Below are 288358 nucleotides of genomic sequence, written 5' to 3' on the forward strand. Positions count from 1 at the left end.
CCTGGAGTACCTGGGAACCTTTGAGACGTGCTACTATCCGGGAACCAGAAAGCAGGGGCCTCAGGATCATTCAGGCGTAAGAAGAAGATGTTACAGTGCGGGACATGTGGGTTTCTAACATCTGTGCCTCCCTGCTCTCCTTACTTCCTGACCGGCTTGGGAGATGCAGCCATTCTCTCTGAGCAAGTGTTGTTCTCAGGGGATTCATTTGTCTGGTGTTGCTTTTTATTTAAGAGAGAAAGCGAGCGAGAGCGAGCGAGGGAGCGCCAGGGAGAGGCAGAGAGAAAGGGAGAGGGAGAATCCCAAGCAGGCTCCACACTGTCAGTGTGGAGCCCCATCTGGGGTTCGAACTCCTGAACCATGGTATCCTGACCTGAGCTGAAATCAAGAGTGGGACCCTTACCTGACTGAGCCTCCCAAGTGCCCCTGTACTTCTTTTACTTCTCAAGGAATAGGTCTCTGCAAGTTGATTAATGAATCGATCATTCCTAGCACTGTAATTTTAGAAACTCTAGTGGAGCCGGAGAGAAAAATAGGGTGTCTGTTTGAGTAGTTCTCTACCCCAGCCCTCGGTAAGGTTTTTCTGGACTACCTGATCTATCTCCTGCCTTTTTTTTTCCCCCCTCTATAGAGCTTACGTGGCCAATTATTTATCTTGTTTCTTGGCTATTTTTCCCACTAGACCAAAAGCTTCATGAGAACAGGGATTTTTTGCCTCTTTTGTTCACGGTTTTATTGACTAAGAGTCTAGAACAGTGTCTTGCACTGTGCTGTATACATATTTACTGATTGAATTAACTAATCAAACTTTTATTTGCTGTGAGCAAATATTTGTTATTTGACAGTATTTGTTAATTTCAGAAATAGCCACGTTTAACTTCTTGGGACACCAGCGAATTCTCCGTTCTTTGTTGGAGAGGTGAAGTAGTCAAAGCACAGAATGGAAGTTATTTCATTAGCTTTGGAAAACTTTACACAATGTTCCTATGTGATGACTTCCTTGTCTATGGCTTCTGTCCTCCTAATGCCCACTTTATTTTAACAATATTTATGGGATAATATAGCAGGAAGTCTAAGATCTAGAGTTTCAACCATGCCCTCAAGAGCTTACAATCTAGTAGAAGAGTTGGCTTTATTGCTAAATAATGACATGCAATGTGATTCGTGCAATAAGAGAAATATGGAAAGAAACAGGTGGATTCAAGAGGGATGGTCAGGAAAGTCCATGCCCAAATAGGGCTTTGAGGAATAAATAAGTTATCACATGACCAACAAGAGGGAGAGAAGGTCAATGCAACATCACAGAGATGTGAAACAGTGGTTTGGTATCACTGGGCCAGTAAGGATATGGTCAGAAGAGGCAGGAATGACAAAACTGAGGTGACCTAAGGGACATAGCTTCAGCTTGGGCACCGGTCACTCTCTTGGGTTTCAGTCCTGTGTGTTGAACTGGCTGGTGGGCACCTCCACCTGGATGGCTCCCAGCCATTGCAAGCACTACACGATCAGAGCCCAACTGACCACCTTTTCCAACATGGTTCCCTCCCTGCCCCGCTCCCCTCTGAAGCGTGGTCTTCCTCTTCCCTTTCCCTGTAGCAATTAAAGGACAAACCACAAACTAGAAACTCAGAGTAATCTGTAGCTACTTCCATTTCTCCATCCTTCTGCAACCAACTGATAACATAAATCTTATGAATTCCAGCTCAGAAATATCCTTAAAAATCTCTCTACTTCTGTCCCCACAAATATTGTCCACCTGGACTGGTTACCACAGCCTTCTGCTGGATTTTCCACCGTCACACTGCTCTTCGTCACTCCAGGCTGCCCTCATCTCAGCCGCTAGTCATTCTCATGGCTGTTACCTTCTGGAAGCTTCTCCTCAGCACCCATTAGGTCCTGGGCTAATCAGAAAAGGACAGATTCCAGTCTGGCCTATGGGAGGGGTCTTAGGTACATGTCTTGGCCATGCTGGAGTTGAGGGAGGATGCAAAGTGACAGGTCAAGCTCCCTTCACACAGATTAGAGAGGCCTTCTCTCAGTTAGCAAGTGGTCTGGGGTTAGACCTTGCTCATCACCAGAACCAGCCTACCCCCTGCGACAAGCAATGGGCATTACAACCAGAGAGGGAGAAGTCAGGCCACCAGCCCGGCCTTTCCTGCTGATTTGTTGGAGTTTGTCCTTGGAGATCTCACCAGTAAGCTCACCATACCAGCTCTTGGCATCTTTAGCTCATATGGCACCCAGACTGATCTGGAGCTCCCTGGGTCTTGGCATTTTGGTTTGAAAGTGTCTTCTCTGAGGGTGTCGAATGAACACTACATTTACATAAATACTTCTGCAAGTAACAAGGAACGGGGGAAAGCAACATGTTCTAGAATGAAAGGAAAAGCAAGTTATCATGGATTGGTATCAGCTCAGGAAGGCCAGTGGTAGCAATCACTTTATTTCTAAGGAGAAACCAAAAGGAAGAGGGAAAGGCAAAGATGGGGGTGTCTTCATATCCCTGCTCCTGCATATAAGAACATGCCAATTCTCTTTTAGCCCATTTTAAGTCTCTGCCATCAGAACAAATGTGAATCCACCTCTCTGCTTTTTGGCTCAATACAGAAAGCCCAACGTCCCTGCTGCAGCTGAACAATTCCTGGCTCGTGACCATCCAGCTTTATCTCCTGCTCCACTCACTCCTATCCTCTGTACCCTCTGACCTCGGCCTGAGCCACACCCCACTTCTACCTGATGCCCAAGCCTGTCCTTTCCCTTCACATCCTAGGTTTTCCATGTGCCAGTCCCTTTGTCATTCTTCTGAAGTCGCTGGGGTCACCACCACCTCTGGGCTTCATAGACTTTGCAGTAACTTACTACTGGGTATTGTATATATATTCATCCTCATTACTTACAGAATCTGCATTTGCAAATTCACCCACTTTTCAAAACTTACTTGTAATCCCCGAATCAATACTCACTGCTCTTTCCTGGTCATTCTTGGCACAGAACTGGAGTCACCATTGTTCATGCACATTCCCAGCTGAGACCAAGCAAATGTGACCTCTGCCTTCCTGATTCAGCTCTCACGCGGTAAAGAAGTATCCTTTTCACGGTGTATTCAGTACCACGTTTTCCCCCTTTTTGAGCTTTTTGTTAGTGATTTTGCTGTTTAAAATGGCCCCCAGGTATAGTGCTGAAGGGCTGTCTAGTGTTCCTGAAATCAAGAAAGCCGGAATGTGCCTTACAGAGAAAATATGTGTGTCAGATAAGATTTGTTTAGCCAAGAATTTTAGTGCTGTTGGCTGTGAGTTCCATGTTAATGAATTGACCGTATGGTACATCTAGAAAAAGAAAGAGGAAATGCACCGATCTGTAAGTGAAGCGACTCTGGAAAGTAACACTGAATGCATGATGAAGTTATGGAAAAGATGGAAAGCGTCTAAATTTGTGGATTCCTGAGATGATGGCCCATTAAAAAAAAAAAAGGTAATAAAGCATTGTTGTGAGGCTGAAAGCCTAAGAAATCTACAATCACATTACTCGGGGTCAGGAAAATATTAAGCCTTTCTTGACTGTTGTTTTCCTATAAAGAAATACCGTAGCTCAATCATTATTAGTAAGAAATAGATATTGAGTAAGACATGTTTAAACAGAAATTCACATAGAACAAGGTTTATATATTTATTGGTTGACACAAATGTTGTGAGCAGAGCTCCTGGGAACCTGCCCCTATATTTCTGTCAGGAGCGGTGGTCTGGTACTCGCTAATTCAGTTCACGGTGACTTTAACGAACAGAACTGCTACAAGTAACAAGAAAGGACCTGCTGCTCATCACTGTTTCTGTTCCACACCGTCTTCTCTGCAGCCACACCTCTGCCTGCCCGGTGTCCCAGCCCCCTCCAATGTCGTGTGGATGTGGACCGCACATGTGAACAAACGTCCTCTGCGGGAAATTTTGCTGCAGAGGAACAGCACTACTTGGGATTTTGAGCCTCATCTGGGCACAGGAGCATGTGGGTTAGGAGACATCTGGGTGGCCTGTTGGGTGGGGTTGCTAGAATGGAAGTAAACACTCACTCTCCAGAGGATGTAGTCGGCCGGGGGCGAAGGCATGTGCAACATCGCATGCTGTCCGTTGTTCAAACCTGCTGGCTTTGCAGTGATACAGAGCTGTGACTGCAAGTGTTTATTTCCTAACTCCTTGTTCGGTCAGCACACGCTGATTTTGCTTTTGTGTCAGCATGTGCCACTGCCCTTAGCTGGGGTCTATTTCATCCCTGTACATCACCTTCCTGAGAAGAAGACATACAACCGGTTTTTGTGCGGCCAAATATCAAGAGCCAGCAGAACAACGTCATCCCTGAGAATTTCAAGACGTATGCTTGCCATCAGGTTTGAATTCATATGGTCTGGGGGCTCAGGATGTTTGTAGCCGGTGGCCGCCAGAATGACCACCGTGTTCTCTTCTTTCCCATAGGGGGCAAGTGAAATTCCTCCTTTGGCTAGGACAGGAAACCTTTCACGAAAGGGGGGAAGGCATGAGAGAGACGAGCAGAGGGCAGGGTTTGGATAATTTTTATGCGGGCATATGGTCTCTTGGGCTGCTGTGCCTTTTGCAGCCTGTAGCCGAGACTACCAGGGAGCTTCTGCTTAACTTAATGAGGAGCTACTTTAGTTATTTGTTAGAAGTAAAGCAGAGAACAAACAGAGTGAAGGCCAGAGGCTCGGGGTCAGATGTGGCTACTCTTCGTGGCCCAGTGGTGCAGCCAGAAGTCCCTTCATCATATCTCAATTTCTCATCTACCCTGTGAAAATGAAATGTAGCTGTAGTTTCCTGAATCTTCAATAAAAATACCGTAGATGTGTTTTTAGAACTTCCAGACTTCATAACAATGAAACGTAAAAAAAATAAGCCCTTCCCATCACCTTAATGCCTTAGATGCAAATTAAGGCGCCCAGACTGTTAGTGTTTGTTGGTAACAACATCCTTGTATTTGGGAGAGGTACTGAAGACAGGTTTTCCGCTTACAGGATGAAGCATGAAAATCAACATATATTTTTATAGAAAATAGGAAATATTTAATGTATATAAATTTATTTGCCTTGGCAATTATTTACAATTGATGATTGATACCAACAATTGAGGTAAAAATATACATGAGGTATAAATATAATATTTAAATGCAATATCATATTTTATTTCCATTGGCAAGATAACAGTGAATAAAATACTGTGGTATTTGACAAAGAAGCTCGATGCATCTTTTCCCTCATTTTTCCTGTTTTATTTTTTTAGACGCACTAGGTTATGCAACAGTGACATGATTAGTACGCGTGCAAAAATGGGAAAGTCAGGTAATTTGAAGAGAAGGGGGGGTCATGAATACAACCGTATTGGTTTTAGTACCCTCTTGTTTCCCAGAGTGTGGTCTTTGGGCCAGCAGCATAGGCATCCCCGAGACTTGTTCGAAATGTAGAATCTTACTCCAGACTGCCTGAATTAGAGTCTACAGTTGATCAAGATCTCCGGGTGATTCGTGTTCACGCTAAACTTGGTGATACAGTACGATTCATCCGTGTGTGTCTAGCGTATTTTCCAAACCCCTAGGATTCCATCTCTGGACCAGTGTTAAACTAGATTAAACTTCATTAATCTTGTCTATGCATATTAAGGTAATCCAACATATATGGTTGAATTTAAGATGCATGGCAGAAGTGAATTTGTTTTCCTCACGGAGCATTGCCCAACTTGAAAATTATGGGTTTGCTGGCCACTTCTTTGTAGGCAAGGAAATGAAAAATTCCCAGGTCATAATTCAAATAGTATGATTTTCCTTGCACCATAGAGAACTCATATATAATATTTTTATTTCTCTCAATAAAAGAATTGCACATTGCTGATAGGAAAAACATTACATAATAACATAAATGCATAACAATACAAAAGAAAGGGAAAACACTCATTTAAGGTTTTTTTTTTCCTCCCATACCAGTTGCTAAGTTATGATGCCAATCTTCATGGATTACCAAAGAAAATCTCTTCCTGAAGCCAAGCATAATAACTTATCTTTCTCTCTACCGTTGTCAAATTACAATTAACAAAAAAACTCCACAACTTAAATCCATTAGCAATGGGTTAAGGAGAGTCAATCTGCTTAGTCTATACAATAATAAATAAGTTTGGGTCAAACGTGTAGGTAGCTTGACAGGCTAATGAAGAAATATGAAATTAAGAAACCTGTTTATATTTTCTAAGAGTTCTATTTTCGCAGAGTACAGTTTTGGTCTTATCGTTAGTTTAAAACCCTGTCTTTTAAATTGCAAAAGTTTAATGAATTATATCTTAAGAACATCCTCCATGGCAAAATAAGAATTCCCTGAAGCTGTAATGGTCCAGGACTCTCAACTGACCATCGCCTCCCCCTGTCTGGTGTCCAGAGTTAAATTCAGTGCAATGTATCGGTAAGAAAATGCCGATTAACTGTGACCAAATAGGCCACTGGTCATACAGAATGACATTTAGGAACATGATAAAATGTATCTATGAAAACTCGATAAAACACAGAGGCTCCCTTGGGCTTTGACTATGCAAAGGCTATTATATTTGGCTCTAACCAGCAGGGCAATGAAGTTCTTGCAGTCACTTGCCCTGACTCCAGTGGCCCGTGGGCATCTGACATTTCACCAAACTGCATCCGGCTGGGTCCACTGGCTACTGGCAACCTAGCCTTATACTTGGTCATGACTTCTACTCCACTTCTGTGCTTTTAAGAGGAGTAAGTATTCTTTTCCCAGCATTCTCCAGCACTCCAAGCTCAGTTTTTGAAGGACGCAAGCAAACTGACAACACATAACAACTTTCAATGTTGTTTTCCTTTGGTTAGCTAATCTTTGGTTAGACATCGGGGCCGACCGACAGACTACACATTTTCATACCTGGGTGTTAGCAGCAGGACAGTGGGGGGCTGGGCCCAGAGCAACTCGGAAAGAACCACATGAGTGAGGAAGGGACTCACTGAGTCAGATGCATTCCTTTTCAAAAGACGCAATTATATATAAAATTGATACTGTGCATATATACAGTGAAGATAGAGATATACACACATATGTACATATGCTATACATACATTTATTTACAGTTAAAAGTATGCTTCTTAGAAGCCTTTAAATAGCAAATTAGGCAATGCACAAGAAATAATCTATTTAATTTTAAGTAACATAGATAAATGTTCTGATTTTTAAAAATATTATATTAGTAGGGATGTAGCCGTCTCCAGGAAGGCTAGGAAAGTTCTCAGCAATTCTTGCCTCTTCAACATTCCGACTTCTCAGTGTTTCCATTTTTAAGCATTAACCACGTCTCTCTCTCTCGCTCTCTCTCTCTCTCTCGCTTTCTCACGAGCAGCCTCTCCCACAAGTGTTTCCGTTCACTTCCTCTTCCCTGAGTTTGATGTCGCACTGGGGAAAACTCAGATTTTAGTTTCTGGACCCTCAGCAACGAGGGGCTGAAAAGAGTTTCTAATCCTGGCAACTTCTGCTGCACACAGATGTCCGAAGCCTTTACTGTACCACTCTGGGGAGTGACCTCTGTGGGGACAAAAATGAGAAAGGAAGTGGGAAAGTCTTTTCCCAAACCTCAGCATTTTATCACGGCAGACTGGGCTGTGCTGTGGCCCGCACCTCGGGGCGCATGCCTACAACTCGGGGCTGACGCCTCGAGGGTCTGAGAACCTCACTCTGTCATCAGGTGCCTGGAAAATGCCTTTTTGGCCAAGTATTCAGTCTGTCTCTTCAGGGTTCACTGGGTGCTTCGCAGCAATACCATGTCCCCAGAGAAGATTCAGACTGAATTCTGGAATTCACTGAGAACACTCAGTGTCCACGGACCCAGACCAAGAACCTGTTCGGCATCGTGAGTGCCTTGACGGGGTCGGAAGTAAGTTCGTTTCTTCTCAACGCACGGCAACAGGAGGGGGCGGCAAGAGGAGAGCAGGCGCGACAGAAACACACGAGAAGGGGACTCGCGATCGCTGTGCTGCCACCAGGCGTGTGTTCGCCCTGCCTGAGAAGCACACAGAGTGGGAACGGCACTGAACGTAAAGAAAAGCAAAGGGCTGCAGGAGAACGTCAGAAGCTTGGGAAGGAGGGGGAAAAGGAAAACAGAGAGGGGGAGCGATCACCTATGAAAGCACGCGAACGGCAGTGAAAACACCAAGTAGGGTGGAACGGGGGATCGGGACGACGAACGGCGCCCTGGCGACTCTGGCCCTTGAGTGAGCCTGGCGTCCCCGGGAGGGCACACTTACTTCAGGTCTATCCTGCAGATGTGGGTCAGTCTCGATTTGCCGGAGCCACAAGGTTCTATCAAGTACTGAGAATCCATCACCACGGCCCGCACGCCGCCCATGAGCTGGGCTTCCTCGTGCTCCACGGAGAGGGACACCAGGGTACACGTTCCTTTGGGCAGGTCCGTCTTCCAGGTCCTGCGGCAGAGCACCCAGCACCGCAGGATTAGGGCCGAGAGAGAAAGAAACACCTGGGCGCGGCACTGAGGTTCACGCCTCTGTTTTCCCGCTCAAATCCCAATCCTGGTTACTTCAACGGATGGTTTCCAGAAGGGTGTGTAAAATCTTTACAGTACAGTTCAAAGCAAGGGTCTCAGCCCTCCGACCCAGAGGCCAGAAATGGTTTTGCAGCTTTCCTTTTATTTTTATTTTACTTTATTGATTAAAAAAATTATTTAAACCTTTTGTTTTAATGTCTGTTTACTTATTTTAAGAGACAGAGACACAGAGAGCAAACAGGGGCAGGGCAGAGAGAGAAGACAGAGAATCCCGAGCAGGCTCCGTGCTGTCAGCGCGGAGCCCGACAAAGGGCTCAAACCCATGAACTGTGAGATCATGACCTGAGCTGAAATCAAGGGTCGGATGCTCACGTGACTGAGCCACCCAGGAGCCCTAGTCTTGCAGCTTTCCAGTCTCTGGAACCCCAAATCAAGGCTGTAGAGGTTCCTGGCCATTATTGAACGGTTGGTCTTACGGTTTTAGAATTAGGACTTGCCCATTCAATTCATTCAATAAACATCTCCTGGACACGTGAGAAGCCACTAAGAACACAAAGATACACAGCCAAGGAGGACAAACAGACATACAGAGCGACATCTAAAACACCAAAGTGAGTGCAGTGATGAGGCTATGCACGGAGTGATCTGCAATCACGTGGAAAGGAAGGTGAGGCTGACAGGGGAAGGCTTTCCGGAAGTGATGCTCAACTCAGCCTTACAGGAAAAATGAGCTGGTGTGCTTGGCCTGAAGCAAATTAGACACATGTGGACTGCTAATTCTTTTCAAATACCTGAGTGGCTCCTAAGCAGAACAAGAAAAAAAAAAAAACAACACAGTCGATTTGACTCCAGCAGGCAGAGATGCGACGGCGTGTGTCAGCTCAGTATAGAGAAGACCTGTCTCACAAAGTACACTCTCCAAAAATGAAACAGGCTGTCTGAGGAGTAGGAAGTTCCCTGTTACGGGAGCCATTCAAACAGAGAGGGGGCTACCCCTTGGAAAAATGTTGCAGACGGAAATCAGGAACTGTGAGAGAATCTGTGTAACCATCATTTCTACCGTAAGACACAGGTTTCATTATCATAATCCCAGTTATTTACATCACCAATCCCCTCCCTCGCTTGGCCATATCTTCTATAACTTTGTCGGCCCTGTCCTACTATACCAGGAAGAGAAACTACTCCGGGTGCCAAGCAAGACCTTGGGAAGAACAAAGCCCTATACAAACGCTTAGCAACTTCTCCACGGGTGGGACCCTTCCCTTCACGTGAGATGAAGTGATTAGCAATAAAAACTGCAAGTTGTACAGATTTGTGGGGGTAAAATGGAAAAATCCTCAGTAGTTACCACTGGAAGCTCCTGAGGATCTAGGGAAGGAGACAAAGAAGTAAATGTGGGGTCCTGAATGGAGACCAGCCGCGTACAAGCTGGTCTAGAGAGGGAGACACTCTGAACAGGAAGCATCTCAGCCTTGTGAGCTCCTCACCATATGTGTCACCTTCTACCTTCTTGTGTCGGAACCACCTTCTACCTTCTTGCGTGGTTAATTTTCTCGAGCGTCGAGGTCTTCCTGCTCAGAGCCTCATGATGCAACCACTTTCTCCTTCAAGTTGTGGATTAACTATCGGTGCTGTGAGACTCTGCCCTAAGCACTATGTTTAAAATTCAACCCCTTACTATCCTCCTATCTTCCTTATCCCCCCACCCCAAGATAAGGAACCTGATCCCCTTACTCATTATTTATTGATCCTCCCTCCCGGATAAAATGCCAACCCCAAGAGAGCAGGATTGCAGTCTCTTGTATTCACGGCATTATCCCCACAGACTCCCCACGGTGCTGGAATGATGTCCTGTACTGAGAAATAGGCTGGTGGGACTGCGGGATGGATAGAAGGACGAGGCTCCAGGCATGGACTCTGGCCCTCAACCTCCTCCAAAGGGAGGGAAGAGGCACGCTATGGCACGGTTCCATCCCAGAAGAACTGGCTGCCATCCCAGAAGAACTATTTGCAAGAGTGAAGATGTGAACTTTAACTTCCACGAGATGACTAATGTCCCAACAACTGTGGGACTAAGCCACCCTTAAAACTGCCCACGTTCTCCACCAGGATCCCAAGGTTGCTAAGATAAACACACATATTTCGGCAACAATGACCCTTAGAATTCAAGGTCCCAAGGACCAACTCCAAAGGCATAAATAGCCTGTGTGAAAAGTAACCTGTGGTTTGCCATCAAAACTAGTTTCATAAAGTATTTGAAACAGACGTCGGGGAATTTCACTAGTGATTCCTTTTCACTGCTAATCTATGGGAAGAGACACTGTCTGCCACCAGTTATCAATAAAAAAAAGCATATATTGGTTTAATTACATTTTATTTGGTTTCTTGGCATCCTCAGTCCCTGTCCTTTCTGATTTGATGCTGACTCCCCAGCCCATGTGCACAGCTATACTCTGCATGCCTCCTACTGCTGGCTGAGCACCCCTTCCAAACCCAGAGGGCAAGGGGCCAGAACTCAAGCCAGAAAGCTATCAGAAGCAACACCTGAACAGAAGACACAAGGCTAGCAGGCCTGTCAGGCCCTGAAATCCTCCTGGATACCCAGCTGTCTGTGCATAGTTGGGCCTAAGGCACAGTTGGGCCTCGGGGCTGTGCCAAGGTTTCCACACATGGCAATGAATTATGAATCTCTGAGGTTGCACAGATGGATTTTGAGGTTGCACATACTTCTGTCTTAAGAGGTACACACACCAAAGACTTGCTTCCCCAAAGGAGAAAAGGCAAATCAGGAGAAAAGTCAGAGGCAATTTGCATAACATGGCAGCAAGTCCCACTGGACCAACAGCAGCTTATTCTCGGGACTCTGTTCTGAGGAAATGAGCAGTATTTATGGCCTAATAAACCGTCTGCTCCGTAATGAAAGGGGCCAGAGGAGAGCCCAGCACAGCTGTAAACTGGGTGAAGGAAGCAGGAAGTCGGGCATAAATACAACAAAGTCAGATGTCGCTGAGGGCAGCAAGCACCGGCTCAGAGTTCCCAGCAGAGGCTGAACTTAGGTGATAGAACTGTGCAAAATGTTTAAATACGAAGCTCTTTTTTTTTTTTTTTTTTTTTTTTTTAAGTTTATTTTTTTAATGTTTATTTATTTTTGAGACAGAGAGAGACAGAGCATGAACAGGGGAGGGGCAGAGAGAGAGGGAGACACAGAATCTGAAGCAGGCTCCAGGGCTCCGAGCTGTCAGCACAGAGCCCGACGCGGGGCTTGAACTCACGGACCACGAGATCATGACCTGAGCCGAAGTCGGACGCTTAACCGACTGAGCCACCCAGGCGCCCCTAAATATGCAGCTCTTAATCTGCTTCTGGAAACAAAAACATCTTAAACCCTAGAGTCAGGCTTACCTGAGAACCACGAAGTCCCTGGAAGGATGGGGGGCCATGCTGTTCAGCACGTACTGATAGATTTCTGTTTGCTTGTCCAGAGTTTCCACAACCTTCCACTGCACAAAATCCTCATCCCACAGGTGACGCTCTCTCAGCACACGATTCAGAACCACCGAGGGGGGCGCTTCGACCTCCGCAGAGGCCTTCCATAGCTTCAGCGGATGCCCGTCCCCCACCTTGGGAAAGACACCATCGAAGGCTGAAGGGGCCAACTAGTTCCAACGAAAACCTACCATACTTCACTGGGCGCTCAAAAAACATCACTGGTTATGCCACTGGGAAGTGATTCTGCATATCTCAGGTTTAAGACGTTAAGATGTTAATCTTTAAGCTTAGAAGAAAAATAATAGTGACCGTACAAGTAATCTCCATCAACACACACGGTATTTACTGTGTGCCAGGAAAGATTCTAACCCATTTGATTTTTAAATAGCCCTCCTCCAACAGTGGTAGGATTATGTCCATTATGCAAATGAAAAACCAGGCACAGAGAGGCATGTGACTTGCTCAATGTCACACAGCTAAAGGACAAGGATAAGATTGGTACTCTGTACTCTGATTACATGCGCCAGGGACTGCTTGGTGGTCTCTAGAGTGGATCTTTGACCTGTTTGTGTGTGTGCCAAGCCCCATGGACAGAGTGGCCTTTTTTTTTTTTTTTTTTTTTAATTTAAGAGTGAGAGAGAGAATGCTAGTAGGGGAAAGGGGCAGGGGGAGAGAAAGAGAGAGAATTTTAAACAGGCTCCACACTCAGTGTCTGCCTAACATGGGGCTTTATCCCAAGACTCTGCGTTCATGACCTGAGCAGAAACCAAGAACTGGACACTCAACCATCTGAGCCCCTAGGTGCCCCAGAGAGTGGCCATTTTTATTTATTTATTTAAAAAATTTTTTTTAACGTTTATTGATTTTTGAGACAGAGAGAGACAGAGATGAACGGGGGAGGGTCAGAGACAGAGGGAGACAGAATCTCAAACAGGTTCCAGGCTCTGAGCTGTCAGCACAGAGCCCAACGCGGGGCTCGAACTCACGGACCGCGAGATCATGACCTGAGCCGAAGTCAGACGCTTAACTGACTGAGCCACCTAGGTGCCTGAGAGTGGCCATTTTTAAAGCAAAACAAATCCCTGCTTGTTAGACATGGGGGTAATTTTGTTACAACCCTGAGATTACCTTTTTGAAAGCAAGATCTGTATTGTCTGTGCTGGAGCACGTGACCCAGCCTTTGAACTTCTCCTTGGCTTCTTTCTGGAGCCCCTGGACGAGATGTTCCAGGTACATATGGAAAGTTGCTCCGCTCTCCTCCAGCTGGGACCCCAGGTCTTCTAGAGTCGGAGCGTGGATCTCAGCCTCCACGTAGGAGTTATGGGACTGGGCTACCAACTCATGTGGGACCTGAATCAACGGATGCACACAAGAGCAACAAACTGAGCTAAAGAAATGCTGAAACTAATAGTTAGAGAAAGCAAAGTAATTTTGTCAAAACCCACAGTGTGGGCAACGGGCCTAGTGCCATGGGGATAGTTTCCCAAGATCAGCGGCAAGGCTGGGGTGGGGGAGTTTCCCAAAGTCAGGAAAAGCAAATATGTTTCTGAGACTACAGTTATTATCCAAAACATTGCAATGACTTCCCATTCATTCTTTCCATTTTCCTTTTAACGTATTTTTCTTCGGTTTGGCAAAATGTGGGCTCAGGAAACTTAAAGCACATAGACTTAAGAGAAACATCAAATATGAGTCAGAAATAGCTTTACCTTTTTAGCACACTTTTCCCATTTACAGATGCCAATTCCAGCACAAAAAGTATGCCAGCAGTCTACTTCAATAACTTCTTAAACACATCTGTGGCTATACTCAGAGCCTGTCATTGATTCTTGGTTCACAGAACCAAGAGGGTTACGCAGATGTTGAACCTAATCAGGTCCAAGTTAACACATCCAACATAATTGGCTGGCTGGCCTTGAAGCTGGCAATGGAGGGCAATGGAACCATTTTCTTGAAAACCATCATCACGGTAGCCCCAGGTGTCTAACTGTCAGGGCCTCAGTGATACAGGGCTCCTCACGCTTGTTGGGGGCAATGACCACAGCTATGTTGTGTACTATTGTCATCATAAAATCAGGAACAAACACATATAAGCCGCAAATGCAGCAATGGTTCCAAGCATCTTCTCTGGCTCCAAGAGCTATGAGGAAGGCTGCTGGAAGCGGTTACTCACCTCGAACAGTCTGTCGCATTCTGTGATCATGTGGGCAAGCCCCTGAGCCGCGGCCAGGTTCTCACTGAGGTCCTTTTGATCTGGCTTCCCGGTGGCATATTTCTTCTGTATGACTCTATAATTGAAGGACAGAGTTGTAAGCGGATCCCAAACCCAAGAGCTTTTCGCAATCCAGAGCTTGTCCCTTTTGTTTTCGGTTCCTGTCCAAGATGCTAATCCAGATCCCAGACTTTCTCATTTCCAAATAAAAACAATGACCACACAGATATTCTGAGTCAGGGGAAGAGTCTGACAGCTCATAATGAAAAACCTTGGAAAAATACAAGGGCAGGAGTAACTGCTGGGGGAGAAATTTATCTATTTTTTCCTAAATTTGAAACCACGTCTTTACAGGCTGCTGTTCTCAGGTCTTAAGTCCTGCTTTTTTCATAAGAGATTGTAAATATGACTTCTTTCCCACCCACACACTACATACACACCAGAACACAATGCCTCAGGCTTTCTGGATGGCAATGGCCATCCTTCAGTACTACCTGGTTTTATATCTGAGCACATGAATTAGCTCACCTTGAAACATTTTCTTTCTTTTTTTTAAAGTTTATTTATTCAGAGAAAGAGAGCGAGAGAATGAGCAGGGGAGGGGAAGAGAGAGAGGGAGAGAGAGAATCCCAAGCAGGCTCCATGCTGTGAGCGTAGAGCCCCATGCAGGGCTTGAACTCACAAACTGTGAGGTTGTGACCTGAGCCGAAACCAAGAGTCGGGTGCTTAACTGACTCAGCCACCCAGGTGCCCCTTGAAACATTTTCTGATTATAATAAACTAAATGCTGACAAATCCCCAAACTGAAGTACAATACTAGAAGTGTTTTTTGTTTGTTTGTTCGTTTAATGAGCTATGGGGAATATCTAAGGATTATGGCTGTTGATGAGAAAAACCCACCTGGGGGAGCTTTCTTTCTTCAGTAAATTAAGATGAAAGAGGGAGGGGGCCAGACACACAGCCAGGTTCATGGGTGTCATCTGATTCTCTTCCACCGAGTTGACCACGTCACTCAGGAAGCACAGCAGCGTCTGCAGGACCTCCCTGCTTTCGTCGGCCAGCAACAGGACGGCTGCCTGCACTGCTTGCAGCCGCTGCTCCTTGGGGACATCTGCAGAAAGGCGGGTGCCGGGTCATTAGAGGAACAGCCACGGGAGGAGCCAGCTGGGGGCCCGTGAGGAAGCTCCACCTTCCCGGTGTGCAGACCCCCTCAGAGATATGACCATCACCGACTACCATGGCGACAGCCACTAACGGCACAAAGAAGTAAGTCACCGCTCAGGCCTCACAGCTGCTGAGAGGCAGAGCTGGGACTGGAACCCAAGTAGTCCGGCTCCGGACCCGCTGCCTTAACAAGAAACGCTGTTTGGCAAGGAACGGCCCCGTCCTGGCCTTTCACGGTCTCTGAGCGAGCCACCTGCTCAGCCGTTTGCAAACTGTTTTTCTGCTCTGACTGCAGCTGGCGGCTGGCCGGGGCACGGTCAGCCTGGCTTCCCTCATGTCCACCCTCCCACCAGACAGCTTGGGAAGCACCTCTCAGGAGGCCCAGGGCTCCGGGGCACGTGTTTGGACACCACTGTGTTAGGGGACGGCGGCCTCGCCTTTCCCCACCTCTAGCAGAGGAGCCGGGCTTCGATGCCAGCTTGGCGCTATTAACCACGAGTGGTGGGACGGAGCTGGCTGGCCCTCTCGAATGACTCCTAGAGGCTCGGCTCCTTGAGGGTCAGCCGGACACATCTTCCTTTCTCCTACAAGTCCCCCAGGGCTTGGTGCAGAGGGAGTGTGCTGTTGCTTCATGCGGTGACCTAGTGTCACGCATCTCAAAATCTTGGGGAGTATGGAAGTTGAGGTTGTACTTGGGGAAGAGGATCCAGGTTGACTAGGGTGATGGGGAGGGTCTGGCCGTGTCGGGCCACTCTCCCTCAGGGTGGTCCGTGTGGGGTGGTGGTGGTGGGTGCTGGCCATGCAGGTTCAGAAGGGTGCGGGCCCCAAATAGGTGATGTGAACCGAAAGGGAAAATCCCAGCAAACGGATGCTAGGCACTACATTATGCTGCCCCCTGGCTGTGTTCATTACTGATCTTTTAGGTCTGACTCAATGCCCTTATACCTCTGACTCTGAAAGACCCGGTCAAGAATTCACTCTGGTTACATGGTCTTTCTTAAAATACCATGTTCTAGAACAGGTGTCTGCAGTGGGGTGTCTGTCCTCTGAAGGGGTGGAGGAAATGCGCTTGTGACAATCCTTGACATGAGAGAAGAAGATATCAGGATTTTCAATGGTGTTTATGTTTTCTCTCATGCTTTAAAAATACTGACTGGGTACGTTTTATAATGTGTATCATAGTATATCACAGTATATTTCTACTATGAAAAATAAGTATACATGCTCAGATATTTACTAGTGGTAGGGGTACATGATAAAAAACATTGGAACCTGCTGCTTCAGAGGGCCTGTGGTGTGACCTTCATCCCGGGTCTGGATCCTCTCCATCATTGTACATCCCAGGGCCGGGTACCCTCTGGACCCCAGTCACGCGGCAAATCCACATTTCTGGAAAAGCCTGCTGTACAGTCAATGTTTTAGAAACCATCTCGACCCCTGCTACGTCCACTGTGTAGTGGCACAAGACAGCCCGGGGTTTAGTAGAAAAGAGCCATTTTGTTCAAATTATAGCAGAACCTTTTTCTTTTTTCTTGCTTGTGCTGAAACAGAAGCAGATGCTTCAGGCTTGTCACTGAAGTGTTATAAATTCAGCTGAGCCATTGAACTGCTTTTAAATATGCTGCTTTGGCTAAGATGTCTAGTGTGTACATTGTTTAACTTCAGATCGCCAATATTCCACAACAAAATTTTAAGAGTCATCTGTCATGGCTACACGTTGTCTCAACTTTCTCTCTAGTCACTTTTCCCTTTATCTGTCAGAAAGGATCTTCTATTATTTTCTATAAAAATTGTTGTGAAGGTCAACTATTAATCCCTAAATTCAGCATTCATTTTGAATCCTATCCTCTTTGACCGTTCTGTTACATTCGGCACTCGTGTGGCTCCTGCCTCTTTCTCAGCTCTCGGGAGACTACTCTAGACCTGCATATCTAAATGTTGATAATGGCAACGATGTGGATGGCTATCGGCATCTCAAATTCAATGTCCAGTTGATTCTGAACACCTCTCCTCTCCCTGCTCTCAAACCAGCTCTCCGTCCCCTCTTCTTTTCCATATTCTCCCAGTCACCAAATGTTAGGACTACAGAGTAGTCTCTGATCCCTCCATCTTTCTCCCTCCTGTAGACCAGTGGGTTTCAAATATTTTCATTATCCGTCCAAACTCCAATTAATCATTTAATGAAAGTCCAAGAAGCAACATAGCTAAAATTAAAACTGCCCTGGAAAAGGGGAGGAAGAACGGTCCCTCTCTTTGACTCTAGAGTCTATCCACGGAACACTGAATTTCCAGTCTCACTGCTGGAAGTCACTGCAGGTAACCCAGTGCTTCACTTACTGTGTTAGCTCACTCACTAACCCCCGGTTCCTGGACAGTCCAATATCTCTTGTTCACCACTTCCACATTCATGGGTCACAAGAGCAGTTCTGATGGATATTTACCCTTGTGGCAGACACAAACATGGATGCCTATTCAACATCTACTTCCTCTTTCTCCCTCTACAAGAAAACACACTTTCTGTTCAGGTGCGGGCTGCAATATGCTCAGGGAAGGTGGGTTCTTCCTGCAGACTAGGGAATAACCATGCTGGCCTAACTCCCAAATGGTAATCCTTCTCTTTCCAGTGACTGATTGAAGGGAGAAGGTATAAATAATTTCTGGCCTATGGGACCAAGATAAATGCTAGGAACTTTTGTAAATGTATCTCCCTGATAAAAAGAGACATTTGCCCAAGGAGAAGCCCTTCTGCTCTCTTCTTGACTTTGAATGTGATTTGGGGAAGACATGATAATTATAAGTTGTGGTAATCATAATTCTAAGTTGTGACCTTCAGGGGATAACCAAGAGAGGCTGACTTCAAGCCTGGCATCACTGAGCTGTGAAATTAACCGACTCTGGAATTACATAATTCCAGATTTCTTGTCATGTGCGATTGTATGATTTTTTTTTTTTTTATTGTTTAAGCTATTTGTTGGATTTCTGGTTCTGTCTTTATAGCCGAGAGCATTCTAACTGGTAACTCCCTCAACAACACCCAAGGGTTGGTTCCTCAATGCTTAACGAATCAAGTATGAACTCTTTGCCCTGATATTCAATGCCCTTTCTTGGTATGGACCCAGTCTAATTTTTCAGTGTCAGTGGTCCTACATCGTACAGTTACCACTCATGCCAGTCAGATGAATACCTTGTAATTCCCTGACACATGCTCATGCTATTTGTATAACTCAACAAGTGTTTCTTCCATAGCCCAACCTTCTGTTGTGGAACCAAGTTCGATTCCTCATCTCAACCTCCTTGGGTTTTCTTTGTAAGCTTACTGTGGAATTTCTCCAATCTTGCTGCACGGCAGTTATTTATGATATGTCTCATGTCCCTCAGTTGTAAGATCTTTAAGAGCAGAGAGTAGGTCTTACCCATCCATATCAGCTGTAGCACTCAGCCCAGTGTCCTGTGCATAAGAGGAACTTGGCAAATGTTTGCTCAGCTAAAATAAACCCTGCTTTGATCCAGTTTCTTGCTGGTGAGTCTCAGAAGGGGCCAAAGGGATTTATCTCTTGGAAATCATCTGGCTTTAACCTTAGACTAGTGTCAACCCTAACCTGAGAACTGATTAAATGTAAAGAATCATATATGATAGTTCCAAACCATGAGGGAGGCTTCATGGCAGCTCAATCTCTTATGGCAACAAAATCATAAACTCTCTGTGTTTGGGCTCACACAACATGTACCATTAATTTAACTTAACTTATTCACTTTGACAAAATAATATTTATTTAGTGGGTCATCACTTTATCCTGTTTTTACAAGTGGTATTTATTATAATCCCTTTAGGATTTGCAATATCGTAGGCTCCTGAAACACATTTAGCCCAGAATTCTCTATAGCAGGGATCTTCTTCAAACTGGATGAATTCCATGTTGAGTCCCAGTTCAGGTATATTTTGCTGAACACTCAAAGTCCACAGCCAAATATTTTTTTTCCTAAAATATTGGGACTTGGACCACTAAAATAATTTATAATAATAATATTATTGCATCTAGAAAAGAGTCATGTGTTCATTTCTAATATCCCCCTTTGCTGCTACCTTCAGAAGGATATGCTACCTTCAGAAGAATAAAAAATTTTTTATTCAATGGTTATTTTAATTATTGGGGCTTTGCTGAGAATTGTCAATTTAGCATCACTTAAAAAATTCCAAGTGAAAACATTACTTACTTGAATTAGGCCTAAGCTTCATTTGGTTTGTTTACTTTTCACCAATTAAAATACATTGTATTAAGATACATTTGCTTCTTATTTCTGATCATTTGGCTTTGAATTTCATATATCCCAAGGAAATGTTTATTTTAAAAAGATAAAATATATTTTTTAATGCTATTCATTTATTTTGAGAGAGAAAGCATGAGCGGGGAAGGGCAGAGAGGGAGGGAGAGAGAATCCCAAGCAGACTCTATGCGGTCAGGGCAGAGCCTGATGCAGAGCCCAAACTCATGAACGGTGAGTTCATGACCTGATTTGAAATCAAGGGTCGGATGATTAGCCCGACTGAGCCACCCAGGCACCTCTAAAATTAAGTAAGTTTATAAAAACATTTATATACCAAATAAATTCCATTGTGTCCCCTTTGCATTTTAAAGTTATTAAAAGTACATCGAAAGTTAGTTTTAGATCTTATGCAAAACCCTACTGAGAAGGAAAACTTTGATGTCAAAAAGGTATTTTCAGACCCGTAAAATATGGCCTGGAGATTTCCATATCAAACTGTGAACAAAGTTTACTTTTGGAAAGAAGTGTAGATGATAACTTTCATATATTTCTTTATGGATTTATGTATTACTTGTACAACAAGCACTCAGTCTGCAGAATGTTTTTACGTGGATGCGTGCGCATGAGAACAGTGGTCTGCATGGCTTCCACTTACACTGATAGATGTGGAGGAAGGTCTCGCTGAGCTTGTTGGTGAAAAGAGGCTCTGGGAGGTCCCGGAAGAACTGTTTTACCATATCCGCCACATCATAAGCAGATTGGTCCTCATAGCTGACATTCTCAGGGAAGCTCTCGTTCATCTGACGTAACGCATGGATTCGAGATTTCACGCCCGATTTTCGAAAAAGACCCACCTGAAACAAGTCACAGGGACGTGTTAGCGAGGCGGCCCTGGCCCCAGTCATTCTCTTCCTAAAGCAAGCAACCTGGGAGTGATGAGAGGGCATGGAACCAGGACCAGAATGAGTAGCAATTGCTTCCGAACTGGTAAAACCGTGAATGATGAGTTTAGTTACTTCGGGCAGTAGTTGAACGCTGACTTCCTCTCCCATAAAATAAAGATAAGAATAATACTCCACCCCACAGGGCGTTCGTGGAGATTAAATGAGAAAATGTGCATGACAGTGTTTTGTAACCTGTAGCCTTCTAACACACTAGATGCTATCATGGCATTCACTTATCCAACAAGCAATGATTAAATACCACCCTATCGCAGGCATATTTACAGTTGCTAGGAGCCATTGGTGAGCAGAGCAGGCCAGACAAAATTCCCTGCTGTCTGGGGTTGACGCTTTAGTGGGGGGTTTTGAAAAAGTTTGGTCAATGGAAGGTTTGGTGGGTCCCAGATAAGCAAGCAGTGCACCTTTGGGGGAGAAGTTCATCGGGAATATGCTCATGAAACAAAATAATACCATAAACATGTATTTTGATTTAAGGGTCTTATTTCTTGTTCTCCTTTGGAACCCCTGTAATCCTCCCTATGTATGTTTCTCATATGATGCTTGGCACCCATTATTCTACCTGGTTACTTATGTGCATAAGCTGTGGCTCTAGTGAGGATCCCTGGGTGGCATTTTTTTCACTTTAAGGCATTGTCTTATGTAGGGCTTAGATTCCTCTTCTCTTTGACATGTAAATGGAGAAATGGAGCAGTAAGGAACCAAGGGGATAATGCTCCTAGTAGGAACGAGTTGAGGTGGAGCAGAGCCCCAGGAGAATGGAGACTCCTGCCAGGGTCGGCAGGTTACACTCTTGGCTCCTCAAGAGGCTCTGCGCTCTGGACTTGCCTCTACCCAAGAAATGACTGAATTTCTCTGGGACCCCTGGTTTACAGTGAATTTGCATGTCTGCTATTTTTTTTTTTTAATGTTCATTTATTTATTTTGAGAGAGAGAGAGAGAGTGTGTGCTTGCGTGCACGTGAGCAGGGAAGGGGCAGAGAGAGAAGGAGAGAGAAGATCCCAAGGAGGCTCTGTGCTGTCAGCACGAAGTCCAATGGGGGGGCTGGATGCCACAAACCGTGAGATCACGACCGGAGCCGAAATCAAGACGCTTAACCGACTGAGCTCCCCCAGGTGCCCCAGCATGTCAGCTATTTTTAAGTGCCTGTAGGGCCCGGAGTTGCTCAAACTCAGTCGTTCATTCAACCCTCAATCTCTACTCTTCTCACTCCTGAAGGGCTCACAGGTTGGCTCACTTCCAAAAAGGTGGGGAGATTTTGAGCGGTCAGACCGGTAAGCAGCCGCACACGGGTCAGCCATGGCTCCTCCTCCCTGAGCCTGGGGAAACTTTCAGGCCCTGTCAGCGGCTGCTCCGTGTGCCAGGCCAGGCTTGACCCAAGTTCAGGTGTCCGAGGAAAGCTCTCCTGGTCATGGCTCTAAACGGAGAGCTGTCCTAATTCCTTTAAAGTACAGTGACAGCAAGGGGAGAAGTCTGAGCGATGAGAGAATACTCAGGTTTTGTACACGTCAGCGGAATGGATCGCAGAGGACATCATACGCTGCTACGTTTTGTGGCAATAAAGACCGAATCCTTAGTAACACTTTTTTTGCATTCCCAGGCTTAGCACCCTAATTCCACAGATCAGGAATATTCAGGCATATTGTCACTGAAAACATTAACTGCTTTCCTTTTTATTTCTTAAAGTTTGGAAGGTCTAGAAAATGCAAAACTTCGCCGCACTTAGATGACTGCTTCAAGAATGCAAAGGACATTTATCACCCTCTGGCAACGGCTCCAAACTTCATCAAAGCGCATGAGAAGAAAGCACGTACTGTCGAAAGAAAAATTCAAGGTGTCAGATGAACGATTACTAAAGTGAGGTCCATCCTCAGCCTGGTTACATTCTCGACTTCTCTAGTTCCGGAAGGAGGCCCAGGACGGTGCCACGGGGCTGTGCTCCACGGGAGTTCTCAGAATCGAAGTGCCTGGAGGGTGAATTGTGGAGTATGACTCACAAACATTTATCCTCCTGTGAGTTGGTATCATTCCGCCTGAGAATTCCTGTTATTTTCTTAGCAGCAGAGGACTATTGATTGGAATCTATCAAGAATAGAGCAGATAGGTGTTTGTGGGTAAATTACGAGCATCCCGAGTCTTGCTGGCTTCATCTCTGGGTGAGTACCGACGTGCATGTACAAACACATCCCAGCAATGTTTTCCTCGTATTGTTCCGTTTCCAAGTTTCTTTCTAGTTTCAGCAAATATTGTTATTTTAATTATTTTAGACATGTCTGGAGCTCTCCAGCTGCGGGCTCTCAGCTGCTTGTTCTGACTTAGATCTCACAGGATGTCCAGAGGGCAGTCAGGTATTTATTTGTTCTGCCTCAAATTCTGACAATAACCTTCCCGTCCCACCCTTATCTTCCAGGGATGTGGGAAATATCTGTGGGATCTGTGGATTTTTGTTGGAAGCACAGAAGGAAATTTCTTTCCTAAACTTAATAAGGAAAAGGTGGTCTGAACTCAGACCAGATTCCAGATGTAGTAGCTCAGGATGGCAGAAGGGAAAGGCAGAAAGAAACCCCAGTCTTCAACCTTAGCCCTACACTGATGAAAAAACTAACCTCGGAGCCACCCTACTTCCTGACTTCTTGTTACAGGAGCTCATGAATTTCCTATTGGGTGCGCCATTTTGGGACTGTCTTCTTCTGTTCCTTGCAGTGGAAAATTCCCAGGACACAGTGACTAGAAGATTCTTCTGATGGTGTAGAGACCCTGAGAATAAGGAGAAGTCCACCTACCTTCATTAAGCAACCATGGCGGCTGGTGTGAGTGACTGGCAATAATCATTTCTTTGAAAAGTTTTCAAAGGAGTGATGAAATTTGCACTTCTGGTGAAAAAAAAATTTTTTTTTTTTTTCTGAGTGAAAACAGAGAACCGAAGAAACCATGTTAAAGCTGTCGCTTCTAAGGGCAGCCTTGTCATCACTGTGGATGGGAGGCTGCCCCAGATCCCTCAGCTTCATTATGAGGAAGACCCAAACAGTGTGAAATGTCTTTCATTTGCCTCTGCGCCTGTCACTGCTGGTAGTCACACAGGGCCCCATGCTTGGTTTCATTCTCTGCTGTCACCGTCTTGAAATTCTTAATAAGTTATGAACAAAGAAGCTCAAGTTTTCATTTCGCATGAGGCCTTGCAGGCTCCACAGCAGGTCCTGTTCTCGTGTGCCGCTAAAGCACGGCTCCAACACCCTCTCCAAGACGGGAAGACTAGTGGTCAGCAATGCAGAGTTCATTTCACAAGCATCTTGCATGTGATCTCTCCTTTCACAAGTAAAAGGGTGAGTGGCGAGCGTTCCCTTGGTCCAGTTTTACTTTCCTCTCTTTTGTCTTCCACCTAAAATCCCAGCTGTGAAAAAGCAGACTCAAAGTATAACCTAGAGAGGCCCCAGAGCATCATTTATGTCATCTGAGGTAGACAGCAGGGCCATGATGAACAGGCAGCGCGTACAGGGCACCTGCACTGAGTAGGAAGTGTCTTCCCAGAATAATTGGGCTTCTAAAACTTACTGTTCCATTAGAATGAGAGGTCGGGCATGAGTGCTGCATTAGAATTCAAATTTCATCTAAATAACATTAAATCTCCTACTTGGCATCCTTTTTATGCTAATCCATTCAATACTTAATGATGTTTATCAGGACTTCCATTTCCTCTTCTTCAGAAATGTGCTCAGCTAATGAAGAAAGGTTGGTTTTATGCAGAAAGAGAAAGGTTCCTAAGTACAGGGTGCGGGGGGGGGGGGGGGGGGGGGGGGGGAGTGGGGGGGGTGAATGGAGGAGGGGCGGGTTCTGATTCTGAGCACTGCAGGCTTTGCCTCTCCTCTCCCTGCGGTGGCTTCACATTCATCAGGATGGGCATAACCTGTGCTTCTGTGCGCCACTGATTTAGGGCAGAAATAAAAGCTCAGCCAACAAAGCAAGGCTCCTCTCACACACTGCTATGTCTGAATACAAATGGTTCATAATTGAAGGCTGAACTTCCTTATTTCATCTATGGGCAGCTGCAAGGGTGAAAATGGATACACTGTGTTTCATCATCTATAAACTGTTCTGCACTTGGGAGTGTAGGAGGGGAAATGTTGGCAATGTTTCAGGGCCCCGGGGGGCTGCGCTCAACCGTTGGTGATGAATGCTTATGTTTGAGGTGAATGCTTAGCATGAGGAAAAGGGGTCTAGCTCATGGTAGGAAGCCTCCTTCCCCGGGGTCCAGGGCAAAGCCTTGGGAGAGTCTTGGATGGTGGTTCAAGGGAACCATGTGAAGGGAGGCAGCACAGAAGCCAGTTAGAGAAAGGATGTTCTGGATGCTCTGGTTTCCTATGACTCAGGGGCTGAGATCTCAAGATCCTGTGCAGACCTAAAACTTTTCAGTTCTAAGGAGGTGCTACTGGTGAAGAAGGAACAGTCTAGAGTGATGCATGTTCCTTCCCTCTTACTCTTGTCCCCTCTTTCTTTACTGATTCATTCACTTTTATGTGCTTTTGTTTGCTCTTAGAGTCTCTAGAATAGTCTTCCTTTTAAGCCTGGTTTTAATTTTCCATGTGTTTGTCTGGTTTTCCCTTGTGCCCTTGTTATTGCCACCTTCCTTCTTCACCGGGACCAGAGTGGGGCGGGGGGAGTCTCTGTGTGCTTTCCACACTCTGTGATGGTGAAGGGGAGGGACTTACAAGGTGGGGAGCCCTGCAGGTGTGGAGGGCTTCATGAAGTCCTAACTGGCTCTGGGGAAAGTCCCGTTGACATCTTATGGATTCTTACTTTTGACTGATACAAGAGAGGGTTGCCTCATTCATTTTGGTTACATTTATAATCGGTATTTATGTCCTCGAAATCAGTCTTTTGCCCACAATGGTTTGCCAGCACACTGTTTTCTCAGTAAGGCATTCTTCCAGATTTAAAACACAGTTAGAGGCTTGATATGGAGACCGGGAATAAGCCAGTGAGCCAGGATTGAGGAGATTTTTGTGCCCACCATCCTTCTCTCGATTTGTATGACTTTTCCTTCAGATAGGAGACTAGACCCAGTAACAGTGGTCTTACTGATGCCATCTATGATTCAGAATCTACAGGGGTCCTGAGTGGTTTCCAGTCTACACTAAAGGAGTGAGTAGAACAGTGGTAGTGTAATTCATTTACTCCCATCCAACTTTGTTCAAGAAAGAATTCAAGGTGACCTATAATGATCTCTAAAATGTATAAGATACAATTAAATTAAAGATAAAAGATAAGAAAATTTGAGCAAAAGGAAAATAAAGATGAAAAGGGCAGCCAGAAATGAGGTGGGCGTACAAAATTCATGCCAAATATTTACATATATTTACTACAGGCAGAATATACATTTGGCTCCGATCATTCTAGCAGCTAATATAGAGAGGAAAAAATACCCAGTTGTTTTTAATATTAAAAAAGCTAAACAAACAGACTCATCATCTAAAAGAAACACAATGCTTTCAGGTGTTGGGGCCAGAAAAAGATTCTTCCATTATCACAGAAAGGCTATCACCTCATGTAATAACCAACATCATCGACAAACAAAGGGTATGATGCACAAAGAGAATGATGCATTCATCAATGAGTTGTTTAGGGCTATTTCTCAAAGTGTCCCTTGATGCTGGAGATGGCATCACCCTAGATCCACGGGGACAAGCAATTCTAACAGGTGACAGCAGAGTGGAGTTTTTAAAAACCTGGACTCTGGAGTTGGCTTTTCAAGCGAGTGTTGGCTCCACCATTGCCACCTGGGGGACAACCCCACCCGGGGTGGATATGGCATTAAATGAGGCAGTGAAGGTAAAACACTCAGTATGATGCCGAGAACATGCTGGGCATCAAGAAATGTTACTATTATTGAGCCAATTGCATAGATGGATTGCATTTGCTTTAGGTATTCCTGAACAAACACTGTTTTCCCTTGATAGGGCTTTTGCTGAGAAGCATTCACTGGCCATGCATTAGAATGTCTAGAACAAAATATTTTTTGTTCTTGGGAAGGCAGAGCCAAAAACTCTAAGGAAATTAGCCAAGAGGAGGGACGCGTCTCGTAAACCCTTAGGAAAACTGAGAAGCTTGGAAAAACAGGTGTCCGAAAAAAAGGTTACCCTCCACAAAACACAATCTTGGGTTTTGTGATATTCATAGATGATCCACCTTTGATTGGTGTGCAGTTTGGTAAAAGCTCTAAAATTAAAAAAAAAAATAATAATGCTTAAGTAACTGGATTCACTGGTTTGCTCTATTCAGATGTTATTCACAAGTCAGTTAATGCTGGGGTATCTGCTGAGCACCACAGTTATAGAAAAGTGGTCTGTTTCCCTTCTTTCTGAGAAATAACAGGGAAGCTACTAAAGCCATTTCTCAAAACAAAATAGTCCTCACCATGACAGTAACAGCAGCCACTCCTGCCCTCCACTATGCCATCGAAATAAATGGAAGAAATGTGTACTTGTACATTCTCTAACTTAGGAGTGGGGAGGCAAAAAGGGGATCATGCATCATATGAAGAAGTTACTCCTATTAGCTCCATTGAAAAGTGGTACCTGATTCATCAAGAGACCATCCTGATTCTGACTGTGATCTCAGTTTTGGGGTAGTTACAAGCATAAGTAGCCAGGATCTGTGAGTTCATGTAGCTCAGCTCATTCCTATTCACTGAGGCCAAGGCCAAGGGTAAATCATTAAAAGGTACAAATAATCTCAGGTGGGCATGGATTATTCACATGGTATTAAAGGGTATGATGCACAAAAGCCACTGTAGAAGACTTACCTGAAAATACCCCCACTACTCCAGGGTGTAATTTATCAAGTGGGAATATGGCTCTTTTGGGGGGCAGGATATTTAAGAAACTAATGGGTATTAGTTTGGAGGAGCAACGGGTTGGCCTAGTAAATTACAGACTGGAATGCACTCTGGGTCCAATCATAGGCCACCATTATGGCGGTTCCCAAACAGTCCTGGAGACAGAAATCGATCTCTGAATATTTTATTTAGCATTTTAATCAACTCTACAGGATGAGGGGATATTTGACTTAGCTGACATCATTTTCAACATTTACTTGCACATTTGAAAAGAAATAAATTAATTCATCTTTGGTTTAAGTTTTCCTGGTCATGGTGCTAAAAGAATGATGGAAAGGGGTGAAACCACGCTGTGAAAACAGTGGCGGCAGTGGGCCAATAATTAAAAGGAAATGCAGTGTAAAGCATAACTCCCAGTTTCTGGGGAATGTAAATTTGCCAGCACAGGTAGAAGCTATTAACATGAATTTTCACTCAGGACCTCATTCGAGTTGCCAGTGAGGAAATACCTTTAAATAGCTTGATAAGGATGTAACCTGGTCAAATTCAATGCTGACACATAAAGATCACAGTGCCTTTTCTGTTTGGTGAGGCACGTCTTATCTGATACTGGAGGGATCGGACTTGGTCCGGCATTCCATAAATGCACGCCTGTGTTTGGGATGTCCAACCATACCTGATCGAGGCAGTTGTTACGCAGGTATCTGAGTGCTTGCTGAATACTCTGAGGCAGGGGCTGTCCCGTTCTCTGCACGTGAACTATGAGGGGAACACCAAAGACAGTCTTGTCTTTGTAATCAGGAACTTTCATCCTCTTCATGAACTTTGGAACTGACCTAGAATTCACAGAAACCAGGTCACGCGAGCCTCTTGGGGCAGCCTGTGGGGAGAGGCTGTGAAAGCAAGCAAGAGGGAAGCCAAGCTTTTGTTGGAACAACCAACAGACACAGGGGGAATTCAACATCTCTCCCTTAATGAATCACATTACATGGAAATACTGTGTGTGCCCCTTGCCTATGTTAGATGTCTAACTATTAAACAGCATGATTCATGTTAGCGGGATGGATTTATGGCTCTGTTTTCAAGTCAAGTGGACAGCCTTCCAGTTTAATTGTGAATGACACTTACTGTCCCCAGTAAGACAGAAGAAATTTAAAAACTATGAGAAGAGGAAATTTAGTTGGGGTTGGGGGAGAAAGGAGGGGAGAGATGATGAAGCACTTCTTGGCTACATTCTTACTTTTCTAGAACCGGTCAAACTTTTTAAAGGAAATTTTAATACAAGCATATATTGATTTGACTCTGCAATTTATAACTTCCTAAAATATTTTTATAAAGGCACTTTCGATCCTTCTCTATACATAATATATAACATAAGACGATTAATGACATATTTTATATTTTTTCAAATCCATCAACTCATCTAAAATAGGGACTTACTTAAGGTTTCAACACATGCTTTTGTCAGTTCCTTACTATAAAGGTTTACTGCATATTCTTGTTCTTATTTGCCAGTGTGGTAAACGCAGAAATGTAGTTGAAGAATCAAATGCTCTTTGAATGAATCAACGCTCTAAGTGTTGAGCTCTGCCCTGCTCCAGAAGGTACGAGTGACAGCTGTTTCTTTGCAAGCTGCCAGAATTATTTTATGGCCAGTTTATTTTTAATTCCTCTGTTCACTATTAATCACCCTTTGCTGGTCTTTGTTTCCTTCTTGGAGCCTGACTGCTTTCCCTGGAAACTAACAAGAGAGCTACAGATAAAGCAATGCTTCCTGCAGGCGACATCACGTCCCCGCTGCAGCAGCACAGAAGGCAGACAGTAAGGCAGAGCTCCGGCATGGTTTCCAGGAGATCGGAACGAATGGCTTCTTCAGAAATCAGAACTTAAATACTGAAGCTTTGGCAACTGTGTACTTAGCTCTCGAACAAACGATCCCCTCCTAAGTGACCACACTACGCACCACGTCCAGCCGTGTTTATTGGACAGGGAGTACTTCTCCATGATGGCCGTGAGGCGAAGCAGTGAGAAACGCTGGAGCAGGTTCAGCTGGCCGGCTGTCTGGTTGCTGATGTGGGGTGCCGTGGACGGCTGAGGCTGGTGCGAGAGCTGGAAACTATTCCATCGGAGTCGCCTTTACCGGAAAGACCGTCAGAGAAGCCAGTCACAAAGTGGATATGTCATTGGAAAACACAGGATGTTACTAACTTTTAAGTAGCTAATCAAAATAGTTTTCGAGCCAAGAAAATCACAAAGCAAATGGAACAGGAGACGCCAATGTACAGAATGAACATAAGAAACCTTTTTTTTTTTTTCAAGTCTGATAATGAAAAAGGTCATTCTCTGTTTTGTTGGGAGGTTTTAAATAAGTGACATAATACATTTTATTTGTTTGTTTATTCCTAAATTTGCTCCCAAAGTGTTGAAAGCGGCTGAGACGGTGTATGTGTAAGTGTGTGTGGAGGGAGAGAGAGACACAGACAGAGAGCTCGAGACGGAAAGTGAGATGTGGAATGTTCCGGAACCGTAGAACATTTCACACTGCCGTCCTGTCTGCATTCTAACTCTCCTTTGCTGTTGAGATGGAACCTGAAGGTGTTCCATCCAGGCACAGATGAAGACGCACCCCTGAAGTGACAACACATTAGGGAACCCCAAGACACATGTCTGTCTCAACAAGAGCCCAGCGGCAGGTACAGTATTACTGTTTCTACTGCTTTAAGCTCTTCCGGGCCCATTTTTCAAGGGTGCTTCTGAAATGCTCTTTGTAAAACAGCTTTAATGTACCCTGTAATGGGCATTTTTTAAAGCCAAAATAAACTTGTGAAGTATGCACCCTTGCGTCTCAGAAATTTCTCATAGGATTTAAAAAAAAAAAAACGTTTAAAATTTGAGGTGGAGCTGTTTAATTAATACTGCAGCAAGGACACGGGAAGTACCTGGGGCTCCCTTACCAGTGATCCCTGATGGTGCCTAGCATAATGCTTTCAATGTATACTCACCATATATACATATACATACATATATATATATATATATATATATATATATATATATATATATACACACACACACATACATGTATGTATATATGTGTGTGTGTGTGTGTGTGTATATATATATATATATATATATATATGGTAAAACTGAGATCGAATTAAAGGATAAACACTCAGAGAAATGAATGTGAGTTGACACGGATTCAATCCCCATAATATTTGTCACAAAAGATATACTTGTGTTCGAATAGCCTAATCCCGTGTATCGCCTCAAACAGGGTCAGGCATTTAGTATGTGCTCTTTAAACGTTTCTTAAATAAAGACACCATAATTATTACGAGACGGATTGAAAATCATGCCACCAACCTGTTTGGCCTGGTCAGAGAGGCCCCTACACCAGAATCCCTCCTTTCCCTGACCCCAGTGGCCTCCGACTCATTAAGAGATGCTCTGTCCACATCGCTGGGTGTTGTCCGACCTTCGGAGACTGAGTTGCCTTCGAAATCTAAGGTGATCTGATTAGGCGATGGAAAGGGGCATAATCCAGATTCTGCAACCAGTGCGTCGTGTGTTTGCAGCTCAGGCAAGACGTTCTTTGACCAGTCATCCACTACCTCCTGGAGCCCATTGACGTGGTGCAAGATGTCATCTAAATGAGGGAAGAGGTCATCTTTCTCCAAGTCCAAAAGGTCTCCCGTGCTGGCGTACAAATGGGAGCCCGGGACGTTGTCGTAGATGCTGACTCTACTTGCCCTGTGGCAGGACGCCATGAGTCTGGGCTCCCCAGCACCAGGGCCCTGCTGTCTGCCCAGGGAGATGCTACCGGTCCTCCAGTTAACCCCATTGCTACCGTCTGTGGGCGAGAGGCTCTCGATAGAGAGTGCCTTGGGGAACGTTCCTGGTTTGTGATCCTTGGGAATATGCACTACCAAGTTCTCCTGGGAATGGAACTCGTGTGCGTGGTTCTGGTCGCCTGTGTCCCGCGGTGCTGTCCCGGCCAGCACGTCCAGGTCTTCCAAGTACATGCCCCCGCGCTTGTTGGCCTCCTGGCTTTTCCGTTCCTTGGGGCCGGGCGTGCTCACCCCGCTACCACTATTTAACGACTGGCTGCTTTCCCCGCTCCATTTGCCGGAGCTCAGGAGCCCTCTGGTGCAGGCAGCGGGGGGCGAGCTCTGGAGATCCCCGTTCGGGATGGGGACGCACTGCATGGCCTTGAAGGCCTCTGGCTCTTGTTGCAGCACGGGCCCGCTGATCACCAAGCCCCCGGTCCGCCCCGGCCCCTTATGCCTTCCGTGCGCTCCCTTCCCTCGGAGTGTCTCCATACGTTTCAAAAATGATTTGGCTCTGGTCCTGGTGGGTTTCTCATTCTTTGGGTGGAGGGGGTAGCTGAGAACGTCTCTGGGGGACTGTGGGAGGCTGCCGCTGACGAACGTGGCGTCCAGCATGACTGGGCTGTCGGGGCAGGACTGGCCGGGGCAGTCGAACGGCTCGCGGCCCGCGCTGTGGCTGCCCGGCTGGCCGCGACCGTCACTCCCTCCGCTGCTCTCACTGTGAATGGAGCAGACCTCGGGCTCGCTCAGGTCTGTGAGGACACTTTCACTGCTGGTGGTGTTCCTCATCCTAATGTCTCCCGATGACCCATTCCTGTCTCCTCCGGGGAACAGTGTGTGCAGGTCGTCCACGCGAGACCACCGGCGGCTGGTTCTTTGGAAAGTCCATTTGTTGCTGATGCAGAGATCTTCCTCATCTGAGTCGTCACCCTGAAAAACATTACAGATGACGCTCGCTTCCAGGAAGCATGGATGCAGTGGGAAACAGGGTGAGCACAGAGGCACGGTACTCCCCCTCTTTTCCCTTCCTTCCACGCGTGCCCTCTGGCTGTCCCACGGTCCTTCCACCATCTTTCATTGTCCCCCACACCCTCCTCCTCCCTTGTGCCTACAGGATCTCTTCTCAACCTGCTGAGCTTTCTTCCTTTTAATTTTCATAGAGGTTCTGAGTCCTTCCTTCCTCTCTGAGAAGTTTTCCTTGACTGATTACGAAGAGGTGTAATTACCATCTGACTAGACATCTAAATATAAAACACCTGCAGCTCTCTTTTTCAGAAACTTAATCCTGCCATCAAAGGCACCGACTTCTTTCCTGAAACCTCTTCACTGAGCCCCAGGACCATAGTTCCAGCTTCCCTCCTCTTTTTTTTTTAATTTTTAAAAATGTTTTTATTTTTGAGAGAGAGAAAGGGGGGGGGAGAGTGGGGGAGGGGCAGAGAGAGAGGGAGACACAGAATCTGAAGCAGGGTCCAGGCTCTGAGCTGTAGGCACAGAGTGTGATGTGGGGCTCTAACCCGTGAACCGTTAGATCATGACCTGAGCCGAAGTCAGACACTTAACCGACTGAGCCATCCAGGCGCCCCTCCAGCCTCCCTCTTCTGAACTTCAGAGTTAATCTATCTCAAAAGTAACACTCCTTACCTTAGTCCCCCAAATCTGATTCTTACCATGTATTCCCTGCGCAAATTAATGCCAAAATTATCCACTGAATTCCTCTAAGTAGAAACTTGGGAGCCATTACAGAGATCACTAGTTGAGGAGAGTCCAATCCAGCCGGCTCTGCTTGGCCAGCCTGCTTGTTTTTGATCAACTCTGAATCTAAATGCCTTTTTGCAGGACATGCATTACCGGGCAGCTGAACCCCCAGTGCTCTGCCCTGACTCACACTCTGCACCTCACACACTTCTTTTTCCTGTCTGGGTGCTGCCTGGGTAGAAACCCCCTGAGAGATGAGAGTTTGGGCTCCTTGAGGCCAGAGATGTCCTCGTTTACCTTTGCCAGTCCTTGTGGCCCAGGACAGACCTGGACCTAGGGCAAAAAATAATAATTTCCCTCCAAGATGAGTGGATTCATCAGCTTCTTCCCCCTCCTCATCCTGCATGTTAATAAGACCCAACTCTGAAATGACTTTCAAATCCGTTCCCTCCTTCACATCTTCCCTCTCACTCCCTTTGTGTAGGCCCTTGGCACCTCTGTCTGGGTCCGTTACAGTAAAAGCCTGGCTAGAATCCTTGTCTCCAGCGTCTTTCCCATCTAAACAGCTTTCCACAGTGTAATCCAAATATGATCATGTAATTTTCCAGCTTCAAAGCCTTCAGCTTCCCTTGGCCTTCCTAGAAGTCTTTAGCATGGCCATTCAAAGCCCTTTCAACCGGCCTGCAGTGTACTGTTCTTGCCTCACTTTAGTTGCGCCTCCCAGTTTCCCCGCTCCCTGGCCCATTCTCTTCAAAGCCTTCCCTCACCGCTCCAAGGCAATGACTACTTCCCGCCCAGAGCTCCTACAGCATTTGGGTTAGATCTGTGTTGTAGCACTTACTCTAATGAGAACTTGAGCTCATGCTGCTCGAATCCACTCTCAGTCGTTAGAGGTAAGCTCATCAAGAGAAGGGCTTGTGTATCTGTGTCTTAATCATATTTATAACCTCTCCAACGTCAAGCACATAGTAACTGCTCAATACTGTTTTGTTATTTGTATTAAATTTATTTTACTTTGACATCTGGTTCTAAGACTTGGTTCCAAATTCTAGTAGTACCAGTTAAGAGTTTAGGTGATTGCTTGCAAATTGCTTCTTCTCTCCAGTTTCCATCAACTCATGAAATGGTACTAAAAACAGGTTCTGCCTCATGGGTTTGCTGAGGGAGCTAAATGAAATAATGCATTTAGTAGGCCCTCATTGAGGAGTATTTGTTATTTTCCAGTGTTGGCTAAATTGCTTATCTACTTATTGTCCATCTAAGAAGATTGCTTACCTATCTTTTTACATATCTAATGTCTACTTTAACCCCCCTTAACTTTGCGATATATTCTCCTTTCAAGAAAAAGTAAATAGATGCTCAGGCAATAAATATTGCCATCTCCCTATTCTCACTTATTTCTTGAAAATCTAGATTCACATGGGCTGGACTAACTGACAAATTTGAACATTCACGTACAGTGGTTACATTCACATACGGTAGAAGGTGGAAGAAAGTAAAAACTAAGGTACTAATGGAGAACTCCATTGCTTTGGGATCACAGTGGGAAATTAGCTTTGAGTTTAAAAAAAGTTATATAAAGCTTTGGCAAAAGAGTTTAAAAAGATGTACACGTAGGAAAAAAGGAAAGGGTCTCAGGTGATGAATCAAAGTTATACTTTCTTTATAGCATTTTAGAGTTCTCTTTTTCTGTGATTGATACACAGTAAGACATGACATTTGAGAGCCACTTATGTATCAGGCACCATAAAGGTTGAAGGGTGAGCTCACTGGATTTTCAGATCACATTTCAGGAAGCTAGTGAAAAGAAGCTGATATTAAGTTAGCATTCTGAAAAAGCCCTTTCAGCAAATACGTTTTGAGAAGGCAAAGAAAGGATATATTTTTAAAGAAAATGTATATATTTTAAATAGAAATTACGATATTTAGCGTGGGCTCCAATGATGTCTCTCAAGTTAGCCCAAACTCGGTTACTGATGCTGGAAAACCACATACGAGTTGGATAAGGATTCCTTTATTTTGGTCAAGAAAAGATGCCAAGCTGGGCACTGTGGACTGGCAATGGAAAGCTTGCCCCCGTCTGCTAGACTCTAAGGGTTTATTATACTAGCTTTGGGCAATAGGAGGGTATTTACAATCCAACCAAGGCATGTGAAAAAGTGGTGAACTCCTGGAAAACACGGCCAGCAGTTCAGGGAAATTTTGCAGTATTTAGATCTTTTGAACCCAAACAAACAAATGAAAACCAAAGCAAAAAAACAAACAAAACAAAGAAAAAAGAAAAAAAAAAAAACACCCATTCTCCTTTAGCATCCTGTGCATATGATTATCATAGTATGTCCCAAAGGGCAGTGACATGATTCTGTCTGGTTTTTCCACCAGGGCAGAATCTTTCACCCTATTGATAGTGACCTACAATAAGAAACTTTCCATCACAACTTAAGGCACACACATGTTACAATAAACAAACATACAAACGAATAAATAACCAAGCTCATGATATAAATATTATCCTTGTTTTTACTCATATTTTATAATCTAGTTTAGTCTATTTTTCTTAATATTGTCTGTTACCCACCAAAATTGTTTCACAGCTCACCAACGTGTCGTGACTGACAATATGAAAAACACACTGTACTAGAGTTTAAGTTTTGTTTTTTTTTTCTAAACACTCAGGGCCCAGCAGACTTAACGTGCATACAGCCGACTCTCCGGTAATTGTGGACGTGTACTGATTAAGAGATATTGAGATCTCCTCTGTTTGATAATTTTTTTTGAGGCTTAAAAACAAATAGCTTGATTATTTAGGAATGCAAAATGGAAATCTCTAGGAGTCAGATGTATTTATGAGAAAAAGACACACCAGACAAACCTTAATCTCCCATCTCAATGGTTTAGTATACCATGGAAATACAGACACAGAGTGTCTGGATTTCAGCAAAAGAACTGACAAGAGATTCTCACGATATCGTTGTGACCAAGATGGCTAACCGTGTTGGATGCTATAGAGAGTTCTTTTGGTAACTGGTTGAGTAGTTCACACCAAAGAGTGTGGTCAAAAGGCTGAATGCAACTACAGGAGAGCTCTCTGGAGGATGCCTCAAAGTTATGTCAATTTTAAGAATAACTTGAATGAGCCAGGAGAACTCATGTTAGGTAATTCACTAAGTAATGCTGACCAAGGTACCCTTTTTGAGAGTCAATTATCTCAGTTGTAAATGGGACTAATAGTAATATAAATCCAGCATGATTTGTCAACACAGCCAAAGGAGATTATATGTGAAAATGCCACGTAAACCTTAAAGTACAATGTAAAGCTACTTATTGTTGTTAGAGACTGGTGATATCAGGATGTATAAAGACCTTAACAGAACTGAATGGCGGCCTCTTAATGAGATAAAATTTCATGAAGTAAAAATAAATTAAATAAATAAACAAACCAAAAACCCTAAGTCACTCACCAAAGACAGTTTGAGAAACTGTTCAAGATTGAGCAGAGGTCAGAAAACTTTCTGTAAAGGGTCAGATAGTAAATATTATAGGTTTCTGGGCCATGCGATCCCTGTCATACCTGGTCAACTCTATTAGAGCCAGAAGAATGAGTGCTCTAATGCAAGTTTCACTTTGTTTGCAAAAACAGAAACAGTGGTTTGCGGACCCCCAGTCTAGAGGATTGAGTGCTGATGGGCTGCTGTGTGAAAAGTGAGCCCTCAGTGCTTCTGCAGAGAAAAGAGCTAGAACCCAATGGGCGAGAGTTTACATCAAATCCGCTTTCGGCTTACTGTATGGAAGACTTCCAGTAATTAGAAAGAAAATAAATTGCCCTGCAGTGCAGCAAACTCATCGTGGCTAGATGCTCACAGGCAGAGGCTGAGGGGGCTATGAGCAAGGCTCTCGGAAGTAAATCCTGTAGTGGATGAGAGGCTGGAGGAGATGATGGAACATCCCTTCCAACTCAAAGATCTAATGGCTCTAGGATATGCACCTGCAATTATCTTCAATTTGAGACTGTAATACTCTCCAGTCAAGCGAATGCTGGAATACGACGTAATTTTTTTCTCTTTTGACTCTGCTGTTTGGAGCTAGTGGGAAGCGTCTAATTTGGAGGGAGAGACTGGGGTGTGTGTGAAAAGCAGAGGGGGTGGAGGGGAGAGGAGACCGGGCCCCTGGACAACAGCTGCAGCTCCTTTGAAATGCTGATAGCATCCAGGCCCCAAGATGCTGGCTGCAAGGTGGCAATTAGTCATGGTTTCTGAGTTGCTTTCCACCTTTGGTCATGATTCAGAGAGCTTTATTAAAACTATAACTTTAACCAGAACCATCTGAAGCCAGCCTTTCTCTCTTGGGAAATCGTAGGGAAGAGCCTTGTGAGCATATATGTCTGTCTCTTTCCTCATTTAACAGACAGCCTACTGGAGTCTTTGGTCTCGACTTTAACTTTGAATGAAAGTCATATCACATAAACACTAACCAATGGGGAGTTTTAAGGTCATCGTGAAGCAAGCGTGAATTTTGTAGGTAATGATGAAGAAGAAACACTTTTTCTGAGAACAAGTAGCTCTGTGTGGGCCTTGGAGTTTTTAATTTAGATGAAATGCTGATATTTTGGCTTTTCCGAAAAATGGGAACATTCTGAGTTGAAATTATATATTCCTCAGAGACAAATGCCAAACAGACATTGCAAAAGAAAGGTGTTTTTTTTCTTTTTAATTTTTTTATTTTAATGGCATTTGGCCAGATCTTTACCCTGGAAACAGGAGCCCACACAGGTCCACAGCTGCAAGAGGCAGCTAATCCACGGTTACATAGAAATTTAGAAGTGTATCTTCCATTCAGGTTAACGGGAGCTGAGTGGTGGAGTCCACCTGTTCAGAAGCTGGAATGTACCCTTTGCAGGGCTGCAGGGGAAGGAGCCTGAAGCCAGAGGCAGGGGAGCTGCTGGTGTCCTCAGGGTCTCCAGAAATGCCTCCCGCCTGGGTTTTAGTAAGTGTCTCAGTGAGGTGTGTGGCCGAGAATGAGAATACTGTTCTCTACCTGACTCTCACAGAGACAGGGAAGGTTACCTTGAATCTCTGATAAATCACTTTTCTCTCCCACAAAGAGAAAATCTTGCGCTACTATCTTGAGAGGGGGAGGCAGGTGTGATTTCATTTCTCCTGGGGCTTTACAAGTAGCCATTTGTTGTCCAAGAAAGGCGTGCGCCCAAGTAAGTATGAATGAGGCTTCACCATCCTCATCTGTTTCTATACTTGTTTTTCTTTCTTGGGTGAACCCATCAAACTCTTCAGAATTTAAAAAACAAAATCCAATGAGAAGGAAATGCAAAGCAGAGCAAGGACATTCACTGTGAGAGACCCAGAGATGCATTTCTACAAGGACATTAAATAAATCATGGACTTCTGTACAGATGGCAAGAAACATCCCTCTTCTAAAAACAACAATAAAAATGCATTATAATTGTATGTATTGCAGAGGAAACTCTTCCAGGCCTCAGGCCAAGTGCCAGAAGTCCCCTCAGACTCCAGTACATTTCTGAATTCTGTGTTTTTTTTTTTTTTAATTTAATGTTTATTTATTTTTGGGAGAGAGAGACAGAGCATGAGCGGGGGAGGGGCAGAGACAGAGAGGAAGACATAGTATCCGGAGCAGGCTCCGAGCTGTCAGCACAGAGCCCGATGCGGGGCTCCAACCCTCGAACCGTGAGAACATGACCTGAGCCAAAGTCTGACGCTTAACTGACTGAGCCACCCTGGTGCCCCCTTTGTGTTATTTTTTTAAAGTTTTTTTTTTTTAATGTTTATTTATTTATTTTGAGGGACAGAGAGAGAGAGACAGAGAGACAGAGAGACCAGGAGAGGGGCAGAGAGAGGGAGAGAAAGAATCCCTAGCACTTGCAGTGCAGAGCCTGACTCGGGGCTCAAACTCATGAACTGCGAGACCATGACCTGAGCCAACATCAAGAGTCAGATGCTTGGCTAACTGAGCCAGCCAGGAGCCCCTGTGAATTCTTTGAAAGGCAAGGAGGGGCATTTTGGTGCCAGAGTATCTGGGGTCAAACCTTGCTATTTCTGCGTGACTTTGAGCAAGTTACTCCCTGTGCATCCGTGACTCGGAGTACACGGGGAGGGACAGCGCCCGGCACAGAGCATGCTCTGTGTGGGTGTTTGCTGCCCACACAAACTGCTAGGTGAGCACATGTAGCCCTTTCATTGATCCCAAAGGGAGAAAGAACCACTGGGGCTATGGACACTTAGGCAATTTGGGGATGATATTCTACAGAATGAATCATGTCTGGGCCTCTGCAGATGAGAGGTAAGGATTATATTTTTATTTCTTAGATTGCCTAAAATGGGGACATACCTAGAGGAAATGCTGCTGGTTGTCTTTTTCTTCCGACTAAACGAATTCCGAAGTTGACTGCAGTGTCACATGGTGCTTCTTCTCAAGTTTCACTTTCTACGTTTGATCATTTGACCTAGTCCTAGCTTGTATTTATGTATGTATTTATATTTTTTTGGTGCAGTAAAATAAAGGGTGAGCCTATGACTTGTGGAAGGGGCAGATCACAGGAATGCACACCCCCACACGGTCTCCTGCATAACTGCTTAGACCACAGCCCCAGATGCTGGTCATTATTGAGATTCACAAGGTGGTGAAGACCACATGTTGAAATTATTTATTTGAGAAGTCAGGCCATGTCTTCTCAATTTACTGAGTGCAAAGCCGTATTTTATTTCAGTGCACGCATTTGTGAGGCCTCTAGCTGAGCAGGGGCTATAAGGGTAAGGGCCGCTACATCCAACGTGAGGAATAAATTAAGAATGTCAGAATACTGAAGTGACCCATTTACAGAGGAACTTTTGTGAAGGTAACACACAACCAGCCTAACAAATGTTATTCCGGCCGATCTCACATGTGGGTTTTTGAAAAGCTGGTGATAGGGTGAGAATCTGATCACTCCACTTGGCTGAAAACAAATCATGTCATTAGTTTTTGTCTCTTGTAATACACTGCAGCTACACAGATCTGTCTAGGAAGCCGTATGGATCAGCCATGCTTTAGACACATAGGCGTGGCTGTGTTAGGTTAATAAGAACCATGTGTTACGACCAAAACAACATCTGAGGCTCACGCTTCAGATCGTGTGTATGCTTTTCAAGGGGTCTATTCAGCCAGACAGCTGTTGGGACGCTTATTTCCACATTTTTAATTTGTCTTTGGCCTAGACAAATTGCTCATATTTTAATATTTCTCTGGATATTGTTTTTCACCATTTTACCTCATTAGCTTAAATCTTTGGTTTCTAACTCAAACTCCAAACTGTTTTTAAGGTGAGGTCAACCAAAATTCATTTGCTTTTTTTTTTTTTTTCCTTTGGGTGCTATTTTAGAATAGAAATTCAAATTCAAGTTATTTTTTAAAGATCAGGTTACTCAAGAGTGACTTAAAATCCATTGGATTTAATGATTTCTCTGGGTAGACCAGGATAAAGAGCACTTTCTTTCGACTCAAAGATGTTTTCTCTGCTTCTTCAAAATATACTGTGGCTTGACTTGTTACATATTGGAGATGTGAAATGAAAAAAGTAGTCAACGATCTTATTTTGAATTTCCCAAGAGGATCAATTCACTGAGGGATAGGGAGGGTTTTCAGCGACAGTGGTTATTAGGAGCCTTGATTTTGGAGTCAGGCATGCCTGAGTTTGAAACTCCGTTCTCCCGCTGGCTTAAAGATCATGAGCAAATGACAACCCGTTCAAGTTTTATTTCCTTTGTCTAGAAAACAGAGATCCTACCTCAGTGGATTCAATGAGATCACGTATGGCAAGCACATAACATAGCTCCTCGAAAACAGTAAGTGCTCAATAAAGTACAGCTTTATTTCAGAACTGAAGTGTCCAGTCTCATTCCTACAGAGGGAATAGCACATGCTAGTCGTAGAACACGGAGGGAGCATAGTGACTCTTAAAACCGAACGAAATTCCTTGTGAGCAGAGAGAAGTGTAAGTGGGAGGGATGGTATAGAGGAGGCAGGCCCCGCATCTTGTTGCCACACTCCACACGACCCCTCACCGATTATGAAATGAACCTGCCTGCGGATGAGCACATCTTCCAGGGTACTTGGAAATAAAATGCTATGGAACAGGATGAAGCAGAAGACATTTGGCACGGGCCCACGGGTTCTTTTCTGCATTCGCTTAATCTACGCATCACTGTGGAGTACTTGAGACTGATGGGGAGTGGACACTTACGACTAAAGAAACTTCTAAAAGATGACCACAGAGAAGGCATTTTATATCTTTCAGCAAAACTCTTTGATCAAAATGAAAACAAAGTGAAATGGTGAAACAAATGGACCTCAGCCTGGATTTATAATGGGACTTATTTATGATGGTTATGATGAGCTGGGATATTTGGAAAACAAACATAGATGGTCGGGCATTTCAGAATTTTGCTTGGGTTCCTGTTGTTTTTAATCCATGAATGCAAACTTATTTTGTTAACATAAACCATGATCTTAGTAAGGTGTAGACACCTACCTTTTTCCTTTGGAAGTTCACATCAAGTTTCATTGAGGCACACTTGTTCAATGTATGCAGTCGTCTGAAAAGAAGGAAAAAGGTGGTGATTGCTACCACTAATAAGCCTAAATTTTCTTTTCAGATTGATTCTCATTTATTGCCAATGAAGTTGAAAGTGTAGAAATGAAAAATTATGTCCCTACAAAGTACTGTACCCACTCAAGGTATGCTATGCAAAGCGTCCCGTTGGCTTTCCAGCCTACCAGTCCCTACCCATCCCCTAATCTAAACCCAGCCTTTTCCTGGCTTCCCTCTCCTTTCCTGGAATGCATGAACAGTCATCTTAGCCCTGCTTTCACTAGCCCCTCCATTCATTTGCCACGGCGATCATGCTAGTCCCCAAATTCAGATCAACTTAACCATCTGTCCTCTCCCCTACTCTTGGGCTATTGGGTATAAATGGCAAGATAACTCAGTGCTGAATTATATATATGGTAGACTAAATTGTGTCCCCACCCAAACTCGTATGCTGAAACCCTAACCCCCAATGTTATTGTATGTGGAGTAAGAAGTAATTGAGGTTAAATGAGGTCACAGGAAAGAGCTCTGATCCAACAGAATTGGTTCCTTACAAGGGGAGACACCAGAGAGCTCGCGCTCTCTCAATGTGCCATGTGAGAACACAGTGAGAAGGTGGCTGTCTGCTAGTCAGAAAGAGTGTGCTTACCAGGGACCAAGCCCTGCTGGCACCTTGATCTTGGACTTTCCAGCCTCCAGCACTGTGCGAAAATAAATGTCTGTTGTTTAAGACACTCAGTCTGTGGTATTTTGTTATGGCAGACCGGGCTGACGAATAAATACATTTTGATTTTCATCCTCAGCTGGGCTCTGAAAATTGCTACTCAGCATTCCTTTCATTTTTTTGTCTGGTTGGCTCCCAATCTCAGATCATGAAAAATATCCCAGTCCCACAACAGAGAACTTAGCCACTGCTGCCAATGAGAAAATATAGCTGAACATAAGCTATCAGACATAAATTCTTTTAATAATCCTTTCCTTCATCATAAAAAAAATGATGTTCCTCTTCTTTTTCAAAGCTAACCCTTTCATCTTGTTTTTTATTTCAACATCCACCACTTCTTCTGGGACCTTGATACCTCATTTATTCCCTCACCTCAGCAAATTCTCTCGACTGCTTTCTTCTCTTTAAGCTTATCCCTGTCTTGAACAAATTGACTAGCCAATTAGTTAGCTACCTAAATCACCATAATCACACAAACAATTTTCCCCTCAATCCTAATCTTTCCATCAAGCAACGGTACTAACCTACCCCAATATTCCCTTCCTTACGCTACTCAACTGCCCGAGGACAGTCTCAATATTCATTCACTCTTCAATCCATTACAATGTAATTTCCTGAAATGCTCTTGCAAATACCTTTACTAGTTTACTTTATCTGATTACACTTTAAAAATCATACTTATTGAATGCATATGGTTTGAAGAGTCACACATTACCCCTCCTGTCCTTTTTCATCTATGCCTCTTTGGGGGCAACTCTTCGCCCATTTCTTTTGTTGGCGTTTACCTCTAACAACATGTTTATGCTGTTACTTCTTGATTTTTCAGTACAAATCATTATTTATAGACTTTATTCTCTGCACGATGATTTATTTTTTTTTTACTACCTGTCTCCATCCCTCACCTACCCCCCATTCGTACACTGTATCTTTTATAATTATAGTTATGTCATAATTTCAGTTTTTGGATAAATCAGTATTCAGTGTTTATTATATTTATTATTGACCATGTAAATGCTGTTCACATGTATATCACACTCTGATTATTTTGTCTTCCATTCTCAACTTTTCATTATCCTAGGAGTTAATAAGTGTCTTGTTTATTTGTTTCCTTAGTTTTCAATGTATTTATCCCTAAATTCAAACTCAAATACTTCCTCAGCTATCTAACTCCCTAAGTGTGTTACTCTAGTAATCTAATTTCCTTGGTGACGTCTCTCTCAGAGCCTTCTTACCTGTTCTAGTTGGGGGTTTGCTGCCCTTGTTTTTATTTTATTTTATTTTACTATCATGGGCTGAACAGATTTCTCAGCACTCAGATTCTCAGATTTTTCTTGAGTGTGTTTTTTAATATGCTGAGGCTGAGCTACAAAAGAGGCCTGAGAACCTCAATATTTAGAACATAAATATCACTGTCACTGAAGTTCCCATTTTCACTTGAGTGCCTCACCTTCAACTATGTCTAGTGTTCCCCCAGCCTAGGGAACTTCTGTTGTAGCCTCTCTAGGCAATCAACTTCTAGTTTTGGGCTGATGGTGGGGAAGAAAAGTCACCTAGATATAAACTGGGGGAGTAAATCCAGGGCTCTATCTACTTTAAAACAGAATTTCAAACAACCGTCTTCTTTTTAGCCTCCCTTAAATGTCAATCCCCATTTTTGAGCTTTTTAGGATTATTGTAGTACAGACTGAATTTATGACTTACTTCACTGACCACTTAGCTTTTATTTCTTGGGCTTGCCAAGTTCTCTACTACATCATTTCTGTTTTTCTGCTTTGAAAATTTTATAGTTGTGGTGTCTCTCTTTGTATGGACATCTGCTTTTGTAAAGGAATGCCTCTCTAAATCAGTGGGAATTTAGATAGCAAGAAAATTCAGGTGTTCAATCTCCTATCTTTGATGACTCCTTTTGTATTCTGACTGCTCTGGCTTTAAATTTTCAGCTCAATGAGTTTTGGCAATTTTAACTACCCTCAAACAAGGTAAAGAACATTTTTGCACATAGGAACGTTCTCTTGTGCTCCTTTACCATCAATTCTCTCCTCACCACCACATCCCCTCCTACCTCCCTCAGGGTCATCTTCTTTCTGATTTCTATCACTCATAGACTGACTTTGCTGATCCTTGGTTATCATATAAATGGAATCATATGGTATGTAGTTTTGTGTGTCTGGCTTTTTTTTTTTTTTCACTCAACACAATATTTTTGAGATTGATCCATTTTATGGAGTATAGCAGTAATCATTCCTTTTAATGGCAGAGTAGTTTTCCATGGTATAAAGACATACAATTGGTTTATCTACTCTTTTGCTGGTGGATATTTAGGCTATTTCCAGTTGTGACTAATGCTTTTTGATCACCAAATTCCATATCTTCTTTTTAGCAAAGACCTGTTTGTAGTAATGGGCAATAATCCCCACTCTCCATTCCTTGAAACTTTTCTCTTTGGCATTTAAGATTATGAGTTCCCTCATCTCTCTAAACACTATCTCCTTCCTGTCACCAAGTAGTACCTGCCCCTTAACTATTAATATTTTTTAGGATTCAGACTATAGTCATTGCTCTTTTTATTCTGCATGAATATACTGAAATATATTATCCCATCAAATAGACTCTGATGATGTCCAATCTTCTTTCTCTAACCCAGATGCCTCCCTTGAGCCCCAGAGTCACGTTTCTAACTACTCATTAATCTCACCCATTTGTGGGGTTCTGCTGACCCTTCAAACTCAACTTTCAAAACTGAGCTCATCGTATTCTCTTCCAAACTTGTTTCTGATACTTACTGTCTTATCTTGATTAAGAGCATCACCAAGTAGGCCAGCCAAATGGAGTCATCTTGACACTTTTCTTCTTTAAGGTCTGTATTCATTTGATTACCAAGTCCCATCAATTACATCTCTGTGGTATTTTTGAAATCTTGCCTCTTCTTTGGCCCTATTTTGGTGCCTTCTCATCTTTTACCTAAGTCAGGCAATAGCCTCTTAATTGGTTTCACTACCAATTCAAATGCTTTACATTAAAACCAGTTCTATTTCTCAACTTTTTCTCATGTCACTCATTTATTTAAAAATATCTGATGACTCCCCTTATTTTCAGCCATCTCCAGTTTACCCACTGACTACACATTCATTAGTGTCAAATAGTGTCAAATATAATAAGCAACCCTGGATTAGAAACTGATCATTTAGTCTGAAGCTATCTTTAGCATGGGCTTGGCCTTTGCTCTTATAACTGACAGCCTATCTTTTTGGTCAGTTCCACATGTGTCCATTGCTGCCTAAGACCTAAGAGTGGTATGTGAGGTAAATTTTATATATACATTCTCATTTGGATATATAATGAGGTACAGAAGAGCTTCAATAAGTCGATGTTGCTCATCTGGCAGCTCTGTAACAGGTTTGTTTAGGTAAGGATTGCTTGTCATTTACAAAATTTACTTTTCTAACAAACTGTTCTTCCATCATAGGTTGGAATCACAAACAGACATTTTTATTCTGTGCAAAAGTTTTTGATCTCCTACATACACAAAAGCCATCAAAGGGCTCATCCTTTATATGTCACGTGCTTGAATATGCTTTCTACTTTTTGACACAAACAAGAGGTCAATTTGTTATTTTTCTAAAGCTGGAGACTCAAACAAACTAGATTTGACTACCTAGATTTGGGTCCTTTTATCTCCCCTGAACCCAGATATTTGCCTGCACTTTAAGAGTTGCTCCTCTTCTTGGAAAAAAAAATATTTGTAAAACCTGTATCTTGTAAAGGACTTGTGCCCAGAATACATAAGAGCTCCACAATAAATTCCATAATAGGTCAAACAATCTTGAGTTTTTAAACATGCAAAATATTTGAACATACAGTTCATTTTTTAAATGTTTATTTTTGAGAGAGACAGAGAGAGAGTGCACAAGCAGGGAGGGACAGAGAGAGGGAGACACAGAATCTGAAGCAGGCTCCCGGTTCCAAGCTGTCAGCACAGAGCCTGATGTGAAGCCCGATGAGGGGCTCAAACTCACAAACTGTGAGATCATGACCTGAGCCGAAGTCAGATGCTTAACCAACTGAACTACCCAGATGCCCCTGAACATACAGTTCTAAAAGAAGATATTCAAATGGCAAATAAGCACATGAAAAGATGCTTAGTGGTCATGGGAGAAATGCAAATTAAAATAATAAGACACACTGGAATGCCTAAATTAAAAACACTGTCAACACTAAGTTTTAGCAAAGACATAGAACCACTGGAACTTCCAAAAGGATACAGCCTCCTTGGAAAACAATTTGGTAATATCTTACTAAATTAAACATATTCTTAGAATATGACCCAGCAATTCTACTCTTAGTTATATCCAAGATAAAATAAATCGTACACCCATACAAAGACCTGTACTTGAATGTTCACAGCAAATTTATTCAGAAAATAGCCCCAAAGTGGAAATAACACAAAGGTCCCTTAACTGACAAATGGAAATAAAAACTGTGGTATACACATATAAAGAAATATTCAGAAATACAAAGGCACTAACAACTGATACATGCAACAAAATGGATGAGTCTCAGAGGCATTATGTTAAGTAAAAGAAGCCAGACACAAAGAGCACACACTATATAATTGCATTTATACAAAATTTTAGAGAAGGTAGAACTGCAGTGACAGAAAACAGTTCAGTGGTTGCCAAATGTCAGCAACAGAGAACTTTTTGAGATAATGGAAATGTCCTACATCATGATTGTGGTGAATGTCACATAACTGTATACATTTGACAAAATTCAACAAATCGTAGGTTTTAAGTTGGTGAATTTTCTTGAATGTAAATTACACTTTTAATAAAGCTGAATAAAAAACACTGCAAGTGAGTGACATCGGTGGGAATGGTGGAATACAAGTCTTCAATGCTCTGTTCCTTTATAAAAGTAAGAAGAATATTGGCAATAACTGTCAAAATCAACTTTTTAAGAACTCTGGAAAGCAATAAAGGCTTGCAACCATCCAAGTACTGTCTATTTAAGAAAAGTGGTTGAATCTACGTGGGAACAGGGAGATTTGAGGCATCTGACCTTGCCCTATTCTCATGTTTCTTTCCTCAGCTCTGCAAAAGCTTTGAAAAACAACAGCATCACAATCAGGGTACCTATGAAAACTGGCAGCCTAGCAGCCACTGGAGAGGGCAGAATGGGCTTGGCTCCCCAAGAGCTTCATTATTAAAGAACTGTCATTATCTGAGCTGCCTGGAAACTGCCTGAATGGCCCCCATTCACAGGGCTTATCTTCATTTAACCTGACTCTGAGCTCATCACTGAGAACAGTTTCCCCCCCAGGGTGTTTGTCAAAAACAATCAGCAGCAATTATTTAACATCATAGCTGCCTGAACTGCTGATAACATTTGGGCTAAACAAGATGTGAACCAAAATGAATGAAAAGGATAGCTGCAAGAATGAGATGTCCATAGGGGACTTAGAAAAGTTCTAACATATTCTTAGGAATCTAGAAGGCCAAGCACATATGAAGAACTGTGTGCATACCCAGAAAAGGCATAACAAAGTCCTAATTTCTCACCTCCACTCGGCATTGTTGATCTGCACAAGCAGGAAATAAAGGCTAAGGCAGAATTATCAACTTCCTCCTGGAACATTGAAACCATAGCCCAATATGCACAAAGAGCCCTTGATAAAGGCTGGGAGACATACTGGTTCAAGGCATTTAAGGACAGTCCTGTTAAATCATTTGCTGACCGCTAAGCTAACCAAGTGGAGACTTCAGTGGTAATATATAGCAAAGTATTCAGACTTCAGAGAATTAGCTGAGGAAAGTCACTGAACTATAGCCACAACAAGGGAAGTCACTAAACTATAGCCACAGCAACAAACCTTGGGGAGAGGATATCTGATTTTGAGAGTTGCCACATTATAGTGTTCAAAATTTCTGGTATTAAACAAAAAATAACAAGACAACACACAGATTCTAAAGTTTAGATGGAGAGGCAAAAGACCCAGAATAGCCAACACAATATTGAAGCAGAAGAACAAAGTTGGAGGGCTGATACTACCCAACTTCAAGACTTACTATAAAGCTAAAGTAATCAATACAGTATGATATTGGTAAAAGAATAGAAAAATGGATCCATGGAACAGCATAGAGAGCCTAGAAATAGACCAACAGAAGTATGGTCAACTGATCTGTGACAAAGGAACAAAAGTAATATAATAGAGAACTGATAGCCTTTCAACAAATTTTGTTGCAACAACTGAACACACACACACACACACAACACACACACACACACAAACACAAATCCATCTAGACACAGACCTTCTACTGATAGCCTTTCAACAATTTTTTTGCAACAACTGAACACACACACACACACACACACACACCACAAATCCATCTAGACACAGACCTTCTACCCATCACAAAAATTAACTCAAAATGAATCACAGACTTAAATGTAAACACAAAATTATAAGATCCCTGGAAGATAACATAGAAGGAAATCTAAATGACTTGAGGTTTGGTGATAACTTTTTAGATACAACACCAAAGACATGATCTATAAAATAAATAACTGATAAACTGGACTTCATTACAATTAAAAACTTCTGAGAAAGACATTGTTGAGTGTATGAGAAGACAAGTTATAGACTTGGAGAAAACATCTGCAAAAAACATATCTGATAAAGGACTATTGTCTAAAATATACAAAGAACTCTTAAAACTTTAATAAGAAAACAATCAACCCAATTAAAAAATAGGCAAACAGTCTGAACAGACACTTCTCCAAACAAGACACACTGATGGCAAATTAGCACATAAAAAGATGCTTAACATCATGCATCATTAGAGAATTGCAAATTAAAATAACCATGAGATTAACACCATACACTTATTAGAATGACAAAATTATAAAACATTGACCACACAAAATGCTGACAAGAATGTGAAGCAACAGGAATGCTCACTCACTGCGGTTGGGGATGCAAAATGGTACAGCACTTTGGAAGACAGTCTGACAGTTTCTTACTGCCAAACATACCCATACCATAGGACTGAGCAATCACACTCTGGTATTTTACCCAAATGAGTTGAAAACTTATGTACATATAAAAACCTGCACAGGAATGTTTATAGCAGACTTATTCATAACTGCAAAAACCTGGAAGCAACCAAGAAGTCCTTCAGTAGGTGAACGGATAAATCAACTGTGATATATCCAGACAATGGAATATTATTCAGTGTTAAAAGAAACTGAGCCATCAATCCATGAAAAGACATGGAGGGACCTTAAATGCAAACTACTAAGTGAAAGAAGCCAATCTGTGAAGTCTACGTACTGTGTGATTCCAACTATATGACAATCTGGAAAAGACAAAACTATGGGTACATGAAAAAGATGAGTGGTTGCTAGGAGTTAGGAGGGAGGGCTGAACAGTCAGAGCATAAGGGATTTTCAGGCTGTGAAAATATTTCATGTGGTACTATAATGGTGGATACAAATCATTATACATTTGTCAAAACCCACAGAATGTGTAAGACCAAGAGTGAACCCTAGTGCAAATTATGGACTTGGGGTGATGATGATGTGTAGGTCCCACACTCTGTGTGGGATGGTGATCATGGAAGAGGCTGAGTATGTGCAGGTACAGGGGTGTACAGGAACTCTCTGTACTCTGTCTTCCATTTTTTCTGTGACTCTAAAATGGCTCTTTTAAAAAGTCTATTTTTTAAAGACATAGTTTTTGTTAGATTCATTTAACGATAATTTTATTTATCTGCCTTTGAAATTACCAACGTAAAGTGATCTCCATTTCCTTTGCTCTCCATCCACTTGCTCATTGGTTCTCAATCCTATCTACAAAAGTATCATCATTGAAGACCTCTTAGAAATCCTGGATACAATTTCAAATATCATACCCACAACCATTCAACTCTTCCTTTGAAAATGTGTGTGTATATCAAATCAGCATGTTGTGCACTTTATATATTCTATAATTTTATTTGTCAAATATGCCTCAACAATGCTGGGGAAGAAAAACACAACTGATTTGTTAAGATGAAAAAAAAGACACAAGGAGAGAAAACACTCTTTATGGTGGTCTGAAAGTAGGCAGACAGTTCCAGCACGGTGCAGCATCAGCCTGTGATTTATTTTGCACAAGGTAAAAGAAACTGGCTAGACTCTGCAAGAATACAAAACGGATGAAACACATATCCTCGAGAGATGTGAATGCCTCTTTAGGGACTGGCCGCCTCAGGTAAAAGAACATGTCACATAACAGAAGTATCCAGAGCACTTTATCAAAACCCCTGTGAAATTCTGCTATGAATGAAGCCCATCTTTGTTCAGGACATGTATTTAGCATCGGTATTTGTCTACCTCTAACTTCATGGTAAGTAACATAAAACCCTTCAGATAATCTGAGTTGGTCTAGCAGCGGTTTCCTGAAAAACTATTCCTGCAGGAGTAACAATCTTGATTATAAAATTTATTTTATCGGCTGCATGCACAGTGGGTCTTCTCTGGGTTAGAGCCTCTTTTGAGGCACGAACCATAATTTATTCATCTAATCTGAATTAGGCCTTGCAGGAAATTTTACACACGATCGTTTCAGTAGGTTTTTCTTTCTTTCTTTTTTTTTTCTTAAAGTTTTATTTAATTAATTAATTAATTTATTTATTTATTTATTTAAATGTTTTTATTTATTTTTGAGACAGAGAGAGAGACAGAGCATGAGCAGGGGAGAGGCAGAGAGAGGGAGACACAGAATCCGAAGCAGGCTCCAGGCTCCGAGCTGTCAGCACAGACCCCGATGCGGGGCTTGAACTCACGAGCCGTGAGACCATGACCTGCGCTGAAGTTGGAAGCTTCACTGACTGAGCCACCCAGGCGCCCCAGTAGGTTTTTCTTTCTTAACTGAACATACTTTGTTTATATAGGTCCAATCAGTGATTGATTTTAAGTAGTCGCAGCAGCCTGTGCAGAGTCAGAATAACAGAATTATTCTTCCACACTGAATACGACAGGCTAAGGACTGCATCTTATTGGCATCCCTAATGCCTAGCACAGGTGCTGGCTCAGGGCAAATCTACTCAGTGATTTTTTTTCTAAGGAAACCTTAGAGCTTGGCAACCTCTGGGGACAATTTGGTCTGACCCTTTTATTTTTAAATGAGGAGAATAAGGATCTGAGACGGCCACTCGCTCCAGGGAGCCACGCATTAGTTAGCGGGAGAGCTAGGACGAGGACTTCTTGACAGTGATGTCTCTGCTCCTGCCTATCCAGGAAATGAGAGCCTAGTCCTGCACCTAGCAGAGGCTTTTGAACAAATGGTAGTTTCCTTCCCCTCTCCTTTATTCCATGCAAAGAGAAAACCCATGACACACGATGAAGCTTGTCCACTTTGCACTCTGAGCAAACTAGATTTCTGTTTTAACAGAAGCAAAGCAGTTTGATCCTTTCAGAAGAATCTGAGTATCTGATATCACTGCAGAATCTGTGAATTGCTGTCTTCAGAATCCTTGAGAAGGCCAGTACATGAGTAAAGGGGAGCTAGAAATCTCATTTTAAGAGTGAAACCTGGGGTTCTAATGGGAAAGAAGACAAGAAGTCAAGACTCTTTATCCAATAGTGCACTACGTACCAGGAGCAAGGGTAGGTGGCAGGAATGCAGAGGCGAATAAGATGTGGTCCCTGCCCTTGAGGATCTCACGGTCCCGCGTGCGATATAAATTTCACAAATAAGAAGCAGCTCACTTCCTGAGTGCATAAGGACAAAACCTCCCAGAGGAGATAATATTTGAGCAAGCCCAGGAAGGACTAGGAGGAATTTGCTGCTTAGGCTAGAAGAGTTACAGGCAAAGCAAATGGGCATTAAATAGCACGCTTCAGTCTAGGACTCGTAAGTATGTGAGTGGGGATGTCTGCAGAGAAAGGCAGGGGCTAGATCACGAAGGACCAAAATGAGTATGTCAAGAGTAATCTGTGAGTGATGGGGAGCAACTGAAGGATATTAGACAGGAGAGGAACGTCGTTTGATCGCACATTACAAACGTAAGCGGTGGCAGGGTGGAGAATGAGCTGAAGAACATTAGGACATGTTTACGATAGTTTGGGTGAAAGATGGCAAAAGGGAGTTGGAGCCGATGAAGATTTGGTCTTTGATAGGGAAGGAGCCGAGGAGGAGAAGTAGAGGACGACTCCCAGATTCCAGGCTTTCTCACCGTGCCACAGAACACAGAAAACAGTGACTTGGGGAAGTCAGCGGGGAGCTGGGCAGGAGAAAATCAGAAGTTCATGTTTGGATGTGTTAACTGTTAGGGGCCTTTGTGATGTCCAGACCCCCTTGGGAAAGCTGGGCATCACAGTGACTTACACACAAGATACATAATAATTGAGCCAACCATCCTCAGGGAATCCAGAACCCTGGAAACTCCAGCGTGTAAGGCACAGGCCAGTGGGAAGGAGTCAGATGTGGAGAAGGTGTGGTCAGAGACGTAAGAGGTCAACAGAACTAGCTGAAGGCCGTGTCCTAGAAGCCATGGAATGACCATCACGGAAAGGAGTGAGTGGATGGTTCTTTTTTTCTTTAGTTTTTAAAGATGTTTTTATTTACTTATTTTGAGAGAGAGAGAGATAACATGCATGCTAGCAGCAGAGGGGCAGAGAGAGAGGGAGACAGAGAATCCCAAACAGGCTCTGCACTGTCAGTGCTGAACCCGATGTGGGGCTCAAACCCACAAACTGTGAGATCATGACCTGAGCTGAAATCAAGAGTTGGATGCTTAAGTGAGTGAGCCACCCAGGTACCCCAGTATATGGTTCATTGTACTGAATACTTAGGCCGGGGAGGTGATGTACAGCTTAAAATGTGCCTTTTTTAAAGTTTTGTTTTGAATGTTTTATTATTTATTTTTGAGAGAGACAGAGAGAGACAGAGACAGAGCCCGAGTGGGAGAGGGGAAGAGAGAGAGGGAGACACAGAATCCAAAGCAGGCTCCAGGCTCTGAGCTGTCAGCACAGAGCCCAACGCGGGGCCCGAACTCACGGACCGAGAGATCATGACCTGAGCCGAAGTCAGACGCTCAACCGACTGAGCCACCCAGGCGCCCCTTAAAATGTGCCTTTTGGATTTAGCAGTTACCAAGGGCAGTTTGAGAGAAGCCTGAGGGAAGAAGGCTGAGGGGTAAGTGGACTCTGAGAAAGTGAAGACAGACCATGAACACAGTGCTCTTTTAAGAAGTCTAGCTAAGAAGGAGAGATGTGTGGTATTTTCTGGAGAAAAGGAATAATTCATCATGACATAATATTCTCTTCACATGTAGAAGCAATAAAATCATTCCCGAGCTGACAGGTTATTTTCTTCCAGGTTCCAGTTCAATGTAACAAATATTCACTTCCTGCTCCACACAAGGCCACGAAGCACCCACGCTACACTCCTAAGATACAGTCCCTACTGTGGAGCACTTAGAAGCCTGGCAGAAGGTCCTTCCGTTGAGGCCCAGCTAGCCAGAACCAGAGTGGGGCGGGGTGGTGGCCCGTGTCAAATCTCGTGGTGCTTAGACTGCTCTGAGCACACAGGAGGAGAACCCCAGAGACGACGTGCAGGAGGGCAGGACGCGGGGGCCGCGCAGAACACGGAGGGCTTGCTGGGAGGGCTGGCGATTTGTGAGCAGGGAATGTGCTGCGAGCATCTGAGGGTGATGGGAGGGTGGTCTGGGCCGTGTCTGAGAGGGTTCTTCCACTCACACTGCAACACAGGCCTGCCTGGGAGACACAGGAGGGCCCTCTGCCTATGGATGTACAGGAAAGCAAAAACCAAAAAACCACAAAACCAAAAAAACCCCTTCCCCTCCTCACATTTTAGATTCATATCTTACAGTTAAAACTACCAGACTTTTGAGGTCTCCCATGCTGATTTAATGGCCAGTTTCCTGTGATATTTCTAATATTCCTGCCAAAGCCATGAAAGGAGCGACAAGCAAAGGTATGAATTCGTCTCTAACATGTGATTCTGGTTAAAGCCTGCGCGGCCTGAACTTCTCACCCTGCACTCAAGTGTCAGGGGCTGAAGGTATCTGGCCCCGTCTGCTTAGGAGTGTTCCGGGCGGGGCCCTCAAAGACGGTCTGAAACAAAGTCCCCGAGATTCATCCTGACCCCAGGAATCAAAGGTGAGGGAGAGCAGGGGCTCCTCCTCTCCGGGCAAGGAGCACAGGGCCTGGGAAAGGTCTCCCCACAGCCCTGCAGCTCAGGAGTTCACAAAACCGGCTCTGCAGAGCAGGATGGGTAGCTGTGCCAGACAGACAACTGCGGCATGTAGCTCTGCAAGGGTGGGGTCTTTCAGAAATCACAGGCCATCCAGCAGGAGGGCTTTATGGCGTGTCAGGGAAAAAGCATATGGTCAGAAGTCCACAAGCGGCTGTCACTGGGCCACCGCTGAGGCAGTGAGGGCCGGGCCCCTCTGCTCTGCGGAGCTTTTCACCCCTGCTGCTCTCCCACCAAGCGGTCACACTGTCTCCTCCGGCCCATCGACCCACACACAGCTGTTCCTGGATAGTAGCTGCAGTGTGGGAGGAAACCAGTTAGGCACGGACAGATCTAGCTACAAGAAGAAAAATGAAGTATGTGTATGCTGTCGTCGGGGGAGAGAGGATGTGTGTATGGAACTGTGTGATTTGGAAAGTAATTTTTTTTATTGAGATATAATCGACCCATAACACTGTGTTCGTTTTCGGTGTGCAACCTGATGATTTGATGTGTGTATATGTTGCAAAATGATCACCGCAATAAGTCTAGTCAACATCCACAGCCACACATGGTGACTTTGTTTTCTCATAACGAGAACTTTTAAGATTTAGTCTCTGAGCAGCTTTCAAATATACAATGCAGTATGGTTATTGTATACAATACAGTTATTGTATACAATACAGTCACCAGGTTGTGCACTCCATCCCCAGAAAGCAATTTTAAATCACGTCCTCTAATGATCAAGGACTCAAGGAAGAGTGTAAGGTCCACTGGCAAATCAGTAAGGTTCAACAGCCCAAGAAAAAGAACTTCAAAAACAAAAGATGCAGGTTTTCTTGGACTTCTTTAGTTTGCAGGATTTGATTCAAGTTTTAAATTCACACATGCCTGCATTGGAAAAATCAGATGGGGTGTGCTTGGCCTTTAACTGTTCACAACAACTGCTAATCCAGATAATTTTTCTAGCGAGAGCTGGTCCAAGTTGAAGTAGGGGTCACAACCAGAGGTGCCTCTGAGAGGTTCAAAGGAAAGCAAAGCAAAACCAGGCCAGGGGTAACTGGCGGGCCTCACTCTGGGCCCTAGCATTGGCTCTCAGCTCCTTCCCCAGCCTGTCCTCCACCACATGGGCCCCCATTTTTCAGTCACGGTCCTCTTCAGCTCTCCTCACTGTCCTTGGGGGACATCACTCAGTCTCAGGACCTTCATGCCCACGTACGTAGATGACTTTGCATCTCTGTCTCCGGCTGTGGTCCCTGGCTGGCTGCAGACCCGCGCACCTGACGGCAACTCCTCTGGTCCCAGCCCCTCAGGTACCTCAGCTCACCACACCTTCCCGGGCTCAGACCCTGGCCAGACTCCATGGCTGCTCCCTGCCTCAGGGAAAGGCGCCACCACCCCCAGCTGCTCCAACCGGGAGGAGCCTGGTCACCCTGACTTCCGAGCTACAGCACCTGTAACTCCTAGGTTCTTGTACGGATTAAATGAGACCAATGTATGTTACCAAGCAGCAGTAGACACTCACTAAATGTTAGCCACCGTCATCTGTTATTTATCTGGCAAAGCCAGCCACTTTTAAAAACATTGTTAGGGGCGCCTGGGTGGCTCAGTCGGTTAAGCGTCTGATTCCTGGTTTCGGCTCGCATCATGATCTCACGGTTCGTGAGTTCGAGCCCCACCATAGGCTCTGTGCTGACAGTGCGGGGTCTGCTTGGGATTCTCTCTGTCCCTCTCTCTCCGCCCCTCCCTTACTTGTGTTATCTCTCTCTCTCTCAAAATAAATAAATAAATAAAATATTTTTAAAAACTAAATCAACATCGGGGCGGGCGCCTGGGTGGCTCGGTCGGTTAAGCGTCCGACTTCGGCTCAGGTCATGATCTCGCAGTCCGTGAGTTTGAGCCCCGCGTCGGGCTCTGTGCTGACAGCTCAGAGCCTGGAGCCTGCTTCAGATTCTGTGTCTCCCTCTCTCTCTGACCCTCCCCCGTTCATGCTCTGTCTCTCTCTGTCTCAAAAATAAATAAATATTAAAAAAAATGTTTTTAAAAAGTAAAAAAAAATAAAAACATTGTTAATGTTTTTAATAATGCAATACAAAATATCTAATATATGTAATTAAAAAATAGCAACTCTCCCCTCAATCTGCTGTCCTGTTTTATGGTTTCTTGTGTGTTCTTCTTGGAAGTTCATATACGTAAAAATCATTTTGAGTAGCCGGTTGGAAAAATTTACACAAGAGACCATTTAAAAATACAAGGATCAATGTTTTTCATATATCTGTATTCCATCTACATCTATATCTGAAGTCCTCTATCTCTGACTCTGGCGTGTCTGTACCCCAGGCCTGCCCTATACTATGATGGCTGTGTGCGGGACGGGGGTGGGGATAAAGATATCTTTCCTGCACACTAATTACTTTAAAAAAAAGCTAAAAGTTCAAAATAGGCACAACAAAATGTCATGTGTTCTTGTCTGGATAATCCTGACTGGTCTTTTAGGGTCATTTTTCCAGGAAGCCCTCTCTGAAACCCCTTTCCCTGCATCCGTCCTTACAGCGATCATACCATTTGTCCAAGTAAATCGCCATTACTCGCTTCTCAACCTTGGCACAACTGGCCTCTGGAGCCAGACGATTCCTGCTTATGGGGCTGCCCCGTGCACTCTAGGAGTTTCGGCAGCACCCCCGACCTCCACCCACTGCATGCCAGTACCATCACCCAGTTGTGGGGGGCAAAAATACGTCCCTGGATGTTGAGAGGGGGACAAGATGCTCCTCCCCTTCCAGGCTCAGACCACTGCATTCGCCTGAGACCTGAGGGCGAGGATTCTGTCCTACTGGTCTCTGTGGCCCAGAGAGGCCCTGAAGACACAGCGATGGAACAGAGCCGAAGGAACAAATGAGAAGGGGCTGCCTACTCTCCTGACGGGAAATCACATCTCCTCTCTTCACGGAAGAACAGTGTGCTTTCAACTCTTATTATTACTTTTTTAATTTTTTAAAATTAATTAATTAATTGATTATTTTTTAAATGTAGTTCCATGAAGAATAAAGTAGAGATGCCACCATAATTTCTATCCTTGGGATTTATGAGTCAAAGTCAGGATACCATAAGCAACACAGGCATGTTTGCAAAAATTACCTTCAAAGGAAGATATGGAAAGTATTCCAAGTTGTATTTCACAAGAAGACCTCAGCTCTCCTTAAAAACCCCAGAAGCAGCCTGCCTGGCTTTGAATCCTAGCACTGCAATTCACTAGCTGAGTGGGCCAATTATTTTATACCTCTGTGCCTCAGTTTCCTTGCCTATAAAATGGGAATCATGTTGCTGAGAGCCTACTTTATAGAGCTGTTATGGAATTAAATAACTACATATTTGTAAAGTGCTTAGAGTAGTGCCTGGTACATAGTGAACGCTTTGTAAGAGTTTTTTAAAAAATAAAATCACCACTCACTGGGATTTGTATTTTTCTTATAGCTCAGAATTTTAAAGTGGGAAGTGACCATGATTATCCTGTATCCTTCCCTCAATGATTTGTCCAAGGTGTCAGTCCAACTAATTGTCACATATTATTATATGACATAACACAATACATAATACTGTACATTTTCTGTGATAAATATTCTAAAAGGGAAAATATTTAAAATATATCTCAATATTCATAAAGACTACCATTATTTAATATTATTATGTTATGTAACATACTCAAAGATGTGCATTTGTGTGTAGAGGTAAATCATAAACCTCATTTTTGTCAGCACTCCCCCTCACCTGCTGCCTGCTGCACACAAAAACCAGGGTCATTAATTATCCTTTTAAATACAAAGGGCAGTGATAGACGCACTCTATCATCTGAATCAATTCCATATCTCCACGAAATGGTACCGAACAAGGTAATGCCCTGTTTTATACATGATACAATTAGCTAGTATTTATTAACATAAGTTACGCGGATGGTGTACTGGCCTAATACTAAATTAGAAGCTCAGAGATCACTTGAGCATCAAGGCCCTATGTTATCGGTCTGAGCGAATATCGTAAACCAAAATGCTAATAGAACATATTATCCTTAAAAGTCTCATTTAGGGACTTCCATTTGCTGCAATTTGCTTTAAAGGTGACAAACTTTTCAAGCTATTATTGACACCTTGGCTATTCCTACATTCTGATACGGTTAACAGTTTCATCTAGTTCATCTAAGGTACTTAGATTTGCAAATATCTTTTCGTTGCTCACAGGGGAAAATATTTTTCAATTAGGAATCAAATCAAAGAACATCAAAACAAAATTATAACTGTGGTTGCTAAAATGAGAAGCTGCACTACTCTAATTTGCAGTAACAAATATTTACAGAGCGCCTACTATGTGCTGGGACTGTCGGACGCAGAAGCAATGGTAAGGCATGGTTGCCATCCTGGAAGTTCACACTGCCAGCAGACACAGCAAACCTGTACAGCGTTCGAGACCGAAACCTGGGAGCTCCACATGTATGTGTTCTGGGCCACGCATGGGTCCTCCTTGCCATCAATACCCTCAGTACGATACGTTTTCCCAACCGATCAAAAAGTGAACTCTGTTCAACAACTCACTAAATGTCATTAGGACCCAGGATTAACTGTCTGTCTACACAGGTGAGACACGTCCAGAAAACCAACGGTGAGTAAAAATTCTTGTCGTGGGTAACATTTGCAGGAGACTTTCAGCCCTCCTGTCTTCATTTGTTTACCTGGCAGAAACCTGGCAGAAACCTCTGGCTGCGGTTTCCTTTGTGATCCTGCATTAGCTCCGAGCTTCAAATATGCATGACAAACGCAAAGCTTAAAAATAAAATAGGAGACCAACTCTCATGCTGTGTCTATAGTGCACCAGTGAGAAAACGTATAAAATCCCGACCCCTTACTGCTCTGCAGGCATCAATCATTACATTCCATGTGAGTGGGCGAGTGTCTAATTAACCACTCATCGATCTCAAAGTTTTATAAGTGCTGTCGCTCCCCGCAGGCTGGAGTTCTTCCTTCTGCCTGCGTTCCGCTATTTGCTACCTTGGCAATCGGTGTCCTGGTGGAACTTGTAATGAAGGGAACAAACTCCACACGGGTCCCCTTTAGCCAAGCCACCGCCGTCTGCCTCCTTACTGTGCCTGCTTCCTTTGATCCACCTTGCTGGGACTATTCCTTTGGCCTCCACTCCACCCACCACTCCTACGCCCCAAGAACCTCAGCTCACACACTTGCAGCCAAACACTGTTCTTACCTCATAATATTTTTGGAGACATAGTTATCATAAGACTGATTCCAATTATAACAACCTCCTGCCGCTCTCGCCATTTTTACACAAGTTGGGCCCCTGTGAAGAACACCGTGCTGTCTGGCATTGCTGCACTCGCACGTATTTATGCAGCAACACCTTTTGGGGTATGTCTGCGCAGGTCCTGCCGTGGGCTGCAGCGGAGAGGGCTCACGGGCTCTACAAGAGAAGGCTTCCTGATTTTTCTGGCTGACACTAATAGCACTATTCAGAACTGTCTATCTCGAAATGATTTCACATTCATTGTACTAGGTCATCTCTATAATGTGTCTGAAAGGCATTTTTAAAAATTTTATTTATTTATTTATTTATTTATTTATTTATTTATTTATTTTTAAACGTTATTTATTTATTTTGAGAGAGAGACACAGAAAGCAAGCAGAGGAGGGGGCAGAGAGAGAGGGAGACAGAGAATGCCAAGCAGGCTCTGTGCTGTCAGTGCGGACAGAGCCCGACGTGGGCTTTGAACTCATAAACTGTGAGATCATAACCTGCGCAGAAACCAAGAGTCAGATGCTTAACCAACTGAGCCACACAGGTGCCCCATGAGAGGCATTTTTTTTTTTTAAGAGTCGACTTTGATGGAAAAATCCAAAACTTAGTCAAGGCATCTCAGATCACAGGCAGCAGTGAATAGATAAGGATTTACCACCCAACTGTATGAGATGCAAAGATTGGCCCACTTAGCCATGTCAGCAGTAAACACAGCTGAACAATCAGAGATAGTCTTTGCCCCTGCAATCCTGTCTTGAAAATATGTACTATAATTTTTATTTTTGGTTTACAATGTAATCCTTTATTTATATTTCAAAATAAAATTTTAGATATCTATGATGAAGCTACTAGGAAGTAATGAGTGAGTTTAGAAGGACTATAGAATCCAAGGACAATATATAACAAAAATTTACATGATGTTAATTGAGCAATTGGAAATTGAAATTATAAAAAAAATCTGTGCTATTTGCAATAGCACCACAAAACATGAAATTCTTTTTTTTTTAATTTTTTTAAATGTTTGTTTTTGAGACAGAGAGAGACAGCATGAACGGGGGAGGGTCAGAGACAGAGAGGGAGACACAGAATCCGAAGCAGACTCCAGGCTCTAAGCTGTCAGCACAGAGCCCGACGCGGGGCTCGAACTCACGGACCATGAGATCGTGACCTGAGCCGAAGTCGGATGCTTAGCCGACTGAGCCACCCAGGTGCCCCACAAAACATGAAATTCTTAAGTACTTTTGAGGATGTGTAGTATCCATATGTTGAAAATCACAAGTCAGGGTTGAAAAAAAATCAAAGGAGACCTAAATAAATAAATACATTGTATTTATAAATCAGAAGATTCAGTACTGTTAAGATGTCAATTCTCCCCAAACTGATCTATAGAGTCAACATAATCCAAATCAATATTCCAGAGCGTTTTTAAAATAGATATCAACAAGATGTTTTAAAAATTTATATGAAAAGGCAGAGGAACTAGAATAACCAAAACAATTCTGGCAAAGAAGAACCAAGTTGGAGGACGTATATTATTGGATTCCAAGATATACATAAAGCTAAGTAATCCTGTGTCATATTGATGAAGGATTAGACATACAGATAAATGGAACAGAATAGATAGTCTAGAAATATATTTACACATACATGGCCAATTGATTAACATTACAGGTGCAAAGGCGATTTAATGTGGAAAGTATAATTTTCTAATATGGTGTCGAACCAATGGGACATTGATGTGCAAAAAAAATCTTGATCTATACTTTGTACCTAATAAAAAATTAACTTTAAATGGACCATTGAATTTGATGAAAACATAACACTAACATCTCCAGAAGAAAACAAAGGAGAAAATAGTTGCGACCTTATGTTAGGGAAAGGTTTCTTAGGACTAAAAATATGGAAAAAAATGATAAACTGGATTTAAGCAAAATTTAAAACTTCTGTGAAAGACACTGTTAAAAGATCAAAAAGACAAGCTACAGACTGGGTAGAAAATATTACAAAACCCATATCTGACAAAGGATTTATATCTAGAGCATATAAGGAATTCTTAAAAGTCAAAAATAAAAAAACAAACAACCAAATTTTAAAATGGGCAAAAGACTTGAACAGACACTTTACCAAGGAAGATACAGGTATGGTAAATAAGCACATGAAAAGACATTCAACATCATTACTCATTAAGGAAATGCAAATTAAAATTCTAATGAGTTAATAACTGTAGACACCTATTAGAATGGCTACAAACAAAACAAACAATACACGCCATGGGGATGAAAGGCATAGCATAGGGAATATAATCAATGGTATTGTAATAGTGTTATATGGTGACAGTTAGTAGCTACACTTGTGATGAGCATGGCGTAATGTATGGACTTGTTGAATCACCATGCAGTACATCTGAAACTAATGCAACGTTGTGTGTCAACTATACCTCAATAACAAACAAAACAAAAAGTGACAGCACCAAGTGGTGCCAAAGATGTGGAGCTACTGGAATTCTGATACATTATTGGTGAAAATACAAAGTGATATGATCACTTTTGAAAAGCCTGGTGATTTCTTAAGAAGTTAAGATACAGTTATCAAATGGACCCTGCAATCCCATTCCTAGGATTTTACTTAAAAGAAATGAACACTTATGTTCACACAAAACCCTGAATATGAATGTTTATAGTTGCTTTATGACCACCAAAACTGATGACAACTCAAATATCCTTCAGCTGGTGAATGGACAGTGTAGAATGCCATACGATGTAATACTACCCAGTAATGGTACTGATTGATACACCAACAACGTGGATGAATCTTAAATGTAGTACACCAAGTAAAAGAAGCCAGGCTCAAAAGGCTACATATTGTTTGATTTCATTTATATGGTATTCTGGAAAAGGCGAAACAACAGGTACAAAAACAAGATCAGTGGTTGCCAGGGGTTTGGGGGGAGGGCTAGAGGCTGATGATAAAGGGGAACCAGGGAATTTTGGGGGGTGATGGAGCTGTTCTTTATCTTGGTTGTGGTGGCAGTTACATGTCTACAGGCATTCGTCAATTCTCAAAAACTGTTCACTCAAAATAGTGAATTTTAGTTTGTACGTTTATATGACACTTTGACTTAAAGCATATGGGGAAAAATGATAATGCAATATAACATAATTAAGATACAGAAATTATTTTTTTTTAATGCCAGCTAGTAAAAGTCTCCTTGGTTAACACTAAGAGGGAAAACTCAGAAGGAAGTGCTATTGGAATAGTTCTGGTTTGAGTGAAATCTCCTGAGAAGGGAAATGTCTTGCTTGGGGTGTACCTCCGACATCCTGAAGAGAAAACACTCTTTTCCAATTCATGACCTTTAAAAAGTTGCAATCAAACCATCCATTCCTCTCATAAACGCTCACAAAGGGCATTTTGTGCCATTTATTTTGTGCCATTATTTGTTTTCTAGTCCAAATAGCCTGTTCCTCTAATTTGTGATTTCAAGAGTTCTTTGCTCTTTTACACACTTAAGCAAACCCACAGTACTATTTTCCTTAAACATTCAGAGATCAATTCTTAATGCAAATCTATTTTTTCTTCATATAGGAACCACAGAGCAGATACAAAAATATGTATGTCTGAAGACTCAGAAAGTCTAAGGTTATTTACACACTGTCCTAACATACCTTGGTCTCTCTTATCTTTTTTTTTTATCTTTAGCTATTTTTGACAGCAAGGGAGACAGAGAATGAGTGGGGCAGGGGGTGGGGGCAAAGAGACAGGGAGACACAGAATCTGAAGCAGGCTCCAGGCTCAGAGCCCGATGCAGGCCTCCAACTCACAGACCGAAGTCGGATGCTTAACTGACTGAGCCACCCAGTCGCCCCAGTCTCTCTTATCTTGAAAAAAGTTTTGCTCATCATTGCTTTCTGATTAAACTACCATCCTTCTATGTCTATGCAGAATGTGCTAGAATGAACACTGGATTGAAAACTGTAAGTATTGCGTTTTAAGGTCAATTCAACTCCTAACTAGCTGTGTGGCCATGGAAAAATGACTCACCTCCTGTAACTACTATTTATCTCCATCCCTGACCTCTCTCCAGGGCCTTCGTTAAGAAATTTCAAATTCCTGCAGACACATACTGTCTCTCATGCAGCATTTAATTGTTCGTGGATACTGGTTACATTGGCATCATTTCCTATCACTCAAATTACAATTGTTACTTATCTGTTCATGTATTCATGCTTTATTTCTTCAACTAGACTTCTCCAACCAGATTATAAATCCTTTGAGGAGAGGGAATTCCTCATTTACATCTTTATTTTTATCTAGCATCTATCACATAGCAAAGACTAAATATTTCAGGTTGCTGATATAATCACTTGAGCTTATATCTTCTAGTTTGCTCATATAATCACTTGACTTTGCAAAAAATACAGCCAAGTTTGACATACTCATGGATTTTTTCGGGATCTACTCTGTCCACTCATGCTGTGGCCTCCCCTGCTAACCAATCCATCCCTGACCCCAATCACCACAGTCTATGGAGTCATCTTAGTTTTTTCATGGCACTGAACAGTCTCTGAGTTAACATCTCCCTGTTATTCTCTTTTTCTCTCACTGACTCTCTTTTTCTTTTTCTCAATGTATTTTCTGAAGCCTCTGACTAGGATTTAAGCTTCATGAAACCAGGGACCAATCATGCTCACTGTGGTAGAACCTGGACCCATGCCTGGCATATAGTAGGCACTCAATAAATACTTATGATAGAGTCATTGAACTTGCCCCTCACTACAGTGATACCTATTGGAGACTGCACAATTGAAACTAACAAAAATATTTCACCTAATTTACCTGTAAAGAGGTTCTACAAGGTCCTTTTCAAGAAACTCATGATCATTCTTGACAGCCACAATGTTGATGGGAAATTGGGAATCTGAAAAAAGAGAAAGAGAAACAAGGGAGATTATGAGTCTTGTTTTTATCTGAATGGGCACCAATATCTTTCGACCACCATGTTTCTGTACACATGACTGGTCCTGGCAGTTGCTTTCCCATCATTGGGTGTGTTGGTAATGTTTAAGATAGTGGGCAGTTTTAGTTTTATCAAATAAGTGCTTTGAAGGATATAAAAGAAGTCCTTGGATAGGAGTGAATATTAAGTGCCTGCATTTTTGTGGTTCATCATAATCACAGACATTAGCCTATCTATATGAAGAGTTTTTATACTCTCACACTTAACATCACTGACTTTTATCTTGATCAGTTCATGAAACACTTAATTTGGGAGATTTTTTTTTTTCTTTAGAAAAGAAATTTCCAAAAATACCCGAAACTCAGTGGCCACAAAAGTGTTCTTTTGCAGCAAAATCTTGAGCCACTTTAGAGTATCAGCAAAATACTCAAACAACTGATTCTATCCAAAGAGATAAATTCCAGCATCATGATTTTTCTCCCACAGACTGACTATTCATGCCAACTTTGGAGGTCAAGGGCCACGCTCAAGATGCAGTGTTAATGTTAGGTACCTTATTCACAGAGATGAAAATCTGGGGATCATTCTAATAGAGGCCATGGTCAGACCTAACAGACAATGTCAAATCATTACCACTATCCTGCCATTCTTTCTCTTTCTCATTTTATACTTTGCACTGCCTCCACCTTGCCAGTCATAATAAATCTAAAGGTATCTAAATCTTAATGTGAGTTGGAAATCGAAACAGTCTCTTCTGGTGATAAAAGTAATGTGAGTGAATTCCAGATGGTGCTGGAATGAAGACTGTCTTGTTCTGCTCGAGAGGGAGTGTGTGTAGTAATGAGAAACACAGACACCACAGCCCAGTTGCCTTGGCTTTGAGTCCTGGCACTGCTAATCTCTAGATGTAGAACTGGGTACAACTTACCTAACCTCTTCTGGGCTTGTGTTTCCCCATCTGTAAAAAGGGGATGATGATAATTATAATACTTAACCTATAGTGCTGAGAATATTAAATAAGTGGTTATAGGTAAAGTGCTCTCAGCAGGACCTGGCACACAGTATGTTCCAGGTAAGTATTTGCTCTTTCTTATTATATTTATTCAATGCACATGGCTTAAATACAATTTGACAGGCTCCTTTTACTTATGGCACATTCTTTTTCTCTAGAAAGGAAATTTCCAAAAATAACCAAAGCTCAATGGCCTCAAATGTTTTCTTTTGTAGCAAAATCGTGAGTCACTTTAGAGTATCAGCAAGATATTCAACTAACTGATTCTATCTAAAGAGAAGAAATTTAATTTACTTCTTAGCCATTTGTAGACACTTCATATTTAAATTGCAAGGTATTTTGGGGCACCTGGGTGGCTCAGTAGGTTAAACGTCTGACTTCAGTTCAGGTCATGATCTCATGGTTCGTGGGTTCGAGCCCCACATCGGATTCTGTGCTGACAGCTCAGAGCCTGGAGCCTGCTTTGGATTCTGTGTCCTCCTCTCTCTCTGCCCCACCCCTGCTTGTGCTCTGTGTTTCTCTGTCTTTCAAAAATGAATAAACATTAAAAAAATAACAAAAATAAATAAATTGCAAGGTATTTTGAGTTTACAAAGAGAGTTCACATTATAGGAGAAAACACACTGCATTAAGACTTAAGAGACTACGATTTTAATTCTGATTCCTCTGCCTTTTAATGTTGAAAAAGTCATTTAACCTCTGGGCCTCTCTCTCATCATCAGTAAATTGGAGGGGGTGGGAGGGTGGGAGTAGCGTTCTTTAGACCAAAATTATAAAACCCTCCTTTATAAAAACTTGAGTCAGAGACTCTAGACTTCAAAGCACATATTGAGATATGCTCTCCTTCATCCACTGAATTTAAGTTACAGAAGTAGAATACGGGTTTTATATGTGTGTGTGTGTGTGTGTGTGTGTGTATATATATATATATTATATATATGTATATATATATAATATGTATATATGTATATGTGTATATATATGTTCTATGTATATGCATATGTATATATATATACACATATATATGTATATATATATATACACACACATACATATAAAACTGAGCTTCCAGGTGAGTGAATGAGAGTCACCAGTGACTATGGGTTAATTTTGTTGCTTCTTTCTATCCTGCATAGATTTTATGCCATCAGGAAGAGAACTCAATGCTATTTAATGTTCTAGATATCCTTTGTTTAGCCCTACAGATCCACTCTCCACTTTTTTATACCCTGCCTTGTGCGCCGAGGGTCACCAGTGAGGATGGCATTCGAGGGGACCCATTTTCCTTGGTTTCCTTTTGTGTTTGGCCAACAGGGAGCCCTGGCTGGAGACGGAGGGGAGCAGGAGTGCAAAGTCAGGGTATTTACCCTCCTGGTTATCACTCACCACCAGCTGTGTCCTTTGCTCTAGGGATCCTCTCTTGTCCTGGTTTCTGGCACCCGCTCCCTCTGCCCATCCCTTTGGGCCTATGGCAGTGGCAGCTCTGTGGCTATGAACTCTGGGCACCTGTATGGTTCCTCCTGGTTTCTCATATCCTGCCCACACTTTTGTAATAAACATTTTTAGAAATAAGTCCTCCTCAGATCATCTTGAGTGCTCCATCTGTTTACCATTAGGATCCTAATTCACTATTCTGGACAATCCAAGAAGTAGTTCGTAGCCTTGGTTATAGTTTCAGGGATGAGTAAGATACAGGTGATTAAGTTTATTAAGTGCCAAATAAAACATCAGTGAAAGAAGTATGATGCTGGCAATAAACATCTCACTTCAAATCCCCCCAAATAACTTCTTCTCCATATTGTGTCTTAATTTTTTTTTTCATTTAAACAGAATGGAAGGAAGGTCTCAAGACAACTAGTTTTGTGATTTTCAGGAAACTTATCAACAACTCATTTAGTGCACTTTCAGGAAATCAGAGAGTAGTACAGAAAAAAAAAACAAGGAAAAAGAGTAAGGACAGAAGTGCAAGAGCGCCGTTACTAATGAAAGCACCACAAAGGAAATACGTAAAATAATACGACGACAACACTGCATGGTGGCAATGGTGACTACACTGATCGCGGCGAGCACTGTGTGATGTACAGAACTGTAGAGTCACTGTGGTGTATACCCAATGCCAATGTAACGCCGTATGTCAATTATACCTCAATCAGAATAGGAACAAAGAAAGCTGCTGAAGGTAGAATGCTGGAAGGAAAAGGCAGAGTTGGGATTGACCGTGAAGAGAGAAGAAGCAGAAGGTAAAGAAGTGAGAAGCGGTGTAGAGCGGAATGTCAGGTAGGCCTGGGCAGCAACACTCGCGTCTAAATTGGCATCGGTCTACACCCGGGGATTGCAAAGGCTGAGGGAAAGAGACAGCAAAGGAAAACGGCTGAGAAAAGCTTTGGAAGTGTAAAACACACCGCAGGATATGCGAGGTTCAGTTTGAATTAATTCTCTTTATAAAGAGTGAAGGGAAGGCCAACCTACCCTCATACAACTGAGCGTATTGTGGGAACCCAGCAGCACGGAGCCAGTCGCATGCTTCCTTCGCCTCGATTTCTGAAAAATACAAGAAAGGGAAATGCGTTGAGTCCAGCAGCCACACGCTAGCACTCTACCTTCTTAATCAAGGAGAAGACCTTGTTGAGCATCTGTCTGTAGTCTTTAGTACACAGCTGGTGACTGTACTCGTTGTTACAAAGCAAAATTGTTCTCAGGCAAGTCTGTCTCAGTAGACCTACCAGAAATGGGTGTAAAATGAGCAGGTATCACAAAGGTACTTATGTGCCTATTAAGATTATCTTCAATGTAGATCCACAAGTATTTGGATAATAACAAAACCACAGATTACAGAACACAAAGGCTGAGTTTCAGGCAGGGAAAAACGTCTTATTTATTTATATACCAGGGAGCCAAGGGACTACAGAGAAGGAAGAAACACTTCCTTATGATCCTTTTTTTAAATGAATTTTTTTTTTTAAACTTTTAAAGTTTAAAGATAAGGCTAAGTATACTCATTCAACCTTCCTTTATTCTTTCACTCTTGGGCTAATGAAAGAAAGAATACAGCTGGATGGTCCATGAAAATGTATTTTCTCATGAAGAAAGGTATTACAAAAATCCAGTGTATTGCTACTTCTTTAATTTTTCTGATGGGTTTAATTCCCAATGCCTTCCAACAAGATGTTCATTCATCAGACACATCCGAATGATTTCAAGCTGCAGAATGGAGCATGGAAAAGCAAAGCTGGTTATCCAGAACCGAGGCCAGTTTGATGGGGCTGCTAGAATCTCTGAGGGCTGAATCCAAAAGGTTGATATGTCCTTTGGGTGACCATTCAGTGTGGACACCCCAACCACGCATGGGACCACCTGCCTGGAGAAGCTGTGGGGTGAGGTGGGAGGAGTCTACAGTATGTGAACCAGGTCACTTTTTGACCTTGTGAATCCTGGATCAATTCCCAACCACAACTCTGTTAGACAAATACGAATGCGAGGGAAAAGAAGTTCATCTGTCAAAAGTCCAGTTTCTCCAAACAAAATTAAACAGCCTATTTTAACAGGTTTCTACCCAGCCCTCTTCCTCTGCTGTTGGGATGGAGCCCGGTCAGGTCATTGTATTTCCATTTACTCTGATGTTCACTTCTCCCCATAGCAAAAGCCGAGAGTACAGGGTGTTCTTGGGACAATGGCACAAAAATGAGCTACACTAACATCAGCTGCGGGCTCGAGCCTGTAGACCTAACATTGAGAGCACAGCATCTATGCACTGAATTCGGGGAAAAAATGTCTGTGCAGCATAATGTTTATTGTGACAGAGCTATATATATGGTCGATGTTAGGCAAACACTTCAAAGGCCAGATTTTGCATGGGCCCCATATGAAAGAGCAAACACTTTCATTCCCATCCCATGGATCTGGTTGGACATAGATTGAGATTTCACATTAAATTCAGGGCATTTCAGAGGCATCCCCCAATCCACTGCCATTCTAGTGATTGACAATTTCTAAATCTTGGGTTTTTTGTTCAGCATGAGGATTTTTTACATAATTGCTACCAGCGCAGACCTATGTACTTGTTCCTGCCATGCAGGTATCATTCAGAAATACTCGGGGCACCAAGCTGGAAATAAAAGCCTTGGAAAGCATTTTGCTCAGGAGGGATGTCTCTGAGATCCACAAGTACAGTTCAAAATGGACACTCAGCTGAACTGTACTGTAGGCTAACATGGGTTTTCTTTGGGAAGATACAAAGGGCAATTACTATAGGGCTTAACAGGCTTATGAGTACTCCTTTGAGAGTCCTTATGTGAAGGCTTCTGCTTTGAAAATCACACAAGTATTTCAGAGGAAGTAGGAAATGCACATTCTGGATGTAACGTGGAAAATGTGGTCAGTTATCACTGAGTCATAGATAGACTGTTGCCTTCTAAATTTTCAAACTTCAGAGTTTCTTTCTCTTTCAGTATAATGCAGTGGTTAATAAGGAGGAAATATCTAATTCCTGGATACTGTCTAAAGTTAATTATGAGCCAGCAGTTTTAAAGAGAAGCATAGAATTCTGAATTTTCTGTTGAAACTACATGAATACTCTGCCTTTTTTCTATTACTTTCACTACTCTCAAAATGCAGTGTTAAGCAGGAGAACCCCAGAGAGACAGACCATGAAGACCAAATGGAGGGGACCTAGAAAGCAGGGGTTCTCCAACACAGAAAACTCAAAGGGGAGTGGGAAGTGAGCTTATAAAAAAGTGGACCCTCCACCGGACCCTGAAGTAGTTAGGACAATGAGAGGCGGGCAGCAGGGGTCTTATAGGAAAATTCCCTTTGGAAATGAAGACTCTCATTGGACAGTGGAACGAGCTTCAGGCTAGCCTAGGAGATTTTATTTAAAAGGTTCTCTAACTTCAGTTTATTTTTTCACAAGAGCAACAAAGATAATGAACTGAGATTCTATGAATATGTAAACATGAATAATCACATCTTAACCAGAATCCAGCTAAATCAGACCCTTAAATAAACTGATTTTTAAACTGGGGAGGCATTTAGCCTTTAAGTCTCAGAGTCAAATCCAACAAAGATGGCAGTTAGTTCATAATAACCGAGAAGAAGCCACATCCCAGCCATGGTGGATGCTCCTTGCCATCACTCCTGCACACCCAACTTGCTTCTACTTCTGAAATGTCTCTCCAATACCCCCTTTAGCTGTAGGCCCAGCACCTTGATATCTCAAACTCTAAGGGCAAACAAACTCTTGTTTACACCCTAGTGACAAAGCAAAAACACAAAATAATCAGACATACTTAACCACTGTCAAATTTGACATTGCCCATCAAGTTGAGCTGGAGGAAAAAAAGGACTTACAGTTTCTACTGAGTCCCCACAGCCCCTACTGACACCCATCAGCCAGATGCTAATGCTAAGGGCATATTACTCTTGCAGTGGCCAAAAATCTTAGAAAATTCAAAAGGAACCATCATTGCCAGGGTCATCATGTCACCAAGACCTAACTCTTGAGATTTAAATGACGTTTGAGGAGAGTGTGAAAATCTCTAACTGTGCTCCTGCTAGCCAGCAGATTATGTGAAAGCTTTAAGGGCCATTCAAATCATGTGTTTACAGTTTTATTTGTTCTCTATTTGCAACCCATACCTGTCCCTGTGGCAGTTCCAGGGAAACAAAGCAAAGCATCAAGTTGCTGCAAGTTTGTAGAAAGCTGAAGTGTGGGGTAGATAGAACAGAATGACCTTGGACAGACTGGCCTACTGATCTCTACTGCAGTTACCACATTACATTACCTGAGAAAATTCAATCTGTTTGACTCCACAGCATGATAGGATTTCATCAGAATTTCTGCAATTATTATATGTAAAACTCATTTCTCTTTAACTCTATAGTGGGTACCTATTTTTGCCTGCTCAGTATCCCCCCCCCCCCCCCACCTTCTTCAGATAATAGAACCTCTTGTTAAGTCTCCTGTTAGGAGACTCTTCTACTTAGTTTAGGTGGGGCAGACAGTCCTGGTCACCCCAACCACACTCCTTGGTCCTATCACCACCACCTAAACGGGCATGACCTACTCCTTAAGAACACTCCCAGTCCCTTTAGTTCAAGGAGACCAAGGAGCTTCACGATTTTAAGTCAACAGTTGTTTGGGGGCTGAAATCAACTGATTGAAAAGGGAGATATCCAGTTTAACAACTGATAGCTTGATCTGTGCAAAGACAAAGCAAACCTTTTCACTCAGTAAATCCAGAAAATTCTTTGGTGCTGGGCATACTCTCCTGCCACCTGTCTGTGATTCTACTTGAGGGAAAGTCACTCACTCTGCCTTAGCTTCCTTTCCTACGTGCTTAGAACATGATGTAGCCTCTGTTGAGAGCAGATGCAGTAGAGGGAGGCTGTCTCCCTGGGTGCCTAGGAAGCTGCCAATCAACGGGCATGAGAACAAAGTGGAAACTAACCACGGCCTGTAACACTGGTTTTAAAAAATATTATATTATTTCTTAGTTTCACAGCTCAGTGTTGAAAACTTATAAAAAACACAAAAAGGCACAATGAAAGAAAAAGGTCAACTCTTGTCCCATTACTAACACATAATTTAGTGTATGTTATTTATCAAAATGGTAATCGTTGTAGTATCTTTGGTTGACTACCTATTTTCACATAGTAATACATTGTGAATATTTTTCCACATAATGATATTGTTGGCAAAAATGGGAAATTTACTCTGTTTTGAGAATGATCCTTATTTTTTTTAAATACTCGATTCTTGAATACTGCCAATTGTTAATCACTGCTGGGAGGTTATAAAATCAAGGTAGCCAAGAGAAAACAGTTCAGTAAGACTTCACCCATACAGACTGGTTGTGGAGAAGGCTGGAAGTCTATGTGAGTTAAGAGATTTACAAGCTGTTTCTTTAAAGAAACACCATGCAGTGATGTTTGGATAGTCAGGTAGATAAGGTTCTGGAGGGCTCTGGTCAAGTAAGGGGTTATTTTGAGCACAGCAAATTTGCTGCCCAGGCTGGCAGGCCTCCTCTCATGTTACAATCTCATTGAATTTTTAAACTGGTGTTTCTAGAGTGCTTGGGAACAGTGTGTTCTCCTAGCTAAACGTTTTAAGTACATTTTTTGGTTTACGTTATTCTCGGCACAGCAAATGCTTTTTCCATAGCTAACCCAAAGGAATACTATTCTTTCTAAATGACCAAAAATTCAAATTAAGGCCAAATTAAATTTTATTATTATCAGAAAGCTAGCTGGCTAGAAGGAACCTGGTCTGCCGTGAAAGGTTTATGAAATCAATATACACAGGCATATGTGTTTATGTTGTTCTTACAAATCTCCTGGAATTTCAATGGTCACACTGGCTCCAATTTAAGTAGGTCTTCTTTCTTAAATGTTCATTAAAATACTCGAGAGAAGTGGGGGGTAGGGGGGGAGGCATCGTGGGTCTCCATGTGATTTAGAAAAGTAGGTGCTTTGTTTTTCCGTTTAAATTGGCTAACATGGTGGGCACCCTGTTTCTGGAAGATTATGAGTGACTCAACCACCACAAGATGTCTGCAGTGGATGCAATCAACTCTATAAAAGTCTATCAAAGGTATTAACATTTCAACACACTCATGGTTGTTGGCTTAGATGAATTTACATGGCTGAGTTAGCTTCAGCGTTAGTGTACTACTTAAGACAAATGACTCTTTGGAATTTCTCAAGCGAAGTCCTTACTTACTGAAGGTTATTTATTTGGCCATACACTACACTAGTTTTGTTAAAATCAATGCCAGAGTGTCCATCCCGTCTATATATAGATATGAATGATGCAATAATTAAAATTACGTAGATCCATACATGACCACCCCAATCCTTCTCCCAAGAGTGCTTTATAACCTTAATCACAGGTACGGGATTAAATATCAAGTTATGTAATCAAGACTGATTTAGGTTTCACATCATGGTGACAGGATACTTCTTTTTTGCACTCTTTGAATTATATAATAAGGGTATTGCGATGTGTAAAAGGCCTGAGTAAGTCTTAAATGTTTACCAATTATAATTTTTCTAATATGCATATCATTTTCTTTCCCTTATATTCTAAATAAGTTATTTAAGATAAATTTAAGATTATTAATCACTGAATATTCAAATCAGTGAACTAACTTAGAAACACCCATTTTATTTTCCATTCAGTGCCTTTTTTTTAAGGCAACTATTTCCTTAATGTGTAGCAACGTATCCTGTTGTCAGCTGATACAGAACAATAGAAGAAAAAATCTGGAAGATGCATATATTCCTATGACACCAAGTTATACACAGATAAGGTGGAGATTCATGGTTGTGTTTATGTGTACATTTTACCTGAAGCAAGAATCACGTACGTGTTGGGACACACTATTCCACTGCCAGTTCTTACACTAGCCTTATTCCTCAGGCCTTGAAAGACCTTCTGCAAGCTGGATTCATAGCAAATCTAGTCACTTAAAAACAATTTCTATTAGAGTAAGAGAGGATCAAGCAAATTCAACACCTGAATGGTAGGTCTATTCCTAGTCACTCAAGAGTTGTTTTTAACCAGTCTTTTTCCTGGTTTTTAACCTGCTTTGTTGGGGGCAATCCTACACTGTATATGTAATTTAGTCTTAATTTATTACCAATGTATTTAATTTTTCAATGTATAATGAAAGCACGCACACACACACACACACACACACACACACATTTTCTTAAACACTTAACGATGATTCCCTGCTCTTTCCAGTTGTTGCGGAACTTGCAGTTCTCCTCCAACTGGGAAGCATCTACTTCCCATCCCATTGCTGTCCAGCTTTGGCCACGTGACCCACTTTAGCCAATGAAATGTGAGCAGAAGCAATGTATGCTAGTTTCAAGCAAAACGCTTCAAAAGCTGTCATCTAGTTCTTTCAGTTTTCCTACTCTTTTCCCTTTCTCACGAGGCTAGTAGGTCTCAGACATGTTATTCCTTGAACCTGGGTCCTGGAATGATGACACAGGGAACAAAGCCACAGCAGACTAGCTGCTGACACGTAATGTGAGCAAGAAATAAACTTCCGTTGTTTTATGCCACTACAACATGGGGGACAACTTGCTACAGAGGATAATCTAGCTTAAACTAATTTAACGCAGGGGTAGATACCCATTCTAGAGAGAAAGCCTATGGACCTTTATTTCAACTTGAAGCTGTTGCTGGATATCTGTTATTAGTGTGCTCTAGAAGTGAACACAATCAGTATCAAGAATCATTTCTGCTTGGAATTCTGCTTTCCTGCCTACAGTGCATGGCCTCTGTGAATTAAAAAAATGAAAAGAATCCTTTCACAATCCTTAGTTACATGCAGCTACATGTGTCGAGTGTGTGAGTGCACCCATATTCACAGACACACACACTTTTTCTCTCACATACGCACACCACAGAAAATCAAAAGTTCAGGTGCAACTGAACAAGGAAAGTCTTCAGGAATATAAATACTATTCCTTATGCTCATATTCCTAAGAGCACACACACACACACACAAACCAGAAAGAAAAAGAAAATTTACAATCCCACCCCAATCAATCTCAAAGAAAAAGAAAGCAGAAAGTATATACTCTGCCAGCCAAATAGCTCCTAACCAGATTGTTTTGACTCAAGTTTTCCATGAGGCAGAGTAGCTCTTCATTCTCTCCTTTCATTTTGTACAGATTGTTCCCATCAGGCGCTTGTGGTATTTCTCAAGGAGGCTGCAGGCAGACACAAGCATATGAACATCCCCAGCTTTTTTGAACTTGTGGAGCCACTGCCTACCACTAAATCCCAAGAGATTCTTCATGGCGGAGTCAGTTAAGCAACTGAAATGCAAGGAAGGGGGACAGAAAATTAGAAAGAAGGTCATAATTTTCAGGCTTTGGCCAAAGTATCTCCATACTGACCCACCAGGATAATAAAGTCTTAAATAGCCTTTCTTGGGACAAGGGTGTGAGATTCTGGAGATGATTTTTCTATCTTGGTTTCTTTGGCTTCTCTTGGAAAGGTGAAGAATAGGAGTCCAAGGTAGCTGACTTGATGCTGGTTCTCATGAGCAGAGGCTCTAACTTCCTCAAGGTCCGGCAAACTGGCAGTATCAGAACGGTCCCTGCATATTCACTGCCATGACAATGACTTTTTGCCTGGGGAAAAGCAACTGCTTTGGACAAGTCCGACCACTGCTAGGAAGTCAAGTTTCTTGGCTTTGGACAGGTATTCTTCTATCCTATTTTGCTTTAAATTTTTAACGTTAAAAAAACTACGCATGTCTTTAGGGACTCAAACCCCTTCTCTATTTTCAGATATATCTGAATGTCTACACTTACAAAGGCTTATCTGCTATTTCAGTTGCTTAGCCCAACTCTTATAGCTCTGGGTACTCCAATTACACCAGAAGCTCTTGTGATATCAGGGAAAATTCTACCATGCAGCCATCAGAAGGAGCATGGAGACTCTCCTGATAAAATAACTCCAAGAACCCTACAGATTTTTTTCAGGTCTTTCACTCTTTGTAGGGCCGGCCATACGAAACAATCACCTGAGCTACTGACAGCCAGTTCAAAATTTTGTGCACTTAATTTCTCACCAGTTGGAACATGTGGATCAATCAAAACTAGTGTTTGCTTAATTTAATCCCAAGAAAAGATGTATACAACTCAAGTGTAATTCTATTATCTGACTCTCTCTCTCTCTCTCTCTCTCTCTCTCTCTCTCTCTATATATATACATATAACTTGATAGTGTATGCAGGTGTGTATTTTTTATTTTTAAGTATTTACTAGGAAATATGCCCTGGGATAAAATATTTACTGCGAATTTTTCAAAGTGTCTTTGCCAGTCCTCTAGAATGTTTTCTGCTTGTCTGCAATGACACTCATTCTGTGAATGATTTTCTAAACATATTAGCACTTGTCTCAGAAAATCAGTAGCCAGATTCAAGAAATTGTGTTATTAGGTTTTCAGCTATGGATTCATCTTTTTTCTCCATGTTCTTCAAAGCCAAAGCTATCACTGAACTCAGAGGTTTGCTCTCAAAGTTTTGGAATTCTTATTTTGTAAATCATTAGTAGACATTGACATTACAATTTAAAACAGAAAGCAATTTAAAATAGGTTAGGTCATTGAAATAGCTTTACTCATTTGGGAAGGAGGGGGTTAAGATTCAGACCAAAGAGGTGGGAAACAACTTGTACATTGGAGTCCCCCCACTTTTTTCATCAGACACAGTGATACATTAATGACTGTGTCATTCTATGATCCAACCACATGGCATACTGATATTGAAGTCAATTGAGGCATCCCATAAATATACCACAAATGCAATCAAATAGGTTTTTAAAAAGTTACATACACTGTAAAGAGTTTTAAATGTTTAAAACATGGGGGCACCTGGGTGGCTCAGTGAGTTGAGCGTGTGACTTGACTTTGGCTCAGGTCATGATCTCAAGGTTCGTCAGTTTGAGCCCCATGCTGGAGCTTTACTTACTAAATAAGTTTATTTACTAAATAAATAAAACTTTTAAAAAGTTTAAAACACAGTAAAAGTTTTTAAATCTGTAATAGTTTAGTATGGATAGTAAATGACTTCAAATTTTAAAGAACTCTGGGCCTTAATAATTACCGTCACTTCACATTTTAAGTTTAAGAACACAGTAAGAAATGGCAGAAAAATACGTCCTGCAAACACATAAGCACTTCTAAATGGAGGTCCAGGCAGCTCTACCTTATAAAATATAAATATAATTTAATTACCTGACTAGCTTTGGGCATATAACAATTTTTATTACTTGCAGTCAATACTATGGTCTTGACTAAGATGCTTGTGCAAATACTCACTGAATTCAGGTATAAAAGGGTTATTTCCCTTACAAACAGACTTGAATAAGAGATAAAAATGACCAAAAATCCCCTTTTAAGTGAAATCTGACAGAAAAGTGGCAAAATCTAAACCTAAGATTTGAAACACCTGAAAGAAAAAAGGAAAAAAAAAGCAAAGCAAAGCAAAGCAAAACCACCACAATTCGATCACAGGTTAACATTTTGTTGGCAAATGGTCTCTCATTCTTTTATTATGCAGATGTGTACATGTATATAGGCTAAATTACTATGTTTCACATAAGCTTTCAATAAAATTATAATCTGCATTGCCACTTGACAATGCCTTTTGAACCTCTTTCCAACCCAGCTGATTTCCTTTCCAATCATTCTAGATGGCTGAAAAACATTCCTACTGCCATTACTTTAAAAAGTATCTTCTTCTATCAATTCAGACGTCACAATCATGAGTTAAAAATAATAAATTCAGTTCTCTGGAGGCTTTCATTCTAAATAAAGAATTCTGCCTGAACGTGCATCCTGGTGAATGTATTTTCAGGGAGTACTTCTGGGTTGACATTTCTCATGTTATTTTACATTCTGGATTAAGACCCATCTCATATGGTTTTGATTTATATTCTCAGCAGACTTCAAAAAGGAAATTCCAAGTGGAAGTTTATTCATACACCAGAACTATGTTTAAATGATGCTACAGGGATGTCTTAAACTAACACAAGTCAGGAAGTTCAAAGTTAAGGTTAAATCCTGGACCGTGTTCCCACCTCTTCCTTCTTGGTATTTGGAATGTGGAGATTTTATGTAACAGCTGTTCCACTTGTCTTTGACCTCCTGCATATGTATTTAGATAATTTCAAAGATGCATTTCAAAACTTTATGTCATAAACTGGTATTTTCTAAAGGGTGTTGCTGAAGTTTCAAGGTTAAACTTCCAAAACGAAACAAAACAAAAGATACTAGACCAAATAGAGAAAAACTCCCCATCTTGTTTTAATGACTAGATGAATATTTGGAGTCTACAGGACTCCTCCAATACTCTAAGTAATGAAAAGCAAAGAGTGACCCGAATTTCAAAGCCTAGCAAATTCACCAAGAGTGCATCTCTTTAGAACAAAGCAAGTTTATTTTTGCACAGGGTTAATGTGATTGCTTTAAAGGGGAGTTTGAAATGAAGATTTGCTCTTAACTAACAGCGTATCTATTAAGTAAAACTAAGTTTCTTCTCTTGTTGAATACATATACTCGGTTTTATAAATTAATTTTTTTAAGTTTATTTATTCATTTTGAGAGTGGAGGGAGGCCTAGAGAGAGAGAGGTGGGTAGAGAGAGAAAATCCCAAGCAGGCTCCACTCTGTCAGTGCAGAGCCCAATGCAGGGCTGTTGAGATCATGACCTGAGCTGAAATCAAGAGTCGGGACGCTCAACCGACTGAGCCACGCCAGCGCCCTATGAATTAACTTTTTAAAAAGAGTTTGTTGATTGGTTCAGAAAATGCTCCTTTACTTGAGGACATACACAGACTGTTACAGGAGCTGTAATGCAGCATCTTGCTAAACAGCATTACGGGAGCCGTAATATGGCCTGAAGTATTAGAAGCAAGATTCAAATCCTAGCTTTACTTCGGATTACCTTCGTGGCCTTGTGATAGGTTAACTTCAGCATGCCTCAGTCTCCGTATCTGTAACAGAGTACCTACTTCAGAGCATTGTTGTGGGGATTAAGTGAGTTGTTAGCTGTATGTGCTACGAGTACAGTTGAAGGTGCACGTGCCTGCAACAGAAAATAGTGGTTCCAACGGTTTCTGATTCTCTCCACTCAGCTCTTTTTCATTTGGCTTTCAGAAGTAGGAGGCATTCATCCTACTGATTTATTCGGCAGACATCTACGGGTTGCCCAGGGTTTGAAAAGCTTGCGATTAGGCACTGCGGGAGGATGCCTGGCTGTGGGGAGCGGGGTCCTGTTCTGCAGGTCTCTAAGTCAAGCAGAGGAGACAAAGACGCACCCAGGAATCACGAATCCCAAGAAAGCAAAACAGGATAAAGTCGTACAGGACTCAGAGCCAGAGGGGACATTTTGGGTAAAGTGACCAGGACAGACTTAGCAGGTGAGATGAGATGTGAGGCAGCAGATGGTTGGCTAACCGGTTCTGCCCATGGCCATCCCTCTCTGCCCACCGACTACTTTTGAGGCTGGGATTCCTGTGAATGGCCGTCTTTCTGGAATAGAGCATATGTTGCTTCATCTGCGCCTGCAGGAGGGCTTTGGAGCTAAACGCCGCCGCCCCGTCCCCTACATCCAGATCCTTCTTATGACAGGAATCTAATAGGCAATTCGTTTTTTTACATTCTGTGGAAGATTGTGTTATACTTTTTCTGTTAAATTACGCTGTATCACAGGTAGCCATGCTTCACACAATACAATGCTGTTTAACAAGATGTAATGAGAGTCATAAATGAAATGTGACACTTTGAAAATGGAACGGAGGGCCTCCACAGGCTGTTACTTTTAGGATATGAACACCAGGCTGGGGGAGACAGTCTGGTGATTATAGTTTACGATGTGCTTACCAGTTAATAAGTAAAATATTAGCAATCGCTTGATAATGTGAGGATCTCAAGGGCAAAGATGTGTTTGAACATACCAAACACATCAGAACCTTGGGAAAGAAATCTGTATCAGATGTGTAGGCTTCATTAAGGAAATGCCTTCAGAAGATTATTTTTCCATGTTATGAGAAAAAAAAAACTGAACAAATAAGTAAATTCTTAGCAAGGGATATGGGCTTCCTGTGGAATAATGACTGGGAAAAGTTGAGGGTTAAAGTGGATCCCAAGGCCATTGACCTCAAGAGGTCAGGAGTCTCCCAGATAGGCTCCCTATCAAGGTCACTCCCACTATTAAAAACATCCAAGGTGTGTGTGTATTCAGGGATTTACTTTGTGAGGAGGCAATCAGGAAAATCATTGAAATACTATTAAAATACTTCAAATCATTTACATTTAAAAGCAAAGAGACGTTTGGTTCTTATGCTTAAATGATCATATTAACATCTCATGGCTGCTCAAATTATACTCAATGCTGAACACAAAATTTAGAAAGCAGTCTTCTTTGAATCTTTTGTTTTTTTCCAAAATAAGGAACAATTAGTACATATTCACACACACATACCCACACATACATACAGCTGACCCTTGAATGACGCCAGAGTTAGGGGAATGGACACCCGCACATTTGAAAGTTTTGACTGTTCAAAAAGTTCACTAATTGTGTATAGTTGACCAGGTGCCTTACCAGTAATGTAAACAGTTGATTAACACCTATTTTGTAGGCTGTATGTAGTCCATACTGTAATCTTACAATAAAGCAAGCTAGGAAAAAGAAAATGTTATTAAGAAAATCATGAGGGAGATACATATATAGTACTGTTCTGTATTTATTTTAAAAATCTGCACGTAAGTGGATCTGCGCAGTTCAAGCTCATGTAATTCAAGGGTCAACTGTGTGTGTGTGTGTGTGTGTGTGTGTGTGTGTGTGTGTGTGTTTAAATTGGGATGAAGTTTGTCTTGTCTAGATTAATACATTAAGTAGGAATTCTTAACCTAGGTTTTTAGATAGAACTGAAAGGCATGGAAATCCCTTGTATATAAGTAGTATTAGGAAGATGCTTTATTTGTTGAGACTACATAGCTCTCATTAAGTTCTCTGATTCACTTATTGTACCACTAAGGTGCTCACATTTAGCCCAAAAAGAAAACTTTATGCACCAGGTTTAAAAGAGGGCCAAGTTTTTCCTGCTTTCATCCCTTTAGGCAATCAATTTTTGATTTTGGAACTTAAGAGAAATAAATGGTCTCTCTCTCTCTCTCTCTCTCACACACACACACACACACACACACACACAACATGCACACAAATATATATACAGATGCACATACATTCTGTAAATATGTCATAGATAAAAGTACAAGTATCCTTCAATAAATATGTACATTCTTCTATCCTCTGAAACTATGACATTGTAGGTACACATCACCAGGTTGGAAAGCAGGTTGCATCTATACATGTTCAGTTGTTAGCCCAGAGCCTTGCAAATGAATGTTGGCTGAAACAGTGAATGGCTATATGAAGAGGAAAGTATTTATAGCTTTAAACATTTATAAGCCAATAAACACCTACAGTATTTTTTAGATCTTCAGGGCCCTCCAAACTCACCAGGCTATTGTAAACATGGGAACATAGATTATGGAAGTAGCTTGCAAACTGAAAACCCTATATGAAGATAAGGTAACATTATTTTTCCAGCTGTGATTCTACCTCTGGGATACAAGTCCCCAGACACCCTTTGGCTGCAGTGTCTCTGTAGCTTTCAACAGTGCCTGTGTTTTCTGAAAGGCGAGGCCACTTGACGTTGTCCCAGCCCGGACAGGAAGAGCTGTTTCTGCTGGCTCCCATCCCCTTTCCCTCTATATGGAATCCTTGGGAATCCCAAGGGCACAGATGACTGCGAGATTTGGTCTTCAAAAATTAACAGTGAGAAAAAAAGATTTTCCTGTATTCCCACAAAGGAATTACCCTCCCTTTTAAGATCATGAAACCAGACTGGGACATATTCATACTCGAGAATAATCAGACTAAACCACAGAAAATAAATATCATAGGACTTTTAAGTGTTTTGACCACTATCTTTAGTAAGAAATACACTCCTTAGAGTTGTTAACATGCACATACTTGCACATGTGAACACACACACAGCAACTGAAACAAAGTTTCACAAAATAATAGTTACACTGTATGTATATATATATATATATATATATATATATATATATATATATATATGCAATGACACCTGACATTTCTTTTTTTGGTTTGTTCTCCTCTGTTAAAAATTGTTGGGTATACCCACTAACTGACTTCATGATCCCTCTATTTAAAGAACACTGTTGTGGATGACACTCTGGTTAAATAAATGAATGAACTGAACACAGTTCTAAGAATCTGACACCCAGAGTTCTTCTTAGACTCCTCCCTCTCCTACATCCCCAATATTTCCACAACACAGTCCCGAGCCCCGTTGAATTTCTGTCTGAAACGTATTTCTGAAACCCCTGTGCCCACGTGCATTCCCTCTGCTTTGGTTTAGAGGGATCTGGCAACTTCAGTTCTTGCCTTCCGTGCCTCTCTACAGTGTAAGCCCGGTTGCTCCCCTTGAGACTCCTTCATGCCTCCTTGTCACCTGCAGAATGGAGTAGCAGCCCAGCCTCCTGGCCACAGTGCCCTGCCTCACCTGGCCTCTGCCTACTTCCAGGGGCTGATGGCCCACGTTAGGTCCAGTTGTATGTTAAGTGCCTGGGGCCCGCCAGTCCCGAGGTGTGGGTTCATGTCCCACTCTGTGCTTGGGCTGTTTCCTCCCTTTGTCATCACATTCTTCCTACTTGGTCCTCCTGACTTACTTTCATTTGTCTTCTATCAACATTCAGCTAAGACCTTACCTCCCAAGTCCCAGGTGAGCCTGGTCTTCTCAGGACTTTCATACATCTCTTTTAATTCTTACAAGATTAGCCTAAACTGTTCTTACTACATGTCTGTCTCCCCATGGGACCACAAGCTCTTCAGGGGCAGAGGTTGCCTGATTCATTTTTGGCATCTCTAGAGTCTGGCAGAGCACCTGGAACCCAGTGTGTGCTCAGTGCGTGCTGAGCTGCAGAGAAGCAAGAGTGACGATTCTGCCCCAAGTATCCCTTGGGCGGCCATCTTTCACCGACATTGCTCGGCGTTAATCCTGAACCAGAATGGTCTGCTGCTCCTTGCATTTATTCCTGGACCTCTGGATTAGTGCTAGTCAAACGTCGTTGATGAAGGTACCTTTGCCCCCTGAAAACGCTCTCCTGCTTTCCTCTTCCTTTCCCAGTTTGACTGAAGGAGGCTGAGGGGCCCATGTTGGGTTTCCGTAGCTTTCTGTTCCACTCCGTTTGAGAAGTCTGCTGCTACTACAGCTGGGGCAGAAGGTGGGCTGGGAGCCAGCCCTAGTCTTAATCAATAACAAATCAATGACGTGAAATCTCACGCAGCTTAGAGGCCTTCCTATGAGGATTTGGAATAGTGCTGGAAAGTCAGATTTGGTCCAAGTCACTTCAAATCTGGAAGGCTCTGGGAGGAGGAGGGTAGTTCTGGTGATGAGCAAAAAGGGTTTGGTCTCTTCATGAACAGATCCGAGGCCTAGTTCAGTCTGGACCACCCAAGATCTCCCCGGATATGCCCCAGAGGAAACTCAACTTCCTGAGGCCACCCCAATCACACCTCCAAAGGAGTTATCCAGCTAGCCCTGAATGTACACGCCCCTGGGGAAAGTGTGTACGTTTTTAATTAGGGTAGACTAATGCCTCTCTTGAGGCGTCCCCACACTCAGTTATGATGACTTCGGTTCTCGAGAGCAGAGGGAAAATGTGTGATGTAGTAGGGTGACTTCTTTTGGGCACTAGATTTAGTTGGGTCTGCTACAAGACCCTCCCTTCTCTCCTTCCTTGAAGGTATAGCTCATTGGGCACCTCCTCCAAGAAGACTTCCCTGAACATTTCTAACACTTATGGTCTCCACCATTCATGATTTCTGGCCATCTCGAATTGTTATTTGACCTGTCATATGTTACCACGACTTCCATCTATTTATAGACTTACAGTCTGAGCAGAGTGAATTTGTAAACAGTAGGGGCTCAATACAGGTTTGTGATGGTTGTGGCTGTTACAGCTACTGTTAATAGTTAACATAAAAACAAGCCTGTATGCAGGCATGGCTGATGACGACCGATGATGGTGACTCATAGACCTCCTTCCTTTCTAGAGATAGGAAAGCAGAGCTGGGGGAAAGCAATGAATTTCTTTAATGGATACGGTGAAGGCAGGAACAGATAAGGGAAAGGACACAGCAAGCTGAGACCAAAAACTTTTCTGAAAGGTAGTGTGGCAGTTGCCAGCAGCATGGACTACGGGCTTACTGCCGGGGTCCCTGAGCAAACTGTGTTTCGTCGCGAAGTCTCAGTTTCTCATCTGCAAAACGTGCATAACGTCACATAACTCTTCAGAGCAGCTGCAAGGACGTTAACAGGAACTGCACAAGGAGCAAGGCCATTTAGTTCACTGTTGCAATCTAGTCCCTGGCACAGGGCTTTGGATTTCACTTGGTGTTTACATTTGCTGAATAAAATGAACTATGTGAATCAACAAGGAGCAGGCGCTTAAAAATTGGAGCTATTGTTATTGACTAAAATGAGTACTGTTCACGTTTTCTCCACTGATGCACTCAAATGGCAGAAGAAAATAAACAGATGCCCCCAAAGAATTTATTTGACATTTACACCCATAGAGGGGAAGAATATAACATGCCCACACTTGTTTTAAAACAATAAAACCAGGGGTGCCCAGATGGCTCAGTTGCTTAAGTGTCCGACTTCGGCTCAGGTCATGATCTCATGGTTCGTGAGTTCGAGCCCCGCATTGGACTCTGTGCTGACGGCTCAGAGGCCTGGAGTCTGCTTCAGATTCTGTGTTTCCCTCTCTCTCTCTGCCCCTCCTTCACTCGTACTCTGTCTGTCTCTCTCTCTTAAAAATAAATAAACGTTAAAAAAATAAAAATAAAAATAAAAATAAATCAATAAATAAAACAATAAAACCTTCCTTCACATTTTAAGAAACTTGATGCTCCAAGAAGATGTACCATTCTATAGTTTCTTATCCTGCCAGGTTGAAGAGGCTCAGATGTACACTTAAAAAATAAATCTCATTTTTAGAGAGGTGATTTATTATTACTTTTTAATAACAGTCTCCCTGAACACTAGAAAACGTGAGGTTCAGGCAAATTCCAACTCCGTTCAAGCCACAGTGACGTGAATTGGACCCAGAGTCCGATGGGACGCACGGAGGGACAGCACAGGCAGTTGAGGGCTGACTGTTGGATAGGTTTAAGATCACAGGACGGAGGCAGAGTCTCTCTCTGGTCAGCAACATGAAAGGGCTGGCTGAGAAACAAACACCTTCTTCAATATATTTCCATAAAACAGCAAGAGATCTTCTGTTCTGACGGCAACTTGTGCATTTTATTCAGGAGCGCACCCAACATCCTGCAGAGGTAACCTCAGAGATGGAACCCAGATTTCATCACTCTCTAAAAATCCGTCACGGTTCTCAGATGCCTCCAAAGTAAAATCCAAACTTCTGGGGACGGCATACAAGTCTTGAGCTCAGCGTAGGTCCCAGGCACGTCCTTCTGTGTCTCAGCTGGCCACAGTGCCCCGGATACCAGGGGAACTAAACAACTCGTGGTTCCCTCACACGGCCACCTCCCACCGCTCCAGTCTGCTGTGCCCTGTAGGTACTTTTCCTAGGTCTAAAATGACTTTCTCCCACTTCATCCAATTAGCTAATTCTTCCTTCCCCCTCTGTTTCCCCCTCTGTAATTGCCAGCTCCACTTTTACCTCCTCTGCGAAGTCCTTCCTGTGAAGATCACCCTCTCCTGCCACACGGTAAGTAAGTAAGGTTCGCCCGTCACTCCTTTGCACCCACTGTGTACTTCTGACCCAGCACTTACCCGGCACTGGAATTTTCGGTTTACTCTGCTTTCCTGTCTCCCTCCACAGGCATTGTCTTTGCATATCCTGCACCAACCAACGGGCTTGATTAACGTTTGCGTGGCAAACTAAGGAAGCTTCCGGTACAGAGGCTCGAAGAAATGTAGAGCAAGGAGTAAAAAAGAGTCCTCTCGAGTGCTTCCGGCCACTGACAGTGGAGAAGAACCTCACTGCTCCCCAGTGACCTGTGAAGCATCAGCAAAGATTCCAAACCTCCACACTTCCTTTTGCTCATTGTTTTCATTCACATTAAAAAGGAACACCATGGATTTGCATCACAGCCTCAAAATAAAGTCATAGGGAGAAAGGATTCCGTTTGGAACAGAAAGAACCACATGCTTTCTAATAAATCAAACCCCTAAATAGAACTGAAATGGGAGGTGGGGTATGTTCCTCTCATTCCCCACCTTATCAACAGGGTCTCTTAGCACACAGAACTCTCGACTCATAGGGAAACAGCTCAGGAGTTACATTATAATGCCAATGGTCGATCTTCGGCTTGAAATTTCCAAATCTTTTCTTACATGCCCTTTAAGATGATAAATACGGTTTGAAACACTCTGCAGTTGACTACAAACAGCAAAGATGATGTTTCCGAAGGACTTCCTCCTTCTTGGGCCAGAGTACCTTCATAGCACCGTGCACATGCTAACTCCAAGTTCAGAGCCTCCTTCAAATTTTACTCCTGTCTTCTCTGTCAAGCGAGGTTTCTATTTACACTCCAAACAGTGTATTATTTAGACATTCCATAACCTCACTTACTTCCCAACACAACAATGTTGGTATCATCAAATGTAGAGTATTTGAAATTAATGATCCCCAAACAGAAAAAAAGATCTATACGTCATCTATCTTCAGTTTCTCACATTCTAGGTTAAAAATTCTCCTTGGCATAATGGTTTCTATCAGCAAAACCGAGACTGCACTAAATTACTGATAAATTCTTCCGGGAACCTCCTCTATGGAACTCCCCTTCAGGGATTTACAACCATTCTCCATAGGCTTTATATTGATAACTCCGTTCCCGATCATGCTGTGAAAATAGATGGGGAACAATTCACAGTAGTGCTTTGAGATGCTTGTCTGGGAAAGTGGGGGTGTACCACTCTTGCTGATGTCATTGTCATTTCTCAAATTCCAGCCCTGGCCACCCTCCCATCTGGGCTACTTTTCTAATCTGGAATTCTCTCTCCCAGCCTTCCCTCACTACCCACTCACCTGACCTCTGGGGGAACCATGAGTCACTTCCTGTTCTTTAAACTTGTGGCTAAACTTCCTCTTCTGTAAGAGGCTTGAATTGGGGGTGTGACGAGAGGCACTGGGAGGCAGAAGGCTGCCTGGAAGGCAGGCAGAAAGGAGAGAAGAGTACCGTTCCGTCCATATTAGAGAGTGAGTTGTTGAAGACTGCTAACTCCTGATTTTTCCAGGAGGTAATTATTGCCATCACAGTATTAACCTGACTTGTACAATTATCTGAGTTTGATTTACCTCCTGATTCACTCTTCACCTTTCCACTGCCTACCTGCAACTTCAGAAAGAATGGTGGGTGAAACATGTAAAAAGCAAATTTATCAATCTTATATTTATGAAAAATCTGGGCAAATCTGGGACCTAATTAAAATAAGCGGTTGGATGGGCATCTATTTTATTGAGACTGGCAGTTTTATTTGCCATTAAAATTAATACGCTGGATATAGTACATAAGTCTTCGCTTCCCAGGTCAGTTTTTAATAAGAGGATATTTTTACTGTGGTAGTTTTTAAATTAAGGATTTTTAAAATAATATTGTGGCAGAGACAAGCAAAGTCGATATTTCCCAAACCTGTGGGTGGACTCTGATCACCAGCCTCGCTGGCAGCCAGGCCCCGGGAAGAAGTTCTGTGCAAAGGTACGCGAGTGAATTTGCCATGTGATTTACCGCCCCTTCTCCTTCTTTATCCACGAGGGGTTGCGCCAATGCCCAGGTGACCCAGGACCTCAGATGCTGCGTGTTGAGGTCGGGGAGATCAGCCAGCCTAGATCTGGAGCAGATCTTATTCCAGAGTGAATGGGAAACAGACTTTTAGTTGGCTGACATCATAACGCTTTGGGGACAGGGACTTCTGCCTTACTTGATGTTGAATCCCCAATGGCCACCTTATGCCTGGAGAAGAGTAGGTATATAGCCAATGTTTACGGAATAATGAATGTTGTGTGGGTTTAAGGGTGTGCAATGAAAAATCAAAGTGCACACAGAGAGTTAATTTGAAAAAATCTTCTGAGGATGCTTTGCTACTACTACTCCTACACACACACACACACACACACACACACACACACACACCACTTCCCTCTAAATATTACCTAAAACTCTTGATTTTTATGTTCATTTTCGTTTCATGGAAATCATCCAACTTTCAATACACACTACACTAAGATACATTGTGAAACTGTTTCTTTTGAAAAAGACTCAATTCTGGTCCCCTTCACCCCTGCCCCTACCTTTGCAAATAAAGCCGATCTTAGTTGACTGAACATGTTTGTTACACTGCTCATCAGTTTTAGAGAATCAAATATGTTTCAAAACCACTTTGGGGTTATCCAGACTTTAAAGGCAGATGCCCTGCAGGGATACTAACTGGTGGGTGGGTTTCTTTGCTAGGTCTTCTCTTGCCCCTTCAGACTACCCTGTGAAAATGACAAAGGGTAGGACACTTTCCTTTAACAACAGGACCCACAGATCTCTTATACGTTTGTATTTATTTTCAGGCTAAAGGTGATTTCTAGGCTAAAGACTATGAAGTGGCATTTGATATTTCCTTTTTAAACTAATTGTGACTAGATACTGGAACTATATGTGTAGTATCTGTTGGGATAAATTAATAATAATACTACAACTTGTATTTACGCTTCTTTTTGTCATTTAAAAAATGTTTCATTTCCTTTCTTTCTGCTGCCTAAAAAGTAACACAAGGGATAGCTTGAAATAAAATCATAGGAAAGAGTTACAAACCAACATTAAAAAAAAATCCTTTTGTATATTTGCAAGAGGTGATAGCAGGCACATGTATAATTTGTCTGAAATCTCCAAGTGGCTGTGTCTTCTAACACTAGTATTAAATGACTAGTTATAAGAAAGAAGCAATGGAGGGAGTGAGAATGGAAGGAAAGAAGGAGGAAAGGAGGGAGGGAAGGAGGGAAGGAAGGAAGGAAGGAAGGGAGGAAGGAAGGGAGGGAGGAAGGAAAGAGGGAAGGAAGGAAGGAAGGGAAGAAGAGAGGGAGGGGGAAGGGAGGAAGGAAGGGCGAAGGGAATGAAGAAGGACTCTAACAATATGGCATCCTTTCAGACTACCTAAACAAATATGTGGCTGGCACCTGTAGAGTTAGTCCGGCACCAGTACTCCAGGACACTTGTATTTGGTCATCTGGCTACTGCGTATGAACATCCTTCTAACAAAGAAAGAACTTGTTGCTTACCTTTCTTGCTCTATATTGGCACCTTCACGGACAGTGCCCAGTTTATAGCTATTTCTCAAATCAGAAACTTTGACACATTTCTCAATTTCACCTTTCTAAATACATTCATCTCGCTTAGCTTGGTCACTCTTCCCATCTACAAGATGGTTCTCTGAACCCTTTGCTCCCTGTCTTTGTCCTGTCCTGGGTATTCCGGATTTCTAGCAGGAGTTCAATGAAAGTCACTAGTGGAAATGTACCACCTGAAGTCTCACCTTACTTTCAACTTGAATCTACTTTCAATCATTTTAACTACCACTGCACAAATGATGATCCCAAACCCAACTCTAGATTTATGTTATTCTAAAGTTTGGCTTCCTAACTCCCTCTGGGTGAAAAACAACCTTCTCGCTGTACTAGGTACCATGTGATCATCTAGTGAGTTCATATTAACTGATGAATAAATATTTGGCTAAAGTTCATTATGGTTAATGAATGTCTATTTGAGCTTTATTTTACCCTGAACCTGGCTTATTTCAAAAATATCTTAAGGATTTACTGAGATAGGCATGAAAGCAAAACTTTAAATGTTTTTAAGCCTGTGGCTCTCAACACCACCACGATAGAACAAAAATAAAAGGGCATACAGTTGGAATCCTGTAGCCATTTCTCAATGTGCCCAATATAAATCACACAGTCTTTTAAAAAAATCCAAGAATTCAAAATAAACAAACAAACAAAAAAAGCAGGATTACTCCAAGGCATTTTTTTGTCCTAGAATATTTTTATTTTACCCCTCAGACTCCTCTCCCAAAATGTCCCAATGCTCATTTGAATACAGTCTTTAATGGGAAACAGCACATGACCTTCCAAACAGGCAGAAAATGATTTGCTAATACCATGGGAGTGGGTGATCGGCTTTTCGCAGAACAAGATGGCTTCTCTGCCTTAGTACTGAAATTAGCAGGAATAACAAAACAATTTCTCCTCACACACAATGGCTAGCGTCATACCTAAAACCCTCTGGCTTCTAAAACGAAAAAGAAAGAAGAGGAAATTGAACTTTGTACAGTTACCTCTGTGCATCTGTCAGGAACACAGAGAAAAGACTGTGAACTAGTAAAGTTTCAACGCTAAGAAACTCACATTTCCAAAGAGACTGTGGAATTTTGTAAACGGTTTAAAAGGTATATTTACTTTAATAAGTTATGACATAAACAGGTACTAAAGTGAAATCACTACATTAAAAAAAAAACCACACAATTTTCAGCTTTTTAAGTGTACTTTTCTTGGGGAAGTTTGATGATTGGCCACTGTGGGTTATTAGATAGTAAGCGAAGTAATTTCTGAATGCTTTTAATTTAACGAAACTATTTGGTCATAGTCCATCTGTTGCTGTTACCAAAAGGTTTACTTTTTTTTTGGGGGGGGGGAGCATATATATTAGAAATATATTAGAAATTATGAGTTGGGGGACACATAGCTGGCTCAGTTGTGACAGCATGAGACTCTTGATCTCGGGGTTGTGAATTCAAGGTCCACGTTGGGTGTACAAATTACTTAAAAATAAGATATTAAAAAAGAAATTGGGGGGGGGGAAGAGAGGCTGCAGAAGGCAGAGGCTTTTACAGAACAATCTGTTTCTCTGAAGGAGAGTTAAGGGATGCCTGGTGAAACCACCAAAGTGCCTAGCTAGCTGTGTGACCTTGAACAACACTTTAACCTTCTTGATCCCAGGCTTCTTGGTAAGATGAGTAAAATGAGGTCTCTTTTAGAGTCTTTTAATGCTCTAAAATCCTGTGATCTGAAAAGATAAAATGTTATGTTGACAGTATCTTAAATCAGTGAGAGCAATGCCATATTGGAACAACGTCACAGGACTTCAGAGGAGATAAACCGTACCTATGTTCTGGCTACATGACTATAGACAAGAGCCACACCCATGCTAACCAAATCCAAGAATCCCATATGAACGCTGTAGGAGAGTTAAGGTCAGTCCTACACTTTGTTGCTAGGAAAGCATTGTTGATGAGCTCTAATCCAAATGGTTTATATGATTTCATATTGTGGTCTCTGACATAGCAAGAGAAGCATCCTGAGAAACCACTGTCTCAGCTGCTGAGTCTTTGTCTCGCACATTATCCCCAACTCGGTCCTTTGCTTGATTTTATTCTTAAATATAACATTTCTGATCGCTTTCTGTTTTGTAATCTAATTCCAATAAGGACAAGAAGACAGACAGGATTCTGGCTGGAGGGAGAGGAATAAAAGGGCATTTTTTTAAAGGCAGCCAGTTATTCTAAGACAGTTATTAAAATGTCTGGGTAAATGACCTCATACTGCACTCAGCCTGCAAATCAGCCAGGCAATCTGGCCCTTGGTGCATATGGCTTTGGACTGCTTTCTGTGAAATCGAGTTACAGGAATCTGTGAACAGGAGTCCTTTTTTTCAGCAGTTCCTATAGCACCTGACAGTGTCAGGCACATGGTGGCATGGTAAAATTTGCTGACAATTTCCTAAACAGCTCTCATGGAAAAGGCCAGAAAATAAATTCTACACCATGTGAAAGCTTTAGGCATTTTATAGTTTGACTAGAGATAAACATTTGCTATAATGGGAATGGGAATATTTACTAAACAGGGAATAAACTACTAAAGGCTAAAACAGTATATTGGTAAATTTGCTTCCATTATTCTTTAACTTGTAAATCATAATCATGTATACTTGTTTTCCTGGAAATAAATATTATCACTAGAATACTGCAGGGTTGTTTTTGTTTTTTTTTTTTTTTTTGAAGTGTATTCAGGAATGTTCTCCCTGATTTAAATTGTATAAGGAAGGCTTATAGGGCCGAAAAAGTCCATTTGATTCTTGTTTTAACTGTCTCATATGCCATTCGGGTATTTTGCTAAAAAGTATCTGCACGGTTATTGTTAATATCATGTGCTAGGCATGATGCTAAATATGTTACGCATTTATATACAACGACTCATTGAATCCTCATAACAACCTCTAAAAAAGTATTATCATCCCCATTTTATGGAGGAAGAAACCAAGGCTCAGGGAGATTAAATAAAGTGCCAAGGTCGTACAACAGTGATGACATATGTGATACCAAGGGCTTCTGCTCCATTTCTAGTCCTTACTTATAACCATATGGGAATACATAGAAAAGAAAAAACAAAAAACAAAAAACCCAGCAAAGCGTTTCACATCCTTCTGAAAGAAGACTGGGTATAAATTATAAATAAAAAAAACAACTAAAGGAAAAAAACTCACTTACATAATTTCCCCATTTGTTTATTCAGACCTTAGTCAGCCATTAAATGTATATGTCACCTCACCAGACAATGTGAGGAATAGACAAGAGGTCAACTAAAAGGCAGTGCTTAAACTGTGATGAAAATGAGGAGAAAGGTGAATCATCAAGCAATATTTTCCTAAATATTTTCCAATATTTCTTGACTCCTTGTGGAAGGTTCTAAGTGGAAATTCTAGGTTCCTGGCAAGGGGAAGTCGCTAATAGCTATGGAAGAGGAGGGGAGCAGCAAAATGAGGGCAGCATAGTAACAGCGTTGTTGTGGGACATAATCCAGACAAAGCACAGTACCAAGCCCTTCTCCCTATGATCGCACACGCTACTGACCCTCTGAGATAGACATTATGATCGCCACTCGAGATGAGCAGGAGGAAAGTGCACACAACCAGAGACAATGTCGGCATTCAGACCCAGATCCTTCTGAGCCTGAGCCTTCCACCCTTCCGGGACACCACGCCCCTCCAAGTCGTCCCACTGCAGGGTATCCTCTGCCACTGCCCAAAGCTTGCAGTGGGAAAACAAGGAAACCAAGAAGGGGACCCTAACGTGGGGGGCGGGGGAGACCACAGGCACAGATCAGTAAAATGAATGGGGAGGTTTATCCAGCAATCTGTACTGTTAATTAACTTTAGCTGTCTACCAGCTAAGTACTCTGTGGCTCCATGGTGATTATCAAGCCAGTCAGAATCTCAACTGGGGCCTGATTACTAAATTTAATAGGATTATGCTTTTTTTCCTCTCAGAACTGAATCAAAAAAGTTCTTTTCAGCTGAGGTTTTTGTGTTGTTGTTGTTGTTGTTGTTGTTGTTTTCTATTAGTAAGTCAGTCCAGAATTATCCCAGAGACCTCAAAGATTGTTAGAGCTGCTTTTCACTTATTTGGGGGAAATGAAAGACAGAATTCTTGCAGGGTTGAAGCAAGAGCATAGAAACAGACTCCTCCTGGCCCTTCTTGCCTCAGTCTGGACTTACATTCAATGAACTCAACTCAGCAGAAAAGCCACAGGAATGGGGGCAATGAACACAGTCCGTGCTTAATAACTGGATAGATAGATAGATAGATAAATAAATAAATAAATAAATAAATATTTAATGACTTTTGAACCATAAATATACTTCAGTTTTATAAACAGGTATTACCTTAAAATTGGGTGTTAAATGAATTTTTTTAAATAGATCTTAATTTAAATATGGAGGACTAGTTAATACTTCATGTTGGAAATATTCTGCTCTGAAATCCAGTTTAGTACGGAGACTAGCTTTTTTCCTTTAAAAAAAAAAGTGTTTTGGCTGAATCTTAAAAAACAACCCTGATTTATGGATCTTGTGAATGTAGATTCTTTTATGGTAAGAAATCATAAAATAGGTTAACCAGCATTTGTTTTGGGTATGGAAGTATGTATTTATATTTAAGCATCATACTTTCAAGTATTTAGCACAGAAATGAAATTGGTTTAACATAAACTAGGTATAACTTGTTTGGTTGTTAATGGAAAACTTTTCAAGTCTATCATGCTTTGTTAGTTTGGGGCAGAATATAGGACAAATTCGAAATAGTGAAGAATTAAGATGGAAAAAAAAAAAGGTTCTCAATTCCCAGATCTGGGCTTCTTTGGAGAAAGTGAAAATGGATTTTTTTTTTTTTGAATGATGAATGATAAACTGCTTTTTAAAAAGGAAATTATATATGCTGTTACTCATCTTAAAAAATGACCATAGCTTCTATAGAGACTTTGATTCACATGTTTCCTGGGGATACAGCCCCCTCTTGTATAAACACATACACATACCAATATATTATGTGAACTTCAATCTTGTAGTGACTTCAAGGAAAAATTTGTTTTTATAAAAGAACTCACATTTTCCCATGCTTCTTCACTTCTTGTGCAACAACTTTTATGAGATTCTAGTAAACTGTTTTATTTATTTTCCTTTGTTCTTCCCTTCTTACTGGAAGAGGTTATCTGGATGTAATCATGTTGAAGGAGAATACATTCTGAATAAGGAGATGCTTTAAATCGACGGCCAACAAGTAAAACGCCCAGTCCTGCCACCACTTTGGATATGGCAACTTAGTTTTACTGGGTCAACACATTCATTTATTCTAATGCTGTCTATGTTCCCTCAAAGCAAGAACAGCTATTTCAGTAACCTCCTAGTTCATCTCTGCAGATTTAGCTACTCTCTGTAACCCAGCTGACTAAAGTTGAAGTTTGTGGCAGTAGAAATACACTGTGTAAATCCCTGGTCTACCTCATCAAAATCCCTGGAGACCGTGTTGTGCTCTCAGCATACTACGCCATAACCCGCTAAATCGTTATTTGTATTCACTGAAGTATCAGTAAGCCTGTCTGGTGTTCCAGCCACCTGGAGCTGACAAATATTTTCCTAATAAGAGGGATACCATAGCAACCAGATTTGTGCCATGGATACAAACCAGGCATCACGGGGCTGCAATTTAAGGTGGGACGCAGACTTGCAGCACCCACAACAGTATTATTGTAAAGAGTGTCCTGAGAACTCAAAATTCAGTATTTTGGGGGGTTAAATTCTATAAACAGAAGAATGGAAATCACCCCGGACCCTAACAGAAGGAAGGCAGTAACTAAGATTGAAAGAGTTTGTGTTTCAAATCCATTTGTTAGAAGCAATGCCACCTTGGACAAGTTAACGAACTTTTCTGAGTCTCAGTTTTCTCATCTGTAAAATAAGAACAATAATCCTGCCTCAAAGGGCGGCGGTGAGGTTGAAATGGGATGATATCTGTACCGTGGTTGGCAGATGAGAAGGACATGACAACTAACAGCTTTTATCATTAAGATAAACAGGGAGACAATGGATATTTACAGGACATAAGGGCATTGGTCTCCAAAACAGCATGCGGGTGAATAGATTAGAAATTCCTATCTGTGTTAATTTTAAATATTTTATTTCAGTATTTTAGATATTTTGAGGAATAAATTGTTATGCCAGTGTTCCACGTCCATGTCAGGATTTAATACAAGGTGCCCTTACTTAAGCTGCGCACCTGCATGGTGGTTTCTGGGGGTGGGGGGTGGGGAGCGGGAGTTAGTTATGTAGTGCAGAGGGCTGGCATTGGCTATCCCATGTGCACGTTCATTTTCTGTACTGCCCAGTACCACGATGTACTGAAGTCTATACGTACCTAATTAAGAGGATATGTGGAACACACTGCTTACTTTTAAAGAAACTAACCCTCACAAAATGCACATGTAACGTAAAAAGATTCCTACAGAGATACCACGAAGAGATGATATTAATTACTAGCAGGAGTGGTCACCAAGCAGTGACAGAGCTGAACATGCCCACTCCCTAGCCCTGTAACATTCACATCTGCAAGGTAAGAACAATGAAAATATAGTTAGACCAGACAAGAAGTCCGCTAGAATAATTTACAATGGTCCTGAAGATGATCTAAAAGAGGTATATAAGTAATTGTTGATCAGCTTTGGTCTTTGGGACTTGAGACAGTAAATGATAGTGGACCACGTATATAACTTACAAAATGCAAATAAATCCATTGGAAGTATTGCTCAAGATCATGTTACCGATAGGACCATACATTCGCACACACATGGGGCCGCTGTGCTGGGGACCATGAGTACAGAGTGGGAGTACCATAGGACCATGTCTGACAGATGCTTCGCAACCATTTTCACAGTGTGGCCTGTATCACATTTGTACTAGGGTAAACAACCATGCTGCTGGAAACCCAAGGTCATCAGACAAGGCCTCTGGCTATCCCAGGCCCTGCTCAGCCAGCCCAATGGCTGAGGAGCTGAGTATCTTTAGCAGACCTATAAACCTTTGAGAGTACGCCCACATCCCAGAGAGGCACCTAGGAGCACACTGCTTGGAAACTCAGTCCTACAGATAGATTTAGGCAGGGCTAATTATTGAAGAACACAGCTATTAGGTCCTAATGCACTCAACTCTATAGAAAAGGAGAGAGAAAGGGTTTTTTTTTTTTGTTTTTTAAATGGACCTCTTAAGAATCAGCCCACCAAAATGTGTCTGTATCACAACTGGGCTTGTTCTGGAGAAGTTACATATTTATGCTATCTCATTCTCCAGTCTGATAAAGGGACAGATTTTAACTACTTACTAACCTTCTCTTTCTTCTCCGTTGGTGAGCATACTCCAGTTCTGCATGGTCAGCGTTCAGCACAGTGTTCCTTACGCAGCAAGTGCTAATATGTTTGTTGAATACACAAGGCCACTGTTAAGCTACAAACACCGTTCATCAGTCCTTCTACTCATGCCCAGTAAGGCTGTCCCCGGTTTCAATTCCCAGCCCTAATCCTAGGCTACCTACTCACTCTTAGCTGACTTCACCTCTTTCTTTGATGAGATCAAGACCCCCCTACAAAAGCTGTTTTAACACGATATATATCCATCTAGGTCACTCAATGTAAAACACCCCAAGTCATCTCTGACTCACTCCTTATTCACCAAACCCACCAGTCAGAGACGGATGCTTTCACCGAAGCAGCTGCTGTCTCTCCTCGTTCTGCACAACCCTGCTGAAACTGGACAGCTAACTCGTGAGCACACCAGGCTCACCCTACAGCAGAGCCTCTGCGTCTTCTGCTTCCCCTGTTGGAAGCGCTCTTGCCTCAGACATCCAGGACCCCTCATTCACTTCAAGTCCTCACTCAAGTCCCTTCTCCAGGAAGCCTTCCCTGGGTCCCTTTTCACAAAGTTAAACCCCTCACTCACACCACCCTTCCCAGTTTCATTCATTGTCTTCATTCATTGTCACTAAAATAAACACCGTTTATTTATTTATGTTGCTCATTGTCTGTCTTCCCCACTAGAACACCACAAGCTCCCTGAGGGCAGGAAACTTTGTTTTCCTGTTTTGCTTACTGATGTTTGTCTACTACCTAAAATTGGGCCTGGGGCTCAGTCGGTGTCCAATCAATATTTGTTGAATGAATAGATGGACAGGTGGATGGATTATTGCAGTGGACCTATAAATGGTATCATTGCTTCCTCCCCAATCCACCCTTCTACCAAAATATTCAGCCTCAATCACTACTCTCCTCCCAAATTGTCAGTAGCTATGTGCGATTTATGAAATGACATCTGAAAGCCTTCAGAGATGCGCCCCCAATCTCCCTTTACACCCCCATTTCCCAATGCAGCCATTTCTCCATACATCCTAAGATCTAGTCACACTGGGGAACCATTCACTTATTCTTGAACACACTGCACGCGTTAAATACTTTTTGTTTTTAGACACATATCCTTTTGTCTTGGAATACCCATTCTCTACTTGGCCCTCTACTGAAATCTATGGATATTTCCAGGCTCTGTTCAAATGTCATATCATCCATGAAGCTGCCTCATTCTCTGAATTACATTTTAAGCATGTGTTCCCAGTGCATCGCCTCATGCCTCTAACCAGTATAGAAGTTACTCTCCCTTGAACTGTGCCTGTACCTGCCCCCGAGACGGGACCATAACATCCCTGAATAACATAACATCCTCTGAATGGGGAATCCCTGCTCCTTTTTGCGGTTCCTTGGACACAGTAAATGACTGATAAAAGTTTGTTGAAATGAAATATATGATATCAGTATAGCTGTGGATTTTGTGACGAGGGAATTGTCCTAAGATAAGCATTTAGATCCTTTGTAGAAGGAATACGCCAATACCAAATAAATGAACGTCAGTGAGACCGAAAAGAAAAATAAAATTGTAGCTTAAACAAACATGAAATTGGAGCCTTCAGTAATAAACTCTAAAGATACAGATATCTTATTTCCCTGCTGTAATGCCTGGCACAGAGAAGGCACTTAATTTGGAGTTTGATCCTCAGCTAAAAATAAACTGCTTTATTTAAACTGAGCACTTGCTATTGTTGTTTAACCATTTTGTGGTTTTATTCAAGTACTCGCAAGGCCTCAAGAACACCAGTCAGGATGCCTCCGTGTTACATAAGGGTTAAGAAACTGTATCTCATCTGCTTGCTGGTTTCTCCTCCGCAGGCCTGTCCCCGTAACGTACACAACTAGTCACTGGCCAGGCCCAGTACACGTGGTCCAGTATGCAGGATAATAAGCACATATGGAAAGAACAGCAGTTCTTAGGAGATTGTACAAAATCATTGTTTTCTTGTGGAAAGTAGAGAACCAATAATTCCAAGAAGCTTTTATAGCACAATCCTTGCTGAGACAGTAGAGAGCGAGTTTATTCAGATAGGGTCCTCCCACCCTTTGCTGACTGCAGAATACATAGGTCTCCTGCAAGGGCCCTCTGCAGAGGCTGAAGGGTAAGGCGTGCTCCTCTCGAGCCTCCTCCCCTCTGGCATGCTGGTGGCCCTTACCCTCTTGCTTGGTATCCTGTAGGGCTACCTGGGCTGCTGGATTTTGAGTCCTCCTTCAGCTCGCAGCTTGCTCTCTCGTCTACTTCTAGCTCAGATCATCAGCTGGGCTCAGCTTAAGCTACATAACCGGCCAACCTTACCCCCGTGCTGTCTATTTCTGTGGGTGGAAGCCACTGGCAAGGTGTAGTAGGCTACGGCGCCAGTCCCGTGGAGACATGTCGCCTCAGGCTTCCACAGCCTCGTGAGAACAAGGCCACTTCAAGGAGCTTTCCTGATTATGAAGCCTTAGGTTTTCTGTGGGATAAACCCCCCAGGACTCCACTTTCTCCTGTTCCCTCTACCCACAGCCTGATGCACTGACACTGCACGCTGGCTTGGCTGCAGCCCATGTGGGGACATGTTGAATTGTCTATTCATTACTGGGTTTGTATTCATTTTTGAACTTGGCATCCCTTCACCATAGAAACAGTGACCTTTTTTGAGGCAAGGGACTTATATCACTTACTCGGCAGCATCCCAAACAGGACCACTTAGAAAGGTCTTTAAAGAAGGCACCTGTTCCTCTACCCTTTTAAGACAGGGTGGGCAGGGGTTCTGAGGAAGCGTTCTCGCTCACCAGCAGTCTTTTGCCCCAGGCTCTTTACTGAGAGCTTCAGGGAGTGGCACCTTTAGTGGGGATGCATTCGGAATATTATTCCAAGGACCGAAAAAAGAAAACCTCCCCTCTTGAACAAAGAAGCAGGTGATGGATAGTATCTCTCGGGGGCTGAGGCTCCATTTATCACTGAAGCTGTAAAACAGAGTGGAGCTTCTAACTCAGTTCAGTGTTCAATAACCACACAACCCTGATATGATAGATCGGTTCCAGTATTCCTGTGGTTTATCTTGACATAACTTGCAGAAACTATTATGATAAAATGGCTTTACCTCCTCCAGTGATTCCATGCAAAAAGAGATTAAATAAGGGATTATAAAAAGCTTCCACAATTTACATAGTTTTCTTCAGAGTCATTTAACAAGTAGACTCAAGTTTCCCCTTTTTAACTGTTTTTAACCTCAATTAAAGAGAAAAGCTAAACCAGTTAGATTTCCATTTCTCTGCGATAGTCTATTTTTTAATGCAAACGGGTAAAACAGTCCTCTTGGGTCCCTCCTGATGCTAAATTTTTGTTCCCTCAGAGTTTTCAAATTTTGGCCTCGAAGGTTACCCTATGTTTAACGTTTTCTAAACTTCAAAAAGGGAGAGCAGGGGCGCCTGGGTGGCTCAGTCAGTCGAGCGTCTGACTCTTGATTTTGGCTCAGGTATGATCCCAGAGTCATGGGATCGAGACCCGCATCCACTGAGACTACACTCAGTGTGGAGCTTGCTTAAGATTCTCTCTTTCTCCCTCTGTCCCCTCCCCCTCTCGAGCTCTCTCTCTAAAAAAAATAAAAATAAAAAAATAAAAAAGGGAGAGCAGAAATTTAGAAGGCTGGTATGAAGTTGCTAAGCTTGATTGCTCTAAATATGCCCTTGGTTCTACGTAAAGTATCTAAAAGAGGCAGCCCTTAGGTCACTGTAATTAGTGTATAATTGATCAGGAAACCTTTGGATTATTAAGAATTTTATTCAGATTATTAAAATAATGCTGGTTAATTTGCCATTTTTCATAATATTTATGAATAATATCATGTTAAACATCTTGTTCAGAAAGCTTTGTCTACATTATTTTGTTTTGTTTACCACTACTTCAGGATAATTTCCTAGAAGGGGGATTACTGGATCAGAAGGTCTTGATAAATCCTGCCAAACTGCTTTTCAGAAAGATGCTTAGATTTTCTTTTTAAAACATATCTAGCCATAGATATATCAAGGATCTTTCTGAACCGACAGTGTTGATTGATAGTTTTAATTTTCAGTTAGCTAAGTGTAATTAGTAGGACTCACATATGACTATGTAGGTTAACCATTTATTTACATATAGTGCCTTCTGTCATTGGAGTCTCAGGCTCCCATTCTAAATGGGTCTATATACTACATATACTAGGTAGCTTTGGAGGATGAAGAGACTGATAAAAAATATGGAGAAAACATTTAGAAGAGCCCAGGGACAGAAATGAGCAGACTGTGGAGATGCGAAAGCACACGGAATAGTAGGGTCAGCCTGAGGGTAGGGGTGGGACATGACTGGCAAGCTGGTTAGTTATTTCCATAACAAGCTCTAGGGCTTCAAACATAGAGGGAAAAAATACACCCTTGAGGAGATCAGAAAAGGGTCAAGAGAAGCCTTTGAATGACAGGCAGGATTTTAAAGAAAGGGAAAATAGGAATATTCCAGGAAGCAATTAGTGACTTTAAAGTTTTCAAAGCGTCATCATATATATTATTGTGTCATTTGCCCTTAACAACAACTTAATGGGATAAGGTATACATTCTTACCCATGTTGCCTCAGAGGAACTAGGAGTCAGCAGGATTAAGTGACTGGCCCAAGGTCGGTCACACAGCTGAGTGGGATGGCTCACAGGGCAGCCGTGCTTCACAATTCAGTAGACGGTGCCCATGGGATGGTTTTGTTTGGAGCATGGTGGTCATGGCAGCTGATATTGACAGGTCTGACCTCTGACTTCCCACATCCTTCGCACTCTACTAAATGGCTATCATGTTTATCACGTAAAATGAAAAAACACTAGTGGCTCCTATCTTTTACTTTCAATATTTTATACACTGTTGCTTTTATTGGAATATGTGAGGGAGATTCTCTCTCATATATATACATACATATATATGTATGTATATATATATCATATGAAGCTAAGCATACCTATGCATGTATGTATTTATTTAAATATGACATATATGGATATATCAAATGTAAGAAAATATTAGGTACCCGAATTTGCACTATCATCCATTTTCCTCATATTGGGAGTTGAAAAAATTGTATATATATTTAACTATACTAAATCGAAGTAGTATTGCACCAATTTGAACCCAACTGCTAAAACTTCAACCTGTTGGAGGAAATTCCTGGTATTCCACAATGACGGAATTGTGGTGAGAGAATCAAAGAATAATTTCACATAGAGACAAAAGGCCAGTGCAAGTACCTTCAAGAGCAGGCTTCTGCAAACAAAAGTACTATTATACGAGACTACAGAATTTTGTTCTTAGTGACCCAGAGTTTTTCAGCTTTTTCGGTGTAGTGTAGTTCTAAGAAAATGAAGCCAACTTCATAAATGACACAAATACAAGACACATTGTAAATATCTTACTGGCATTTGAAACGTCTCGAGGAGGCATTTTAAGCAGCAAAACAGATTTATTAAAAGGTTAGTGATCGTCCTCAAGGTCGCCACGTTAGGTAGCGTAAGGGGGGGAGGGTGGCTGAAACCCAAGGCTTTTGACTGTTATCTTGGTCCCTGCCATGAGTTAAAAACGTCTTCGCGAGATCTCACACGGGCACTGTCAGAAATGGGCAAATATCTTTCACACATTCGGCAAACAGGTCTGGATGCGACCCTGTCGGATGTCAGCATATGTTAGCACATGTGAGTTTAGCTCACACAGCGTATACTGGCAAATCTGACAGCCTCACATGCAGACACGAGTTTCGACATCAAGAGGAGCGTGTGCCAGAATTTCGCAGAGTATCCCGTGCACGTCTCTGAAGGACCGCGCATGCTGCTCTGAGTCCGTGTCAAGAACCCTGCTCCTGAATACTTTTTCCCTCCCATTCTTCAAACCTAGACTACGGGAAACAGGTTAAGCTCGGAAAAGACAGTGAGACAAAACACTCAACCTTCCGTTTATGACTTCCTCAATAAGAAAAGGCATAAATGTGGCACTTGTTACGAAGCGTGTGGAAAGGGCCCCCTAGAAACCATATGGTTGTCAGTGGCGGCACAGTCTCATTCAAAGGTGCCAAGAACACTAATGAGTCGAGAATTTCAGCAAAAGCAGAAATAGATCAATACTTCTCCCCCACTCGCAGTTGTCCCCACCATCAGTCACTGCGCTTGCTCTATGTAAATGAAATCAATCAGCGGGGATTTCTGTAACATGCATACAACAGTTGTCTTCTAGGCTCTACCAGAAGATAAATGATTCCAGACATTGGACTGCAGCCATTTTCCCACACATGCTACAAAGTTCTGACATCCATATTGGGCCATCACACTGAGTGGTTTCTGCTCTTGTGAGTTTACAGCCAGTGCTTCTCCTTCTGGTTTGGACTAGACAGCCTGCTAACGCTGACGCATAAAAGTCCCCTCCTGCCTGTGTAGAACGAAGGAGAACTGCCTTTTTCCAACAGAGGGGCTCCAAAAACTTTTTGCTATCGTTCATATAAGCTTATCATTCCAAATCCCTATTTAAGGTCCCTTTGGACGTAGACAAATCCTAGGCTACTAAAACATGCGACATATGACATCAAATGCAAACCACTTGGATGTAACACATAACAACAGACAACACAAGTCCAACCCCGTTTTAAAGCTAGTATGTTTAAAAATGTATTAAGCCTAAGTAACAGGGTCGTTTGGTATGGCAGCGTATGTTCTGGAAAAGGGTAGAAGGCTTTTTGAGAAAAGCAAACTAAAAGATCCAGAAGCAGCTTCCTTTAAAAACGATGTGAACACAATAAGGTGATGTGGAAGGCGCACAGAAGTCTAGGTCACACTCATGGCTATTTACTTAGCCGACCCCATGGAATTAAACATCCAAGAGATAACATTTTCTGCTAGCCTCTTCAATCTGAGACATGGGCACTTTTCTCACTAACTTGCCTTTGGGGAAAGATACAAATAATTTTGCTCATACTTCAAAAAATTAAGAAAAAGAAAGTCCTGTGTCAGTATCTATGGTATAACCGAGATAAAAACAAATCTCTGAGGTTAAATAGAAGTAAACCAAATCTTATAGTAACTTTCAAATGTTTTTCAAGTGAATAATCAAAATGAGAGGCACTGCTTTAAATTGTAAATCCAGTTCTCGTTAAAAGAATGTCCTTCTAAATATCAAATACACCACAAAGAAAACTTTATATATCCGTCACAAAAGTCACAGTGCAAATAGGCAGTAACTGTTGTCTTACCCACCCCCGCCTCCTTTCCTATGGAATACAAACTTACTTTGTTTAAAAATGTCCTTAGGCTGTGCTGTACCTTTGAAACAAAACCACTGTCTTCTTCATTTCATTTTCTGTTTTCTTGAAAACTGCTCCTCCGAAACTGACAGATGGTGCCTCTGTCACTGAGTGTTTCCTCTTCGTTATCTCTGCCAGCTAATATTTCCTCTGTGCTTAGCTGTTGTCTGTGAGCCTGTTCCACATCATTCTAGCCTGATCAATGGTGTGCCTGGTTTGAGGTTGGTTTTGGCCCCGCCTCCAGCTCTAAGAGAAAAAACGAAAACTCACAGCTGGATTTCCTATAAATCCTCTTTTAAATCTGGCTCTGCAGCTATGGCACATACTAGAGGGGAAAAGCTGCCAGTCTGTCACAAACCAAGGGGACCATCCTCTCCTAGCTGCCCCCCCACACCAACGCCAAGCATGTATATTATGTAACAAATCCCATTTTAAAAACTTCCTAGGCCAAGAGGAAGCGTTGTTAAAGCAGGTTTATCTTTTTCCTTGCTTAAAGAGACTCAAAAGAAGATGCCCATGAATGAACCCACCCCCCACACACTCACTATATCTCGCCCCCCGACACCCATCCATGATGGAATAATATTTAACATATTAAAACTGTGAAAACTGATTCCAAGGAGAAAATGCCAAAATTAGTACATTACAAATAATTTCTATCCTAAAACACAGGTCATCATGCATATTCAGATGACATCTTTAAAAAAAATTTTTTTTTAATGCTTATTATTTTTGAGAGAGAGAGAGAAAGAGAGAAAGCGAGCCAATGAGGGAGGGGCAGAGAGAGAGGGAGACACAAAATCCGAAGCAGGCTCCAGGCTCTGAGCTGTCAGCACAGAGCCTGACGCGGGGCTCGAACTCACAAACCACCACAAGCTGTGAGATCATAATCTGAGCTGAAGGCAGAAGCTTAACTGACTGAGCCACCCAGGCACCCCCAGATGACATTACATCTTAAGCAACAGGATTTGCTAATATTTATACTACCGATGAACTACATGAATCAAGAGAATATATGAGATGCATTTTGGGGTCTAGTTGAGAGTTCTACCACGTAAAATAGAAGAGCTGAATGTGTAAACTAGTCTGCTCTGTAAATCAGTAGGACAGAGGGTACATTTTCCGAGTGACATATTCTGCAGGCAATAGTAATCAAACTTTATCGGGTAGAGGAGCTGAACATTTTTAGAGCAAATAGGTTACATGTTACAAAAATAAGGATTTGAAGGCTGTGCTGGAATCCAGAATCAGAAGGCCTGGGTTCAGGTCCTCGGACAGCGTCCTTGAACAGGAAAGGCATAGAGTAAGCCCTGGAGACCTCACAGGTGATGCAAGATTAAATTAAGACAATAAAGTACTTTGTTGTTATTATTCAACGTTTGTATTGTTCTTTTCAACAACAGAGAGAATATTAAATGAGTATAAATATTTAATCTGGCAAAGGATGGTACCAAAATAAATACTAGCCTGTGATAAAGAGCACTAGAGATAAAAGGATTCCGGGAATAATGCGCAGGGTATAAAGTGCATGCTGAGGACAATAGCAACTCAGACTTTGAATATCTGAACTCTTCGATAAGAGAGAATATGCAGGAAGCACAGGTCAGAGGGGGGTTGAGTAGTAAAAGTCTGAAACCTTGGCTCTCTTTCCATATCCTCACAAAAGAATATGGAACTGTCATCTGCTTTTAGTCCATAAGCCCCTTAAGGGCAGGGACATACACAATTGGCATTTGTTGAATAAGTGAATGAGAACTTGAACTAGGTGAGAGGTGCTCCCTCTAAGGGAGGGAGTATAGATTATTATGAGAAGCCTGAGCTTGAAAGTGGATAATCAGCACTTGAAGGTGGAGACTTCCTATGTGTCCTTCCAGTGTCTTCAAATGCAAGATTGGGATCAGTAGGCAAAGAGACTTTCTGGGTCACTGAAAGGAGAGGAGATTTTGTTCAGGGATCCCTGATCTGATCCAGCTTTCTACACCCCCCCCCGCCCCCCCCCCCCCCCCCCCAGTGACTCCTCTGCCTCCCACTTCCTCTCCTGAGAATGTCATCCTGCTGACAATGAGTATGAGTCAAAAACCAGGATGTTTGTAAACATCCCCTTAATGCAAGTGCTTGGATTGTTAGGGTAAATTCCTCCTAAATGGGGATGCGAGTCCTTGCTTGCTGTGGCTGGCCAGAAGTCAGCCTTCCAAGTCTAGCAGGATCCTACTCCATGTGCTCTTTGTAAGGGCGGCAGTGGACCCCAGGAAAAGGGAAGGCAGAAGAGATGGGCTCCTGTTCCCACCCTGCCTGCCACCCCACCGCCAATGCGTTTCTTCTGTATTTTGACTAAGTACACCGGAAAGGTAATCTCCTTTCATATTAATGGCTTCAGGTGTATACTCTCTGAATTATAGCTGAAGGGCTAGGCCCATTTGGGGTAAGTGAATTTACCAATTGTGAAGATCTAATCTAATAAATATATTTTTAATGCCATACTTATGGAAGGCCTTCCACTAAACACACCACAGGATACATGCTTCCAGCTCTCCAGCTACCACTGGTTTCTAGCAGCCCAAATGACCACAATCAAAAACAGGGTCTGAGACCAGCAGGGGACAGAGTGCAGCTGTGCTTTGAGGGGGGAGGATCATGTCCAGGTTGGGGGGTGGGAGTGGGAGAATCCAGAAAACATGATTAGGGTGGTAGCATTAAAGTTTGCGAAGGTTTTGCACAGGCAAAAACGGGGGCGGGGGGACACTTGAAAGAGAAGGACACTCTTAGAGTAAAAACGATGAGCTCTAGGGCAAGGCAAGCTCAGGAAACAGCGAGGTATCCGGTTCTGCTGAAGCATAGGGACCTGGCGAATCACAGGGGATGAGACTCCAAAGATGGGCTGGAGCCCCACTGTGGTGTGGCCTTGAATGCTGGGAGGGGTGGGGGGTGTTTAATACTGAGTTCAATCAGCAATCATGAGCCCTGGGAGGTTTGGGAACACAGGTGTCACATAATCTGAGCAGCGAGGTCTAGTAACCATGTTTAGGGTGGATTATAAAGGAGACGGCGGCAGACTGACCCACTACCGCAATAATGTAAGCAAGAGGTCATGAAGCTCGAACTTGGAGGATGAGGGTAAGGCAAGGAAGGGTGCTGGCAGCAACTGCATAGATATGAGAGTCGAGGGAGATGAGTTAAAGAAAATGCCACTTGGAAGATTTTTTCCAGGAGATATTTGCAGACATATATATGAACACGTGTAAGTTTTTATTTCAGTATTGGTTGTAATTGCAAAGGACTGAAAACTGCACAATGCCCACCAATAAGGAACTTATAAATTATGGTATATTCATATAATGAAATACTGTACAGCCATTTAAAATATATATGCAGCTACGAGAAAAGCCATTGTAGAGTACTGACGATAGGCACCAGAATGGCAGTGTGTAACCATGGCAGAGGAAGAAAAATATTGGGGAGTGGAATATGCACTAGGAGGGGGCCTCAGGATGTGGATTCTACTCCCACATTGGCACCTGCGTTCCCCAGAACCAGGACAACCTAGATTTGTGCAGTGTACAACCTACTCAAATACATGTGGCAGCTATGCCCATGACCGCCAACTCCAAGGTGCCAAAAACCTGCCTAATTCAGCCCTGCCCATTTTCATGGTCAGAAGCCCAATACCCAATGTGCCTGGGCAAATCAATACTTGAAAAAGGAACACCATTCATGTTGGAGACAAAAATACTTTTCAGGATTATACCAGATAGCAAAGCAAATGGTCTGACATCCGAAGCTTCCCATTTTTATGAAACTCTGAGCACAAGAAGTCAGTTAGGCATCAAAGCCTCATCTATGCCCAGGTGTAAGTGCATTGCAAACTCACAAACCAAGCACAGCAGTAATAATTGGGACTCATATGTTGAAATGCAAACCAGAACTACAATGAGATACCACCTCACACCCATCAGAAGGGCTAAAATTAAAAAAAAAAAAAAAACAAACACAAGAAACAACAGGCGTTGGTGAGGATGTGAATTCCTTTTTAGGAATCCTTTTGCACTAATAGTGGGAAGGCAAACTGGTGTAGCCATTGTGGAAAAGAGTATGGAGTTTCTTCAAAAAATTAGAAGTAGAACTACCCTACGATCCAGAAATCACACTACTGCGTATTTAACCTCAAAATACAAAAACACTAATTCAAAGGGATATATGCACCCATATGTTTATTGCAGCATTATTTACAATAGCCAAACAATGGAAATAGTTCAAGTGTCCATTGATAGATGAATGGATAAAGATGTGGTGTGTGTATATATGCTATATATAATGGAATATTATTCAGCCATAAAAAGAATGAAATCTTGTCATTTACAACAACACGAATGGAGCTAGAGAGTACAATTTTAAATGAAATACATCAGAGAAAGACAAATACATATCATCTCACTCACAAGTGGAATTTAAGAAACAAAACAAGTAAGCAAAGGAAAAAAAAAAAAAAAAAGAGAGACAAACCAAGAAACAGACTTTTAACTATAGAGAATAAACAGATGGTTACCAGAGGGGAGATTGGGGAGATGCGAGAAACAGGGGATGGGGATTAAAGAGTGTACTTGTGATGATGAAAAAAAAATAAGATGATAAAAAAAGAAAGAAAGAAACCGGAACCAGGTGAAGAAATGGTAATGACTTTGCAGAGAGGAGAGCAAACCTAAGTGCTTATAGGGAGGGCTAATGAAGAGGAGAAGATTCAAGAAGATTCAAGATTCAAGTAAAAGATTCAAGTAAAAGCTGGACCTCTATACAGCGGAACTAGCTCAGTCTAAGGGGCAGCCAGATCTGAGAGTCCTTGGTTCCATCCTCTCCGCAACACATGGAAAAGGTGCAACATATATGGTTTATGGAAATAACAGTATAGCCCTAAACTCAGGGACCCCTTACAGAGTAGGGCAAAGGTGAAGTAACAGATTAAGTGATATTCCACAGACTGTATGGTTCAGGCCCCCCAGTTCCCTTTCTTCTAATTAGCTCTGGGACAGCAGAAACCAGGCTTATATCCCTGGAAGTTTATATATGGAAGTTCATTCTCTGCAGAGATAAAACACCTTAAAAAAAAAGATAGAGTCCAGCCTCTCAGAAGGGGTGCAAAAATTCAGCAGCAAGTCCTGGGGTCTACAACAGCCAGCTGTGGTTAGAAAGGGCACCCACAGGAAGGGTCTAAGGGGCTCCTTGGGGATTTTTTTCTTTTTTGCAGAGAGCCAGGCCTGACGATTCAATGTTTCTCGTCAGCTCTAGAGAGAGGAACACATACTGAGGAACCAGGGACTTCACCGAGGAACACTGCACATCAAGGCAAGAGATGTTCAGATGTAACAACGGGTAGACAACATGCCTTGTGCACAGAATCTGCGCAAGAGCAAATTAAGAGTAGTATTTTGCGACTGGTGAGAACAGTATGGCTTCCTGGATAAGAGCACGCTAGTTCTTTAATGCAGTGAAAACACTGCCTTTATGTTCCAAATGCCTGGGTTCAAATCTGGACTCTGCCAGGTACAAGCTGAGTGAGTCTGGGCAAGTTGCTTGAGATCCCTCATTGTTAAAAGGAAAATAATAATATTCCTCTTGGGCTTGTTGTGAACATTAAGTGGGTTAATACATGTAAATTGCTGGGAATGGGGCTTGGCATAAAGATTCAATACTTACCATTCCATAGTTAGAATTTTAAAGCATAGGTGATTACGACTACACTTACAGGGCTGAATATGATTAATCACGATTCAAGAAACAGAACTCTGCAAGAACAGCTAATTGCAGTACTCGTCTGTAATTTACTCTAACATACTTGGGTCTGTATGGTGCAGAGTTATGTGTGTGTCACTTGGGTTCAGTTCTAGCATGCTGCTAGCATCTAACCAAGCATTCAAAGTCTGAGATAGTCTCTCTGGTGTCTAAAGAGGGAGCTGCATGGCGGGACCTGCCGATAGAAGCCCCACTGGCACCACCACTCCATCAACAACCTCCAGTTGGCATTCTGAGCGTCAAAAAGAGGCTGCAACTGGTGAAAATTGTTACTGTCGCCTAGTGTGCTTGGCGGCCTCAAGGTATTCAAGAAATATGGACTGGCTAAAAGTATTTCAGTGTAAAATCCAGTAAGGCCTTTACCTGTGTCTCCGGTGACAATGCCCCAGTCTAAATCCCAAAATAGTCCTAGACGTGTTATCAACATGAATTGGTCAAAAGTTTCTGGGGAGAGTAGATCATTTTTTGCTTTAAAACTGCTTATTTTGCTACCATTATTTACCAAAAAGAACCTAAGAGTTATGCACGACCAATGTAATCACTGTACGTTCACTCAGCCACGATTTCCTGGAGAGTTCGGCTGGTCTGACGCTGGCTACAAAGGTGACAGAATCTGTATTTGGAATCTGGGTGCTTGCCTCAAGCCTCTCTCAACTCTTTCTGTAAGGCTGTGGTTGAAGCATCTAGAAGAAAAGTGAAACACTGGGATTGCATGCATACAGGTTATGTGAACTGATTTACATGGGGGGGTTTTGTTTGCTTCATAAGTGTCTGCATTATCTGGCAGAATTTGGTCCTATGCTTGGTTATCAATATGACTTGATTATGAGGTTGGGAGAGTAGCTGACCCTCTTTTGCTTCAAAATTTCCTCTTTGGCTACTATTATTTAGCAAAAAGAACCTAACAGTTGTGCATGACCACTGTGACCGTTTTATTTACTAATAAAGGCAGCATGAGACGTGGAACCCATAGGACATTGAAGAAGATTAGCAAACATTCCAAAGTTTGCTTGACCAAAGAGCCCAGGACAAAGAGGTTTATTTTGGTCATATCTGCTTTAGTTATTGGATTCTAAGAAATTCACCAATCTCTTGGCAAAAAGGAATTAGAGAAAAAACACACCAGAAGGGTACTATATATTATTTATATTATGTTGTGAATATATTCATAAATATGAAAATACAGTTCCCATCCTGTAAGATGGGTTCATCCATTTTTTAATAAATTGTTATCTTCACAAAGAAATCAAAGAATATCTAACACATTCTAATAACTAATAAAACAACCTTCAAAATACTTTCCTTTACAATAATTTTAATTACATCAAATAATGCTCTGTAAAAATTCAAACAAAAGTCTATTTTTATTTACAACTCCTAATTCTGCTTCTCTCTCTAGAGGTTATCACTAGTAATAGTTTCGTGCCTATCTTCCAAACTTTATAGATATAGTCATAGGTCTTTATAGGTATATAACATACACATACACATATATACACATATCTTATATACGTAAAACATACACGTATATGTCTACACATATATGTACATATGCACCCATTAGGAAATTCTTTTTATATGAATAGAATCCAATTATATGTATTATTCAAAGACTTATTTTGTTTACTTAACAATATGTCTTGGAGATCTTCAGCTGAACAAATAAAGCTACTAGCTTAATCCGATGGAACCCAAGTGACTATTAATCTAATGTCTGATACCAGGGAGGCCAGACCAAGAAAGTTGCAGGGCTCCAAAATGGAGTCAGAAACATGCTTGTGCCTTTCTGGGTGAGTCACTTGTCCACCTGAGGCTGAGAGATCTGTCCCTGCTGTTCCTCTCTAATAGTTTTACATCCTGAGCAATATGGTAGAATAGATGGATAAATGAGTGACCACACAAACTCATAAATGAAAAAAAATTAATTGAATAAAAATTCAATTTCTTGACTTGTTTCAGGTGACTGTCTCTCTAGCGTGCACACAGGTATTCGGAGTATGGCTTTTCTCTACCCCATTTTACGCAGAAAATAAATACCACCTTCTACTGCTGAGTTAGTCTGTCTTCCTTACGGCAATGGCAATGTCAAATTTCCAGATTTGCATATTAGGTTGCTTGGGTGCACATGCACTGAGAGCATAGGCGAGAAGCGACATGTACTCGTCTGCAGGGGTCCCACAGACAGGTACAGGCACATGCAGTTATGCACAATAAGGGTTTTGTGACTTCTCACAGTGCCTAGTGTCATGGAGCCCATTTTCAAGTTGCAACTTGTAGTTTTCAGGTTCTCAGGATACTATGCATGCCTCCAACACAATTTCAGTAGCAAACATTCCAGGTAATGTCGAAAACCAAACAAACGCATGTTTATATTGTGCTCTAAAAACAAACTCTCCACAAATCAAGCATTTAACATTCCTAAATAGGGATCATAATCTATCACATAATGTCTACTACATTTACACTCCTTTCTTTTTTTGGAAAAGAACAGTACCTTTCGTCATAAAATTAACAAAATTTCACTTTGCTTTTAGTACATGATGTTTAAAATGGAGAGTTCTGTGAAGCCATTATGTTTTTAGATTGAGGCAACCTACCCCCACCTCTGATATATTCTAATTTTGAAGTAAATCAAGGTAATTGGCTCAGCTGCTTGGATTATTGACCCTGATCCCTGATTTTTTTTAAACTTTCTTTATCTAAGAAGATTACATAAGAAAAATCTGACAGCAGATCTGCAGCATGAGGACCCTCAAAATGCACCCGATGAGTAATGACAGCTGTACATGGAATTCAAATGATAAGAACTTAATTCCACATCATGTACAGCTTCAAAATGTCAGCGCTGTCTTATCTATCTGGATGTTCCACTGTACATACGGGATTTCGATTTCAGTATTTGTAAAATTCCAGAAGCTACACACTTCTGGCTTACATTACCTAAAGAGAGAGAGAGAGACAGGGAGAGAAAGAGAGAGAGAGAGATTGAGAAATAGGGGGAAACTTTTCATCAGCAAAAAGCAAACCGTGCATTAAAAAAAAGAAAGATCATATGGATAAGAATAACTGTTGTAACTAATATAAGCGATGAAAGAAAAAAAAAATCTCCATCACGTCAACATCTTTCCTACGAATCTGATGCTCTGGAGAGCTAGTTGGCTTGTAGTTTCTGTTACCAAGGAATAAAACCTACCCTGGATCTCTGGTGGTAGGGAAAGTATGTGGAGTTTTGGCATTCAGCAGCCACAGACCAGAGAAAAGTCAACAGTGAGGCAGAAAGTATAAACTACCTGCTGGGGATAGGCCAATTTCGTGCACTGTGTTCATGACAGTTCTGCAAGAATGGATTTGCCTCTTGGAATCTGGCACTACTATTCTTCAGGATTGTCTACTAATTCCATGCTTGTATTCTCCTTTCACCCCCACTATCTACTAATCCTTGAACTGTAAACATCAAATCTTACACTGGTTTAAATTTTCAATGGTGTTATCTTTAATTCTGGGCAGAGAAATCCAGAATTCCTTTGTGTAACACTTAGCACAGAGGCTTGCTTTAATTATGATGCTAATGGACATCTACAATGCAGCCCCAGTTTGGGGGAACAAAGCCCCTGGTCACACAGCAAGCCAGGCTGAGCACTTACTGAACTGAATTTCTTCCACTGTTTTGAAGATTATGTCACCTATCATTGCCTCATCCAATTTGTATGTAGGCCAGAGTTTTGACTTTTATTTAGGATTACCATCAAAAATTGGATTATGCAACGCATTTTCTACACCGCCCGCCCCCCCCCGCCCCCACCCAAAATCTAGTACCTCTTTTAAAGTTCATTTTGCAATTTCAGGGAAGAGGCAGACCTAAAGTAGATTCTGAAACTATAATGAACGTCATCTTTTCACAACCTCCCAAACCAAAAGCACATTCCTCTTTTTTTTTCTTTTTCTTTTTGGTTCCTATCTGACTACTTTCTAACAACAACTCCACATGATTTGATTGAAGCCAACTTCAAAACCAAACTTGGAGGCATACTTATCTAAAAGGTTCAGGAATCCTAGGCTCCTAAACTTGTTTTTCATTTTGCTGTGAAGTGTGGGTGGCCATGAGCATTCCTGGCGGCTATAAGGCATTTGCTAATGTATTTGACTTTTAAAGTTGTTAATCATACTTATCAACACGGGCAAGCAGCACTGGCCACAAAAGATTAGCTACTCTACTGTAATGCTCCCCATAATCCGAACGCAGGAATGTCAGCGTGGACTGATAACTACCGCAGCCAGTTCCAGCCTTCAGTGACTTCAGACCTTATTAAAAACCTTAGCTTTTAATAAATCCCAGATTTTCTTTTCTATCACCTTACACACCCACATACACACACACACACATGCTCTCATGCGCGCAAGCACATACACCCCCCTTTCTCTTGCGATGGTAGCTAAGGATGGAACACTCACAGTGCTATTCACTGTGTAGGTTTTTTAAACAACTAGAATGTTCTTTAGAACACCACCCATATTTTGAGTTTCAAGGTGGCCTTTACTGTCAAGAGATTCAGGTGCTACTGACCTCATAAGAAAAATGTGTACAACAATCAGCAAGAGCCTGGTTTCCAGGGAAACTAAACCTTGTTTAAATCCTTTGGAAGCATTAAATTCGGACTATAGTTCTTCCCACGAGACACACAAACCATTGCTCCTTAGGAAAGAATATATTTAGAGAACAAGAAAATGCTTTGTCCATCTCAGAAGTGAGAGCATCAGAGATTTCAAGAATAGAATGAGTATTCTAGAAAAAAAAAGGGGGGGGGGACCTAGAGCTGAGCCCTGGTAGTCTCTGATTGGTGGAATCCTGCTTTCACTTAAGGGACTCTTCTTTAAACAGAGCATGTGTTTCATCAACAGACTTACTTCTGTTTTGTTGGAGTCATGCTAAAATTCCCATGTTTGAAGCATGGCCTCTGTTCTTCCTAGCCCATCTTAACACTGCAAGGCTAGTATTAGCTTTACCTCTATAATCCAAAACAAAACCAGTAAAGGCTCATCTTCTTCTTCTTTTTTTTAATGTTTATTTATTTTTGAAAGGGATAGATTGTGAGCAGGGGAGGGGCAGAGACAGAGGGAGACACAGAATCCGAAGCAGGCTCCAGGCTCTGAGATGTCAGCACAGAGCCTGACGCAGAGCTTGAACTCATGGACTGCGAGATCATGACCTGAGCTGAAGTCGGACGCTTAACCGACTGATGGCTCATCTTCTATTTCAACCCTCAGCCACCTCTCCACATAATGCCTTCCAGGTAACTTCTAAACATTTACTTTATACTATATCATGATTTTTTAAATACCAAACCTGATGACCCTGTTGTTTTTTCTATCATATCATAGAGTTTGGAGCCATAGTGCTTGGACATAATAATGCTCACCATATTAGAGGTCAGTTTCATCACTTGGAGATGTGGCTGCTTCATGGGTTGGATGGGATTGAAGACCTATGGGATTGGAAGACTATGGGAAACTGAGAAATCTCATTTTCTAGGTGTTTTCCAAGGAAGATTAAGGTATCATTTCCCTAAAGTATTGGAGTGCAGACCATTCCAAAAACAGAGATGGATCAGAAAGCTTCTTGGGATGAACAGTATGATTGATTAGTAATATTTGATCATATGCCGTCTTTCACAGCTCATACAACATGAGATTTGAAAAGACAGCTCCCACCTCCTCCAGGTCATTGTTGTTGGGGACATGTGCAAATTGAGTACAGATCTAGCACTTGTGGAGGGGAGGGCAAACTGGAGACATCCCCCACCCTCATGACTTTAGAGCTTCCTACCTCCTACCACCATTGCATTACCCAGCCTCGTCAAAACCCTCTCTGTCCAGCCTGCTCCTGCCAAATGTGCCATTTGTCAGGCTGAGCAATGGGGAGAAAAGGGCCATTTATTTTCTGGGCAGGAAGTCGGTGTGCTGTGAGGGCACAATGACATTCATGAGGACCAGTAGGCCATAGATCCATCCGAGTCAATGAGAAGCCTCTCCACCAAGACTTTTCCACTCATTGCTGTGCTAGGTATAACAGGACCATCATTTGATGGTTCTTCCAAAACAAGAAGATTCAAGAGGACAGCTCAGAGAGAGTGAGAGAGGACAGGGCAGCCCCTGCTGAGAACACCACTGAGCCAGAGATAAGGCAGATCTTCATTAAAAATATTTTCAAAGTTAAGCTTACATTACTTTTCTACCAAAATGCAGCTTTACTGAAAAACTACCAGCCCAGGAACTGTGCTGGAGCTAAAGATAAATTAAGGCATGGTTCTGTCATTCGGCAAGTCCTCAGCCTAGCAAGGCAGGTAAATCAAGAAGTGCTTATTTCTAAAGAGAAGGCCAAAAGATATTAATATTTACGAAGTGTCTGCTTAATGGTAAAGCTTGGGGCGCACACACACACACACACACACACACACACACACCTCATTTTATCCCCACTTTACAGATAAGGAAACTGAAGCTCAGATGTGAGTGGTGCTGAAAGCCACACAGAAGTCGCCGACTCTATTCAAAACTAGGTCTCACTCCAAAGCATGTCATTCCAAAGCCTGTGTGTTCCTACACTTCACTTGTCTGACTTACAGCAACCTGCTTATTCTCTCTGCTAAATAAAATACAAGAAATGTTGCAAATAGCTTAACACCACAAAGGTACTCTATGAATTCAAGATGGCGTTATTGTAACATAGCTGCTTATCTTCCATTCAGTTGTCTGTGAAGAACAGATGGCAGTTTCTGTATTCTTTAAACCTGGTTTTGTGATTTCGATATTAAAAAGAGAAGAATACTCTGCGACAAATACGGATTAGGTCCCATCATGCTACGCTTGGTTGTACTGAACAATACGGTGGTGGAAAACCTGAGATGACATGGGAGATGACGTCTGTAAGAAGAAAATCTAATGGTAAACCTAGATTTTGGATGGTTCTAAAAATAAGGACATCGGAAATATACAGAATATGTTCTTTCCCTAATTTTAAAAATATAACAGACATGTGTTTATCATGACTATTGTATATAGAGTACTATGGAAGATGCTAGGGGGCTGGATATGAGAATCATGAAAAGAAACCTCAAGATAACTTTCCACAGAGTGAAGGAGATGATGACCATGTGGTATGTCCCAGCTCAAGGGTGTGACTGCAGGGTAGGGAGTTGGGGAGGGGTCCGGTAAGAAAATAAACAGCTGCAAGATTCCACATTGAAGTGCTGATGGGCAGAGGGATCACTTTAAATCATATGCCTGCAGCACCGTATCGAGAACTTATAATCAGACCCCTGTCCCTGCTTTAATGTTTTCCTCCAGGGCACATTTCACCTTCTGCCACTCTTGGCTCACTTATTTGGTTTAACGTCCACCTCTGCTCTGAATAAAAAGCTCTAAAAGGCAGGGATTCTTTTTCTTTTGTACACAGATATATCTTTAGTGGCTAGAACAGTGCCTACCCCATAGTAGTCACTCAAATGTGTAGCAAATGATAAATGAATCATAAATTGATGCACACACATGGAAACCAGGTGAGGGAGCAAACTTAAAAGCCGGCAAATGCTTACAAACAATAAGGGAATGAGCTTCCTCGAGGGCATGAAACATATCCATCTGAAATTCAGGGTAAAAAAATCTGGAATAACTTATTATTTTACATACTAGACAATGAGTATTAGTTGGTTCTAGATAATGAGTATTAGCTGGGTGTAGACAATGAGCATTAGCTATAAGAATGAAGATGACCCCGGGGCGCCTGGGTGGCTCAGTCGGTTGGGCGTCCGACTTCGGCTCAGGTCACGATCTCACGGTCCGTGAGTTTGAGCCCCGCGTCGGGCTCTGGGCTGATGGCTCAGAGCCTGGAGCCTGCTTCCGATTCTGTGTCTCCCTCTCTCTCTGCCCCTCCCCCGTTCATGCTGTATCTCTCTCTGTCTCAAAAATAAATAAAACGTTAAAAAAAAATTAAAAAAAAAAAAAAGAATGAAGATGACCCCTTATAAAAATTAATGTATTTAAAATACCATATCTTCAGAAAGCAGATGACTGAAAGCTATCTAGGTTTTGATCCCAGCAGATTACTCCATCACTCATCTTTTCTACAATTAACAACATAGATAAAAGAACAGCCTCTTTATATTAACAGAAAATGTTTGCCCTCTATGAAGTGAACACAGAACGAAGCGTTCTTACAGAGGCTGCAAGAACAGACAGAACTTTATATGAATATCGGAGGACCAGTTAGATGGATTCACCATAGTCTTCACATCCATTGAAAGAGTAAATTGTCCCAGCCCCATCCACGTAGGCCCGGAAGAATGTCCAATAGCATATGGGCTACTGAAATGAAAACACTCATCAACTTTTTAAAAATTAATTATGGTAGATTACACAAAAAAATGTATCATTGTAACCATTTTTAGGTATACAACTCCGTGGCATTAAATACATTCCCAGTCCTGCACAACCATCACCACCATCAATCTCAAGAATGCTTTTCATCTTGCAAAACTGAAACTCTGTCCTCATTAAACAACTCCCCGTTCCCTCCTACCTCAGTCCCTGGCAACCACCGTTCTATTTTCTGTCTCTATGAGTTTGACTACTCCAAGTACCCGGTGTAAGTGGAATCATACAGTATTTTCCTTTTGTGACTGGCTTATTTCACTTAGCATATTGTCTTCCAGGTTCATCCATGTTGTTGCCGTGACAGGATTTCCTTCCTTATAAAAAGGCTGAATAATATCATCATCAACTTCTGTAACTAATTAGGACTGAAAACTGATCTTGGAGCAAAGATTCACCAACTGTCTTTGATGTGTGTTCCCATTGTCCTTCAGCAAACCTGGCTCCTCCTTCCTCTGGCTCAGGTCCACCCTGTTGCCTCTGAATACAGCCCTGTCCCACGCCTCTGCTTGGTCAACCCAACACTTCCTTGTAGCTCCAGTTCACTCCCATTCAGTTCTTCCACATATGACTGGCTATGTCAATTGTGGATCTCAGTGAAAAAGGCAAACACAGTCCCCTTGATCAAAATTTACCAATAATTTCAGTCTCAAAAAGATATCTGTGCACTCACACTCAAAGCAGTGTTAGTCAACAATAGCCAAAAGGTGGAAGCATCTCCTATCCATCGATGGATGAATGGATAAACACAATGTGGTATATACATCCAATGGAATACTATTCAGCCTTAAAAAGGCAGGACATCCTACATCACATACTACAACATTTGCTTGAGGATATTATGCTGAGTGAAATAAATCAGTCACAAAAGAACAAATATTATATGACTCGATTTATACGAGCTCCCTAGAGTTGTAAAACTTGTAGAGGTAGAAAGTAGAACGGTGGTTGCCGGGTTGTGGGGAGGGAGGAATGAGGAGTCGTTGTTTAATGGGGAGAGAGTTTCAGTTTTGCAAGACAAGGAGTATTCTAGAGAAGGATGACAGTGATGTTCGCACAAAAGTGTGAATATACGTAACGTTACTGAACTGCACACTTAAAAGTGGTTAAGATGGCAAACTTTATGTTGCATGTATTTTATCGCATTTAAAAAATTATTAATAATTCCAAGATGGCAACAGCAGAATATTAAACCTATTGCCAGGCCCTTCTAAGTGCAGGGCTCTGTCACAAAACTGCAGGGTTGCATGCCCACAAAACCAGCCCTGCTTGTGTGTCCACCTGGCACCTTATCTGACCACAGTTCTAGAGTACTCATCACTATTTTTTTTATTAAAAAAATTTTTTAATGTTTATTCATTTTTGACAGAGGGAGAAACAGAGTGTGAGCAGGGGAGGGGCAGAGGGAGAGAGGGAGACAGAATCCGAGGCAGGATTCAGGCTCTGAGCTGTCACCACAGAGCCCGACACGGGGCTTGAACCCATATATCATGAGATCATAACCTGTGCCAAAGTCGGACGCTTAACTGACTGAGCCACCCAGGCACCCCATAGAGTACTCATTACTATTGATCTACATGTGAGAATGTCTTCCCACTAAACTGTGAATTCCTTGAGAACAGAGCTGTAGTTTTTCATTTTCCTGCATCATCTCGTATGTGTTTGATACTAGAAGGAATTCAATGCTTTCTTCTGAATTAATTCCCGCTATAAATTACATTAATCACACACAAATTATGTTTGACCTTAAAAAACAAAACTTAGCAGCACTTCTAAATGAGGCCAATATATATTAGCAGATATAGAACATTTGCAGGAGTACCTTCTGCCTTTCCCCACAGCACAGTGAAGATCCATTTCTATTGGGTTTCTATTTTTCTTTTTCCTTATTAGTTCTCTATGTTAGGGATGGAGAAGCAATAAAATACCTATCCGTGGTATCCACATAACATATAAATGGCAAAGTCCTAAAATTTCTCAGCCATTGGAAACTTTTAGCAACTAGCAAAATATTCGAAATTCCTCTCCAGTAATGAATAACATCACAGAGAGAACGCATCAGTAATCTCAAGAAACGGGGCCCTGAGTCTAACTGCTATAATTCTTATTTGTTCCCAGGTTGACTCTTTTTAAGACTGAATTAATTTTGTGTTGATCACTGGTCTGTGAAGCACTGATAATTAAATGATTGGTAAATACAATGACTTTCAGAGGGAAAGAGGGGTTAGGAATCTATTTTCTACTTTGAGATTACTACAGAATTTCATTTCTGAAAACAGGCCTCAGATTAATTTAGTTAAAATCTGATAGTCAACAAAACAACCTAGGTGGAAGTCATCCAACTTGTCCTAGATTACCCAGCATCTATTGGCAGTTCTGAGAATCTAAAGAAAGAGGTTAAAAGAGTTATCTGAGGACAATGGTTTACACAATACACTGCAAGGTTAATACCTTGTTTTAAACTTGGTTCTTCAAGGATAGTATTTTCACACTGCTGTCATAAAGCAAAAGTAAAAACAACCCGGATACTTTTTGAAAGCTTGTATATAACACATTTCTGGCTATATAGGCCAAATACACTTGGAAAATTAAAAAAAAAAAAAACAACCAAAAAATTTAATGCCACAGAGGAGTTAAAAATGTGGGCTGTGGAACCACAGCACCTCTATTCAAATCCTCCCTCTAACCCTCCTGGAAGTATGTCATGAGCAAGCTACTCAGTACCTTCTCTGTGCCTTGGTTTACACATCTGTAAAATGAGAATGACAATAATATACATGTCACATCGTTGTTAAAGGAGCAAATGAGTTCACACGTAAGCGTTCAGAACTGTGCCTGGTACATATGGAATGGCCATTAAATGCTAACCATTATTTTTTCTAGATTCAGGAATGTCCTAAATTATGTAAAACACAAGCTTGCTTAGTAATGGCCATGGTGGGTTGGAGTAGGGGAGGACTCAAGAGGTCACACATCTTTTGTTGAACTAGTCATATTCCTACCACAGGGAAACTAAACGGGGTGTCCCGAAACACAGTCAGTTTGGAGAACAGCTCTGTATTTTTTTTTTTAATTTTTTTTTAACGTTTATTTATTTTTGAGACAGAGAAAGAGACAGACCATGAACGGGGGAGGAGCAGAGAGAGAGGGAGACACAGAATCGGAAGCAGGCTCCAGGCTCTGAGCCATCAGCCCAGAGCCCGATGCGGGGCTCGAACTCATGGACCGTGAGATCGCGAGATCGTGACCTGAGCTGAAGTCGGACGCTTAACCGACTGAACCACCCAGGCGCCCCATCAGCTCTGTATTTTTATAGTCAATTCTGTATCAGTTAGGATAGACTAAGTTATGCTTAGGTAACAAATAGCCCCCAAATCTCAGCAGCTCAACGCAACAAAGTGTGCTTTCTTATTCTATATGTCCACTAAGCATTGGCTACGAGGCTTGGTTCATCTTAGTCCCTCAGGAACACAGGCTACTACAGACTTCATCCCAACAATCACCACAGCAGCAGGAAAGGAACATGGAAGACACATACAATGGCTTTTAAAGCTTCTACCTAGAAGTGAATCATGTCATTTCTACCCCACATCTCATCAGCAATGTGACTGATGTTTAACCTCAAAGAGGCAGTACAATCCCATCATGTGCCTAGAAAGAGGGCTACATTAGAAAATCTTGGGGGGGTACCTGGGTGGCTCAGTTGGTTAAGCGTCTGACTTTGGCTCAGGTCATGATATCATGGCTCATGGGTTTGAGGCCCGCAACAGGGTCTGTGCTGACAGCTCAGAGCCTAGAGCTTGCTTTGGATTCTGTGTCTCTCTCCCTCTCTGCCTCTCCCCTACTCATGCTCTGTCTCTCTCTCAAAAATAAATAAATATTTAAAAAAAAGGAAAGAAGAAGATCTTGCAAATAGGCCCTAATGATACTGCATTCTTCCTTTTACAGTTGGGCCAGGTTTTTTTGGTTTTTGTTACTTATTTATTTATTTAATATATGAAATCTATTGTCAAATTGGTTTCCATACAACACCCAGTGCTCATTTGGGCCAGTTTTAAATGTGTTTCTGTTTCTTCAGAAAATAACAACATTGATAGGAATACACACACACACACAAATATCCCTGTCTATTTCTCTCAAAACTATGTCCTGAATACAAGCAGATCTCCTCCACTCTGTGTAGACATGTAACTTACTTGAACTTTGATTCACTAGACAGCCACCTAAGTCATCCCACTCTTTTCATGAACAAATGAGAAATAAAAGCTGAAAACTTCAGAAATGAGGTATTTCAGGATAACTGGCGTTTTTGCATGTGTGAACCTAAGGACTTTACAGTACAGCTTCTAACCTTAAAAAAAATAAGAAAAAAAACCCCACTTCTTTTTGGATGACAGTGTTTTTTTTTAATAGTTACATACTTTTCCTTCTTTTTAAACAGGGTATGCATATATAATTTAATGTTTTCTTAATCATGAAAGATCAACAATGTAAATACCAGAAACAATATTGTGATACCCTTGGTATCAAATAAATGTTACTTCATTTAACATATATACATGTAAATATATATTAAATGTATCTTTCAGTAATGGAAACACATTCGGAGTAAGAATAACCCTTATCTCGGAGTGCCACGTAGGGCTTATGAGACAGATTGGCTTCTTATAATTATTTTCATCTCCCTTGCTATCGACAAGTCAGCCATCACTTCCATCTATTGTCTGTATACCGGTAGTCCCCTTTTCACTCTGATTTCTAGCCTTTAGTCCTCTAACATCCTGAAAATTAAATGCGGCATAATTATTTATAAAATGAGAGTAAATAAGCCAAATTGGAAGGATCTCTGGTGCTGTTCTATGAATAAAACCCAAGAGCCTGGGTGCATACCATTTATGCTGCTTTGTTTATAGGTCTTTTGCATATAGCTGATTGGGCCATGTATGTGGATTTTGCATAAGTGAAGTATCATTGTGTTATGAGCTTAGAGGTATTAAACATGTAGCATTTTCATTTCCCCAAGCATGATGATCTTTCTATTGTTTTATAAGATACCGCCTTCTTCTATTCTTCTCTAAATCTTTTCCTCAATGAAAAAAAAAAAAATCCCTTCATATTAGTATGTGTCTTCCTTCTAACCTCATTTTGCCAGGAAAATTTGTATTTTCCAGTGTTTAGATCTATAGTTTAATCTTATCCTTCCTTTCATCTTTCTATGACTAAGGGTAATGTCTCATTACAAATTCAGAAAACCACAAATGAAGGAGCACTTGCACCAAGTGGCTTGCTCATGCTCCAAACAATTTATCCTTAGAGATTAATTTCACTTCTGCTCTTTCATTCTTTTAAAAATAAATCATTCTTTCAACCCAACTAATCGCTCCAACTTTTTCACTTTTGCCTCATAGAACTATAGCAAATCTTTAGTAAAAGGCTACTGCCAGGCTATTGTCCAAAGTGTTAGGATTCAGTTTTGAAATTCGATTCTATTTCTCAGTAAGAGAATTCAGAAAACAAACGACTGGGCAGTATGTGTAAAGGTAATATCTGGCCTAGTCCAGCCAACGTTCGGACAAAAAGTCTATTAATCTAACCCATACTATAAAACATACTACCTTTCAACCATCTCTTAAAATAGTCATTCTTAACCTTATTTAGGTTTTCAAGAATCTTGCTGCAGCTTTTCCTATTAAAAGGAGAGCATACGTATAAACATTTTTTTTTCTTATAATTTCTGAAGTTTTAAAGAGATAAGAAGTCACCAGATTATGGACCCCAGTGCCCCAACTGCCCCCAATGAAACAAAAACAAAGTAAGCTCTTCCAGCAAAGAAAACTCCATCCACTTCAATACTCTTAGTGGCCACTACAAAATGCCTCAGTGACCAGTTGCTTTTAGTCAGTCTCAACCATGACCCACGAGCTCTGCTCAACCCTCCAGTGTGAAGTCTCAGGTGTCCCACAGTGGTAACATCAGATTGCTAGCCATAAAATCACCCTCTTTAAAGTCTCATCCCCGGTCGTCTCTCACCCAGTGCGAGGTCTGTCTGGCAGTGATGGGATTCCGAATAATCTCACTGTCCTCATATACAGCTCAAAATATGAACCCAGGTGCTACGACTCTATGCAGATTTAAACCCAGGGCTAACTTGTTCCAGAATTACTTTCCACATCGATACCCTGAAAATACTCTGCAAGTTTAACCCAAAAGATGGTACAGAAGCCTTCCTGGGAAAGAGGAAGGCCGGTCTAACTTAGGGAGAAGAGACAGTAATCCCAGATACACAGAGTTACTGTCTTCCACCCCCCGATGACTGTGTCATTGGCACAGCCACTTGACATTTCTGTTCTTGTCTAACCAGGGCAAAACATTTCATTTCAAATACTCTGGGAAAGGCAGTTCGGGGCCTTAAGATCACTTTAGGTTGGAAAGGACTGTGGAGGAGGAAGCAGGAAGGGAGGCAGGATGCTGGATACAAACCAAACAGGGACACTAAAGACAAAATGTGGCATGCTTCCCTAAGTCCCAGATTTTTAACTAGGACGAGTAGAGCACCGCAAAGAATAGCTGTCAACTCAACAAATCTTGACTGAGTGCCAGGAGCTGTGGTAGGGACCGGGGGTAGAAGGATGGTAATACTGTGGAACACAACACCGCGCGGCTCTCCGAGGAGCTCCAGGCCCAGAGGCACAAACAGGCCCTTTGCAAGCCAACTTGTAGTAACAAATCGGACGTGGGATTGAGTGTGCAACAGACAGTAAAACTGAACAACGGAGAGGAAAACGTCACTGCTGTTCCTCATTTCCTCGCCTTCAAGCACAGTATTGTACTATTAAACGAAATATCAAATGAAGAACATATTTTTGGGATTGCCTATTTCGCCTAGGTCACCCCGCAGTTTTGCACATTTGAATACAAGAGTTCTGCAGTTCCACCACATGTCCACTAGAGGCCCGTGAAGAGCTTCTTTCCCCCATCACGCAGTCTTACAAGCAAAAAGGCCAGAATTAACGCAAATAAGAAATACTGATCAAACATCAGTAAGGCGAACCCTGAATGGATAGGTAACCACACAACAAGCACCATAAGTGTGGATAAAATAAGCAAAATGAGATGGTCTTTCAAAACTCCAACGTATTGAATTGTGAAACTTAACAGAACTCCTAATATGGAAGGGAAAGAACAGACTCACTTAAAGGAGGTAGGGGTTTTGAGGCTTTCAGCAACAATTCCAAAAGGGCTGCCAGGCTCTGGCAGGCGTGGACTAGGTGGACGCGTACTCCAAGGGGTGACGCAGCCTTTATAAAATTGCCAGGGCCCCTGTAGGGGCTTCTGAGGGAAAGGGGGCTTTCAGATCTTCAGGTGGATACTAACTACAAAAGGCAAGCAACTAACAGGAGGAAAGGTTCCTGGGTGGGAAAGCGTCTGGGAAAGTAAACAAAGCAGTAATTTAAGACAGATGGGCCCAGAAGGGACTTCCTAAATAGTGACTCCATGGAAGTAAACAGGGAAGACAGATGAGGTGTGGTGCAAGGACACAGACTGAAACAGACCCTAAGGTGAGGACTCTCAGCTTGCAGGGGTCAGAGTGACGTAAAGCAAAACACGAATCGTGCTGGATACACGAACACAGCTGCGAGACTGTGTGCACACGAGGAGAGATTGCTGGAAGACAGGAGATGCCTCGGACGGTCCTCTTACCATCTCACCAAACTAAACAGGCCTTCGCATCATTGCATCCCCCACCCCCCCTCCCCAAACATCAACAGAAGCACATGATGAGAACGCACATCAACGGCACCGCACACACACGCACACACGCAACTTCTATTTACAGAAGCGGCCTGTTTTTCACGAGGTTTGGTTAATTAGCAATCAGAAAGGAGTTGTACGAGGTTTGAAGAAAGAACTCTTTGTTTGGAAAACCTGTGAAAATATTCCCTCAGCAGCTTGTAACTTTCCCTACAGATCACCCTGGCCCTGAGGACAAGCCCAGGTGCCAGAGGCCTCTGTGATCCCACACAGAGCTCACATTCAAAGGCAGGGCTCTCTGTTGTCCCCTGGGAGTTAAGCCTTAATGGGTTTACAATTTGCAGGCGTTTTTGGAGAGTGGCTTGGCAGTCGTTGCCTGCTGCCAGACATTGGGCAGACACAAGCCCTGGTGAATCCCACAGCTGTTGTGGCTGCTTCGGCCGCTCTGCTGGAGAGAAGAGCAGTTGCCTGAGGCATTTCAAAGATGTGCAAGAACATAGGGAGACTTTATGAATCCTGGAAGTGAATTCGCAATTATTGTGAGCAGATGGGCAGTCCACATGGTGGAAGGAGAATTTCAGGGCTATCATTCTTCTGTGAAGACCATGGCAAGTGGTAATTCAGAGAGTCTTTGTGTGCCCAAATGCATCCTTTGTGGAAAAAGTGTGAAACTACAACGTGATATTATCCTCTGCTGCTAGTTAACTTTACTGTCACACTCCTGACTTCTAAACCCAGACGATCACAACTGTCACAGGCATAAGCCAGTCCATGCACGTCTTACTTCAGTTAAAAGGAAATATAGCTGTGGTGCCTCCTGTGGAAATATGGCAAGTATCATCCTGGAATCCTGGCCCACATGGAGAAGGCTGTTTGAATTCCGCCTCTGACATTACTTCATCCAGCCCTTATGCTGGAAAAATCTCCATCTTAAACTGAGATACATAGATGGTGGGACAATGTTCAATGATTTTGAGAGTGGAGAATTTATAATCTCCTCTTATACGCTATAACCAGTAACTTTTCCCCGTCATTCTTCCAGTCAAGGACGGCCTGCTTTTTGACACACAGAATTCTCTTTCGCTGAAATCTCAGCCTGCTTCCTGTTATTCTCATGTTGATTCATCTGAGAATCACATTATCTCTTTTGAACATTGTCTATTTAGTCCATTATGATGCCCAGGGTCGGCCTCTACTCGTTGTGTATCTGAATGATTAATTTCTTCAGTTCAAGCAAAGTACTTTTAAGTACCTCTGACAATATAAAGCACCAGCTAGACACTGTGGAGGAATCTAGGACCACGACTGTAAGATGCTAAAAATCTGGTGAAGAAAACAGAAACACTTGGGGAAAAAATTCTAATACCTGGAAAGTGCTAAGATAGAGGTGTAACCGGAATGCTGTGGGCATATAAGGAAGAGAAAAGTAATTAATTCCTACTGAGAAGATTGGGACATTAGTATGGATGGAGATAGAATTTAAGTTGGGCAGGTTTACTACAGTAATCTATCAACCCAGTTTTAAACTGAAAGTTGGATCCCATGAAGTCCTTTAGCTGGATACCGAACTATAAAGGACAATCAGAACTTAGCATTTATCTCAAGGGTGAGACACTGCGAGAGCCAGTCTCAATGGCGCTGGGCTGGGAGCGGTAATGAGTGAGCTGGCCAGCTTGAGGGTTGCTGACTTAGTGACCACCACGCACAAGGTCCTGGGGACGGTAGTCAAGATAATCGGGCAAAACAGCAAGACCCAGCCTCTCACTGTGCACCTACGTTTTGCCCAGCATATTATGTAAGGCACCACAGACACGAGGCTCAGAGGTTGGCGCACAGTGGTAGTTGAGCGGCTCTCTTTAGATTGGACATGTGCCCTACAGTTTAATGGTCCTGGGACTCTAGTAACATTCACATGCCAACTTACTCAGGCCAGCTTCACTGCCCTGTAGGCATATGCATGTGAGAGTAAGGAATCAAAGGAGGAGCAAATTCAGGGAGGTGGGAAGTTGTATTTTGGATCTTGAGCATCTTGAGTTGAAGGGAGCTTAATAAAAAAAAAAAAATACAGCATGCTCTCACATTTACTATCTTACTTTTTGGCTCTCTACAGACCCATAAGGTAGGAAACTGAAAGAGGAAAGAATGGCCTTGCTCACGTGGTCAGAAGTTGCAAATGGGGTTCAAGTTGCCAGTCGCGTTTTCTGACTCCAGGGCCAGTTGGCATTTCTCTAACTTTTCAAGATGACTGAGCTTTATCTGAAACTTTAAAGAGTTTAATAACCTAATGATTCAGTGTCATCCTAGCAAGTGCACTCTGCTCAATCATCTAGACCACTGGTTAGTATATTAAATCTCATAGACTTCAGGACATAAAAAACCAATCGCTCAATTTATAACCACTTGTCTCTTCTTTTTTCCTCCAGAATCTTGCAGCCATACTCCAGAAACTTCACAATGCATATCAAGCACTGATTAATGCACAAGGCACTCTTTGAGATATTGTGGGTGAGCCAAAGAAAGGTAGGATGAGCCACATTTATACACATATTTGGCTTAAAATTATATGTATACATGGAAACATCTGCTAGGCTGATTGTATGTGAATGAATAGACTCTTTACCCTCTAGGTTCTGGGCCCCCACTGAAGCCATAATTCAATCTGGCAGAAGCTGAATATCTACCCCTCAAGATGAAGTACTATTGCCTATTAACTGCTTTTCTCGTCGTAAATTGATTTTTCTGTCCCTTGGTCCTCAAGGGGTTTTGAAGTTTGTTCTTCTGAGAAAATGCTAAGGATACAGGGGCCTGGACCAGTCATTTTCAAAGGTAACCACCAGCCTCCCTCTCTCTATATCTCACTGTCTTCAAACTCATCAGGCATGCTTCCTCTTTAGTTCACTGGTTCTCACAAATTCTTCAGTAACTCATCTCGCATGCACACTTTCACAACTGGCCGTGGATTTCTCGTCAGTCAAATGAGACTACTTACTACTCACCCACCTCATAAGATTTTTGAGAAAATTAACAATGAAGCTTGAAGGAATCAGGAGTGAAATGATAGGCTGGCTTCTTAGAACCTGTTTTTTAAGGAAAGCTAAAATACTAGGATTGTAGCATTCTGCCTCCAACAAGTTAAACTCTCTGTGACCTAAGGCAAGTTACCTAATCTGATATTTCTATCGGTTCCTGTGTGAAAAGCGAGGACAATAATTGTTACCTAGCTCACTGGGATTGTCCGTTTAATTAATTATCACTGAAAAACATCATGAAAAAAAAATTGCTTTGTAAATGCTCCATAACAACAACTGTACACAAACCTAAATGCTTCTAACTTCAAAACTTACAATTTTCTTTGTGGTGTCTCTACTCATTCTCTGATGCCTGCCCTACCCAGTTCTTCCGCTACAAAAGTAAACCATTAAGGGTAAATTTGTATGTATTTTTCTGCATTTCTTGCTTTCCAACATTTTAAGAATGTTAAGTATTGTCAAAGAAAATGCGAAAAAGCTCAGAAAACACTTGCCTTGTGATCTCTCGGAGACATCAGTACAATGCTTCTCAAAGCAGAATCCTCAAACCAGAGCCATCGACAACACTTGAGACCCAGTTTCCAAAATGTGCCGTGAGGTGCACTGGGGCACTGTGGTAAACACACACGGGGACCTTGGAATATTTTAAAATTTCAAGGGACTCCCAGCAACACTGGACATCTGCCAGATACTGAGCAAACTACTTGATGAAGGTAGCTGACAGTTTCAACAATGAGCTCAACCACAGTCCTTTCTATAATGTCATATCCTTGCAGGTTGGGGGTCTTTGCCAGTTGTTGTGGTAAAAAAGCAAGGGCCCTGTTGAAAATCAATGTGGGGTGCACCTGGGTGGCTCAGTCAGTTGAGCGTTCAACTCTGGATTTCAGCTCAGGTCATGATCTCAGGGTCATGGGATCGAGACCTGTGTGAGGCTCTGTGCTGAGCGTGGGCCCTGCTTGGGATTCTCTTTCTTTCTCTGACTCTGCCCCTCTCCCCTCTCATGCTCTCTAAAATAAAAAAAAAAAAAGAAAAGTAAATAGATATTTAAAAAATATTAAATTAAAAAAAAAAGAAAATCAATGTGTAATAGAAAATAAGGGTGGTGATATCTGATTTGAGTCCAAGGTTTGAAAAGCTGTGCAGTGTCCAACCAGGGCACACATTCTATTATTAAGTAATTATAGTTGTTAATAATGAAATAAAAAATTTTTTCTTTCAATTTAAGGGTTATTATTATTATTATTCCTTGAATACCTATCAAGTTGTTAGGACACAAGTGCTTAGTAAGTTGTTTGGACCTACCTATTTAATAAAAGGAGCTGTTAGGTATTTCTTTAGATCACTGTATCTAAGGGCACAGTGAACACAATACTAAGAACTTGGTAGTCTAATGAACTAAGAAGGTCTGGGATGCTTTGCTACAGAAAACTTGCCATACGTGCTAATCCTTAGGTCCCACCTAAGTTTGAGAACCAGTGCAAGTAGCACATGACCCAAAAGCAAAACTGTTGTGTTAGGCCATGTGGATGTTCAGTTTTCAAATTAACATCAGGCCAATCTTGGTTTGCATGAACAAGTACAGAAATAGCCCAAATGGGGCAATAAAAAACCCAACCCCAAACCAATTCATTTACATAAACACATACATATGTGTATATATCTTCCAGTCATTCTATAATTTTAGAATGATGAAAATGCACTGAATTATAAATAATCTGTGCTTTATCTTTACCCTGTGGCATTCTGGAGATCCCACAATGCCTTTTGATTTCTGAACACTGAATCATTCAGTGTGTCAGATTATTGAGAATGAATCGCATCATTTCTTTCAGAAGACAAAATTGAAGACTGGCCAGAAGGGCATGATCCAAAGTCCTTGGCAGCATTCTGATTTACGTTCCCCTCCGCATTAACACCAAGCAGGACATACCTCACATGAGTTGATAGTATTTCTGCATAGAAGAGTCAGGAAGAATAAGGAGTGAGAAGACCACTGGGTGTGGTGAAAACTCATGATTTTTTAGTGGATTTTGAGTAAAATCTCTCCTGCTGAGTAAAAGAGCTCAGTATTTCATTCCATTTAATCCCATTAAGCCTTTGTACATAGGCAGAGATTTCCAAACTTTTGAGGACTAAATCAAAAGCTTTCAGCAACAATCTTCTCTGGGAGTCCCCCTATTTCCTTAGCAATATGCTTGTCGAATGCTGAACATAAGGAAGCTAATCAGGAAATCACATCTGTTAGAATATAGGAGAAAAGAATCTTTATTAACTTGAATCCTCTAATACTAGGATGATTTCAGTGCTTGACTTTGACGGGATAGAAAGTCGGGGCCACCAAGGATCAACTGGGCCTCAACTGTTCAAGGCCAGTGAGGCCATGCCTTACTAACTCTCTGACTCACAGCAGCTACCCAAGAGACTTCTTCAGCATTCTTACTCAAAACAATAATTTTTAGGAATTAATTTATGGTCATCTTCCAAGGTCAGCACAACTTCATTTCCTTCTCCCGAACGTTTCAGTCTCCTCTTCGGAGCTTAATACTTTTGGACCACTATCTCCTAACTGAAATTCTTTCTTTGCATGGATATACTCTTATGACATCCCTTTTTGTTTTCTTTGCTTCGTTTTCTTCCTTCTCCATCTTCTCATGTATATGCTTTCCCCATATACCGGAGATCTGCACCTTAACTTCTTCTCTTTTCTTCCTACACCAGCCTTCTACAGTGTCATTCCACACCCAGGAATTCAACTTTCTCCACTTGCTAATGACATCATAATTCCTCTCTGTGCTCTGAACCTCTCCTGAAACCCCACTTTTGTCCATTTGCCAAGTCCCAGTGATTTCCAACTACCACCTGACTATCAAATTGACCCCCAACCCAACTGAACTCAGAATCTTTCCCAGGAGTTGGATTTGTCTTCTTGGCATGCTCAATACTCTTTTTTTTTTTTTTTTTAAGATTTTTAAAAATGCTTATTTATTTATTTTGAGACAGTGCACAGGAGCGTGAGCATGAGCAAGGGAGGGGAAGAGAGAGCGAGACAGAGAATCCCAAGCAGGCTCCATGTTCAGTGCAGAGCCTGACACAGAGTTTGATCTCATCACTGTGAGATTATGACCTGAGCCAAAACCAAGAGTCAGACACTTAACCTACTGAGCCACCCAGGTTCCCCGACATGCGTAATATTCTTAATGAAACTGTTTTTCTTAGCTAAGTAGGTAAAGCAAGCAGAATATATAATCTCGTAATCTTGTTTTTCCTTGGCCTTTACTTTCACTCAGTTTATAAATTCATAACACATCTATATATTGAGTACTTGCCAGGTGAAGGCACAGTGTCAGTGCTGGTCATCTAAGACTTGGTTCTTGCCTTCTAGAGGGTAAACAAGCCTCATTTTGTAATATTTTATTCTTCCTTTCTGTTTCCACCATTGACATGTTTTGGAGTAGCCTTAATTCTAACCTGAACTATTGCAATTGACTCTTTTTCTGGTCTTCCCATCTCCAGCTTCTTGCTTCTCCAGTAATTCTAGACCTTGCTGCTAAATAAACATTCCTAGATTACACCAGTCAGCAGTGTGATCCCTTGATCAAAACTCCAATCTCCCCTTCTTCTCTCTGCCCCTGCAGGACCCACCTGACTGCCCTCATCAAAATCTTGTAAGAAAAAGCCTGTCACAACCTCTACTAATAACTCTGGGAGACAGCATATGTTTTCTGAAAAAATCTTTGCCTTTAACATAAACTAACTAATTGGGTTGAAAAAGTATTTTCTGGCTCAAAATAAAATAAAACACCTTATCTGGTGATAAAAATCAGAGTAAGCCAGGTTTAGAGAACTGTTTAGTAACATTGACAGCATTTTTACAAGGTGAAATAGGCCAAATTATATCTTTCAGGAACATATCTTATGTAAACCATACAGAGTAACTGATTAATACTATTGAAGGACATAGCAGTAGAAAGTAGCAATATGTTTTGAGACTAGCTCTATCACTGACTTGTTGTGGGTGACCTTGAATAACTTCCAGCTCATGTATTCTAAGATTCTGTTTAAAATAGCATTTGCCTTTCTTTTTTTCACTCATATACAAATATAGCACCACATAAAGCCCTACGAACTCAACTGTGAATACAACAAACATAATCCCAGCTTCCCTGGAATTTTTCTTTGTTGGTTCAATTCCTGGCTAGTTTTTAATTTTTTGAGGAACCTCCATCCTGTTTTCCATAGTGGATACGCCAGTCTGCATTCTCACCAACATTGCACAAGGATTCCTATTTCTCTACATCTTCACCAACACTTGTTATTTTGTTTTTTTGGTTTTGTTTTGCCTTTTTTCCCCATAATAATTGTTTTTCTAATGGGTGTGAGGTGATATCTCATTTTGGTTTTAATTTGCATTTCCTGATGATTGGTAACGTTGAGCATTTTTCAGATGCTTGTTAGTCTTTTGTGTATCTTCTTTGGAGAAATGTCTATTCAAGTGCTTCACCATTTTTTAATCAGGTGGGTTATTTGTTTTTGTTGTTGAATTATAGAAGTCCTTTATATATTCTGGATGTTAACCTCTTATGAGATACATACTTTGCAAATATTCTCTCTCATTCCATAGGTTAGCTTTTCACTCTGTTGACTGTTTCCTTTGCTGTGCAAAGGTTTTAAACAGTTTTATATAGTCCCATTTGACTATTTTTGCTTTTGATGCCTGTACTTTAGGTGTCATATCCAAGAAATCATTGCCAAATCCAATGTTATTAAGATTTCCCCCTATATTTTCTTCTACCTTACAGTTTTAGGTCTTACTTGTAGATCTTCAATTCATTCTGAATTAATTTTTGTGTACAGTGTAAATTCATTCTTTTGCACATAAATATCCAGTTTTTCCAGTACCATTTGTTGAAGAGAGTATCCTATTCCCATTGTGTAGTCTCGGTGCCCTTATTGAAGATCATTTGTGACCATGCACGTGTTAATTTATTTATGGGCTCTCTGTTTTATTCTATTGGTGAATATGTCTGTCTTTATGCTAGTACCACACTGTTTGGATAACTGTAGCTTTGCAATATGTTTTGAAATCAGGAAGTATGAGGTTTCAAGTTTTGTTCTTATTTCTCAGGATTGCTTTAGCTATTCAGGGTTCTTTGAGATTCCATGTGAATTTCAAGCTGTTTTTTCTATATTTGAAAAAAAAATGCCATTGGAATTTTGATAGACATTGTACTGAAGCTGCAGATTGCGTTGGGTAGTGTGGACATTTTAGCAATATTAAGTCTTACAGTCCATGAACATGGGATGTCTTCCCATTTGTTCGTATCTTCATTAATTTCTTTCAGCAATGTTTAGTAGTTCTCAGTGTGCAAAAATTTTTTGCCTCTTTGGTTAAGTATATTCCTACATATTTTATTCTTTCCTGATGCTATTATAAAGAGAACTGTTTTCTTAATTTCCTGTTTGGATTGCTCATTATTAGTGTAAGGAAATGCAAATGATATTTGTGCGTTGCTTTTGTATCCAGTTACTTTGTTGAATTTATTAGTTCTCATGTATGTGTGTGTGTGTGTGTAATCTTACGGTTTTCTAGGTATAAGATCATGTCATCTGTGAACAGAGATAGTTTTACTTCTTTACTAATGTGGATGCATTGGTAGAGTGCTATTATTAACATCATATTACAAATGATGAAACTGTGTTCTTTCCTTTATGAGATTGTTGTGAGGATTGCATGGTTTATGGGTATGAAATTGTTTTATAAACTATTTTAGGACTCACTGATTTCTACAATCAATTAACAGACTGCCATTCATTGTAAGTAGACTCTAAGTTATTTCCTAGCCCTAACTGAGGCTTATAAAGACAAAATAACAGAGTAAGTTAAAGGAATCTACTAAATGTTTAAAATCTAGGTAAGAAATAACTTGGATCTTCAGACTTATTGTGGAGTAATGGAATAAAACCACAAACTAAACTTTGTATTGATGTTAAACTAAAACAAAAAGTTTGACTTGTGATGAAATAATTTTGGGTTCTACCTCAGACACACCTTCTAGGTGATTTCAGTCTGAATATATATAAAAATGGAATAGAAATAAGATTAAATAGTATAAAATTAATAATAGTCTTATGGCTAAAATTATTTTTAAAACATCTTTTCCTTTTCATATATTAGGGCTGATATATTAAGAGGCTTAACTAGTGTGTCTGTTTTCTGTTCTTGGATCTTGCAAGACCTATTAAATTTCTCTAAATTAGAAGATACATATTACTACTCACTGCACAGTAAAAATAATACCAATTCCCTCCAGACTGCTCATTTCTGGAAGCATGGATTAAGCCTCAGAAAACACTTCTCCATTGAACACTTCTTTCTGACTGACTGCTCATAGGAATTCCTGTTTCCTCTCTACTCTGTTTTGCCAGCAGAGATGACATGGGAGGATGCCCCCTCTCATCCCATCCCTAGCCCCCACCTCTACGGTGCTAAGTGCCTCAGCTTCTTCCTCATGGTACTCATTGATGGACCTCACCATACTCAGTTTTCCTTCATTTGAATCACACTATCTCCCACCTTTAACCAGACCCACAAACATTCATTCAATAAACATTAATTGAGCACTTACCATGTCCTAAAGCTCTGAAGTACAAAATTAAATACAAATTTTGTGTGTGTGTGGTTGAGAGAGAGGTAAGCATCAAAGAGGTATATTTCACAGTAAAGACTTTCTCTGAAGGGAAGTCACAGATTATAAGAATATGACCATTTCAAGGAGTTGTGAAGAACATAGTTTGTGAGGATGAAAAGTGTCTGTGTAGGAGAATGGCTAGATTGAGGCCAAGAATGAAGGGCCTTTTACACCACCTTGAGGAGTTTGTATTTTAATTCCATGGGCCATAGGGATTTTCAAGAAGATAATTAGAGATGAACTGTTTTCTTCCAAAATATCTCTAACAACAGTGTGGAGGCTTAACCATAAAGTGGGGGGAACCCCTTTGCTGGGCCACTAGTAGTGGCCAAAGGGACAATGGCGGCCTAGACTCAGCTGGGTGCTGTGGACAGGAAGGGTGGGCAAAATCAGGTTCCCCAATGCCCCTCCTTTTTCTCACAACACCTTCTTTCATTGAACTTGGAGATTTTCATATTATCAATGGGTTATAAGTTCCTTGGGGGCAGAAACCGTATTGACCGCATTTACCTGTCAAACCCAAACCTGACATGAAGCCCCCCACATCTCAGGTGTCTAAGAGACATCTGTTTAAGGGTGGAAGGCAGGAACCATGAGATAGATGTGGGATGGAGAGAAATGGAGTTGATGACTCTCAGGCTCTTGACTTGGGCAATTATTTGGATGGTAATACCTTTATCTGGGAAAGGGGATAAAATGAAAGATGCAAATAGGGATGGAGGTGGGGGGAGGAGAGTTAGTGAGTCAGTGAGTTCTCTGTGGATGAGCTGATTCAGAGATGCCTGAGGAGCAGCCAGGTAGAGAGATGCCTGAAGCCCATGCCGTTTTGCTTGCCTTGGTGGGTGAGGAGAGAATACAGGAGGCATTAGCATCACTGACTGACAGCTGCTATGTAACTGGCACTTTGCTAGGTAGGTCTCTGAGCACTGACTCTAACTCTCACAACCATTATGATAGGGAGGCATTGGTACCAAGAGATGAGGAAAGTTTAGCTTGAATAGGTTAATAATTCTTACTAGAACCCGTACAGTGAGATTTGAATCCAAGTTCTCAGAACTTCAAAGTTATTAGTCACCTTCTCAACCCCTTCCACCACTCCGCACCTCCTCACCCCTCCACTCCAATACATTATAGTCGACTCTTTACAAAGACTTACAGAGAGGGTTGCATTAATTCCTCCCACCCCAGCATCTCCCTTTGCAATTTGACCTGGCTACTCCTCTAATCAAAAGCGCCCTTAAATATGGACTTGGTGCTGTGAATTCCTCCGACCAGCAAACGAAGAAGTGATATTGTGTAACTTATGAGCCTAGGGTTGAAGAGGTCTTTCAGCTTCCATACTGACCCTCTGGGAACTCTGAGACAAGAAGTCCAGGCTAGCCTCCCTGAGGATGAGAGCACACATGGAGACAGGCCTAGTTGACAACTAAAACCAGCCACCAGGCACGTGAGGAAGGCAGTATTGGTCACTAGACTCCACCAAGCTGCCAGATGACTCTTGGCACATGGCTGAACCAGAGACCAACAGAAGAAGCTATTAGCTGAGCCCTGCCCAAATTGCCGATATACAGAATTGTGAACTACTAAATGATTTTTGGTCCAATCATTAAGTTTGGAGTGGTTTGTTACTTTGCAATAGCTAACTGATACATCCCTACACTCAGATATACCCATCAAGTTGTCTCTGATGACAGAAACAATCTCCTTATCACTAGCAGGGAGGAAGAAAGTGTCACATGTCAGAACCAGTTCCAGACATTTCAAGTTATTTGAAACATTAGCTTCTTTTTGCCGAGAAATGATGAATAACTATTAATACTGTATAGTTGAGTTTCACTGTGAGTTAAACAGGTTATTGTGGGTGAGTAGGAAACTCAGCATGCTTAACTGCTGGTTCTAGGGGGAAACATTCCTCATTTGAATCAACTCATTTATAAACTCACTCATTGGTAAACTAAGGGTGATTTATCCTAAGACATGATGCTTCACGTCATAAGAGCAGATCAGCAGAAAAGAGAGAGAACAGTGAGAAGTCAGAGCACAGTCCTCATCTGCATTTATATCCTTGCAGGAACGTTTACAAAAGAAAATATATCCTGCAATTGCAAAACACTGCAGATGTGCTTCTAGAGCCTTGTGTTCTGGGAAGAGAATGACTTTCAGCCATAATTGAATCATTCGGGGCCACGTTCTGTGGGCACCCTAAGGTGATTATGCTCAGAATGGAGGCTTCCAGAATGTCATTTAGCAAAGGAAAACATGGCTGGATACCAGTAATAAACTAATGCCCTTGAGCTACTCATTTTTTATCACAACCTAATTGAAATGTACAAATTGTGTAATGCTCCCTGCTTGTGAGAGAGGGCAGGACTGAAATTCAGATGATTGATTCTGAAATTTAGCCACTAAGATAAGGTTTCTTCTTCAACAGAAAATATGTCACTGATCTAATTTCCGAGCAGCCAAGATAAGTGGAACTGTCATTCTGTCGTCCTATTGGAAAGACTCTTTGTCTTCCACATGAAAAGAAAGCTGCACAGACACATTTTTTTTGTTTCCAAAGTAGATTTCTGTTCTTTCATTCATTCTCATTTTTTAAAAGTAATTTAAAGAGTTGATTAAGTTAACTGGTAAACTCGAGGCCAGATTCTGCTTTTAAACGCACACTTGTGGTTACCGTATGCAGCAGAAGAGAGATATGGCCTGAGGACAATAATTATATTTTATTCACTGTACAAGTGGGATATTTGGAAGGTGCACAAAGGGGGAAGGGCAGGCCTGCCTATTATCCAGAGCAACATCACAAAGAATGAGCTCAAGCTTGGCAATTTCTTAAAAATTATAATTCCTTTGTGTGTGTGGGTAGAAGGGCAATTGTACTGTATTCACAGGCATAAATGTTTTGTCTTTCTTCTGAAACAAAAGATAATAAATCCCAGAGTTACAATTTAAGACATGAGTGTCAGAGTGAACCCAGAAGAAATGATTTAAGATGAATAAGTGACTGTCTTGTTTCACAAAAGAGAGACGTGTGGCAGTCATTAAGTTAGGATTGGATAAAACATGACCTATTCATTCACTGTGTATGCATCTAATGCACCTAGAAACATGCAGGCAGATCTCTAGTCAATGTTGGCTGGAATGTATTACAGATCATGAGCTTCTTAAGTCTGCCTTTGTCTAAGTTTGGACGTCTGGAAGCAGAAAAGCAACTCCTAAAATTGCTGATTTATTTTAACAACCACACTGTCTAAATTTTAGTTTTATATCTCAATCAGTTTATATCTTAATCAACAGCTTTCTTGATTTTACTAAATTCTACCGAATAAATATTTGTGGAGCACTTTCTGTGAGGAACACTGGGCTAAGTAGGCACAACGGAGGATGCAAAGATATATAAGATATCCTCTAACTTCACTCAGCTTCTTGGACAGATAAGATAAAAATATTCACGACCATAAAACAGATACAGATAGGCAGAGACAATGAGAGAAAGAGCGAGGGAGAGACAGGACAAAACAACACGCAATGGGGTTGCAAAGACAGGAGGGAATTTATCTGCTGGCAAGAGAATGAAGGTTGTTTCTGGAAGAAGAACCTCAGAGGATAGATATAATTTCAATAGACAATGATGAAATAATGGCAGTATGGTTAGGGAGAGTTATCGATTGTTGTAATTTAAAGGAATAGCTGGATAAGGGCCCAGAAGAGAAAGTGCATTGTGGCTGAGTTTGGCTGGAGCCAAGGCGCCAGGAGGCAGAGAATTAAAACGGAGCGTAGCTCCAACTGAGGACCCAGTGCTTAAGTTAGTGGGCAATGGAGCGAAATGATGAGCACTGGGCTCCGATGGCTGGATATACAGGTACAAATTCAACACGAAGCCAACTGTTTCCACGACAACTGTACCACATGACCAGCACCCTCTCATTTATTTGGAGCTAGTATTTTTGCAACATTTTTCAAGGGACCCAAAGTTTCTCCCACATATATATAAAAGCAAGAGGCAAAACCACATGATCTCAGTTATACATACATAACTGTATAATCCCTTACTAGTAAGTGCTGCAGCCATGACTCCCACACTCTGTTGCCATCTCCTCAAAGGCATGATTCTCAACATTGGCTGCATATCCCATCACCCGAGGTGCTTAAAAAGCAATGACCGGACACCACACCTCAGACCACCCCCAATCAGAGCGCCCAAACACCTTAGGTGTTAATAGCCCCCTAGGTGATTCAAAGGTACTGACGATGTGGGGCTTACTGATGCAAAAAACTTTTCATTCAGGCAATTTAAATGATCTTCTGAAGGGTCCTTATGTTGCTGCACTTCAAGACCCAACAGGATAAATATATTAATTTTGAATAAATGGACATATAACATTTTAGTTTAGATTTCCACTGTGGTCATGGGTTTTGGATGAGTCAGGACTATCATCAGGAAGAAGAAGAGGAGTATGAAAAAGGAAGAAGAATGTAACACAGGAAAAGAACATAACCCAGATGTTTAATGACAAAGGAATTTTTAAGGATACTTACAACTAAATGATCCTGGGTATGTGATAATGTGTTTGAGATTTGGGCACGTTAGCCTTACAGGGCAAATCCCTGACAGTGGCCTTCAGATCTAGAGTTACCTCCTGTTGGGGAGGGGAAGCAGGGCCTCTGGCAGGAAGTCCAGTGACCTCTACTCTGCAGGGCCCCACCCATTCCTCTATTCCTGTTCCTTATTTCTTCTCCCTGTTCTTGTTTTTTTTTCTTTCTTTCTTTTTTTGAATTCCTCCCGTTGTTGTCCCTTCTCTGTTCCACATTTGTTCTTTCTTCTTCTTTCCCTTCTTTCTATATCTCTTCAATCACTTCATTTCTTTCTCACCCTTACCCGCTTCCTTATTAACCAAACACCTGAATTACACAATATTTTAAATTATTACTTGTGTTTATTGAGTGAGCCCTATGTTCTCTAGTCTTAGATTTTAGGGTGCCAAAATCTTTCAAATAAATGTAAGCAAGTTGCTCTTCATTAATAAATGGGGCAGTGATTTCTGACCAAAGAGTACAAAACTGATATAGGAGAAGCAATCAATGCTACAGGAAGCATTATAGGAAGCTATTGTTAGGAGATGTGCTTCATGCAAATTTTCATGAAAAATACTCCACATTCTACATGGCATTAAAATGACTGCTAGTTTATAAATTAAAGTGAGAAAAACAAGTTAATAATAATATAACACCATTTCCCATACCTTGGGAGGATTTAGGAGCAGGAAAATCAACACACGCTTGGAGATTAGCACCAGACACATCCAGCTGACAATGAATTTCAATCTCAAGAAAACACATTAAATGATGGCCTGGTTGAACAAAGAGAAAGCACAACACCACCTATACAAATTCTTGACCTTATATTCTTTTTGTCATTTTTTTCCCTTCTTGTAATGGGTTTTAAAATTAAGTCAATCCATGCCCATGATTTCTTTTTTTTTAATTTTTTATTCTTTAAGCAGGCTTCACACCCAGCGCAGAGCCCAACATGGGGCTTGAACTCACAACCCTGAGATCAAGACCCTGAGATCAAGACCTAAGCTGAGATCAAGAGTCAGATGCTTAACCAAATGAGCCACCAGGCACCTACTCCATACCCATGATTTCTTAAGGATGAATCTCAAAAAAGCATTTCTTCCAAGAGTCATTCCCTGACTTGCCCTATTTTCTTCAATAATTTCTTTTCTCAGGGTTTCCTTAGCCATCTACAATGTACCAGGCAATTTGGGGTGGGGGTGGGGTCAATTTACCAACATTATTTCTAATCAGTGCAACAATTTTGTGATGCAGATATTTGTAGCACCGATTACTATGAGGAAATTAAGGCTCAGAAATGGTAAGTGAACTGTCTATATCACAGTTAACATAAGTATAGTTGGTATTCAAACCCATATGTTTAATTTTGACGCCAGTGTTCTTTCTACTTCCTCATAGTCTCCCTTTTCTGTTTCTTCCCAATACCATCATAAACTAATTATCTTACTCATTATTAGACTAAAAGACTAAATCTGACTTAAAACAAATTCTAGCAAAGTGTATTCTAAACATTCTGAGCAGTAGACATTGCTGGGTATTGTTAAGGAAAATAAACCACTTTGGGATACCAATGTTCTTCCATTAGTTCTTCTTCTTTTCTTTTTTATGTTTTATTTATTTCCGGGGGTGGGTGGGGGGGTGGGTGTGGTAGAGAGAGAGGGAGACACAGAATCCAAAGCAGGCTCCAGGCTCCAAGCTGTCAGCACAGAGCCCAATGCTGGAACTCACAAGCCCTCTCCCACTAGCTCTTACATACCAAGCCAAAAGTTCCCTATGTGCTATCCAGTAATCAGTGCTGCCCTCAAAGCAAAGAGTTATGGATGTGACATAGATTTTTGTTTTGGAATCTTTGCTTTGGAATCCACGCTGGTATAGATACAGCCTAAGACTACATCCTTGTTAAACCACTGCTTCATATTACTCAAATTCACCTGAAACCCTATGAAGTCGTGTCTTTCCAATTCTGTATTTATATAACAATAAAGTTAAATGAAAGGCTTTATATTTATTCCTGTTTAATTTCCACCAGTGCTTTGGGTCCATTGTTCCGTCTTGTGAAAATCTTTTATACTTCTTAATCTGCCAATGGATACACTAGGTATCCTCCCCAGGAAGCAGGTGCCCCTTCCATATGTGCTACCGCCCCACTGCTTGCCTCCCAAAGCCCCTCTTTTTCCATTTGAACATACTTTTGTTCTTGTTTGTTAGACTATCAGCTACATAAGGTCAAGGCCCTTGTCTGTCTTGTTCATTGATGAATCCTGGCCTCCAGCATAGGTAGGGCCTGGCATGGTGTAGAAACTCGTATGTTTTGAACAAATGAATGAATAAAAGGAATGGGAAAACGGGGACAGGGCTGGGAAAGAAAGGGAAGAAAAGAGAAGGGAAGGGAGACATTACAGATAGAGGAAGGAAAAAGAATACGATGAGTTAGGGAAAACAGTTTGGACGCAGTTTGGAATCTAAAACTCTTGAATTATGAATTATTTAACATCTTGGAGCCTCGCGTTCTTATTTACAAAATAGGATGATACCAACTTCGTGGGATTGAGCAGAAAATTAAAGGAGATGATGTATGTGCAAACAGCTAGTGTACGGGGGGTGGGACCCACTACAGGCCGACAGGCTCCCTGGGCTTCCGGGACTGCTAGCATGATCCAACAGCAAGATTACGTGGTGTGGAGCCCCCTCAAGCCGCTGGAGGATTTGGGCCATGTCCTCATCGCATTGCCGCTCTTTCCAAATGAATCACTTCATTAAAACGGAAGATCTACTGGAACAGTGTGCCAGGTTAGGATGATTCATCCGCCCCTTCTGTGGTCAATATGAGCAAACCCTGTGCATTCAGTACAGTTAGAAAGCCTGAATAGCCCCTCAGTTTCACAGCTTTTGGTCTCAGTATCATGTATCTTTGTATTTTCAAAGAGGAAGTACACAAGGCATCATTATGTCAGCGGCATGTAATCAGCTGGTAGACCCTTAGTAAGTGGACGCACATGTTTGCACTTCCAGAAGTTTCTCTTTTTGCCAAGAAGTTAATTGGCTGTTTGTAAAAAGTATGGGCACATTATATCTTGGGTTATTTCTTCCTTTGATGGTAAGCTGTAATGAAATGTGTTTTTAATGTTAGATGGGAATTTTGAAAGACTATTTTCTGCACGCCTCATATTTGCCACCCTATTTAGCTTGTCAAGCAATATAGTTATTTAAACTGAACAAGTAACATCTAATCATGAACACAATTTCAAAAGTAAATTCCCTTCCTTTTCAAAACAGATAAACTAGCAAAACTTCACCTCTGCAGATTTGTGACCAAGCCTAAACATCAAAAGAAGTTTTATTCTCCCTGAAATGCTACAGATATAAAAATAATCACACATTAAATATTCACGTCATTACCATATATAATATTTCCCATTCAAGATGTGGCCCTCGAGCCCTAAAAAAAGAACACATCATCATCTTCTAATTCAATTTAGTCTGGTTAAATACATGATTCACCCAAGATTTTGAGGAGCTTTTATCTCTCAGAAGGCATCCTTTATTTGGAATTCCCTGCCTTTAATCCCTTCTCAGCTGCCACACCCCCACGTCCTGCCTACTTCTGACAAGGGGCAAAGAGAACCTGGGTGGGGCTGTCTGGGATGGCCTGGGGGCCTGGAGAGCTGCGGAGGAAGCAAGGATAACAGTGCTAGACATTCCATTTAGAACACCGAAATAGCTGCACAGCAGACCTCTGTCATTTGTTTTTAACCGCACTAAGTGACTAAGAAGGTTTTCACTCCACGGGCTGTATTTAGTCTCTCCCTTACGCATACTTTTAAATGTACCAAATAGCCAGTTTCAGCTCTGAATACTTCTCACTTTATAAATCCCAATGTTCAACATCTCTACACACAAGGTTTCTAACACAGTGTCGAACTGCCAGGGGAAAACCAATTTTGTCACTGTAAATAGGAGGGACCCAGCAGGTATGTATGTGTCTCACGTGAATTATAGGTGAATTGTGCGTCATCAAACAATTGAAGGTCTGTATGGAAGAACATTTACTTAGGCATTTTTATAACTTTCTCCACGTCAAATAGCTTAGCAAGATTTTCATCTGAAAGTACTTTTCCAATTGAACTGGATTCTGTGCAAGTCAAAGAAATTTGTAGTCCCGCCAACAGGCAGTATGATTAGGGCTGGGAAGGACAGAAATGTGTCTCCTTTTGCATGAGCGCACCGGAGAGTTGGCAGGTTAGAGAAAAATGTCGGTGCCCACTCCACTGGAACAGATTACCCCTGCCCATGCCTTTCACATTTTCAGATTACTTTAGGGACATATAAAAAAGGTCACCACCAAACAATTTTTCTATGACACCTAGATCACAATGTCATCAGATATTTCCAAGAACCAAAGAAGAACCATACTTTATACCTACAGAGCACTGCACATGTTCTCTGTCCCCCACATCACCACAGTCCTGAGAAGGATGGCTTCTGTGGTCTTAAGGAGATGGCTGTGGACCACCTGGGCTTCCTAAGAGACTCAGACCCTGGTAGAAATATAGGTGCCACGGTCCTCCTTCAGTCATGGTTTTACACTCACAATTCTTAACCTACCCTTTGACTTCTTGCAATTAAAGATAAATCTCAACACACAAACTATTTCTTAAAATATTTTAAGCCAATGGACAGCATAAACATGACAAATCACTTTCCAATTGTTTTAGCTAACTTAGGAGAAACAACTATTCTGATGAGCATACAGAACTCAGGTTAAGCACTGAACGAGTGCTACACCCACAGCGTGGGCTATAGGACTTATTTGTGAGCTTCAGCATGATGCTTAGATGTCACTGCAGTGCTGGTGGGCAAAGGAGATGTTCTTGTGAAGATTGAGGCTCTCCACCCAGTGACAAGGTTAGGCTGACCTTATCAGCCAGTTCTGCTGACACTCAGTCTTGTGTGCTTCCTGTATACCCAACTGTGATCCCACCCAGCAGAAAGGGTAAATTCTATTGATTTGTATAACATGTATTTCTGATTTGTAAGCATATCATCAAAACATTAAGAATTGGAATTAAATTTTCAAAACATTAAGAATCTAAAGATGATGTTTGGATTTACTAGACTGAAAGGGATAACAGTAAAGGTCTCCTTCTATGGAAGCAGGTTTGCTGAGCAATGAGAAAAATATAAGGGGGCACTTTCAACAGGTCTGCATAGTCCCCAGTGGAAATGCACACTTTTTCCAGGAAGGTTACCAACTGGTGATCAATTTGTAAAATGCATTAGTCCTACAAATGAATATATGTACTAGCGAGATGTTGAATGTCATATGTAGGGTGACCAGCTGGCCCAGCCTCCCTGGGACTGTCCCAGTTTTAGCACTGAAAGCTCAATGCCTCAGGAAACCCCTGGGTCCCAGGCAAAGCAGGCAGGTTGGTCCCTACAAGGTGGAACACTAGGCTGAAAAGAGTGAGTCACAAAGCAGACTGAAGTCAGAGGCGCAACACAAGATCAAGCCAGCAGCAGAGCGTAATTTGTAGACATGACATGTCAGACACCTAAGCGGAGTTGAAAAGAGAAGGTGATGTCAAGATAGTAGCTCATTATGGTGATTTGTTTAGGCTCATTTTACGTCTCTCAATCCCTTCTTTGGTACCTCCTATATTTGAGTGTTCGAAAGTGTGCTGTGAATGCAGCGAAGTTGAAAATCTCATACAGACGTATAAACCGATGTGTGTATAATTCATATCCAGAAAAGCCCAAGTATTGTAACTCTCTTCTTGGCTGATAATAAGGGATAGATAAGTGCTCATATTTAGGATGGGGAGCAGGATTTTTACTATTATTTTCTGAGCTATGATAAAGATTTGTCAAGTGCCCCAATCTCTAAGGAGAACCAGTCACAACTGGGGCCAAGCTCCTTCCTCCAGGACTTGCAAGCCCCCTAGCCATCAACCACACCCCTGCCCACTCTCCCCAACTCTATATAAGGAGGTAAATGAAAGGTAAGTCATTCATGGTGTAGTGAGTCTTGCTGGCAATTTATTTCACCAAATACTCTCTTCTTGTTATAAAGGCAAAGTCTTCAGAGGCCAGTAGAGGCAGAAAACATCAGGCTGACCCAGAGTGAGCCCAAAGATGCCTCTTTGTCATCAACGAGCAAGAATTATATACAAAAAGATCTCCATCCTTATCCTTTTTCTCTGCTACATTCCTTCCAGGGCAAGGACGGGTTGGTTAATGGTGTATAAAAAAGCTCCCTTGTGACGATGGAGGAGATCAGGTTCTTGGTTTTACCCATCCTGAGTTGTGGAGAAAGCACTAATTAGAAGCCCTTTTGCTTACATTCCTCAAACTGACATTCATAATAATGGCCTACAGGTAATATAAGACCCTTCATAATTACCAGAGTACAAAACAGTATAAAAATGAGGTCAATTTTTATATTAACTATAAGTAAAAATAGAAATGTAGAAATATAAGGTGGGTTTTTTTTTTTTTTTTATGTTTATGTATTTGAGAAAGAGAGAGAGAGAGAGAGAGCAAGCAGGAGAGGGGCAGAGCAAGAGGGAGACACAGAATCTGAAGCAGGCTCCAGGCTCTGAGCTGTCAGCAAAGAGCCGGACACAGGGCTCAAACCCATGAACCATGAATTCATGACCTGAGCCGAAGTCGAATGCTTAACTGACAGAGCCACCTAGGCGCCCCTAGAAATATAAGTTTGATTAACTTTATCTGATCACTTTCCAACTAGGCCTACTGAAATACTGACGGAGTTAAGCATATACTCAACAACAAAAAAATAATTAATTTTCAAAACGAATTTTCATACTTGGTTTCACGAAGTGCCAAGTTTTGAACGTGCCTCAGCCCCGAGCGGTAAGCACTCTGATGCAGAGATTTGAATAGGCGTGGGACCTAAGAAACTATACTGGATGGATGATACACTAGATGCATAATTCCATCAACTGCACCTCTGCTTGCCCCACCTCCTTGCAAAGGCTCCTGAGGCCTGGGGGGCTCAGAGGCTGCTCCTCCAGCATTACATTCAATAGTGTTTCCATTCTGTCCCTGAGCGCACGTTTCCTTCCTCTTGTAGATTATGGCCAGTCACCTGGGCTCTGCACTCTTCAGCTCTGACATGCTTTACTCACATGCCTTCTGAACCCATTAGCACTTACAAAGTTTAGAAATCATCAAACTATTCATTCCAACTCCACATGCACCACATTTTCTCCTCTTTCAATTAAAAAAAAAAACCTTTTGTTTTCATGTCAATTTCATGTCAATTAATAGAACTTTATAGCTGCTTTTAAACTTTGAACTGTTGCTACTTTTGCATTTATCAGACCAGAATCAGTTCAAAATGACTGAAGAAACTCTTCCTAATCAGGCTTAACTGTGACAAACACATTAGCAAACTGGTCAGCAGAGATAAAAAATGAGGCCCTTTAGCTCTAACCGCAGCTATCGGGGGAAGTAGGACTGACGGGGATTTCAATAAAGTATAATTTGTTTATATATTAAAATTTTTAAGTTGAAAGTAAATAGAAAAGTTTCTGTACTTGAACCACAATGTTTGCAGTGCAAATAAAGAATAATTCAATCCTTATGCCAATCCCAAAGATGTTTTGAAGAAAAAATGGTAGTGCTTCATGACCGACTACAGAGCTGAGGGTTATAGGAATTTGAACAATGACTCTAACTTTCTTATCAAGAAGATGGGAGAAAAAGATAAAGCTCTAGCCAAAATAGGACGAGGTTCCAGGCAGAAACTTAACATACTCAGTTGTTAAACTTGTTGATTGGAAGTGACAATGATCACACAATTAGAGATGTTCATTAAGGCAATCTGAAATATGGAGCTGGCCGGAAGGTGTGAGGTCTGACCAACAGATGTAGATTTGAAATTGGTAATAAAAGCCATGAATGGAAACTAAATCTTGAAGAACATAGAGCTGGGGGTTGGGGGTGTGGAATAAGAGTTGCTAGCAAAGATAACAGTAAAAACAGTCCAGAGAAGTGGGAAAAATAAAGTGCTAATGGAGTTAAGGCAAGAAGTAGGCAGAGGTCAGTAAATCCAGAAGCCTTTGTCACACTCTCTCTACCATGGGCCGAATGCCAAGTGCTATGCTAAGCCCTAAGGATAGAGAGCAAATGTAACTGACCATAGCAGGAGCCTTGGAGCTCAAAGAACACTGGAGATAGACAAACCTAAGGACAGGAGGAGAAGGGGGACAGGCTGATTTAGAACAAAAAACTGATTTTTTTTGGTAACATACAGAAATATAATCCCCAGAAATGATTTTACCATTACTTTTCATGAATTGGGATTATTATATCATAATGAGAGTCATAAATGATTAACAAGAAGGGGGTTGGGTTATTGTTATCAGTTTTTGCCAGCCCTTTCAGTTCCACACAAGAGGGCAACAGAAACAAAGCAGTGAGGCCAAATTTCAGTTTGAACATCTCTGGGAATTTGCATTTAACAAGAAAAGATCATCACTGTAAATATATTTTCCAATTTGTAACAGCTGAGACTCATAAACGGAGATTGTATGGCACATAACAGCTGACAGATTATCAGCATGTGTTGGCAAGAGCCTTTTGGCTATTAAAAGATAATTAAAACTCACTATAATATTCCAGCTGCTTCATTTAGTCATTTTGTTTTATATGCATGTGATAAGGCTCCGATTCACTTGAAATGGACAGTTCCCCTTTATCAGCTTCTTGGGTTAAGCTGGTGAGTGATAGCCCCTCATCTGCAAATCTCCTTCCAGCTACAAAATTTACTCAAAGTGTCTTCCTCTGGCTCCAGCATCAATGGTTCTAGCTGCCAAGGAGAAGTGGATTTATCCTTTATCTGGCATAGTTAAAGCAAGCAATAGCCTACCCATATTATGTCACTGGAGTAAAACCCTATCATAACCATCTTCCTAAAAAATAGATGTGCCAGACAGCAGTTCTGTGTTTTCAATGGAGGAAAAATCAAAGAGCAAGTTTCAACTAAATTTCAATTAAACTTAGTTTAATGACTGTGAATACCAACAGTACAGGAACACATTATCACAAGAGACCATGCAACCTTCCATTCTAGAGATTAGGAAAAGGAAAAAAAAATCATAGGATAAGGTAGTAACGGACAGCCTTTTTATAGTATGCACTGTTTAGACCCCAAAGCTGGAAGGCACAGAAATGGATGATGAAACATTTCGAGCTGTTTCTAAATGCAAAATACAGAATATTTCTGAGAATCATTCTTGCAGTTTCCAATTAAAGATTTTCAATTCCATTTCATGTGTAGTTTTTCTACACAAGTACCTAATAGAGTCATGCACACTTTTACAGTCTGGCTGATTTAGAGAAGGGCTCTAGAGATTGGGAATTATATGTGCTCAGTCATTATAGAGCCTTAGTGAACTATCCAGGCCTCTGCTTCCATAAGGAAAACCAGGTTTCTCCTTAATTTGCAGCTCCAAGAACAGATCATGCTTTCTCATACAGCTAGGCTATGGCACATGAGATTTTTCTCTTATAAACATCTTTCTTTTCTATCTTCGCTTGTGTGTCTCATTCAGAAGTCAGCGGGGGCGTCCTCTAATCTTGGAAGCCTCCCTTAAGCATTTAGTATAGACTTTGTGGCTTGGATTCTATCCTTCACTTACACCAATGGCGTGCATTTGCCTTGTACTGGAATGACCTCTATACTTCACTCCCTCCCCACCCCTGAACTACAGTGGAATCTCCTGGAAGGCAGTGCCCTTGTCTTGTCTTGCTTAGCTTGCAACAATTGCTTAATAAGCACTGAATAAATGGGGGAATGGCTACAGGAAATTTATCTTTTGAGGAACAAATTGGTAAAATTTATATTGTCCTCATTCTCATCAGAGCTGATAATATCCTCTTCCTGAGATTTTGGTAGAAATTAAAAGGTAATAGAGAAACATATTGATAAGGAGGATATCCAGGCCAAGAATACTCACAGAAAAGGAAAAGACCACTCCAAACCAGGTCTCTCTCATCAATGTCTCCAACTATTAACTATCACACTCCCTTTGGGGTCACTCCTCACAATCGTCACTCCCCACAATCTGATGTCATTTCAACCTTGGTAGAAGGTATCTCCTTTATCATAATATTTCTATCTTCAGTCACATCTACATAGTCATGAGCCAAAGAAGGCACAGAAAGTGGTCCAGGTACATTTTTATTAAATCTCAGGGGTTAAGGGCAAAGGCTTCTCTGTTTATGGCTGGGTCGGGCCCAAGATATCGCCAAAAGGTGATATCAAACTTTTATTTGAGTTTAAAAATCATTATCGATATTCCAACAGAAAGCACACTTAAAGGGTTGGTTTATTTCTACCTATGCCAGATTTTCCTAAGCTATGATGGCCTTTCTGATCTCCTCTTCTGAAATCATCATCAGCTCTTTTTTACTAATGATAAATACCACTCCAACCTCATCAAGTCTGGCTTTACTCTGCTGAAGAATCTCCCCACAGCTCCTTAGCATTAGAAACAAAGTCAACTATTTTTGATCTTTGGTGTAAGTAACACAGCTGCTCTGCAGACCTATCGTAGCTTCCTTGTTTTGTTCTTTTGTACCTTATTTTAAAAACTGATGTATAATTGACATGTAACATCATTAGTTTAAGTTGTACAACATAGTTCAGTACCGGTATATATTGTGAAATATCACCATAATAAATCTAGTTATCATCCATCACCATATATAGTTACAGAATGTTTTTTTCCTATGATGAGAACTTTTTAAGATTTACCCATTTGCCAATTTTCAAATATGCACTACAGATTTATAACTATAGTCGCCATGCTGTGTATTATATACCCATGACTCATTAATTCTATAACTAAAAGTCTGTGCCTTTTGACTCCCTTCACCATTTTGCCTACCTCCCCTCCCTAACTCCCCTCTGGCAGTCTATTCTCTGTATCTACCCCTTGTTTTGTTTTGTTTTTAATTTTTAGTTCTTTTCGATTCTACATATAAGTGATATCATACAGTATCATACAGTCTTTCTCTGTCTTATTTAATTTAGCATAATGCCCTCAAGGTCCATGAATGCTGTCACAAATGGCAAGATTTCAATCTTTTTTTTGGCTGAATAAAAAAGTGTATATATACCGCATCTCCTATATCCATTCACTCATTGATAGACACTTAGGTTGCCTGCCTATACTGGCTATTGTAAATAATGCTTCAGTGAACACGGGAGGTGTGTATGTCTTTCCAAGTTAGTGTTTTCATTTTCTTCAAATAGATAACCAGAAGTGGGATTGCTGGATCACACAGGAATCCTGTTTTTAATTTTTTGAGGAACCTCCATACTGTTTTTTTTCCATAATGGCTGCACCAATTTGCATTCTCGCCACAATGCACAATGGTTCCTTTTACTCCACATTCTTGCCAACACTCGTCATTTCTTGTCTTTTTGATAATAGCCATTCTAACATATGTGATGTGTTCTGTCATTGTGATTTTGATTTGCATTTCCCTGATGATTAGTGATACTGAAAATCCTTTTATGTACCTCTTGGCCATCTGGATGTCTTCTCGGGAAAAATGGCTATCCAGATCCTTGCCTATTTTTTAATTGGATTTTTTGGTTCATTTTTGCGATCAAGTTATTTGAGTTCCTTATATATTTTGAATAATATCCCTTTATCAGATATATGATTTACAAATATTTTCTCTCATTCAGTAGGTTGCCTTTGCATTTTGTTGATGGTTGCCTTTTTCCATGCAGAAGCTTGTTAGTTTGATGTATTTTTGCTTTTGTTGACTTTGTTTTGGTGTCAATCCAAAAAACTATCACCAAGACTGATGTCAAGGAGCTTACCACTAATGTTTTCTTCTACAAGTTTTACAATTTCAGTTCTTACATTCTTAAATTTACTATTTAGAAACATTAAATAGTTTTTAATCTATTTTGAGTTCATTTTTGTGTATAAGATAGTGGTCCGTGTTCATTCTTTTGCATGTGGCTGTTTAGTTTCCCCACCACCATTTATTGAAGAGACTATCTTTCCTCAGTATATATTCTTGGCTCCTTTGTAGTAAATTAAGTGACCATATATACATCAGTTTATGTCTGGGCTCTTTATTCTGTTCCATTGATCTATGTGCCTGTTTTAATGCCAATAGCATACTGTTTTAAGAACTATAGCTTTGTAATATAGCTTGAAGTCAGGGAGTGTGTGATGCCTCCAGCTATGTTCTTCTTTCTCAAGATTGTCCTTGGCTATTTGGGGTCTTTTGTGTTTCTAAACAAATTTCAGAATTGCTTATTCTATTTCTGTAAAAAATGCCATTGAAATTTTGATAAAAATTGCACTGAATCTGTAGATTGCTTTGGGTAGTATGGACATTAAAAATATTAATTGTTCCAATCCATCAGCATGATATATCTTTTCATTTTTACGTCTTCTTCAATTTCTTTCATTAATGTCTTATAGTTTTCAGTATACGGGCCTTTCACGTTCTTGATTAAATTTATTCTCAGGTATTTTATTCTTTTTGGTATAATTGTAAGTTGGATTGTTTCTTAATTTCTCTTTCTCATAGTTTGCTATTAGTATATAGAAATGCAACAGATTTCTGTATATTGATTCTGTATCCCTCAACTTTACTGAATTCACTTATTAGTTCTAATAGCTTTTGGTGGATCTTTAGGGTTTTTTTTTTATTATTTATTTTTTTTAAGTTTATTTATTTATTTTGACACAGAGAGAGAACACAAGCAGGGGAGGGACAGAGAGGGGCAGAGAAAGAATCCCAAGCAGGCTCTGCACTGTCAGCACAGAGCCTGACATGAAGCTCTAACTGACCAAACCGTGAGATCATGACCTGAGCTGAAATCAAGAGTCAGGTGCTAACCAACTGAGCCACCCAGATGCCCTGGGTTTTTATTTTTTTCTTTTTAATAGTATTATACTATCTGCAAATAGTGACCGTTTTACTTCTTCCATTCCAACTTAGATGCCTTTACTTATTTTTTTCTTGCCTAATTGCTCTGCCTAAGACTTTTAATATTATCTCGAATAAAAGTGGGCATCATTTTCTTGTTCTTGATCTTAGAGGAAAAGTTTTCAGCTATTCATCATGGAGTATGTTAGCTGTGTGTTTGTCATATATGGCCTTTATTATGTTGGGGTGTATACTCCCTATACTCACCCTGTCGAGAATTTTTTTATAAGCAGATGTTGAATTTTGTCAAATGCTTTTTCTGCATCTATTGAGATGATTATACAATTTTTATCCTTCATTTTGTAAATGTGATGTATCACACTCATTGATTTGTGGGTGTTGAGCCATTCTTGCACCCATGGGATAAATCCCACTTGATCATGGTATATGATTCTTTTAATATATTGTTGAATTTGGCTTGTTAATATTTGGCGATTTTTTTTGACAGTTTTCTTGTGGAATCATTGTCTAGTTTTGGTATCAGGGTAATGCTGGCCTTGTAAAATGAGTTTGAAAGGGTTCTCTCAATTCTGTTTTTGACAGAATTTGAGAAAGACTGGCATTAGTTCTTCTTTGAACATTAAATAGAATTCACTAGTGAAGCTATCTAGTCCTGGACTTTTGTTTTTACAGTTTTTAAGTAATGGGATTCAGTCTCCTTAGTAATAATCAGTCTGTTCAGATTTTTTCTTTCTTCATGATTCATTCATTGATCTAATTCAGTCTTGGAAGATTGTATGTTCCTAGGAATTTATCCACTTCTTTTAGGTTGTCCAATTTGTTAATGTATAAATGTTCACAGTAATCTCTTAGGATCCTTTGTATTTCTGTGATATCAGTTGTAAAGTCTCTTTCATTTTTGATATTATTTGAGTCTTCTTTCTTTTTTTCTTGGTGAGTTTACCTAAAGGTTTGCCAGCAATTTTGTTCATCTTTGCAAAGAACCAGCTCTTGGTTAACTGATCTTTTCTATTGTCTTTTCAGTCTCTAGGTCATTCATGTCTGCTTTGCTCCTTGTTATTTCCTTCCCTTTACTAACCTTAGGCTTTGTTTGTTCTTCTTTAGTTCTTTAAGGTATATAGTTAGGTTGCTATTTGAGATTTTTGTTTCATGAGATAGGCATTTATCACTGTGAACCTCCCTTTTAGAACTGCTTTTGCAGCATCCCATAAGTTTTGGTACGTTGTATTTCCATTTTTATTTGTCTCAAAAAATCTTTTGATTTTTTCATTAACCTATTAGTAGTTCAATAGCAATTTGCTTACTCTCCACATATTTGCAAATTTTCTAGTGAAGAAATTTTTGTAATGGATTTCTAGTTTCATACAATTGTGGTCAGAAAAAGATGCTCAGTACAATTTCCATCTTAAATTGTTAACACTTGTTTTATGGCCTATATATCCTGGAGTATGTTCCATGTTGCACTTGGGAAGGATGTGTAGTCTATTGCTTTTGGATGGAATGTTCTGTATACATCTGTTAAGTCCATCTGGTCTAACATATAATTTAAAGACAATGTTTCTTTACTGATTTTCTCTCTGGATGATCTATTTATTGATGTAAGTGAGGTTTTAAAGCCCCTTACTATTATTTTATGCTATTTCTCCCTTTAGGACTATTAATATTTGCTCTATATATTTAGGTGCTCCTATGTTGGATGCATAAATATTTTTAAATGGTATATCTTCTTGTTGTGTTAACCCCTTAATCAATATGTAATGCCCTTCTTTGTCTTTTATTACAGTCTCTGTTTAAAGTCTATTTTGTCTGATACAAATACAGCTATTCCAGCTTTCTTTTGGTTTCTACTTCCATGGAATATCTTTTTCCATTCCTTCACTTTCAGTCTGTGTATGTCCTTACCTTTGAAGTGAGTCTCTTGTAGGCAGCATACAGATGTATCTTGTTTGTTTTTAACTATTCAGCTGCTGTATGTCTTTTGATTTAGCCTATTTATATTTAATTATTGATATTACATTTAATTATTTACATTTAATTATTAAGCACTTATTGACTTATAGCCATTTTGTTTTAGCTGCTTTGTGGTTCCTCTGTTTCTTTCCTCTTCTCTTGCTCTCTTCTTTTGTGGTTTGATGACTTTGTTAAGTGGTATGCTTAGATTCCTTTCTTATTATCTTTTGTATATCTACTATAGGTTTTTGTGTGGTAGGGCTTACAACAACTTAGATTTACAGCAGTCTATTTAAGTTGGTAACAACTTAAGTTTGAATGTATTCTAAAGCTCTGTATTTTTACTCTCCCCCCCCCCCAGTTTTATATGTCACATTTTACCTCTTTTTATCCCTTAAATATTGCAGTTGCAGTTATTTTTACTACTTTTGTCTTTTAAGCTTCATATTAGCTTTATAAATGATTAATCCACTACCTTTACCATGCAGTTGACCCTTGAACAATGTAAGTTTGAACTTCATGGGTCCACTAATACACATATTTTTTTTCCAATAAAATAGTACATTGGTATAAATGTATTTTCTTTGTAATTTTCTCAATGACATTTTCTTTTTTCTAGCTTCCTTTATTGTAAAAATATAGTATATAATACATATAGCATACAAAATATGTGTTAATTGACTATGTTACTGGTAAGGCTTCCAGTCAACTGTAGGCTATTAATAGTTAAGTTTTGGAGGAGTCAAAAATCATACGTGGATTTTCAAATGTGCAGGAGCTTGATGTCCCTAACCCCTGTTTTGTGAACTCTATATTCAGCTTTGCCAGTGAGATTTATATTTTCATATGTTTTTTATTTTTATTGTTTTTTAAAATTTAAATCCAAGTTAGTTAACATATAGTATAGTAACAGTTTCAGGAGTATGATTTAGTCTCTTACGTATTAACACCCAGTGCTCATCCCAATAAGTGCCCTCCTTAATGCCCATCACCTATTTAGCCCATCCCCCCACCTAACTCCCCTCCAGCAACCCTCAGTTTGTTCCCTCTAGTTTAGAGTCTCTTATGGTTTTCCTCCCACTCTGTTTTTATCTTATTTTCTCTTTCCTTCCCCTGTGCTCATCTGTGTTATTTGTTAAATCTCATATATGAGTGAAATCATAGGATATTTGTCTTTCTCTAACTTATTTAGCTTAGCATAATACATTCTAGTTCTATCCATGCTATTGCAAATGGCAAGGTTGTATTCTTTTTGATCACGAGTAATATTTGTGTGTGTGTGTGTGTGTGTGTGTGTGTGTATCTATATCTATATATGTGTGTGTGTGTATATATATATATAGATATAGTGTGTATATATAGATAGATATAGTGTGTGTATATATGTCTGTATGTATATATATGTATGTATGTGCGTATATATGTATGTATATACACACATATATATATCACATCATCTTAATCTATTGGCAGTTGATGGATATTTGGGCTTTTTCCATAATTGGCCATTGTTGATAATGCTGCTATAAACATTGGGGTGCATATGCCTCTCTGAAAAAGTTTTGTATCCTTCAGATAAATACCTGGTAGTGCAATTGCTGGGTCATAGGGTAGTTCTATTTTTAATTTTTTTGAAGAACTTCCATACTGTTTTCTAGAGTGGCTGAACCAGTTTACATTCCCACCAACAGTACAGAAGTGTTCTCCTTTCTCCACATCCTTGCCAGCATCTGTTGTTTCATGAGTTGTTAATTTTAGCTATTCTGACAGGCGTAATGTGGTATCTCATTGTGGTTTTTATTTATAGTTCCCTGATGATAAGTGATGTTGAGCATCTTTTTATGTGTCTGTTAGCCATCTGGATGTCTTCTTTGGAAAAGTGTCTGTTCACATCTTCTGCCCATTTCTTCACTGGATTATTTGGTTTTGGGTGTTGAGTTTGATTAGTTTTTTGTAGATTTTGGATACTAACCCTTTATCCGATATGTCATTTGCAAATATCTTCTCCCATTCTGTAGGGCACCTTTTAGTTTTGTTGATTGTTTCCTTCACTGTGCAGAAGGATTTTATCTTGATGAGGCCCTCCCAATAGTTCATTTTTGCTTTTGTTTCCCGTGCCTCCAGAGACATGTCTAGTAAGAAGTTGCTATGGCCAAGGTCAAAGAGATTGCTGCCTGTTTTCTCCTCTTAGATTTTGATTGTTTCCTGTCTTACACTTAGGTCTTTCATCTATTTTGAATATATTTTCATATTTTTGTTGTTGTTGTTACTAATTACTGCCCTTTCTTTTCAGCTTAAAAAACCCCATTAACATTTCTTTTAAGGCCAGTTTAGTGGTGATTAACTCCTTCAATTGTTTCTTGCTGGAAAATTCTTTTTTATTCCTTCAATTCTGAATAGTAAAAATTTGCTGGGTAGAGTATTCTTGGTTGAAAATTTTTTTTTCTTTCAGCACTTGAATTTATTGTGGCACTCCCTTCTGGCCTGTAACGTTTCCACTGAATAACCTGCTAATAATCTTATAGAAGTTACCTTATATGTAATAAGTTGTTTTTCTTTTTCTGCTTTTAAGATTCTTTGTCTTAACTTTTGAGAATATTAATAATGTGTCATGGTGTGGGTCTCTCTGGGTTCATCTTATTTGGAACTTCTGGATTTCTGGGATTTGGATGCCTCTTTCTTTCAAAGGTTAGGGCAGATTTTAACCAAATTATCTGCCCTTTTCACTCTCTCTTCTCCTTCTGGGACTCCTGTAATGCAAAAGTTAGTTTGCTTGGTGTTGTTTTTCCTTAAGTCTCATAAACTATCTTCACTTTTTTAAAATTTTTTTTCTTTTTGCTACTCTGGTTCGTTGAGTTTCTCTGCCTTGTCTCCAAGTTCACTGATCCTTGCTTTTATTTCATTCATTCTATGCTTGAACACCCCCCAGTATGTTTTTCAGTTCAGTTACTACATTCTTCAATTCTGTGACCTGTGCTTGGAACTTTCTTCTACTTTCTATCTCTTCATTGAAGTTCTCACTGTTTTTATCCATTCTTTTCCTGAGTTCAGTAAGCATCTTTATTACCATTACTTTGAACTCTTTATCAGGTAAATTACTTATTTCATTTCATTAAGATTTTTTTCTGAGGTCTTATTTTTTCATTTGTAACATACTTCCCAGTTTCTTCATTTGACTTGACTCTCTGTGCTGGTTTTCTGTGCATTAGATGAAACAGTTACTTCTCCCAGTCTTAAAGGGTTGGTCTTGTGTGGGAGATGAGCTTTATCATTTAATACTGTCCTAGTTCTTAGCTGTCTCTCAAACCTTTGTGACTGTCAAAGCAACCTATTTTATTTTTAATAGTTCCCAGTAATAAGAGTGTGGCAAGATCAGTCAGTGTTCCAAAGGAGAAGATTTCAGCAAGCACCTAGACTCAGGCTGATTAAAAGCCAAACTTCAGGCAACAGTTTTTAAAGAATGCAAATATATTTAAAAAAATACACACACACACACACACACACCCAGTGAGACTGGAGGTGTCCTTTAGGCAGCAGTCACAAAAATTGGGGCTCCAGACAAGTGTATAAACTCCTTTCTTGGAGATACGGATGAGCTATAGCAAGACAGAGGGAGAGCACAAAAATGGCATGCCTGGGCCTATCTTCACTGATAATACCTCCATAACCTTTAGATATGGGCTAACCCTGAAGCTCACCCATAAGGCAAAAAGCTCCAGGACTAGCAAGTAGCCCTCTTTCTCAGAAAGGCTGGTGATGTGTTTCAGTCAGCTGTATGTGTGGTGCCCTGGGGGTGGTAATGTGCCACGAACTTTCTCTCCAATTGTTGACATCCAGAGGGATCCAGGAATGCAAGCCCCTCTGACCACTGGAACCAGGTGATCAAGTAGTACCCCTGGGTGGCAGCCACAAAACCCAGGAAATCAGACATAAAAACAGGAATACCTGACATGTAGAAGAGCTCACCTTCAAGAGATATTGGTGCTCTGGAGCATGAAAGAGGGAGAGCGCAAAAATACTGCTTGTCCTCTGAGTCCTCAGGAAAGGTTTACAGGTGGCCCTTAGATGTCTGTTTAATTAGAAGACTGCCCCTCAGGCTGCAGCTACGATAAGTAAATAGGCCTGTTCCACAAAGATTGAACCCCCAGGTCTGTTGCCCCTTGCTGTGCCCTGAGGTAGTAGCTGATTAAGAAGTCTTTCTCTACTGGTTACAGTCCTATGGGACTTGTGAGTGTAAACCCTGCTGGCCAGCAGAGCCAGGCAATGTAGAAGTGTCCCTTGGCGGAAGGTCCAAAATTCAGGGCATCAGAGAAGGGTATGGGCTCATTTCTATAAGACAGAGGCAAGCTTGGGCAAGGCAAAGACAGCACAAAGATTGTGCCTACCGGCCTCCATTCCTTGAAAGCCCTCCCACAGTGCCAAACCAGACGGCTGCCCCTCAGGCCAAAGCTCCTGGCCAAGCTAAAAGTCCTCTTTCTAAGGATTTTTTTCTAAGGTCTAACAAAGACCAGAGGTGTGTTTCAATCTGCTGTCTGTGCAGAGCCCTGGGGGTGGTAACTTGCCAGCAACTGTCTCTCCAATTGTTACAGTCCCATGGGACCCAGGAATGCAAGCCCCCCTTGGCCTCCAGAGCCAGATGATCAAGGGGTGTCTCCCGGGTGACAGCCACAAAAACTAGGACACCAGACGTAACATTTGGGGAACCGGATGTGTGTAGAAGCTTTCCTCTGGGAGGTACCGGAGCTCCTGAGTGTGACAGAGGGAAAGGATGAAAATGGTGCCTACTGGCTGGACTGAGGCAGAGGGGGAGGGGGAGGGCAAAGATGGTGCTTGCCGAAAAAAGAGGGAGAAAAGGAAATGAAAGAGAAAAGAAGGGAAAGAAGAAAAAAAAGAAAAAGCAATAAAGGGTAAAAAAATATGGTGCTCCTTGGCTTTAGTAAGGCAGAGAGTATAGCCTGGAAAATGGCCCCCCGCCAGCTAAAGCACAAAGATGGCACTGAAGGGAAGGGAAGGGAAGGGAAGGGAAGGGAAAGGAGGGGAAGAGGAAAACAAAGGAAGGGGAGGGGAGGGGAGGGGAGGGGAGGGGAGGGGAGGGGAGGGAAGAAGATGATGACTGCTGGCTTTAAGCAACGCAAAAGGAAAACAAGAAGATGGTGCTTGCCATCTCCATCCCTGGAGGGTATTCCACCAGGCCCCTTCCCCTTAGACTCATGCTTTAAAATGATGACGTGAGTTTCTTTCATGTAAAGTCAGGGCATTTTTAAAAGGGCAGCTTCTGTGCTGGGCCCCAAGGCAGGTGAGTCTGCACATGGGCTCCTTAAGAGATGTTCCTCAGTTACCACAGCCCAATAGGTCTGGTGGGTGCAAGCCCTGTTGGTCTTCAAAGCCAGATGTTTTGGGGGCTCATCTCTTAAGTGCTGGTCTTAAAAGCTGGGGCACCTGATGGGGGGTACAAACCCTTCACCCCTTGGGGAGAAGTTCTGAGTTTTGAGTTCCCTCCCAATCATGGGTCCCTGTGCCATTGGTGGGGTGTATGGTGAGACTGTGTCTCAACCTTTCCCACCCATTTTAATATGGTTTCCCTCTCGTTTGCCCAACGTGAAGGGGTCACTCTGCCAGTTTTCAGGTTGTTTTATTTGTTTTGTTTGTTTTCAGAAGAAATCATTCCATATATTGCTATAGATTTGGTATGTCCATGGGAGGAGGTGAGTTTGGGATCCTCCTATATTGCCATCTTGAACCAGAACCAACCTGTTCCTTTCTATCTTCAAGACAACAGTTTTCCATTGTATCCATATACCACATCTTATTTATCCATTCATCTATGGATGGGCACTTGAGTTGCTTCCATATCTTGGCCTTTGTAAATAATGTTGCAATAAACATCTATCTTTCTGAATTAGTGTTTTCATTTTCCTTGGATAAATACCCAGTAGTGGAATTATTAGATCATGGTAACTACATTTTTAATTTTTTGAGGAAACTCCATACTGTGTTCTCCAGTGGCTGCATCAAACTGCATTGCCATCAACAATACATGAGGGTTCCTTTTTCTCCACATCATCACCAACACTTGTTATTTCTTGTCTTTTTTATTTTAGTCATTCTGACGGTTGTAAAACAGTATCTCATTGCATTTTGATTTGCCTTTCCCTGACAAATAGTGATGTTGAGCACCTTTTCATGGAGTTCTTGCCTCTTGCAACCACACGGATGGATCTAGAGGGTATAACGCTATGTGAAATAAGTCAGACAGAGAAAGACAAATACCATATGATTTCACTCATATGCAGAATTTAAGAAACAGAACAAAGAACAACAACAAAAAAGAGACAAACTAAAAAAACAGACTCTTAAGTACAGAGCGCAGACGGGTGGTTGTCAGAGGAGAGATCAGTGGGGGAATGAGTGAAATAGATAAAAGTGAGTAAGAGCACACTTAACGTGATGTGCAGTGAGTAATGTATAGAATTGTTGATTCATTATATTGTACACCTGAAACTAATATAACATCGTATGTTAATTACACTTCAATAAAAAAATAAAGTGAGATCAGATATTCATAATATAAAACAAAACCAGTTTTCAACCATAGGGTCATGGGCACACGAGTGCAAGGTGTATGGAGACTAATGTGTTACTAATAGTCATGCCACTACCCCAGTCACCAAACACTGACGTCAGGCAATTTTCAACTATCTGTAATTCTTACAGCAATCTTTTGAGGTAGGTGTTCTTGCACCAATTTCTACAAACAACTTGAGGCACAGTTGGGTGAGACAACTTGTCCAAGGTCAAACACAGCTAGTCCTGGCGGAGCCTGGATTTTATCCCAGGGTTCTCTAACTCTCCAGCCTGTGTTCTTGATGATGAAATCATACTTCCTCCAACACCGTTAAAACATACACATGGTTTTAAATACAAATTTGCATACGTTCAAAACCACCCCTGACAATAGCATCTCTCACACTTACTTGCAGGGAAAAGAGAAAAGGTGGTAATTGCTGAGAGCTGCACTCCTTGCTGCAGGCAGCTCATGGTACACAACCATTGCCACCACTGCTTCAACAGTTAGGATGGTTTACTTGAGTTTTATTTTACTGGCCTCCATATTTTATGGAGAGATTATCACATCTGAGGCCCAGAGCAGTGTAAACATCCACTTTTGTCTGTTACTACTGAACAAAGGTTGAAAACTGACTTCAAAGCATGACAGATACCTTCCTGAAATCAAGCCTCAACATGGTCCAAGGTCCAGAGCTCCCTCAGCTCCGGGAACTGCCGATACCCAATGGAATCATCCAGGTGCTCTCATGTATATGTTTGTATATCAGTTAAGTCCAGAGACCAGAGCATTTTTCTACCTACATTGATCATCCAAATGTACCTTATCAATACACTTCTAAAAGAATTCACAAGTTTCCTTCTGAAATTCTCTATAGAGAATCTTGGTCTTGGTAAACAGGAACTTTTCCCCTGGAAACACAGGTACTTCCTGAATAAAGGGAGAACCAAGAATTTCCGGGAAGTCTAATACTTGAATCAAAGCTAAAACTTCCTCCTCTGAACTCTCAACCCAAATCCTTCCGATTTTATTAGAGTGCATCCTTGATGTCATTATTTACTTTCAAGTCTATCTGCCTTACAAGTCTCAACTATGAACTCTCAATGTATAGTCCCCAAAGATGATTTTGTCACACATTGGGCACTCAAGATATTTGTAAAAGGAATGAACAGTGAATTCACTTACATCTGGGTACTTTTTTATCTAAATCATTGGTTCTCAACCAACTGATTTTGTTGGTCGACAAACCCTTGGCAGTCGGTGTCTGAAGACATGCCAGACACCTCAGTTTTGACTCTCAGTTTGGAGGGGGGACATTGTGGAATCTAGAGGGTAGAAACCACAGGTGGCACGTAACATCCTACAAAGCACAGCCCCCACAATAAATGTCAATAGTGCTGAGGTTAATAAGAAACCCTGATTCAGATACAGAACATCTACAAACATTTTATAAGCAGTCAAGAGATCTCAGAAATAAGCCAGATCTCATATTAGGACAAACACTATGGCATCCAGTCATATCATTTATAGAAAGCATTTCGAAGAAACATAAACCAAATTGGACATCCCAGGTGGTCATTTTCATCTCATGGCTCATTTTTGTTCTCCCAACATGAGTCTCAACCAGATAACGCCTCTGGACTTTCAGAAGTCAGCATTTGTATGCTGACCCATAGCCCAGAATAACCCAAAGAACGAGACTTTGATTCAGAAACAGTGGCATTATTTTTTATTGTGGGTCATGGCTCATAATATGCAATTCAGCTAAAAGGAAAAGATACAAAACATTCGAGATGACTGGCAGGAGAAAACTCTAAAAATGCTCCAGCACAAAAGGGGATTAAAATGTCACAGGAAATTTTTTTCTTGAAAATGGAATGGCTTATGAATGCTTCATTCTTTCCAGAACAGTTAAAACACTGTATGTGCAGGCTGCTTGAGTTCAGAAGGCAGAGCAGGCCTTTCCTTTTGTTCTGCGGCTCACCCCTAGAAGGCTTTTCCTGGAGCACTTGGGCCCAAGAGCAAGTAAGAAGATGAAGCAGAAGATCCTTCATCTAAGTGGATATTCTGGATTCTATTTATCCTCCCTTTTGGAAATGAAGAGAGACTTCCTCAAACTGGAAGCAAAGGGACTGAGCAGAGGCGGCCAAGTCTTTCACTGGAGATAACACCGGCCTGACATTTAAACTACCATCTATTACCTGAAGGCTCATTTGTCCAAGGCAGAAGGAAGCTTGCTCTTGCACTGACATGGAATGCTAAGTGATGAATGGGTGTATCAGAAGGGATGACTCAAAGCCAGACATTCTGCATCGGGCAGCATTAATCAGGTGTCGAGAGGGAGCGGGGGCCCTGTCTGCCTGGGGCCTGCCTTTGCCAGACATTCTGTACTGTTTTCTCTCCAGTTAGCAGTGAGCATGGGCCCCAGCACGGCGGTGGTGGCACTAGGCCACAGCTGCGGCTCTTAGATGTGATGGGGGGCTCTAAGGGGATAATGAGTGTTTCTTTCCTGACAATCTGCAGATGATCCAAACTTTCTGGGGTTTAGATTAATTTCCTGTTCGGCCTGCTTGCAGATGAGAAAACAATTATCTCCAAAATTACAAGCAATTAGCTGTTTGCTTGTCATTGTAAGATAAGATCTTACTGCCCTCCCACAACACTCCCAGACCCCACACACGCACGCGCGCATGCACCCTGTGTACCAGTTTTTCAGGTGTTATTTTTAAGCCTCATTCTGAGAGGTCAGAGGCCTGATCCCACCTATGCATTAATCCAGTCTTAACTATGCCTGTGTGAGCACCGCACCCATAACCTGAAGGGCAAAGAAAATAAGGGGGCACTATGTCCCTCATGATGATTTATGCTCATTATGATGGGTATGATGGACCTTACACTGCCCGAGACGTGAAAAAAGTGAGAAAAACCACTTTGGCCTCCAATTTCTTTCCCTTTCTGGGCAGGCAGCAGGGCTAGCTGAAATACCAAAAGGAAATAAGAACGTGGGACTGAGGAGTTCGGTAGGGGTGTCTAAATTCTGACTCCCCTGCTTGCTAGTTGTGGATCTCGAGCAAGTAATTTAGCTCCTCTGAGCCCCAGTTTCCTCATTTTCATAAGGGGAATCATAAAAATGCCCTGGAAAGGAGGATTTTCCAACGGCGCAGTACTGACATTCTGGGTCAGATAATTCTGGGTGTGGTGGGTCACCCCGTGCATTGAAGAATGTTCAGTGGCATCCCGGGCCTCTGTCTACTGCAAGCTGGTAGCATCGCCACCTAGGCAGGACAATCAAGATTATCTCCAGATATTGCCAATTGCCCCTGGAGAATAAAACTGCCCCTGCTTGAGAACCAAAGCTGTAAAGGAACCCCCTTCTTTGTTTTCTTAATAAAACAGCACCCACAAACTTGAATTCTAACCCTATGGATTCAGGGTAGCACTAAAGAACATAGCTCTGAGTGAAATGAGACAACTCACAATTGTCATCTCTGGAGAACAGGGTTTGGTGTAAATTGAGAACCATCTGGCTTCACCTGGAGACTTTCTCCGGCCCTAAACTTGGAGATTCCAGATTTTATTCTAATCTTGGGCAAAGGGTAGGGGCGGGAGCACATTCTGTTTTGGGGATGGTTATGGGGCTTAAGCAAGACAATGTACATGCAGAATGGTGCCTGTAACTATTCATAAAATCACAGCCAAAGAATTAGTGCAATTAGGAATGTCACCAAGGCACTCTCTTCACACCTGGGGGCAAAACCACACTGCATGATGACTCTAGCTGTGGCATTCAGACAAATAACAGCAGTCAAGGGCCAGCCACATGCCAGCAAGAATGGCAGAAACCCAGAATTCTCAAACATGTTACACATACTTTGTTGCTGTTATAAAATATATCTGTGAATTCTCTGGCCCTCCTATGAGGGTGGATCAATGTCCTCTTCCCTTGAATCTGGGCAGAACTTTACGACTATGGTGACCAGCAGAAAAAACAAAAGTGACCCTATGCAACTTCCAAGGCTAGTCAGAAGAAGGCATGCGCTTTGCTTCATTTACTCTCAGAAGGCAGTCTCCATGCTGTGAGAAAGCCTGGGCAGCCACTTGGAGAGGACACACACACATGTTCCAGCTGGCAGCCTCTGCTGAGGTCCCACCTGACAGCATCAATGGCCTGTTCTGGGAGTGAATGGGGCTTTGGATGATTCTAGAGCCCTGTCACTGAGTCAGCCCCAACCTTCAAGTTTTTCCAGCTAAAGTCACAGTTATCATGGAGCAGAGACAAGCCACCTCCACTGCATCTTTTCCAAATTCCTGACCCACAGCATCCGTGAGCATTATAATGGGTGTTTAATGCCACTAAGTTTGGATGGATTGTTATATAGCAATAGTAACTAAACACACCTTCCTGAATCTTGACCACTGCTGCTCAAAGAATGTATTCACTGGGGAACTTGGGTGTTGTAGGATTAGCTCAGTTGGAGGTTACATCTGAAGCAGTCAAGGAAGGGATCTGCCATTGGACACGGTGAGGAGCGTAAGGTCACACATTTCAGCAGTGGTATCTAGAGGTCTGTCTTACACATAGGCGTTGCAGTGATTTCTTTCATGCCACTCATGTGAAGAGAGCTAAATATGTAGGAAAGGGAGACTTGGATTTACATATAAGACAAGAACATTAAGTATGAGCCTGGAAAAGAGAGCACTCCCTTGAAAAGCCATGAACCTTCGGGAGCCAATTATTGGATCCAGAGCAGCCTACCCTAGAGAATAAACTGGCATTGACTCAGAGGTTGGGCAGTGACCTCTAGATTTTGCTTATTGGGAGAGGTCATGAGAGTTAGTATGACCGTAAGCTGCCAAGAAAAGAGATTTTGCCTAACTCACCATGACCTTTTCCCCATCTTGATCTACACAGAGAGCTATCTCGATGAAGAAAGAGAAAAGTGACCTGGCTTGAGGGAAATGGCGAAAGGTACCTTCTCAGCAGGGGTCCTGAGACTAGGGTGTGTTGAGAAAATAGCAGAATGTGTGCACGGGTGTTAAAGACCATGCCTGATAATTCGGTATCATTTGCACAATATTTGAGTAAGCCAATTCTCCAACATGGTTCTTCCCCTGAAGCACATAAACTCTATCTCCTGGAGACTCTTTAGTCACCTCATTTAATTGGGATTTAACCTGCGGCTAGATTCCGAATGTGAACTACAATTCAGGCGGAGAAGTAAAACTTTATATTAATAGCTCTTTTAAAATACGGTATGAGTATTTTTTGTTCAATACCAGTGGGGCACCTGCCTCAGGCAAATATGTGCAATTTCATACTTCATAAAATATTCAAACATCTTTAAATTACTTCCGGAAGAATTCACATGTGAAACTCCCTTTCTTGATAAAATAATGACTGGCTGCTTAAGAATTTGGTATAAACAAGAACAGGTGTCCTATAGGGATATTTGCTTATTGGGTTTCTCTACAAATTAATCCTGTGGTCTCAAACTATTTTAGCCAATCGGCCCAATTTAACTAGTGGTTTGGTTTATTCACATTTCTAAAATTAGGTTCTAAGTTATATTTGTATTTGGGTACATAGTACTCTCTCAGAAAAGCCTTTTTTTCTGAAATATAAAGTAATTCAAGCTAATTGGTAATATCTACAGGTTTAAAATTCAAATCCCCTTACCACACCATATTAAATTCATTTAATATTAGTATTTGATTTTACTTACTCCTTACCAATAAATTTTTAAAGGGGTTATGCCTGAAGCAGAAGCAAATACGTACAGTTCCATCGGGTAATTTAACTACAATCCAGTGAAACTTCTATTGTAAAGTGACCCAAACTTTACCTACTAAGACTTACTGGGAACACAAATTATTGGGTAGATGTCTCCAACTAGAAGGACAATCTCTAGTAGAAGATACAGTAATAAATTCAAATTAATGGATTCTTAGAATAAGTGGGAAAAAAGGCAAGAAGAGATAAATTAGCAATTGGAAATATATATACATATTTTGTCAATCTGAAAGTTATGGAACTAAATCCTATATTTATCATTTCTTTATCGCCACAGTTAAAATCCTCATCCCTCGGGATATTTTGGGGGGTGGTCACTGTAACAACAGCAGCAACAAGTGTCAGGGGAAGCCTTGAGCTGTGGAAGAACATACACTCAGAGTCAGACAGCCCTGGGTTCAATTCTTGGCTTTGCTAGTTATTTGGGTTTAACTTGAACAAGTTACTTTAACCTCTCTGGGCCTCAATTTCTTAACCTTTAAAATGGGAATATCAATGCTACCTACTACTGTGAGGATTCAGTGAGAGAACTATTTATCATTCTTCAGGCCTGGACAGAACACATAATCAATGACTATTTCTCTCTCTACAGTCGGTCTGACCACTTCAAACCCATGTTCATCTATTCATCTTTCTAAACTGCTGTTTTCATCCTATTTCTTTTCGATTCAGAGATCTTCTAGTTCTCCACTACCTATAATGTAAGTTTCAAGCTTACTGCTGTTTGACCTCAAACTTCTTTTTGAGCTTTGTCGTCTACACTTCCTGCCACCCTCCAGTTCACCAGGTTTGAATTACATTTGCAATTACTTCATCATACTTTTCAACTCATTCTGTTGTCCCCCTTCGAAGAACTCACTCTGATTTTTGCTCAGAGGAAACACAGCCACTTTCCATAGCTCAGGCCCAGTGATCTTATTTCGTTACCTTGCTGTCCTGCTGACAATGCCCTCTTTTGAACACCTACATTTTGACAGCTTATTAGTCATGGAACCATGTATTCCCTTGAACTGCCCATATTAATGACTCTTTCTATGTCTTATCTCACTTAATTGTAATCTCCTTGAGGGCAGTGATCATGTTTCATACAATTTTTCACATACACGGGGCGCCTGGGTGGCTTGGTCGGTTAAGCGTCCGACTTCGGCTCAGGTCACGATCTCGCGGTCGGTGGGTTCGAGCCCCACGTCGGGCTCTGTGCTGACAGCTCAGAGCCTGGAGCCTGTTTCAGATTCTGTGTCTCCCTCTCTCTGTGACCCTCCCCCGTTCATGCTCTGTCTCTCTCTGTCTCAAAAATAAATGTTAAAAAAAAAAAAAAAAAAAAAATTTTTTTTTCACATACACAAGATCAGCAAAGATCTTGCACACAATCGACTTTGATGCAAAAAACCAAAAGTATTTGTTTCCAAAATATAGCCTCTCTTAAATATCTCTGTTAGTTATTGCTATGTTACTACAGTTGATTTCATGAGAAATCTGCCACCATCCTATTCCTTCCAGAGGGAGCCCAAATGCTAGGATAGCAGTGCTAGCACAGAGGTAAGCTCCCTGGAGATGATGGGCCCTTACTTTGAAAAGACAGAGGAGAGCAGCAATGTACTTTTCACCAGAGGGAGAGAGTTCCATGTTCTCGAATAGCTGGAGCACAGTTATTAAGATTCTAAGGAAGACCCATGGCAAACTGATGGGGCAAAAACCGATGAAGTCTTAACCTCAGGATTTCCCAGACAGTTACATAAGAATCACTTCCAGGAACACCAAGCATGGCTGCTTTCTGCAGAAGGAACAGAAGCTGAAGCAAGGGAACAGCAAAACACCAAAACCACAACAACAAACCAATAGCTAAAGCTAGAACCAGACTCCTTCCATTGTGCCTCCACCCTCCCTGCTTGGATGCCCATTCTCGTACTTATAAACTCTGACACCTGTTGAAAGTCCACCTGTTAAACTGTGGCATGGGTTATGTTTTATTTATTTTTATCTCTGTTATTTATTTATTTCAATTTTAATTAGTTAACATACAGTGCAATGTTGGTTTCAGGAATAGAATTCAGTGATTCATTGGGTTATGTTCTCATGTATCATTATAGCCCAGTGACCTAACAGAGCCTGACACAGAGTAGGCGCTCGAGAAGCGATTTGGTGGGGTGCCTGGGTGACACAGTAGGTTAAGCACCCGACTCTAGGTTTTGGCTCAGGTCATGATCTCACGGCTTCATGGGTTCAAACTCCATGTCAGACACTGTGCTGACAATGCAGAGCCTGTTTGGGATTCTCTCTCTCTCCCTCTCTCTCTGCCTCTCCCCAGCTTGCACTGTGTCTTTCCCTCTCAAAGTAAATAAATAAACTTAAAAAAAGAAAAGAAGTGATTTCATGAGTGAGTGACTGAGTGAATGACTATGTTCCTCCACGCAAAATACAAAGAACGAATGCACTTCATTCTCTGTAAGCTAGCTGGGTGGGTTGCAATGAAGTTGAGATTCAATGTTTTGAGTCCAGCGGAACTTAGTAAAACCAGATTTAACAGGCAGCCTTTGAAGAGAGATTGTAGGCTTGGACGGTATCTTGTCCTACTACCTGTGCTGTCCCTTTTCCTCCAGGCTTTAGAGCAGGCTGCAGACTGGAGGGTGGGCTGAAGGTGGGATAACAGGCTTCCTCTGGGCTTCTCTTACCAAATCTCACGAGAGTAGTTTGGGAGATGTATTATTAGTTCCCAATTGACTGCTTTGCTAAGGCGAATGTTTAAAGATACAGCACTTCATTTGGGGAGGTTAACCTTGAAAGATTAAGAGTTAGATATGTTGCCATCATATCAGACTTCATGCCAGAGTTGAAGTTCATACTCTGGATTTATGGGGGTTGGTCTCATTAGCTTAAGGATTAAAAATATTATCTATTATAACTGGTATTTCACAGCTATCTGCTTTCCGAGGAAAATTCTATTTGGTTAGGAAAACCCTTGTTTAAAATTGCATAGTTTCTAAGTGGCCCCTCTCATACTTTTTCTGTTCTGAGGAAACTTCAGACATCCTAATTTCAGATCCACTGTGATTATGGCTCTTCCTTAACTTCCACTTTATGTGATTATCCAAGCCTGGATATTTTTAATCTTCCCCAGAAGTAGTCAAGCCACAGCAGTGGGCCATGTTGCTGATTTGTAGAGTCCTTTTGTTTCTTTTTTAGATTAAGGGACACTGAGCCCTGAGTAAGTGTTTGGCTCCATGCTAAGCACTTTGCATGAGTGACAACACTTCATTCCACAACTCCAGGCAGTAGACATTATTATTTTTCCCACTTTATATGAGGAAATAGGCTCACAGAGGTCATGGAATCTGCTCAAGATCACACAGCTAATCAGTGCTTGAACTAGGAATTGAACCTAGGTCCAGAAACAGCGAAGCTCTTGCTTTTATGCAATGTGCATTGCATCTATGAACTGCAAGTTTCAGAAAAAGCACAGCCTCCCAGGGCTAAAGAAAAATATGTCTGAAAGATTGTTTCTCTGATAAATCAAGGATCTGAAGGATTCATAACTCCCATGTCAAATTATTAACATCAATCATAGAACATGGTAATTTATTTAAATGACTGATCATCGAGCACAGCCAGCTATAAACAAGAAATGTGTTCTGCGAAGCCAAAGACTGCAGGGAAACTCAGAGCATCACGCATCTGTGTGGGGGCGGAGAGAAGCCAGTCTTACCCTCGTGCAAGAAAGAAGTCAATAGAGCCTTAGGGTTCTGTTTTTGTTGAAGTAAGAGGTTTTGGCAAGCCATCCATGTACCTGCATACTTCCCCATCAAACAAGCTCTTTGCTTCTCTTCATTTATGTGCCCCCCCCACCCAAATTCCACTTCATTTAAGACACCCAGCCTTTCCAAATAATAGCCAAATACACAGAGTGCTTAACAATTTTCAAGTCTTAGTTTAGCAACTGCCCTTTCTCTCGGAATTCACCATCATCAGCAAGCTTAAACATTTGAAACAAAAAATAAAACCTATAAAAAAACTATCAAGCAAAAACTCAAACATTTTAAAGGGATGTGTTTATAAAGTATACATTCGTTTCATCTTTCACCTTACTTTCCTAAGACTTTCCAGACCAGATTGTGCCATGCAAGGCAGCAGGAAAGCACTGGGCACATCTTTCCTGCATTCGATAATTTGGGCACCACAACATCAGGTTCCTTTCTGCCCCCTCAGACTTAAATGATCTGCTGTGACCACAGTAAGCTCTTATAGGCCTCCACCTAGACAGCCACAGCAGGATATCCTGCCTAAATGGGTAACTATCCACACGAAATGTTAGTCTCAGCGGGCAACTGGGTGGCTCAGTCAGTTAAATGGCCAACTCTTGATTTCGGCTCAGGTCATGATCTCACAGGGATTGAACCCTCGTGGGGTTCCATGCTGAGTGTGGAGTCTGCTTGGAATTCTCTGTCTCTCCCTCTCTCTCTGCTCTTCCCCTGCTCACTCGCGCTCATATGCATACTCTCTCTCTCAAAATAAAATAAACACTAGAAAAAATAAATAAATATTAGTCTTAGGCAAGAAGCCCAATTTCCATTGGAAATTTATAACTCTGAAAGCACACGATTTATGACACTCTAACTTGTCAAAGTCTCTGGGTCTCTAACACAGTATCTTTCACTTTAAAAGGTTTTATTCTGATCATAATTATGGGAAATTATTCATTAAGGGTGAAGGAATATTTATTACCTGAGTAAAAACACAGAGCAAAATTCTTGACCCCTCAGAATGAAAGAAAAATAAGAGGGAAAACTAGAGTTTGAAATGACCCAAAATAGCACATCAAATACATAAAAAGAAAACATAAAACGAATGTAAGAGCTAGTAGACTTTGTCCATTTGAGAACCAATTAAAATAAAACAAAACTACAAGGGTGCCTGGGTGGCTTGGTCGGTTGAGCGTCTGACTTTGGCTCAGGTCCTGATCTGGCAGTTTGGTTAGTGGACCACATTGCACTCCCTGCTGTCAGCCTGTCCCTGCAGAGCCTGCTTCAGATCCTCTGTCCCGTTCTCTCTGCCCCTCCCCTGCTTGCATTCTCCCCAAAATAAATAAATATTAAAAAATAAACAAAAATAAAACAAAACTACAGAGCGGTTCATTATTCCCATACCCTTGACAAGTGATACGAATTATTGTTCGAGGAAGAGGAAGCAAGTATGATGAGGCTTTGTGTCCAACTGAGGATAAAGAGCTAGGTCTTGCTTTGTGTGACTCTTGTGTTTGGGCCAATCCTGTGATCCCTAAAGGTGCATCCTAACATCGCTTACCCACCCCAGAATTGAGCATCATGTTTTCCTCTTTTAGAATTTTTTTTAATGTTTATTTATTTTTGAGAGAGAGAGAGAGAGCACGCAAGCAAGCGGGGGAGGGGCAGAGAGAGAGGGAGACACAGAAGTCGAAGTAGGCTCCAGGCTCTGAGCTGTCAGCACAGAGCCCGACACGGGGCTTGAACTCACGAACCATGAGATCATGACCTGAGCCGAAGTCGGATGCTCAACCCACTGAGCTACCTAGGTGCCCCTCATGTCTTCCATTTGAATTAATTTCACATCAATTCTTTTTTCCTCACTAATATTACTAGAGGTAGGAGCTAATATTATTCCCATTTGGTAGATGAAGAAACTGTGGCACCAAGAAGTTACATAAAGTCATCCATGGTGACCAGGTGCCCATTAGGACAAAGGTGTTCCCAGCACCCATGCCTCCTGCTTTCTGGGGTTACTGTACAGGTCCGGCTTCTCTTTCTCCTGGAAACATCACTATTCCACTTGAGACAACGTTCCTTAGTTTTCAAGACCCATTTTCCCTGCAGAGGTTTACAGCTGCATGTAATTCACGTGTCAAGTGGTGTTATCCATGGGTTAGTCCACTTACACTGGAGAGACAGCACTATCTGTGCTATGGGTTGTCTCTTTGGAAACCCAGTTATTTGAGGAAACCTCAAGCCACATGCAACCAAGCACCAAAAAAATTAATTTTTTCTCCTTAAAATGTCCCTTCCCTGTGCATTCACACAGCACAGTCAGTTCATCAATCTCTTTATGTAAATAACAGTCATGCAGCAAGGGAGGAGGTCTGTTTATTATTTTTGATCCTGTTTTGCTTCTGGCAAAATTTCACAAACAGCAGAAGTTGGCAGAACATTGATATTTTCTTCTGACTGGCTACTGTTCTCTAGCTGCAAGTGCAGAGTGCAACCGGGACTATTCTGGTCTATGGGCCTCGGCTGTGACTGAGGTCAAAATTGCAAAATCTGGGGGGAAAAAATCTCCATATAGGACTTCTCTCTGGAAATAGAGACCCTGGTTTAATGCTTGCTTTCTTTCCACTATAGAACTGCTGTCTTTGGGATTTAGGGTCCAGGGAACGACGGTGGTTTGACCTAACTCCCACCTTGCTTCTTGTCTGCAAAGGCCTCCTGTGAAGGTTACAGGGGCCACCGAGAGAGGTGGGCCCCAGGAGACCTGAGGAAACTTAGAGGAGGGAAGTGTTCTGCCTCCAAAACTTTCTAGGAGGAAGGGGCAGCATTTTGGAGGTTTGGAAGTAGGGAAAGGAGCTTGGGGGTGGAGGAATCTGTCCTCTCCCCCTGTTAGGCATGTTCCTACCTAACTACGCTAGATTCCTTGCCAAAGGCTGGAATGCTGCTGCCCTGACATTGACTTTGGACGGAGCATTCCTGATAAAGAGCAGCCAGCCCTCAAGAAGGCAGTGGGAGGGTAGTCAGTATATAGGACGGTTGCTCGGAGTTGCTGCTGGTTTTGGAGGCACAGGGAAGTCCTCCAACAACTTGAAGGGCGGGTGAGGAAGTAAGCACCAGCCAGGGCTAAGATGATGGAAAAAACCAAAACGAACAACCTTCTTTGGTTACAAGTAGACCATGACTACCTATAATTATAAGGGTGATGGGGTTGCACAGTGGTGAATAATGTGGGCTCCTGGGTCATACAGACTTGAGTTCAAAGCCCATCTCTGCCACCTACTTGCTGGGAGAAAAACACAGTAAACCCTTAAGCGTCAAGCCTTACCATATTTATTTTCCAGAGGAGTAAACCTAAGTTTCAGGTCTTCACAAAAATTAAATAAAACACCAATATATGTTGAAAATAGTCCCTGGAACATAATAGCGAGCCCTCAATAGGAGCAGCTATAGGTATTGTGTTACCATTTTTTAAATGTTGTAATGTTTCTAACCCTAAAATGTGTGTTATAAAAAGTCCAATCGCCACCCCAGACCCAAACCTTTTATATAAATGCACCAAAATGCTAATAAACTATGTGGACAGCCTGCCTCTCCATGGCCAACCCGGACTCCCACTTTCCTTTTCACGTGGGTGAGCCAGTGGAAATGGCATCCCTCAGCCCAGAGGTAAGGCTCCCGCACCCCCAGGCCCAGCTGCACAGACTGCGAGAGGCATGCCTGCGAGAGGCATGGCTGAGGGTTAATGAGCTGAGAAGAGCCTGTCACAACTCCTGCATTCTGGAACAAAGCAGTAAGCGTCACAGAACACAAGCTGCCAGTGTCCAGGGTCAGCCCTGCAGAGTAACCAAAGGTGGGAGGAGGCGACCAAGTGACAGGAGAAACCTCACACGAACCAGGAACAGAATGGCTTCCTCAGAAGCTGAACTGTAAAGCTGGAGGTGAGGAAGTAATTTTACTCTAAACAGAGGAGGGAAAGGAAAAAACTGGCCTCTGAAACCATCTCTATTCTACCGGTTAGTTAATGTTTAACAACCGCATTGCTCACTACCAAGTTTCCTTATTCTGTCAAGTGCATCTGTGCTTTTCTACCCACTCAGGGAAATGTGCCGTTCCACACAATACACCAAGTGAAAAATCCGCGTCCAAAGGAATGACTCAGGAACGCAAGAGTAGAAATAATTCAAAGTAGGGACACTTGCAGATGCATTGGTCAGGTCTCTGAAAGACAGATTCTAGGGGACAGAGCTTTGTCATCCACGATTATGATACCATTTTATGTAGGTATTCAAACAGCGAATGCGTATGGAATTCCTACACAAACGGTCATGCACCATAACAATTAAGGGATTATTATTATCATAGTTTTTTCAGGGTTTCCAGGACGCCACATGCAGACATCAAATATTTTATCCTGTAGAGCAAGGCTTTTTCAAAGCTCAAGATTAACATTTAAGTCATGATGTATGAAGCAGGTACTAAATGAAATTTCTATTCCTTGTAGAGGAGTCTCTTACATGGAGCCTCCTAAGACTATACCCATATATTCCATACCCAAATACAGCAAAAAGCATTCTTGTTTATTTAATCCATTCAACTGCATAACAACAAACTTCACAAATGCTAATGACTGTATTCACGTGCAGTCTTTCATAGCCTAGGAATTCAATAGTGATGAAGATTATCCCTCAGTTAAAAGGAATGAAATCCCAGAGGAAACGGGCAATGGAAATTTCTTAAATAATTTGTTTGAATTAGTTTGAGAAAGGGTGCTGAGTTTTTAAATTACCAACTGGGCATTAGAAACTTTACACTTTACAGAATTTCTTTTAACTCTTCTACACAAAGGCCATTAAATACGGAAAAATTTTTTATAAAATTGGCAAGAATCTCCAAGCTAACTGCCCAGTTTAGAAAATCACAACAATTTGGGAAGGGGATTCAGACATCATAGATTCACTCATCAGGCACAGAGATATAGCTCTACTACTGACTGGGTAGAGCCCTTGCTCCCAGGCTCCACACTGGTCATCTCCCTGGCCTTTCACTCTGGCCTGTCTCTGATCAGAGCCTAGCCCCCTTCCTCCAGTTCTGCTGCTGTCCCTCAGCTTCAGAGTTTCCTACCAAGTGGTTCCAGGAGCCAGGAACACTTCCTGCCCAGAACAGTCTCTCTTATTTGCCAGGAGGTAGGGAACAACAGGCTTTGCTGTTTATCGATATGAGCTGAAACCTGGCCTAAACCCATCATTTCAGGTCAGTTCAGGGCAACTAAGAATAACCGCTGTACATTTATTACTAAGTAAACTGATGTTCATTTATTACTAAGTAAACTGATGTTACTAAGTAAATGAAGTAAAGGGAACCACATTTGGGAAAAGCAGATTTCACTACAGCTTAAGATTAAAACAAAACAAAACGGCAAAACATCAAACCAAACAAAAAAATTTTTGTTTTAAATTTTGTCATACTTTTTTGAGGACACAAAAATGTGGCAGTATGTATGCTTACCTTAGTCAACTTGGTATAAAGTATATTAGTTGTTCTTCATTTAATGATACAGCGCCTTGAAGGGCTATACGTACATGGATGTTTGTTTAATATATGTATTTTTCTTATATCTAGCACTTAGTATGTTCCGGATATTGTAGTCAGTGTTTAACTGTATTATCACATTTAATCCTTGCAGTAAGTCTGAGATAGTAACAGCAGGTGGAATGGAGTACTAATGGTGAGGTTGGGAGTGTAGAGGGAAGGGGTGTTAGTGGATCTTCCTACTCAAAAGACATCAATGGTAAAAGTGATGGTGATTTGATTACTGAGAACTTGCTCTACACAACACATGCTTTTACAAAGGTCCAAACAGTAAGGCTTTGCAATGGATTTCATTCTCTATTTTGGGAAATGCATTTAGGAGGAAATGTTTTGTGTCCTTGAAAGCATCTGGGAGAGATTTAAGGTCCTCTATTAAGAACTCCAGTCTTATTTAGGGGGGAATGGTTAGAATACCATTATCACTGGGATTGTGAATCTTTCTTATTTCTTTTTTTTTTTTTTTTTTTAATTTTTTTTTTTTTCAACATTTATTTATTTTTGGGACAGAGAGAGACAGAGCATGAACGGGGGAGGGGCAGAGAGAGAGGGAGACACAGAATCGGAAACAGGCTCCAGGCTCTGAGCCATCAGCCCAGAGCCTGACGCGGGGCTCGAACTCACGGACCGCGAGATCGTGACCTGGCTGAAGTTGGACGCCCAACCGACTGCGCCACCCAGGCGCCCCTCTTATTTCTTATAATAATTTTAAATACTATAAATAATACTGGGGTAGTAAAATATGCTTTTATGACTACCATACTTTTTCTCAGTGTGTCATTTGGTGAATACAAGGGTATGTGAATTACTACTATTCACTTATCAAGACTGAATATTCATCCAAGATTCTTGCCATCCATATGTATGATTTTTAAAATAAGCTAGAAAGAGGAGACTTGGAACGCAGAAAGAGAAAACCTTCTTTAGCTCAAAATACCGACATGTATATTAGTTACTTGCGACTGCCTAGTTTCTTTACAATCCCTACCCTTTTCCTTTACACTGTTCACGCCTGTGTTTTATCAGAGTGTTACAGAGGCAAGGCAATGCAAATCATTGGTATTTTAGTCAGCTCTGCCTCTGTCAGACTTTTAAAATTGTCAGGATTCCTACGTCTTGTGGGGAAATCATTTGAGACTGCGGCCAGACATTTTGGATTTCTTTTTTGTTGATTTCCTTTTTTTTAAAATAGCAATAGCATGTTCTGTAATTTTCAGTTATCTTGCAACCATTCCATTTATTTATTTATTTTTGAGAGAGAGAGAGGGAGCAGGGGAGGGGTACAGAGAGGGAGGTTGAGTCCCAAGCAGGCCTGCCTTGTCAGTGCAAAGCCCCACACGGGGCTTGACCTAAGCTGGAATCAAGAGTTGGATGCTCAAATGACTCAGCCACCCAAGTACCCACTGGGTATGCTCCATTTAAATTCCTTTAGATTCTAAATTAAAAAGAGACAGAGACACAGAGAGAGAGACAGACAGAGAGAGAGAATTCAGGAACTCAGGTCTTTTCAAACAATAGTGTACAACTTTTCCTGCCCTAGGCTGTACCATTCTATAGTGATTGCTATGGTCCCATGTGACTTTACATGGGGGTTTGGCTACACAGTAAGGCTAATTTCCCATGCATTCTGTGGTAACTTTTCTACATTTTGTGGATTATCTCCAAAAGCATCATTCATAATGCAAATGCTATGTACTATCTCTTTGCGAGCATGAGGAAAAGTACCTTAAGAATATGTTTTCAGGCTTCCTGAGAAACTTGTAAGTTGCTTATACAACTAAACAAGCAAGCTTTGTTAATTAAAATGACCTATTACCTATTAGTTCAGTTTATTCTGTCATACTGGCAGAGACTTCATACATGAAGTATGAACATAAACCAGAGATACATTTAGATCATGAAGTCGGAAATGGACTTGGAGCCACACTCATCAATGCCTGAGTCTCAGAGAGTCCATATCCCACGTCACAGCCAAGGAGAATCTGACACTACTGAAGGGTCTCCTTTTTCTTTCCTGTGGGGCAACTCCACTTTGCAGTAATGGAATATCGTGAATTAGCTGAGATAATAGCAGACCCCTTTGGAATTTGCCCAGGGCTTCAGCTTTATCATAGGTGAGACGAATGAGAGCCAAGAAGCAATAATCTCTTTCTTCTGGCCTAGCAGTACCTATCGTGTAGAGTTATTTGAAGACTGGTTGTATTCTTGGTAGAATTATTAACCCTGCCCATATACCTACTCCTTCAGTTTTCTGCCTGGCAAACATATAGGGGCCACCTAAACAGGTAAGGATCTCCCTTTATTTGTTAATTTTTATAAAGAGATGTCAATCTTGTCTTTACACCCAGTTGATTTTTAGAGTACATGGAGCTGGCCTTATTTGAAAACAGAAAATATTTACAATTTACTCTCCAAAATATAACCTCAAACTATCTATTGCCCAATCCATGCAAGAAATAATAGTCAAAGAGAATTATCCGAATGAACCACAGGTCCTGAAGCTTCCTCAATCAGCTTTTCCAAAATGCGTTCCCCAGGGAGCATGATTTTATAAGATGTCACTTCCTGGTATCCGGTGAAAAATGGATTCATGATGAAATACACCAGTTTGAACAAAGTTAAATTACTTTCCGCAGGATTTCTCTGGGCCTTTCATAAGTGTGAATTTCCAAAAAGGGAAAGAGGATATAGCATTTCTCAAATTACTTAACCACAGAAACATTTCTCCCCTGAATATCTAACAGGACTAGTGTTCTGTGAAGCCAAATGAGAAACTATCTGTAGACAGCTTCCATGCTATTTCAAGATTAAGGAGAAGAATCAGGTTGCATACCTGAACCTCCTTGTTTTGAGCCACTCACCCCATCCCCAAATATTTTTACTGAATTATAATTTGTTATTTATGCCCCTGGTTTCACTGCAGGATCCTATAGGAAACTTGCAATTGAATTCACTGCAGGAAATGTTTAATTTATCCACTACATCTCCATATCGTAGCGTCCCCTTTATGAGATCTGTATGAAACTGCTCTCATATATCCAGTTCTCGGGAGAAAACTCTCCCAAACATCAAGTCCCAGGAAAAGCTGCGCTGGTGTGTTTTCACCATGGCAAATCTTCCCCTGATCATGTTTTCCTCTTTGCTTAGATTAGGGAAAGCTCAGGCTAAATTTAAAGCCCACTTTTAATAATTACTTAGCACCTTACGTTTCATATTTTATGTAATATCTCTTTAATATATTAAAGGGATGTAATATAATCCCTTTATTATATTAATTAACCTATATTTTTCTCTTCATCAGATTTGTCTTTTAATAACCTTCACAGAGTTGTATATTCTTTTATACACTACATCAAATCCTTTAGATAATGCATTAGAATGTAAATTAATCTATGATGTCTTTACCCACATGAAAATCATATTCACACTGCCCCTTAGGAGACAGATAATGATTTTCACATGATCCTTACTTCATTCAAATATCAGATATGCAACTCGTGGTCTCCTATCTTCTTGTATCTTCTTCCTAGACTTACCACTGGGTTCGCATAGTTAATAAAATGCACAAGGCACATGCTCATTCATGACCTGTCGCCATGAAATCCCAACTGATGTGTTTCCTTCTGTATAGAGGTTTACCAAAACCCACTTTTCATTTTCTCTCTGTCTAAATTTTTTCGGGTCACCTGAAGAGCTAGAAGCACTGCCCATGACTAGGTGGCTAAGGAAATGAGGAACCTTGCTTTGTAAGAGTGGACCAGCATCGAGAATTTACAAAGAACTAAACACTGACTGGGGAAAAGAGGAGGAAAAAATGAATCTCTACTCACTGAAAATAATATCACATAATCCAGATTTGGCAATTACCTGCATCTGGGATGTGTGTTTATAACATTAGAGCTAATAAAAGCAGGGACGTGCAGCTATGGATGTCTCAATTTGGTTAAAATTAAACTCTCAAGTTTTACATATCATTCTTTGCTAATTCCCTTCTAGTACTTATTTCTTAACTGCTTGCATTTTTAATATGTGATCACTTTTAAAATGTTATGCAAAGTTCGTTGACTTAATTCTCCCAACAGACTTTCCTGTAATTTTCGGTTAAACAGTACCCTTTATGTACAGGTCCTTCGGTCACCAGCACTGAACAGAAAGAGGCTCTGATTCATGGAATGTGAATTTCTGACAGTTGCCACTTTTTTAAAAAAGAACTTGAGCAATACAGGACTGATGCATTCTCACCCTGTTTTCTGTGTTCCATCTGTTTTTCTGCCAGTGTTTCCACCCTCCATTTCTGAAAGTGGTTGGGTAAGAAAATACTGGACATGGAGAAAGGGCAATTCTCAAAGAATAAATGATTGTTTAATTTCCGCTGACGCTATCCAGTTGGGGGGCTGGGGCTCTCCCACCAGGATGAGCAAGGCTACCACTTAGGTCGGGCAAATTCCCAAGATGCCATGTGGCCCGATGGAGTAACGAGAGACAGACAGCACATCACTAATACCCAGTTCCATTCCCTGGGAGCAGAAGGAAGGCAGTTTACTCCACTCTGGTTAAGTTCAACTCAGATATGATCCTTAAAAATAGTCTCAGATAAAAAGTCAGTGAGGGACACCAAGGTGGCTCAGTCGTTTGAGCACTGAACTCTTGATTTTGGCTCAGGTCCTGATCTCATGGTTCGTGAGTTCGAGTCCCATGTGGGACTAAACGCAGTCCATGCTAACGCAGTCGGCGCTAAACGCAGAGCATGCTTAAGATTCTCTCTTTCCCTTTCTCTCTGCCCCTCTACCACTCGCTCGCTCTCTTTCAAAAATAAATAAAAGTCAAAGAAAATGCAAATCTGACTTTCACTAATTCTCTTCGTTATGAAATTTTCTACATTTTGCATTTTCTGTCAAGAAAAGACGTCTTTCTGTGAGCACAGGGGCACACACACACGGACATTCTTTGCAATAGGCCAGGCACTGCAATACCTCCATTTCACAGTCCTGGACTCTAGAGAAAGAAAGGTGGTTTTTTTTTTGTTTTTTTTTTACAGTTTCTTTATAATTATAGGTAGTAATGATATTTAAATAGTCCCCAAGACTGGCTGTCCTAACGTGCCCATTAAATTGATAATGAGAGCATTAAACAGGTATCAAAGAAACATGTCCAGGTAGGTATTAAATGACATAATAAGAAAAACAGAAATAAGAACTGCCTCTCTTTCTTAACATGATACCTGTGATCATGAATCCCAGAATTTTAGACATGATGGGAACCTCACGTTTGTTTAATCCAAACCCTTTATTTTATGGAAGAAGGAAAGAATGCCCAGAGAAGTTGTAGCGTGCCCCAGAGCACACAATTAATTAGTGACACCCGTAGAACTAAAATCTGACTTCCACAGTAATAATTTCCTTGACAAGTTGTAGAAAAATTATAAGCCACTGATTTATTCTACATTAGAAAGCTGCTCTGTTTTCTTTTCAACTTATTATTTTAGGTTTAAGGAGTCCCTGCTTTGCACACTCTTGTTCAAGGAGTTCTGACTCAACCAGAGAGAGGACTTGAGAACCAGAATAAACTTTAGAAACCAGAGACTGACCATCTCATTTTCTCATCAAGAAACAAAGGCCAAGTAAGGTTCTGAAACTTACCATAGTGAAAGAATGAGAGGGGGTCTAAATAAGAGCCTGCATCCTGGTCTCCTTTTTTTCTGGTTCAGTGAACTTGACTACAATCAGGTCCATATCATGCCATTTTCAGCATTCAAAATAATTTTTAAAAAATAGTATAATAGCAAGATGAATTCTTTCACAAAGCAAATAATCACATTTATGTATTTGCCTAGATTTGGATTTTCCAGATAGCATATGCATGAGTATATAAGCTTTCAACATGGTGCACCTGTAGCCAATGCATCATAGCTATCAAATGACAAGAGATCCCAATTCTCCCTTCCTGTGGCCTAACATACTCTTCCTCCACCTCCCCAGCATCCCCCCTCTTGTCCATTCCCAAGTGCCTGCTACTGAGGCAAATAAAGACCATTATTATTTCCATTCTCTCTCCATACAACAATTTACCCATTGATTCAGCGAGATTGTGGGGTAGGGATTCTGGGCAGTGTGACTTATGATAAACTTTCACTTTGCAAAGCAATCCTCTATTTTAAACTTCTCTTCTCTTTTAACTGGACTTAAAACTCCAGAACTATAAAGAAGGCTAAGAGAAATAATGCGTCTGTATTTTGGAGCATACCCTAAGATGAGCAAGTTTAGATTCATCCTGGGTTTGAGCAACTAATTCTGATCCTATGCATCATCAAAGATTCCTTTATTTCTCCTCTTTGTTTTCCTTCTCATGAGTGCATCTGCTGTTGAATCATGTCCATGCCATTCAATGATTAGCTCACTATAATGAGGTCAGTGGGGAGCAACTTACTCTTGTTTGCACTGTTCCCAACAACCATGAGAGATTATGATCATCAGTAATAATGCCCCAAATTATAATAATACAATGCTAAATTCTCCATGAAAGATCTACGATAGAGTAAACAATTTTACTGATGTTGCTGTCATTTCGAGATACCGCTCTGTGAACTACAAAAAATAATGGTGCTATTAATTTAATACGCACTTGGTAAACTTTAACTGAATGATTATAGGCCATCAGTAAAATAACTTGACATCATGCATTATTGGATACTAGCTGTTCAAGAAAGGTAAAACACACAGCACTCTGCTTCCATTAGCGAAATAAAACCTGACTGGAAATAGCATTGTGAGTGACCGATTCTGATTCTGCCATATGGTTTGTTGCTGCATTCCGAGTAGAAAAGACTGAAATGACTTTGGCATATTACAAAATCTAAAATAAATCTCAAGTCCAATACTTCCACCTTCATTATAAAAACCAGAAACAGTTTAGGGTATTGCAGAGCATGGGCTTCAGAGTTATATTAAAATACTAGCACCTACTATGTAAACTGTAAGAAGTTACTTGACCTCTATGTGTCTCTGTTTTCCTGCCTTTAAAATGGGTATGATAATAGTATGTGCTCACTTAGAAGATTTTTTTGAGGGTAAAATAAATTGAAATATATGTGTGTGTGTGTGTATATATATATATATATATATATATATATATGGCTCCCGGAGTAGTGCTTGAAACATTATAAATGCTCAGTCAATATTCTCTACTCTTACCCAGGAAATTTTGCTTCTGCTATCATAATGTCTTACTATATCATTGCATAATATCAACAAATGATGAGTTCTCAATGGCTGGACTATTGGAATTTCTTCATGCTCCCCTATGATCTTCATGATCACTCTTAATTTCTAGGCATACATTGGTTTCAAACACTCTGTTGCCCAGCACAAAAAGGTGAGAATGCTCACATATTCTATTTAGGCAAAAGAAACATAGACTCAGAGTATCCTTTCAACGATCATGCATGTGTTCACAACTTCAAATCCTCAGTAGGAATATAACTTTCATCCAAAAAACACATAAAGAATTTTAATGAAATCAATCGTCGTAAATACATTTAAGGAGATCCGCAAAACAACTTCAAACTATTTCTATATGCAGTGTTTCTAACATAATGCACTTTACATGCATGCTGAAGAACATTTAACGAGCATAGATGATAAAGCATCATCAAACATTTGCCAAGCTCCTGCATCCATAGCGATGATGGCATCTGGCAAAGCACCATTGTCAGAAATCTCTAAAGCTTTAGCTGGTTTTTATTCTAAGACTAATGTATTTTTAAATCAAGCCACAGGGAAATAATTACTTTTGTTTCTATTCAATCAAGACCTGCACACAGAGTTTATGGAATGACATAATATCCTTCCTGAAATCAGACTGGTATGTAGGACCAGTATCCTTCACACATAACCAGTTCCTGAACCTTTACAAACAAATCCTAATTTCCAAGGAAACAATCTCATCAACTGCTACTCGCTAGAATACATATTGTTCCTTTTGGAAACATTACAATAAGATTTTCACGATTACAAACCCCAACTTCCCTTCTAAAATTCAATAAAATCTTAAACTCATTTATTTAAGTGGAAATTGTGTTTGTATAATGGCTCTAGAAATTCCTGGTAAATTTCGTATCACCAATATAATAATTTAGTTATTGGGTTTCTTGTTTTGTGTTTTTGTTTTTGTTTAGCCCACGAGGGGCGTGGTCATAAACTTCATAAACTTATTGTGATGATGTGGGTGTATGTGTGTGTCTTTTAAATGAGCACCAGTTAGGAGTCTCTTAGGAATGCTCATTTTCCAGCTTCTACAGACCAACCCTAAGATGAGAAGCATGTTTTAACTATTTTTGGAGAATGAGGAGTTTTAGTGATGTCCAGGCTGTTGACCTATTTTTTAATTTTTATTTATTAATTTTTTTTTGTAGAGAATAAAAAGGAACATCTAGCAGCTTGTAATCAATATCCTTTCCTCTGGGCTTAGGAAGCTGCTGCTTCCAAGCGCATGTCACAAGCTTTGTTTTGAACTTAGCAGACACCTTTACCCTTCACCAGAAAAACAGTATCAACAAATCAGAGACTACTGACCTAAACATACAAATAGAGAATGCGAGTCGGTTGTCAGCCCAGTGGCCTTAAGAATAGAATTCTAACTTTCCCCTGTGGCTAACAATGTTATAAAGAATCTGGGCGGGGTACAAGTGAGTGCCCCCTCTCTACCCTCCCTCCAAGGAAATAAACAAATGTCCAAGTTTTAAATGTGACACACTGTGAGGAAGCTGCAGAAAAGCTCCCGAAACACACACCGAGTAAACCTGCCTCATTTATTGTGTAGACGCACATAAATTTTGGAAATGCAGGATTCACCGCCCTACCGTGAAGTTTTCCGGGCACTTGAAGTTGAGTTATGTGGCAGCTAAGCGCTGTCACCGTTTGTTTAAAACTGCTGCCTAAAGTTATTTCTAAAAGTTACGTGCAGCGTGGCATAGAAATCCATGTATTGTAAAGTGAAAACAACAATGTAAAAAACTGGGTTAGCATGAAATAGAGCCAACAGAAATCAGAATTAGCAACAGCCTTCCTCTACCGGCCACTCACCTTGTTGAATTTTAGTCACTAGCTGATGGCGTGCTAGAATCCGGCTCATCCTGTAAGGAGAGCGCCTCGCCGTCTGATCAAATCGCAAGTACATCTCCTGGCCCTCAGGTGTCATGGAATTTAGATAGTAGCAGCCTGAAGCTGGGGTCCTGGGTCCCTGACTGAACATCTCGGCAGATTTCCCTTTTGCCACCTCAGTCTGCCCTGTGGCTGTTCCCGGCTGTCTCCAGTCTCAGTAAGGGAGCGAGGCACCAAGCCCGGCGGAGCTCCACACACCAGACGATTTTTAAAAAGAAGAAGGAGTGCCAAAAGCCACAACTCAGAATTCCAGCCCCCGGCCTTCACGTGACCCCGAGCAGCCAATCAGAAGAAGAAAGGAGACCGGGACCGTAAGCAGTCAGCCCCCAGCCCCCTAGACGGGCAGTTCCAGCAGCTCTGATCCCCCCACGGTGCTGAAGGCAAATGCCAGCGTTTGCGGTGCCTCAGAGCTGACTAAGCGCCAGGAAGCAGCGCTCACTCAACGAGTTAAAAAGAGAAAGGTAAAAGAAAAGGCAGTAGAAGAAAACTGAGCCCTGGGCATAGATTTCCTTGGAGGCTGTAAAAGTTACAGAAAGCACGTTTGCTTTCTCCAAAGGCAGCTGCAGACAGGTAACAAATGGGTGTGATAAACGTCTCCAATGAAAAACTACTCTAAATAAGCATCAACAGCTGAGTATGCTAGCACCCTTCCTTACAAAGAATGAATCAAACAAAGCTCTTCCAGTGAAAAATAAACTTTCAAGTGCTTTAACACCCAGAGTAAATACACAACAGACTCCTGACCTTCTGCAGTGGGAGGCTGAGAGCTCTTACAGATGACTGGGAGAGGCAAAGGGCATACACATATTTGTTAAGTATCTATTTCCCTTTAATTTTTCGACACCCCCAATAGTTAATCGCCAAGAAGCAAAATAGTTATGAAGTACCGATCACATTTAAGACACTGCCACGAATCACTGGAAAGATTCAGATTTATGCTGCCAAGCTGCTAAGGACCAGAAGAGAAGTTACGCAAAAGCTTAAGGCTTTCACAAACCTTATGTAAGAGGTGTCTCAAAAAAGACACAAAGACAATGTTGGGGGAGCGATATTATTTTCGACTGGGGTGATCGTAGCGGGGCGCACAGAGAAGACATTTGGGTGGGCTTTAAAAAAATGAGTGCGATTCTGACAAACAGAGCCTGAGGAGGTCTTTGCACTAGGGTCTATGCCCACACGTGTGGAGATCAGGAATCAGAGTATGTGTTTAAGGAAACTGTGAATAATTCCATTTGGCCATTTCCAAGTATACATATGGGAGTAATTAGAATTTTCCCCCATATTTTTCCGCTTTAATATTATTCGATGTGAAGAGAAAAAGTCCATAGAAAACATTGTTGAATTCTGAGCCTGGGGCTAAATGAATAAAGTTCTTTGAAAAAGAAGCATATGGCCAAGTTGTTCTTACATTTGGCTGGCTGAAACTGAAACAGCCTGGCCTGTGATTTATAGTCTTAATGATGAAAAAACTCTCAAAAGTTTAACAGGACTTAACTTAGGACCCCAAATCTTGTTACTGTGGCTAACGGTGGTCAGCCCTAACGCTCTTCCCTGTGGGAATTTTTGCTGGCCTGATTCTGACCAGTAGGCAGCTCACCTCGCATGACTATCCTACTACGTAAATGAACAGAGCCTGCGGTAGAATATACACTCTCTCATGGCAATTGTGAGCCTCTTCCGATAGCTATGCAAGAGTAGCCAAGCATTAGGGTTTCAACAGCATCACAGTAGAAGAGGAAAGATCTCAATGGATTATGTTGTTCCCTTTCCATTCTTATTTAGGGTTTGATCAGAGTTTTGCTATTCCAGGGCATCTTTTGTGGAAGGTGAAAGGGATCTAAGGTCTAGTGGCCCTGGTATGCCAAAAGCATGGGCAGTAATGGTAGACAGGTTTAGCATTACACTTCAGTATTAGATCCTGTAATTTAATCGAATTAAATTCAAATCACATCAGAATCCAAGCTCAGGTCCAGCTCTGGATGCCCTCTGATGGAGAGGTCAATGCCAGCTACTTTGTGCACGTGCTTTTGTTTTGATAGGCTAACATTAGGGACATCACTGCCATTAAACATGTGTTCAAGCCAGACAACTAGCAGTTATCACTTTTTCACTGGGAGAGAATGGAAGGAGAATGGAGAGAGAAAGACCATGAACTTAGCAACTTGGGATAGGTTCCAAAAGCTAAGCAAGGGGAAGGTAAAGGCTGGAAATAAAATCTACTTGTTTTATAGCTGTGAATAACACTTAAAGATTGGCCATTCCCAATGCCAGGCTGGTAGTTCATTATTGACTTGGCTACATTTTAAAAATAAATGGAGTGAGCCTCTCTGAGAAGCACTGCAGTGTATCATGGCCAGTTTAGTATTAAAAAAAAAAAAAAATCACAGTGCCTCCATTCTGCACTGAAAGTCCCAAGGTGTTTTGTTCTGAAAACATCAAGATCATAAGCATGTATTCTTTGATATATATGTAAACAGATGCAACAACATGAAACATAGTATTTCATAAGAGATTGGCAATGAAGGACAAGAATTAAATGTAAATTAAGGAAAAAAAGGAATTTCTATTCCCTGATTAAAACAAAGACAACTTAGAAGAAAGCCTAATTTTTCTAAAAATCAGTTTAAGTTTTAATAAGGGGATCTATGAAGGATTATATATCAGCATTTCTGTCTTCTCTATCATGACAAGTTTGATTTTATGGTTCAAGTAGTAGCTATAAATCCATGTGACTGCTCACCATGTTTTTGTCATTTCAAATGTCCAAAATACCATATTTAAAGCAGCTAAGTAACACTTTTCTTATTAGCACCGTTAATGACTTGTTTTATGCTAATGTATTGCTATGAAATCCACACCCTTTTAATGAGTATTTTTTTCATTATTTAGTCCTAGTGATCAAATAATTACCACTGGGTGGGCAGCTCTTTCTGTTTGTTGTAAATGTAAAAGTGAGAAATTGCTAATAATCTTCCTTGGGCTGATACTGTCTCCATTCAACTAGTTGAGAGAATTCTTTGTCTTTACTGGTGAGTGAGAGAGGTCCAAAGAAATCAGAGAGAAAGAGAAAGTGCTGAACACCCAAGTGTATCTTTCAAGACTAATGCTGAATTCCTTCCTTTCTAATTCCTTTTAAAAATGGAGAAAATGGGTGCGTGGGTGGCTCGGTTGAGTGTCCAACTCTTGATTTCGGCTCAGGTCATGATCTCAAGGTTCATGATTTTGAGCCCCACGTCAAGCTCTGTGCTGTCGGCATGGAATCTGCTTGGGATTCTCTCTCTCCCTCTCTCTCTGCCCTTCCCCTTCTCTCTCTCAAAATAAATAAAATAAACTTTAAAAATAAATAAATAAAAATTAAAAAATAAAAATGAGGAAAATGGATGGTGCTAGTTTTTAGTTTTCACCTCTTTTCCTCTTTCCTAATTTGGTCAAGAGCAATCTTCACTTAGACTATTTCGGGGTTGGAATAAACAGATGAATACTGAGAGACCCAAAGAGAGCAATGAACAGGGGAAGGGGGAAGTGGGAGGAGCTAACAGTGTTGAGCTCCTTGTATGTACCAGGCATGTCTTTAATTAATGTCTGTGGTCTTCTATTTTGTAGAACAGGAACCTAAGACTCCCAAGGATGAAGAGATGTCCCAGGTCATACAGCAACCAAGTGTAGAGCCACTATCTCCAAGCTGATGATATTTTAACCCTTTCCACTATCACACACAAGGGACAGGGAAAGGAAGATTGTGGCACTGAGAGAGTGCTGGGGACACTGGATAGAGGAAAAAATTTTAGAGGGATATACTGAAAATCATCTTAATCCTGTATAATTTCATGTGATACTGGAACGCTTAAATGAAAATACAGTTGACCCTTAGATACCGCATATTTATTTGTGCAGGTCTACTCCCATGCAGATGTTTTTCAATAAATATATTGGGAAAAATTTGGAGACTTGCAACAACTTAAAAAACTTGCAGAAAAACAACAAAGCCTAGATATACTGAAAAAATTTTTAAAGAATTTTGAGATTATTGTGAGAATACAGTACATATATAATACATATACTAAATATGTGTTAATTGACTCTGTAGTACCAATAAAGCTTCAGGTCAAGTTGGTATTAGTGGTTAAGTTTTCAGGGAGCCAAGTTATATGCAGACTGCGTGGGGGTTGGCGCCCTAACCCCCTTGTTGTTCAAAGGTCAACTGCATAGGATTGGCTAAATTGGACTGGCTAAACCGCAATGGATTGGCTAAATTGTTGTAGTGGTTGAGATCTCGGTATCTAGAGAGCAAACTACACAGCCCAGAGCTTTTAATTAACCAGTGAGAACCATGGGCCCTCTTTGGAGCAACCCAAAGCTAAGAACTGGAGACCCACCCACTCCCACCCTAATCCTAAAGTGCAGAAGCAGCTTCACTGTCTTTTTGTTTAAAAAGCACATCCCTTTTGCAGGGTAGGCTCTTTGCCCTCTGCTTTCTGTTCATCCTCAAGGCTAACTCTGCATATGGTCTTACCTTTTCTAGGGAATTTCTTCCCAATGCAAATGCTCCAAATACAGTCAAAATTCTGAAACTTGACCTCTAAACAAAACTTTAGGTACCAAGTCTTTTGGTAGATGATCCTAGAGTAGTGCTCAGTGGAATCTTAGGTACATATAGAAGAAAGCTAGGTGTGATTTTACAGAAGCCAGGAATGACTCCCATGCTTTCATCTGTCTACTACTCCTTTTCCTCCTTCACATGCATTCCAGCTTCCTCATCAGCCTGTTCAGAGGGAGCCAAGGTAGTCCTGCCAAGCAGGAAAATGTTTGAGATACAAGTGGTAGGCGGAAAAAAGCAGAACCGATTTGCAAAGCTGCTTTTGAGATTACTTGAATCCAAACGTTGTGGGTTAATGGCAGAGCCTTCCTGTGGGTTCTGAAGCTCACTTTGAGGATTTCCACCAATTGATTCGTGGAGCCTGTACCCAACCCTGTGCCAATAAGCCTTCCCAACATGCATGCACCACATGCCCATTGACCAATGCAGGCAAGCCAGTGAAACTAACATTCATAGCCATGACCAGGGCCCTCCATGAAAGTTTCAGAGCGGATTCTCTTCTGATTCAGCTTTACCAGCTATAGACCATGTCTCCCCCATTTAGAGTCCAGCTCCTGTTGCTGGACTTGGGGGTGGTAATAGGTTTGCTTTATTTTGTCTCTCAGCCCTCCCTACTGTCTTTGGTTGACTTTGCCTCTATGGGTCTCCAAGAACACATGCACTGCCCTTATGCCATCCCCTGGGGACCCAACTGTCAGCCCCAGTTCATATGGCAAGCGATCTGGTCTGACTTGTCCTGGGCTCATTGCCTACACCCATCCATTCCAGCCAAACCAAAATTCTTTCACTTTGCTAAGTTGTTTCAAAGATTTGGAACTGTGTGATTTCCTCTTCTTTCACCCTGTCAAAACCTATTGCCTTCAGAAACATTTTCATGACTAATGCAAAAATATTTAGTATGAACAGTCATGTTAATACCTGTAAACAGTCATTATGTGGCACATTAATTAGATTAGCTTGTTACAGGGGCGCCTGGGTGGCGCAGTCTGTTAAGTGTCCGACTTCAGCCAGGTCACGATCTCGAGGTCCGGTCCGTGAGTTCGAGCCCCGCGTCAGGCTCTGGGCTGATGGCTCGGAGCCTGGAGCCTGTTTCCGATTCTGTGTCTCCCTCTCTCTCTGCCCCTCCCCCGTTCATGCTCTGTCTCTCTCTGTCCCAAAAATAAATAAAAAACGTTGAAAAAAAAATTTAAAAAAAGATTAGCTTGTTACATACAAATATGGAATCCACTTATTCATTGCAACTCCTATTGGCATAAAGTTTTTACATCTTGGATTTGGAAAGGATATTAAATATCTTCTAATCCAACCACCCAACTACTATACAGATCAATTAAGTAATACTCTACCCACATATATGAAGTGTTTTTATTTCACTGAGGACGACAAACTGTTTAAGAAAGTTTTTCCTTATAATTTCCATCCACTGGCTCAATTGCTATCTTTTAGATTGAGTCCAGTCTGTCAGTATCTCTTTAAGAATATGGCTCCCACCCTAAACTTAGACCTCTAGAAACAGTCAAACACGGTAGCTCATGATACAATATGTGAATACCTCCTCCATTCAGGGCATTGTATTTCTGCTGATCCAGTTTAAGATACGGGATGTTGGATTTTTTTAATCTATATTTACTCAATCATTAATTCAGCATGGACTGAATGCTTGTACAGCACTGTAATAAGTATGGAAGCCACAAAGGTGATTACATGTGGTTTCTGCTCTCAAGGGAGAGTCTGCCAGGGAAGATAGAAAAGAGATTCACCATTACACCAATGTTAAGTGTTATGTCACAGATTCTGTTTTACAGCCAATCTAAGTGCTTAAGCCTTGTGGTATTTATGTATCTTCACAAATGTGCTGCTAAATGAGTGTTCTCTATTCTGTATTTAACAAATGACCTTTCAAACTAAAGAACAGGTCTTTCAACTTATTGGAATTATTGAGATATTTTCAGTTCCGGATTTTCTCCTCCAACTATTTAATTCTGCCTTGTTCGTTGATGCAGCTGACAAAAATACCTATATTTTTAAAGCATAAAATGAATAGTTAAGTGAGTTCGGAAAAAGGTAAAGTAAGTGTAGGAAAATAATGAAGCTAAGGCTGAAATCAGTTTACAGAACTATAAGCCACACAATTCTGTACGTTTGTAGGAGGTGGCTGAAGATTCCTATGTGACAAAGCAAAAGGAAAATAAGATCAATTACAAAACTCAGCATACCCATAAGATAAAAACAAAAAGGTTATTCAAGATAAACACAGATCAACAGATATTGAGACCCCCCCCCCCAAGAAAACTTTTCTCGTAAATAAAAGGCCCTCATAAAGAATCAGCATCTTCAATGATACTGGATCTGGTAACAAACTTGAGCTCATAGTATCTTATCTGCCTCCTTCAATGCCAATAATAGTAAAATAACAAGCACTATTTCGGAAAAGTAGCTTCTATGAGGGCCTCCAGAAAACATGATATAAGTATGCTCTTCACTGTGATCATCTAAACTATGCATTGAACAATATCACTTCCCTACTTAAAATACATCAAAAGTTTTCCATTCCACCTAGAACAAAACCCAAACTCATTACCTGGCCCACAAGGTCTTGCACAATCTACTCCCTGCTTACCACTCCCACCTCATCACCCAGCCTCCTCCAGTTTGCTACCTCAGAATCCTCTTTCCACACATGCTACCCCTTAGCCTGGATTCTCTTCATGGAGTCCTTCCATCCCTGGCTCCTTTTCAGATTTCAAGTATCAATTTAACTGGTATATCTCAGGCAAGCCATCCCTGTTTGCTTTACCTAAGCAGAAGCAACACTCCATTTATCTCTATAGCACCTTCTAAATCTATAACCACAGGGACGCCTGTGTGGCTCAATTGGTTAAGCATCCGACTTCAGCTCAGGTCGTGATCTCATGGTTTGTGGGTTCTAGCCCCACATTGGGCTCTGTGCTGACAGCTCAGAGCCTGGAGCTTGCTTCGGACTCTGTGTCTCCCTCTCTCTCTCTCTCTCTGCCCCTCCCCTTCTTGCATTCTGTTTCTCTCTCTCAAAAAATAAATAAACATTAAAAGAATTAAAAAAATAAATTTATAATCACATATTTATTTGTTCATTAAGTCACACATTGCCTTTTGCCCCCAGTAGATTTCCATGACTGAACCGTGTCTATTCCATTCACATTCTACACTCAGTGCCTTTCACAAGACCTGGCACATAGTGGGAAATCAATAGCAACTGGTTTAATAAATGATTAAATAAGTAATCGAACAAATGATAATTTGAATTTTCCAAAGATCTGGAATGTCTACAATGTCTACAGGAATGGACGCGTATTTTTGAGGCAATCATCATAAATTTTGCTGTTGTTACTACAATATTTGGATTGGATAAGGATTGGACAGTAGATAATTCAAGATGTTATTCTCCGGGGTGGGGGAGGAGGGAGGACTTAAATGTATGTATTTCACTTTGTTGGTTAGTGGCAAAAGTATATGCTTTGACCATCAAACCGAGGGCAGTTTAAGGTTTCTTGGGAATATTAGGGAGCCTGGAGGGATGAGCAATCCTTGCCCCCTCACAGAGAGAGGCTGAAAGCCATTTAAAAAAAAAAAGAAAGAAAGAAAGAAAACTATCTTCCTGAGCTTTGAGTCAGCCTGAACACCTGCTGTGCCTTCAATTACAAGGCAAACAACATGGGGCTGATTGTTCTTCATGGACCCATGCTGCATCTAGGTTACCAACCACCTCTGCTTCTTCATGCTCATAAATATCTTTTGATAATTCTTTCAAGAGTTTTGGTGGACACTTTAATCAACTTACTGTCTGGTGTTTTCTAGAACTTATGTGTTTTTGCCCTACTTGAAAATAACGGTAATTGCTCATTTTTGGTGTTTCTGTTCTTTTCTTTCTTTATGGATTGCCTCTATTACTGGATGGGATCTTTCAGTCTCTTAGGTGGGATTTGTCTGCACTTAGAAATTTATCCTCATTTACATCAGATTAGATTCTATAAACTCTGTCCCTATCTTAAACAAGTGAATATATTTTTTCAATGTTGACTCAAATTATAATTTGAATATAAAAAGGAAGCTTGCTCATTAAAGAAATCCTATGATGAGCCCTTTGGAAAATCCTTTATTGATTCTCCACATTATTTGTTTTGTAAATATTTGATATTGCCCAATGAAAGGTACACCATTATTTAGATTGTATGCTGACCTGTTGCTCTGGAACCAGTCTCCATTCTTTATATAATTGCTTCCCATCTGGCGTCATGCAACAGTTGGGCACTAAGAAAGGTTTGTAAATAATCATGGCCCACAAACTGTGGAAGAATAAGAGTGTGGGATTCATAATGCAATTGCATTTCTTATATATTTAAACTAATATAAGTTCTTGGATATATTTAGCTCAGTACACTAAGAATATGATAGAATGTTTTTTCTCCTTATTCCTAATACAAGACCATTAATCTATACTTTAAAGAATGGCAAGTATCAGGAGGAGTAACAGCATTAAAACACATCCTACAAAGAAAGAAACACTACAAAATTGAGAAGGTACCAAGATAACTTTCTAGAACCCTAGAAACCAGTATCAGTGGAACTTTGAGGTGATGGGGAAGACACATTTCATGGTTTATGGCTGGACAATAAGGGGAGATTCCACTTTTGGGTTGGGAGGAATGACTTGACCAAAGGTGATTCTGCTGTAATGAAAAACTGATTTTTTGGTGGCATCTTGTTTCTCATAAATAGAGACAAAGCCACTAATTAACATGTGCCACAGTACCTTTCTTTCACCCTTTCCTAGTCAAATATTTCTAGTGCATAGTTCATGCCAGGCACAGTGCTAGGCACCAGTGGTACAAAGATGGACAAAGTGGTAAAAGAGGGACTGTCTCTCTTCTCCACAGTATGATTTATCATGGCAAAAGCTGAGGACAGTTACAACCACCGGACTTGATTATATAACAGAGTGTGCAGAGGCGACTGCAGGAGCAGAGTAGCCAGATCAGAACAGGACCAAATTCATTCTGCCAAGCAGGAAACACAGTGCTGAGCCTGAACGGATACATATCTGCATGAGATTAAGGTGAAGACAATATCAAGAAAAACGTGGTCATGAAAAAGAAAAAAAGAAAAAAATACATTAATACTTTCCTATGTGATGCTCCCTTCTTTAGTTAATAAGAGGAATTAGTATTTCAAATCACCATGTTACAGAGACCTCCCAGATTCTAAGACTCAACTTGGGAGGAGACACCCCTCCCCTAAACGTTCTACATGAGTCATTCTCCCGTTTCCCCACCAAAGCTCTAAAGTGGGGGGATACTTTTCAGCTACAGCTATTTCCTAGAAGTACTCAACTTTTTAGAAGAAGGTGAATTCACTATGGTGAATAATGGTAAAGAACTAAGAAGGCAAACTGAATTCAGGATTTATAGGCTTGGGCAGAAGTAAGAGGGGTCTGCCAGAAGGGTTCATAGGGACAACATATGTAGGAAGTCCTGAATCTATCTACCCATCAAATGGTACTCTGGCATTGTGAAAACAAGCTATCCTTTGCCTAACCAGCTTTCAAAATCAGTACAATCGTACTAAAAAAATTTTTTTAATGTTTATTTATTTTTGAGAGAGAGAGACAGAGCATGAGTGGGGGAGGGGCAGAGAGAGAGGGAAACAGAATGGGAAGCAGGCTCCAGGCTCTGAGGTGTCAGCACGAGCCCGACATGGGGCTCGAACTCAGGACCGTGAGATCGTGACCTGAGCCAAAGTCAGATGCTTAACCCAGGTGCCCCAGTACAATGCAACTTTTAAAGACAAATCAGGTTTCCAAACCTACACCCATGGGTGCTTCTTTGAGTTAAGGGAAGGAAAAGGTATTGCTTGGCTATTATGTCTGTTTCACACAGCCTTTCTGGAGGAGTTCCTTTTTGTTCTAGAATATATGTGTGTCTATAGATCTATAGAGACTGTCTTGAGATTTCTCATTTGACTATTTCTTTAGAGCTTGATGTTTATTGAAGCCTGTAGTGGCCTCTGGCCAACCTCCGAGAGCATAATCATAATCACACTGCCTCCTAAGACACAGACCTGTTTAAACAGACCACGCACACCATACATAGCTGGGCGTGGTTACCTTGTCTTTATGGCGCTCCACCAAGATGACTCACACTAATCAATCACGGGAAAACACAAAGTACCAAAAATGTGTTTGCTACACAGAAGGATAGAGCATACCAAAAGCTGCTCTTAGTCTTTGATGAGCTTCTTTCTCTCATTCTCTAATTCAGGGGATGTCAAGGACTATTCTTGGCCTTGGTTTCTTTCTCAATTTGGATTACCTTAGAAAACCCAGTCCCATAGCATTCTGTTAATCAATCAGTGTTTGTTGTTGCATTTGGAAAATGAGGAGCACAGAATGGTGCAGTATCTACTATAATTACATTTTGTAAAAAAAATAAATAAAATTAATTAATTAATTAAATGCATGGTAAAAAAAAGATTAGAAGAAAACACATCAAAAACATAATTGTGTCCATTTTTAGGATGGTGAAATTATGGGTGATGTCTTTTAAATTTCCACTTTCCAAATATTCTGTCATGATTAATTATATTTTTTTATATAATGAGGGGATCATTATCCAGTGATAATCATCTGATAATCATTACCCAGTGAATCATGTCAGGAGGTGTGGAGAAGGACCTCGGCCTCAGTTTATTTCCAACTGCTTCTGTGTCTCACAGATGTAAGATAGACAGGAGATAAATCTGCACAAAAATGATAGATATGGTCTAACACAGCTTGAACTTCCTTAGTGCCTAACATGGTATTGGGCAAAACCCCAGTGTTCAAAATGAGAAAGAGAAAGAGAAAGAGAAAGAGAAAGAGAAAGAAAGAGACAGGGAGAGAGAGAGAGAGAGAGAGAGAGAGAGAGAGAGAGGAGAAGTGTATGGATTCCATTTTCAAAATGCTTCCCACATCCATTCCTTCTTGAGTTACTTCCTCCACTGTGTAGGGACCAGCCCCCAAGCCTAGATGACTCTGACAGTCCAGCTTGTGTCTCTGTGTCCACTCTTGCCTACCTGAGTACCACCTGAGCATCACAGAACACTTAGCTTCTCAGGATAGCACTTCCACCCTATTAGTCTCCTGTTGCAAAATACCAAATAATGTCCCAGATCTACCACTTATTGTGTAAGGTTCTGAGTTGCTTAAGGTGCCCCTTTCCTTATCTACACGCTTTATATGTATATACATATAAACAAGCAGGCCAAGTATATATGATAATCATTCCATTCCCATCCTTTGTTTCAACTGGATTAGCGTTTAAACCAAGAAAAAAAAAAACGACTAGTTGAAAGAGGACTTTGTATCACTTCTTGAATGTCACTTTTTGGGGAAAGATGCACTGGGAGCACTAAGAACTGTCAACTGCACAAGACCCAATCTCTAGATATATGAAAGGATCTTCTCAGCTATTCTTGGGTTTAAAACCTGGGACAGAGGGGCGTCTGGGTGGCTCAGTTGGCTAACATCCTACTTCAGCTCGGGTCATGATTTCGAGGTTCTTGAGTTCAAGCCCTGTGTCAGGCTCCATGCTGACAGCTTGGAGCCTGGAGCCTGCTTCCGATTCTGGGTCTCCCTCTCTCTTGGCCCCTGACCCATCTCAAAAACAAATAAACATTAAGAAAAAAAAATCTAAAAAAAATAAAAATAAAAATAAAACCTGGGATACATAACATGTTATATCCTTACAGCTGTTTTCTACAAATGGATATTTAGTTCAGTTTTAAGCATACTAAAGTTCTTAACTCCCAACAATGAGAAAAATCCATTTAAATAATATAGTGGTGACACCAGGAAACATTTGGACAATGTGTTCCATACACTTTTTATCCAAATACTTCCTGAAAACTGACTCAGAAGTGCTGTGCCAATTGAAATACTAGTGTATTTCAAATTCTAATTTAAAAAGAAACTTTTAAAGGCATTATCCTTTTCTGAGAGTGGGGGAAGAGAAGATGAATTTAATGTTAAAAAGCAAAACAAAACAAAACAGACTTGGCCCATAATGACTCAGATCTGGACCCAGGAGGTCCCTTTTAGTATCTCTTGGGTCCCCTGTGGTCAGGGTTGGGAAGTCATTCTGTGGTTCTAAATTTTGCACAGAAGCAACCTCTCCGTACCATATTTTTACCACCCCGCTCTCAATAGTTAGGTGAATGGGCACAGGCATTTGGAATCACTTTTACTCAACAACTGTTTTTTGAACTCCTACTTTTTGCCAGGCAATATTCTTAGTGCTGGGAAGGCAGCAATGAATAAAACAAACAACGATCAGTGTCCTAGTGAAGCTCCTGTTCTAACCAATGAACATAATAGACTGGGTTTATTAACCTATGATCTATGAGCCACCTAAATTCTGGAATTGTTTACAAAATTTTGTGCGTACCTTTATTTTTCTAGAGCATAGACTTTTAGATGTTATTGGATTTTCAAAATATGCTGTAACTATCCAAGACTTTTTTAAATGACTCTAAGGTATAGTTCTAGAACACACAGAACTGTGGCTTTAAAGTCAAGTCAACGTGTGTTCAAAGTCAGGCTCTGCTATTTATTAACTATATAAGCTTGGGCAAATAAAAATTCATTCATTTTTCCACACCTCTGTTTTCTCATCTATAAAACTGAGGTTAGGCCTCATAAAGCTCTCGTGAGGATTGAATCAGATCATGTATGTGACTAGCACACTGTAAGGTTAGTGCCTTCTTCCCCATCCTCATCTTGTAGGTTCTGATCCAAAATACGAGTGAGACCTTTGAATCAAGTTCAAAGCACAACGATAGAATGGTTGCCTTCAATAGCTCAGAGTTCCTCATCCCGAGAGGCTTTCAATTTCAGTGCCCTCAACCATACCGGAAATGCCATAGGTTAGTGAAGAAAGTCCTTTCAAAACTACAAGCTTATGGTTCCATGAAATCACCAGCATTATATGTACCAAAAAGGTGGATGCCTAGAATTTTCTTTGGTGAGTATTTTATGACTCAGTGAACAGCCAAGCTTTGTTCTTTGATACTCTAAGTGGAATAAATGCTTGTATTAAGCTATATTAATGCTATTCGGTGCAATTCTCTTAGTGTAACTCCAGAAAGACAATACTCATGATGATAATGAAATTGTTCATTTGTTTAGCATTTTATAATTTTTGAAGACTTCAAAGTTATAAATTAAAGCCCTTCTTTTTACTTGATAATGAACACAACGCTTTATTTTACTTTTTTTAATTTTTATTTTTAGAGAGAGAGTGGGCAGGGAAGAGGGGCAGAAGGAGAAAGAGACGATCTCAAGCAGGCTCCATGCTCAGCACAGAGCCTGATGTGGGGCTCGATCCCACGCCCCTGGGATCATGACCTGAGCACTGTGCATTTCCCTTATAGCCTGTCCCAGTTGCATTGTGACATGGGTGGGGGAGGGGTGAGTATTAGATTAATTAGGATTAGATTAATACCTCCCCTAGTTTGTACATTCTATGAAGGCAGGGAGCATGTATGTTACTGCTCATTATTGTATCTAAGAATTTGGCCCAGTGCCTGGCACATAGGAGTGAATAGTAAATTTTAGTAGAATGCACTGTTGGGTGAAAGGCAAATAGGGCATCTGACCAATCAGTGGGGTTGAAGCATGGGAACCCGCTGCCTTCACTATTACTTTATCCCTCCTCCCCCACACTGTATCTTCTCTTCTCTCTCTCCTTTTCCGGATTGGACTCTGTTCTAATTAAAGATGTGTAAAGATGTGCCTTTTAGGTTAGTATGTTAAGTCTTGGTTTATAGAGCAGGACTAACTTAGGGAAAACTGGAAGCTGCTGATACATATCAAATGTCACTCTCTCCATCAAGTTCTGCCCTGGGAATTTCCACCTTGAGTTTCTTTTTCTTAGAAAACCTGGGCTCACCCACTTATTTTTAAATTGTTCTCAGAATTATAGCCCTTCTTTCACCCTTGTGCCTCCAAGCAGACCTCATGCTCATGTAGAAGTAAAGGGAGAAAGATTGATACGACCAACAAAGCAACATTAAGCCAAAGGAAAGTCACTGTGTTGCCCTAAAGATACTGAAGTTTCGAGAAAAGCTGGCATTAGCGAACACCTACCTGGAGGAAGCACGGAAGAAGAAAATGATGATGACGCCAGCGACACGGTAATGTCCTCCCACATGCCCGACGCTGAACTACAAGGCTTTGGAAGAACTGCATCTAATATCTGTTAGGTGGAAATAAGTGCAGGTTTGGACTCGTTCACCTTCAAACCTAGAGAACAGAAGTAGCGAGAGCTGACATCTGTTAACACTATGTGTCAGGCACCATTCTAGGTCCTTTACATACATGTCTCATCTAATTCTCAAAACAACCCTGTGAGGCAGTTACTGTGATTTCCTCATTTTACAGATAAAAAAACTGACCTCCTGTATTCCTCCCTCCTGCCTCTTCAGCTCCAGTTTTTCGCATTTCTAGTTGCCGGGGTAATCCTCTACAGTGTAGTTCTGATATATTATTTATAAACGTGGAGAGGTGCCCCCATGATAAAAGGATGAAATCCAAATTCTTTGGTCCAGTAGTAAAGGCCTGTCACAGTAGACTCCATTCTGGTTGTCTGAAAAAGCCTTGAAAGTTTTGACGTTTGTAAGGAAAGAGATTTCACTCCTGTCCCCACTGCCTGTGAAGCTCTCTTCTCTGTTCCTTTAATTCCTACTCATTTTTTCAAGACCTGACTCAGTGGCCCCCTTCTCTGGGAAGGCTTTCCAGGCTGTTCTTGCATATACAGCCTCCTCCCTCTTCTGTATTCCTCTGAAACTTATTTATAGTCACTGGGCACTTTCGTTCGGATTCCTTTGTGTCCTCTCTTACCGCTCTTATTATAAGCTTATTGAAGCCTACAAGATGTCCCGTACATGTTTAAATCTCCATCTTGATCCTGTCTTTTGCATCCCTCAGAGGGGCAGTGAGGCACAGTGGAAAGAGCACAGCTTGGGAGACTTCAAGACTTAGGTTCAAATCTTGACTCCTCTTAATGGATGGATAGCCCTAGACTTCACTCAGCCTAAATGTCCTCATTTGCAAAACAAAAGGTAATGACACACACCTTGCATTGTACAGTCTTGGGCACAGAGTAAGGGTTCAAGAAATTATTATCTGAATTTTTGATTGACAGATGATACAATAACTGCTGGCCAAATTCCTAAGAGCCTGAATTCACACAAGGCGTATTATATTATATACCGGTATTTAAGTACTATGTTCTCAGGTTTGTCCGCGAAATTAAGGAAGAAGAGTGTACTGCATGCCAGTGACATCTAGAGAAGCTTATTCCTTTATGGGGCACCTGGATGGCTCAGTTGGTTAAGCATCTGATTTCAGCTCAGGTCATAATCTCACAGTTGGTGAGTTCAAGCCCCATGTCCGGCTCTGTGCTGACAGCTCAGAGCCTGGAGCCTGCTTCAGATTCTGTGTCTCCCTCTCTCTCTGCCCCTCCCCCTCTCGTGCTCTGTCTCTCTCAAAAATAAATAAACATTAAGATTATTCCTTTAAATCCAAGTGGTAAAGTAATGATTAGCACTGTGCATATTCAATGAGAAGGAGTTCCAGAAGTGTTTGTAGTTGAACCACATTCCAGCTTATGTCTGATAACAGAATTTTCATGCTGGAAACCTGGAAACCTAGGATCCCCAGGCAGCAGAAAACCTCAAAAGATTTCCAGGGCTTGTTACTGATAGTGAGGTTGACAACCAGCAGCCTGGGCAACATCTGGGAGCTTACTGGAAACACAGAACCTCCTCCCCAACTCCCCAACCCACTCAGTCAGAATCTGCATTTTAACTAGATTGGCAGGTGATTAGTGGTATATTAAAGTTTCAAGAGGTGCTGTTCTAATATAACCCCCTCTTTTTTTATTTAATATTTTTAATTTGTATTCATTTTTGAGAGAGAGAGAGAGAGAGAGAGACAGACAGAGTGTGAGAGGGGGAGGGGCATAGAGAGAAAAGGAGACGCAGAATCCGAAGCAAGCTCCAGGCTCTGAGCTGTCAGCACAGAGCCCTAGGCAGGCTGGAACCCATGGATCATGACCTGAGCTCAAGCCCGACACTTAATCGACTGAGTCAGCCAGGCGCCCCTAACCCCCTCTTTCCATCGACCAGGAATATGGGTGTATTGGATTTTCCCAGGTTGTGAAATCTGCCACCTGCAGACACAACGCAGGCTGAGGTGCTTTAAAGTTGATGTTTTTGACCTTTCTGCTGAGCCACAGATCCTTACATGATTAGGTGAATGTTTTAGGCACTGCTTTGAATGTTTTTACTCAATTACATCACATTTTTAATATTACTTATCACTGGAAGTAAAATTATTTTTCTTAAATATCTTATTGATTTAGATGGCCTTTAGTTTTAAGAAAAGAGCTGAAGTTTATTGTTGGGACAAAAATATTTTAAACACTTATAGGAGAGTGTTTTAGTGCTTAACATTAATTTCACAGAATTAAATTCTGAAACCCCTCTTTTTAATTTTTTTAAAATTATCAACATTCCATGTGATCAAAAAATCCAGCTTAAAAATACTTCATTTTCCTTGCAGACATAAAGACAAGAATTCTGTATATTTTTAAAACTCCACATCTCTGAATCAAGGAATTCTGTAACTTTGAAGAATGAGGGTTGTTTTTTTTTTAAGTAAAAGTTAATGTTCTTCTGGAACACCTATTGAAATTCTACCTGTTTCTTCAAGATCTACCCACAATGTCTGTGTCTCCCTCTCTCTCTATGCCCCTCCCTGACTTGTGTGTGCTCTCTCTCTCTCTCTCTCTCCCCTCTCTCAAAAATAAATAAAAGCATTAAAAAAATGGGTGCCTGGTTGGCTCAGTCCGTTAAGCGTCTGACATGGGCTCAGGTCATGATCTCGCCGTTCACAAGTTCAAGCCCCACGTTGGGCTCTCTTCTGACCACTCAGAGCCTGGAGCCTGCTTTGGATTCTGTGTCTCCCTCTCTATGCCCCTCCCCCACTTGTGCTTGCTCTCTGTCTCTGTCTCTCAAAAATAAATAAAAAACATTAAAAAAAAGATCTACCCACAATGTTATTAAAACTTATTAATTTTACTCACAAAAAATATTGTACCTCCACAGCAAGACATGATCTTGACCAGAAGTGAGTTCACCCTATTATTTTGTTTTATTTTTCTTTTACTCTGTGTTTTCTATCATAGCTATTTGTCTACTTTTGGCATCTCCTCTACAAAGACTAAAAAGGAAACATTAAAAACTTCATTCAGCAAATATTTACTGATCATCTACTATCAGTGGGAGACTGAGAATACAATGGCGAACAAGATCAATATAGTTAGTATCGGCCTTCAAGGATCTTACACTACAGTTACGAATTAAAAAATGCTGACCATAATTGGCTGAGAAAAAGAGCCCATGAAAGATTAAAGGATTTCATTAGGACACTGATAGCTATTAGCCCCAAGCTTTTGATGTCGAATTGACCACAAGGACCAGATAGATAATCATTTAACTATTCTTCACCAGACATTTAAGGAATACCTGGTGTATCCTAGTCACTGAACCTTCAAAGAATTGACAGATGATTCATAGTGAGTTAAAGAAGAGTGCACTATGTTAGCCTGGGGATAAAACTGGGGTTAGGTGGAGTGTCATCTCTTTTACATCTCTGTGTCCTCCACAGTGATTAGAGAACACCTTATCCAGAGGAAACATACAGCTGGTTAATCAAGAAAGTAAAATTCACCTTACAGAGTGGACAGAAAATCAGCAGTGAATGTCCCTGTTGCTAAAACATATTAAAACATATGTTGATTATAAGTGTTTTAGCAATGGGGATAGTCATGAATTCAACAACTATTTATTTATTATTAGTGAGTATCCGCTAGGTGCCATGTACTATGCTAACCATTAGGCACAAAGAAATGAAAGATGTAGACCCTCCTTACGTGGGGGATAAAGTAACAATAGTGACAATACCCTTTAGTAAGTATTATGATATATCAAAACACAGGGTTTTACAGAAATGTGCAGGACGGCCTTGTCACCCATGTAGGGGTGGAGGGGGCTTCTGGATCCAGTTTGAAGGTTTGCATATATTCCCCCTATCTGTATCTTAGAGCTAGATCCTGGATCTACAAAAGCCCCAGATATACATTAGAATTCAGACTTTATGTAATTCTATCTGTGCTTATACTATTCCTATAACTTCTTCCTTTGGAGAGCACACATAAAAATGTGAACCTCGTTGGTCAAAAACCACCACATATTTTTCATTTATGATCAAATATTTTAAAGAATTACTGGTATAAGAGCAATTGTGGTGCCTTTTTATCTGTCAGTTTTACCAAAGAGATCGCTCTTTACAAAAGTTTCTGGGCAGACTTCCATTGTTTCATTCCATTATTGGATTTCTTGGCCCTCAACACAAAGGGACTATATTTAGAGGGACAATAGTCCTACTCCACATGGAGCTTTATAGTAGTATTTGCTTCAGGACACTTGGCAAAACCCACGCAGCTGATTGTCTCCAGAGGAAGAACAATTAAATCATGGCCATCTCCTCCCACAACGATAGTCACTGTGGCTTTAGAATTAACCCATTTCCCAATTAGCTGTTTTTTAATTTCTTCCTTTGATTACTCCTACTAAAATGTTTCTGAGTATATAAGTGATACACAGTGCACAGAGAAAATAGAGCCTTGATATGCCTTGACATGCCTGACATGGATGTAAGAACAGAGTTCACAGTATATATATATTAAAAAAAATTTTTTTTTACACTTATTTATTTTTGAGAGACAGAGTGAGACAGAGCACAAGCAGGGGAGCGGCAGAGAGAGAAGGAGACACAGAATCTGAAGCAGGCTCCAGGCACTGAGCAAGTGTTCAGCACAGAGCCCAACGCGGGGCCCGAACCCACGAACTGCGAGATCATGACTTGAGCCAAAGTCGGTCAGTCACCTAAACAACTGAGCCACCCAGGTGCCCCAGACAGTATATATATTTTAAATCTTGGAAAAGTATCTGTCACTATGCATACTTGCATTTCTTGAAGGCATTAAGCCTGGACCCCGTGATCTGTTCATTTATTTTTTCTAATTTCCTATCAAACGTCTCCGCGAAACTTGTTTGGCTTGTAGGACTGCACCTTTGCTCCCATATGGTGCCTGATGGTTGCCCACAATAAGTGTGCTGGGAATCTCTCCAGAGCTCTGGGGTCCGCAAGACCACCAAGGATCTCATGATGGTCATTTTGCCTCTTACTGAGCTCCTTCATCAAATACTTAATTTTGTGATTCTCTAACAAACGCAGCTTCCTGCAGACTTAAAACTGATCGTAGTCGAGAAATTCAGTTTTAAACTTGCACAACCACCGGATGTGTATTAGGCATGATGTTGAATAATTCGGGAAACTGTCTTAATATAAAAGCTCGATCTGGGCAGTTTTGATATAGAAGAGTCCACCCACCATTGTAGTGAGCTTAAGCCCTGTTCCCTCCATGACACCTTCCATGACCATACACTCATTCTTCCCTCTCTGAACTCTTAAAGAGTGTGAAGTGAATTTAGAGAGTTGTGGGTCCAGAGGATGGCTCAGGACCCTAGAGGAAGCCACAGAGCTGGGTGAGGTAAGCCAGAGTCTTCACAATAGGGGCCACAGTGAGAATGGGAGCTATGGGTCAGCTCTCTGCAAGGAGACACCTGACCAAATAAAAGGAAGGTGGAGGAGAGAAGCTGGTGTGATGTCTACATTTACAAAGCACAGGCTGAGCCAGTGATGCAATTGGTGGGCAAACTGGAAAGAAGATCAGGAGAGAAGAGTCATGTTCAACCGTAGTTTCATCCAAATACACTGAACAACGAACCCTCCTAAAACACACTGGCAGGTAGCTTTCTGTGGTAATCTGAAATAACTGTCCTGTGTTTAGGTTTTCCTATTCCTACCCAGGATATTTATCACAATTTTTTTTAAATTTGCAATTTTTTAGAGTGTGCACATAACAGCAGAAAAGGAGATACCAATATTCCTCACTGGGAATGAATGGGACAGGAAGAGTTTCTTTGGAATAAAAGGTATTCCCTCCAAGAGGCGGACTGAGGATGGAGGCAACACATGCTCTTAAGCCCTGACCAGACGATTCCTAATGTTTTTCCTCCAGACAGCATCTCATTCCTAGTAAATGACAAGTATTGTAAGTGACTTACCTCGCATCTGTTTTCTAGAACCTTCCATGGACATTATGCTCCCCTGGGGAAAGAAGGGGATGGCTATGGACAAATGCTAGAAACGTGTAAAGGCCTCTCACTTCCTGGACTGCGGACACTTAGGAACACACGAACACACCGCATGGAGTTGTCTGTGCTCTTTTCACCCGCAAGTCTAGATGGCAGCAGGCAGTCTCACTCAGTTCTTGGGACGGCGCCTTGCTGACACCCTCCTGGATGCTGGTGGTTCTTCCAGGTATAAATCCATTAACGATGAGATTTCATGAAAGGAAATTATTATGGGATTGCAGAGGGGAAATATATACTTAAAAATATTTTCCTGGGATTACAATAGAGTGCTTTGTACCCTCCAGGCTTCTCTATATGTGAAAGTTAACACATCTCTAGGCTGGAATTCAGTCCATCTGCACAAACTGATAAACAGCAGTGCCTCCATCACTGTGGGCAACCTAGCAGGCCAGGTTAATAAAATACTCCCAAATCTCTCATGATATTAAACTTGCACTGCTGGTTCTTCTTCTTTCATATTGATAAAAAATAATAAGCCGAATGAATGTGAGCATTCATAAAATGTTATTAATATTCTGAACTTTTTTAAAATAGAAGGCTTTACTTATTTCCCCCTGAATAAAACTCAATATGTGAGATAAAATCTTTTCAGCTTCTACTCTTTGTGTATAAGGCCTCTAGAGACAGGAGGATAGAGCAGAATTTAGGGAGAATCTAAGTTTAAATCCCAGCTAAGTGACTTCATTAGCTCTGCTCTAGGCAGCCTACCTAACCTCTCTGAGCTTCTGTTCCCTTATTTGTAAAATAGAGATAGGAGCTATCTATCTCATGCCATGATTTTGACTATTAAATTGGGTAATGAAGTGCTTTACAAACTGTAAATTTCAGTTATAATATTATCTGTTTCATCACTTCTAGCCTGAAGTTATTCATTTCCTTATTCATTTAGCCAAAAAAAAAAAATAGTATAATCCTTTTTTTTATTTATTTATTTATTTATTTATTTATTTATTTATTTATTTATTTTTATTTTTTAATGTTTATTTATTATTGAGAGGCAGAGACAGAGCATGAGCGGGAGAGGGGCAGAGAGAGGAGGAGACACAGAATCCAAAGCAGGCTTCAGGCTCCAAGCTGTCAGCACAGAGCCCAAGGCAGGGCCAGAACTCACAAACCATGAGATCGTGACCTGAGCCGAAGTCGGACGCTCAATCGACTGAGCCACTCAGGCACCCCTAGTATACTCCTGCTAGGCCCTGGAATACAGAGATAAAATTATAAAGTGTCCGAGTTTCCAGAGAATACGCCAGGCTCAAGGAGAATAGGTAGCCATGGTAGGAAATGAAGCCAATGGTGGTCCCAAGTCCTGGTCTCAGCGTAAGTGGAAAGCAACTTAATAGGTAGAGACATTATTTAGACTACGCTTTCCTTGCATGTGATTATCTTAGAAACTTCCATGTCAGTGGAAAGATGGTATAGTTGTTTCAATCCCTGAAAAACACCAAATGTCATTGCTCTAAGAAAAACAATAATGCCTCAAGATGTGTCTACCATTGAACATGCGGTTCCTATCGGAGCAAATGGCTATTGTTTTTCTTTCGAAAGTCGTGCTTAAAGCATTGCGTGACACATCCACGTTTTGCTTGACAAAATAGACACAAAAGCTACAATAACATCATACCAACAAATCATTTTTACTGTTTATCTTATGGTTTCCTTTGCTTTGACTATAAAAATCTGAGGTTCCACATTTAAGTCCATGTATGTATTAAAGAAAAACAACTCATTCTGCCCTAAGGAGAAAATGCTACATTCCTTTTTCCCTTTCTCCTTTTCTCTGAATGGCAATCATAGGTTCTAGATGCCACCTAGCTGGGGAAGATAGTCTTTCAAGTTAGAATTCCCTTGTCAGGGGCATTTCCCCCCTAAATTCCTGTCTTGAGAAAGGGCATCCTGCCTTTCCTGCTCCTCCCCCACCAGTCTTTTTCCCACTTCCCTCCTTCCCACCTCCATTCTCTTATTTTCTATGATTCTACCTTTCAGCATTTGTGCTGGCATCAGGGTGCAGGTTAAGGTCAAGAGATGGCATCATTAACACAAACAGAAAATGAGAAACCTGTCTATTTTGATGTTTTTGGCATGCATACTTTCTGATATGTTATACTTTCTGCTACGTAGACTTGTTCCTTACAAATGAGTCAGTTTAGACAGTAATGTTAATTTATTTGAGTAGACATGTGGCAACATAGCTCTCTTCTGCAAATAAAAAAAAAAATCCTGCTGAATAAGTATGTGGATATCTGTTATTGGACTCAGAGACACATTTTACTTTGGAACATTTCATTGATCAAAGTAACAACAACATTTCTAATAACAAACAAAAACTGTCCACGAAGAATGATCCATTTGTTGAGTCAGACTTATCATAATTCTAATGAAAGTCTTTCCTTAGGTAAAAACCTTCTCAGTTCTCCCTTAGCCAGTTGTAATGAGTTACCAAATGTTTACATCCTCATTAGTAGAACTGAAGTCTCAACTCAAACCCTTCTTTCCTTTTAATCAAAATGGCTAGCTTTTGCTGTCAGATATTTTTAAATCTGAGAATATGAGTAAGAACTGTATAAACATCTAGTAAAAAATATATATAATTTAAAATGTATTGTTAGGGAAAAAAATTTTTTTTGATTTATCATAAGTTCATTGCCCTAGAGACATATTTTTTGGAAAAACAGGGTATTCAGAATGAAGAATTTGCTACTCCAATGGGAAATAATCATTACTTTTTAATTAATATAAACAAATTGCTTACTTTATTAATTAAAAGTTCACATGAGCCAAATAAGGAGAAGCCTCCAACCCTACTGAATAATTTTTAAGTTTATTTATTTATTTTGAGATACAGACAGACCACGAGCAGAAGGGAGGCAAAGAGAGATAGGGAGAGAGAATCCCAAGCAGTCTCTGCACTGTCAGCACAGAGCCCAATGTGGGGCTCAAACTTGCGAACCATGAGACCATGACCTGAGCTGAAACCAAGAGTCAGATGCTTAACCGAATGAGTCACCCAGATGTCCCTCTACTGAATATTTTCATTTGTATGCCTTTCAGGCATCCTGATATGGGGTCAGTAATCCTGGACCCTTTGCTTCTTACTTGCTATGGCATCATGCCTAAATACCTTTGCACGTGCTGCTGATCCTTGTCAGAGCGTCCTTCCCTCCTCCCCACCCTTTGGTGAATTTTTACTTATTCTTAAAAATTCACCTTGTACGTCACCTATTCTGGAAAGCATTCCACAACTTATTTCTCCAAATTTCCACTGTCTTCTAATTTGTTGGCTGTCCATGATACTCCACAGAACACCCAGAAAATGTCTTCACCTATCTTGTAGCTGAATTCAAACCCAGGTTTGTCAGGGCACTAAAGCTGTTGTCCTTCTCTACTACCAGCTTGCATTGGTGCTTTATTCCCATGTATCTCATACTTAGTAATTAAGTTCTTGATACTAGAAGGTATGTTCTTTACAATTACAGAGTATAGTATATTCTGTGCAGAATGTATGTGATTACTAAGAATCTAAGAATATTTAGGTTATAGAAAAAGAAAGAGCTAAAACATATGACACATTTTTTTTTTTTTTAAGTTGGAAAGCCCACCCTTTCATTGACAGTTACAGTGGTTTATGTAGGCTCTGAATGGTGTGTGTGGTCTACAACATCCTTGGGAAGAAACAACACCAAACACTTCCTAAAATATTTTATCAAGGAAGAGACATATGCCATATCTTCACTGTTGTAAATTAAAATGAGCTTACTCTACCTAGAACATAGTTCCCCTTGGATGCCTGTCTTAGTAACACAAAAGTGACACAAAAACTACAGTAACTTGATTTAATGCATGAAAGCTCATGGCAAAACTTAACTTCTCCACTTCATTTCATCAAATCCTTCCACTCAACTAATATCTTGCAAGAATATTCATTATGATCTAAGCAGGGCGCCTATTTGGCTCAGTTGATTGGGCATCTGACTCTTAATTTCAGTTCAGGTCATGATCTCATGATTCTTGGGATTGAGCCCCGTGTCAGGCTCTGTGCTGACTGTGTGGAGCCTGCTTGGGATTCTCTCTCTCCCTCTCTCTCTGGCCCTCCCCCACTCATGCATGCTCTCTCTCTCTCTCTCTCTCTCTCTCTCAAAATAAATAAACAAACATTAAAAAATGTATCATCTAAGCCTCTGGTCAACCTCATTCAAAAGAGGCTGAGAGTTAAAATTAAATAATACAAGTGTGAATTTATTTGCATATACCAGACTTCACATTTTGTATGTATTACCGAAGCTTCCTTTAGGGACTTTTAAATGGCTGCCTCTGGAATGAAAAGAGCTCTCTTAAAGACTCCTGATTGGCTGAGCTATTATCTACTAACAGCATGGTAGCTAGAGACTTTTTGTGATCCCTTTATAATTAAATGAAACAATATTTATGGATTTCAGGGATAGTGTACTTTAAGACAGAGGATCCCAGACTTAGAGATTTTATAGACTGGGAATAATTTCAAAAGAGAGTGTAGGAGTAATACTAAAGTTACCTACCTTCTAATTTTGCTGGGTCAAGGAATTCACCACCACCACCATCATTAACACTTAAAAAAAATGGCATTTAAAACATCAAAAGGAAGAAAGGCCATAACCTCATAATAAAGAAAAAAACTGTCAGTTAAAAACATTATATAATATTTTCTCCATGAAGTCATGAAAGTTTCATCAGATTGCCATCCACTCACCAGCATTTTGGAAGCAATGGTCAATGCATCTACATGGTTGTAAATTTATCTTTAAAGTGCATGCCAGGGGCTTCTGTGTTGTCATTTTACCATGTGGTTCTTGTAGTTAGTAAGTGTAGCTGCTTTAACAAGCCAGGTTCATGAAAGCTTTGAGCTTTGATAATAAAATTGAAGTAATTATCATGCTGTATGATTTATCTTTAATAAGAATTATGTAAGATTGTTAAGGGGAATGCAAATTGGTGCAGCCACTGTGGAAAACAGTAGGGAGGTTTCTCAAAAAAATCAAGAATAGAAATACCCTACGATCCAGTAATTCCACTTCTGGGAATTTACCCAAAGAAAATGAAAAAAACTGATTTGAAGAGACATACATACCCCTATGTTTATTGCAGCATTATTTACAATAGCCAAAATATGAAAGCAATCTAAGCACAGATCAATAGATGAATGGATAAAAAAGAAATGGTATATATACACAATGGAATATTACTGAGCCATAAAAAAGAATGAAATCTTGCCATTCACTATATAACATGAATGGACCTAGAGGGTATTATGCTAAGTAAAATAAGTTAGACCAAGAAAGGCAAATACCATATGATTTCACTTACATGTGGAATCTAAAAAAACAAACAACAATAAAAAAGAAACAGACTCACAAAAACAGAGAACACACTAGTGGCTGCCAGAAGGGAGGAAGTGAGGGGACAGACAAAATACCTGAAAGGAATTAAGATATACAAACTTCCAGTTATAAAATTAATAACTCATGGGGATGAAAGGTATAGCATAGGAAATACAGTCAATAATACTGTAACAACTTTGTATGGTAACGCATGGTAACTATACTTCTCACTGTAAGCATTTTATAATGTATGTAATTGTCAGATCACTCTGTTGTATAACTAAAACTAATATGCCAACTATACTTCAATTAAAAATAAAATTTACAGGGGTGCCTGGGTGGCTCAGTCAGTTTAGCATTCGACTCCTGATTTTGGCTCAGGTCATGATTTCACAGTTGAGGGATCAAGCCCTGTGTTGGGCTCTGTGCTGGGATTCTCTCTCCCTTTCTCTCCCCCTCCATCTCTGTCTGTGCCTTCCCCAAGCACATGCACACAGTCTCTCTCAAAATAAATAAATAAACATTTTTTTTTTTAAATTAATTTGGGGCGCCTAGGTGGCTCAGTCGGTTAGGCGGCCGGCTTCAGCTCAGGTCATGATCTCCCGGTGCGTGAGTTCGAGCCCCGCGTCGGGCTCTGTGCTGACAGCTCAGAGCCTGGAGCCTGTTTCAGATTCTGTGTCTCCCTCTCTCTGACCCTCCCCTGTTCATGCTCTGTCTCTCCCTGTCTCAAAAATAAATAAGTGTTAAAAAAATTTAAAAAATTAAAAATAAAAAAAAATTTAATTTGCCCATGTCACATAATTAGTATGCAACGGAGCCAAGGTTTGAACCCAGGTCAGTCAGACTCAAAGGACTTTAAACAGCATCAAAATCAAAGTTAGAACCTTAAAACCTTAAAATTAGATATTGGGATATCATGTGATCCAGGCTTCCATCTTCACTAAGGTACTATATGCTTCAAATGATGCTACAACAAACTATTATCACTCTCATTTTATAGATGAAACAACAGGGTTACAGAGATATTATAGCCCAGTCAGTTTGGAAAGTAATCCAACAAATAACAATTTACTTATCCTGACTTGTAGAGAACAGCGATTCATTTTAATATAAGAATGAAGGATTCCAGGACATTTCAATGGGGAAAGAATAGTCTTTTCAACAAATGATGCTGGGACAACTGGGTATACACATGCAAAACAATGAAGTTGGATCCTCTCACACTATATACTCAGGTTAACTCAAAATGAATCAGAGACAGAAATGTAAGAGTTAAAACTATTAAGCTCTTTTTTTAAGTGTATTTATTTATATTTACAGAGAGAGAGAGAACAAGTAGGGGAAGGGCAGAGGGAGAGAAAGAGAGAATCCCAGGCAGGGGCTGGATTCCACAAACTGTGAGATCATGATCTGAGCTGAAACCAAAAGTCCAACACTTAACTGACTGAGCCACCCAGGCGCCCCCAAACTATTAAACTCTTAAAGGAAAACGTAAGTAAAGATTTTTATGGATGTGGAGAAATTTGAATCCAGAATGCAAAATGTGCAGCTATTTTGCAAAACTGACAGTTCCTCAAAAGGTAAGACATAGAGTTACCATATCACCTAGCAATTCCATTTATAGATATATATCCGAGAAAACTGAAAACATATGTTCACACAAAAACATGCACATGAATGCTCATAGAAACATGATGCATAATATTTGAAAAGTGGGGACAACCCAAATATGCATCAACCGATGAGCAGATAAACAAAACATGGTATATCCATACCAGGGAATATTATTCAGCCATAAAAAGGAATAAAGTACTAATGCATGCTACAACATAGATGAACCTTGAAAACACTGTGCTGAGTGAAAGAAGCCAGACACAGAGGCATACATCATATGATTCTATTTAAATGAAATGTGTGTAATAGGCAAATTCATAGAGACAGAAAGTGGCTTAGCATTGCCAAGGGCTGGGAGGAGGGAGAAAGAGGGTGTGATTTCTAATAGGCATTTGGAGGTGACAGAAATGTGCCAGAATCAGATAGTGGTAATGGTTGTAAAACTTTGTGAAAATACTAAAAACTACCGAGGCATATACATTTTATAAGGGTGAATTTTTTGTAAGTTATATCTCAATAAAAAAATATTTTTTAAAGAATATGATTCTAACAATAATTAAATTATCTTTGTGATTCTGGAGAAGCAGCACAGTGGAACGGAAAGAGTGCTGAATCAAGAGACCTGAGTACCTGCCACCTTTCTGCTACCAAGATCACTGTGATGATGGGTCAGTTATTCACGCTCCCGAGTCTTTGGTGAGGACTTATAAAATAAGGAGTTGGATTCACAGATGATCTCTAGAGTCATCTTCAGTTCTGCAGCTCAATGTTTCTAAGTCTATACAAAAACTTAATATTTGTACAAAACCACAACAAAGATGAGATACGTATTTATATGCTCCTTACCATACTTGTGTAGTTTAATGGGTGAGAGCACACCTTTGCAGGAGCCATACTGTCCAAGCCTTTGAAAGCTCTGCTCAGCCATGTGCTAAATGCCTGACTTTAGACAAGTTACTCCACCTCATTCCGCCTCAGTTTCCCCCTCTGTAAAACTGAGTATTAGATGACTTTGTATTTGGCAAGCACTAATCATAAAGCATACTAATAGATGTTTAAAACAAAATAAGGTGATTACAGCTTTTGGCTACTTCTAGAATTAAGGAGTGATTGCTGAATATCTAGATTGTAGAAAGGGGTGTACCTAGTGATTTTTTTTTTCCAAATGTTATTTCTTTCAGTCCTTACACAAAGATTTAAGGTACTCGCTTTACATAAGGAAACAGTCAGCTCTACTGAGTGACTTGGGCCAGGAGCTCTCACTCTAAAGCTCTGCCCCCTCCCCCTCCCCCAGGTCCTCCCGAAATAGAGGCCACACACCAGGATGCCAGGGTCCTGCCTGTGCTGGGATCAGGGCAATGCAGGGATTCTTGGAATAGTGGATGTGGAGGTTAGCTAACCAGTATGAGAAAAATGACATTCGTCTGAATATGACCCGAAGTTTTACGTCCTTCTTCCAGCTCAACTTATATAATTTTTTCAGAACCTGGAAATTCCCAAAGTATGTTTATACTATATATTTTATGTATGTTTCTCTAAATCACATTTCTATTCATAGGTATTTTTTCAAATGATCAAAAGATGGAAATCTAGACGGAAAGCTGGACTAGCAAATTTTCAGGAAAAGTCATGACACCCTCCATCATTCATGTCAGTATACGCACACTCATTCTTCCATTATAAACATATCATTAAAGGTTAGTCATGGACTAGTCGTGTTTCTAATTCTGAATGTTTGAAATAATTTCTAGATTTTTAAGGACATTTACAAGTCACACAATCAACTTTATGGAGACCATTAAACATTGTGCATGTAGGGGCACCTGCATGGCTCACTTCTGACCCTTGATTTCGGCTCAGGTCATGATCTCACGGTTTGTGAGATCAAACCCCGCAAACTGGGGCTTCTCTCTCTCTCCCTCTCTGTCTCTCTCCTGCATGTGTTCTCTCTCTCTCAAAATAAATAATAAATAAGCATTTAGTGTATTTTATTTGCTAGGAATAACATTTCTATTGTTTAAAACTGACTGAATACTTCTAGGCAGGCCTGTTCCTCTTTACTTTTGTTTACGGCATTCTCTGCACCTCATAACCCTGATTTCTACTAGTTCCATTATGAATAAAGGTAATAAAAAATAAAAACTGACATTTTAAGCACTTACTCTGTGCCATCCCCATTCTTTTACATATTTTATTCAAACACACAACAACATGATTATTAGCCCCATTTTACAGATGAGAAAACTGAGATATCTGGCCTAAAGTCACATGGCCAGGAGATGGTAGTCCACAAAAACCGGGGCTCTCCCACTATCTAGACCTCATGATGAGTAGGCATCAGTTCTCGTTACTTATCCTCCTCTCCAGCCAAGCCAAAGCCATCTCTTTCCAGAGGCTTTCTACAAGCACCTCTTATTGATAGGAATTTATTTTTTTTTCCTCTATCTTTTCAGCATTTATAAACCCAGTTTTCTAGGACATTAATTTGTTACCTTGGTAATTTTTTTAAGTATCATCAAAGACATGTATTTTGCACATCATGTTTAGCTTTTGTTGAATTATAAAGAAGAGACTGTGATATTTCTCTTTCTCTCTCTCTCTCTTTTTTCTTCTGCTATGTCTGACCTGTTCATGAAAGAATCTTCTGAATTAGAGTAGGTGTTCAACAGACATTATCAACTCACCACTCATTAATCACAGTGGTGGGATTAGCATGTGTGCAATCGCCTAACAAACACTATATCTCACTTCAAAATCGATTTCATTTAGTTTTACATTACTACTCACTATTGTATCTAGTATCTTCACTTACAGAACTTTTCGAATCTAATGATGGCAATCAACAAGATTGGCTTATATCTCCTCATTACGTACACAACATGCAAATAAACAGCCCAAAGTTTTAGTAACATGAAACTTCAGAACAACGCAGTTGGCAAGATCTTGACCTACAGGTGAAAGGAGCCCAACATGTGTTGTTTACGCTGTTCTCCACATAGTTTGGCTGAGTAGTTAAACCGCCAGGAGTGCATTCAAAAATGTATCGCATATTTTCCTTTCCTAACAAATGAACCAGAAAATGTATTTTGCAACTTGGAAAGGCATGTTTTCTCCAAATACAACTTGGAAACTTACATCTGCACATAAAAATGTTGAACATCTTAAAATATGAACAAATGCTAAGGTTTTAGGAATGATCTAACAGCTGTTGCACACACAGATGTGACGTAAAAGCTGCAGAAACATTATTCAGCTATCCAGAAATAGGATCTAAAAGCCTTCTCTTTTGGTACAGAAGAATTCATTTATTTTCCTCTTTTTAAACAAGACCTTTCAGAAGTTAAAAAGAAGAGACTGCTGTATTTAAAAGCTAAACCAATACATGCTATGATAATGTAATAGAGTTCACACTTCTACTAACTTGAATAATATTCAAATTTTGAAAGATATACAAAGCCCTGCAGATATTAAATTAGTTAAAACTTCCAGGCCATTATGAACAAGCAGTAGTATGATTTTCTTATGAAACACACACACACACACACACACACACACACACACAAACTTTTTTTTTTTTTAAGAAACTTAGAGATGGAGATAGAAATATAGGCAAGAACTGAAACAGAATAAGAGAATGAATTTGAAGTCCTGATATTTTTTCTTCTGGCCAGAAAATGGGTACCACCACGGAGGGTACCACAGAATATAATGAGAAAAGGGCCCCGCGCCTCCAGCGTGTGCAATGCTGTGTTAATGGCACCTACTCACTTTGTCCCTCGCTGATTCTCTTAGCTCCAACCACACCAACTGCCTTCTAATCCTTGGCCTGACTCAATGCTTTCCTGATTGAGGAATGGGAACCTTCACAAATGCTGTTCCCATTGCTTTAAATGTCTTTTCTAATACTTCCTTCTAAGGAACTTCTACTATTCTAGAACTTAGCTCCAATGCTATTTATTCTTCAATGAAGCCTTCTCCAACCTTTCTGATGCTATCAGTCCCCTTGCTACACTTCCATAGCACCCTTTCTTCTCCTACATTGCACTTTTCACACTGTAATTAAATAATTAAATGTGCGCAGGTCAATCCACAGCCCTGGACTGCAAGTTTTATGAGATCTTTTCCTTTTCAGCTATATCCACAAACCCAGCAAAGCATCTTGCCCAAAAGAGCACTCAACATATTAATGCATATATTTACACTTCAAAGCACTATCTCTAACCTCCTGCTTTCGTATTTTCCTATGCCTTAAACTTGGTTTTCGGGCCTTCAATTAAGTTAATGCCAGGGAAGAATGGTCTTTGGCAACGCATGTGGCCAGAGCTGTGCCTCACGCTCGTGAAGAGAGCACTGGACTCTATAAAATGACTCCCATAAGAAATTCTCCCCTGCTCCTTAAACCAGTCTGATTTCTATTCCAATGTCATTCCTTTCTGGTCTGGTTTCACAGTCTCCACTGAGAAAAAAAAAATTGCATTCCTCTCGGGAATTTCGTAAGGCTATTTCCACAGCTGACGATCACTCTGATTTTATGGGGGAGGGAAGTTAAAAAAAAAGTGCTATATTTCACAACAGCTGAAATAATTTTCTGCCAAAACCTGTTTTAAATTCAAAGTATGTTTTTTCTGTATGTACAAGGCAGCTACAGGTCTAGAGATATAATGTGACATATGAATTTAGCACTCTCATATGCACAAACAGAGCAGATATTTTTATATACTACTAATGATAATAATTACTATTGACTCTAAAGTAAGCAAATCCATATTTGTTTTCAAGTTAAGTGTGTTACTTGAGAATATTTGAAAACATTTGCTAAAGGGGTGTGAACAGTGCACATTCTCATCAAAATCCATCTGTCTGAATCTATTAACTGGCATTTCCCCAGCTGGGGCATTCCTCAAGTCCTGCATAACAGAAGCTCCTTATGCCAAGGGTGAGGGCTGATACCTAACTTAGAAACCGGGTTTATTTCATAGAGAATTAAAAATTCTACATAGACTTTGAAAATGTGTACCTCTACGAGCCTAGCATATCAAACACAGAACCAAAGGTTGACGTTGAATAAAGAATTAAAGTCTGAAGTTCCAAAATCAAGCTAGTCCTCAAAACTGTCTTCCTCTTTTTTAAAAAAAAATCCTCCAGAGCTTGCTCACAAAAACATCTCGAAAGTACTCACGAAAATTATTCAGGGAAGGAGGTATTTAGTGCTTCATCACCTTTTGTCCCCCACTAACCTCACGGCTTTCCATCTTTTACCCAATGTTAATGAAGAGATACTACATGTGTTTTTGTAATTTGTATGTTTTTGACAGATTAAGATATTTGGATTACCTAATTAAAAAAACCCTCTACTTTTATCATTTAAAAAGGTTGTATGTGGGGGGGGGGGCCTTGGTTGAGCATCCACCATGGGCTCAGGTCATGATCTCATGGTTTGTGGGTTCGAGCCCCGCGTCAGGCTCTGTACTGACAGCTGGGAGCCTAGAGTCTGCTTCGGATTCTGTGTCTCCCTCTCTCTCTCCTGCCCCTCCCCAACTTGTGCGCGCACACGTGCTCTTTCTCTCCCTCAAAAATAAATAAACTGAAATAAACTTAAAAATAAATAAATTTTAAAAAATCTTTTAAAACAAAGGTTGTATGTGTCTTTTGAGTACACTGAAGGTAGTAATAACTATGTGCAGATTGCTCATTACATACTGATCTCTATCCATACCGAGTCTATCCCTAAAACCCTCCCTTCTGAAAGTGGGTGCTGCTTCTCCAGTCTATGCAACAAGTCATTCCTCCTGGCCCTGGGTTTGTTTTCCTGCCTCTATTTTTTTCTTCCTTATAGAGCTAAAGTATATATGGTACACTATATATATCTCTTTTAAAAAAAGTAAACTGAAGGGATTCTGAACCTGCACGTTAGAAAAGCTTGTCATTAGGCTGCTTGAGTATCATCGACCACTCACCATCCTTTCTGAAAACACCAGGAGCACAACTGTACTTTTAGTGCAACCAGCACTAAGGCTGAACTTAACTTTTATCTCTAACCTTCGTCCAACCCTAAAATGGCTGACATGCCAGGTCTCAGGACCTGCAGAAAAAAATAGGATGAGATCCTTTCCCAGACACTCACTCCACTTGCTGTCATCAACTAACAGTTCTGCCCATAGCTACCTCCTGATTAGTCCCATAAAGAGGAAATAGAATGAATAAAGAAAATGAAAAGTAGGATGAAGTCTTGGTATAACCTAGGATTTTGAATCCTTTTTCTTTACAAAACTTTTTTATGTGAGGTACTTTAGAGAATTTTAATTTTAATCCCCTTCTCTTGCCCATCCCATTATGGGCTGGATTAAACTATCCAAATGTTGCATGCCCGAAGGGCAAGAAAAGAAGGGGGGAAATAAAAACAAAAACATACCCTGCCTCCTGAACTGTCTGACACATAATTTATGAACCTTAGAAATTCACCATCAGATCTCTGAAGCCTAACTTTGTCTCTGTTATAGACGGCGGAAAAGTCAAGCTGTAAGAACATAATTCATTAATTCATGAAAAGCGCCAAGGAGATTTATCCCCATCCTCCCCTCCTCTAAAAACACAAGTGCTACATTTCAATAGAGTTAAATATAAGAGCTTCCTTTCACAACAACTGTAAAAATCACAGGATGTATAAAATCATTTTAAATAGGTAAAACGAATAAACAGGAAATCCCCTGCATCTCCACCTGGCATTACTTTGGCTGTGCCTTACATGCTGAGGGAATCTTGAGACTGATCAAACCAGAGTTGCTGTGAGAACTTTCTTCACACCCAGTGTACTTTTGTACACTGAAGTTTGACCCGGAGGCCATCAAGGTAAGAGGCTAAATTTCAAATAAAATTTCAAATTTGGCCTATTTCAATAAAGTGATGTAAACCAGACACAATGCCCTATGAACTGAGCTCTTGTTTTCAACTATTGTCTTTGGTTTTCTTCCTGTACTCACACATCTAGGGAAAGGAAAGGAAACCACATTGAGAGAATCTGCTGTGTGATAAACTGGTATTTTTTAAAGAGGGTCCCAGAGACCTACAGCCTCACAATCCTCAGGAAAACATCTTGAAAATGCAGGCTCCTGGACCCCCATCTGTTTAAACTGGGTTTCTAACTGGTGGATCCCAGATTCTGCATATTGAAAAACCCCTCAGACGATTCTTCTGTACTAAAAGTTAAGAATGAATGGAATGACTTTGTCTCAATGCTTTCGTACAGGCTCTCTTATTTAGCCATTGAAGACTACATCTCACCTCAGTTCCAGGAGTCTATTAACACCCAAGTGGTGATGTTAATAATTTAATTTGTATGTTTGTTCTCCCTTTACGCAGAAATGACTGTGCTCCTCTTCTGCCATGGATGCACCATGAGTGAGCAAGTGAGCCTGCAAGGAACACAGCCCTAACCACGAGACTCCACTTAATTCCTAAGCCTCCATAAGCTTTACTTGTATCACATGAAAAATGAGTGTAGGGGAGACTGGGTGGCTCAGTGGATTGAGCATCCGACTCTTGATTTAGGTTCAGGTCATGATCTCACGGTTTGTGAGCTTGAGCCCCCGCATCGGACTCTGCTCTGACAGTGCAGAATCTCCATAGGATTCTCCCTTTCCCTCCTCCCTGTCTGTCTCTGCCCCTCCCCCATTTGCATAAGCACTCTCTCTCTCTCAAAATAAACTTAAAAGAAAAAAAAAGAAAGAAAAATGAGTGTAATACTGACTTGCTAGCCCTGTTTTAAGTTTTAGATACAATAATTTGTGTACCTGGAACACGGTTAGCACCCAAAAAGTTGTAGGTATTGTCATTTTTCTTGAAAAAAATGGTGCCACCAAGAAATAATTGTATATGTACCCATATTGTGCTTCTATCTTAGAAGAGCACATTAGACGTGTGATTATAAAGCAGTGCTACCATTTAAAAAATACCTATACGAGCCATGTGTCTGCTATCTTCAGTGAAGGAATTCTCTTGGGAGATCACATTTACTTTTAAAAATGCTGGCTGGCTCGCTTGAAATATTTCAAAACGCTCTTTTGAGTACACGTTAGAAGTATGTAGTGATTATTTTGAGGTGCTTTTTATAATCAGTATGCTAGTTTTATGATCAACAGGTATGTTTCATAATCAACGTGCTATTTTTATTACTATAAATAAATAAATAAATAAATAAATAAATAAATAAATAAAATTGTAAAGGGGGCAAATCTGTCCTTTAAAATAGATGTTTGTGGTGCCAATTTCTTGCACTGTGAGTGCAAGTGAGTGTGGACCTGCTCTTTAAAATAGTTAGATCTTTCACGGACAATCCTGGTGAGAAGAAGGTGACTGGTTTTCTCTGGGGACCCAACATTAAAATCTAGCCAAAGAGAAGTGACACTCATTTTCTTCTTATTGTGGTTCATAAGGGGGCAATTCCCCAGGAAAAGCATCAAGCATTGTGCTAGGGAAGCTGGGTTGCCAGTGGCAGGATCATTTGGACACAAATATTTTAGTATATTTTCCAAAATCTGTCTTATTTGGTTTAATCAAGCCTAAAACATCACTTCTATTTTTCATACACTGCCTCTTTACAGGCTTTCTTGAGTTAATATACTTAGTCTGTAGAAATTACTTTTCCTACTACAAAGATTTCTATCCAGAATAAGCAGCAGCCAGGTATAGAAATGATAGAGGATGTGCTCTGGTATACAGTTCCCTCTAAACTAATATGTACAGAGGTTTGAGGGCTCCTGAGACAGATCACCTGATTCTAATTCTTTGCTTCAGAATACTCCTGAGCTTTGTGAAACTGGGCCAAGATTCACACACATTTTAGAGTCTAAATGTCTCCATTATAAAATGAAGATTTTGATAATATTGACCCTACAATACAGGTTATTAGGGTGACATAAAAATTATGCACGTGAAGTGCTTAGCACGGTCTCGGGCACATGGTAAGACTCAATCAAAGCAGCTGCTATCTGTTTTGCCAGGATCTCCTTGGCGGGGAGCAATGGTTTCATCTAAACTGGGAAATTCCTTAATTTTTTTTGAAAGGTTGATGGAGAAAGGCTGAGAGGAATGGGGTTAAGGGATTTTTCTATGACCATCTCAACAATCTCCCTAATTTAGCTCATAATCCCCTTGAGGTCCTAAATACAGTGTTAATATTTCCCACATTCCAAAAGGGGGACTCTGGTCACAACGAGATTTCTAAGGGTGCCAGTAAGTTATCAGTGGAGGTAGAATCAAATTCAGCATTGTTTCCAGTTGGGTTCTCCAACAGTTCACTGCCTTTCATATGCAGATGATTTGTTATGCAATAATTTAATTCAATGCTTTTCATAAAGAATGCCACAGAAGGGCTTCTTCATGTGTGTTACTTTGGTGTTGCCCTGGTGACATTTGAAGAGCCCTCGGGCAACCATGGATATCTGAGGATTCCAGAGAGCAACTCCATGTGAACAAAAAGGGTGAGTGTTACAATGCAGCTGTTCAATGGAGATTCTCAAGTTATGTATCATGAATTAGAACTTTTCTTCTGGCTTTTTTTTTCTCCTCCTTGCCTCTAGTCAGTGTGTTGGATAAATACATTCAGCTTTCCAGGAGAGGCTAAGCTTATGCATCACCAAAGAACTCGACTATTTTTAATGAAATTTTTAAAAACCTTTTTCATCGTGAACCTAATGCCATGCGGTGTATATACTACAGTCAAAGAATTATAAGATTTCTTATAAGAATTGTAAGAAATCCTCCACAGTGGTAAGTTTCTTAAAGGAAGAATTTTATCTTATTCATTTTTGTGTCCCCACTACCTGGTATGCGATCTTGACTCAAGTAGGTCATCCATAAATGGGTGGTTCTTTTTAAAGACACTATTTAAAGAAAATAGTCCGAAATCTGAAAAATTGATAAAGAAGTCAGATTAGTTTTCTGTGAAAATTACCGACTACCAAATCTCTGTAATATACCAGATGTATAGCACACACTCCCCAGAACTGTAAACTTGTAAATCCATGCAACTGCACCACGATCAGGAGTGAAAAAGCCCCAAGGAGCAAGGCAGGAAAGTGGAAATTCACAGGAGTTTCTGTAGTTTCTGCTAATTTAACTAAAGTCATCGTTAAAAGCCAAAGAAGACTTCAAGTTCTTTGCAACACCCATGCAAGAAAAGAGGCTCTGATGGTTATTCTTTAAAGTGGTAGAGCAAGGTAACCTTAAAAAGATAAATACAAAAATAAACAGGGGCTGGTGATTCTTACCTCAAACACTGATGGGGAAAGGAAAACAGATTCATATGACATAAAGTCCTAGAGCTAGAAAAGAAATTACAGACTATCTGATATAGCACTGGAAGTCATGGATAAAATCCACAGGCTCATAATCTGGTCCCTGCCCACCTCTCCAGTTTTCTTCAACTGTTCCCCTTCTTGACCCCAGGTCCCATCAATCAATATATAAAATTTACTCATGCAACTTCATTCCTCTCTGTTTCTTTGCATGTGCTTGTGTTTTCCCTTACTTAGGATGTAATTTCTCTCCTTTAAGGCCCCACTCAAGGGTCATTTGCTCGGCAAAGCCAGGCCAAGTTCATCACTCCATCCTCTAATCTACCTCTATAGCTTGTATATTCTGCTGCTGCCGTTGCATTTGTCTACAAGTCCTTGAGGGTAAGACTTAGTGTCTTTTTCATCTTTTTATGCTTGGGGCATAGAGCATAGCAGAGTATCTGGAATATGATATTCATTAAATAAATGTTTCTGAATGAATAAATGGATCTAATTAATTCTTCCCATTTGTGTCAAAAAATTGAGGGGCCTGAGGTTATTCTCTCCTTCTTTTTAATTAAGCACTGGCCCCTATGTGACTAGCAACTAAGTATTTATGGGGGTTTTGGGGGCTTTTTGTTTTTTACAACTGAGACATTAACTAAACTTGATATTTCTGGGAGGCCTCTAAAACATCTTTCTGGGGAGCCTGGGTGGCTCAGTCGGTTAAGCGTCTGAATTTAGCTCAGGTCACGATCTCATGGTTCATGGATTTGAGCCGCACGTCAGGCTCTGTGCTAACAGCTCAGAGTCCGGAGCCTGCTTCAGATTCTGTGCCTCCCTCTCTTTCTGCCACTCCCCCACTCATACTCTGTCTCTCTCTCAAAAAGAAATAAACATTAAAAAAAAATTTAAGCCACTCTTGGCCTTTATCATCTTTTCTTCTCAACTTTTACATCATAAACCAGATAACTGTTCATAGCAAATTATACTCAAGATCATATCAGGACTCCTTCCCAGGCCTAATGCTGCAGAGGACCTGGCCATCTGAAAACCCCTTTTCTTACCACTCTCCCACTCAGTCACCATACCCCAAGCCCCACTGACATTCTGGCCATTCTGGCCTTTCTTCAAACACACCCGTGCTCTCCTGCTTCAGGAATGATCCATGTCCTATTCTCTCTGCCTAGAACACTCTTTGCCCCAGATCTTTGAATGTCTCTGCTCCAATCTCCTCCTCCCCAGAGAGATCTTCTGTGGCCATCAGATCCAAAATAGCACTCTCTTTCATTCTCCAGTTCCTTCTCATTATTTGTTTTTCTTCATGATGTGCTATTTGTAACACATATTATATATTTATTCATTACTATCTGTCTCCTTCCACTCAAATGGAAGCTTGGTGAGGGTGTGGATTTTGTCTTTTGGTCACCACTGAATCCCCAGTAGGTGGGACAGTGTTTGACATGGTAGGGACTTAATAAATATTTGTTGAATAATTTAAGTGAATAAGAACTTGGAGTCACTGTGGGAAAAAAATCATATGATTTGGGGGGTTAAAAAATCATTTTTTCCCTCTAGCTCTGTAATTTAAAATAATGGCCCAAAGGGCCATTAAATAGATGAAAAATTGTTATTTAAATTTCAATTATGCTTTCTCCCATTTTCATCACCCAATATGTGACGATAGCAGTGAGTTTTCTTTAGCTATAAAATTTCCATTTGCACCTTGGAAGGAGGCAGGAGGACAGGTCAAGGTTATCTTGCAGGGCGTGCGGCCACCAGAGCACTTAGAAAGGAGCAATTATTCCCTTAATGTCCTTCAGTCATTGAGGCAGTGAGTCAGGCTGCCGGAACAAACACTCATAAACATATTTCATGGGGAAAGCTTCGCTCTTGAGGTAAGGAACCATTTTTCCCTCAAGAAGTTTGTACTCTAGACTAATTTCAAAAATGGGCATCTTGCTTGCTATTGGATGGCCAAGTATGAATTCACCTATAATCCTAGGATACACAGCTGGACTCTAATCTCAAATTTATCACCAATAAGATATGTGACCTGGAATGGGTTAACTGAATCTCTCTGAGATTCAATCGACCCTTGTAAAATGAGTAGCCTGGAAAAGGTAATCTGAAAGTCATCCATATGCTCTAACATTTCATGTGTTTTCCAGTTAAAAGAAAGAAAAGGATGGAAGGTTGGCTGTTATTTCCTCATAATATTAAAGGGCTTGAATAAATAAATATACTATCTTGATCAATATCAGTTCAGCCTTTTGAAGCTTGCTAGGAAGTAATTTCACAAAAGGAGAAAAGGCATTTTTTTATTTCTTTAACAACTAGGTTTTTTTACTATGTGGGTTATACAGTGGGAGGTAAAAGATTTTTTTTTTTTTAACATAAGACAGTTTCTCAATTATAGTACAAAAGAAATCTTCCTGGTTTCTGAAGACTGGAATATTCAGCAGAACGAAGAGAAAGGCAGGTACTTGAAGCCAGATGAGACTATGCCCTCTCCTAGATGTGCTGGCCTCAGCCAGGTTTCTTCACGTACCCCCTCCTTAAAATGGGAATGATAATCATGACCTCAGCATCTTGCTGTGATGGTTCACATAGTGACATGTGGAGAAACACTGAATTAGGGGCCTGACATGCAGCAGGCCCTCAAGCTGCTCCCACCCTCAAGCCCCCCTGAGAGCACTTAGGTACGGAAGGCGAGACTGTCTGGAGGCAGGAGTGGGCATAACCAGAACAGCACTAGCAACAAAATCATGAAGGAGTTGAGCTAGTCCTTGAAAATGGCTAAGATCTAGGTAGGCAGAAGAGAGAGAAAAGTATGAGACTAGAAGACACTGAATAGCACAAGGCATAGAGCCTGAAAAAAAATCATGAGTTTAGAGCCGTTTCCAGTCACCAGTGAGAGGACAGTGCTGGGCAGGCAGTAAACAAACAACAAAAATCACCTAGGAAGCTTGCTAAAAATGATAACTACAGACCAATCCTCTCCCCCACCCCCTACCACACACACACAAACACACTCATTATACTGCTTCCCCAGGGATGATTTTGATCCAATGGATCTGGTGAGGAGTCCAGAAGCCTGTATTTTAAAAGCTTTTCTAGTGGTTCTGATGCTCAGTTAGGCTTGGGAGCCTGACTTGCAACTGACCTCTCACAGAGCAGAGCTCACACTGGGCAACAGGAAAGAGACCAGAAGACTGAGCACTGGAGTAGGAGCTGGATCCAAATCCCTCTCTGGCCCTCACTGGTCATGAGGCTTTGGGTAGTCACATTATTTTTCTTATCTTCATTTGTCTCACTTAAATAATTGAGATCATAGCACCTACCCCGCCTTTCTCAAGGGACTTTTGTGAGAACCTAATGATTTTAATCCACTGTTATATTACCTTAATGGAAAGACATTTAACTGTAAGTCTTACACAAATATTTAGGATCACCATTAATCATCGTCTTTATTACCATGGGGACCCTGGGATGCCAGGATGCCATGGTCAGCTCCCACCTAATACTCCCTGTGGTAACCTTGAGGCAACACTGGGTGGGGCTCTGCAAATAGTTCCCGTATTGTCACAACGACACCCATCAACACTTACCCCTTCTTCCTAAGTGCTAGACTGTGACAAGGATGTGGCTCTTGGAGTCTTCAGGATCTCACAAACCTTACAAGTCATGTGAATTGTGCCAGCCTCCCAAATCTACATAGCTACAAGTAGTAGTTATGGGCCTTGAACAAGTTACTTAACCTCTCCACGCCTTAGTTTCCTCGGGCATCAGCTGGAGATAATAGTGGTACCCAGGGCTACTGTGTACAACTGTGTGGGCTGTGACTTACACAGAGCAACCAGCCAAGGGGTGGGGGTGGGGGGCACACAGGATGAAATTCAGGCCAGGGTACACTCACTCAGCTGCCTGCCCTTGGGGCTGCATTTGCTCAGAAGAGGCACCGTTTTCTAATTCGTGAGCCCAGAGAAGAAGCCTTTTTCTAAATCACAGCAAGCTGCTGTGGGTGCTAACAGTGACCCTGGCAGTACCTTTCCTGAAGCCTGGGCATCAAATGAGAAAATGTGTGAAGTCTTTAGCATAATGCCTGGCACACAATGGGGTCCAAGCAGGTTTGCTGTTAATATTATAATGACCACTGGTTCATTCACTCAACAGACACTCATTGTGCACATTCTGTATCCCAGCTACTGTGCTAGGGCAACTGGACTATCGACAGTGAACGAGGCACTGTCTTTTTCCCGGGAGGAGGTTGGGGCTAAGGTGCAAACAGACACCTGAGTAAATCATTGTATTTGAGTACTGATGTAGGGGACCTTGTCCAGAGTGAGAGTTATAGTTTCACTTTCCGAATTCTGGCAACTGTGCTATTAAGGTTTAATTTACTCCTATAGATTTTTTTTTTTTTTTAACCTGGCAAGTCGAACTTGTTCAGGCTCTTGGATAGAGCTGTTTACACCTCTCGCTCTTCTCATATGTATAGAGCTGAACATACAGAAGGAGCTTACCAAGCCACTGTCACTTGATTCTCCTTGTGGAATAGCACCTGGGCCCACCTTCGTGCCATGGCCCGGCTGTCAGCCAGGTTCACTTCTAACATGGCCTTGAATCCACCGACGAGGGACCTACTTATTTACTACTTAGAACTATGCAAGCACATTCTTGTTTGAAGTAGCTTAAGGGCAAATGAAAATGCACTCTTTTTTTTTTAGTCAATTGCCCAGAAATACTTAGCATTAAATAATAAACTTAATTTCCAACAAAAGAAAGTGTCCTTTTTAAAAAACATTATTAAATGGTGAGTTCTATGTATAGCTTCCGTTAGCAAAGAGGGATTTTAAACTGTGCACCACTAAGAGACTAGACTCTAGTCAGCTTTAGTGTTCTTCATGGAGACAGGTGGACATAATGACAAAACAAAATGTTGGCAGATATGGGCTGAAAATCCCTGGTGATAAATGATAGGCTTTATTACTACCTCTCCTAATTTCCTTTTCTTAGTAAGTAGCCCTGGATGAACCTACACAGGAAATAACCTTAATGGTTTTAATAGCAGTGGCTTAATGAATTAATCTATTATGGGTATTGCAAATAACTTTTTAATTAAGAAAAAGCTTAATTAAGCACTTTTCAAAACAAGCCTTGGATCTGAAAATCTAGATTACCAAGAGTTGTATAATTTGTGCCTATTTCCTATTATACCTAAACACTGCAAAACCTTAAAAAACTAATTAAAATATTTGCTTCAATATATGTAATAGCTAAAATAAAATCACTATAGCTCTGTAAACACTAGGGGTAATGTTATTGCCTTATTTCATAATGATGCTGTCAGAATCAATAAACAATAAAATAAAACAAACACAATTTCTCCCTTGGGAGATCGCCTTTCCCAAGAGCAAGCAGCACAGAGCACGTGGATTATAGATTGTAGGTGCTTAAGGAAAGGCTTCCAAGGTCCCTTCCAAATCTAATATCCTATGTTTTTATGCATCCCTTTTATCTTACTTAAATAACAGCAAGTCACCAATGAAGGTGAACTCACAAATCAAGGCATGATTCTACAAGACCCTGGCTTTCTCTGAATGCAGGACCAGCTACATCACTTGGCAGGCACCGTACAAAAGGAAAATGGGGCCCCTCCATTCAACGATTATTAATAATTTCAAAATTGCAATAGAAGAACACTAAACCAAGGACGGAGCGCTTCTGAGCAGTGACCCTGCGTGAGTGCGGTGCAGGGGCTGTTGAGAGATTCTACAGGTGTTCACAGGCCCAGGATTCCCAGCTTGCCCCCCAACTTGTTCCACTCCAGTTCTGGCAGAGGTAGCTCCAATTACAGAAAGTACCGATTATAAGTTGTTGCTGTTGGTGGAGGTAGGTAACCAAACCAGCATGGGGAATGGCACTGGCAGGCTATCTGAGGGTATGCTTCTAGGCTTCAGCTTCCTCATCTCTCAGAACATCCTATGAAATCTACACAGAAAGGGAGCTAAAAGACTTAGTGCATTAAGTTTCCTTCAGACACATGGTCTGGTTTTACAGGCTCATTGATCTTTAAAGCTAAATGGGTCCTTAGAGATTATCTAGTCTAACTTCCCTCATTTTAATTAGGTCTCCATCAAATTCCATTTAGGCCAAGGGCATGGGAATGAATTCATGGTTGCATATCTCTAAAGCTGATGGTGATTTTGATGAACAAACCATAATTGATGATCTTTCAGAAAGACAAACGTTAGTAGAATGAATGATTCATGCTAGAACACTAATGGGTTACACAAGATGCTGCCAACCATGCTGCCAACATATGTAGTATTTGATTTTTTTTTTTTTTTTTTTTTTTAATCTCAGAGCAAAGAGAGTGAGACTAACGTCTCAGCTCTTGGAAACCCCTGAACATGGGATCTTAAGAATAGGTTCATAAGATATGGTGCTGGGGTAACCATCTGACTTGATCTCAGCTCAGGTCATGATTTCACGGTTCGTGGGATCAAGCCCCGTGTTGGGCTCTGTGCTAACAGTGTGGAGCCTGCTTGCGATTCTTTCTCTCCCTGTCTCTCTGCCCCTCCCCAACTCGTGCTCACTCACACTCTCTCTCTCTCTCTGAAAATAAATAAATAAACTTAAAAAAAGAGACATGGCTGATGAATGAAGGGGGTAAGTGGTTTAAGGCTAGAGATAAAAGCATCTCCTTTACCAGGAAATATGTCTCTGCTGCTTTATTCTCCACTTGCATGTACACATACAGTTGACCCTTGAACGACACAGGTTTGAACTGTGCAGGTTCACTTGTATCCGGACTTTTCCCCCCCAAAATACAGTCCAGTACTTTAGATGTATTTTCGCTTCCTTATGATATTCTTTTTTTTTTTAATGTTTATTTTTGAGAGAGAAAGAGCATGAGTGAGGGTGGGGATGTGGGGGGAGGGGGGCAGAGAGAGAGATAGAGGGAGACACAGAATCTGAAGCAGGCTCCAGGCTCTCAGCTGTCTGTACAGAGCCCAACATGAGGCCTGAACCTACAGACCACGAGATCATGACCTGGGGCTCGAAGTCGGATGCTCAACCGATTGAGTCACCAGGAGCCCCTACTTCCTTATGATATATTCTTAGTAACATATTCTTTTCTCTAGCTTACTTTCTTATAAGAACACAGTGTATGTATACATATATATGTATGTATATATACACACACATATGTATATATAATATATAATATATTATTTTGTTATATTTATTTTATATTATTATGTATTTTTTATTTTATTATTACATATTATATAATATATATTATACAAAATATGTGTTAATTGACTATGTCATTAGTCTAGCAGCATCTTGTGTAACCCATTAGTGTTCTAGCATGAATCATTCATTCTACTAATAGACTAATAGACTAATAGTCAATAGTTATTGACTATTTATGTTAATAGTCAGCAGTAGGCTATTATTAGTAGGTAAGTTTTGGGGGCACTCAAAAGTTATACCTGGAGTTTTGACTGTGCGGGGGTCGCTAGGAGTGTCTGTGTGTATATAGCCATATAAACTCTCATACGATATTTATTAGGGGCCAGACACTATGCTAAATACTTTGAAAATATTAACTCATTTAATCTTCATAACAACCCTATGCGGTAAGTACTATGCTTATCCTCCTTTTTAAAGATGAGGAAACTAAAGAACATTGAGATTACTTATCTTTCCCAAGGACCGACTGCTTAAATGTTGGAGGCAGGATTCAAACCCACGTAGTCTTGGGCTCCAGTAGCCACTCCTAACCACTAGATCACGATGCCATGCCAGTAATCCTCCATCATGCCAAACACGGCTAATCCTGCCCTCCACTACATACGCACTGAAAGTAAAGTAACATGCATTTACAGTCCTGGGTGCTCCATGCTCCTGGCACTGTATGTACCCGTAGCTGTGGCAAATATGTATATCAACATTATGACTGAAGTGATGCTAATTTCACAGATGTTAATCACCATTGCACAGCTGTGATTTTATTCATATGACATCTCAAATAGCTTCAGTCCCTTTTCCACCACTACAGTGCTACTCTACGTGGTTAAGAGTTCTCTTTTTCATTTGCCATTATTGATTTGATTTAGATTTAAGAACAAAAATCAAACATACAGCACAAAGCTTCTTTCTTTTTTCCAGAAAGAATAAAACAGCCTATATTGAAATATATGAAAGCTTTTTTTTTAAACTTACTTACTTTAATTCTAACAATTGTTCGTCTTTTATGTCTATTGCTTATGACATATTTTCTTGGGACTAAAATAAAGATGTAATTTATTTCCAAGATCATGAGGACACCTCCTCATGGCTAGGACAGGTGCAGTCTATCACTGTTTTTGAAGAGTTCTGAGATGAATGCAATTCACTGTCAGGTGAAGGAGGGAAGCAATACTCGGACCTCCTTGCAATGTCACTGTGACCATCCATAGGTTCCCATGCAGCGGTGCATTAGTGTAACTTACACTGTTACACATATTCAAATATTTGCACTTTTAGAACCTTATCATAGTGATAAATATTACATTTCAATGGAAAGTGCTTTCAAATATCTTTCAAGGAACCTGGCTACTTTTCTACTTTATCAGATGGAGAGAGAATACAAAGCATCTGATAAGACTTTCCAACTTAATGTCAGCAAGTAAATATATTAATTTTCATGGGATTGAACAACAATTACCTCTCATATTCATTTGATTTCCTATATAGGAAAGAGAAAGAAAAGTATTCACCAAACACAGTATGCCGTGTTGAAATATAGATAAAATATGCAGCATGAGACAATATAACAGAACCGTAAGATTCTGAAATTTTTATTTTGGATAAAAATGTTACTAGGGAAATAGTCTGCCTGAAAATATAAAATGGCTTGACACAGCAGATTTGCAAATGCAATATTGTGTAGTCATGGCACATTCTATACTGTCCTTTTGCAATTTCTGGAAGCTTGCTCTATTTCTGGTTAAATAGATGAGTTAAGTGATTTGAGCAGCATAATAAAATTTGTGTGCTTTGCCAGGATAAAACCACAGTACTAAATTAATATCCTGCACTACAGTCCCAACATGCTTTGACAAGGATGCTATTTCATGGCTCAATAAATACTTATTGACTAACTACAAACATGACAAAAATGTTTGTCCTTCAACTCGACTGTTTTAGGACTAAACATTCAAGGATTCTGAAAAAAGCCCAGGAATGTTGTAACACTTTTCAAACCACTTTTGTTTTCATTTTGCAATATCACTAAGCTTGCAAAAGGGCAGAATGAAATATACTGTTGGATAAACTCCCAGTAAACTACAAGGCCTTTTAGCAAATTTTTCCTTATAAGTTGTTTTATTGAACAGAAGGTTTAAAAAAACACAATGAAAGGAGTATATATTCATTTCATTAGACGTGTGCTCCATGTCTCATGTTGTTGAGTCAAAAAAATTGTACCACATGGTCTCCTCAAGGAGTTCCAGCCAACTATTAGGGCTCGTGTCTCTTATACAGAGCACCACCAGCAATTAATGAATGTGATCATTTCCTTGCTCCAATTCTTGGAGGAAATTGTGTTACTTCTAAGGATTAGCCAGCATGCTGCAGATAGGTTAGGCCAAGTTTAAGTTACTCTTCTTACAAATGCAAAAAGTTAAGATAGGATTTCTTTTTCTCAGAGAAATTCCCTTCAATCAACTTTATTATGGACAAACCATAACTGATAAAGGTCAGTAAATGGATGCAGTACTCAAAACCTCAATATACAGAACTTTTCTTACAAGCTAAGCTTTGTTTGAGTAGACTATTCCCGGATATCATGACATTGAAAAAGTCATCTTTCCAATATAAAGCTCTTACTTCATTATATGTGGGGTCAACAGGTTATAATAACCATAGAAGTATTCCTGCTAAGACCACTTATACTTAACCATATTTTTATTTTTTTTAATGAGGGCAAACTTGAGCAGCCTTCCCTTCAAATGTTATTTGAAGTTTTTAATTTCTACTTTGTGGTATCATTTCTAAATTTAAAAAAGTTATATTTTATTAGCGAGACATATTTTTATGATTATTTTCATTCATCAGCAGTTCTGGGACCAAATAAATCTGTCACAAAAGATTATTCAGCATAGCACGATTATTCTTCTGTTATAAGAATGCTGAATTTAGACAGTGTTGCTTTTTCAAATTCTCCAGAAACTTAGCATATGTATATATAGAGAGAGTTCACATCCAAATAGTGCTCTAAATAAAGGATGCCCTAGGATTCTGTCCTTGGCCCCTCCTCTTATGTATATATTTTTTCCTAAGTAACCCCATCTAATCCTTAGGTTTTATTCTATAAAAGTTATATGACAATCACTTCTGGATTTATATTTTTGGCTTTGACTTTTCTTCCAAACCCGTACTTGCACAGCCAACTTTTTGACTTTTACTTTTGGATGTCTAAGAGGCACTTTTGGTCTAAGTTGGCTCAAGGAGAACTCCTCAATCCTCATCTGTCCAATGCCAAAAGCAAAAACAAACAAACAAAAAACAAAAACAAAAACAAAAAAACCCACCAAAGAACAAAAACAAAACTTCCTTTTGCAGCTGCAACATGCGTACCTGCCACGTGCCCCATCTCAGCCCATGGCACTACAACCCAGGAGTTCTTGATCCTTCTCCCTCACCTCCAGCAACCAACCTCAGCATTGGCATCTCTCCTTTCAACACATATTCCAAATATGTCCCTACATCTCCATCTCTATCACTATTACCCTAGTCCCTGTCACTGTTTATCTCTCACCTAGACCACTCTGGTGGCAATTAAACCAGGACCTGCCACTCCTCTGCATAAAATCCTTCGCTTCTTACCATAGGTAGAACCAAAAGCAAATTTCTTACCCTGGCAAGTAGGCCCAAACTTTTATTTTTCTGTAAAATGACAAGCTCATTCCAACCCTACTTAATCAAAACTTTTCTTAGGGGCCTAGAATATGACCTTCTGCTAGACATAGACTTTTGAGAGTTATAAAATGGTAGTTAATATAAGTCAGTGGTTCTTAGGCCAGGTTACCCACTGGAACCATCTGTGGGGCTTGAAAAAGAATACTCATCCCCAGGCCCTCTCTAAACTGAATCAGAATCTCTAAGAGGCAGCCAGGACACTGATATTCATAAAAGGCTCCCAGTGATTTTATGTGTAGCTAAGGCTGAGAACCCTTATATAAGGAATATGTTCTCCTTCTCTGATTTTAATTGCATACTTACTTAGATTTTTTTTGTCATTGTTAATATAAATCACATCTAAATGTATTCTCCTTTCAAGAGATGTTTAAAAAAACACCTGACAAGAGGGATGGCCTGTACCTTACAGGAAAGTGACAATAAAAAGGAAGAACGCTGATATAAAACACATAAAAAGGATCAACTGGTATCATCCTGTGCTTTTTGATATCACGGAACACATTTAGATTTTAATAAGGAACGTCTTTATCGCCTATGTTCTATTCTTGATCCCACTCTGCATGAAAGTCCCAGTCTGGTGTTTACATCACATCACAGGATGCTACTGTTGACTCTGAGAATGAATGAACCTGTTTCAACATGACAAGAACTCACTGAAATTTGGTGGAATTAGTGTTTCTCATCGAAACTCAAACTTTTCAGTGTTTTAAGTTAGTTTATTCTTGGCAGCAATAGAACTTCCTGTGTCTAAGAGAAATGATTTAAACTGAGACTATAAAAGAGATCAAAAGACTTGGACATCAGTTAGTTCACAAGCCACCTAAACACTGTTATGTGAGTATAAAGGAATCAAACATATGGATTACATTTCCATTAAAATAGAGTAGGGTTTTAAAATAAAGGAGCAGAAAGCTTTAGAGAACTCATTTGGATTTTCTCAGACCTTACCATTTGAAAAGTAGTTCAAGCTGCTTACAAACACCAAAAGCTGAGGGGTATGCTGCTGCCTAGAGAATTTAATGATGCTACAAAAGCTCAGAATCGTCACCAGTGGTGGCTGGTTAGAGATCTGGGGAAGCCAAAAGAACCTGTCACTCACCTGTCTTGAAGAAACCTACATTTAGGCTTTAGGACAGCCTCTCATTCTTATAGCCCTTGGCTTCTTATAGTGATGGTAGTGGGCAAGGCTCACCACCTAGGGGCCCCTGACAAGCCAGAGGTATGGCTGTTGGTTTCAAATCTCTATGAGCCCATACACTTAGCAGTCCAACAGGATGACAAAGGGACATTGTTTTAGGTGTATAGGGTTATCTTTGTCACTCCAGGAGTAAAAAAAAGAGCAATTTTTCCAGTTAATTTTACTATTCTTTTTTAAACTAATGGCAAGTGCCAGACTTGGAGAAAGGATTTGAGGTCCGTGTGTCTCCATAAAGCCTATGGAAGAAGCAGGGTAACTGTAAGGGAAAATGGGCACAGGTGGCCTTTGACTTGTGACAACACGCATTAGAATCCTGCTTTGAACACTAATTTTGTCATCTTGGGAATAAATAACAATTACCACCATTATTGGAATAATCAATATTGAGATAACAAGTAAGAAAAACTCTTGTTGACCCCTTGCGGGGTTAGAGTCTCAGGAAATTAAGAAGTATGCATTGGCAAAAATGCCATAGTCTGATGGAAATTTGGCAGCTACTACAGATTTGGAAGGCCCAAGAAGCGCTCCTGATATCAATCCTTCTTTAACAATAACTTACCCCTTTTTAAATTTAGTGATAAAATGAATATATTTGAACATCCTTCACATCTTATCCTTCCAATGATTTCATTATCTGCATTGTGATATGTGTTAAGAAATACTTCTTTCGATTACGTATAGTCCCTTCCTTCCTAAATATGGCCCCACAGCACAGAAATCCACACGCTTCAGTATCATTAAGCACTTTTACTTCTTGACTTTGTTTCATTGACGAGACAGCCCCTCACAAAGAGAAGTAGGAGTGAGTTAGAATAAGGATTTCCTTCCTTTGGGTGTAAAAAAGTAAAAGGGAGACTCAAATACCTTCAGGATTGCTCTAGACAATAAACACAAGTTTGTTATAAAGCACTGTGAATACTGTTCTATTGACCAGAGGTAATAAGAAGAAAATTTTAGAGAATTTAAAGAAATACCAGCACACCAATTTTATCTGATAGAAAAAAAAAAAAAAAACTTCAGAAAAAAAAAAGCCAATCAGTATCACGTCTTGGCAGGGTGGATAGTCTCTGGGGGTCCATTCATATGGTTGGTTATTCTGATATTGTGAACAGAACCATAGAAAGAACACTTTTACAAATGAAGAACACTTTCCCCTAGAATTGATGCCAACATTAATAACTTAAGTATTTCAGTGTCTCGTGGCCAAAGTTCCATATTTTAGCTACCTTAGCAAGAAAACCCAAGAAAATCAATTTGCATCTAAAAGCTCCTTCATGGAGTTGGCTTGGTTTTGTGGCAATCATCCCAGCTTGCTTGGAGAAGCACAAGTTGAAGTCTGCTTCACAGAGGATTGTTTGGTGCTAGTTGAATAACCCGCTGGCATCCACTGTTAGCAGAGTGGTAAGCAGATTATGGGTAAGCAGATATTAATATTCTGATTAAACATTTTAAAACCTCATACCGCTATTTTAAAAACTAATTGCACTACTCTGGGAGAACTCTTAGACTTACCATTCTGAAGCCATTTCTAGCCTTAATTTCTATATACTCATGATCTTAAAATCTCTTTCTATGGTTTATTTCCCAGAATCAAAACCTTTTCTCTCCACCACCTTACCTAAACTGCAATTTCTACAATTCATGTGAACAAATGACTTTCCTGGACAACCTTAATGGTTTTAAGTCTTTACATTACACTCTCCTCCTTCCCAGATCTCTTTTTGAAAAAGACAGGGCTGCAGTCATCTTTGGCCTCAGCTTCTATAAAAACCCAGCACAGCCTTGGCAGCCCTCCTGGAAAGACTTCTTGTTTCCTGAAGATCCATTGATTTAACAAATTTAACAAACTTAAGTAACAGAAGCTATGAAGGAGACATTTGCAGCTAGCACTCTGAAGTTAGGAAGCAACAAATGTTTACTAGACCACAAAAATTTTTCTGACACCATCCATCACATAGATTATACAATTTAGCAGGGTAACAGGGAAAGTTACTAATTGTTATTAACTGAGGTCTGCAATGCACATACAAGTCTTTAAAAGTCAACAGTCAAAACTACCAGTTGTCACAACTTATTTCTGGGTCTAGACTGAAAAGTCTGTTTATTTCTTGGGTGCTTACTAAACGGGGCCACTGTGTTGGACAGGAAATATGGGATGAACATTTTATGCTGACAACATTGAGTGCTGAAATCATCTATAATCCCTGCTTCTAATTTGACCAGTTAGATTGATAAGGACCTCACAGTGAAGGAGATACAGTCTCTGGGCACCTACTCCAGAATGCTGTCAGGCTGCATGGGTGCAGGGGCAGAACATCTAGCAAACACACTTCAGTTCTACTTTAAGGAAAAGGGGAGGAGCCCAGAGGAGGTTAAAATCTCCCATGTAACCCTTGGTATCCCTTCCCTCTGTCCAGACTTCATACCTTCTTCTTCTCTAGAACTCTCTTCCACTCTTGTGGTCACTGACCAACTCAGGAGATACTGCTGGAGAGACAGGAGGCAACAAGGTCCAGAGACTGGACCGGTGGTCAGCTCAGGGACCCTTCCAACCACACTTCCCTCAATCCCTGAAACACCTCAAGCAGCCAGCCCTTGGGCGAAGGGATCCTAAATCCTCCACTGCTCTGGAACTGTGTGGAGGGCGGCTTTCCCTTATTGGGGCAGGGATGATGCGGTGACTAACCAGACCTACAGCTCTGAATGAGGGCTCTGAGAAGGCTCAGGCCACTCACTGCATCCGTGGCCCTACAAGGAGATGGTTCCATCGAAGACAGCACAGAAGTAAGGTCACGGCGTGGGGAGGCTGGGGGAGGTGCTAAGGAGGGGGCTGGCGTTCTGACCTAAGCAAGGATTCTTAAGGACCCCTTAGCTCAGAATAATCACCTCTTCTCTTCCTCTGATTCGTGGGCAATAGGTCCCAAACGGGAGGCCCCTCTTTTGTAATCCCAAAGTGAGGAGAGCCTGATCCACAGCAAGACAGGGATTGTGGGCGGCGATCCACTTGCACCAACAGCTGTCCACCTGTCCTTCCCCAAATCTTCCCCCTACCCCGACCCCCCAAACGTCTGGTCTCCCAGAACTTTGGAGATTCTCCCTTGCTTTGTCCCCCACCCCCACCCCCACCACGCTGTGGAACAGGCGAAGTTGGGAGAGAGGTAGCCCTCGGGGAGGCACTCATTCATTCACCGGGTGGATGGCTGCGGAGCGCGGGCCAGCCGGGCCAGGCGGCCGCCAGAAGGAAGGAAGAGTCGCCAGGTAAGCCCGGCGCCCGCTCTCGGCCCCGCGTGGCGCTCCCCGCCAGGCTGTCAGCGCGCGGGACGGACCCCACACCGCCCGGGGAGCGCGGGGAGCGCGGGCGCTCGGGCCGGGCCGGGCCGGGAGGGGGTGCGCGCGGCCGGCCCGGCCCAGCCCCCGGCTCCGAAAACCTGTGCGGGGCACCCCGAGAGAAGGCGGGAGGTGGGCCGGGCGTGCCGAGCCGCCCGCGCCTCCTCCTGCCCCGCGGCCCCGGAGTCTCGCGGGCACCGACCTGCCAGCCGTCTCTCCCGGACGTTCTTCCACAGCAGATCCCAGGCTCTGGCCGTGGAGTCCCGCAACTGCTCGCTGATGGACCGCCTGAGCTGCGTTGGGAAGGGTTTCCGTTTGCTGGTCATTTTAGATCCGTCCGCATAACGACCAGCGAGCGGGCTCGCCACCGCCACTCCCGCGTGGCCCGCAACTCAGACTCCCGGAGACCCGAGACGCCCGGCGCGGGACTCCCGCTGGGGTCCCGGGACCCGCCGCGGGCGCGACATGGGTCCGCCGCCGTCCCGCGCTGGGGGCTCCTCCGCGCGCGCGGGCCGAGATGCGCCGCCCGCCCCGAGCCGAGCAAGGTTAACCTCTGCGCTCGGTCAACTCCTCTACTCCTTTCCCACTTTCCCTCCCTCCCTCCCCTCGGCTCCGCGCTCCGCCGCTCCCCTCCCTCCCCCTCCCTCCTCCTCTCTCCGGGACTGTCTAGCGCCCCACTCCTTCCCCCTGCGAGCTTTTCCTCCCCTCCCTCACCGCCTCCCTCGCCTGAACCTGACGGCCTGGCCCCATACTCACGGAGCTCCCACCCCCTTTTCAGTTTCACTCGGAGATCAGGGGCTGTACCATATTCCTATTTTTTGACAGTTTCCATTTTTTCAGTTTCAGAAGCCACCACCATCACCACCACCATAACACAAATTTTAAACTCTGCCACAGCTGGTGCCATTATAACTCATCAGAGTTTTCCTGAACTCAAGTCACTTGACGTCAGCTATTCAGTTTGGCTAACATTCTTCTGGAGTTGGATACGGGTGTTCTCGGGTTTTATGTTAATCTCTCCTCATTTCATCAATGAAATGATTATCTGGCTGCAACCAGCAATCAAATTAAGTGATTTAAAAAGTCAAGGGGCGCCTGGGTGGCTCAGCCGGTTGAGGGTCCGACTTCAGCTTAGGTCATGATCTCGCGGTTGGTGGGTTCGAGCCCCGCGTTGGGCTCTGTGCTGACAGCTTGGAGCCCGGAGCCTGCTTCGGATTCTGTGTCTCCTTCTCTCTCTGCCCCTCCCCCACTCATGCACTGTCTCACTCTCTCTCAAAAATAAATAAATGTAAAAAAAAAAAAAAAATTTTTTTAAGTCAAAATATTACAGCCACTGCGTTGGAGGAAAATTAACTTGCAAATATTGAGGTCAAACTGCTAGGAACCTACATTAAATAGATTTACATAGCTTGGCATTTAAATCTGCATGCAGTTTAAAAACTAGGTGTTATGAGGAAGTGAAATATGAAAATTGAACACTTTTAAGGTATTTTAGTCAATAACATAAAGTAGGCTTATTATTAGAAATGAACTGATTCCTGCAGGGAAAAGGGGGGCTGGCTCTTGCGAAAGTACCTGAGAAGTGGTGTCCAACTCAGTCTGCTAGGCTCCAAAGCCTCACAGGTAAGATGATGACAGTGCTCGTTCAGGCCTCAGGATGTCCTGCTATCCTCAATCTTTTGCTTCTAAAGTGCTTAGAGGACCTCAGAGAAAGTAATTTTGAAAACATTCGATGTAATGCAACCATGGGATTCATGTCACACAGCTCAAGTTTGGTGAGAGGAATTGATATATTGCAAGAGAAAATTTCTGAATTGTTTAAACACTAAAATTTCCGGAATCTTTGTTCTTTGTAAATGTCTTCGAACCAGACTGCCAGAGTAGCAGTTGTCGGCTGGTGTTTTTAAAAATAATTCAGGTGCTTCACGTGAAGTTTGAAAATTAAATTGTCTAATCCTTTCTCTATTACACAAATTGCTACTGGCTTAAGGCATGGAAACTATCAGCTACCTGAAGTATTCCTGCTACAATTCTACACTTTTTGGAAACATTCCCTGCACTAGCTTATGCTGTTGGTAGAAAATGGAGAAATGATGGTAAAAACAATCTTGATGGTCTTATTTTGTTATTTTAAATAATCAAAATGTTTACTAGTAAAACACACTTGAGAATGAGCTAGAAAGTAATGACTGAGCTCTTGTGTGCCATCCTGATAAACCTTGGAAACTGGCAGTTATGAAGCACTAAGTCATGGATCAGAAATGGACTGGAAACTACGGCAGCCAGTCACAGACTAGTCCAGATAGCGTTCTGGATGCATGCCAAATACCCCTTTGATTACACCCTCTGTTTTGTATGCACGTAGTGACAACGAAATTCTCTGCAAGGAGAAAGACCTGTGTTATCTTAAAGTACTGCGATATAGCATATCAACAAAATGTTTCACAATTACATGCCCAGGGAAGCTGTGTATTTAACTTTTAAAAAGGATCAAATTGAATCAAACACAGGCAGTAGCTGTAACATTATGTGCATAGAAATAGGACAATACAAGAATATTCCAGCTATTTCACTGATCATTTTATCTCCAAAGATCCTGGACCCCTACTATTTTCTATGTTAATACATATTTCATATTCAGATGGCACGGATTAGGGGGTTTCTTTAAAGGGCTAATTTGAAGATACACTTTTGCATTGCAAATTTGTTTAGTTCTGGCTGTAGGACAGCCCATGAATTCAGGACTGTCCAAGAGAAGCCAGATGAAAGGCTAAAGTGATCTTCCCGGAACAGGTGCCACCGGAGCAGCTTGCCACACAGCTCAGCCCAGCTCGCTGGCTTGCAGCAGGACACCTCACAGCTGTGCACATGCTGCTGGCACAGATGCAAGGGCTCCAAACTCAAAAGGAACCTCGGGGTTACTTGGAGTCTTTTATACAGGTCAGTAGCACCCACATGCCCTGTTTCAAAGCTGGACCTTAAGTAGGACTCCAGAAGGACTACCTTCTCCCTGCGGTCTTCACCTTGAGCAGAGGACAATAGGTCTACTTCAGAGAAAAGAAATCCCCACAGGTGCTACCTTCTTACTTACTCCCCCCCCACTCCCATCACAGTAGAAGAGGTGCCTTGCTGCCTACTAAGACCCGGTCCCCCTGCTGCGCTCTGTGTGCTGTCCTTGTCCCTACAAGGACTTTGTTCCAGCAGTTCTTTCCTCTGTCTCCTTTGCCCTCAACCTTCCTCTCTAAAGGCTCAACCCTCAAGTCTCTCCCTTCTTTAAACCAAAACACAACCACAACCACCATAGCAAGTCGTCCGGCCTCTACCCTGTATCTCTTGGAAAAGAAATCTTCCCTTATCAACCCTGCAGTCTGGCCCTCCCTCACTACTTCACTAAAACCTGTCTGGCCAAGCTCATCAATAATTGGTTGCTAAATGTGATGGATGATTTGTGTGGTTGTTGTCCTCTCTAGGTCATGTGGACAACAGGACACTGCTGACCATTCATTCCCTTCCTTGTGACGCTGGCTTGTCTCGTGGCTGTCAGGCCACATGGCTGAGGTGCTTGTCTTCAGAGCACCTCATCTACCCGCTCAGTGTTGGCATTCTCTAGGTTTCAGTTTTCAGCACCCCCCTCCACCCCCCACCCCCCTGCTTTTCCTTCTGCTTTGGTGTCCCTGGATGATTGTGTTCCTTGTCACAGTTCCAATCCTCACCTCTCAAGGCCCAGCGTGGAACAGGCAAAAGTAGTTGTGTCCAGTGTGGCTGGAGGCAGAGTTGTGTTTGACTGGCAAGTTTCTGCCCCTCAACACCGCCTACCTATATGATTGTATTGTGGATTTAATGAAATAATCCACTTGGCACAAAGAAAGGATTCAGTCAGCGAATGCTACCGCACTGCTGCCCTATCGTTATCATGATCATATTGCTGTCCTATCCCAAATCTTTCCTGAGCCTCTCCAAGAGGCCTTTCCTGACACAATCTAAATAACTGCATCACTTCCTCTCATGGCATCCACGAGTGCTATAGTTTGCTTTACAGCACTTATCACTTTGGATATTTTCCTGTTTGTTTGTGGTCTGTCTCCCAGGCAAACCTTGAACCTCATGAGAGCAGAGGCCTTGTCTGCCTGGTTCACTAGTGCGTACTCAGCGCCTAGAACAGTCTGTACAGTCATGTTCAGTACTCACGTGTAGAATGAATGATAATACTCCAGCACTGTATATCATTTACCTTACTAACGGATATTTGTAAAATTTTCCCTCTGAACCTGCTCGTCCATGTTTCCTGTATTAGCCAGTAATGCTACCACCTGTCGAGTGTCCAAGAGAGATACCTAAAAGACATTCTAAATTCCTCCAGAATTCCTAATATTGTTTTAATTTTTCTCTGTATCTCTATCTCCAGAGGACTGGGTTTGGTTAAGTTTTCTCCTTTCCTTCTCTGAATTTCTTCTTATGAGATTCTCATTGGAAAACTATTACCCTTACTCAACTCTGTCTTTATGCATTTCCTCTGCTGAAAGACCTTCCCCTACTTTTTTTTTTCCTCATGCATTCTTCAGGATTCAAGTCAGATGTCACCTCCTCCTGGAAGCCTTCCACAGATCCCTGGAAGGGAGGCTGCGGTGTTCCTCCTCTCTTGTGTTCCCATAGCACCCTGGGCCCAGAAATCATGGAGCACTGTGGGTAACTGTTTTCTCTCAGCCTTCCCCCTGGTCCTGAGTTCCCCCAGCTAGAACTAGTATTTGGATTTCTGAATCCCATGTGCCATCTTTAGTGAAAAGCACATAGTGGGATCATTTACTGACTAAATAAATATTCTACTATAGTTTTGGATAACTGGTTATTCCTAGGGTCTGCTTCTTAGTATAAATGTAAATTTTAATTATGCCTATGGCTGTGTTGCTTCATTGTCATTAACTATCCCTCTATCTTCTTATATCTAGTTTATTAATTTTAAGTAGAGAATACATAATAATGATTACAGCTTTAAACACAGAAAATTATAAAAAGAAACATTAAAATTACCTGTAATATTACCAGGAAGAGAGGACTGAGAACATCTGAAAATTTTCCTTTTCAATTTTTTTCTGCATATTTTAAAAAAACTGTAATAACTTTCATACCAAATTTTGAAAAAACTTTTTCCACTTAGTGTTATTAGATCATGAGAATTTTCCCAATCTATTAAGCTTTTTAAATTTTTAAAATTATTATTATTATTATTATTTTTTGAGAGAGAGAGAGCAGGGGAGGGGCCGAGAGAGCAGGAGACAGAGGATCCAAAGTAGGCTCTGTGCTGAAGGCAGAGAGCCTGATGTGGGGCTTGAACTGGAGCCACGAGATTATGACCTGAGCCAAAGTTGGATGCTTAACCAACTGAGCCACCCAGGTGCCCCAAGTTTTTTTAAATATACTTTTTGGTGAATGTGCAAAATTCTGCTGGATAGACATACCATAATTTATCTTAAAACCTTCCTAAGTTTGGACATTTCATTCCAAATTTCTGAAATTACAAATAATATCATAATTAGTAACTTTGGCAAAAAAAAAGATCTTTTTTCTTTCATCTTCTCTTAATGCTATATAATTAAGACTCATAACCACTGCACCCACAACCACAACAATAAGCAGGACTTGCCACGTACCCTTCTATAAATAAGACTGCAATTCTATTAACTTCTTATCTCTTCTGCTCCCCCTTCTTTTAACTCATTATGTGCCATCACCCCTTATACCCAAAATGGAGAAGCATATTCTGTTCACTTGCTGAGAATTTTGTTGTCAGAAGCCTCTGCTTAAGAAAAGAATTCAGTTTCTAACTGTGCCAGGCCAGCAAACCTTTGCCAGGAGCCTATGGTTATGATCCATTATTTCAGGTTGTTTTTCAGCTTTACTTTAGGAAATCACCTTACTTACCGTGACCCATTTCCCCTCGCTGCACAGTAGATGGGTAAAGAGCTCACTGTGACTCCTTCCATGCACGTTCTTTCCCCAAGAGAGATGTGATGTGGCAACCATTCCTTCAGTGCTCCCTTCAGGCTGTATTTCAGGGTCTTGTTATGGATATTCTGAAATGCAATCTCATTTGTTTCCTCATAAAAGATGTTGCTGAAAGTTCTGGAGAAGCTGGCTTTTCACGCTGGATCCTTGGCTCAGGATCACCAATCAGTGGCTGTGCTGGTGGGTGTATCTTAGTGCCCCATTGCCAAGCTCTGAATCTGCCAATCTTCTACTGCTAATAGTTTTGATTGCTTTGGGGTTTTGTTCTCTTAATTAAAACATTGTTGGGCTCCATGCTTTCTTGGAAGCAAATTCAGTGTTAGCTGTGAGCTCTGCACTGCCGATCAGTATCTTTGCCTATGTTTAGTATTATACTCATGTACACTGGGAAATGCCTGGAATCTTCAGCCTTAATGTCATGTCATAATATTTCACTGACTTTACAAATATTATAATTCCTTTCTGTATTTTTCACATACATTTGTGGGGACTATCATTACCACCCAGGAGATCTTGGGTCAGTGTGTCACAAATCACTTATTATACTCACAGGCTGCTGGATTGAAGAAGTGTCCTGTGATTGGAATCACCTTGATGTCTGCTTGAGGACACCCTGTGGCATCCTTCAGCCCGTTTACTCCGCCATAAAGGTTGAGTCAATTTAACTTCCTACACAACCATACTTTAATACACTGATATAGGCAAATTGATTAGTGAAGATTCAGCCATTTTGCTGTGACTGCCTGTAAACAAGGCTAGTTTTAGACCTCAGCATGTTTTGGGGACACTGAAATGTATACTGTGAAGCATTGTCTTGGTGCTACTATGCTCTTTAAGGTCAGTAAACATATCATATAAAAAGCTGTGAAAGGCAGCTCCCTGGCTCGCTTAGGCAGTAAAGTGCCTGAAGAAGGTTAAGGAGACAGACAACTGGTTGATACCCTGTCTCCACATCAACTGGCTGTGTGATTTTGACAAGTTGCCATTCTTTTCTGTTCCTCAGCCTTGGCATCTATAAAATGGGAATAATAATAGTGCTTCCCGCAGAGGATTTTTGGCAAGGATCCAATGCAATGATACACGTAAAATACTTAGAATGGTTCCTGGCATATAATGAACGTTCATTAAATGTTAGCTATCATTAGTAATATTATCTGGCCTACATCAATTCTGCAATTCTCATGAGATTCCAGTCCAGCTAAGTTCTGCGTAGCCTCATACTAAGTAACAAGAAGACACTAAAGAGTGTTAGAGAATAGCAATGAACTGGGGAGGTATAAGGATGGAATGCAAACCTCAGCTCTGAGAATGATAAGCTGTAGGACTGGTAGAAGCCACTTAACCTCCCTGAACATCAGTTTGCTTATTTGTCAAATGCAGACGAGAACATTTGTTCTACTTACCCTGATCAAAGTTAAACTACATATGAGAGAGTCTTATCAATTCAAAGCTGTTGTAGATAATAGGAAAGATTGGAGAGAATCTACGTTTGGAGCTGGTATGTTTCCTACTCGCATTAAAAAAAATGTATTTATTCAACAAGTGTCTTTATTCTTGAGCGACACAGGTTTCCTCTGGTGGCCCTGTGTCCAACCTGGTATGTTTCCTACTCGCATTAAAAAAAAAATGTATTTAGGGGCGCCTGGGTGGCTCAGTGGGTTAAGCGGCCGACTTCAGCTCAGGTCATGATCTCGCGGTCTGTGGGTTCGAGCCCCGCGTCGGGCTCTGGGCTGATGGCTCAGAGCCTGGAGCCTGCTTCTGATTCTGTATCTCCCTCTCTCTCTGCCCCTCCCCTGTGCATGCTCTGTCTCTCTCTGTCTCAAAAATAAATAAACATTAAAAAAAATTTTTTTAAATAAAAAATAAATGTATTTATTCAACAAGTGTCTTTATTCTTGAGTGACACAGGTTTCCTCTGGTGGCCCTGTGTCCAACCTGCTGACATGATTTAAAGTCAGTTAAGTGTGTGGTGTGGACAGTCAAAAGGGGCTGGGACCCTCAGCCCCTTCCCTGGGAATTATATCTCCCACTGCAATTATATTTATTCCCTAGATACACATGGAGCCAACCTTTGTCATCTTTAAAGACAGGCAGCCTATATTCCACATTCTAGAGGAAAATCTTTTGGCAATAGCTCAGCAGTAACTCCTAACTTTTTACTTAATCTGAGTAGATCTGGCATTTTCTTTAGTAATTTTTTCATTAATAAGCCTTTGCCCTAGTGAAGCACTACCTAGGATAAAGCACTTTGTATGTATTACTTAACATAATAAACACATGAAGTAGGCATTCACTTAAAAAAAGACAAAGAAACAGGCTCAGAAAAGTTATGTGACTAGATTATCAGTTAATAAATTATAGAACCGAGACTCAAAGCTGATCTCTATTGCTAAGTCCAGCTCTCCCTGAGCCCACACCGCCCCCCACCAACTGCCCCCTTACCATTCTCCAGAGCCCTAGTCCATCATCACTGATGATCCTTTGCCTATAGAACTTTGGAGGTTGTCAGACAATGCATTATAATCATTAAAGAAATGGCATCTGTTCATTATTTAAAGTAATCTAGAGTTAATTTGCATTCAAATCTATCATTAAGCTGTTGGAAAAAGTCTGGTTATTTAATATAATTTTTGGAGTTGAACCAATTTTCATGAGATGATGACTTCAAAATAACTTCGGTCTTACAACCCCTAATTTTTTCAGATGCAGTGAGGGGTTATAAGGACAGACTGAATTCTGTCAACACCCAGAGACATTTCCTTGTTATCAATAACAAAACTCTAAAGAGTGAAAACAATATTATAAAGTATATGTCAATTTCTGATATTTTTAAATGTGTAAACTTCAAGATGTATCTCTTCAGCAGAAATTGTCTAAAAGTAGCTGACTTTTACAAATTTTAAGTGTTTTCCTGTTAGTGCCTTATGATAATGTGGTGAATACAAAGGAAGTTATGTGGTGAATACAAAGGGAGTTTCTGGGGTGGGGCGCCTGGGGGGTTCAGTTGGCTATGCTTCTGACTCTGGATTTCAGCTCAGGTCATGATCCCATGGTTTGTGAGTTCGAACCCTGAATCTGGCTCTGCACTGACAGTGTGGAGCCTGCTTGGGATTCTCTCTACCCCCCTCTCTCTCTGTCCCTCCCCAACTTGTGCTCTCTCTCTCTCTCTCTCTTCCAAAATAAATAAATTAATTAAAAAAAAAGTTTCTGGGGCAATGGAAATTATTTTTATCAGGTAATATGTATTTTTCTCCTGTCTTCTCCTCTTAGTTGAAACTTTTTTTTCCATATGGGACAATAAGTATTTCCTATATCACTTCAGTTATGCCCCATTGGCCATTCATTACTAATAATATATTGTTGGTAGGATTTATTTTTTAGTAAAATATTTTTCAAGTATCATTTAAAATAAAAATACCTGATATTAATTAGGAAAAAACTAAAATTTCAAATCCATCGTTTGAGTCCTGGGAGGTCTTTGCAGATTTAATTGATATTTATTGATATCTCTATTATATTTTTGTGGCTGGGGCCTCTGTTTTATGTATCTTTGCATTCCTTGTGCCTGGAACTGTGCTTGGCATTCTCAAAAACTAAATAAATAAAATGGATGACTGAATTTGATTTTCTTAACTTGTAGGTCTCAGCATAATTGTTACTACTTTCAAAGGCCTTTTCTGACCACCTCTGTGTGCCCCTCTTACATGATCAAGCCTCACTAACTCTGACCATAGCACATGCCCACGTGATATTTTGTGTTTGTTTATTTTGGTTATTGCCTAACTTGCCCCTTCACTAGATTGTAAATTCCAGGAAAGCAGGGAATTGTCTTTCTTTCTGGACTTTCATTCCCAGCGCCTACGGCAGTGTCTGGTACAAAGTAGACACTTAATGAATGCATGTGACAAATGAATAAATAATACATCATTTGCTAGGAAAGCTCATGTGACCACATGATCTTGTCCCGTATCTTCTGGAGAGCTTAGTTCCTTCAACTCACAACTGCAGGGATCTTTGTCTCCAGCATGCCTTTACTCACCCCCACGCCCCTTGGACACGCCCTGGGCTAAGTCACCAGTCACACTGCTGTGCTTCCAAAATCTCCAACCTTCATCCCAGCTTCTATAATGATCTTTTATCTTTTCAGCATTCCTCATCTTGTCTCATGATCTTTGCTTTTGCTTTTCCTTTACTTAATCAGTCCCTCTCTTTGGCCTCACACCCTTCCAAGCCTTGGCTTAAGCTCCATGAGCCAACCTTTCAACCACTTTTTCATTACACACACACACACACACACACACACACACACACTCACACAGCTTTTTCAGTTTCTAGCTATTCCACGCCCATCTGACAAAACCCCGATATCCACTCTTCCATCCAGGCCACCACAGGCTGTCGGTGAAATCCCAGAACTGCATGGACAGGTGACACAATGCTGGTGAACTGAGAGGTGCCAGCACATTTTCACCATGTCTCTACCTGGGTCTTTTTCTGTTCTCAAAACCTCACCACTCTCCTCAAGGCCCATGCACACTCAAAATCATTCTTTTACTGTGGTAAAGTACACATAATATTTATCATTTCAATTATCCGTTGTATACAATTTGGTGACATTAATCACATTCACAATGTCGTATAAAAGTCACAACCATCTCTTCATCCTCAACAAAAACACTTTACTCATAAACAGTAACTCTCCCTTCCCTGCTGCCAACAGCCCCAGCGATCTCTATTCTACTTTCTGTCTCTCTGAACTTGCTTACTCTAGGTATCTCACATAAAGCAACCACACACGCCTTCTTCCCCCTTGCCCTCGGCATTGACATTTGCCTGATGCTTCACAGAGAAAACTGAGAAATTGGCAGTTCCTTGAATGCATCACACCCTCTTTTGCCTCAGTACCTTTGCACCTGTTCTTCATGCCTGGAACACACTGGCTCTTCCTTTCTATAGATAAACCTGAACTCCAGAGAGTAACTATTTCATTCCCCTATTGGACTGTGACCCCGTGAAGGGTAGGAAGTCTTTAATCCCTCTCTGGAATATGGTGCCAAATACACGGTAAGTGCTTACTGTATATTTATGGAATGAATAAGAATTGGAAATTGGGGCTAAAGAGTGGGTTAGGGAAGCTGGGCATGACCATGTGTTTGTTATCCAAAAACATTGAAATATTAGCACCAATCCGTTAGACAGAAATTGGTAAAATATGCATACAAACAGATACGCACTGAGTCACAATTGATAAAATAACCAAGAATGACAGGAAACAATAGTAATAAATAATAGTAATAAGTTGTAGTAAATAAATGTAAATAAAATATAAATAAATAATAAATAGAAAACTAGTAATAAAATTAGTAATAAATAGTATAAATAAATAGTAGTTAATGTTAACTATTCTCAAATATTTAATCAAGTTGATTAACTTAAAACATTACTTAGGTTTCTTTTTTTCCCTATGAAATCTGCATTTTTTTAATACTTGAGAAAACTAATTTAGTCATAAATTAACTCCCTCCCTTCACCCAAACCAGGGTTGGAGTCTATAAATGCAGAGTCATCAATATCTCAAATATGTAATAAAAATGAATTGGGTTAATATGTAAGAGTGTGCTGTTAATTTAACATGCAAACTTGTTGGGGTTATCTGAATAGGAATATGGTATTGTAAAACAAAAAATCAACAATGTCTCATCTAAAGGAAAGTGTATGTGGTTTAAAAGGAAAATAGAATAATGATTAAGAAAAAGAAAGAGGACAAAAACAAAACAAAACAAAACAAAACAAAACAAAACAAAACAAAACCACTATAGGATGTGGGTAAGAGCAAAAAGGAAGCAGCTAAATGAAACCAGAAGGAACAAAGAAGGGCTCCAAAATACTACCTACCAAGTAGTGCCTCAAAAACAGAACCTACTAGAATTTCATCTGGAGGAAGCCATCTGCAAAAGGTGGAAACTCCAGAGTAAGAAAGAATCGGTCACTTTCCATGACAGCAGGAGGCAATCACAAAAACAAATTGATTTGGACTCATCTGAGCCTCAAGTAGGAAAGGACCCCGGTCCCCTTAGAAGAAAAGGAGACTGCAGAGAACAGAGGGTCTGGGGTAGTGGATTGAACAAAAATCCATAGCCACAAAGAATTCAAATTGGGAAATCTAGTAATAGGAACCGGGAAAGGTGTCATTTAGCACCTTTAATTTGGGCAAAGGACACTAAGCAATATCAGCCTCCACCTCTGATGCACATCAACAATATACAGCTGGTGTCCCTGCACTTCATTTCACTGCTACAGGTGCCTTAGAACAACGCTGTATCTCACATGAAAGAGCATTTGGGGCTGGAGAAGAGAGCCCTACCAGGGACGTTAAAGCAAGGTGGCTAGAGATTCTTACCGTTGGATCCGTAAGTGGTGGAAATCAAAAGTGAACACACAATTTTTTAGCAGATGAAATGCCATGTATTTCATCAAATGGGCTTTGTAGAAGAATCATGGGTGAACTAAATACGAAATGCAATCCCTCAGCTTTCAGTACCTTGAAGAAGAAATCAAGCTGTCTGGAAGACTCCTATATGAACTGTAAATTCACTGCGGGTCAGGTGTCTGTACAGGAAAATATTTTGCTCTGTCTTCTCTCTACTCAATGTACTTTTCTTGATATAACTACAAAACATAGTCATTTTCACTTGAGACATTAATTACCCCTGCTCACAAATTCTTCCTGTTATTTTCCTAATTTATCTTTAATGGTTTTATTCTATTTTTCCACTTTCATGTCTTTAAATAACATTTTCATCAAGACACTATTGGTGTAACACAAAATTCACCCATCGGTTGTTTTATCTTAAGCAAGTTTTTTCTTAATACTTTTGGTTGGAGACTCGTATCAGAGGGGTATATGGCTTTTTCTCTCTATGTACAGTATCAATCATAGGTACAGAAAAGCTTAAACTTGGCTCTGTAAGCAAATTAAGTGTGCGAGTGTGTGTGTGTGTGTGTGTGTAGGCATATACATACATATATGTGTATGTGTTTCTATCATTTGGCTACAATTGTTAAAAATTCTTGCAAATAATGTTTCCTAAGATTAATCTGGTTTGCTTAAGAAAGATAGGATAGAAGGTAGAACTCTGCCACAGACACTAGAGGGATTTAATAAATACTTCTGAGGCTGATAAATATGTTTGTCCTTAGATTTAACAGGATTTCCCTGTAATTAATCTGGACACAATTAATACTTAAAGCAGGGCTATTTCCAAAGTGTTAATTCATTCTTCCAAGCCAAGATTTCTTAGAAATAACTATTTTAATCCTTGTGTTCCTAACCTTAGCTCTCTTATTACTTCTAGTAAAGCCATAAAACCTAAGCAGACACCTGCTTTTGATTTTTTATTTCTATTTTCTCCTTTAAATTTCCTAGGCACCTGCCTCCCTGACTAACCAAGCTCTCTTCCTTCACCACCCTTTATTCCTGCCATCTGAGGCTGTTGGGTTTCTCCTTCGTTCTCCCAGCTTTTAAACACCTGCAGTTTCACAACAAGGATAGTATTGTCTGGCTGTTTTACTTAGCAGTGGGTTGACTTACCTGTCAAGATAAAGTTCACTGTACATAGTATTGGATCTCTGGATTAATGCCTTATAAAACATCACATTTGCACAGTTCTATGCCTTTCATAAGCATTAAACACTGATTTCTCTTGATAGGCCGGATATTATATCAACATTTAGTGAAAGGAGATTATTGCTGGGAGCTCAAAGATGAACTATTATGAAAGCTAAACTTTTGGATTCGAGCTAAAAGTTTATTTTTTTAGGAAGGATTTTTAAAGGTTATGACAGGAGTTATCCATGTCCTATAAAAGAGTACTGTATAAGTATCCAGTAGTCCAAGTTTGCCTTAAAAATACATTAAAATAAGTATATTGCAAAATGATTAATGACAGCATTAACAGCATGAACACTCATCACCCTTCTGTCACTATGTAGATAATATATCAAGAAAAAGGGAAACAGAATTTTCATCAAGACAGAGATGTGATATATCATAGTCCAAATGATTTAATTTTTTTACCATTTTTATTTTACAAAATGTATGTTAGTCAAAAAAGACTGTTTCCAGCTGTTTCTGGAATCTTCTTTTAATTTATGTCTAATAAGGTAACAACTTTAAGCAGAGTTTTGAAACCTGAAGGCAGTTCTCTGCCTTAAACAGTTAATCAATGCCACATACAGGCTGGCTTCAATCAAATTCAGTCTAAGATAGCTGTGTTCTGATTAACTGCAATAGAGAAGAAAAGATTGAAACTATCGCTTCCCAATGGTAAGTAGCTCCTAAAAAACAAAGAACAACAATTTTTTTTGACCACTAAAAACAATAATAAAACTTCTTCAAGTATTAAAAACTGAACTTTATGGTTTAATATCTATTTGCTTAATTCTTGAGTGTGGTATTGTTAAATTTATCTTAACTTGTTCTGTGTCTGCTTTTATCTTGGTGGGAAAAGTATCCCAAGATAAAATGGCAGCTAGCTACCTATCTAATATGCCTTTGCCTTAATTGTATAATGTAAACCAATTAGAGAAGATTTAAGGGAAAACTCAGTTATGACTCACAGTATTTTTATCTTGCCCATATCAAATATTTTAGTGGAATATGTATTTAAAATTGAACTACATTTAAGAAGGCTTGATGTTTTATGTGAATTTAAGAATTTAGTAATCTCTCCCACTGTGGGTAGTCCCTAACTAATGCATATTGATTTAGATGTGTCACTTTCAGATATATGGCCACTCAGAAAAAGGGCCCAGAGGGCTCAGTAACTGTAGGAACCCTCCTCCCCTTTCTGATAACAGGGTTTGCAATTTCCTTCCCCTTCCTCCTTCTATCACTGTTATTTGGTAGTGCCTATGTCTCCAGTCTCTCCTCCTACTTCAAACACTTCTTATCTTAGGGGAGTAAACCCTATGAGTAATCACTCTCCCCACTTCCTCAAGGCACCCCTCTACCACCTCTTCTCCTCAATATGTCCCAAGCTCAGTAACATCTAACTAGCCCCCTCTCCAATCCTGACCAAGCTCCTATTATACAGAAAAGCTCTTTTGATGAAAGGTCATTTCTACAAAATGCAGATAGAACTTATGCCAGCCCTCTTTTATTCAAATGTCATAATTAGCATTCATTCACTCAATCAACAAATATTTACATCCTATATAGCAGACACCATGCTTGGTACATGATACAATGATATTGTATGCAATTCTTTCTTTCCTTATGGACTTTTAAAAATAAAGAGGGGCGCCTGGGTGGCTCAGTCGGTTAAGCGGCCAACTTCGGCTCAGGTCATGATCTCGCGGTCCGTGAGTTCAAGCCCCACGTCGGGCTCTGCGCTGACAGCTCAGAGCCTGGAGCCTGTTTCAGATTCTGTGTCTCCCTCTGTCTGACCCTCCCCCGTTCATGCTCTGTCTCTCTCTGTCTCAAAAATAAAATAAATGTTAAAAAAAAAAAAATTAAAAAAAAATAAAATAAAGAGAAATAGGGGCACCTGGGTAGCTCAGTCGGTTAAGCGTCTGACTCTTGATTTTGGCTGAGGTCATGATCTCAGTTTGTGGGTTCAAGCTCCACATCAGGCTCTGTGCTGACAGTGTGGAGTCTGCTTGGGATTCTCTCTCTCCTTCTCTCTCTGCCCTCCCCTGCTTGTGCTATCTCTGTCTGTCTCAAAATAAATAAATAAACTTAAAAATAAATAAATAAATAAATAAATAAATAAATAAATAAAGGGGCACCTGGGTGGCTCAGTCAGTTTCATGTCTGACTTCGGCTTAGGTCATGATCTCACGGTTCGTGGGTTCAAGCCCCGCGTCGGGCTCTGTGCTGATGGCTCAAAGCCTGGAGCCTGCTTTGGATTCCGTGTCTCCCTCACTGTCTGCCCCTCCCCCGCTCATGCTCTGTGTCTGCCTCTCAAAAATAAAGAAACATAAATAAATAAATAAATAAATAAATAAATAAGGAGACATGATGAGGGTTTAGGAGGGAACGATTTTATCTGAGTTTCCTCCTTACCATTATTATCAGGAAAACATCATCAACAGCACAAACCTTTGAGAACCTCAAGTTTGGTAAACATTTATTGACCCTGTAGTATGTTCTGGGCTCTCTGCTTGAGGCTGGAGATAGCAGAATCAAGTACAAAAGATGCTGTGCCATGAAGAGACTTACACAAGAGTTCAGACTAGAAAAAACTTGAGAGTAAGAACCATCCTCAACAAAAATAAGGGGGTGGCTGTGGACATGAGGCTGGCCCACTATAGTGTGTCTTCCAAGGGCTTCTATAGGTAGGAGTTTCCAGCCTTCAACTCAGGGCCTTCTGGGAGGCCCTCCCAGTATTCCGTGGTAGAGACACCATCACATTCCATCCTTTCCCATCACCACACACAGCCCCTATTGGAATCTCTGACCAAGACAACGGGGACCACCAGAAGTGAGGAGCCAGAGTCAGGTGTGGGAAGTGACTAAGGCTGCCTGATTTAGCAAATAAGAATGCAGGATTGCCAGTGAAATGTGAATTTCAGATAAACAACATATCATTTTTTAGTAGAAGTATGTCCCATGCAGTATTTGTATGTGTATTGTTCTGTGTTTTAGCTGACACCCTTGAAAGTGGGATAATATTTTCATTTCTATTTAGCCTATTGGGCGTCTCAGATACCAGTTCAGAAGTACTGAACTTCTGAACTCCCACTTGCGGTTCTCGGCTTCTGAAAACATTGAGACCTTTAGTAGGTGCCTCTGTAGGTGTTCGCTTTGTTTTTTTGTGCTGACACAGCTGAAAGCCTACCTGCTTTTTGATGCTCACAGCCAAATTAAATTTGGTCTTTTCCAGTGAAAATGGTTATTTCTCTTACTGAGATTTTCTCCCTTCAAACACCTTGAAAAAGTGTTAGCTTTATTCCAGTTCAGTGCACTTTATGGTAGCTATCAAAGAAATCTATAAATGGCCCTTCCAAAGAGAAAAAGAAATTTGCATGTAAGCCAAGAAACTTTCTTTTTAAAAAAATTTTTTTAAACACTTATTCATTTTTGAGAGACAGAATGCAAGTGGAAGAGAGGCAGAAAGGGAGGGAGACACAGAATCTGAAGCAGGTTCCAGGCTCCAAGCTGTCAGCACAGAGCCCCACCTGGGGCTGGAACTCACGAACCGTGAGATGATGACCTGAGCTGAAGCCGGACACTCAACCAACTGAGTCACCTAGGTGCCCCAGTCAAGAAAATTTTCTAATGGAGGCTTTTTAAAACCATCCTGCACAAAGTCTGGAAACAGGTCTAGTAGTTCAAGGCAAGCTGAACATATCCTGAGAAGGTATATGTCTTCCAACGAACTGCCACTTGTTCCAGGCTTGTAAACAAAGATGTATCTGAAAGCTCCCTTTCTCTTTGTTTAAAAAATGTGTGCCTATGTTCCTACACACAGATGTACATTATATGTGTTTTAGGTCAGGTTTGTTCTGAAGGCAACTGGAAGAAAAATTCCCTTATTTTGGGAGCTACTTATCTTTAATGAGTAGAGAATCCCTGGTTTTAGTACATAGTTGGTCTTCAGTAAGTAATTCAAGTATTTGCTAAGTAATTCAAGAAATATCAACAGATTCATAATCTTTTAATTTCCCCAGATATTTCTGATTTTATATTCAAAAGAAATGACAGTTCATATTACTACAAATGGATATAAGCTGCAGGATAAAGTACAGAAGCATATTTATCTTTTATATATATTATATTACATTACATTATATTATGTTATATTTATTATATTTATTATATATCTATATCTATCTATATATTTATCTGGGCTTTGTCTTTTCCAGATGGCTCTGCCACTTTCTAGAACAAGTTACAGCTTCTCTGTGTCTCTGCTTTCTCACCTGTAAAATGGGGATAATAATGTACTCTACTTCATTGGACTGTTGTGAATATTAAATAAGATCATACTTACAAAGCACTTAGAACAGGGCCTGGCACATAAAACTATCCATCACTATGAGCTTTTTTATATTAATTGCTTATAAATTCTTATACTTACTACTTTTGATCCTCCTAGAAGAGGAAATTGGTTTTTGTATTTATGAGCCAATTTTGCTGAATCTTTGCTCCATCTTTCATTCTTAGCTGGGTTTGGGGAACAGGAAATGCTGATTTTCATAGCACAATTAGTTTCATAAAGACAGTAAGAAATTAATATACAGTAAAAGTTTGCTAATATCACTTAGGCTGAATTTTAATTTTGCCACACCTTTCTCATTTTTACCTGGATTTGGGTGGTAGGGAAAAATGTTTTTCATACTGTACTAGTTTCAGCAACAGGAAATTAATATATGTGAAAACATACCTGTACCATTTTTTAAATGTCCTAGGATTTATTTTATTGTTTAGTTATAATTGAAGAGATTACCTGGCTTTTTGCATAGCATACATTTGCAGGACAAAAGTATCCTTTCTAAATGTTGCCTTGCTTTAATGTGATATATTTTCTGTAACTAAAGCGATAGTAATTGTTTTCATCTCTAAATAAACTGGTATAAAGCATGTTAACATAATTCTTAATAGGAGAAAGGATTATTAGTTCTTTCCTTCTTCAATTGTCAGTGCTTCTACTATCTGAGTGCAAAGGAATTCTGTAAAGCTGTCTTGTCTGTTTTCACCTTCACTAGCATCTGAAAACATATTATATAGAAAAGTTCAGCTCATTTTTTCTTTGTACATCTGCTTTGCTTAAACATCTGTTAATACTATGCCATTTCTGAAAAACTGCTAAGAAAGCACACCCTCCTTAAGTCTGTGTATGTAGGTATCAACCATTCTACATTTCAGATTGATGTCATTAAGGATTTCACACTGGGTAACATAAAATGTTAAAATTTAACATTTAACAAAATGTTAAAATATTGGCTACTTTAGCATTCTTTTTTTCAGTAGGAAGTTCAGGACAAGGACAAGAAAAATTTCAATGTTTAATAAAGGAACAACTTGTTGATTCCATCATCATGCATGGTTTACTCTCATTAAAAAGGCAATAATTGATTAATATAGCGCTTATCAAAAGGATTAAGTGAAGGAAGACGACCCATAATAGTGAAGACACTGAACCGTGATACTTCGCAGTTTTTGAATCTCATCCTGGCGCTGTCCTTAGTGAGCTATATCACGTTAGGTTGGTCCCTTAAATTCACTGGTTTTCATTTGTGAATTGAGAGAAACAGAACAGATATGCTCTGAGGGCTTTTTTCTAAAATTGTATGATTTCAGGTATATGTTTGATACTCAACACATGAACTTCTCCTTTTCAGTTTAAGCTTTTTATACTATACCATATTGCTTTTATTCCAGAACTGAAATGGAGAAAAAGTGGTCGGTGGTCACAAAATTTATTTCTATTTAAACTCCAACTAAGGCTCAAAGGGACTTAAACCAATAGATCTTGTTTCAGAAACACCTGCCATGTTTTAGACTTAAGATACAACCAATCAAAATTGGAAAGGTCCACAGATTCCTGGCTCTAACTCTCTATTCCTGTTAATCTCTTTTAATGTAGACAATCAGACAAATCACTTCAGAACATAGGTGAGTGAATGAGTCAAGGTCAGGGGAAAAATGTTTAAAGCACTCAATAGAAGCAGTTGGAGGAAATGTGTAACCTTTATATATCTGAAAGGGCATAAAAAGTTTGTTCCAAATGGATCGCTCATCATAAAGTCAGGGGTTGAGTAAATAGAGTAAATAGGGAGTTATAATGAAGGTTAAGTATGACCCTGGTTAACTACCCACACATACCCTTTAAATATACCTACATCGTGTGCATGAATGGAGCATTATTAGCTCTCATTTATGTTATGTTAATCCAGTAGAGATCTTGTCCTTGAACTACGGTTACTCAGTTGTAATGTTTTGCACCAGAAATACTAAGTGCTTGACTCATGCCTTTGAAGTTGTTTCATAATTCAGAATAAAAATTACCCCAGGAAGGCAATCTCTTATGCTTTATAAATGACTTTCTCTTATTTGACCTTTTATTGCAAAAAATCAACCAGCTCTTTGTTGGGATGCAGTGCTAATACTCAAAGAAGTTTTATGTAATCCTTTCAAATGTGAACCAAGCAGAACAATCAGAATTTCCATTAAGTTGTCTACAGAGGGCACATGATCACAACAGTACACAACTAATGTGACTCTGTAGCCTGAAGATAATTTGTGGTAGAAAGTTTTTCAACTAAAAATAAATCACAGAAGCAGAAAGGCCAGAATATGAGAAAGCAAAAGAATCTAAGTTGTTAATAGAGCTATTATTAGTAGCTTTCTTCACCTCTACATGAGCCAGGTAAGGCAGTTCGGAAATAATGAAGAACCTACTACCTCTTTCATTTTACCATCCTACAAATATTCACTAGCTTTTTTTTTTTTTATTCACTACTGTCATATTAATGATGCATCTGATTAGAGCAAAGACCAACAGGAGTCATGCTTCAGGGTACATTCAGAATTTTTATAAACATCCTTACTTCCCTGAAAATTCATTCTTTCAGAGTTACTTTCTATTTCCCATCTGTCTTTGATCATGGGACAGCCCCTAGCCAAACATAAAAATTTAAACTTTCATCTGATTGTCCCACAAATAATTTCTCAGCTCTTTCTTGTCATACAAGAGCAATTAACTTTCAAAGCCTCCTTGTGGAAGTTGCCAAAATTCTAAATCTAGGGACAACGATGGGAAATTTTCAGTACAGTGTTTTGAAGCCTCCTTTATATATCTTAGTAGAGTTCAAGCCTGAAAATGTTCACAATTATATTTGAAGGTCCTCAATCTCATTGGATTTGTCCCGAATAGTTTTAAAGCGAAGTTAATTTATATTTAGTTAATTTTGTCATAAATTTAAGCAAGTGAGAAATCATTAATTATCATTTAAGAATTCAATTAAACTGAAAGTATAAATATTGACCAGACACCACTTCAAGGCTAACTATAGTAGGGCTATAAAAACAGTTCCTATATTAAAGGAGTGAAAAGGCAACATACAGAATGGGGAAAACATTTGCAAATCATGTATCTGAAAAGGGGTTAAGACCCAGAATACACAAAGAATGCCTTACAATAACAACAAAACGAACAACCTGACTAAAATAAGCAAAGAACTTGAATAGACATTTCTCCAAAGAAGACATCCAAATGGCCAATAAGCACATGAAAAGATGCTCAACATCACTAATCATTAGGGAATTGCAAATCAAAACCACAATGAGATACCATCTCATAACCATCCCATTAGAATTGCTATTACTAAAACCAAAACAAAACAAAAACAATCAAACAACAAAAAACAAAGAAAACCCAAAACAGAAAAAAACAAATGTTGGTGAAGATGTAGAAACCTGGAACCCTTGTGCACTGCTGGTGGGAATATAAAATGGTGCAGCTGCTATGGAAAATAGCACGGAGATTCCTCCAAAAATGAAGAATAGAATTACCATATGACCCAGCAATTTTACTTCTGGATGTACACCCAACAGGAAGCAGCGACGCAAACAGATATTTGTACACCCATGCTCACAGCCGTATTATTCACAATAGTAGAAAAGCGGAAGCAACTCAAATGCCTATTAGCAGATAAATGGATAAAGAAACTGGAATATTATCCAACCTTAACAAGGAAGAAAATTCTGCAACACAGGTGAACTTTGAAGACATCATCCTAAGTGAAATAAGCCTGACACAAAAGGACAAATTCTGTATGATTCCCTCTATATGAAGTATGTAGAGTAGTCCAATTCAGAGACAGAAAGCAGAATTGTGGCTACCATGGTTGGCAGGGACAGAAGAATGATAAGTTGATGTTTAATGGGTTTGAGTTTCAGTTTGGAACAGTAAAAAAAGTTCTGGAGGAGGGCGGTAGTGGGTGTACAACAACGTGAATGCACTTAAATGCCACAGAGTCATACACTTAAACGTGGTTGAAATTGTAAATTTTGGGTTACATATCTTTTATCATAAGAAAAAAAAAAAAAGATAGTCCCTGCCTTTATTGGGCTTACCATACAGTGGGGAATGCACATGTATGTAAACTTAGTACCCAAGGTAAGTGACATAGTAGTAAGAGTAGAAATTAAACACTATGGTGTTCACAGAATGTAAAGATAGGAACTATTTCAGAAAAGGTTTTATAGATTATATAGTGGTTGAGGTCTACCTTCGGAAGACTGATAAACCGCAATGAGAGAAGGTGTCAGCAGGTATCTTGTAAAAAAAGACCAGTATATGGGTGCCTGGGTGGCTCAGTCCATTAGCCATCCAACTTTGACTCAGGTCATGATCTTGTGGTTCATGAGTTTGAGCCTCCTGTCAGACTCTGTGCTGACAGCTCAGAGCCTGGAGCCTGCTTCAGATCTTCAGATTCTGTGTCTCCCTCTCTCTCTGCCCCTTCCCTGCTCATACTCTCACTCTCTCTCTCTCTCTGTCTCATAAATAAGTAAAACATTAAAACAAAAAAATTTTTTCAAAAGAGACCAGTATAAAGAAAGCATGGAAGTAAAATTTTGGGGGTGGGGTTTTGGAATTGTGATTCCTCCCATTTAGGTTAAAGTTAGAGCAGTGTTTCTCAAACTTTAATGTGTATACAGATCACTCAGGAATTTTGCTAAAATGTAGATTATGACTCTACAGGTCTAATGGTAGGGTCCAAAAGTCTTTATTTTGAATAAGCTCCCAAGTGATACCAACTGAGCTGTTTTGAGCAGCTCAGGTGTCCAATATGTATGCCTATGAATGTAGATTAGTCCGAGGTTAAGAACGTTGAAAACCAGAAGTCTGTAGAGTTAACAAAAAGCAATGCCAGTGCAGGCTATTGTTTGGAACTCTTCTGGGTAAGGATATCGTATTATTGTAGCCACTATTCCTTAGGAAGATTAATCTGGCAGCCACATGTAGTGGGAATAGAATGTGCCAAGACAGACATTGTGGAGACTGGTTATGGATCAACAAGGCCAGTCATGTAGTAAATAGGCTAGATGTGGGGAAGCTGGAAACAGGCAAGTGAGAGAGAATGAAGGTGCAAAGTGGAGATCAAGCTAGGGGAAAGTTTAGGGGCAGGCAAGATATATCTCCTGGCAGCTGACCCTGCAGGGGAACGTATGAGGAGGAAAAGTTAAAAAAAATGCTGATGATTAGAATACACACTCAACCAGGTTTTCCCAAGACTTTCCAAATTTATGACTACTGTCCCAGAATAATAATTAATTATGCCCCTTCCACACTAAAAATTAATACTGTCTCCTCCTATCCACTGTGGGTGATAAATAATATGGTAGCACAGGTGACTACCAGGATGTAGAGGAGAGTTAGGTTAGTTTGCAGTGGGTCCTGAGGGGGTGATATTCACTCATTCATTCATTCAACATCTACCCAATGTCAGCTATATGCCAGGCATTATTCAAAGTGCTGAGGATATCTAAGGTTAAGTAAAAATGACAACAATTGGGGTGCCTGGATGGCTGAGTCGGTTAAGTGTCCAACTCTTTTTTTATTTTTAATTTATTTTAATGTTTGTATTTATTTTTGAGACACAGAGAGACAGAACATGAGCAGGGGAGGGGCACAGAGAGAGGGAGACACAGAATCTGAAGCAAGCTCCAGGCTCTGAGCTGTCAGCACAGAGCCCGACGTGGGGCTCAAACCCATCAACCATGAGATCATGACCTGAGCCAAAGCCAGATGCCCAATTAACTGAGCCACTCAGGTGCCCCTGTGTCCGACTCTTGATTTCAGCTTCATGAATTCGAGCCCCACGTTGGGCTGTGCAGAGCCTGCTTGGGATTTTCTCTCTCTCTCTCTCTCTCTCTGTCCCTTCTTCTCCCCCTCTCAAAAATAAATAAATAAATAAATAACCAAAAAAATAACAACAACCAAAAGGGTTGCCCTAATAGAATTTCTGATCTAGAGGAGACTTACATGTTCCAGAAGTGGAGGTTGAGGAGAGATGGAAAGGGAGCAAAGTTGAAGGTGCAGCAAGATTTATTGCCAGGGACAGTGTCAAACACAGAATCAAGAATGGGGGATTCAAATTCAACAGGGTGGAAGATGCAGGTTTAGATATAGGTTTGGTCTTTATGGAGGAAGAAACTTTGAGAGTGGGTGAGATGCCTTCCTGAGGCTGGAGACCATGGGCACTGCCTGCACTGAGGGAACACAGGGAGGAGTCAGTGAGCCTGTGAAGGAGCAGTCAGAGCCTTAAAAGAAGTACCAAAGTACTGCTCTATGATAGAAGCCAGGGAGGTCATGGGCCCTCCAGGTAAAAATACCAAATGTTGAAAGGTCAAGGAGACAGATCTGGGACAGGTGGCCCCTGTGGGGTAGGGGTGGTCAGCTCTGGGAAACAATGCACTGTGCCCTGGGGGTTGGTCAGTAAGATGCTACATGGTATTCTACATATGAGAAAAAGTCCCGAGACTCTTAAGGGGTCTAGTTTATTCTTAGATGATAATTTGCTGCCATAACTTATTTCTTGCTGCCACTTTTTTATTGTCAATAAAAATAACCTTTTTGTAGTTGTTATTCCTGAAGATTTGGAACAAAATAAAGCAAAAGCTCTAAGCATCTCAATGTTCAACAATAACTAGTGTACAGTTTTCCTCAAAAGATTACCATGAGAATGGGTTATAATGGCACTTGTGCATTTTAAAAATCTACAGTAGCAAACAAGAACCATATTCTAGTAAAAACATTTAATTTTGCTTCATGTCTTTTTTCTGATATGAGGAGGCATTTGGGAAGAAAGACTGAAGTCTGAGGTATGTGCATGTGAACTTCAGGACACCATGTGAAGAATACTGGGCTTTCTCTGAAAGGTAAAAAACAAAGTTATCTATCCAGAATTGTCAGTATTAAGGCTGTTCGTATGCATATTAATTCCAGTAGTTCTACCTGACAATAGAAAAAAATGGGACCTTAGCCTCATGGTGTTGCAAGAAATGTTAACAGAGGATTTAAATCACTCTCGCTCTGACCCTTAGGCTAGCCTCCTCCCCCTACACACACACACACACACACACACACACACACACACAGAAGTGTGTTCACAGAAGGTAAGAATGCATCCTATTTGTAATACTTTTAGGGAAGACTCTACAATATCCCTGAATAACCTATATCAGAATTGAAAATCCTAACTTAGAACAGGAAAGTATGTGATTACTCTCCGTGGTTATGATGTAGTTCTTTTTGTCTTTTTTTTTTTTTTTTTTTTTTCTGATTCTGAAACCAGGGGGTAGGGCTGGGAACACAGGAAATAGAAACTGATTGAATGGGTAAATCAGTAATAACACATCTAAAAACCAAATGAACAAAATCCTGTTATTAAACCATTCTCAATAGCCAATACAATTCTGGTAGAAATGTTTGGTACATTTTAGTGGCTAAATGACTATTTTTATAGTGCTGGAACAATGCTGGTGCTGGTTATTGTTTACTGAATGAAACAGCTGAGCAAAGCTTTATTTTAATGGGGGAAAGCCAATGTCTGGCTGTAGGTCCCTGGGGTCAGGGGAGGGGTGTCTCCAGACCTTCCTTGGCTATCAGACTTGTAATTCATGGAGGCTGTTAGTCAGTGGTTTCTGCAGGGAAGTGGGCAGTTCAACCTGGAGGAATGCTTGGGGCAGCATGGCATGCCAAAGCCTCTACATTTCAGTGTAGACCACTGGACTTAGCTTCCAGGACCAGCCTGAGCCTCCACTGCTGCCATATGGTGAGCTCATCACCCTAAACATACCAAATGCATGCTGAGCTCTACCTTTCTGCTTTACAACTGCCTAAATCTTACCTTGCAAGGCCCACCTGAAGCTCCACGTCCTCTATGATATCTTTACCCCACTGTGGTTCTCAGGAATAATTTCATTCTGTGAAAATCCGTGTTTATTCTTTTAAAAAGTGCATTTGATACTTAGTATAACCCAGATCTAGTTTTCTGTACAGAGTTCCTATGAGAATCAAATAAGACAACATGTATTTTTTTTTAATTTTTTAACATTTATTTTTGAGAGACAGAGCATGAGTGGGGGGAGGGGCAGAGAGAGGAGGAGACACAGAATCCGAAGCAGGCTCCATGCTCTGAGCTGCCAGCACAGAGTCTGACATGGGGCTCAAACTCACAAACTGTGAGATCCTGACCTGAGCCAAAGTCAGACGCTCAACAGACTGAGCCACCCAGGCTCCCCAAGACAACATGTTTTTTAAAGCACCTTGTAAAACAGTACAAATTAAAAATATGTCCTATAGTACTTACTATGACATTTACAGAGTTTTTCATAAAAGCTATATGACAATGTTTAAAAGTCGGGAAATAAGAATACTTTATAATAATTTTGGTTGGGCAGATTATAATCATTACACAATGCAATTTATACCCTCGTATTTGTTCAGGTAACTCCTTTATGGACAGGATCCACATCTCTGATTTGACGTTTAACAGAATTTAGAAGGGTAGAGGTTTTCTCTTTGTATAGCACACCACTTAAATGTTCTCTCACTGGGAAGCCTTGGGAAGGACACTCTATATAATTTAAATAAATAGAATAGGTGCAGAAATAGATTATAAATATAGACTAAGATTAAAGCAACAGCCCCAGAAGTAGACAATATGAACATCCTCTTTTTACAGATGACAGAGTGAAGGACAAAACGGTTCAGGTCACACAGCTGGTGAAGAGTTGGGATTGAAACCAAACATTTTGATCCCAGAGTTCACACATTTTGTCACTTTGCTGTGACAATCTTTACATCAGCAGGGGTAGCAGCAAGGAGTTGAGCAAGATTCAATTCCATTTAATTCAAGCACCATTGACTGGCCATTTACTAAATGTCAGGATTTATGCTAAGTGCTGAGAATGAAAAATGAATGTGCTAAGATCCCTGTGCTCAAGGACAATGTTATCACATGACTCCTGTATGTACATAATTTTAATATTTTATGGTAAGTGCAATAATAAATGCATGCAAGACAGAAAGGTGTGCTTCTCATCAGAGAAATGGTTTACAGTTTGACTTGTTTTATTTCAAATGTGGAGAATACCTTCATCACACATATCACGCACACACAAACTCAAGTTCATGCACTAGGCATAGATAATTCCTTTGTGTGCTGCATGCTGTATTAGGTGAGACTGTGTACAAACCGGACCACTATCTCTGCCGTTCCTGGAAGCAAGAAATTCAGCCAGGGGAAGGCAGAAGGCAGGAAAGGGCCAGAGAAACAGACAAATGAGAATATAATGGCGAAAGCGTTTTAAAAGAAGAAAGAACAAAGGTCCCAGAGAAGATATTTGAATTAGATTTTAAAGAATGGACAGGCCCTTGACAAGCAAAAGTGGGGCCTGGGGCAGAGGGAGGTCAAGGGTGGGGACCAAGAGCTTTCCAGCAGAGGGGAATGTGCAAGGCACAGACAGGTATAGGGGAAAGAGAGGCATGTTTAGGGCAAGGGAGAAGTCAGTGTGGCCGGAACATAAAGTACATTTGCTGCGGGGACAAAAGATGGAAGAAAAAATTGGACTGGGTCCAGACAGTGATTGGTTTATCAGCTCAGCTCAGAACTGTAGACTTAATTACAAAGGCAACAAAGTGGCAAGAAATTCTAGAACCAAAAATAGTAATGACTTTTTGCTTATTTTAGATCACCTATATGGGTAGTATACAGGAATACTCAGTTCTGAGGATGGTATATTTCAAGATGTCAAATAGTATATTTATTACAAGAGTTTTACAATTTATATTAATATAAAAATATTAAATACTTTGGCCAGTTGGGCAGTAAGAAAGTCTGTTTAACTTTGTTTAATTCAGCCTCTGTTGAACTTAAGTCATTAAACATTGTTTTAATTTTTCCCGCCCACAGAACACCTACTAAACACCTCACAGTTGGCCCATGTTCATTCTCAATAAGGGTGTGACCCAGGAGTGTCCCTATGTGTGTGGATTACACATCACTTCTTCAGAAAATCATTCATGAGAAAACATTCATGGAATTTTAGAAATTGTAATTCCTCCCTTATGTGATATGAAGGATCTCCTTTTAGATTTCTCTCCAATGTATTTTATGGAATATAAGAAATTTATTCCTCACCATGGTTTTATAGAATGATACACCAAAGTCAAAAGACCATCCAGTAGTTTCCCCAAAGCGTCCCCCTTTACCTTTCCAACATAGAAAGAACCGAATGTTGTCTATGGTCACCGGGGATAGCAGTGGTCCCCTCCAACTCCATGGCAGATCTTCCCCACCCCCAGTGAGAATGCACAGATGAGCCCAGGCTGCACTGCAGAATCATAAATACGGCCTGTCATACCTTATGGGCACTAAATCACGCAGATAGAATGTTCTTCGTGGAATTATCTGAAGTTCTGGGTTCTCTTGGGTAACTGCAGGTCATTTACACTGCATTTTAATTTTTATTTCTTCAGGGCATATCAGGTCTCACGCTAAACTAATCCAGTTAGGAAAACTGTGCTCTACTCGCTGGCGTCACAGGGCTTTCACAGAGGTGTCTCCTGCTCCCTCACAACTTTTTCTTCTACCCCCTCTCTTTCCCCACAGGGAACTCCTCCTCAGACCTCACTGAACTGTCTCTTCTCCTACCATCCTCCCCAGACTGGGAAGGCCGCCTTGTCAACTCTTGGAATATCATTTGTCTTTTCCTACTTAGCACTGACGTCAGCTGTAATGTTAAGTTTATCATTTGTGGCTATTTGTTTATCATTGGTCCTGTCTGTAGACCATGAGCTCCACGAAGGCAGGGGCTCTGTTTCTGTTCAGTACTGTGTTGCAGCATGTAGCACACAAATGTTAAACAAACATGGATCAAAGAACACCAAGAATTCATAATTTAAGAGAATGGAAAGTGAGACTCTTCATGAATTGGCTACAGCATAGACCCCATTTCTAGAATTAAGGCTCTTTTTGAAACTACAGAGAAATGTTCTTCCACTGATAAGAGCTTATTGATATAATAGCTTTATTTTCCTAGTTATAAATATTAGCTATTAATATTACTATTATATTTGGTGAACAGCTTAAACTTACCCGCCTTTAATTTTATCCTATGACGTCTAACTTCTAGAGAGTACTTTCTCTGTATGTGTAATCGAATTCTTCCAGTTGGCATTCATACACTTCAAATGCTTTTAGCCTCACGTTCTATTCACTATTACTTCGCCACACTACACATTTGTTTGTTCCTTTAGTATGCTCCGGAAATCACTCTCCCCTATTGCTTTTATTATTCCTGTGGATCTTTCCAAACTTCTAATTTATAAGTCCCTTTGTGGCACTGGAGCATTAGACCAAAGACAGTATTCTGTGCATTTAGTTCTCAGTGGATCTGGTCTGGGCTGTGCTGGTGGGTGACATCTAGTTGGATCTCCCATTATAATGATGAAAAAAAATCCAGGAAATCAAGCTTTCAGAATATATTTAGATTCTTTCACAAGACACATAATATTTCTCCCATGTTTCCCTCGGTGTTCCACAGAAATGCCACATGGGTAGAGTTATGCTTCCTCTGAGGTTGAGTTCCTGTGGGATACCACACACGGAGAGGACTCTGGCAACCTCCAGTGGAAACAGCACACCATTAGCTCTTCATTTGAAAAACAAAACTGCACATCCTCTTTCTAGTCATCCTCCTGTCCCACCTGCCTGGTACCTGGGTGTTTTGTGAGCTTGTTTTCTTACCAGGGGGTTACTTCCTGTGGTTGGGGGAGGGGGGTGCAGTTTGGACAGCTAACTGCATACGGCAAGCAGCTCGTTCAGGGGCACACCGTTAGGTGATTAATTTGACCTGACAGACCAAGACAACATAGAAGCTGGAATTCAGACTTTGACTGTGTGCTTCTATTTAATGTGTCACCTGTAAGATAAATTAGCCCTGGAAGAGCAACTTGGCTGACTAACCCAGCGCTAAAGCAGAGATGATGAAGGCCTTAAGAACAGTGTCTTGCGCGATGTGGTCCAATCACAGACCATCTTCAGATGAAAGGAAGTGAGATTGCCTTCATATAAAAATACCTTAAATCTGACTAATAATTACAACTAGATGACCCTTCCTCTAGCTTTAATCCTAGCTGTTGACCACTTTGTAATGATTGAAGGGAAATACTTCTCTTCAGTTTTCGTTTTTAATTTTTTTTTAACGTTTATTTATTTTTGAGACAGAGAGAGACAGAGCATGAACGGGGGAGGGTCAGAGAGAGAGGGAGACACAGAATCTGAAACAGGCTAAGGGCTCTGAGCTGTCGGCACAGAGCCCGACGCAGGGCTCGAACTCACGGACCGCGAGATCATGACCTGAGCCAAAGTCGGACGCTGAACCGACTGAGCCACCCAGGCTCCCCTTCTCTTCAGTTTTCTAAACTGATGGTTAAAGCACTGTAATGTTGTCAGCCAAGCCAGGAATCCAGGAGGCAGGCTGCTAAACCAAATCACGTAAAACCACTCAACATGGCTTTGAAACACTGACCAATTAATACTTTAATGCTCCTTAAGAGAATGCTGAGTCAATTGTCTTGAGAAAGCAAATGTTTTTGAATCAAATGAATTGATATTAATAAACTGCAGAGAACTTTAAAAATACACCAGTTAGTACTATAGCACAAGAGTAAGTAAGCCCCTAAGTATAACAGTACAATAGTTATTTAGCACAAAGATATGCATTAAGATATCCTAATTTGAATTATAAAATAACAACTTGAAATATAAAGTATAAGAACTATCCTGATGGTGGGGTGCCTGGGTGGCTCAGTTGGGTAAGTGGTTAAGCATCTGACTCTTGACTTCAGCTCAGGTCCTGATGTCATGGATTGTGGGTTTGAGGCACCAGGTGCCCCACCCTCAGGATAGTTCTGACTTTATATTTCAAGTTGTTATTTTATAATTCAAATTAGGACATTTTAACATATATCTTTGTGCTAAATCATGTATCTTTGTGCTAAATAACTATTGTACTGTGATACTTCCAGGCTTTACTTACACTTGTGCTATAGTACTAACTGGTAGATTTTTAAAGTTCGCTGCCGTTCTCTGCCTTGATAGCGTAGAGTCTGCTTGGGGTTCTCTCTCTCCCTCTCTGTCTCTCCCTGACTCATCCTCTCTCTCTCTCTCAAAATAAATGAGTAAACTTAAAACAAAACAAAACAAAAAAAAGAACTATCCTGATGGTTAGTCAATCCCATTGTCAATCCCATTGTCCACAGGGATGTAATCCTCAGATTCATTTCTTTCATCCCTAGAGCAACCGTAATTTACCTCTGCTTAATCCTTACTCCAGCCACCTCTACCTCCAAAGAGTTTGCTGTGCTGAGGGAAAGAGAAATTAGTTAAATGTGCCCACAGCTCCATGGGAAGACCTAAAATAGTGAACCATAGCAGAGGGTAGGTGACCTACAGATGGAACCAAAATGATGGCAGAAAAGAGAGACTCAAAAATAAAAATAAAAATAAAAAACATATATAGGGGCACCTGGGTGGCTCAATTGGTTAAGCATCCGACTCTTTGATTTCGGCTCGGGTCATGATCTCACAGTTTGTGGGTTCGAGCCCCACATCGGGCTCTGTGCTGACAGCCTGGAGCCTGCTTGGGATTCTCTCTCTCCCTCTCTCTCTGCCCCTCTCCTGCTCACTCTCTCTCTCTCTGTCTCTCAAAAATAAAGAAATAACATTAATTTTTTTTAAATATTAAAAAAAAACATATATAACCCTCTTTCCAAATCATGTATGGCTTGACAATAGCTCTAGCTTCTCTGGTGTCCAAGTGTCCAATATGCCAACAAATCCTAGATTTTTACTTTGGAAAAAAAAAAAGGATTCTAAAAAGCAGGAAAGGGATACATGTCTTAAATACATCCACAGAGTAGCAAATTAGGAAAGTTCTGGAGAAGAAAAAAAAAAGGCAAAGACTTCCTGGGTACAGCTGTCCTGAGCTGTGAGCTCAAGAGTAAAATTGCTGTAAAAATTAAGAGTGCAGAAGCCAGAGGAACTGGCAGCTGTAAGGAAAAGAGTATTCGCCTGAAATGGTCCAAAAATAGAGACCAGGGTTGTGACCTGGTTAAGAGCAGAGATAATAGTAAACTAGAAGGGGAACTGGAGATAATTGTAAAAGTCTAATTGATGGTAAATAACATTGTGAGTCGCACTGAGTAATATGACTGAATTTGTAATTATTTCCTTGCTTTTGTATTCATTAATTCATTACGTATTTGTTATATTTATATCAGCTGAATTTGAGTTCATGAAACAGAAAGCAGCTTCCCTTCAACATTCGGCCTTCAGATCCTCTGTTAACCATTTCTTCAACATTCTTGAGGTGAAATCTGAAGGATCATGGTTCTTCGTATCACACAGATGATTGAAAGTAATCTGGTCACCTTTGATCATAAGAACAATCTCATTTTAGCAACTGAAATATCCAGTCCACTGTAATTATAAAAAGCTTCAAATCTGATCCCAGATGAAAGCTTTTCTGTTTCCCAGCCTTGCTCTTCAGTCTTCCTTTTGTCTCCCCCCACGCCCCTCACCCCACCCAGCTTTCACTGGATCACCCTTGCCTGCCTCCTGAGGGCTCACAATGGGTGGAGAGATCTGAAGCCAGAAAAACAAAAGGTCTTATGTGCTGAGCTGGCTGGTGCCCTCTGGATGAGGCAGATACCTAGCGCCAATCCTGTCCCATGAGGTCACATGCTGGATTTCCTTCTTGGCTGGGCATCTGGTGGCATTCCCACTCTGTCGCGATCAGTTTCCCCTACAGACAGTTCTCGTGCTGACTTCCTGTATAGGGCCCACATCTGGCTCAGGACAAGGACCCATGCCTGCTGCCATCAGTGGGAAAGCAGCTCTCTCCCATGTCTCTCTCCTTTTGTTCCACCATTGTGGCAGGCCGTTCAAAGCACACACCTCTGCCTTTTGTTTCCTCAGAAAGGAATTACGCACCATTTTCTGGCCCTCAATAAAGTCCAGAGAATATCAGTCAAATTCTCTGGTCCCTTCATGCAGTGGGGCCCACGGAGTCTCTCTATTTGTCTTAAAGTGAGAGAGAAACACAGCATAGTGACCATTCCACCAATTATAGAGATGCCTTCCTTACTCTTCAATTTCCACCCTTTAAAAATTTTGAGGTGGATGATGTGCTGAGAACAAAACAGAATTTTAACTATGCTTTTTGCAAACCCTGCATAGGCCTTCTAGTATCTTGGTTTGGAATTGGGGCAAGGAGTGGAGGGGCCTGGCACCTGATGGTTTGACCTTCATAGCAGGGAATGTCAGCTGAAGCTAAATAAAATGGTTCTACTTTATCATAGGGTTACAATTAAGAAACATCTAGCTAGTGCCCATTTTATGCGAGGCTCTGTTCTAGGTGCTGGAGATTCAAAATGAAAAGACGAGGTCACCTGTCTTGAGGAGCTCACAGTGTAGGGAACATTGCCCTCTTCGCCACACTTTGTGTTCGAGTTTTAGGTGGTCTTTATTCTCCAAAGCACCTGAGTATTTCGTGGGCTGTGAGGGGGGAAAGGGACAAGCACAAGTGTGGGGAGATCAAGGGGGTGTGTTTATATAAGGCTGGACCTGCCACATAGAGTTTCTCATCCCCCACGAGAAATGCCAAAATCAGGAGGTGAGAAGAGCCAAGAGTTGGAAGTCAGGGTCCAGGAAGCCTCAGAGGACATCTACTGGGTTGCAGAAGAGTAGGGACCAGAGACCAGTATCAAGGCTGGGTTCTAAGAACTACAGGAAAATCGGACAAAAATACCCAGTTGAGAGTAAATGGGCCAAGATCAAGAGAAGTTGCCTAGATGAGGCCACTGTGGCTTGCCTTCACTTGTTGGAAGAAGCATGGTACCAGAGTGGGTCGGCAAAGTTAAGGGCCAGCTATGACCGCGGGGATGAGTGGCGCAGGAGGAACTCTGTATAGGTCGGGAAGAGCTCTTGAGCCCAGGTGGTTGTTGCCTGAAGCCTACAGAGAGAGGCCACGGGCTGAGCACCCCAATAGGGAAGCAGCTTAAGAAGATGCCGAAGCTCAAATCCTACTGGTGAGATTCCTGCTTTCCTCTTGGGTTACTTTACTTAAATTCTGTCCTTTCTTCAGAGCTCACCTAAGTCATATCCTTTCTAGAGCCTCACCGAGATGTCTGTTTCCTCTGAATTTTAAGAGGAGTTAGGAAATTAGCAACATGTTGCTCTGCATTGTCAATTCATCTTTGTAGACACACCCTATCCTTTGACTTAGTGAAGCACAGGACCCAAAATAGCCTGCTTGGCGCCTGTCCTACAGCCCGGCAGCTATACCCATGTCACTCACACTGGCAGGCTAAGCTCTGCCATGGCCTGGGACACCAATTCTCATATTGATGGCCTTACCGCAGACATTTACCTTGTGTCATTTTTGCTGCTGGTGACTTTTGTGTCCCAAGCCCCCAGTGCCTTGCTGACTCTTCATATTTTTGCCTCATATATCAGTCTTTCAGAGGGTCGAGGTCATGCTAAAATAATAGCTGAAGCATAAGGCACATGTAACTGGTATATGAGGAAAAATGACCCATGTAATCAGACATTTCTGGGAGGAAGAGGCTCCTTCCTGCCCTGACTGGGGGTGCTATAGTAGAAGGAACTCTGGGGGAGGAAGGCTGTGGAGCTTTCTGGTAAAGGAGGCAGGGGGGTGAGCTGAGCCAGGGAAGGTCTGGGTTGCTTCTCACTCATCCTCTCCATCACCTACCACCTGTAGCTCTTTATTTTCTTGTCATATGGTAATAAAATGAGTTTGCAAATCTTTCACTATCATAAACTATAGAGAACAAAAACAGAAAACACTCCATTAACTCAATTGGAAATTAATCATTCTCTGATATCCAAACCATATGTTCACATTTCAGTACTTATAGATGTATAAATAAAAATTAAAAATTTATGTCCCTTAAATCTATATTATATAGTCATATAGTCTAATAATCATGTCAATGGCAATTAAAATCAATTTTCTATATTATACCCATTTTATTTAATGCTTAGGAAGCAAGACTGTCCTGTGACTTTGATCTAAATATCTTCACAAGTCTGGAAGTAATTACAATATTTTTTTAGCATTATACTGTTAAAAGTCTGATTTATTTTCTAGTCTTATTTATTTTTTATTTATTTTTTTCTTTTTTTTAAATTTACATTTTACTTTGTTAATATATAGTGCAATATTGGTTTCAGGAGTAGAATTCAGTGCCCTAAAAAAATTTTTTTTAATGTTTATTTATTTTTGAGGAGGAGGGGAAAAGAGAGAAAGGGGACAGAGGATCCCACATGGGCTCTGGTTCACAGCAGAGACCCAGATGCAGGGCTCAAATTCAGGAACCACGAGATCATGACCTCAGCTGAAGTCAGACGCACGATCCACTGAGCCACCCAGGTGTCCCTACCATCTTATCTAAAAAGATCACCTTCTAGTGTTATCTAAAAAGATCAACTGGTTAAAAAAAAAAAACAATTTTTTTTTTAACATTTATTTATTTTTGAGACAGAGAGAGACAGAGCATGAACAGGGGAGGGGCAGAGAGAGAGGGAGACACAGAATCCGAAACAGGCTCCAGGCTCTGAGCTGTCAGCACAGAGCCCGACACGGGCTCGAACTCACGGACCGCGAGATCATGACCTGAGCGAAGTCTGCCGCTTAACCGACTGAGCCACCCAGGCGCCCCAAGATCAACTGGCTAAACAAAAACAAGAGTGACCCACTCTGGGACAAGAATACTAGTCATTATTCTTTGGTACAAGGTGTGGAGGTCCCTCCAGGCAGCAGATATGTCATGCCATGAATGGAACCTATAAAATCTAGAACTGAAGGAATGATGTTACAGGCTGGAAAAGGTAAAACACTGAAAAATCAATGAAAAGCATGTCTGAGTGCTTCCCCTATGAACTTCTCTTTATAAACTATTGTTAACAAATTCAAGAGAAAAAGAAGACTTAATCCCCATGTTTGATAATTTTATAAAAGGTAGGAGAATTGCCGAGTGTAAGTTCACGTCCAAAATCAGAACCAAAAAGCATTCCCTGGGTTGCTTTGCCCTCCATCACCACCAGAATGACTGACAGGGATTACTGATGCAAGATTTGTTCTACCAGCAGCTCTGGGTTTTGAAAGAACTTGAGTTTGGCTACCCTGTGTCCTTGTCCACTTGCCTTAGTATGTTAGAACAAGTCGAGGATTCCAAGGGCACCAGTTCTATGCTTTTTTGCAGCTCAGGCCTTGTTCTGTTCTACAACGACAGATGGCACTTGTGTATCCAGCCATTTCATAAATTCACATCATTTGTCACAAAGCAGAAACAAGAGGATAAAGACGGATCAATGCAAATCAGCATTATTGGAAATATAACTCAAGAACACATTTGCTCATGCCAAGAATGCTGTGCTCAAGTATGAGGAGGGTGTTGTTTTTCCTGGCCCAAGAAGAGAGATTTTCTGGCTTAGCCCCTTTAGAGAATAACCCAGGCTAAACCAGACAGCTTTAGCTTGGTGAACATCATGCTGGTGTCTAGGAAATCCCATCTATCACCACAATGCAAGAATTCTTTTCATCTTGTATACTGGCCCAGGAAGAAAATAGTTGCATATGTATCACTGAAAAGCTGTGCCCCTTTTATACCTGTAGAGGAGTATATATGGTATTTTCAGGTGCAGTTTCATAAGCCTAGTCACTGTTTCCGTATTTCTTTTCCATGACATATTAATTTTGTACAGAAGCACTTGAATTCTCTTAATCACTCAGCAGGTTACCTTCTAAGCGTGTGTGTTTGTGTTTATGGCCAGAAAAAGCAGATTTTTACCCCTCTCAATGACTAGAAAACATCACAGTCCAGGTTACAGTAAAAATACAAGAAAATGTCCCTGACTTAGGAAGAATGTATTACTTTATTCTATTTTAAGGCAAATGGCTGTATCTTACGAAATGGAAAGCAATTAGATATATTTGAACATTGTTATTACTTGCTTTAGGTAAGGAATGCCAGATCAAACAACTTTTACCATTGGCAAAACAAAAACCACAACTATAAAGTCTTCAAAATGAGCGGGTCAGATGTCACCAGTTTTGCCTTTCAACATTCACTGCATTTACCAAAGTATTCGCTCTTTGAAAGGTGTGCAATTTATGTTTAAATCAGATTGAATGTTTGTTTTGTTCTGTTTGCTACTCAGAACATCACTGTACATCAATGTTGCAAAAGCAGTGTCCTTATAGCAAGGTAAGTGTGTAGAGTACATGCAGGATTGATTTAGAGGCCAAGCGCACCCCCACATTACTTTAACACATAATTCAGAAACATTTCTTACAAATATTAACATGTGTAGGAAGTTATTATGGGTGGGGCAGAATTATTTACAAATAACTCTTAGTTGGACTTCACAAATTATGGAACAGGGAGTGTTTTGGTAAAGATGCCCAGGACAGCTCAGGAAATCAGCTGGGAGGACAGACCACATGTTCTCAATTTGGGGTCAGTGTTTGCTTATCACTCATCATGAACATCTCCAACCTGAATTGAGTTAGAAGTTGTAGGAACCCCTCAGTGGAACCTTAGAGCAGCATTCACCCACTATGTGTGGGGAGCCTCTTGGCAGGATGCTAGAGAAAAATCCTCAAACACCTTATGATATTCTGGAAAGAACCCAGCCAACTGTAAAGTGACTGTCTTCTGAAAAGCCTTTATTGTGTAATATCCTACAGTATTGCTGTTGTAAGAGGCCTTAGTTGCACTGCTCCACGAGACAGTTTTTCAGGATAGGCCAGTTCTGGCATCATGTGGATGAGCCCATATAAACTTGATTCTGTTGTAGGAATTCTTTCCTCAAGTATTTTGCTTTACATGTAAAAGGAAAAAAAACACAGAAACTGAGTTTCTCATGATTATATAGACATCCCTATAAAGCACTAGTCTAATTCACACTTTATTAATCAGAAAATTAAAATGCAGAGAGGCCCCAAACACCCTGTGATATGCTTTGCTTCTTCACTCTTGTTTTTCCTTAAGCCAAGTTGTGTTTGACTATGCATTCTTTGCTCAGTGTTCATGCCCAGTGGCTCCAAGCCAAGCAGGTTGGAGGTATGGCTGGGAAATCATTACACAGATTGAAGAGGCTCCTATCGCCTTCGGATGTGAAGGATGCTGTGCTCATCTGGCCATACCATCATGTTTGGTCTGACGTGGCGGAATGAAGGTAGTCATCGAGCTTTGCATTTATTTAGCCACATCATTGTATTCTGGCTAATTAAGAAGAGAAGTCAAATCTTAATATCTCCTAATATGCACTGGTAGAAACACTTTTATGAGTATGGATTACGAACCCAATCTTCTGAGTCTCACATAAGCCACCTTTCAGCTAACTTCCATTTAAATTTTGCTGGCATAAAAAAATTACAGGATAGGGTCCTGAGTAAACAAAATGTAGAAATTGTGCTTTGTTTAATTATTCCAAAGCCTTTTGTCTCTTACTTGTAAGGTACAATAAGGCAAAGGCTCTTGGCAGATGCCTAAGAGTTTTATAACTGATGTTGAGATCAGCTGAAACAAAGACACATTTGTTGAGCTTCAGCTTCAGATGCTGGCCTGGCTTTTCAGAAGTAAACCATAAGTGTTTGCTCTTGGATATGGATAAGAGTTTTTCAAAAAATCCATTTGCCAATGCTTACGCAAGGCACTACCACATATTACGAAACATTTGCTTGCCTAACACATAAGAAACAAATTTAAAACACAATAGCAGCATGTGGCTGGGAAGAGAGGCAGCCTTATGGAGAGGGTATTCCTGGGAAACAGGGATATTTGCTAAAACCCTGATTAAGAATAATAATTTGAAGATGAAGAATTGAATTAATAAGTGTCTCTAAAAAGGCAGCAAGATGATTACCAGTAATGATGGCAGCAGCGTAGTGGCCCGTGTGTGGGTTTTGGAGTCTGTAGACAGCTCTGCCTTTTGTTGCTTGAACAAGTTGCTTAAAGTTTCTAAATATCACTTTTCTTTTAAAGTGGGACTATCTACCTGCCTCGAAGGCTGTTTCGAGGGTCAGATGAGATTACATTCTGAAAGTGCTTTGTCAACTGTAAAGTTCTACCCCAATGAGAACACTGATAAAATAATAATAATCATTATCACAGTAACAATACCAACTAACATTTAAACACTTGCCCTGTGCCAGACACTAACCTAAGAGCTTTACAGGCATTATGTCATTGGGTGGCATCCTATTTTTATCCTCCTCATTTTCCAGAATAGGAAACTGTGAAGATTAGCTAGGTTGAATAACTTCACCAAAGTCTATCTCGCACCTACATTTGTGCTTTAACTTCCACACTGTATTGCCTTCCCTATTTTAACCACCGTGAACGCTATCTGAATTCATTTAGGGGCGACTGTATGTTTTCATGTATTACATAAAAGCAATCTTTCTTGTCTAATACTTCATTGACTAGCCCAATCACTAGCTTAATACATGTTGTCTATATGCAGCACATTCACAAAGGTATAAATACATAATTAACAAAATAGAAAATTAGCATTATTATTCTAGAGTGGCAGAACTTACAAAAGGAAGTGTGTAGAACATTTAAAAAGCAGCATGAAAACTAATGCAAAATTATATAGGCTCAATTGTAGATAATTAAGTCCCGAAGAATGGAAAAAGAAAAAAATTCCTGCAAACATATGACCCTACTAGCACCTTATTTTTATGATCAGTTGTCCATTTCTAAAATTCTTTTCTTTACAATTAAAGGCCTAAGCCCTGAAATAATAGTCCTATGAGTTGGTCTCTAAGCCTACGAGGATTCTAGAATGGCACTGCCCAATATGGTAGCCACTAGCTACATGTTTAATGGACTGAGCCACCCGGGTGCCCCAAAGTTACATATGTAATCATATCAGGGGATTTTGCACGGATATTCAGGGTGATAGCTACTGGAAAGAGGTAGGGTGTATTGTGAATCAATAGGAGAGAAGATTAAGGCATCAAGTTTGGACAATTATCTTAACCCTAATCTTTTAGGCTCTCTGCTCGGTAAAGCACAGGACCTGGCAGTGATATGTTCACCGTTGCATTTTAGCCCCACAGAGGTGAGAAATGGGTGAGGGAAAGTGAGCAAATAGCTCTGGCCACAGCCATCAGAGTTGTTTAAAGAGGGCTTTTTAGGCAGATGAAATGGCCCAAGCAAAGGCACCAAATCTTGAAAAAGCCTTGTGACCTGGTTATGGTGTAAGGTGATTTCAGAATGGTAGAATCCCAAGATGAGACAATAGCAGAAACAGGTGTTGAAGGTTAAAACCAGGCTCAAATTTTAATGGATCTTGTGTTCCCTAAAATGTTTTAATATTATCTGTTAGGCCACAGGGAGCCATCAGGAGTCTTAAAGATGTGGATGACATGACTGGCATAGCTTCATCTTTCAGGAAGGTAACTATGACAGAGGTGAGGAGGGTGTCTTCGGTCACAGGTTGAGAAACAAGTTCTGGATTTTCTTGTGGTAATGTTATTGAGCTCTAACCTCCAAATCATAATACCTCATAGTTCCAAATTAGAATGACTTTCAAAATATCTACTGATTTTTTGACATTAAACAATAATGACACTAAAAGGACACATTAAGTGCTTTGTTAAATATGTGCTGGTAAAATGGATTATTAGCATGGCCTGAGAACTTCAGTCATCTACTGAAAGCAGCTTAAGTCCATTCTTGGTTAATATATTTATAATACTTATAATGCTACTAATTGGCTTTATAAGATTACAGAATGAAAGAATTGAAACGACGGACAGTTATCAGGCTGGAAATAAAATGGGAAGATGGATGAAATATGAAATATGAGAGATAAGCCAGGGCATCCTCACTGTGCCAGCGGTGTTTTGTTCGTTTTGGAAAAAGATTTGGTAAAATGAGTGACAGACTCTTCTCTCATTTTTTCCCGTTCTACTAATTTGGTCCTGAGGTAAATAAGTGAGGGTATGCTGCAAACCATTTTTCCCCTGATGAAGCCTCAGCCCAGATCTGTGCCTTGTGGTTGTGAACCAATGTGTCTGGGCCAGGAGATGGCTCCAGTCCCATAACTAGGAGTAAGCTAGCACTCTTCATAACCATTATGAGATTGGATGGCCTGACTTAATCATGGAGAAAGAGATACTTCTGTTCAGGACTAAAACATTTACTATGAAGTACATAACAGCATCAAAAAAATCAATCTGACATTTTCCCAAAGGTTTGGATGAATTGCCTTCTCAAAGAAGGAGCAGGGAGCAGCCTCTGGGGCATCTCTAATGCTTCCCCTCATGTCTCCTCATCCACCTGACTGGCCTTAGTGCAGACAGACTGATCCCGCCAGCCTCCCTGAAAGGCACTCTCAGACTGCATCTCTGCTTCAGAAGTGTTTCATGCGTCAGTATAAGTGTTTTCTTATTCTGTTCCATTTTAGGTATGTGATTAATTTTAATTTTATGTATATGCCACTTAAAGACTAATTATATTTAATGACTGTCTCAGAAACTATTGAAAAATTTTAAAAACGGGACATCTGCTTTTACCATGCTGAGGTAAACTGGTACTACATTTATAATCCCATTGTAAACAATAGAAAATTGGGCAAAATGTACAAAATCATTGTTTCAGACATTATAAAAGAGAGAGCATGAAACTGTGATCCCTGACAGAAGGTAACTAGATAAGGGGAGCCCTACAATTTCCTAGGCTTTCTGCCTGGGAGTACTGTCTGAATTGAGGCACAGAGAGAGAACCCCAGCAAAACACAACAGTCATATTTAAATCGAGAAGACAAAGAGGAGAATTCAGGGAAGCTGAAATGACTAGAATTTACAGAACAGAGAATCAGAGAGAAGGGAATTATGCAGATAAAAACCTACAGAAATCTGCATGGGATTGCCTTGAGTCTGTGCAAAATACTAAACTGGGATGCACAGAAAGAAACTCCATGGGGCCATAAACGAACAACTAGGGAGCTGTAAGCATGAGTGACAATTCTCCATTGTTTGCTCACATTTCCCCATACCTTGCAACCAGAGGTACTGACTACATTTATTCTAGACCTTCCCCCCACCCCCCCCCAGAGATGTTTATATAGCAAATAGCCTTCAAGGATAGAGCTACTGTCTCTCTCAGGAGCAAAGGGTAGAAAAACTTACTTCCCATTATAAAAGATTCGGGTTCTGTAACTCAGGGTTCATCTCCTTTACCACACTGTACTTCATGTGCAGATATTGCCCTGGAAAAACTAGCACTCAGGAAGGTAGTGCGAATATTGACACTCCAGCACCTATTCCTATGATGAGTAATAAAGTTCTTTGTCCCTGACCCAGAAATCATGTCTTCTGTTGACATCCTTGAAACTATGGCTGGCTAACTTGTTAGCTTGCAAGTAGGGTAAGACCTCAGACCTTTCATAGATTTGGACCGTTTGGTGATAAGCAAACACAGCAAACTGTTGGCCAAACTGCATGGTCAGTGGGGCAAAATAACGATTCTCCCCTTTATTGGCTTTTATTGAATAGGATTTAGGAGGTGGTTACAGGCTGAGTATCAGAAAATTGACTGAAGACAACTCCCTTGATTGTTGTTGACTCTCCTTTGAGGAGGAGGGATGCTGTTCCTCAACCAATTTTGCAGTCAGCCTCAGGTCAGTCCTGTTGTAACAGTTAATAATAATATTCATCCTGGGAGAATTTGATATCCATATGGAAAAAATTAACCTTGAAATGACTTTACAATGTTCACAAAATTGATTTAAAAAACGGCTAAAGCTATAAAACTTTTAAGAAGGCAAGATAAAATAAAATCAAGATTTTGAGGGTAGGAAAAGGATATTTAGGATACAGAAATATAAACTAGGTGAAAATTAATTGAATTTCATAATCAAAAGTAAGTTCCTCTATTCTCTGAAACACATTGTTAAGAAAATTAAAACCAATCCATCAAGTGAAAAAATATTTACAATAAATATATCTGAAGATTTATATCCAGAATATATAAAGAACTACTCATCTCACTAATTAAAAAGACAAGAATCCAATTTAAAATGGACAAATGATTTGAACAAGCACTTCACAAAAGAAGGCATGCAAATAGTCACTAAGCACTTTTAAAAGATGCTCAATATCATTAGCACCAGGAAAATGCAAATTAAAATCACAATGAAATACTATACTGCACATAAGTATCAGTCATGATGTGCAGCAATTAAAACTCTTACACATTGCTGGAGAGGACGTAAAGTAGCACAAGCACTTTAGAAAGTACTCTGGCAGTTTTCTTATGCACTTAACCATATAACTCAGCAATTCCATTCCTTGGTATTTACCCAAGAGAAATGAAAACATATGTCTTTGCAAAGACTTTTATATGAATGCTTACAATGGATTTATTCATAATAGTCCCAAACTAGAAACTCAAAAGTCCATTGAGGGGTGAATGGATAAACAAGTTGTAGTATATCCACAGAAGGAAATACTTGTCAAAAAACAAAAAGGAATGGACTTCTGATCGATGGAAAAACACAAAGGAATCTCCAGAACATTATGAGAGTGAAAAAACAAAGCCAAAACTAACAGAAGAGCACATTCTATGTGATTTTACTTATGTAAAATTCTTCAATAGGTATAGTGAATTACAGTGGAATAAAGCAGATCATCGATTGCCTGAGGCTGCGATTGTGAGGGCAATGGTTGTAAAGTGGCACGAGGCAAATTTGTGGATGGCTATTCTTGATTGTGATGGTGATTCCATGGGAGATATATTTGTCAAAGCTCATCAAACTGTAAATTTAAAATGGGTACATTCAGTATATATAAATAGTACTTCAATAAAGTTGATTTAAAAAGAAAAAATCCACAGATTCAAAAAAGAGATTAACATGATTACGTCAATGATTCAGAGCCAACCTTAAAAGAATTCCCACTGACAAAAATTGACAAAAGGAAGATGATGGCTGTGGATGCTTAAAATACAATGGAGGACACCTGGGTGGCTCACTCAGGTAAGCGTCTGACTCGATTTTGGCTCAGGTCATGATCTCATGGTTCGTGAGTTCAAACCCCTTGTGGGCTCCAGGCTGACAGTGTGGAGCCTGCTTGGGATTCTCTCTCTTTCTCTCTCTCCCTCTCTTTCTTTGCCTCTCCACCGCTCATGCTCTCTCTCTGTCTTTCTTGCTCTCAAAATAAGTAAATAAAAACTTAAAAAAATAAAATGAAAAAATACAATGAATATATAAAAAGACATTACTCCATAATTACATGCATGTGCACACACTCACATCAAAGACCAGAATTTAATTTTATTTTCTTAAACATCTTTTCTGTGGGTAGTAACTGTTCTGAAACAGTTTTTGATTCTGAAGTGCTATTATTGCACTTTTAGGATCTCAGGTTTTATTGGTTTTGAATTACTAATTAAAAAATATATTTTTGTAATATTTTCTAAGCAAAACTTGGATGGCATTTTAAAAACCCAAATTATGTAGGCTTGTCTTGAGAATGCCTTGAGAATGTACCTTGCAGAGTTCCAACTACAGGGACATTAACTGACCATTAGTTATGGTCACATCCACCTGTCACATTTGGAAATGCATTGCTTCATTTGCACTGAGGCCATACTTCCAGTGGGCTACTCCAAGCCCATGACTGATTGCAGCACGCATACTAAGGCAGCTTGTTCCTGAGAGCCATAGGTCTTTTTCCAGAAGGCTAGTTTTGGCGCAAGGACACCCCAGTCACTTTGATGAACTTTCATTAGACTTAATGGAGGTCAAAAACACTTTTACCCAACTTACCTTCCTTTCTCTCCTTCACTAGGAGTCAGATTTGCATCATAACTGGATGAATCTCCCATCCTTTCCCAGCTCCCTTCCCAGTTTTTTCTAATAGGCATTCTCTTCGATACAATCCTTATAGATTTAATCGCATTTTGATGTCTATTTCTTGGTGAACCTGAACAAATACATAGTCCAATATTTGATTACCTTTTATAGCAATAGAGGCCCATTGATGGCTTTTATTCTCTTATATTTATACCTATTTAATTCCATCTTGTTGGCTTAAGGTCCGTTATTCCAACAAATTAAGGTATTTGTGAATCATGATTCTATATTCTTTTACTTCTGTTACTTTTCCCACCTTTATGAGGTCCAAAAACGGTGAGTAGTTATGTGTCTTCTTCAAGTTGTGAGTAAAAGTATTAAACCGGAATAGTCAAATGACAGGCCCTTTTGATCATACAATCAAAATCTATAATAAGCCTGACCTGACAGTATAGAAAAGTCCATGTTTTCATAAATTGAAAAATATTAGAGAATTATAAGAATAGTAAATTATATGTAGCTAGAAGGTGGGCAGTACCCTTATAATCAAATTGTATATCTCCTCCTATAGTATTTTGCACATATGTGTTGATAATTGTAGTTTGCTATAAAAATATGCCATGTAGTTCTTTTTCTCTGTTACTAGAGTAGGGATGACAGCATAAAAATTTCAGCTCTTAGAATATCAAGAACTATCTTCTAAATGAAATAACTTGTAAAAGCAATGTAATTGGATTCCCTTAAATAGGGATTTGGTGGTTTGCTTCTTTGTTTACTGTGATAATTCAAGAAAAAAAATACTTGGTGTTGTAATAAGGGCATAGTTCATTTGTATGTAGGCTTAGAAATGATTATATGGGAGCTATGGATTTTCAAACTAATTGTTTCAAAAATAATTTGCGTGGAGGCCAAGGTAATGCCTGGCAAGTAAGGAAGAGAATAAACTAAAAATTTTTTTTTATCACGGATATCCATGCTAATATTAAAAATAATTTTGGTACTACATACTTAAGCACTTAAAAGGTACTACATACTTATACCTTTCATTAGCTCATAGAATTCATGCACTTTTTTTATAAGAAATGAAATAGGCCAGAAATAAATATATCACGATAAATATTGTGATTAATAAGAGGCTGAACCTAGACATGATTTCAAATATGTGCCACCATACGACACCATTAGAAAGCACTATCAATGTGTAAATTGTCATCTTGCCTAAGGTTGTTGTCCCTTAATAAATCTTTGGTCCAATCGGGTAGCAGACTATAGGATAAAAACGATTATTGTCTACTCTATATTTTTAGAACTCATGAACATGGACAATATTTCATAAAGGGAACCAAAACACCATTAACTATATGGATAAGGAAATCATACCAAATCAGTGGTTCAATTTTCTCCACAAATCATGGCTAAAACTTTTATCCTTTTTCTCCCTTGGATTCTTCTATTACTCTAAAGGCTAATAATAGGAACATTCTATTACATGTTTCTCTTTAGATCTCTTGAATCATAAGCAAACTTTCATCTTTAATTAGTTTAACAGCTAGTGTTATTGATGAACGGTAATATGCAGAAGAGGCTGACAATCATTGTGGGTTTTTTCTGTAACTGAAATAAATAATAACGAGATATGTTCTCATAGTGGAAAAAATGTCTCAATGGCCCCTGGAATACAAATAAAGGAGCTATGATACTACAAAGGACATCTTGATAAGAAGCAGATTCAAAGAGAACAAAAAAGGAACTAGATTATCTGCTGACATAAATCTTTTCTCAACTATATTATATCCTACTGAAGTCTTTTTTTAAAGGCAGGAGTCCAAAAAGGATGTGTTTTGCCACAAACAAGGAAGATCAAAGTAAAGTGCTGTTCTGTTATTCAACTTAAAGAGAAAGAGAGATACTAACAGAAGAAATCATGGACCATAAGCAGAAATGGTACAACGATCTTTTACAGGAATGAGTATTTCTGATGTTTGCAATGCATGAGTGGTGACTTGGGACTAGGTAGTGATCCAGAGAGAGAATCTAAGATATGTCCCTTAAGCTACCTAAAGGCATGACTAAGAACAAGTCACTCTAAACAATAAAATAAGATCTAGAGCTAGGAAAACACCAAATGTGGTTACTGAGTTAGAACTGAACATTCTGTAAAATAATAAGGCACGTTCTCTCACCAGACAGAAGTGTGAGAAGGAAATGTCACACCCTGCTGAGGGAGGGACTATGTCAAAATCACCTCTGGGATTTTTTCAAGCTCAAAGAAATTTTGACAACTCCACCACCACCACCCCCAGCCCCCACCACCACTGCTTACAATCCTACCTCCTCCTGAAGAGTTAGTGCCCAAAGGAGCCACTCTTACTGATGAGTGGGTTATCATATCACTTGGGTGGGGTGGGGCAGAGAGTAGGCTGAGAACCACCATCTCAGTAAGTGTACATCCCTGCTTCATGTGACCATCTGTGTTGTGGGCTGGGCTCCCAGCTCTGCCGGGAAGAGAGTGGACTAAATACACAGAAGATGGCCCCACCTTTTCATCAAGGCATCCCCCTCTCCACATGCAAGGGTGCTCATGCGGCCTGCCTGAGGAAGGCAGCAAATGTTCATTGTGTTCACACTACTCAGAATACTATTACACAGGACAGAGAAGACATGATCTCTGCTCTGAGAATTGTTGAGAGCTCTGTAATTTCTATATGCTGGCACTTATCTAAATATGGTCCTCCTTGTAAGGCATTTGCCAGCAGATTGACCTGGATCTAACTCTGTATTTAGAAATTTAATATAAGTGTCGTTAAGTAATTTGGCAGCCTTCCAGTCCCATGGTTCTGTGTGCATAATAAATATTTGTTGAATGAATGATAAATAAAAACATGCAGGCTATGCTATCAACTAGGTTGATAAACAATAGTTCTCATTATTCGTCATAGTTATGTCCCATATATTAGCTATTAACACTGAACTAGTGAATTCTGAGCCCTTACTCCTAGGGAAAATAACAGGGTTAGTGCCTGTCAGACTCTGGTCAGAACATTTATATGTAATCTATTTGCGTGTGTTTTCTATTTAAAGACACCTTATATAATCTATATTGTTGATTCATTAACTTGAAGTCATAGTTTACAGCACTAACACCCGTGACTGAGTGAGCTTATCCAACACACATATTTTCTCTGAAAGGCACATCACAGCCTTCTTGCACTTAGAAACACTAGACGGCAC

The 288358-nt window shown here is 40.8% G+C and overlaps 1 protein-coding gene across 4 annotated transcripts; it reads right to left on the reverse strand.

The window, feature by feature from the left end:
* Positions 1-5068: 5068 nt before the first annotated feature.
* STARD13 (StAR related lipid transfer domain containing 13) lies at positions 5069-240771 on the reverse strand. Of its 4 annotated transcripts, none has more exons than XM_042998133.1 (14): positions 240408-240771; positions 68297-68368; positions 64695-64776; positions 41536-41599; positions 30838-32231; positions 29435-29605; positions 28148-28307; positions 20336-20534; positions 15151-15361; positions 14212-14326; positions 13167-13388; positions 11952-12169; positions 8293-8469; positions 5069-7573 (listed from the first exon to the last, which is right to left on the reverse strand). In XM_042998133.1, exons 1-14 carry the CDS (start codon positions 240529-240531, stop codon positions 7456-7458), a joined length of 3327 nt encoding a protein of 1108 aa, XP_042854067.1. In that variant the 5' UTR covers positions 240532-240771; the 3' UTR covers positions 5069-7455. The 4 variants fall into 4 exon arrangements, with proteins under 4 accessions (XP_042854067.1, XP_042853894.1, XP_042853950.1 ...); XM_042997960.1 differs by lacking the exon at positions 240408-240771 and adding an exon at positions 186434-186781 and having other exon boundaries at positions 28148-28364; XM_042998016.1 differs by lacking the exon at positions 240408-240771 and adding an exon at positions 186434-186780.
* Positions 240772-288358: the final 47587 nt, after the last annotated feature.

The sequence above is a fragment of the Panthera tigris genome, chromosome A1 (genome assembly GCF_018350195.1).
Source record: "Panthera tigris isolate Pti1 chromosome A1, P.tigris_Pti1_mat1.1, whole genome shotgun sequence".
NCBI classification, from domain to species: domain Eukaryota; kingdom Metazoa; phylum Chordata; class Mammalia; order Carnivora; family Felidae; genus Panthera; species Panthera tigris.

Bases quoted from the DNA above. Each gene is read 5' to 3' on its own strand.
- STARD13 (XM_042997960.1), bottom strand. From the start codon at position 186,602: ATGTTCAGTCAGGGACCCAGGACCCCAGCTTCAGGCTGCTACTATCTA. The intron at 28,365-29,434 runs GTGCGTAGTGTG...TTGCTTTCACAG, and splicing joins AATAAACACGGCTGGACGTG to CCTCTCCCCACAGGCTGCCC. The intron at 13,389-14,211 runs GTGAGTAACCGC...CCGTTGATTCAG, and splicing joins AATGCGACAGACTGTTCGAG to GTCCCACATGAGTTGGTAGC.